Source organism: Neopsephotus bourkii, unplaced genomic scaffold, assembly GCF_033783945.1.
Source record: "Neopsephotus bourkii isolate Nb327-2 ecotype Australia unplaced genomic scaffold, CSIRO-AGI_Nbou_v1 NB_719, whole genome shotgun sequence".
Taxonomy (NCBI): Eukaryota; Metazoa; Chordata; class Aves; order Psittaciformes; family Psittacidae; genus Neopsephotus; species Neopsephotus bourkii.
In genome coordinates this window covers 2,434,877-2,723,234 of record NW_026901218.1, presented here as the reverse complement: position 1 = coordinate 2,723,234, position 288,358 = coordinate 2,434,877, and the positions used below count along the sequence as shown (strand labels likewise).

At 44.8% G+C, this 288,358-nt stretch overlaps 1 protein-coding gene and 1 long non-coding RNA gene across 11 annotated transcripts; both read left to right on the top strand.

Moving 5' to 3' along the window:
* Positions 1 to 52,341: 52,341 nt before the first annotated feature.
* LOC133212593 (uncharacterized) lies at positions 52,342 to 59,762 on the top strand. 2 transcript variants are annotated; one of them, XR_009725540.1, is made up of 3 exons: positions 52,342 to 52,470; positions 58,743 to 59,297; positions 59,330 to 59,762. It is a non-coding gene; the product is annotated as an uncharacterized LOC133212593 (long non-coding RNA). The 2 variants fall into 2 exon arrangements; XR_009725539.1 differs by lacking the exon at positions 52,342 to 52,470 and adding an exon at positions 58,175 to 58,304.
* Positions 59,763 to 77,230: 17,468 nt separating this feature from the next.
* CADPS (calcium dependent secretion activator) lies at positions 77,231 to 287,739 on the top strand. 9 transcript variants are annotated; one of them, XM_061354230.1, is made up of 33 exons: positions 77,231 to 77,704; positions 116,914 to 117,027; positions 121,419 to 121,751; positions 150,783 to 150,863; positions 154,947 to 155,183; positions 157,279 to 157,400; positions 173,942 to 174,053; positions 177,960 to 178,099; positions 180,105 to 180,171; positions 188,624 to 188,732; positions 189,844 to 190,056; positions 194,132 to 194,143; positions 201,081 to 201,217; positions 206,340 to 206,527; positions 207,580 to 207,744; positions 216,806 to 216,907; positions 217,814 to 217,877; positions 218,655 to 218,778; positions 221,172 to 221,240; positions 222,101 to 222,118; positions 228,749 to 228,853; positions 231,391 to 231,497; positions 237,139 to 237,295; positions 238,296 to 238,437; positions 245,029 to 245,175; positions 248,292 to 248,447; positions 251,238 to 251,385; positions 257,386 to 257,460; positions 258,499 to 258,582; positions 263,204 to 263,236; positions 266,316 to 266,423; positions 284,592 to 284,696; positions 286,383 to 287,739. In XM_061354230.1, exons 1-33 carry the CDS (start codon positions 77,333 to 77,335, stop codon positions 286,560 to 286,562), a joined length of 4,326 nt encoding a protein of 1,441 aa, XP_061210214.1. In that variant the 5' UTR covers positions 77,231 to 77,332; the 3' UTR covers positions 286,563 to 287,739. The 9 variants fall into 9 exon arrangements, with proteins under 9 accessions (XP_061210214.1, XP_061210215.1, XP_061210208.1 ...); XM_061354224.1 differs by lacking the exons at positions 194,132 to 194,143; positions 207,580 to 207,744; positions 222,101 to 222,118; positions 228,749 to 228,853 and having other exon boundaries at positions 77,232 to 77,704; positions 221,172 to 221,256; positions 231,389 to 231,497; XM_061354225.1 differs by lacking the exons at positions 194,132 to 194,143; positions 207,580 to 207,744; positions 222,101 to 222,118; positions 228,749 to 228,853 and having other exon boundaries at positions 77,233 to 77,704.
* The last annotated feature ends 619 nt before the right edge of the window (positions 287,740 to 288,358 follow it).

Here is a 288,358-nt window from a genome sequence, read left to right as displayed (position 1 = left end):
ATAGTTGACATCTCTCCTCCCTGTCTTTTTGCTTTGGATCAATTTGTTTGCTGGTTTTATCTGTACAGTTAATTATCTTATGAGCTCTTACGATAATTGAGGTCCCTGATCTAAGGGTATTGGCAATGTCAAAGATAAGGACACAAGGGCATGTGATGCTCTGTGGATAAAGCCCATCTTTCTGCTATCTCCATCACTGCTGTCCTCACCTCTGCTGCCAGCACTGGCCAGAGTTCAACAGGAGTTTGTGCACGCAGGTGGATTTGCTGACCCAGTAGAATTGGTTGCACCACATCTAAACACACTTCACATCATCTTTCTTGGCTGGGAAATATGAAACACCTTCAGGGTAAGGAGCTTTAAGAAAAAGCCACCATTGCAGAAGATGTTAACATGGCTGAAAATCATAAGATGCTTCAAAAACTGCAGTTTTTTTGAAGTGATCTTTAGTTTTAAAATATATTTGAGGAGGAGTGACCATCTATTTTGGAAAGGGCCATGTTTTCCATCCCCAAAAACATGTACACCAGAATAAACATCAAGAAAGTATGGGGAAATATGCAATGCACCAAAACCCCCCGTATTTTTTAAAATCTTTCCATTTAGACACTACTCTTTGGTGAATGAAGTGCCTTCAGTTTTTCATTTCTACACCCTATGCACAAAATACATTGTGAAAAAAAGGAGACATTAGAGACTTTAGGTAAAAGATCTTCTTCCCCCCCCCCCCTATCAAACTACTCTGACCTAGATTTTCATATTCAATATAGCAAGTCCGTTGTGGGGAGGCTCCTGCCACATTAAGGACCATCAGATGCTTAGAGAAGAAGCCAGGAATCTCCTCAGTGCTGCCGGTAGGATGAGGTGTGTAGGCAGCAGCGTGCAGCCCTGCCTGCAGTGCAGCTCACGCCTCCCTCCTCTCCCATCCAGGCACACATCTAAGCAAGGATCTTGCGGATATCTTAGTAGTGCTCAGGAGCATGCAAAATAACCCCCAGGCTTGTTCAGCCCCATGCACAGACAACACAATTACAAGCACTCATATCTGAAACTTTATGAGGAAGTTTATAACATCTGTCTGTAGCATCCCATCATTAGACATAATTAACGAGTGTGCTGTGGATAGATCAAAGCTGTAGCAATTTATTTTTTCTCTTGCAAACAGCAACAATCTCCAGAGCTCCCTTGAGTCGTTCCATCTTTATTAATTTGGCAGAGGTTTAGCTGGTGAGATTTGATAAATCAAGGGCCAAGTTGTGGGCCGAGGTGCAAGCTTGTATCTCCAAACATTCAATCAATACAATGAAAGGAGGGCTGATAATTATAGAAACCTAGTACATTAACTGGCAGAACATTAATGGCAAAGACATGCTTATATTCCTTCTGGCTGAGAAGGTAAATTGCATTTTCAAGTTACAACAAACTTAACATTTGTTATCTGTTATTATATTATTTATCTTCTTTAAAGTATCGTTTAGAGGCCTCAGCTGTGGTCAGAGTCTGACTGTGCTCTGAAAAGGTTATATTTTAAGTCCCTGACATTCAAGATAATATCTCCTGCTGTCTTGGTTCTGCCAGCTTTAGCAGAAGTTAAGCTAATTGGGAAAACGTCCATCTGAGTGTATGGAAGAGTGTGAAATGCAAATATGAAACACTCCAGGTTATATATTAGGCAGCATTCTGCCTAATATCCATCTCAAGTACTTGAAGAAGGCCTCCCTGCAGGGTCCCAAAGGTGTACTCTGCAGCAGGGTCCTCTTTATGCCACAAGAGAGGAGCAGGGGCATGGTTGGGTGCATTAATAGAATCATGGAATGGTTTGGATTGGAAAGGACCTTAAAGCTTATCCAGTTCCAACCCCCTGCCACGGGCAGGGACACCTTTCACTAGACCAGGTTGCTCCAAGCCCCTGTCTCCAACCTGGCCTTGAACACTGCCAGGGATGGGGCTGCCACAGCTTCTCTGGGCACCCTGTGCCAGCGCCTCACAGTAAAGAATTTCTTCCTAATGTCTAATCTAAATCTAGATGGATCTAAATTCTGCTGGGTCCCTTGGTCTCCTCTGATCACCAATGTGCACATGGCAAAGGATGTTTGAAGACTGCAGAGAAATGAGGTCAACCTGCACATTGCATATGCGCCTTGCCATCCTGAAGCAGACAGGTTGGAATGAAGCACCCTCCACACCCTGAGTGTGAGCAAGGGGCTGCACACCCCTGTTTGCCTGTGCACCAGCCCCAGAAGGACAGGTCACCCTCTCCCTGCCTCTGCCACGTTCTCCTCCTCTCTGTGTTTCAGCTGCTCCCTGCCTGCAAGCGCCATTCTGCATGCTGGACCAGCGGTCTGCAACCAATTACTCCTCATCAGCATGTGCCACCCCAATTAACCAATGTGATTATGAAGTGTAGATGTGCTAGTGTTACACCTTGTCACTATAGCAGCATTTTCTCTTCTCACTTGGTGTTATGAGCTAATAATTAAAGATTTATATTTTTAGCAGCTTCATGTAATTTAGGGCCAATTTGTTGTGGCTTTCCCTAATACTCGCTTCATCCTCATGGTACCTAAACCCAGGCTGCTGCCACACCAATCAGTAGTGATCTTGTTCTTAATTACTGCATTTTAAAATGACAATTAGGTTAAAAATTATATTGTATAAAACCAAACTTATGTTGTACATACTTTTCAAGATATTAGGAATGGGTGAATTAGAAACTGTCCTCCACATTTCTGGTTTTACAATGCTTTTGTAAGTTCTTTTCATAGAACCAGAAAGCAACCCAGGTTGGAGGGCACCTCAAAAGATCATCTGATCCAACTTTTATTCTTTAAATAAAGACCTACCAACCTGTCATGATATTTTGGTTTGCAGACAGTACGTGGATATAGGAAGAACAATGGCTTAATCTACTATTTACAGAAATATATAATCTGAAGTCCTACTTTACTGAGCAGCTGTTAATAAGAATTAATTCCTCAGAAGAGGACTCTCATATAAAATTTAGTTGGGGGACAGAGTACTGCAGTGAATAAAAATCAGAGTGGGTACCAAAAAGCTCCAGAAAGCTGCATTAACTGAGCTTTAAAGAAACAGGGATTATTGCAGTGCCAGCAAAGAAATCTGTGGTCTCAGGTGCAATATAATATTTTAACCAAAGTTACTGACAGGCAGGCACAGTCATGAGCAAGTATTAGAAGGCCAAAGGGAACCAGGCAAGGAAGCACTCCAAAAATCAACTTATTTTCCCAATTGCAGAAAGGATACACCTACATTCATGTCTTAACTGAGGTATGACCTTGCATCTGAGCTCTCCTGCCCATATTTTAGTGCACGCACCTAACCAGGTAGGTCCAGTGCTGCTGGGCCAATGCACCTATCCTGCTTCCCAGCCTCTCACTGCTTTCTTGGACAAGGATTTTTGATCCAGGCGCTCGCATGTCTGCTGTTATTTAGATTTAACTTAATGAGTTGTTAGCATCTGTGAGTTTCACTTCAGGTGTTTCTTAAGGAAAAAGTCATCGATTATGGACAAACCCCTGCTGTGCATTCCTTTCTCTAAGTTTTCCAGGTGCAGCCAGGACTGAGTGTCCATTCTGGGGCTTTTCGGGACAAAAATGTTGCAATAATAACCATTTCTGAGAAAAAAAGCAAACAGCTTTTGTGGCACGAGGTCCCTGTTGTCATCAGTCACTTAGCACTAGTCTGCACTCTGTCTTCTTGTCAGATATGAGTCCCCTCTCCCCTCAGGTTGCATTCCTCACAAGGGGGTTTATTATCTCCTGCAGTCTGATTAAAACAGATGACAGAGCACTGCACAGGACCTTGTGGTCCTTAACCTGAACTTAATTATAGATTGCCCCAGAAAGCAGCTCAGCCTCCCTCCTGGCAAACATTTGCAATCAAACACTGCAACCACTTTCCAGTCAGGTGTGCACATTGCAGCCACATTCTTACGCTACATCAGCAGGTCATCCAGCACCAGCCTTCCCTCTCCAGATGCCCTGCTCTAGTCCTGTTTACCTACAAGCTAAGCCCATGTTGCCTGTGAGGTGGCATGTAACTTCAAGTGTGGAGGATTAGGGGAAAAGATCCCTTCTTCTGGAAGTGTATCCTTTCGAAAACCTGGGATGAATGAAAATGCTTGTACTTTTCCCAGTTTTAATTCATACCATCAGCATCTGGCTCATTTTATGGAAGGGCAATGGCTCGTTGCACCGTGAGGTTTAGTAAAAGCCTCCATTTATTATCATTGCATCCATAATGTTCCTCATCCACTTTCTTTGCTTACAGCACCAGTAATTGTTCCAGGTTGAGATGCTTGCCTGGGACAAAATGGGGTCTTTGGATGTACAAACCCCTTGGGACCCTGTGACAGCCAGAGGGGGTGAGAACAGAAGGTTCATCAGCAAAGCTAATCATAGCTTGTTGACATACAAAATAAATTGTGTATTAGCTCATACTGTACAATCTTGTGTAAAATCTAGTATAAGCATGTAGTATAAGCATAGCTGCAACTACAATGTGAACATAGCTAGTAAAGTGTAGGAGAGTAGTTTGGGTTTGGTTGGGGCTTTTCTCTATGTGCACATTTCTAACTTTTTTTGTCATTAAGGGTGTTTAAGGTTGGTTTTGACATGCCTCATGTCTCTGATGATGTAGGGCTCGTATCAAGGGGGTTGTTCCTTACTGCTGCAATCCCACCATCACTGACCAAGTTTCCCCTGCTCAAGAGAGTCTCCCCACATGTAGACAAAAAGAGAAAAACCTGTGTGGATTAACAGTGTTACTAGTGCGTTTAATACACTGGATTTTAGACAAAAGCAAGGTGAATTAACCTTCATCCCCATTTGTCTGGACTCTAGTTCTTTGATGTGAAAAAGTAATGATACATAGGTCAGGCTGTATGAGTGAGGCCAAGAGCTGGTGTTTGCAAACCCTTGGGGTCACTAGTCTTGGGACACCTACATTCCTCTTTCCAGGAACCAGCAATGGCAATCTTTAGGAAGCATCTGAGTGGTCGCCCAAACTGTCTTGCACAGGGAAGGGAGAAAATCCGGGCTCCATCTGGCTCTGGAATGCCTCTCTCAGTGACAGCACCATGACTAAGGACTCAATCCTACATGCAACTTTTAAAATGCAACTAAAACTCTTGACAAAGAAACCATACAGGTACGTCAACTTGGGCTTCATAGCTTTCCTCTGCTCCCCAGAAGAGCATGTAGCCAAAAAGGCAACGAAATCCACCGTAGCCTTTGGGACATGCTCAGATACACTGAGTTTTGGAGGGGTGGTTTCAGCTGGGAGGGGAGATAGGTTGGAGCACTCTGATGGGTGCAGGATTGTATTTACCATGCAGGCTGGCTCTGGCACAGCCACTGGCTTCAGCAAGGTTGTGGGAGCTGCTGCATGGTGCCCTCTAAAAGACACTGCCTAATTCTTGATCTACTTTCATTTGAGACTGTTAGTCCTTTGTCCTCAGCCAACATTGTTTTAAATACTATGTTTTGTAGATGTTTTTTATGAAACTCCTTCAGTAACCTACTTTGAGTTTAAAATAACTTCACTAGTTACACAGTAATGATAGTTAGCCTTCCTACATATGATTTATCTTAAAGATGCTGCTCCAACTTCAGATAATCTTCACAGCGGCTGTGAAAGGCAGGCACTCACTGCAGTATTTTGAGACAATTCTGTTAAAATGGAGATGATGCAACAAAAATTACTTGATTTTTAGGCCTGTTTTCCTGATTTTTTACCTGATTTTCTTCAAAGCCAAAGAGTAAATTCTGTTGGAAAATGAAGTCACAAAAGGATAAGGAGGGAAAAGCTGTCCAACATTTACCCAGGAGAAACTTTCATGTATGAACAGCTACAGTAAGCATAAAGTATCTGCCCAGTCTTTACTGGCATCATTCTCTGCTTTTCAATCCATCAGAGGATCTTTTGGGTAATTTGACATAATGAAGCAGGCAAGAATGAGCTGAAAGCCCAGGAGAGCATCTCCAAGTTCCAACTGGCTCCAAAATATTTGAGAATGTGGCTAAGTCAAGCCCTGAATAGGTTTTTTGACTGTTATCCTTTGTCTTCTTGCTCTTTCCAAAGTCCCTTGCTAAGTCTGAGACTAAACCACATGCATTGTTTATGGAACATACTTGGATTCGTTGCATATGAACCTTCCCTGGCCATCTCTGAGCTGAGCATCAGGTCTTGTCAGCCTCCCTGTTCTTTTGGAAAGAAATTATGAAACATCCAGAGGAAAGCATACTTTGCTGCTGTGCTGCCACTGCAGTTGGGTCTGAGTAACTCCCTCAGCAGCCAAAATACCCTTTGCTGCTCAGTTTTTGGACACTGGTAAAACATTTGAAATAGTGCCATAAGGTTTAGCCTAGAGATGGGATTGAACATCAAACAGAGTGGGATTCTATATGTAATTAATGACTGATATGAACAGACATGGTATAGGCACATTTTAAACAGCTATAGAAGCTAAGCCTCACCCCACCCAGGAGTACTTGAATGGGAAAGCAGTGAGAAGAAAAGCTTGGTGTGTTGGTTGATCGGGCTTTACAGTTTGAAGTAGCGGGTCACCTATTAACCCCAAAAGGGGTTTTTATGCCTTTACTGCAAGGAAAGAAATCTCAGGTTTGTGTATTTTCTGTATATCCTGCCTCAGGGCATGGGCTGATCTTAGGAAAGATTTAAATCTGGAGCAGCTCATCTTTCCAACTTGAAGCTAAGGTACTGACATACTCCCACAGCAGTGAGCCGGCTTTCCTCTGTGCCTGTATTTCATTTGAATTCCCTGGAGGTGAAACGTAGATAAGAAATAATATGCTTCATGATTCATTGCTGCTCGAGTGTGGAGGAGAAAATACCAATGCAAAAGGTCCTGCGCAGCACTATGTAGTTTCTCTCTGCACTACCAAGTATATGGTGCTTCTGGAAGCATCTATTTGAACTAGTTGCAATGGGAAAGCTAGACTGATCTTTTTCTGTTTGCTCAGCAGAGACTCCATAATGACTCCTTACTAACAAAAAAGCCTTATTTAATCTTTAAATGTTTCACAGGGAGGCTGGCAAAACACCAGGGCAGCCAGAACTTGCTGTAAATACAGAAGCCTTTGTGATTTTTCTACCTTTTGACTTGATCAATTCATATTCATATTAATTTCAATTCTTCTAATCTCCTGGTTCTTTGCCACCAGCCTCTATGGAAGTGGACCTCAATATGACCCACCCCATGCTTATGGGGAGGGAAATCAATGGGCAGTGATTCCCATCTTGGAGAGCCAGGAAGTTGTTCTCATGAAGTTTTCCAAGATTTCATCCAGATTAAAACACTTTTGGCTTGTTAAACCTAATCAGAAGTCAGTAGAGTTAATTAATTTTCACTAAAAAGAAAACCGCTTGGAAAGATCTTTGCATGGAGAAGGCTAAGGTGAAAAATTCAATGGACTTGAGGAATTAAAGTTGTTTTCAAATAAAAGCCAAGGTTTTGTTTTGCTCAAACACAATATTGCAGCACCCACAAAACATCTTTTCATTATTCTTGTCGGAAAAGTTTTTTGCTGCAGGTCTCAGTTTTGATTAATCAGTTGAAAAAATTCCCAAGATGATTCAGCTGGTCTTTGTCTCATTAAGTGTAACAGGAGATTGAATAAGTGGACAAATCAGGAGGGGACATATGTGAGGGCGCCTTGCCCGGGCTTCTGGGAACTTGGCCCATGAATGCTTCCAAAACTGACTGTTTCGCTCTATGGCATTTCTCATGAATTGAAAGATCATCTCAAAAGACGGGAAGCTGATGCTTTGCAATTCAGCTGCTTGAAGGCATCCATCACTGCAAGATTCCTGCTTCTGTCTGTGGAGGCTGGGATGTATCCCAGCCCTTGGCATAGCAGAGGCCCCCCCCAAGACTGCTCCATACTCGGAGAGAGGAGGCAGGCTGTGCAAGCCATACGTGACCACCCTGATAATCTATGGCCTGGTTTCTTCAGGCAGGTCCTGTGCTACACCTTCAGAAAGGCTTGCACTGGATGCGTCACTGTGCTTAAAAACAGAATATGGCACCATGACTCATTCTCTATAAACCTGTTAGTCCTAAACACAAAGAAATGCTTAGAAGTGTTTGCTGGAAAGTTTATTTCTCTACTTACGGAGCTGAAACAAATGTCATAGCACTGCATTACTCTTCCACTATTCCATGCATTCAGTTTTAACTCGCTTTGCTCTGCCAGTAATTTAAAATGGAAAATAACTGCAGGAGACCCAGTATTTTCAGTAGTGCCACGGAGTATTGAGTGCAATGGAAGGCTGACCTCTGAGAGTTTCAGTACTATCAATAAATTGTCCCTATTTGAAAGCCCTATTAGCACTGCATTGTCATCCTTAAAGTGTTGCTTGAGTGGTTTCTACATGATGAAAATTACAGCACCCCACTGGGCTTAAGGAAAACACCTGGCACCTGCATGGAACTGCTTTTATTGCAGCCAGATACCTCAAAGTGTATTTACAAAGATGGGTTAACACTGAGATTTTCCTTGACAGTGAAATCATAAGGGAATGAAGGCAAGATGTGTGAAGCCAGACTCTCCTCTCCACTTGGCAAAAAGAGCCAGGGTACAGCCATGCACCTTGAGGCATTCACTCACAGAACAGCTTATACCAAATTGAGTTGGGCACTGTCTGTCTGTGTGGAACTGGGAAACCTTTGGGAAATGAATTCAAGGGGTCTTTATAGGACAGCCTTGCTGTCAAGACACAAAACCTGCTCATGCTCGCAAGAAGGGAACCAAATGCTTGCTGTGTGGAGAGGCTGGGGCCTTTCTGTTCCCAAAAGCAGTTTTTTTACAGAATGAAAAGGCAAAGCAGAGTTTCAATCCTGTCAGAGCATGACCTGGACATGTTGGGAAGGAGTGCACTCTCTGTGCTCAGCTGGAGTTGAGTGTGCTTGAGTTCCATGTCAAAGCATCCCTCCCCTTGGGCAGTGAAAGCCAAGTGTCTGATGCCCTGATCTCCAGGTCCAGCAAGACGGAGAGGGAAGGAGATGCCCGTCACCTCTGCACCCTCCTGCTGGCAGCATCACCCAGGGACCTGGCATCCAAGGACACCAAAATCTGCAGAGCAGACATCAGCTTGCTCGAGGCAGAAATCCCAGAGAGCCTCCATGGGAGAGAGCTCGCTTTGAGACAGGCACAGAGGAAACAGCATTAATTTAGACAGAAAATGAAATTAAACAGAAAATTTGGAATAAGGGAGATTGTTGGCTGTCTCACCAGGAAATTACTGTCCCTTAATGTAGTTAAGCAGCCAGGCCCCAGGGCAGCTGGGCAGATTGCCTTCAACACCCAGAGCACAAGGAGGTTTGTAAAGGCAGGTGCTCAGGATGAGTCCAAGCACTGGAAAGGACAACATAAGCAAGCAGAGCTGAACTATTGAATGCTTAGAAGTGGCAGACACCTCCAAAGTGTCAGATCAGCCTCCTTCCATTAATTTGCAGGAGACTGCTGGGAGAGGGCTGGTATTCCAGCATCAACAGGTAACAGTCCCTGGGCAGCCTCCAATGGCCTTGATGCATGTGGTCCTCTCTGTCCTGGGGCAGAGTTGGCATCTCCCCAAAACCCTCACCAAGCCTGGATGCAGTCAGGGTTGTGTCTAAGCCTTGAGGGCAAGCTTCAGACGCATCTAAAATCAGGACGGCTTCCCTTCTCAGCAGTGCCTATCCTCACCTTCTTTGCAATCAGCTCCCCTCCCAGCTGCTTTCTCAGACTGGCACTTTAGGAGCTTCTGGACAGTGACCAGTGTGTGCAGTCTCTCCTGTGCCATCTCTTCAGGGAAGGCGCTGCAGAATGAGCTTTTTCAACACAAGGAGCTGGCACAAGCCAGCACTTTGCACTAGTACGTTGCCAGGTTCATCCTCCTTCATTTCCCCACAGGCAGGAAGCATCATCTAACCCAAACCTTGCACTGACCTTCTCCCTTCAACCCTTCAGCTCTCCAGCAGTTTTAGCTTTGAAATCACGTAACAGAGTAAAGCTGCTGAAAGAAAAGGGCTTTCCTTACTCTTTCCTTGGAAGGCTGAAAATGTTGAAGACAAGATAGTGGAGAGAGGGAATGAAAAGGACCCCGAGTAGAAATAACCATAAAGGGAAGTAAATGGGTATAAAAAAAGAGCAAGCTTTGTTCATCCAAACTTGCAGCACAGCTGAAGCCAGGAAAATCTCCAAGGACAGAGTGGATTAGTGATAACCCCCAGGAACACAGAATGAAGTGTGTAATTGAAAACAGTTTCATCTTTGTCACAGTTAGAGAACAGAGCAAAGTTAACTCAGCTGGTAAAAATGTCAGCTAAAATATCTCCTGCTTTTCATCTGTAGGTCAATGTTTAATGCATATTTCCTATTAGAAACAGCGGGTGAGTTAGAAAAGGTTCCAAGCTTTCTGTAATGCTTGAACATATTTCACCAGTTTAGAGCTATGTTCATATTTATGCTAATAATCACTCTTTAAGGGATTATGCTAATATTCCCCCAATTTAAACACCAGTTCCTGAGCTGTTCCTCTTCTGTCAATGAGTGCTGAAGATCTGAGAACTTGCACAGCACATACTGTAGTATAACAAATAGCAGCAACCTAGTAATACTAACTGCTTAGGAAACAGATTAAATGAACAGAGAGCATTAAATACTTAATATAGACCCTCTGGAAGTGTTAAAGACTGAATGCCTTAAAACTGTGGGTAAGGAGGTGAGCGTTTGGCACCTTCTTTTAGACAAGGTAAAGCATAAGATGTTAAATTATGCATTTCAAGATCCAAAGAAGTCAGTGAAAACATCCTCAGAAGAAAGATTCAAGTGTCAATATTCCCTGTTTGCTGCTTTCTGCCTGTACACAGGCAAAATACATAAATACATCTTCATCCCAGCTTTATGTTTGGTGGAAATTTGGATTTAGCATACCTTTTGCTGAGTTCTTGTTGGAAGGCAATTAGTGAAAGAGCTTGAGCAGAGGCCATCAATATTGCTCTGCTTGATTAAAAAACCCATCTGGAGCTGGCAGTGGGCTAGCTAGCCTGCTATTGGCAGGAGTTATTTAGAGCACCATTGTTCCTCTGCAAAACTCTGTGTTTCCTCCATTATCACAGGGTGAGGTCCCTGTTGGCAGAAACCTGGGAGATGGTTGGAAAAGTGAATATGAAATGGTGTGAGACTGTAGCACTTGTCAAAGACGTCAGCCCTAGAGGCTGCTGGCTCCCTGGATCTGGGTACAGCAGATCCAGCTTCAGCCTCCTCTGGGGTTTAGCTCATCATTTACTCCTTTGTCCGCTTATTATGATAATCGTCAGTGAAGTGCCTGTGTCTCCTGTTTTGTAACCCCAAGTAGTCTCAGGACATAAACAGGACAAGACCTGTAGGGAGAGGTAACATCTTGGTTTACATCATCTCAAACAGAGACAACACAAGCTCTCTTTCAGCTCTGAAATCTTACCAGTGTAGGGCTGTGTGGGCTGAGCACTGGAAGGAGAACAATGAAATGTAGGAAAAAAAACCCTTTATTCCCATATTGTTCCTTTACTGGGTCCAGTTTGCCTGTGGAGCTAAATCTGCAGCCCAGAATACATAGATGCAGATCTGAAAGCAGCCTTCATGTCGCATCTGGACCAGCTGCTCCAGTAAAGGTATTGCCTCTCCTTACTGGCTTGCTCCTGATCACAATGTTCTGTGTATGAAGAAATCAGTTTAAAGTCTCTTGCTCCATTCCTCTTAATGGGAATTTCACACCTGGTAAAAGGGCAGTTGAGTGATATAGGAGGCACATGGGATGAGCCATGCTTGGCTGGAGAACAGAGGTGCAGGCTGGCCAGGAGTTTTTCCCAGCATTATGCACTGGGCCAAGGGCAAAGATGGGAATTGAATGCATTTTCCCAGAATCTGTCATTGGGATTTACACACATCATCCTCACTAGTAATTTGGCAGGCTGCAGGTTCATTCCCTCTGGTCCTTCTTGTTCCTGTTGTAGCTGTGGGAGAAAGGCCACAGTGAAACTTCCCTGGCTGCGATTCACAGCACTAGTTTACTGGCATGACACAAGACTGGGGGATCACTTGAGCTCCATGTTTCTCAGGCAAAGGAGGTAGTGGTGGATGGTGTTGATCGAAAGGTCAGATGAAGGCAAAAGGTCTGTTTCCCCTGGCAAGGGGCTATTAGTGTAGGTCTATGGCTGAGAAGGAGGAGAGAAAGGGGAAAATAAGGTGAAGAAAAGAAGTCTCATTGGAACTGGTGTTAGATGTGTTTCCCATTTTCACTCAAATCGATGGATTCCAAAGAAAGCTACTCCCAGAGTGGAGCCCTTCAAAGCTGAAACACATGAACTTGGGTGAATCACTGAGTCATTAACAAAAGGAAACCAGCTTGATTGCTTATTTTTAAAGCTGCTTTCCTCAGACTCCTCTGGAAGTGGAATTTCACAGCTCCTGCAGCCCAAGCCTTTGCTCACTGCTGCAGCTGCCTGCATAGCACAGCTGTGTAGAAGCACCTCAACCACCTTCCTGTGCTCAGACGATGAGACAGAGCTGCATTACCATTCACAGCAATGTATGGGCTATTTTTCACCAGTGCTAAGGCACCTTCTAGCCCGAAGCTGGTGCAATTCCTTTCAAGTGAAGATGAACTGTGGAAAAACTCTCCTTCATCCACTGCTGGGACAAAACCCATGGATTTGTTCAAATACTTGGGCACAGATTTAGCTCTGGCATAGCAGGGCATGGCTACTGTTCAAGTCACTCAGTTTGGATGCAGAATGCTAGCAGTCCTAGAGACTTCAGGCTCAACTGCTTCTTTGGCCATTGGGATGGGACTGCAAGATGTGTCTCCTGTGTGTTATCAGTTGCCATGGTGCTTCCCTGTATTATTACCTGTATATTAATGTGTTTTTAATGGGTTGAATTTGAATACCTGATACTTTACTGCAGAGTTTAGATTGTCCTGTAGCTGTGTCTAAGACTGCAGGAACTGTGATAGTATCTGCAAACTAAAAAGAGACTGCTTTCTTCCCAGAGCATCTCTAATTGACCACAAGCCAGTTCCTGCTCACTTTCAATATCTCTTGGCTGTTTTAAGCTCAAATATCTTTATAGAGGCTCAGAATTCCAAGGGATTCTCATGTGGAGCAGAAGTGACATTCCTGGCACAAATGCTGGTTTATATGCCCAAGTGCCAGGAGGGTTTCTCTCTCCAGCTATCGCTTGTTTGTGAAGCTGATGGACATGGTGTTCTGCTGTTAGAAGAATGTTCTTTTTAAACACAGGATTTTTGTTTTTTTCTTATCTCAGTCTGTAGCATATGGAGCCATAAAGGGTCAAGCTGCAGCTCCGAGCTTATGCCCAGAGGAAGAGTATCACTGTCATCCTTCTGTTATCACCCTTCTCCTTTGTGTTTGTTTTCACTAAATGCTGAGAATTCCAGCGCGACAGAACAACTGCCTTTACAAAGCACCTTAATCTTGTAAAGAAGCAGGAGAAGCAGATGTAGAGCCTGATATGCAGTGACTACACCTCTGTGTTCCTGCATTTATGTGCTGGTTTGGAACAGACCTTTGGTTGCTTAGGGACAGGACTTCAATGTTTCCCCCCTGTGAACCCCACAGAGGAGGGATGTCTCTGCCAGACACACTGGTGTGGAAATCAAAGTCTACTCCTATGAGACTGTCTCTCAAGGAAGGGAGTGGAGCACATGCACTGCAAGGGCTGTTTAATAATAGATCTGAGATGACAGCGCAGGATGTCATGTGGAGGGATCTTCTGCACTAAAGAATGATGGAAAGAGAACTGGCTAAGTCTTTTTCCCACCATCTGTTATTAAAGCATCTCAGATTTTGCCAAGATCCTTCAGTTTTCTACAGAAGCCTTCCCACAATGCTGCTTTCCTTTCCTTGTGGGTGCTGGGGATCCTGCAGGGCTTGAAATCTGTCTGGACCCTTCCGCCTTTGCTCAAGATCATTCAAAACATACCATAATAAGAGCTTTGTACCAAGCCAGGCTGTTGGTCCTGCTGTCCAAGGCACTGAAACACAGCGTGTCCTGTGTCACAGGTGAGGGCACTCAGATGTTGAGGGGCTGCAAGATATGATTTAGAAAACCCAGATCTGAGTTAACATTTTAGCTGGAAAAATTACCTTTAGTCAATTTTAATGGACATAAAAGGATCCCCAGGCCATTGAGTCCTGGACACCCCATGTTGGTTTCTGACCTGACTTAGGTGTCAAATAATTTCCCTGGGTCAGATGTCACCTTGCCTGGTAACTTTTTCTTCTCAGGAAAAAATACATCTAAATAATGCCATAATAGAGGAATGTTGAGCAGCAGAATATGCAAAATAGGGGGAATTACTGAAATCCACCTGGACTGCTTGCCAGAATAGTATTACAGAGCTGGCAATGGAAACAGCTTTGTTGAGTATATTGACTCAAAATTAACTGAAAGGCATTGGTCACATGAGATTTTAATTAGCCTAATGGCCATGCCTAAAATCTAGTCAGATTTGTCAATAAGAAATCCCTTTAGTTGCCTTTATTTTGTGAAGCACTAATGCTAGAAGAACATTCCAAAACACAGAAGACGTTACTCATACAGTATATGTCATTTAAATATAGAAATTGCTCCAGGTCTTCTACAGAGTAAAATCAGCAAGGTTATTTCAGAAGTATTATTTGACCACGTTATTTCTATTAAGATGTATTTTTAAGATCAACAAGCAGCTTAGGCCATGCTGCACTTGCAGCAGTGCTTGAAAACCCCTGGGATCATTCCTAGAACTGTTTGCAGGTAGAAAGGACCTGCCTTCTCCTTTTAGTGGTCACTGACTTTGTCTAGTTTTCTTATTTGCTTCTTTTATAAGGCCAGTGCCTTCCTCTACCTCTACTGATGTTTATTATTTTCAAACCTATGGGGTATCTATCCATACTACCCTTTCTGGTAACAACATTCCTTCCTTAACGCAGTAAGGTTTTTCTGTGCCTATCTTTGCTTGTGTTGTATGTTAGTCACATAGTCAGGGAGCTTTGATAAAGAGTACCATAAATTAATGTAGAGCAGTGACCAGATTCACTACAGAGTGAAGGCCTCCAGAGACCGCTGGTGCTGGGTTCTGGTAAGATGCTCTGCATTTAAGACTTCATCTGGGATGTCTTCAGCAGCTCAGCCTGTGCAGGTGGCAGTCACTGGGGACACTGGTCAGGTTTGCAGCTCTGAAGAAAATCCTGAGGTTTGTTTTCATTCTAAATGGGAAAAAAAACCCACAAATTTTCCTGTAAACATGTTTTTGGATTTTATTTGGCTTGGCAGCATGAAAGTGTTTCTTTCCACTAATACTGGATCATGTAGCTCTGATACAGCACTGGCTTTTGTTTCAATAACATGAAAACAGCTGTAGTCTAGTACTTATCCTATTAGTACAGCTAATATTCTACTATATCAAAGTCCAGGTGAAACAGCTTTGAGCTGTTATGAAACACAGTATTTTGACACAAAAAAAAAGAGAATGAGTCAAAATGATTCATTTCAGATTTCAAAACTACATCCAAATCCACTCTTCCTTAAAAGAGCATTTTTAAGGCAGAAACCAGCTACTCTGGAAATGCGTTCACTTCTTTATTGGCATAAAATCACAGACCCCTTTTGCAAGCACAGCCCAGAGGAAAGGAGCTGTTTCCCAAACTCTTTTTCCTCCTACCATGGAGAAAACCAGCCTTGAGCTGAAGAATTCAATAAATTGTGGTTTGGTGATTCAGTAGCTGCAGCTCCTGCGCTGCTGATGGGGCTGCTGGCCCCAGGGACCCTGCAAACACTGTATGCCACGGGTGTGCTTTCAGACTACAACACATCATCCCTCACTGTTTCCTCAAGTGTGTGTAATGGAGGTGAGAAGCCTTGGAAAATAATAACGAGGTTTAATCTAATTGAAAAGACTTTCTTTACCCTTGGAAAGGTTCAGGTCCCAGTTCAGCCGATGACCTTCAAGATCTGTGGTGGAAAGTGCAAGAGCACTGATTACATAAATTAGCCTCACCGAATGCAGAATAATCACCACAGTTAATACAGTTCACTAGTTAAATTTACTTTCTTTTATTTCACACAGCCCTATTTACACTTTAAGACCCAATTTGTTCCTGTCTATTAGAATACATATTGATTTTTTCAGTTGTAGTGTGATGCAGAGCCTTTTGCAGGAGTATTTACATCCAAGAGCAAGACCAGCTGCCCTGGAAGGTGCTTTGTATGGCTGGGCCTGAAAGGCAGAGTTTTATGATAGTTAATAAAAACCAGAACAACATGAAAAACGGCATTTAAAGAGCCAGCAGCCAGTCCCTGCACTGATGGTTCATTTTCTAAGCATTTCTGTAAGGGATTTATCAAATAGTTCGATATTCCAGAGAAGGATAAGGGGTAATACGCTGGCTTTGAACCTCTAGAATTGATGCAGTGATGTGAAAAGGGGTGCATTAAAAGTCAGTGATTTTCAAACTGTAATTTGAGGGATTGTATTTTTACACTGTGCTTGTTCACTGTCATAGATTATTAACATTGCCTTCAAATGGGAGATTATGAATTGAAACATACTAAAAAATTCAAAGGTTTTAATCCCCACATCAGTTCAGAACAGAAGTAATTCTTTGGAAATGCCCAAATCTCATCCAGACTCTTAAAGCCAAGACATGTTCTCCAATGGACAGCACAAAATTTACTTCCATGCTTAGTTTGTTCCTAGTTGACTTGATGATCTAATGTTTGGAAATACCATTGTGATTATCAAAGCGCAGCATCCAACTATGGTGGATTCTTTTGGTGTAATAAAGATTAGGAAGCAAAAAACACTGAGATACCATCTGTGCCTATGGAGAGTTTGTTGATGATGAGTGAAACATGGAAGCCATTGCCTTGCTCCTTCTGGCTTTTGCTAGATTTTAGCATTCTTCTTTTAGCAAAAGTTATGCTTTTTATAATGAATTCACTGAAATAACTATTTGAATATCTGCACAAGGTGCATTTCAGAGGGAAAAAAACTATGACTATGAAACTCTCAGCTGAAAAGAACTGAGGGGAGAATAAAATAGGGGAAAATATGGCATTCTGTCAATTGTAAAAATCCGAAGTTTTTAGAAACGTAAAGCATTTTGTCTCAACACTTCCAAACTGCCATTGGACTCATCATTTGAGAGAACAGCTTTTTTTCTTCTAATACTGACCTCAGTTTTTAATGAAAGAAAATCATTACATTGTTGACAGTAAATCAGGGTTTTTCATTCCATAAGTTTCAGGTGTACTTAAACCATTTTTTCCTTTAATTGTTTCATCTAATGATTATTTTTCTCAATTTGGTTCAACCTGAGTTACTTTGCCCTTGGGAAGAATGCATTAGTCTCCCACTTCCACCCCCAGGTATTCAGGGAGGGGACACAACAATTGCACTTGGTCTGTGAGGGAAAAGATAAGATGTGACGCTAATTTAAAACTAGAGATCTGACTGGGAATAACAGAGACCACAGACTACATTACAGCAGGCATTACTAGGCCCTCCACTCTTCTCATATTAGCTACTTAATCCTGTGACTATTAATGGCTGTGTAATGGCATCTCTTTGTAAGTGCTCACTAAGTCACGTTGTGTAGAAGTCATCATGCACCATGCAAAGGAAGGAATAATAAGTGAATTACAGATGTTGGGGTATATGTGTCTGATTGGCATTCATGTCTCAGCATATGGCACCAAATTCTTCTTTAGGATATAGTAACAGCCTCACTTGACTATACTAGAAGAGACATTTCCACACTTAAGGGCAGTATCCAGCCACACATCACAGTTTCTATGGAAATAGAGGGTTTTATTTGCTTAGTATCTGAAATATAATGGCAGACATTGCAAAATCCACACCAGAGGCTTGGTACTATATATGGCACTGTGACTGTGTAATCCCATGCCCTGTGGAAAGCTTTTCTGTGTGATAGAAGGGCTCACTAGTGATCACTATTTAATTTAACTCCAGGGAAGCACAGAAGACTAATGAGCCCCTGGACAGCTGAATGTTTACAGTTGCCGTCACACACCTATTCCTTTCCCTGATATGTAAAGGTTTACATTTGTACGTAAATTGTACTCAAAACTGTCTTGCAATAGTGCTACTACAACATGATGGTCCTTGTCACAAGTTATCTATCTACAATTTTAACATAGGATGAGATATGGAAAATGAGAAAAAAAAATGAGTAAGAAAGAGGACCAGGTAGAAGACATTTTACCTGGTAAGGGTGTTTCATAGTCATGTAGTCCATGGATATCACACCTCAGAAAAAACCTCATTGTGGTGTGCGACTCAAACCTCTGTATAGAATTACATTGGCAATGACCAAGGCAAAAATTCCCATTGAAATCCACAACACTAATAGGGATTTAAAATAATCCTGTTGCAGAAGATGGCAATTCATTTCCAGAATCAGCAAAACAACCCAGCTTTCTAGAGTGCATAAAAATGTCTGTGTGGGGACAACCCACAGAAGCTGCTTTGCTAAATGAAAAAGGAATTGAAGAAAAAGAAATATTCTGAAGTCTGTAAAAATAAATCCCATGTAGGAAGCTGCACTGACAGAGAAAACAAAGTTGTCACAGATGACTCTTCCCCACTATCAACACTAAAAACCACTTGAAAAAAGGAAACCACAGCTTAGCTCCCAGCTCTTCTCTGGAAATAGCAGCAGCAGTAAATTTTAATCTCAGCTCTGACTGCAGGGTAGAAAGCAAAAGTAAGAGCCCTTCCTAAAGCTGTTACAAAGCTTGGAAAAGCAACAAGGGTGACTAAACTGTGAATGTCCCCTATGAGCTGGAAAAACGAACTCTACGTCAAAAAAATGGCTAGTTTTATTTCATAGACATTGCAAGAAGAATTATTTCATGACTTTGATCCTCAGAATTAGCACTCCATAACTTTTTATTCTTTTTTGGGGGGCGGGGATTGATTATTTTGCTCCAATTCCCTGATGCTGCCAGCAGACTCATTGCCTTCTTCAAAACACCATTGGTTGAGGGGTCACAGGTTCTCCCAGGGGCTTGCCAAGGCATACTTCTCAAACAAGAGCTTCACAGATATCATGCCAAGTATTTTTAGGGTTTCACTTGCTATCACCCATCACGTCACACTATGGTTTGTGGTGTGGCAGGAGTGGCCCCTGTGTCCCCTTCTCTCCCACCTATGTAAAGCAGCTCCCCACAGTGCTGCCTAAAGTACAGCAACATGCTGCAAAAATCATTCTGAATATCAAGTAACTCTGAGAAAAATCTCTTCCCAGATTACTCCAGATGAGAGAAACACATTTCAAAAGAGGAGGAGGGGTTTGGATAACCTCAGAGGGGTTGGTGCTGGCTTTCTGATGCCCATCGCTGATGGAGAGCGTTCCCATAGCAGTCTTGATCCTGCAGATTTTTGCTACAGTTCTGGGGATGAACTAGTCACATGACTGAGAACTTGTGAAAGATTTAAATATAAATCCCTGCATACACGTGCTGATAACACTTAAAATACATCCCCAGAGCTATATCTGGAGAAAGTCTGAAAAAGCCATCATGCGGTGACAAGGTAATGACTGCTCTGGTCTTCATTTCTGCATCCTTAGTCTGCATGACCAGCTGTGTCTGGAATATAGCAACATGCACCAGGCCTCAATACAACACAGCTTCTGAGAACATTTCACTCTAAGTAGACACTTAAATCTTACATTAGTATCAGTAGGACATAGGCAGCTGCTTAAACACTTTATTGAACAGGAACAGACTTAAGTAGGCACTTACATGCTTTGCTCCATCAAGACATAAACTAGCTCTGAAGCAAATCAATGAATTTTCCCTTTCTGTATGCACATGCATAAAACATGCACCCGAGCTGAACGTTAAATCAGAGTGCACTTTCTCCCCCAGTCTAAGTAAATTCTTGTTTGCTCCAGACACGGTACCTGCCAGATATTTTTCATTTCAGCTCCACTAACAGGCACAGCAGGCTCAGCTTCAGTATTTTTAACAAAGTTATTCTGATGGGCACCATGCAGTATATTCTGTTTACGGCGCATGGAGCAATAGGTATGCAGGGCCATTAACAGTGACAAGACCAGTTTGCCATAGTGAGTCTAATAAAATAACACAGGTGGAGAAATGAGAATCATCAATCTGTCTCTAGATCCAGACTCCTATCAGTCTAAAGGAAGGTCTCTGTATTATGAAACTTTCAGAGGAGCACCTAGCTAATAACCATAAATCAGCTCGCCCCCCATCTGTTTTTCAACCTAGCTGTCTGGTGGGTATACACAAAAGCATCTCCTAGCTTTGCTGTGGCTGAGGCTTTGTCAGTATTACCATTATTAAATCCTGTTTTCAGACTTTTATAACTTGCCTGTGAAAATTTACTCCAGGCTCAGAGCTGACATTTAAAGTGTCAGCTAAGAAGAGATTAATTCTTGAAGTGTATTTTTGAATGTGTATGGCTGGGTTTTTTTTAAAGTTGCATGAAAATAAAGGGAATTGGAAGTTGACAAGTTGGGATGCTTTTCCTAGTAAGAAGTATTTTCAGTCCCCTAGGAAATCTTTTAGTTTTGCTTTTATTTAAGGCATAGACTTTGGTCTCACTCCTCAGGGGTTTGACCAAAACCAGCTCATTCACTTCAGATGAGCCATTCTGTGTGGGTAGAAACCACCCTGAGATGGAAACTTTCAGGAGGAAATCATTCACTCCCTCTTGAAAAGGGGAATCACATTCCCTTTTCCTGTACATCACTAATAAAGCCTAGGTGGTCAGACACTGCTCCTGCTCCCGCTCCCACAAGTGGTTTACACATTAGTGCCCTTAAATCAAGAAGGTTCCTCTGCAAACTGTGCAGCTTCACCTGATGCTGATGTAGCACTTCGGTGAGACTATGACACTGTTCCTGGTGACTGCGGCGAGACCAAGGTTTCATCGCTCCCTTGTTCACTGGTACCATTCTGTGTCTCTCGCTGTCTTTGTGATGCAGCCTGGGCTGTCATGACATGCTTGCTGGGTATGTATCTGGTCTCCAACATTATCTTCCTGCCCTAAACTCTTCTCTAATGGGTTCCCTTGGTGTGAATTTAAATCCACCCTGTAGCTGCTCCTTATGGGAATCCCCCTTGCCTCCTAGAGTAGTGTATTCATTTAGTGTCTTATGGTTGCTCAAGAGTGAACTAATTTAGCCAAGGCCAATCTAAATGACAAAATAAGTTTTTCTCTAGTGGGCATTTAAACTTTTAAAATATCAGGATGATTGTAAAGAGAGTTTCAAGCCAAGTGTCTGGCAGACATTGCATTTGTCACTGGAGAGACAAGGGCCATCAATCTAACTAAATTGCTGTGTCTATATGAAATACTTGGCAATAATCAGGCAGTGGAAAAAAACAGAAAATAATCACAAATCGTAGGCTTTGCACCCCCAGCCTTGGAGGAGTGAAAATGAGACATTTCTTGTTGGCTTTTCCCTCTGCCATTTTGGGCTGTGTGCTCCTGGTACAGTCTGACATCTGCTACCCCCAGCAGCAGCATGAGCCTGCACGGAGGTGAGGAGCATCACTCCTGACCAGCCAGCTGCAAGGGAGCCAGGAGGGACCTTGCAGAGCCCATCAGAGACAACACCACTTGGGAGCAGCTCAGTAGCCACAAGGGCTGGAAGTCCACTTGCAAAACTGTCTCGGCACCGTCCAGAGGCAGTTCTGCTCCAGAGGGACTGCTTGAGAGGGACTCTGTTAGATAAGACTGAAGAGCTGATCCAGGTTTCCTGAGCTGCCACTACAAATAGCTCTCCAGCAGCGTGTCTTAGAGGTCATAACAAAGCAGCAGCTCTCTGCCTCCCTCTTCCAAGCAATCTTTCTTTATAAAACTGCCAGCCAAAACAGCTTCAGTGATGCTGCCCTGTTGCCTGCCTCTGGCAGAGGCTTGTCCGTGATGGGGAGCTTGGTGTGCTCACCTCCGCAACAGAACTAGCGTGCACAAGTCGTGTTATCAGTAGCCTGATTGCATCCCACTGATCTACATCAGTGCCCAGCACCTCCCTCTCCTCCACTGGATGTCGTGCATGAAGCAGCTCATGAAATATGCTTTCTGCAAAATGCCCCTGTGCCAGGGAACATGCACCCAGGGCACCCAGGCGTCCTTCAGCCAAAATAGCCACATCAAACACAGCCAGACACTTTGGCAAAGCCTGTTTGTAACAAGGTTGTCATACGCACCTTTCAGTAATCCAGTGATAGAGTGTTTTGCAATAGCAATGTACTCACTCTGTTCTTATTTACTGGTCAGCCTGCTCCCAGTGGGATCAGAACAGCCCTGTCTCTAATGTGGAGTGGCTGCAGAGTCCTGTGGGAGTCTGCTACACCGTGTCTCCCTCCAAATTAGGTTTTATTGATGGAGGATGGTTCCTGACTGCTTTTGCTTCTTACTCCCTTGTCTAGATGAATATTGGAATGCAATTTCATTTGAGGCAAGCTTGCTCGGCTTGTACACATTTACATTCTCTTCCCTCCCTGTCCCAAGTACTCAGGGTGATTAGATTAGGGTTACTTTGCTCATTATTCAGAGAAATCCAGCCTTTGTCCAGCCTTCTGCTTCCTCTGTATGTCCCATCCCTATCCTCTCCCTCAAACTGCCAATGTGATTTGTAAGTGATATCAATAGTTTCCTTATACCATTTCTGTCTTACTTTGTAAATCATATTCCCTTTGTGGCACACTGTCAAATGCTTCCCTGAAATCATGATAGATGATGTCCTCTATTACATACTTATCTAGCAATGCCCCGATGTACTCAGAGAATTCAAACACATTTGTCAGGCAGAAGCCTTCCTGCCTGAATGCAGCAGTCACTCAGAAAGTCCTAGTGATATTTGCTCCAAGCTTGGAGGGCATCAGTTCTGCTGCAGATTTGCTCTGCTTTTGGTGTGTTATGTATCATTTCATGGGTTTTTAGACAGTGACAAAACAAACGAGGAGAGGTACTTGGAGGGCCAGAATGTTTTAAAAAGAAAATAAGGACAAATCCAAGCATGCCAAATGCTGCTTTTCCTATTCCTGGCAGGGACAATTTACCATTCCTGTCTCCCAAACTGTCCTTTTCATCTACAAGACTTGTACATGAACATCTTGCCAGCACTTGTGGCAATGTGTTCCCCAGAAAGTGTGCAACACCTGCAGGATATGTCAGCATTTTGGTGTAGAAAGGCACATCTTTAGGTGGATGGGTCCCCTGCAGTGCTCTGGGCTGAACCTTAGCCCCCAGGAGATCCTGACGCCAAGGAGCCTCATGAAAAACCAGCAAGGAAATGGTTAAGAAAAAGCATCTCCAAGATGACAAACAGCAGAGCTGGAAAGCCTCAAAAGCCCTGCAATATGTAGGCTGGCATATGCTGGCTCCTCGTATGGTTGGTTAGGTTACACTGTGAGTGATGATGAAGCATGTAGAAGTCACTGTAGACATTAGAAGTGCCATCTGCATCCTCGTGCGACAACTGTCCCTTGTCAGAGCCTGTCCCACATGTACTTCCTGAAACTACGCATGTCACTTATGTAGTTGTTGCTCCCTGGAAACACTTACCCTAAATGTTCTGGAAATTTGAGCAGAATTTTAGTCATGCACTGGTTTTCTTCTCTTTTTCCCTCTTAGAGGAAGATTTGACCCACTTTCAGGTGTCACTTGGATTTAGGATACTGCAAATCCTTAAGAAACAACTTCTAGTGTCCCATTTCCTATCTGCCAGACCCATTTTCATTTCATCAGCGGTTGGTAAACCAACTGATTAGGTAGAACGAGGTCATAGAAAATCAAAGCACCATATTCAGTTTAGATTCCTCAGAGACCTCTGCTGATGAGCAGCAGGAGAAAGGACTGACTGTGTCCAGCCCTCTGAAGAGAGGAACTGCAGTAGCTACTTCCCTCCCAGCAGTGGGAGCAGGGCACAGTGGAGACTGCTTGACTCAGAGATATGTCCTCCAGGATGGCTTTTGGTGGCACACAGGTTCCATAGCACATCTCAGTGCAAGCTGCTCCTGCAGACAGATTGACCACCTGGATATTCCTGGAGGACGAAAGAGTGCTTCACCTCCCCAGTGTGTCCTGTTGCCTACTGCAAGCACAAGGCAGAAGAGACGCGGGGTAATGCAGACACACCAACTGCCTGTTACACCCTATATGATCATTATTTGAAACAAATAAATACATACCAGCATTCTCTACCCTGTAATTGTGCTGCCCACATCCATGGTGCTTGCAGCAACTTCCCAAAGGAGCCCTTATCATGCAGCTCAGTGTGCCTGAAAGAGTATCAGACAGGTAGATCAGGGACATGCCCAACTCGCAAGCTATCTATTATTTTTTATGTATGCTTTACCTGGTTTTTGTCCAAAGTAATGAAGACAAAAATAACATAAGGCCTGGACTGCCTACACTACAGGGAATTCCAGATCAAACCTGCATTGGTCTCCCTATAAATAGCTGCTCTAAGAGCAGGCCAGCAGGTTACGGTGGCACCCTGCTAAGGCTGGCACATGAGTTCAAAACTGTCTGATGTCTTTTGATCTGAACTGAATTATCCTTAGTGAGAGCTGCAAGGAGGGAAAAAAGGAAAGTGCTATCTGATAATGCTCCTCTGTGAACCCCTGTGTAAGTCTTATGTGGGGGTCAGCCCAAGGACAGCATCCCATTGATGGGACATAGGCAGATGCTCTGGCTCTGCTCTCTGGGGAAGGCGCTTGAGCCCTGCACAGCTCAGACACTGCTGTCTGCTTGCTGCCCGATGGGCTGCCTTCTCCGTATGCTTCACAGACATCCTAGGTAGGCGCAAATTAATGTATAGAATGGGTAGACTCACAAAGCTTCTGGGAGCAGTTGGTTTGGGAACAGAAGAGTATTTTAATGACAGATTACAAATTGGATTTTAATGTCAGACAAATGCTGAGTGCTGTCGCTGCATCAGCAATCTCACAAACAGGCTCTTGACCCTATAAATAAATGCTGGTCGATCCTATGCATTAAGCCAGCTTGTCACCAAGAAGCAACTCTGTGTTTTATACCCCCTCCCCATAGATATGCCTTTTTGGCACAGCATCTCTGTGGTACATCTGGATGGATGTCACACTCTTCTGATGGACAGGGTATCCTTGGATGAGCGCACATATCGCTTAAGCTCTGATCAAGTGACAGAAGCAATAAGAGCAATTAAGCAAAGAGTTCTAAAGGGAAATCTCATCTCTCTTCTAAACAATGATGGATGTCAGTGAAGGGTATGTGGAAGAGAATATTCAAGTGAGCTCCCTATGCTGTGTCTACCGCTGTGACAGTTTTATGTTCATGGAAAGTTTAACTGATATAAGCAAAACACAGAGCTTAGTGGGACCAACCAACAAAACCAAGCATGTCTCCAACTTTTCATGAGTTCCAGTAAGAAGGTTTAATCTTCTCATCTTTCCGTGTCCAATTGATTTCCTTTCCTCTGCTATCTGCCTCTAGTGTCTCTAGGGAAAAACATCAGGAAACAGTTTCATTACCTGTATCCAGTGGAATACTGAGACTGGATTTTCAAAAGCACTTGTTGGCTCAAGGCAGGGTTTTTTCTGAAATCATTTGGCTGTAGGATTTTAGAATTGGACTTTCTATGTAAAAAGTTATTTACCTCTTTCTGGACAAAAGAAATTTGCTTCCACAAATTTGTTAAAGCTTACAAAACATCTTTTCATTTTAAGTCAGCAGATTGCAGGATATAAAGTGATACCGTCCCACCTTTGGATCGAAGGCTTGAACAGACACTTTGGTGACATCTCAGTTTCTGTCATTTCATTATAGTGACCTTGTGGAAGTCAAATGCAAAACTCCCTGTTTCCTTTAAGAAAAAATGCCAGCTGTTGATTCTCTGATGACTGAGTAACAATTGAAGAAAGCCATGGTAAGAAGGACATTGAAGGTATGGTTGCAGCAGAAGACTGAGCTAAGCAAGGCACTGGGATAAAGGTGATGTTCAGGTGCAAAATGAATGGCAAAGCTGATTAGTTACAGAGGAAATTTGTGTAAGCACTTAAAAGCAATGAAAATAAGTTCAGAATGTGAAATGTAGACAGCCTACTTCCAAATTGGACTGAAGACACTTCCTTCAAAGTAAGCAAAGGCAACATTCTTACACCCATATAGAAACCTCAGTAGCAGAAATGGTTCAAGTTCAAAGAAAAGCAAAGATGAAAACAAAAAGCATGGGCTCTAACAGAAGAAGACAATGTGAAGTGTCAGATGAGATGTTCAACAGAACTGCAACACACACCAGAAAGCTCGTTGCATGAGGAATTAGCCTGCTTAAAGTCAACAAGTTTGAAGAATCCCTAATTGCTGGGGCTGGGTTTGGTGATAGGGTAGCTTAAATGAGTCAGTGAGGCTGTATATCACGTTAACAACTGTATTTGTTTAGCAGAAGTCTCAGAGACTTGCTGGGGAGAGCCAAGATGTGTATAACTTAACCATGTTGGTGTCAGACCAAAACAAATGCAGCTTGTTTTCCCTTTGTCCTGATCTCGCACACTTCAGTGATTCATCCATCACAAACCCTCCAGGCAGCTACAAAATATGAAACTAAACAATTTTCACTGTCACTGCTGGCATTAGGAGAGAAAATTTAAAGCAAAGGTTAGTCCTTAATTCAGACGTAATCAATAGCCTGTCGGGTGCATGGTGCAGTGCAGGGACCACCATATGCTGAGGTTCCCTGAGACAAGGTGTTTCCACTGGGACCTTTCCCAGTTTCAGAAAAATCTAACAAGGGCCATCATGCACAGGATTTGGGAGAGCAAAGGTGAGTTCACCTGTCTGAGCTTAGGTGCCTCTCACATGTGGGTTGTGGCCTGGGATGCTGAAGTGGATTCAGCCGGCATGAAAGCGGAATTTATTCTAAGTGAAAAAAAATGGAGCAATGATGCTAAAAAAAATATCCTAGGCGAAGTGAGCATTTTGGAAACAGCAGATTTCACTCAGCTTCAGCAATCTGCTCTTTCGTTCTTCTTCTTGGAACAATTGACATTCAACACCCAGCAAAGCCATCATCCTTGTCTCCCAGTCGCTGTTTCCAGGTGTTCATCTCAACACAATGCCTTGTCCCCCTTTTCCATGTGGCTCCAAGCCATCAGCAAGTTTTCAGCCAACTTCAGTAGTTTTCCATTGCTTTCTTCATTGCTTCTTTAACTCCAAAGCTTTCCCTACCTCCTTGCAAACTTTTATTCTGAGAAACAACTGTTTGTGGTATGGCTCACTCTGCAAATAATGTAGCTGCTTTCTGCCATCCTGACTCAGCTATGCCACTCCAGGATTGCAACACCAGCCCCTAGCAGGCAGTGATGGAGAGGCTGATGTCACCTTCCCTGTGGTCCTTGAGATGGCTCTGGGCCTGCCACATGAAGCATTATGCAGAGAGTCCATGGAGCTCATCCCTCTCGCACATCGCCAGAGTTTATTCTTCCTCAAGTGCTCTCTCCTTGTGACATACTAGGACAACTTTGTGCTGAATAGCAAGTGCACCAAGTTTAATAACCATAGAACAGCTCATAACGATTCAAACAAAATCATAAGCTGGTGATGGGGCAGCTGTGTCTGGATTTAATACCTCAGCCCAAGAAAGCTGATTTATAATTGTATGTCTAAGGCACCCATATGGCTGGGTTTTCTACAGCAGCTGAACGTGCAGCTATCTCGATGTCTGCTCAGAGCACCTCTGCACCCTGGTTTTGGGCTGGCATCCCCATTTTATGAAAGCTGCTCTCAGCCCAGCCTGCTGATACCAAGAAAATCTCCTTGAGCTAATTGCAGTCATTGACTGAGACTATTGGGAAGGCAGCACTGCAAGTGGAGAGTTGCAGGAAGATGTTGCTGGGTAGCAATGCCATTTCTGCAGTTCTCTGTACTCAGGAGTGGGAAGCCAGGATGCAGGTGAGGTGGCAGAGGCAACAGCAGGAGAGGGTACATGGAAGCTGCCCCAACCCATGACCCTTCTGCAGCTCCCTGAGGCCAATGCATTTCTGGTTACTCTGCTCTCTAGCAGAGATCAGGTCCAGCCCCTAAGGAAAGGGGACTTGCACCCAGGCAAGGTTCTCACTGTCTTATGGGAGTGACACCCAGCCAGCGAAACATCTTCTAAAGCCATTTCAGAAAATAATACTATTGGTATCATAGAGCCATAGGATGGTTTGGGCTGGAAAGAACCTGAAAGCTCAACCACTTCCACCTCCTCACCATGGGCAGGGACACCTTCCACTGGACCAGGTTGCTCCAAGCCACGTCCACACTGGCCTTGAACACTGCCAGGGATGGGGCAGCCACAGCTGCTCTGGGCACCCTGTGCCAGCGCCTCAGCACCCTCACAGGGAAGAACTTCTTACTAATGTCTAATCTAAATCTCCACTCTTTCACTTTAAAGCCATTCCCCCTTGTCCTGTACCTACAGGCCCTTGTAAGAAGTCCCTCTCCAGATCTGGGGCCCCTTTAGATATCAAAAGACTGCAATAATGTCTCCCCGAGCCTGCTCTTCTCCAGGCTGAGCAAGGCCAACTCTCATCCTGTCTTCAAATGAGAGTTACAGAAGGGTATATTTTTAAGCATTCTTGGATTCATGGTCATGCTGTGTTCAGCAGCAGAAGCCCAGGGGTCCCCAAACCCTAGTCTCAAACATGAGCTTCCTTCCCATTAAGAGAATTAATCCAGGAAATTGCCATTCCTATGCATTCCCCGTTTCTGTTTTTCAGTTGCTCATGAGAAGCACTCTAAGGTCATACCTAAAATGTCAAAGGACATAGTCAACAAATTGAGGTTTTGACAGAGTAATAGGCTGGTCTTCAAGGTCTTCATTACATTAAACGGGTTAACAGCAGTATTTATAAAAGTCTTTAATCCCCCTTTATCTTGTGACATAAATCATAAACACCTTTACGGTAGGTCCTACTTCTTTTATATTTGGAAGGTACCAAAGAAATTTTAATAGGGACATGACTAATCGTTCGCTAATCACTTATCTCTTGCCAAATTCCTGGTGACACAGTAAGAGTTATAAACATCTGTGCCCCGTGAATATCCCTACTCAATGAGTCTTCTAAACGATTATATTTAACTTTTTCTGAACACATTATACAAGATTTCCATAGGGGAATAAAAACACACTCCTAACAGCCCATGAAGCAAGGCAGCTCACTTGCAAATGTGCTACACGGAATAGGATGCAGGAGGATGAGGAAAAGAAGAAAGGAATTATTCAAGGGGTCTGTTTTGCCTACTTATGGCTTTACAACCCTCAGAATAGTCTAATAACCTGACCCCGAACTGAGTCTGGTTTGAAAGCAGGATACCTAAAGGAATTTGGATGCTTAAACAGCATGGATTTCAGGGGGATTTGAGTAGCCAAGGGCACAGAGAGCCCGTATCCAAAGTGCAGAGATCACACTGCACATCTGTATCCCCATGTGGTAGCCCAGCCCTGTGCAGGGCATGCCCAGTGAGGGTCTAGTGGTGCCCCTCAAGCTCCCAAGCAGACACATACCCTTACTTGTGGGTCTCATGGGCTGCACGGCCATGCAAGCAGTATGCAACTGCCATGGGGAGATTCAGGGGGAGCCATCACAAACCTGTCCACTCCTTCACATGCAAAACTTGGTTATTTGTGTCACCTACCAAACAAAATTCATGACAAATCGTCTTTGCCTGAGGAGGGCAAGGGCGAGTAACATTTATTCTTTTGGGTTTGATGTTTGGAGACTGTTGATTCCCTTAGGGTAACTCACAGCAGGAACCCAGACCAAGAAGGAGAAAACTCAGACTGTTGATTCAGTACATTTCATGTCATTTTATTGCAAGTTAAACAGTATGTTTTCTTTGGAAGCTCTACTCCTTTTATACAGAATAACGGCTTAGAAACACTTAATTCTTCCAAGGAAAGTGGTATTGACAGCTCTATTTTAAGCTTCAGACCAACAAGCCAGTAGGAACCTATGAGCAAGGTAAACCTTCGTGGTGAAGCTAAACCACACTACTCAAGCCTGTCAGCTCAGATCAGAAGAACCCAAGATTTTGGAGTGATATTAACTAGATAGTAAATAAAATTCTTTTAAGTTTCATGTAAAGTACTATTTCATTCTAACTTTGTGAGTTATCCTGTACACGATGGTATGACAAGAATGGAATGGCAGAGGGCAAAGAAATCATTTTTCATTTCTAATTAATCAAAAAGAGAGGAGTGGGTAACTGAGGGTCCCATATGCAGCTGGCACAAGCCCCACTGACTAAGTTGAAAGGACACACATGGGGTCAATTGCCCATGGAAGACCCTTACAGACCATTTCTAAATAATTCCACATGTATTTACAAAGATGCTGTAATGCTCTATTTTATTTGTAGTGTTTGCATCTTACAGCCCAAGTTCCTCCAAATCTAACTGCAGAAATGAGTACTTGCAGTACATAATGACTTTGACTGCTTCCATCATGAAGCAAGGGCATCAGCAGCACTATTAAACAAAATTGCTTCCAGAATTGCTACTTTAAATTTGTGATAAACTACCAGAGCTGAAAAGATCATTTAGAAGAAAAGCACATACCTGGCTTTTGCCAAGTCAGGTAATGAAATGAAAATTTGAGGCTGGGCAGCATTCCCAAAGAGGGGTAGAAAAGAGTTCAGGCCTTGCCTACAGCTTAGGAAAAGAGAAAGGACAAAGGTGATGTATCTCCACTGTTATGCTAAAGAATACACCACAACAGTTGGGGTTTAAAAGTTGTTTTATTGGAGTGCTAAAAGACGGTCTGTGAAGCTTCATGAAGGACATGATGATGGTGGTGGTAGTGCTGGAGGAAAGGCAGAGAACTCTCAAGCCCTGGTGCTCGCCCTGCTCTGCTGGGATTTAACCCAGTCCCAGCCACTGTCCCATTCATCACTGCATCACCATTGACCGAACACCCCACACTGACATTCAGACATCCTGCCCCCCTGTGTTTCTGCCTTCTCCTGTTGAAGCTGCAATGGGCTTTCTACCCCTGGGAATATTATGCCAGCTGAGTCATTCCATGAGTTACTGCAGGAAATATCAGCTGTGCGCCGGCTCTCCCCTGGCACGGTCGTGGGAGCTCTTGATCAAGTGCAGTACACTGCATATCATACACAACAGCCAGTCACTCTGGGGTTATTTGCTGCCAAATGGCTGCGGTCTTGCAACTTAATTTAAAATAGGTTAAAAATTCATGTGTCCACAGATGCTAAATGAGACAAATGATACAGATTTGACATGCCTGCATTCTCCTGGCAGTGGCCTTGCACTGTCAGGTCGTGCTCACTAGCTGAAGTCCAAAGACTTGATGTTTAAACATAAATAAGGATAAATAAATGATAAAGAGGAGGTAAGCACATTTTGTTAATTTTTAATATATCTGGATTTTTGTTTATGTTGCCCCTGGTGTTATCTTTTGTTAGCCAGCATGTCACAAGTGAGGAGATGGCACAGGCCAAATAATCTTTTTCAATAGGAATTGTGTGCTGCTGGCTAAAATTCTGCTGTTCATATGGTCGGACTGAACATGCATTGCTCTTGCTAGGACACCTGTGGAGCAGTGGACAGGCCAAGCAGAGACAGGGGCTGATCTGATTTCTCCAATGTTTGGTTTCAGTTTGATTCAATTTCTCTGATGTTCCGTTTCCATCCTTCGCCATCAGTCACTGAGTTTCCATTTCAATTTCTGCAATGTACCCTTTGGTTCTTCCCCTCCCATTTCCACAGAAATTCTGCCCTCCTGTTATTGTTTGGAAGTGGATATTTTGTGCCTTGGTACATTAATATGTACAGGCAGCATTCAGACCTCCAAGGTCCCATCCATGCCACATCCATGGATCAGACCAGTCCAAGCCCAGGCCCCATCCCATCACAGTGACCCCTCCTGCAGCTTGGCTCAGGGGGTTTGAGCCTCCAGCTGGTTTGAGAAAGCAATTGTGCCCATTTCCAACCTAACTCAGACTGACTTTGAGTTTCTCCTACACTGATTGATAACATAAATCCAAAAGTGCTCGGTCTTGGAAAGTAGTAAGACAGGTTTGTAATGCTTAGAGAAACAAGCATCTGTTTAGGTAACTATAGACAGATTTCTCCTAAAATTAAGTCTTACAACTGCTTGTTGGAAGCTTGTTAGAGCCGTTCTGGGCCATGCCAACTCCCACTGCTGCCAGGGAAGGTCTTTTTGTTGACTTGAGCAGGCACTGGATGAGACTAACACTGCTGCTGTTAGCATACTCAAATACAACGATGCAAATATTGCCCAAGCAACAGAAAGGATAAACCCTCTGAGCAACACAGCAGATGTGAGTGGGGTTGCATTTATCTCTCTTTTGTCCTAGGGGAGGCAGGGTTATGACCATGCTGACAAGGTGTTGGGAGTGATTTGGTGATGGGGGAGTTCACAAAGTTTTCTGCAAGAAGAATAATCAACTGCTCAAAGGAACTGCTTTGGAGCTTTGCATCCGATGTTGGTAGAAAGGACGCCTGTCTGCTGCTGTGGCAGTCAAACCTATCACTCGCTCTCATTGTGGTTGTGAAAAAGCAGGGATGGAGACCTTGAGCTTGGGAATGGCAAGTATTGCCTAGTCATTCTGCTGTCTCTAGATCTCTGCTCCCCTTGCATGCAGTACTTTTTAAAAGGGGGGATTACAGAATAGTCCTAGGGGATAATTCAAATAATTATTGAAGAGCACATCAAGACAAGTTGATGACTAAAGTGAAACAAGTGCTGTCATATAAAGGGAGCGCCTAAATGCAGTATGATAAGGGCAGTTATCCCTGACCTATTTAAACATTTCTGGCCTTAGGCAGCAGAGCTTCAGAAGAAATGAAATGTATAACAATACTCAAATGAGCTTCCCCTCTGCAGTGCTAAATGTGTTTCAGAGCTGGAATTGTATTTATTTTAATTCTAGTATAATCACATTATCTCGAGTGTATGGTATATTGAAAAAGGAAAAAATCCAACAACTCTATTATATATACCAGCAAAGTATATGTTAGGATTAAAATCTACATATATAGAGATAAAAATTACTGCATTACTGGTATTTCTCTGAATTTTATCTTTTCTACCTTACCCTTGAGCACAGAAGCTTACGAATACATTGCATTCCCTGAGTAAGTCTAATGATTAACGTCCCAGTTCAGATGAAAGGGAAAAAATAAATACAAAGACAATATGAAATTCAGCCCAACAGTGCAAATGTTCTGGGTCAGAAGCAAGTGGAGCTCCTACTTCTCTCAGCAGCTGTGGCATCCTCAGAACTGGGGATACAACAAGCAGCACAGTGACCTTTCCATGAAGATTTAGAAGGTTATTTTTAAAACCTGATGTCTAAATTTTAGATCCCAAACTGATGCCTATGCATCTGAATGCTAAATAATAATAAGGGATGCAAATAGCAGTAAGCAGAGCAGATTTTCCCCAGCTGACTGATTACAGCCCCCAAAAATCAGTGTGCATAAATACTGTATATTCATCACTGCAGATATTTTAGCATGTGGCTACATGATTATCATGTAGCCATGTCTGTGGCTCCAGTCTAAAGGTCAAACAGATCTGGGGCATTCCCATGTCGACCGCAGTGTATAACTGAAGATCTTTAAAGGGAAGGTGCTTAAAATACGTACTCAATGTAAATTAAAGGGTGAGTGTGTGTGTGTTATGTTGTGTTATGTTGTGTTATCCCCCTGTGCTTGGGACCCTGACACATCACACCTTACCCCACAACTTGAGACACAGCAACTGCCGGTGTGCTCTTAATTCAGAGAAATTACGAGATGAAAAGACGTTATCATAACCTCTGTGGAAGAAGTCTAACACTGACTGTGTGTGTTTTAAATTGCACATTGCCCTGAAACGGAGCAGGTACTTACTCAGAATGGGATAAACCACAGTATTGAATAAAGGCTAAGATTTAGGGAAACCATCTCCCTTTGGGCTATACCACAGTCATCCCATTGATGAGGAAGAGCCCACAGCAGCAGAATGACTTCTATTCCTGTGCTGGGATTTCGATCTGGCCGTGCACCTCTGCAGGGCACGGGTGAGTCACTCCGGGTGTCACTAACAGAAAGGGTGTTTCTTTATGTACCCTATTTGCAAGGGTAAGAGAAATCTTGTTTGAGTTTTCATATCTGAGTTTTCAAATTTCAAAGTTAGAGCTTAGCATGAATTATGTATTTCAATTACACATATATTCCCTGGAAAGAAGGAAGTCTTCACAAATGAAACTGTTCATGGCAATGGACTAATTTTGCTGGATTCCTTAGCTCAAAGTAGAGGAAACCATCTCTGAAACTATCCAAGTATTTTGGTACTGATGTTTATCACCTAGTAAAAAAAATCCTGCACTTCATCTTCCAAGTAGAATTAATGTCAACTGTAAAGCTGGTTATAGAAACAGAAATTTTAATAGTTGATACTGAGATGGAATGCTTTCAATACTCTAAATAGTCAAAATCGTTTGCCTAGTTTCACTCATAATTGTGTCCAGGTTTTGACATTTAGTCCCAAGGTTTGCAATTTTATATATATATGTATTTATGTAAACTTATGAATATAAAAATATGTATGTATTTGTGTGTCTGCATGCATTAGATCAAATATTAGGCAGAAGCTCTTCCCTGTGAGGGTGCTGAGGCGCTGGCACAGGGTGCCCAGAGAAGCTGTGGCTGCCCCATCCCTGGCAGTGCTCAAGGCCAGGTTGGACACAGGGGCTTGGAGCAACCTGCTCCAGTGGAAGGGGTCCCTGCCCATGGCAGGGGTTGGAGCTGGGTGAGCTTTAAGATGCCTTCCAGCCCAACCCATGATGTGATTCTATGATTCCATGATACATATTTCACTGTTCTTCAAGCAAATGCTTGAATGGATGTGAATTCAGATAGTGATACCGTGCCCACATCTTACAGGGTACAGTTGTAAAGACAAGGTGATGATTGTCACTGCTGCTCCTCCTGAAGATGTTCTGCTCAGAGCAGACAGGACATGGGCTCCAGGCCAGACTGGCATATAGGAGCTCCCAGACATTTAACTGAGCACACGGCCACTGGGGTATCTGCAGGAAATAAAATGTAACTGAAACAATGCATTTGTGTTAAATAAAAATGCCAGCATCTAATGGGCCTCATCTTTTTCTGTGAGATAGGACTGGAGGAGCAGGAGCAGTGTGTTTATCATGCTGAAGGCATTGCAGGCTTTGACAGGAATGGAAATGAGAGGAAGGGAAGAAAAAGGATGAAAGTAGGGGAACAATATTCAGAATAGGGTACAGTTTGCCAGCTTCCTCCGAGGGTAACAGGGGAAGAGAGAGATTTTCATTAATGGATAACTGGCATTCCTCTACTTTTCAATTTTAACAAACCTTCTAATGATAATTACAGATTTTCTGTATTTATAGAGACCCAGTGCATGTGTAGACAATAGCGTCATCTACCCAGTCCTTTCTTCTGCCACTATACAAATTCAGCCATTATCTTTCATGCCCTTCATTAAAATATGAAAGGAGATAAGCAATATATAACTATGTCATTTCCCAGTAGTAGGAGGGGAGGATCAGAATTAACTCTGGCTAAGGAAATCCAAAAGAAAATGTGAAGAAAGAGTTAGAAACAAAGGTAGGCAGAGCTGTGCTCGCACAAATTCCTGCTGTCAGCACTGGCTAATGCTTATGGGAATGATCAAAGGTGGAAAAAGTTGAGAGAGGACTATAAAACCACAAGGTTAATGCTCCAGAGGAGGAGACATACAGCCCACAGGGGTCTTGCCTGCGCTGGCCATGCCTAGTCAGGCAGAAGTCCCATATAATCCTTTCCCTTGCCCTTCTTCAACACTCACTTTCATGGGATAAAAAGCTGAACCTTTTAAAGCTCCTGTGCTCAGCAGAATTAGTCAAGTGCCTTCTGTTTGGATTTATGGAGTAAAAAAGGGCACAAATTCTGGATTTCAGCCCAAAGAACCATAGCAATTCCCATCATAACACACATAGCAGATGCCTGAGCCAAATCATGCTTTGAAGAGGTGTACATTTCTGGCTGTATTTAAACTCTTTTTGGACTTTCGTTAAGAGAGATTTAAAACCCCACACTTCTCCCCATTTGTATAGAATTTCCTTTAGTGACCTGACATCGGTGAGATTAAAAATAAACCTTAAGAAAATTGATTTTAAAGAATTTCTCCCAAGAATTTGAGTCCATGGGCTTTCAGATGCACAAAATCAGTCGCAGTTGTAGAGCAGAGTCTTGTGCCTGAGGTATGTCTCAGTCTTTTATCTCTATCAGCATACCAGTGAATTTCCTGTGGATCCCAAACACGCTCCCCCACAGGTTGGGTTCTTGGCTGTCTCAGGGTTGTAAACCAGAGCAGTCATCATTAAAAGGCACTTTAATCTTGGCTGTAATTTTTATACTGCAATAAGCATTTGGGTGATCAATTTGCACTAAAATAAGTCATCCAAAATATGGTACCTGCAGGCTTGGAGCTGGATGGGAAATCCACTGTAGCAAATGAGCACTGCAAGGAACATGTCTGGGGAGGTTGTTCCTTCCCCCAGCTGCCATAAGGGCTTACTGGCATTTTTCTTGTGCTTTTACTTTCTTATTGCCTGTTACAAAACTATGACCATCTCCAAATGTTCTGTTTACCTAGAGCACCCTCCCTGCTTTCCAAAGCAGAAATCATGGTTCTGGGGAGAAGGCACCCAAAAAAATGTTACTATAGCATTTGAAACAGCAAATACATTGCTTGCTGTGAAAATTAAGGGAGATAGCGTACCATCAATTTCTATGGGCTTATAGACTATCCTTAGTGTTTTTCAGTAGCAGGGAAGGATAAGAGGCATTTTCTCTCTCTGGAAAGTAGTAATATGAATAAATTCATACAGATGATGTCCTATAGCATTGAAATTGCTTTTCTAGATCTGATGTGTAAATATTTTCATGTTCCCTCAGTGATCCCAGACATGGATGGCTGTTTCTTCTGGATTGCTGAATGTTTATTGATGACATCTTAGGAAGAAGATGCCCTGGGTGATAAGAATAACCCCTTTATTGGAAGGTGGAGGTGGAATAGGAGCCAGAAGCAAAACTGTCCTGTTTTGCTGATGAGCTTCTAGATTCTGATGGTGGCAAATCCACTTGCAGCAGAGCTGAGGCAGAGCCTCACATCCTCCAGAAGTGCTGTAGAGACTGCTTTGCAGTCAGTCATCCTGTGCCACGCTCCAGTGTTGTTCGTCACCTGACCTTCAACAAGGTTATCTAATGATAGTGCTTTTATTGATACTCCTAATGGTCACAGAAGAGGATGTTTGGTGGCAATTCTTCAAGAATCAGTTAAAAATAACATCAGTGCTACAAGGCTGGGCAGGGAAGCTATAAGGGATTTTACTGAGAATTACTAATCCATGTCTGAATTCCATTTCTCAACCTTTGGTGACTGAAATGTTGTTCCTTTCTCATGAATTTATAAACACCATCACAGTGAAATGTTTGATATTCAAGTTAAGGATGTTATGGGACAAGGGGGAACTTGGGCTGCAGAAATGACCTTGCATTTTCTGCAAATCATAAGCACTTCCAGAATTACTTTCCTGTTTCATTTTGCCTTTCTTGAAAGCTATGAGTGTTTTCAAGCTAGCTGGCATTTTATATAGTGCTTTTAATACATTCTTGTCCACTTTGTCATTCTTCAGTTTGCATTTTAATGACATTACCAGAGGAGGCTATTTAAAATGAAAAGTAACTCATATTCTTTCTTCACTAAGATAAAAGCGTTAAAGGAACCTGAGCATAGAAAGCAAATACGTTATTAAGGGATGACATTTCTGAGCAGTGAATGATCGTTGTGGTTGTAGTTTACTGTCAAGAGAGGAAAGCCATAGTTGCCAGTTCACTACTGCTGTAGCCCTTTTGGACCACTTATCATAGTCCATATGGGAAGGGGAACCTTCCTTTGTTCCTTGGCTTCTTCCACCCCTGCAACAGCACTTGTGGCAAACACAGAGCAGAGCACTGCAGGGAAGGCAGATGCCAGGTGCCTAGGCAGGTATGCCTGTTGGAATGTCCAGCTCATATCACAGCTGTTGGTTGATTACTTTGTTTTGTATTAGTTTCAAGATATGAAAAACTGTGTTTCCTGTAGTGGTTTTGTATGGGATGCAGTGTGGTACCCTGGACTGAGAGCAAAGGTCTGGGTAACAGGGAATAGCCCGATGCGAAGGAATTGTAAATGCTGAGAAGGATGGAATGTTTTTCAAGGGCACGAGTGTGTCACAATGAAAAACTGCTCCTGAGGCTGCCAGGGGCGAGGTGGAGGCAGCAGCACTCGTTTCCCTCCCTGTATTGCTGGTCTGAGTCTGAACAACCTCAGGCAGGAGATTTCAGCATTTGCTTTCTGCTTCCTCTGCGCTGGCCACAGGAGCCCTTGGGCTGCAGGCTGGGTGCCATGGCTCTGAGCAAACCCTGCCAGCTCTCCAGCAGCACCGTGCATCTCCAGTGAGCTGGAGGCTCAGCCCCAGGAGCCCTGTGCACCATCGCCTCAACCCTGCCAAAAACAACAGTTCAGCTCAGGAAAGCAGCAACGAGCTACATTTTCTCTGGTAATGAGACCCGCTGCAGGATGAAAAACCCCCTTCACCCTCCCTATCCTCTGCATCATTATTTTTTAATTTCAAAACAATGTCTTTTTGTTGTTTTTCTCTTTTTCTTCCTTTGCTCCTCTGTGCCTGTTGAGCTGCAATGTTACACAACCACCACCAGCGCCTGCCTCGGGGAGGCTCACCGTAACCCAGATGTGTCACATGAAAGGAGAAGCTGGGCTTATGACGCTCGGAAATGCTTTTGCCTACTTCTGAAAGTAAATGCAACCTTCACAGCTTCATCCTAATAGTAGAGCTCAGAGTAATCCCTGCACAGTGCTCCTAGCTGCTGAATGGAAAGGGTTCTTGTTGCTGGTTTATGCTGCTTTTCAAACAGGAAGAAGGTTGTAACACACACACGCAGACCAGTGCCAAGTCACCAGGACGTGATCAGTGAAATTGCTCAGTCATTGATCTGAACTGATCCTTTTGGTCTCTCGCAACAAAATCTCTATCAAAGTGTTTTCAGGGATTGATCAGTCTTTTCTCTTACAAGAGAGAACTCTAATTATGCCAGTGAGTATTGCAACCGATGCCTGTGTCCAAAGAAAACTAGGATTAATAGAAAGAAAATACCAGTAGTTCTGACATGTATAACCCAAGTCACTTGGCAATTCAGGCACAATGAATGATTCAGGAGGAAACAATCCTTGAACTGTAATGCAAAAGCAGAAGAAACATCAGAATAAAATGCCACAAGGGCCAATAAGATTAAAAGTCAGACCCAAACTTCTTTGAAATCAGTGAGTCTTCTCACTGCTTCAGTGAATAGGCTTTGAATCAGACTGTAAATGAACTTCTGTGGCAATCTTGATGGATATCAGCAGTAAGTCTGCTAATGAGACTATTATAAGAAAAATAAACCCAGCTTCAAAATATCTTCCCATGATTAAGTCCTCCTCGCCACTGTATAGTGCAAACAAATACTTCTGCTGTTTAGTAAGTCTTTGGCATAAAGGTACAAATGACTTTTAGGGATATTATATCACCAGCTCCAGCTCTGTGTCTCACTGTAAGTTATTTCTCATCCTAAATAATGACTTCTGATCCTGCCTATGAATACAACAGAGAGTCCATACCCTTAGGGCAGATCTTCTTAAAAAACACATAAAACCCAAACAAGGTCTGTCTCTGTTACGTGGAAGGGAAATCTGTGCATGCACAATAAACACTGCTCATATAAATGACCATGCATGGTACTACAGTCTGGGTCATATTTAGACCTGTGGCTGGTGACACTCGCAGTGCAGGTAAGAGTGACTGGCAATTACTTTTCTTTTGCAGTACTGGATTACTAGCAAATGTATTCTTTCAGCTTCTTGTTTTCTGACATGATAATCAACGGTGTCACTGCATTTACATGCACAGAAACACCTTCAACTCTGCTCAGTTTCCTGAACAGAAAATGTTCCTTGAGCTTCCCAAGCTTCCAGGAAGAAGGAGATCTTCAGATGTGGCCTCCAATATATTCACCTGCAAAAAATAAGTCACAGTTTTATTACTCCCTCCATTTCCTAAGGAGCAAGGCAAGGAAATTACAGCTGACAGGGAGAGAGGAAAGCTCTGAAGCCATCAGGCACCAACGTGAAGCACAGAATGTGCCTGTGGCCTGACATCTTACAAGCATCTGTCTTGCAGTCCGTTATGAAATTCTTCCACTTAATTTTGCTCTCAGTACCAGAGGACACAGAGAACATGATAAAAATGGATAAGAACTTCATTCCCACCAGGGTATGGGATTCCAGGGGCAGCACTAAGGCCTGTGATTTAAAAAATGCTTTGGAAAGATGAGATAACTTTCCTTCAAGCTTTTCAGCCTCTGGCTTAGTGCTTGACTGCTCCAACACGAGAACGAAAAATAACCAGTGTATGAAATGAGCTTCTCAATAACATTTATGTTCCTAGAAGAGGATCTCAGGAAGAATGTGTGAGTAAACTGGCCGGAATCATCTTCACATTCTGCAGTACTGGCACATACTATGACATGCCATGGCTGACCTGACCCACATGTATTCCAGCCTCTACAGAACTTTGCCATTAATGTCAGGATGAGGATGCTAAGGTGCAAAGCAGGGTGAGTCCCATTCCCTTCCCACAGCTTGACAAATGCACTTGGCTCCCTCAGCCAGGATGCAGAGGTGTTACACAAAGAGCACAGCTTTCTACATGGAGCTTAGTCCTTTATGCAGCCGGAGGCAAGAGATGCTTTGACCTTCCTGGGTTAGGGTGTTTCAGTGGGACATGGTGGTGGGCAACCAGTGTGAGGCTCTGACACATGGTCATGACAGCCGTGGACAGGCTCCATCTGAGGTGATTTCTCTCCCATTTTTGAAGTGCTGATCTGCACAGACACTTATGGGGACGCAGCCAATCTACCATAACTGGCAGTGGGAGATTGGTGCGGGTGGTTCCAGCAAGACCAAAGCTGGAAGAGATAACCCATCAGGGTGGCGGGATGCCAGAGGCACCACATCGAGGGCTCAGTCCAGGAGCTCCAGGAATCAGAAAATCAGCTAGACGTGCTTGTGAAACATTATCTGACACTCCCTGGCAATAATTCAGTGGTTTCCCCTTCACTCTGAATCATCAGTTCTGAAGGGCTCTCTTTTTACTTCTTGAAAAGCTAGAAAACCACGTTTCATCATGTCACTGGGGAGTTCAGGGAAAGCTGGTATATTAATTAGACTTCCCTGCAGTTTAATCAATCATTGCTCCATGCTTGGGATGGAAATACAGCAATTAATCTTTTTTCCTTGCTTTTTCTATCAAAAGATAACCGCTTGAGTATCCCTTGTTAGCAGCAGAGTAATCTTGCACTCAATTACCACTATTATTACCATTATTTACAGCTTTACAATGTACCCTACAAGTGACTACACAGTCTGTACAGCAAAACAAGCAATGTGATGAGGCCAGCTAAGGAAGTCTTGCAATTAAATACCAACTTTCATTTCAGTCTTACAAACAAAGCTGTCTGAGTGAAAGGAGAAGATAATGCCATTTGACTTGAAAACTGAGACAATTCATGACTTATTGACATCTCATTGAATCTACTTATTGGGTTTTTTAATCAAAATAGTGTTAAACAAAATCCCCTGTCCAGCAAACAATGAGCAAAGAGCCCAAGAGATATGGTGACATGTCTGCTAACTCATATACATAACCACCATTTCTGCAGCTTCAGCCCTGTGGGAAGTCCTTTATGTCTGTATGGATTTCACAGGGTTTTTTACATTCTTCGTTCCCATTTTCTCTGGAGAGCTGCTGTTAGGCAATCTCCACATAGGCCATAAGGACTCTGGGTCTGAGGTGCTCTGTGAACATCTAGTGACTATGCCTGTGTTTTCCACATCTCCTTAATTTATGGAGAGGAGAGCAGCTCGGCTGACCCTACACCAGCTGTGCTCTACACCAGGCTGTGATGGATCTGCAGCCACATGCAAAGTTCAGTAGCTAGTTTATTCATGCTGCCGTGCTAATGTGTTGTCTTGACACCGCCGCAATATACTTGAAATTACTTCTATGGAAAAAAAAGCAGAGTGACTGATAATTCCAAGGAGGAATTATTTCAGGTTTGGCACCTTCAGTCCATGCAATTTCCAGCTGCTCAGCAGATTAATATTTTGCATTTTAACCTTTACATCCATCTTCAGATACCATTGCACCAAAAGTAAAGGCTTTGAAAGAAATTGCAGACCTAAGCTGGATAAAAGACTTTAAATAATGTAAAGCTCTTAAGGAACAAAGAGTTCATCATGTAGCTTTAAAACTGTTCATTTATTTGTAACCAGGCCCTTAAAGAAAAACTTGTCAAAGTGCACCCAAATATGTCATTGCCTGAGTAGCCCTAACAGGGAAGGGATTTTGTTTCTCTTGCAATACTGCATCAAGAAAGCAATCTTGAGCAACAAATGAAGCATTTTTTGCAAGAAGATTCCCAAGTACTCTCAGCACATTGAAATCAGGAAATGGAAACTGCTGGTGAAAAATGAGAAATACAAGTATTGTAATGCGTTTGCTTTTACTTTTGGAGGCATTGCTTATGTCTGGGATAAACAGCATATTTCCGCTATTTATTTATAAAGTAAACATTTACAAACTGGAAGCCTCAATCAGGCTGTTGTTATTGCTTTGTCTTTAACAACTGATTACTTTGACAGATGTTTTGTTGTAGGTGTGAAGCAAAGCTGAGGCCTGTCTTCTACCAGTCTGCCTGTTCATCTCTTTAATCTCAGCCTTTACTGTGGCTCCCATTTCTTTAATAGGAAAAGGCCCAACTCACCCCACAACTCTGGAAGCTGTGACAAAATTGCTGCAATGTGAATATTTTCCTGTGCCTTGTCCACATACAGCTTAATGAGCTTGGGGCCACATCCAGAGATGTGCAGGGGTTAGTTCATAACACATGTATTCCATTAAATACAATTGTGAGTTAAACACACCAAGAAATGGCTCAGAACCTGCTTACTGCCATAAATTTCTGGAAGCATCTGGTAGGGGAGAAATGTCAGAGCTTGAATACAGGTAACAGATCCTGAGCTGAGAATAGTTAATAAATGCAGCAATCCTACCATAGCATGCAAGATCCGGGACAGACCTGAGGCTGGGGTAGCTCAGGCACAGAGCACAACTCTGAAAGGGATAGCACAGATTAGGCCTTAATAGTTTATAATTTATTAGTAATTTTGTTACCACAAGAAGCCATTGGTTGTGCATTAGGTTACCCAATATCTTTGCAATAGTGTCGTTTATTAGGTACTTCTCTGGATTAATATTTATTGTTATAGCTGTGTTTATTATCATTGTAATGGTTATTGATATTGTTGTGATCATTTTGGGTATCAGGAGCTTCAGAATACTAGCATCTGGGTAGGACTAGGCAAGGTCTAACATGAAACAACCATAAACTGCAGTTTTTCAAATGCTGCCTGCCCTGTTCTCTCCCTTTGAGGGTCTCAGTGAGGGGCTGAGAAAGTCCTGCCCTAAGGTTAGCTCATGGCAGCCAGGACACAGCCATGAATAGGCACCAGAAGGGATTTCCCTCTGCTGCAATCTCTGCCCAAGGTCCAGAGGGAAAAGTACTTCATTTTACATGGATGCTGAGCCCCAGGGTGGCTAAAGGGCATCCTCAGACTGCCCCTGGGACCAGGCTCCTGTGTAAGAGTTTGCCAGCATTTAGCCACTTCAGCAGCTGAAATGCAGCACAGAGATGGCTATTTATGGTTGCATTATTCAGAGCAACCCTATTCACATGGATAACTGAACTGCAGCACATCACACCCAGACTGCTGATCAATTAGCTCTCCATAATTGATTCTTGGCTCTTCTCCTTAGTGCTGTTTTCAGCCAAATCTGCTGCAGGGCCCAAGATGCTGAACTAAATGAAGTCTGGACACTGACGTGGTGTGTAGCAGCTCGGCCACCACAGCTGGGAACAGACCCCAGTGAATGGGACTTCTACAGCTATTTTTGCCTTTACTTACTCAGCAAGAGGAATAGCATCAGCCTTAGCTCAGCCCTGCATCCCCCTTTTTCTGCAGGCACGGCTCAGCCTAGTTAATGAGCATTCCCAGCTTCCAATGACCTCCAGCTTGAGCAGACTCAGTGCCTGAGACAGAACAAGGGAGCAACTTATGATGGGGGTGAGCAGTCATGGATGTCACACCCAGGGTATACCATGAGCCTGGCCACAGCTCACAGTGATGGAGAACGTGTGTGTCCAACCCATTCATTTATGTCTTGGGCAACAAGGTCCCTCAACAAAGCTTTTTCTGTATCTAGAGTTAGTTTGAATTATGGGATCTCATTACCAGCCCAACACTTTTACCTGACATCTTATTGCAGGGTTTTGCTGTTTTTTCCCTAAAGGAACATTGCTTAGGAATCAGATTAATTGCAATGGCTATCGGTGTGACTTAACTAACAGCAAACTAAGCTGTGAGCCCATCAGGCCAGTGTCTCACTCAAGTAACTCTTCTGTCAGTCCTTGAGGCTTACTTTGACTGGTTTGGGGGATTTTTGGTATACAAAAAAATATGAGTTATAGGGAAAACCCAGAAAAAAAGGGATAGGAAGTAAAAGAGACAGCAAGTCCATAACAACAGCTTTCTGCCTTAACTGTTCCCTACCAAGGAAGGCTTATATCTTTTGATATACCCTGGTGTCAACTATCAAATACCATAAAGGCAGTTCCTCATTACCTCATATATCTGTATCTGATACAAATTTAGAAATGTCTGTGTTCTTAATTGTCCTACAGGAGAGGTTGACAGGGAGATATTCTGGTAAATGCTGAGTCCTTGTTACAACCCACTGCCACCAAGGAAAGTCCTGCTTGCAAGAGGAAAGGATGAAATCACTCCCTGCTCTTAAATTACCAGAAAAAAAACTGCTAACTTTTAACTGTAATAATTTTCTGGTCTTCACTGCCATAAATCATCTTGACAGTGTCACTCAAACTTACTGAAAGCTAGGTCAAGCAAAATATATTATACCAGCAAATTAAATTTCCTTATGAGGAGATTGACAGAACTGAGCTCTGCCATTTGTCCTGGTTGATCCCTCTTCCTTACTAGATGGACAGAGCTTCTTTTTGTGCTCCTTGCTGGCTTCTTTGGAAGGCCATGTTCTGTCACCCAGGAGAGCAGTCACTGGATGCTTTGGTGGGTTTTCCTTTTTCCTTTAATCCATAATGATGCATAAGTAAGGATAAGCGTGAAAAGCTACAGGTCAAAACATGAAGTGGGAATCCTCAGCTCTCTAGCACAGTCACTGTCCAGGCAAAATGGTCTGTTTTCCTTCATTTTGTTACTAAAGCAAACAAGACCTCCAACATTCAGATACCAGCCTATCTTATTCCCAGTATGAACAACCCCTTCAGACCATTCATGGATTTCATACAAACAGAATCACAGACTGGTTTGGGTTGAAAGTGATGTTAACGACCATCCAGTTCTAACCCCCTGCCATGGGCAGGGACACCTTGCACTAGAGCAGCTTGCTCCAAGCCCCTGTGTCCAACCTGGTCTTGAGCACTGCCAGGGATGGGGCAGCCACAGCTTCTCTGGGCACCCTGTGCCAGCACCTCAGCACCCTCACAGGGAAGAACTTGTTCCTAATGTCTAATCTAAATCTACCCTCCCTAAGCCTGAGATTCACAGGAGGTTTCCCATTCCCCTATGCATTTTTCAGAAGCTGTGATTAAAAAATGTTGAAGAACAAATGCCCAGCACTGTGCAATTACAAGGCCAAGTGACATGGGTCTCTCCAGCTGCATGCCCTATAGGTGCCACTAGAGAAGCTTACCGTTAGATGACACAGGCCTTCACAACATGGTGTGTCTTGAATGCTTTTGTGGCAGTGAGACAAGGGCAAGGCTGAGCAGCATGGTTTGGGGTTTTGGCAGCACCCTTGGCCCTCCAGAAGAAGTCAATGCTTTATCCACACTTCTCATGGTCCATTACTTTCATCATGTTGCAGTCTCAGGCACGTGCTACCAAGGTTGGATATCTATGGCTTATGCTCAGACATGTGCGTGCCGTTTATACTATATTTGCATCTTCTCCATGATCAACATATGGAAGAATAAATAGAGCTGTCAGTTAATTTCAGAGTAGAAAACATTTTGTTCCAGCACCTTTCCTTCCTTAAGGCATTTGGAATAGTGAAGGTGTATGACTTCTACTCAGTGCTTGAGGCTACAAGACAAATTAAAATAACAGCACTTTCAAAATGAGATTGCAATATATGTATTGGGTTTCTTTCATTTGATTTCTTTGACTGGTATATTAAATTGAGTTGCCTAGTCACATACTTCACAGGGTAGTGAATTATTCACAGGAAAGCCTGAATTGCAGTTAATTTAGCCTCCTGCAGCCCCAGTTAAACTGATGCTTTCATGCATTGTGACTCAGGGTCTGGAGAATTAGATCTTCTGGACTTTTCTGGATGGCTGCACTGTTCAGCATTGAGGGCCCAGGACCCTTGCAGGGATGAGCACCTTATGCAAAGCTGTGATGGGATATCCACAAAGGGTGTAAAATGGTTTTGGTGGTGTACATTGCCTTGCAGGAGCTTACAAATACTGAGTCTGGCTAGAGTTCGACCGAATAAAAATCTCCCAAATAGTACCTTGTGTGCTAATGCTCTCAGTGCTTGCAGAAGTAACAAGAACTGGAGCTAAAAGCAGCAGATGCTCAGCTCTGCTGAAAATTGAGATCTTATCCTCCACCCAGACAGGTACAAAACAACTCCTTGCTGTAACAGAGACAGAATTCAGGCCTTTTAGAGAAGGCCAAACCCCTCTTAATACATCCCACTCCAGCTTTCCCCTGCACCGTTGGCGTTGCTAGACCCTCCGTTTGTGTTGCGTACATAAGAAAGCAAAAAATAAAGCAGTCGGAGTTTTTTTTGCAGCTCCAATTTTAGCAGGATTTTCACAGTTACTATTGTGCCAGAACTCCACATGACACAAAGGAATGTAGTGGGTCAGCAGCTTGAAAATAAAGTCTAATTTTATATTTAGGCAACTTATATAAGCATTTGCTAATTAAGAGAAGCGTTTGCCTATCATTCTCCCTGAGGAGAAAAACACGCACGGTACTTGAAAGGTCCCTTCAAGTTAAATCCAGAATTGCTCATAATTGGCCTTCTTATAAAAGATTTCTAAGAAATTTTCACAGGCCACATCAATATTTAAAAATAAAATCAAGTGTTATGTTTGAAAACACAGTGAGAAATGTGTTGGGTTTTAAGTAGCACAAGATGATAATGTTAGCACCTCTGCTAACAAAATCTCTGCAGCACTTGAAAGGACCCAATTAAATTAACAGGGACTTTTTGTTTTCTGCTTTTTTGTGCTCTACAAGTAATTTGGCTGTCCTTGGCTGGTGATTTCAATGGAGCTGAACCAGAAACCAATTTGCCAGGGAAGGAGGCCTCCAGTTTTCACTCTACATGAATAATTACTGGGACTGTTTTTGGAAAATAGGCTGAATTCCGTGATGCAGCTTCAGTCAAAGGGGGAAAATACGGCTCATGACAACAATATACCTGCTCCTGGCTGGAGGGTGGAGCACCAGACTGTACGATTCTCAGCATGGCAGGGTTGGAAAGGTGCTAGTCAGAAATCAACTTTTCCTCATGACAAACCAACTCAAGACAGAGCGAGGGAGACTACTGGGTGTGACTGAGCAGAGTAAGCAGGGCACTGCAGTTTTGTACACAGCAGTGATGGGGATGCTCTGGCAAACAGTAGCTGTCATTGCACCTAATCGTAAGGGTGAATGTATAGATTAGAAAGAGCCAGCTGGTAGCTCATGAGCGATTAACCAGTCCATTCCACAGAGTGCCAGAGCTTAACAACCCCAAACATTTTTTGAAGTTACAGTTAACATTTACCTATGTTGCATCCTATTGATGAGCTTTAATCACCACTGATATCACGCAACTGTTGCCTGGCTCTGCTTTCAGTTACAGGATTTAGCTTCAAGCAACAGTGTGAGTAACATGCCCAGGGAGGCAGCTTTCATCTGATACTAGTATCTTCTTTAACTGGAGATCTTCATCAGCTGTCTGCTCATCGCCAAATATTGGCAGAAGGTGCAGAAAGTTTTCTTTTGGAATGGCTCTGCTGGAGCAGCACAGGTTGTCTTTCTAGTTCAATGATTCCTGTTGCTTGCAGGCTTGGCTGAGCAAAAATACTGCTCTCCCCATCCCTTTGTACCGTTACTATGCTTAGGGACTTCCAAACCCTTGCAACATTAAGGACAAATTTGGCCACCTTCCCATGTTTTATAGGCTTTTTTCTTTCCTCAAGGTTTCTGGGTTCATGTAATTAATCATTTTTGTTCCAGTTCATTCTGCTTGATAATTAAGTCCATTTGTTCTAAACAGCTTTCTTCAAACACTGGGAATTCATATGTGTGAAACATACCATTCAGCAGTGAGGGAAAGAAGCTACTGAGTTCTTTGGCTACATTGCCAGCAGTGAAAGATTTTGACTGTCTTGCAGGTACCATTCAGGAGTCATCAACTAAGGAATAAATGTTAAAACAGTGAACAATATTCTTCCCAAACTTTTATTTTGACTAATTCAAATATTCTGTTTGGGTGACTTTGCTAGAAGTAACTGACATTACTGTTATTATACCTCCACTTTCATCAGAGACAAAACCTGCTGTTCCCAGAACATCTGGATTTTTCTCATCCCTCCAGTAGTCTGCTTGGCCTTTTCTTCTCCAAAATATTCTCAGCCTCTGTCTGGGGAGCTGATCTCCCGTCGCAAAGCTCAGAGGTGACAGCCTATCTGCTTTCCTGAGGCTACTTCTGAATATGAAATCTTCACAACACACTGCTCACGATAAACAAACCAGGTATCTAAAAGGACATTACTGTTAACTCTTGCCTTCTGCTCTGCTACTGCTATCAGAGTCCAACAGCAATTTTATGGATACTTCTTTAATGCAACTCTTTTCCACATTTTGCTGGCTGGAAAGAGCTTTAAGATGACTATGAGCTATAGCTAATCTTCCCCTGAGGTCTCCAGACTTACTGCAGCATTCCCCATTTGAATTCACCCTGCATCCATCACTTAATTTCCTAACCAGATGAAGCACAATGGTTTCTGGCCCATCTGGCTCTGGAGCTCTCATTACAATAGCAGCCTGGGTATTAAAAAAAGACAAATACCTCTGAGGTCCTTGTCAGTCTAATACATTCTTACTAGAACTAATAAAACACACATAGTTTAATAGATGAAGACTTGCTCATTCTCTGAAAAATATCTTGGTGGGAGTTATGACAAAACTATTCGCATTCTCCCATTTTGTACTTAGCATTATCTGTGTAGCTATGAATCACCTTTGCTGCCAAACGGGGGACAGAGGAAAGTCAGTAAGACTCCTGCAGGCAAAGGCTTTAGCTGAATCTGTAGAAGGTTCTCTGTGCTTTCTGGTTCTCTGCAGAGTATTTGTATTGCTGACATTTGTACTGATGCTGAGTACACGGAGAACTCGAGCGACAACAGGCAACATATCAAGTCTGCAAAAGTGAACTTCAGTCCGTGCTTCCCACAGATGACAAAATGAATTTATGAAGAAGAGCTCTGATTTATAGTGAGCAATTCTGCCCCTGGGAAAATGGAGAATTAATAATCAGAGAGACTATGCAGATCTAAACCAGCGGTGATATAAATCAATAGGCACGACTGCATAGTCTGAAGATGCCCTGCCTGTTCTGCCTGCAGTGGTAAAGAGGGAGAGACATGAAGGGAAAAAGCAGATCAGATAGCTTCCAGCTAGCAGCTACAGCTAAATCTAGTAGGCTTTGTGAACACCAACAGCTGGGATGTGGCAACTGAGTCTGCATTCCTTCTCCCTTGCCATGGGCAACCTGGCAGATTAGCCTACAATTAGGACTGCAGATGTGACATCAGCCTGTGATGGAGAAAAGAAGCAGGCTAGAAAGTAACACAAATATTTTCTCATACAAATCACCTTTCTTTTTCTTTTTTAACAAGTTTTTTGACTTCTTTCTTGACATATTTTCTCTTTCCTCTCTCCTTTCCTTACTTTTTCCTGTCTAAATGTTCTTCTTCATTAAATAAATATAAATCCTGCTCTTCATAAAGAAATTCATGCCTCTTCATGCAATTGACAACATTTTTTCAACCCTGGAGATGAGGAGTTCATCTTCTGTGCTTTCTAGTGCTGTACAATGACAAGTGGGCTTTATGAATCTGTGGGCCACAGAGTAAGCCTGAAGTAAAACCAGACTACAATGAGGAAATCACACCCATTGAAAGGACTGTTGTTTAGGAGGCACTAAGTAAGTAACTCATCCTTAGTCTGGGGGGTTTCTGTAAAGCAGGTTAGCTCCCAGGATCCCCATGCACATGGGATGTGCCAGCACACATGTGAAAGCAGTGATGATATGGATAGAGGAGCAAGAGCTTAGCTCAGATCTGGCTGTGCACAGAGATGCTTTGGTTTTGCAAGGAGCTGGAGGGAAGGCAGACTGCTTCCCAGTCCTAGCACTGTGTGTACCTCCAGGATAGTCCTCAGGAGCAGATTGAGGTCATTGCAAGATGCAGGGCATGTACAGACACTGTAAGGACAGATGCCCTATGTTGGGCATTGGCCACCCTTTCAGTTGGAGCATGTGGGAGGATGGAAGGGATAGATAAGAGGTCATCTGCAGCCTTACTGTTCCTGGTTAATAATGCTGGGGTCCACCACTGCCATCCTCACTCCAGTGGAGCTCCTGTACCCTACCCAGCAAGACTGGGAAAACCCCTAAGGGCTCCATTCAATGGAGACGGAAAAGAACAGTGGCAGTGTTTCTGGCTGATTAACGTGGCCTTCTCATGTGTTCCTGAAGAGCAGAAAGGCCAAGTCTATCCTACAAGAACTGTTTCAAATTTAGAACCAATTGTTTGCTGTCTGTGTTTGGAAAAGCAGAACACTAAGTACTTGATTTCAACAGGGAAGCCAAGCTTATGGTCAGGTATCTCAATATCAAAAATATTCTGTTATACTATGCTTATATTTTGATTTATGAAGCTTTTGCTTCACCTTCTTATCACTTCTTGTACCCCTTTGGTAATTCAAGCTCTCATCTCACATTCCTTTGTGAAATGCTCTTTTAAAAACCAGGGAAATCTCTTTAAAAAGCATTTTGCCTCCACTTCTATGACTCTTACCTGTAACTGATAGAAATAGAGGTATAATTAGACATTAAAAAGTCAACACATTAAGCTTCTTAATTAATTATGATTTGCCTATTGAGTTAACATCCTTGTAAATTATTCTGCAAGATATGCGATTGCCTTTTCCAGACATAATTGCATTGTTTATCCTATAGAGGCTTTCCACCAAGTTCCATAAAGCTGAAGGTAATTGTTAATTGTAATAACAACCCATGCACAAAGCAGTTATATACATTGTCCTTCCTTGCTCACAACTTCCATACGCTGGCAGTCTACAATATGCCACAAACTGCCCATTTGCGTCTCAGACATAGGTTTTTTCCTCTAAATCATGTAGACTTATGTATCATATGCTGTAACTAATGTATCTCACATTTTTATCTCACATTTGTATATATCATATTTGTATCTCACATTTTCAGGTGCAGAATCTAGGCCCCACTATTCTCATCACTCATGACATAGGATAGATAAGCTTTATTACAGCTACCTCTAGCACTTTAAAAGCAGCAGTGCTGAATTTTAACCTATTTTCCAAGATAATGGAAAAGCCTTCCAGAGGGCAGCCATATTCCCTGTGAGCATGCACGCATCATCCATCTATTAATTAACAAGGCACATATTGCTGCTACCTGATACTGTAGCATTTAGTAGTGAATGGTTGACTTCAGGTAGCTTGATAATCAGGTGCAAACTAGGAAGGGTGGGACCAGGATGTTGGAATCATTTAAAGATCAGGCAACCTCCATTTTTATCCCTTTTTCTAGGGATAGGTGCCTCAGTGATGTTTTCCTGTGCCTGACCATGCTATGCTCATGGTGAAGGAGCAGGGCAGAGTCAGTACTGACATAGATATAGGGGAAATGTCCATTATGACTTGGTGCTCTCCATCTCCCTGTGCTGGGCTGCAGAAGCTGCATGTCTACCATGGCTCACATAAAGAGGTGCCTCCTTTGCCAAGCTGCTGAAGAGAATCATCATCTTGACTCTTGGGAGATGGATTTGTTTTGCTCCTGAAGGCCAGCAGCTATCAGGTATGTGCTCCACCAGGGCCTGGGACCATGCAAGGCCTGATGGCAGGGTTCCTGGTGCTGCTTGATGGGAGGCTGTGCTCCTGTTCAGTGTTTTTTTCCTCCCAAGAGTTCACATATAGCTGGTTTGTGCACAGTGCTCAATAGAGAATCTGTTGGCTTTAATCTATCTGTCTGGATGTATTTGATGGGTCTTTGAAAGCCTTTTGGGAAAAGAAACTCACCTACACTTGCTTTGCTGAATCAGGTAGTGCAGGCAAACTCAGGTGATTGCTTTGCCATAAATTAGGCTCCATCTCAAAAGCAGGGCATGGTGGTAGCTCCATAGCATTGACCTGTGGGAGGGTGGAAGTGCTATAGTAATATTGGTTACCAGCTGAGGTTTTCTCTGCTGTGCTTTTATCCTCTTATTTTCTATCTTAAGAATGTGTGGTTTGGTGATGAGAAACTTTAGAAAATCTCATTGAAATTCTATTTATTTCACCTTTTTCTCTCTGTGTTTCTAAGACCAGGGAGGTCTGCTGAACACCTTGCTTCTTCCAGCTGATCCCTTCAGGCTCTCCAGTGCTCTCTTAGCAGGAAAATCCTCCTTTTCTCATCCTCCTCCTCTTCTTTTCCCATGTTCAGAAACCACAGTCGTGGGCTGAAGGACTCGCTGTGCTGAGGTTCGTGGGCACTTCCTGTGGTCTGAGTTATTTCTGAGACTAATTCGCTTATGAGTTCTTCTTGACAAGGTTTGTTAAGCGCTTGCTTAACAAACATCCAAAATTTGAGCCTTTAGAGATGTCAAATGGGGGGTCAAGCCTAGCTCTTCCTTTGGCATCTGCCTTGACTCAAACTGATGTGCAAAGCTTGCGTGTGTTATTTTCCTTTCTGCTGTCAGGTCTTTTCTTCACATCATTTACTCCTTTGAATAACACTTTGGAAAAGGAACTTTGATGTCTGCTTTCAGCTGAAAAATGACCTGTTCAAACACATTGACAAGAAAGCTGTAATTTCAGGGTGCCATCTTTCCTTCTACAGTCATGAGATTCATTGCAGATGAATGGAACAACTGAGGAGTAATTTCTTAGTCACAAGTTTCAATAGACATGCAAAGAAATGCTCTAATAGTCAATTGAGGAGCTACATTAGATGTAATTTCTGCAAATGACCCCCTATCAGTGTATCTAGCTTCCTCCTAGCATAAAGAAACACCTTCACAAGTGTATTTTTCCAGGAAATCTCAAAGGGTTGTTCTATTTGGGTTTTTGTAAGATGCATTAGTTTTGCTTTTTAACTTAAACTGCTGTGTTTAGAAACAGGGTTTTTTTTTAGGCTGTGTATCTACGCACCTTTAGATATGACTATAAATGCCCCTGTGCCCCTGTTGTATTTCTGCAGCATATGCAGCTTTTTGGCTATTTGAAACACAGATTGTCTTTTAAGAGGCCCTGATCAGCCAGGTGATTTTATTGAGGAGTTTATTGTTGTAGAGAGCAAACTCCATAGCACATGGGATCCAATGGAAGTGCTGGCAGCCCATGAAAATGGTGCTGTTTATGCCACAGTTACGATAAACACTCTGAAAAGCACTTCCAGTTATTTTAAATGACTTTGTTCTCCGCATCCCTGAACTCTGATCACTTGCAAATTGAAGTGCTCTTAAAAAACTTTAAGTACTCCATTAATTTTAAATCGCTCTAAACCGTAGGAGCCCAGAAACCCAAAGCACTCCTGAAGATCCGAAGCTCTACAATTACTTTGAATCACTCAGAAAATGTTGGTTCAAAACCCATTCTATGTGTTGTTTTTTTTTCCCCAGTGCAACAAATAGAGCAGAGACGTAACATCTTCAGCCCACTGGGAAAAACACCATGCTAAGGGCAAGCCTTCACCCAAATTGTTAAAATAAAAAAGGAGCAACTTTGAGAACATTCAATAATATGCAATGATTGCCAGAAAACGTGTATGCCTTCGCACACATCTATCTACCCCGAATCTTACGTTTCAGGCAGACATCTGCTATGTTGTTTCCCTGTTAGTGATGACTTTATTAAAGTCTTGAAGGTGCTGGTTCTGCTTTTTCATGCTCGCCAGCAGCACGCTGGCCTGCTCCGTCAGTGCATTATCTGATAGGAAACCTTCATGGGGGCTGCTGGGCACTGGCTGCTGCCTGTGAGCACAGAAACCTGTCTGATTTCCGCCTGGATTGATGATAAGCTCCATCTCTGAAGAACAGCTCTGAGATTCTGGTGTTTTAATAAATCCTATATGAAAAGAGAGGTAGGTTGATAAGGGCCTGAGGTTATTGGCAGGATGTATCTGCAGAATGTGAATAGGGGGCAGTGAAACTAATGTTTCCCACCTTTGGTTGTCGAACACTCTTAATACACCACTGGCACAGCCTCCTGCTGAAGCTGAGGTACTTTATGTCCATTCCCATCGCATCTCTGATGGAAATGCCCAGTCAGGCCCAGCTGCCTGTCCCTGTGGTGTGCATATGTGGTATAGATGTTCAGCACCTTTAGGCTGATAGATTTTCACACTATAATGTCACTGCATTGTCTCTCCTGCATGTCATTCCTTGTCATTCCCCAGCACAATGACAACCCCCAAAATACATCTGACTTGCACTCTGGAGGTATTTTGTTATGAAGAAGAAAAACTTTCAGAATTCCTTACAGTTGTGATACTTTTATAAAGGTAAGGGAAATACCTTTGCAATAACTGTGCAAAGTTTGCCCAGTTCCTGAATTCTTTCTGATGCCAAAATGGGGCTTATAGGACTGTAATGTAGAAACTGATACTGTCTGCACCTAGAGCTACTGCCATGTAAATGCTTACATTTCCTCATTGACTTCAGTGGTGTTATTCCTATGCACAAGTGTCTGCCTTGTAGTTTTAGTGACGTAATACTATTACATACATGTTCTACTATCAGCTGCACCCCTCCTACTGAGCTGCTCAGGGCTGCCGTAGCTCCCATCAAGTCCTGGTGCTCAGGCTGTGACTGAGAAGAAAAAGGCAGCAGTTCTGCTGAGCCCCCTCCTTTTCTGAATCCAAAGCTCTATCACTTCATGATTGCTGTGCCCAAGGCAGCCTCCAACCGTCACATCACCCGCAAGTCCTTCTCTGTTCACAACAGATCCAGCTTGTTCCTGGGATGACAACTATGTCATAGTTTTCTTTCTGCACAATGACTTCCATCCAGCTCTTTCTGTTAGTTGCCCATGCTGTGTGCCTGTAAACTTGTAAAATGCTGTCTGTTCATACATCCTTTCCACATTTCCTGCTCTGCTCTCAAAGTGGGAACAAAGCTACGGTTTGCTGAATGCTGCCTGACTTCACTTTCTCAGCATCTTCTGCTGGGGACAAAGGACACAGTGTGTGGGACTGGCAGTCTCTGAGTGTCGGCCACCAGACATTGACAGACAGGTTTCATATTCAGTGAGGAAAATATCACTCCATTTAATTGTAAGGTTGCTTATGGACAAGACACGTAAGTGTAAATGAGCTCCAAAGAACATCTGTGACAGGTTCCTGGCATGTGCTAGGAGCCTCTCTCTGCAAGTGAAAGAACATGAGAAGAAAAGAGGCAGTTCTAGCAGCTCAGTGAGAAGATGCTGCAGCTCCATCCTGTCTGGCTTCATGCCCATGTCTGGACTGCATAAAAACAGAGGAAAAGGACTTGCTTTTTAGATGCAGATCTGAAGCCATCAAGCACAAAGGAACCCTTATCCCAGATCACCAAATCAGGCTTTCACAGCCCAGTGCCACCTCTGGCCCACCTGCATACCAGATATTTAGGTTTCTCTTGCAAAGAATATTCCCCACCTTGACAGCATCCAGGACACTTGAGTGTAAGGTAGAGAAGAGCAGAGGCATCTCTAGACCAACTCAGGGGCATAGTGGCTTTGGCTTGCTTCTTTGGGCAAGGAGAAGAAATAGAGGTGTTCTCCTGTGATGCTTGTTGCATGGGGTAATGATGAAGTTGAGCCCAGGGGTTAATACGACACTTTGGAATCTTGTGTTTCCAGTGCACAGTGTCCCTGCTCATCTGCCCAGCAGCAGGAGGTGGTGGCACCGCTGTCCCCAGGGGACATGGTGTTGCAGGGCGTGCTGTGTCCTGCTGTCCTCTCATCTCTTTAGTAAGACTCCTTGCCTCCCTTGGCCTCCAGGCTGTGCAAGGTGAAGTGGCTCTTGTTCACGTAGATGCTCAGCAGCAGAAAGCCTCCCACAGGAGCAACATCAAAGCCAGAAGTTAGTTCTGAGATGGGAACCTCAAGAAAGTGGTCAGTGCATGGGGCTGGCTGCTGGGCTGGCTGGGCACTATATGTATTTCTTATTACTTACGTATCAGAGCAACCCCCTGCGAGAGCTGGGACTCTATTTGAGACTCTCCGCTGTGTGCATCAGGCCCTGGGCTGCTCCAGTGGAGCAGAGTTGGCCGTTTTACCCTGTCCCGAGGGATCTGCGCAAGCTCCAGCTTTGTTAGTGATGTTTAAGAAGATCCTGCAGACAAGCTGCTTCCAGCTAATATCTAATCAAAAGGAAATACCCTTTTGGCAAGGCGTGGGAGCAGCGCAGCGCTGGGGACAAGTCACACTCTGATCTTCAGCTCCTGGAGGAGAGTGAGGGATGACTAATATGTAATAAAGCAGCACAACAGGTTTGCCCCCGGTAAAGCCTTTGATTTCAGCGACAGCCATTGACAGATGAAACTAAGAAGTGCTTCATATGCTCAGATAAAGCCGTCTGGGTGCCATCATAAATAGAAACTTTAAATAGACTTTTTCTTGTGCAAAGGATGAGAAGTAACAGCTCCGCAGGAAAGCTTTTGGGGCTCTCCATTAAGTCATTTGTTCTGCATTTGTTTTCCCAGATAACTTTCAAAGTAGTATTTATCACAGAGTACATAATTCAGCATCTTTTAAAAATATAAATAAAATTTCATATCATTGCTTCCAAGAAACAGTATCAAATATTTAGGTTTTCCTCCTTTCTTAAAGTAACTGTTTCTGTCAAAGGACTGTGGCCTCCTGTGTGGCTGAGCAGTGCAAACCTTTCATTCAGTCAAAACAACCATCAGGCACTTCAGCATTTCCGTAACTGGGAAATCTGTTTAAGAGCTATCTCTGCTTTTAGGCTCTGATCTCTGCTATGTTCAGCTAGGGGAAAAGAATTGGAAAAGTTATTTTCCATCACTCTGGGGAGATTTTCACTCTGGGAGCTCGGCGTTGTCAGTTGCCTCTGGCACAGCCCTAACTCCATGAATACATCAAGGACTGACTTTGAGCCCATGCATCTTGAAGCATCCCTATAACTGCATAGAGGGAAGGATGTGCTGTGAGAGGACTTGATTCCATGGCACCCTGCATGGGATGGCCAGTACCTTCTGAGGTGCCTCATAGCAGTGGGTTGGGGTTTTTTGGAAGGGCTAGAGCAGTCCCAGCTGGCTCTGGGCTGCTCCCCTTTCCCATGGCTTTGTTTGAGGACAGGGTGAGAGCCACTGTCCCTGCTCCTCATGGAGCTCCCTATCCCACCTGCTCACCACTGCACAGGGCGCTCAGCAAGTCCCCAGTGAGGTAAAGGCAAAGGCAGCTGGGTTGGTGTAAAGTTTTTCATCGCTACTCCCTCCTTATTAATGCCATGTAATCAGTCAGTCCACAAGTGATTAATAATGGCTCTAATTGCCTTTCTTCTCTGCCTTCCCACTGGCAGAGGCATCTGCACAGCCTGCTTTTGCTGAAATCTACTTAAGTGCTCCAAGACAGTGAGTGTGTCACCTCTGCACAGGTCTGGTCCCATCACTGCCAAGCTTTGCACTGGCACCCAATGTGCAATCAGGAGGTGAAGTGAGCATCCCATTAGCTGTCAGACCTCTATGTTGGTGCCAGGGGCTGATTCAGTTCATTTTCAGTGACTGTACACACTGATTTATTCTGAATTTCATTTTTAATTAACGGGCACTCACCCCAAAAAGCTATTTCCTGGTGTGGAGGTTGTGTGAATGCACCAGAAATGCAATAAACAGCTGCGCTTCAGTGTTTTTGTTCCCAAAAGTAGCAGTGAAGTGAAGGACTGGTTCCCTGTACAGCACTCAGCAGTATGAGAGGTCAGAAAGCATAAGCAATGCAGCTGTGATATGAGACCACAGCCACTGCAGTGAGATGGCGTCCCTCCAGCTTGGGCAGGGATTGAGATGCAGCAGCTCCAGCACTGCCTCTCTGCAACAGGAAGGACCAGAGCTGCTGCTTTTCTTGCCAGCTCTTTTCTTTACCAACTCTTTGCAGCTCTCAATAGCTTAAGAGAAGATTTGAAGATGTATATGAAGACATGGCTCCAGAGGGTACTTTGTCAGCATTGTGATCCCAAGGGACCAATGTGCTGTGGTGGTATGGAGAGCAGGCTCTTCACCTTGTCTGCACCTGCTTGGTTGAGCATCACCCCAGTGAAGTGCAGCCAAGCTTTTGGTGAGGTTGACTGGACCCACCCCAGCGAGGATCTGCAGCTAGTGATCCAAAGCCTATGCAAGATGAGCAGCAAGGGTGCAAATACACCCTAAAGCACTTCAGCCATCATCAGCTACTAGAAGGAGAACTAACCTGAAATCCATCATTCCTGTGTGGAAGCCAAATGACTGAAAAATCATTACATGTGCCAGCTCTTAAGTGCTGTGTGATGAGGTGCTTAGCAGTTGATCATGTAAGAAAAGAAACCGCTTTATGAAAGAGAGGGAGGGGAAAGACAGAAGAATCTGCCTACACCGAACTGAGCCCTCTCCAAGAGATGAGACACAGGTTTTGTTGCACTGAAGTAACTGCTAAAAAAGAAAAAAATTGAACTTTGTGATGGAAAAAAAAAAGTCTTGGTACAATAGGTGGAGTCCCAATAGTAATGGCTGCAGTCTCCAGCTGTGTCATTGCCCTAATGAAAGATCCTGCTTTTCACTGCGAAACCTGGTGAAAACATTCACCCTGAGAGCAGATCCACTTAGGAGCATGCTGCAGCCAGCAGTCCTCCCACTGCGCAGCGTTTCAGCACCCCTTTATTAGTCCTTTAGGATTTTTTACCTAATTACCTATCTTCAGCCCCAGATCTCTTTGTGAGAAGCTGATCTGCTGGGCATAGCTTCACCACCCACCCATTCTTGCTAAGCACAAGTGCCACAGTCTCTTCCAGCTCATACCTTGCCTATAACTTAAAGAAAACATGGGTGTTTCAACAAGTTCAGCTAAGCATCAGGGACTTCTCCGTTGCTCACCACTCATCCCAGCATGGGTCAGTGTCTATCCAGACCCAATGGGGTTTCATGTGAAACGTTGCCTGCCTTGAGGCCAAGCAGTGATTTCTGTGGAAATCCCACTTGAAGCATACGCCCATCCACTTATCTTTGACAGGTAATTCTTTTAGCTTGTATTTAATTCACTTTGTGTGCTGTGTTGGTTTTGTACTGAGCCGGCTTCTTGTGGAATACTAAGTCAAATATTTTACACAAGCTTAAATCAACACTATTTCCTTTATTAAGTGTAATTGTAATCTCATTAAAAAAACCAAACAACTAGCTAGTTTTAGAAGATCTATTCCTTATCAGCCCCCGTTAATGGGCATTAATGATATTATCCCTTCCTATTTTTTCAGTCTCTGAAGTTGTTTCTCATTGTCTGGGATCCATTATCTCCCCATGATCAAAGCTCAGCAGGCCTGTCAATATCCCAATCATTCCACTTCCCCTGAAATAGCAGCTTTCCTTCTGCTGTAATTTTGCCTGTCCTCTATGAGCTCTGCAAAACCAGCATTAGCGGCCCAGAAAACACAGTAAGTTCTCTTCAAAGCACTTCTATGCAAATCATTTCAACTGCTGATTTGAAGATGCTTAGCTCTTGTAACAATTGCATGCTACCCCCTGAACTTCTGTTATGCAAATTGTTGTACCATCATCATCTGATGGGAATGCATCATTTGTGGTTGTTTTTCTCCCCACATTCAGAACAGGAATACTTGTTCATTGAAAACATTTGCCTTTCTGCATAATTATTGCCATTTCTATAATTTCAATTTGGTCACAGTCCAAAGACATTGTTTGGCTTTGCTTCATCCCTAATATATTTTAAAGACTTTTTCGTACTGCTCTTTTCTCTGGAGCTGCAGCCTGTCTCTTGTATTATTTTCCTCCCCTTATCTAATTTATCCAGTTTCTAATTTCCAAATTACACTAATTGCAACTTTACCCTTTTCTGGTTGTTTTCTATTTGGATGCAAACATTGCTCTTTTCATTGTTTCTCTGTGACATGTTTGATTTCTGTAACCAACTCAGGGATCCTTTGCTAGAAGAGGGACTGGGGCTTTCAGAGGCTTTGGTTGCAGGAGCCTACAAAGGTATTTCTGGGTTCTGTTTCACAGTTTGCCCTGGTACAGAAGTGTTTTGCATTATAAAACTGTTTTTTCCAATGTACTGATGCAGAGGGTTGACCAATGCACAGGGGGGGTTGTACAGGGGGGTTGGAGGAATTCGATTGCTTAAGCAAAGGTATTGTCTGTACCTATCATGCCTACTAAGCAGAACAAAAGCACTAGCTATTGATAAGGAAAAGCAGACACCTGGTTCTATTGACAAGGAAAAGCAGACACTTGGTTCTATTGAAAAGGAAAAGCAGACACCTGATTCTACCGATAAGCACCTATTGATGGGGAAAAGCAGACCCCTGAATCTACTGTTAAGGAGGAGAAGCAGATGGTTGATGGCTGGGACCAAACCCTAAGGCCGTATGTGAAGACTAAAAGGTGAAAAGTTCAAGAAGAGGAAGACTCATTTACTTCATCTTGAAGACCCCTACCCACAGGAGGAAGACTCATTTACTTCATCTTGAGACCCCTGCCCATGACCAGAGGGGGCACTGCGCAGGCCCAAAGGACCTTCTAGCTCACTGTAATACGAAGCGGGGATAGGACATGAATATGACAGGCGTATGGTGCAACCTTATAAATGTAGAGGGAAACAACACTGGGGCACGCATGACTTTGAGAAATTATCCCCGTGCGTCTCAGCGCTGAATAAAAAGCATACCTGCTTTACAACTTTAACGAGTTGTGGAGTCAATCCGCGTATCAGTACCAAATGGGTATGTGACCAGCTGAGGTTTCTTTCCAGCTTTCCATGAGTTACGATGAACACTTGAGCTTTTCCTCCTGGAGGAATGGCTATAGCTCTGTCCTGGAGTTAATTCCTCTCTGCCTGAGAGCAAATACTGCTCTGTTGGATGCCACTTGTCTTTGCATTAGCTGAAATAAACTCTAGAGCTCCAGCGGGTGCTGACAGGTACACAGAGATGCCTGTTTTCTGACAGCCCTCCCCAAACACTTTCTCATTTCATCTCAAATTTCTGCCTCTGTCAAAGGAATACCTTTGATGGGCTGGGAGAATAAGTACACTCACAGGAGAAGCAGATATTGCTCTAAAGACGATGCTCTAAAAATGGAGTTTCTCATTGCTGGGATGGTTGGGCTAGGGCTTTCTCACCTTGGCTTTTCTGCATGAGGCTAACGTCTATTGATGAGCATTTTCTGCTGGTCAGGCAGCATGTATTCTCAGTTATTTGTGCTTCTGCCTTTAGGTAACAGACCTAAATTACAAAAGGTCATCCTATGGCCAATTTTAAGGATGTGTCTGGCCGAGCTGCTGCTGTCAGAGCCATGCAATGCTCTTAGTGGTAGGATTTTGAAAGAGGAAGGAAGATTGACAGGAAGCTCTTAATTTAGGTGACAATCTGGAGGCATGTTGTCTACCTTCAGGAAGAGTGCTCACCTCACTGGTGGCTCTACCAAAAACTTAGTGACATGAGCAAGGAAACCTGGCAGCCCAGCCAGCATTCAGATGGTTGCCCTTGGGGCTGCTGCCTTCCCTGGACCACCTCGACCTGCAGCTGGGTTTGCAAGGGCTGGCATCTGTTGTCCTGAACATCTCTTCTCTGGGATGCTGCATCTTGAGTCTCAGCCAGACTAGGGGCTTGTACTCAACACTTGTGCCAGCCTTGAGGGAACTCCCCTTTTAATCACCTCCCCACATACAGGCACTGCAGGTTTTATGTGCACTGCTCTAACAATGAGCTCCCAGTGAAAACCTCTGCTCATCTGAATAGCATGTGAATTCGTCACACTCCCTGCTGGTGACGTCAGCAGAAGATGAAGGCCAGCAAACCATGCAGACAGCACCCTCCTCTCTGATGGAGATGCTTTTCTTTGCTGTTTGCTCAGATCATTTAAAACAAATTGCATCAATCTCCTTCATGCTTTGCAGTCTGAATTTTTGCCAGAGAAAAAACCACATTAGGTTATGAATAAATGGAGAATAACGTATTACATCCCTGAGAAATTTTAGTCTTCCACAACGTTGCTACCCACTTTGATAAGTACTTGTTCCACACAGGAGCCGAGTAAGTAGCTTTACACTAATTTATGTCACTAGGTTGTAATTACTTTCTAGTAATAGCTTTGTGTGATGCTCTGTGTAAATGCAAAACATAAAAACAGTCTCTAGGAACTTGCAGTTTGAATGACATAGAAAGTGGTGCCATATTAACAAATGGAGGATCATGCTGGGCCTTTTCTACCCATAGTTAGCCATCAGATCAGGCTGATGTTGGATAAAGTACAGTTACTTCACAAGAATCAACTCTGATTGCTCACATTAAAATTATTATATTAAACAAAAAACCACAAGCAGAGTCACTACTAAGTTTACTTAAGTGTTAAATATAAAAAAGCATTCTATTAAAGCAAAGCCTCACAAGCAGCTTCCTCGTCTTGTATGCCAGCCCGTGAATTTCCCAACCATTGAGCTTCTCCACAACATTGCTCTTCTCTCTTTATGCCAAAACCTCTCATGTGGTCAACCATACCTCACTCTGCAGACAGCAGTGTTGAGTGTGCTCTCTGCGGTGACCAACTGGCAGGTGAAGGGATGCTCCCAGTACCCAGGGACAGGGAAAAAGCCACATTTCCAAAACACAAGGCACTGTGTGCATCTGCAGCATCAAGGTCCTTTGAAACAGGCTCTTGTAGCAAGACATCTGTTGGATATTTTGCATTCTCAGGATATCAGGATCTAAAATCTACAGAGAAGAATTAACTGAACAGCATCTCCAGGAGCCCACTCACACCGATGACCTCTGCATACACAGCAAAATTGATTAAATGTACACTTCCTTGCCTGCAGCTTCAGCAGGGCCAGCAGGTCAATCACATTAATATCAGGTACTCTGGTTTATTGGAGATTTCTTGTGGAAATGAATGTCAGCATGGTTGAATCCAGAAATGTAAAGGTTCTCCGGAAAAGTCAAACATAAATGGATTGTATCTTGCAGCTTGACAAAGCTTTTTCCATTGATATTTCTCCCTAGGCACTTCAAGCTATGGATGTAGTATAGGATGTGCTCTGTGGTTAGAAGAGATGTCTTGTCAGATGAGGTGTCTTAGCACAATAGAGAAGCAAGTGAAATGTGGTGGCTTTTGGGACGCAATAAATCTTCCATGACATTGGAGATGTTATTATCAACACCTCTATCTCTATTAGTGCCCTTTCATAGCTAAGGAGACAATTCAAGATTGCTGAGGCAGGAGCTATCGGACACATTTAAGTTACCTATCATAAAAGGAGATTGACCATAGCCTGGAAGTACATGTTATGCTGTGACTGCAGAAGATGGTCCTTGTTTTCAAGGAGCCAGCAGTTTTGGAGGCTCAGAGGGTGCTTGCAGCAGAGCTAATGGGATGGCCGTGGCCTCTCAGCCTTTCCACTCTTTCCTCTTTTGCAGACTCCTGTCCACACTTCAGTCTCCTGCTTCTTCCATTGCTTCCCTGAACTGAAACAGCCTTTGTGGCAGTGAGGTTGGGAAGGGGTCCCCAGCCTGCTTCTCCCTGCCTTCCCTGGCTGCAGGGACAATGATCTGCTGAAGGGACCATGGATTACCATGGGAAATTAGACAGCAAAAGGCTTATGGATGCTGTGACATATGCTCTCAGAGGGCTTGATAAACTGCCGCAATATCTACCTACTCATCCACTTTCTATTTCAGAGGGAAAAAGGGCAGCCAACATTAAGGTAAGTAGCCCTGCGAGAGCTTTCTTTCTCTAACTTGTCTACAACTGTAAGACTTTTAAGAGATGAAGGGCATTAGGAAGGCTAGAAATAAGCATGATACTTTTATTGGTTTATATATTTTTAGTCAGAGAAGCATGCTATCTCCTGTGTAGGAAACATAATATGAAAGAAAGGTGTACCTGCAGTGCTATAGAGCTTTACATAAAACAGTGCAAGGAAACCAGACAAGCATTCAAGAACAATCCTGAGCTTAGCATCTTTGGTACTTCAGTCTAATTTTTTGCCTCTTAAAAAGTGACTTGACCAGAGCCTTGACATGAGTCTGTTCAGGGGGCGTGCATGATGCTGTCACTTAGCAGAAAATGGGTCAATAAAATGGGAGCTGAACCCAGACAAAAGGCTGAAAAGACGGCAAATGATGTTTAATAAAGACAGTATTTAAGAGGCTGTGTCAATACTCCAGCTTCAACCACACTGCAGGGCTGTGCACTGGGGTTCCTGAACTGAGGCATGTTCAGTCAGGAATTAAAGGATAAGATTCAGGCTGGGAGGCTGCAGTCAGCCCCAAAAATCCATTCTTATCACTTGTGGCCCAAAAAGCTTTGAATGTACCCTTTGATTTCTGCTTAAGCTGTGTCATCGCAGGACAGAGAAGGCTGGGCATCTTCCTCCCATTATGCAGGGAGGTGTCCTTGCCTACCTTCCTCTGATTATCTGCTCACACATGGGTACGTACAATCCCAGCACCTCCTATGTAATGGTGGATCAGCCCTCTGGGACTCATCCTTACTGTCTGTGGTGAAGGACACATTTGTGCACTTACAGGCATGGAACGGCAGTGGGATTCTGCAGGGAGAAGCACAGCACAAAGCCTGCTCAAGGGACAGCTTGCCTGCGTGGTGATACCAATGCTGGCTCCTGCAATGACTGGGGAGTCTGCTGGCAGTATTTTCCAGCTGTGGTTATTCCCAGTGAAGAGCTCCTCACCTCCCACTGCTCTTCAAGCTGTAGGGTTTAACTGATACTAGCCTTTTTCCAGCTGTTTGAAATGTAGTGAGCAATGCTGCTTTGCTTCTCCGCTCTGCCATTTCTGGCCTCCCTGGGGGGAGTGTTTTGGCTGTTGTCCCATCTGGAGATGTGCTGGGAAATTTGGATCAGTCCAGTGAGCAAACTCTTTCATTCTCCTTGCAAATGCCACTGAAGTTATTTGACTTCCTAGTTATTTTTATCTCTGTGTACTCATTGTAAAACATTGTCCTGCCCTCGGTCGTGGTGCTGACCCTCCTATGAATGATCCTCATTAGCATGAGCTGTTGCTTGTGGTTTTCATATTGTGCTTTTGCCAACTGTGCTTCCACAAATCCTATGGCTGGACATCAAACAGGGGCTGCTAGGCACGTAGTAGACATGGCACAGGCAGCAGAGTGCATGTACAATGTGGTGTGTGCACAACTCGGTGCCTATGCAGCATGCAACACAGGGCACATACAGCTCAGTGGACATACAGTACCATGCATGTACAACACAGAGCACATACAACATGGTGCATGTATGGCATAGTGCACAGGCAGCGCTGAGCACACAGAGCGCTGTGCATAGACAGCACACTGCCCATGATCACCAGCCTCCATCAGGTCACTTGAGGAGCTCTGAAGGAGGTGAACTCCCCAGCTAGGTTCAGTCCTGATGGCTCTGACAGAGCCAGGCTTTCCTGTGCAGCCTGGTGTCTCCCCACCTCACTCCCAGCCCATCTGAGGACCACAGTTTTTTGTTCATTCTTACCCCCCCCCTTACACTGTAACAGCATAGGCCTGACTGGAGCTGTTTTCTTTTGCCCATGCAGCCCAAAGGACTGCCAGGGAGGCATAAGGCTTGGTCCCTCAGCTCTACACACAGTAAAACGTCTTCAGTAAATCAGCCTGCCAGAGATTACTCCAGTGAGGCCAATAAAGTCAGTGTTCAAACAGTGTTTCAGCCCTGCTCTTCAAAACCTGCTGTTTAGAGGAAATAAGCTCAGCATAAGCCTGGCTCTGCAAAACTGCTGAAGTTTAGGGCTTGTCCTAGAGCCATCTGATTGATTGATGCACAGAGTGTGAAGAGGTGGAGAAGCTTCCACCAAGACTGGTATGTGCCCTGGAACCCCAGCACTAGTGTGGCTATAAGCTGGGATGCCCTTGGTAGCCAGAGCATGTGCAGACCTCAAGGCAACACCAGATGGGGAGACATGCATTAGCTCTGTTGGTCCAGAGCGGCTGTCGCTGTTCCATACCAGGGCTTTGCTGGGATCAGGCATCAGCTGCTGCAAAGCACCTGCTGAAATAAGACTTTTCTGTAAGATGAGCTTTTACCCTGGCTGAGGGTGGTGCTAGAAACAAGTGTGCAATGTGATAAATTCTGTCCTATGACACTGACTACCTGTTGCAGTTTGATTTGCTGTTAAACAGGACTGTTTCTGCTTCTGTGTGATACCTCTTCAAACAGTGTTCAGTTCAGAGCACTGCCCAAGACAACAGCAGTAAGTTGTTTCTGTGAATCACAGAAACCAGGATGCAGGACAATTACTTTAGTTAAGTGATCTGACCATTCTTCTGACCATTCTTATAATTTATTTAAAATTAGTAGTGTCCTAGCATCATTACAAAGAACACGATCTATGTAAGTAATAGGCTGAGGCAGTTCCATAGCAATTTTGCTGCTATTATCATTCTGTTAAACACCACTTACACATAGAAGCATTTATTTGTATGTATATATGTATATATACACAGAGCTTAATATCACTCCAGGATCAAGATTCTTAGTAAAGGAGAAATCTTTGCATCTAACCTGAAAGATACTGCTCACAACAAAAATACTTGAGGAGCAATAGGGAATGTGAATGCTGCACAAACACTTGGAAGAGATCCAAACCCATGCTTTTAAAACCTACATCAAACCTTCCTGTTCTGCTGCTGCTGCTGTGTGATATCATGTACAGAGATGTCAAATTACTTAAAGGCTTGAATCTGTGCAGCTCAGCACCTTTTCCAACAGCAAATTAAAGAATGAAAGTGTCATCAAACTGTGTGAGGAGGTTTGCATGGTGTAAAGCGGCAAATTTCCCTGCATTAATATGCTTTTAAGGGACAAATTCACCCAGCAGTTGCTTTACCAGCTTGTAAAATGTGCAGCGTGAGCACAGCTGACACACAAGGCAGTACAGACCCAGACCTCTCGCTGCTCAGGAAAATTGCTTTCTCTGTGCACACTTCAGGAGCTTTATCAGTCTATAATTTACCAAGGCTGTACTTGGCTGTATTTCTCCATGAGCCTGGATCAGCTCCATCTCAGTGGGGTGAGCACATCCCTGACTCAGGGCAGGTGGTTGCAAAGGGGTATTTTGTAAGGCAGAGCATCCCTGTTTGCCTTGCCTGGGAAGGCTGAGCACATAGTGGAGAGGGTAAGGTGACAGCAGGACTGTGACTGTGGGCACCAACTGGATCCCAGGGCTCTGGTGAGCAAATGGAGAGGAAAAAGTCAAGTGTTGCTCTTTACTGACTTTTCCAAGCCCCCCTGAATGCAGCAGCCCCCACCAACGAAACCATATCATGAGCTTCTTCATATTTACATTGTAGTGCCCTAGGATGAACTTCTAACTCATCCATAATAATGTGTGTGTAGCTGAGACATTGGAGTATTTAGGTGATTCCAGGTGAAAGGTATGAGGCTGGGTTTCATTTTGTGTTTGGTCCAGCCGAAGCCTTTCTTTTTCCATCAGACTTGGCAAGGAAGTGGTTAAAAGCACCTTCCCACCCCTTTGTATTTGTAGGAGCCTCAGACTTTACCACCCGGCCACGTTTCTGCATGGGACATGCAATGGCTGGATGTTATTTGCATCGTATCTGATGGCAACAGCAAAGTCCTTATGAGCAGTATCAAGTCTTCTTGCCAAATATAAGCCAGTCCTTTGGTGAATTAATAGCAGAGGAATTCCAAAGTGCTGCAAGCCACATCCACTACACCAGGGAGGATGCTCCACACCAAGCCGTGCCTCTGGGAAGTGGGAAAGAGCCGGCTGGTATTTGTGTCAAATTCTTGATATGTAAGCAGGGAGCATCCTGTGCATTTAAATCACGTTCACACTAAATTTGGAACAGAAATTATTAAATATTTATTCTGTGCCTAAAATACTACTCAAGCGTCCTACTTACTGATATTACATATTAATTCACACGGATTTTGCAGTACTGATAATGCATTTACTTCACAGTGGCGACTCTGAGGCATTCATGATGATTGGGCTGTTTAATAAGAAGTGAGATTTATGGCCCCAGAGGAATCCCACCTCATCACTTTTGTAAAGCTGGGAAGTGGCTCATACAAAGGGAAATTCAAGGGTTCATAATGACCATGACAAAAGCACTGGCTGGGAGTTTGCAGTGGTCTGTGAAAGACCAGTAAAAACAGAATGAAGGCACTTCAAAGCTCAGTAGAAATTAGGAGTTATTTCCTTAGCAGTAGGAGTACTGTACATTCAGAGAAGCAATCACTCAGCCAGGACATAATTGCTACCAATCGATTGCTGCCTTCTCCGGGTGCTTTCCTGTAATGGAAGGACCAGTTGAAAAACTACCACAAGAACGTTAAAAACAAGTAAACAGATGCACATTGACTCACAGTGACCCCAGGGGTGGCAATCAGGCGCTGAATGGCAGCAGCAATCCGGCCCAGGTTTTGTAGGAGCCCTGAGCATGCTGGAATAGATCAGCTGCAATTATTTCCAGGCTCTGGGCTAGCAGAGTAGAGTGCATTTGATAAATTTCCCGTGGTCCTCCTATCTGCAATAAGCCTCAGTCATTTTCAATTATAGACGCCTCGAAAGCTGGGAGCCAGAGCTGATTGGGCAGCAAAATATTGCCACAATCCTCTCAGCAGTGTTTGGAAAAGGATTTTGGTGCTGAACCTGACACGGATGTGATGCTGCCAGCCTGGCCAGAACATGGAGATAAACAGCTCGCTTGTGGATTCTGCTGAGTAGCCACAGACATGGAGTCTGCCCTCTTCCAGGGCCTGCTGGGTCTGGCTAATTCCATGTTGCTGATTTTAACACTTGGTATAATAAACCCTAGGATGAGGCTGCAAAGAGTGGAGCCAGCATCAGGGCCAAGAGCATCCCCGATAGCAAGCAGGGGAGGAGGGCAGCAGGGCAGAGGGCCCAGGGCATGCATTATGTTTCCCACTGTGGTTAAATCTCTCCACCTCCTGCCTTGTGTTATCAAAGCAGGTGATTCAACCTTTCCTCCTCTGCCCCTGCCCTGAGGTGCCTTTCATCATGCATCACCCCTTCTCTCCCTGCAGCATTTGCTCTCTAAGTGCCTTGGAGCAATAGCCGGTGCCTGGGAGGAGCACACCAGGCGGATCATCACCAGCCTCAGCCTCAAGGCACAGGAGGCACCAAAGCCGGTGTGCTGCCTGCCTCCTTCCTGCAGGACTGTGGAGGCAGAGGGATGGGGAGCAGCAGCATTGCCTCCGGAGGCCACTTCTGTCTCAAACCCAGCCACCAACACCCCACACACAGCTGCGGCATGTCTAAATCCAGTTACAGGGTGGAATAAGCCCTCCTACCTCAGCACACATGGCTGTTTCTGAGACTGGAGCCTGGCTGCTGTGGGAGCTCTCATTTCCCCTCAGATGCTAACCAGGTCTGGAAAGCAGCACCCAGCACCTGCAAGGAAGGGGGAGGCGAGGGATAATGTTGGCTCAACAGATCATTCTTTCTAAGGGACTGAAATGCTTTCCTGGAGCATCGTCAAGCACATTACCCAGAAACAGATTAGGAGGTGACCTCATTGCAAGCCCAAGTTTCCCGGTGTACAGGTTCACCAGGCAGGACACAAATAAGCCATCCCACCATGGAGAACAGACTGACCCTCAGCCAGCTGGAGGCTGCCCTCTGAGGTGGCGTTTTGCTGGAGAAAGGAAAACTTTCTTGCTTGGTCTGTAATTCAGGGAGCCCTGTGTTGTAAATACTCTGTGCGCAGGGCAGGGGGGAGGCTGAGCAAATGCTGTAGAACTGGCAATATAACTGCTGAGCTGCAGCAGTGGCACTCTGGCTCCTGCACCGGCCACAGCTCCGTGGCTGGATCTCCTGCAGTGCCTCCTTTCCCCACCCCACACTTCCCTAATGCCGAGGGATTAAAAAGCCAGCAGCTCTCACTGGCCCTGGCTTTGCTCCTGGTGCACTCCTGATGCAGCCAGGATCCCATTGTAAATATTAGCTGAGCGTGTGTGAAGGGGTGAAAAGAGCACCACTTTAAGCCATCCTGTTTGGAAGATACAGCAATCTGTATAACGTTGTTACCAAGAAACAAGGATTATTTTCTGTGTTATTTTAGAAGCCAGTGAAACAAATGGAGCTGAGGACAGACCAGGATTTCTATTTCCCCTCTGTAATTTAGTGTTATTGCAAAGTGTCAGTGTTTTACAGCAGCACTCTGCAGCCGGACTCTATTCATGCCTAAAGAAAGGACGTGCTGCTTGAACCTGCCCACTCGCATATCCTGTATCTGTTGTCATAACTGCTGTTCTTCACTCTGCCTAGCTGCAAGGTGCAAACTATCCGGCCCCTCACAGTGTGTGTCCAAGGACATCATGGCAAGTCCTCAGGAGAAGGTACCACTAACACACATTACTTGTTGCACAGCCTATGTCAGGCTGGCTCTCAGCAGCTCCTCTGCTTCCTCTTTCAGTTGCTGCTGCAATACCTCATTTTTATGAGCTTGAAGATATTTTAAAGTAGACTCTTTGCCACTGACTTTGTCTCTTTTTATCTCCCTTTTCCTCTGTTGCCTGTTAGTGTACAAAATTCAGACTTGTATTGCAACACTGCTTTTCCAAAATGAGAGGTACAGCCAAGCAAACACTTAAACTCCTTTCACATTCTGACTGAACATTGCCAAAAGGCCAGGGTTGCAGTAACAGCCAGAAGAACAAATGATCACAGGTTCTGCCCTTCTATCCACACTGAGAGCAGCTGCCAGCAGGCAGTGTGGGATTCCCAGGTGGCTGCCACCAGGCTGCACCATGCCCACCTCTGCATTGCCCAAAACCAGGAGATGCTCTGCCGTCAGTCTCAAAGCAAGGGTGAATCACAGCTGCACAACCCTCCAACATTTTCAGGTCCATCCCCAGCATACTGCAAGTATAAAGCAAATCATCAATATGAATCACAGTCAACGCCATCCGGGCTGGGCTAGGCACAGGAGTGGGTGTAGTAGGTGACCAGTGAGGAGAAGCAGTGAATGCCCCAGCACCAACAGCCTCCATGCTCACTTCACTTTCCAAAATTCACAGAATGATAGACTCAGATGGGTTAGAAAAGACCTTTAAGATCTTCAAGACCAACCACTACCCCAAGACTTCCAAGTCCACCACTAAACCCTGTCACTAAAGGCCTCATCTACACAGTCTGTGAACGCTTTGAGGGATGGTGATTCCACCAGTTCCCTGGGCAGCCTGTTCCAATGCCTAAGCACCCTTTTGGTGAAGAAATGGTTGTTCAGTGCAAGCAACTTTCTATGGCCACGAAGGATCTCATGGAGGCTGAACAGCACGAGAGATGTACTTTACTGTTTTCCCTTCTAGACTGCTCTCATGACCCACTGCCATCAGTACACATAGATTTTACAAAGGCACTAATTTCTTCCAGCTTCCGTAAGCATTCTGGTTTAGGCCTTTAACCAGGATTAATAAAAAGAACAAGGGTTTGTTTGGTTTCCATGCAAATGTGAGCTTCCCAGTGGGAACTATTCTGTTAAGCTCTCCCAAATGGTTGCATTAAATGGAGTTTACTCTTTCTGAGGGTTTCTTCCAAACCACTGAGTCCTGCCAGGCTGCTTGCAAAGGCAGCACCCGGTGTCATGTACACAGGCGCTCTCTTTCCAAAGCCAGCGCCTCTGCTTCAGCTCTGCTTTTCTTTGCAGTCATTTCCACAAATCATTATCTACACTGATTTCCCCCATATAATGGGAATAAATGGAGAGGGAGACGAATGCTACAGCAGTAATGTTTTCAACTATCAGGAGGTTCTTCCAATGACACTGTGCAAGATGGAAACAAGTCTGAAACACTTCACCAAATACTTTCAATACTCTTAAACTGACACTGCTTCCAGTATCTGAGGCCACTTGAGATCTGCTTTATGCAGCTGCAGTGGCTGCAGCCAGGAGAAGCCTTACACTGTCTGCAGGGATGGTGCAGGCTCTGCTGGCTGTGTGTGTATTTGCTGCTCCTTGTTTGTCGTGTGAACAGGAGCAGGCACAGAGGTCGAGTATTCCCACACGGTGTGTATTGCTTCTTACTGGAAGCCACAAGAGAGCTGGCAATGCAGGCACCTTGCATCTCATTAGGTAATTGTTCTGGAAAGTGTTTTAGAAGAAGCAATTAATTCCTGATGCTGGGAACAAATAGGTAGGGCAGATATTGTGAAACCTCCTGGAGCCTGCTCTAAAGTGATAAGCTAGAAAGGACCATGGGTTTTGCAGTTATGTTGTGCCTTGAAAACAAACTTCCCAACATTACACATCCTTTTAACCCAAAGAGCCTTTGTTTTAGTATCCTGAGCAAACAACTATGTGCATGAATATAATATCAAAAATGACTTAGCTAATGCTCTCATTTGTCTACATTTACCCACCCGTGATGGGTAATTGCATAACCACCTGCCATGAAATATTACCACTGAAAGTTATGCACACATAATGTTCATGAGGGCTCTACTCATGCTGCTTCCTTCCAGCACAATGCTGACAGTCATGCCAGTGGCATGATCTAGAAGGATCGTCCTTCTAGATCCAGCGTTTGCATGCCATTCATGTTTTTAACAGGGCAGTATTCCTTGGGATGTTTCAATACCATGGAAGCCCTCAGCTCCTACAAAAAGCACCACAAAGACCAGTGTAACTAGGCTAACACTGAAAATCTTGTTCCTCTTGGTGCTGTCAGAGAGATCTTTCCTGCAGCTGGAGATGCTCTAACAGAGCTGCTTTGCAGTAGGATGCAAACAACTCTACATGGGAGATGTTTTAAAGGGAGTTGGATAGAGCTGTCAGGACAAAAATGGCATTTGGAAACACAAAGCAAGAGGCCTGAGACTGTCTGACTTTGTTCTCTCCTTTATTCAGGAAGAAGAATGAATGTTGTGACCACTTGTTCAGACACAACCGCTGGGAAAACAGGGCTGTGTGAATGAAGGAAAGAGAAATTGTGGATCACTTTTAATGAGGGCAATGTGTCCCCACTTCTCTGGACCAGCAGCACTTCCAGATGAACCTGGACCAATCCATGCCTGAACGTCTAGTCAGACCCTTTCAAGAATATCCAAAGTTCTCTAGTGAGCAGAATCTCACCCACTAATGGATAAATATAATTCTGAGAGCTCCTAAAGTAGAACACATTTTTTGGGTGGTTGCATATATCTATTTTGCATCAATTAATTTAAGAAATCTATTCTGACAATCTGTCAGAAAAATCAATCTGTCTCTATAGATAGATACGAGTTGTCTGTGATGTTCCTACCAACAAAAGTTGCTTCTGTCATCCCCAGCTGCTTTCCTGTAGCAAATCCACCTCTGCAGAGCTACCTAAACAGCTCAGAAAACCAAGGAAAGAAAACCTTTCATTAAAAATGGTGTGATCATCTTAGAGAGTTTCATTGTGTCATGCCTGGGACAGGGAATCATAGAATCATAGAATCATAGAATAGTTAGCGTTGGAAAGGACCTTAAGATCATCAAGTCCCAACCCCCCTGCCATGGAGAGCTGCAGCTTTCAAACATCTACAAGGGAGAGACCTGCATCCTCATGTCGCAGAGAGAAATTTCTCCATTCTCCGGTACAATAAATGACATTTCTTGAAAACCCCCTAAACAAAGGCTTCTCTGTTGTGGGATTACTGTACATAATATCATTATAGTCTTGGATGTAACAGATTCTATTTTTGATGCCTTCACAGCTGGCATGACTAGACTCAGAGCAATGAGTTTTTGATGGATAATATGAAACAGGCATAAATTTTAACAAACTCAAAAGGGACTTTAAAAAAAAACAAGAGAACTTTGCTTAGGAACGGATCTTTGAGATGTTCCCACCAGCCTCGTGGAAGTCATCCTTGTGTTAGCATGTTAGGGGCCATGTGCCTGGCAAGATGTCACTAGGAGATGCTGCATGACCTGTCCCCATTGCATGGGACTGGCAGCACAACTACATGACATGCCCTTTGGGCAAGGAAGACTAGTTGCACCACAGCAAAGATATATTAGTACTTCTATGCGTTTGCTTAGGCAAATAATAAATAGGCATGAAGTGAAATGATACTAAGGAAGGCTGAGAGGAGCTGAAAAACTTATTCTTAACTTCAGCTTGGATCCACCTCTGTATCCCAACACCACACCTTGTGTCCTTTCCTTTCCCAGACTGATGGGAAGATGCTGATGCAGGAAGATGCAGGAAAATGCCCTGTGTGCCAGCCATCTTGGCCATTCTGCCCTGCAGCTAGCACTGCTTCTTGCACAGCAAGCTGCCCACCAAGACCAGCACTCTGCACTCAGTTCACACTGTTCATCCCCAGATGCTGGCTGCAGGTTGTCCAATACAACACTGGGGTGGCTTTGGGCAGCTTTTGTCAGCCTATGGGTTGGATCGACAGTACTAGCAGCAGCTCCTGAGAAACTGGGCGATACAGGACCACCTCTGAAAGTAGTCTCAGAGGAAAGCAGTAGCCAGACAAAGAAAGCTGTGTGCCTGTTCCAGCTTTAAACATCACCAGCCTGATGTGCAGTATTTATTTGACTTGCTGACTGTGCTGCAGCAGAAAATGCACTGTTGCTTACCAGGAGATGCCAGTGGGTGATGCCAACAAGAAGGGTGTGAAGATGAAACAGGGCTGGAGCTATGTTTGCCTGGCACTGGTGCTTGTCAGCACATGGCACTTGTAGGAGCCCATTCACACCTGGACCAGTAGGGTCCAAAGCTCCCCTGCAGCTTGCACCCTTGCAGGGGAAGAGGGCTCAGGGCTGTGCAAAGGGCAGTGGTTATGCCTTACAGAACTCACCCTGACATCCTGGGTAGGATGGTCCCAAGAAGACCAAGCCATAGATGTCCCCATGCAGTTCCAGGGGTGCGAGGCTCTGAATCCCAGCTTTGGCAAACAGGATTCCTGATGAGGAGGGAAAACTTTGCCTGCAGGAACTTGACAACTCTGATCTTCTCTGCAGACAGCTCATCATCCCCAGGACCTCCTGCACCACGGGCAGGACACACACTGTGGTGTGCAGAGCCACAGGGCCCTGAAGCTTTTCCAGATTCAACTGCTGCACTAAGCTTTTAAACAGAAGTAGGGAAGGAGTTCAGCAAGCCCAGCTGATGGGAAAATCCCAAAGCGAATGGTCTGCATCAGCAGCACTCAGCTCCCCTCCTGGATGTTAATCTCCCAGCCCCATCACCAGCAGTCGATGTTTACCTGTTCTCCCCAGAGGTGAAGCAAACATTTATTAACAGGTATAAGGGGTGGCAGGTATTCTGAAATTTACAAAAGAAGAGCTGCTAACTGAGCAGGAACAAACATTGAAAACACCCACCCGCCACCAACAGAGGCAAATCGAGTCTCAATCACATCTGAAAATCACCGAAAATTGAAATATTGAGCATGCATGATGCCTCTCACTGATTCATTCTTCAGAGCCACTCTGAAGTCCTCAGGTTGCTCCAGGTAATCTTCAAAGCAGAACTCCATGAGACCATTACACATGTAATAACTAGTGACTCAGGTGAAATATTCATCAGCAGTATCAGTTCTCAATTAAGATTTTCAGCTGTGTTGAGGTGCAAGAGCTGCTGGGTGGACAGCAAGCTTGCTGAGAGCCTCAGGTCTGTAGGGACCCATGTGGCTCCTGTGGCTGTGAGGGTATGGTGGTGTCTGGTGGGGACACTGAGAACACGGTGGTGATTGTGTGGGGCCTTGGGGACACCAAGGACACAACAGCGTAAGTGGGGACACCAACAGCGAGGCAGTGTCTGCATGGGGCAGTAGAGACACTGAGGACACAGTGGTGTCTGAGTGGGGGAATGAAGACACTAAGGACACAGTGATGTCTGTGGGGACACCAAGAACACAGCAGTGTCCGTGTTGCATTGGGGCACACCAGCAGTGCAGTGGTGTCTGTGTGGAGACGTGGGGACACCAAAGGACACGGTGACATCTGAAGGGACACCAAGAGCACGCTAGTGTCCGCACGGGGCTGTGGTGACTCTGACAACATAGCAGCATCTGCGTGGAGCCTGAGGACACCGACGGCGCAGTGGTGTCTGCGCGGAGATGTAGGGGTACCAGAAGCACAGTGACGCCTGTGGGGACACCGAGACCACGGTGATGCCTGCACGGTGCTGGGTGACACGGGGGGCACAGCGGTGCCCTGTGGAGCCCGGGCACCCCGAGGGCAGAGCGGGGCCCATCCGGGCGCACCCCGGGGCTCCCTCGTTGCCGCCGTGGCCGCGCTCCCGGTCCCGCAGCGGACATGCGCGGCGGGGCCGCCCTCCCGCGCTCCCTCTGCCTCGCCTCGCCCCGCGCCGTGCAGCACCGCGGCCAGCGCCCGCGCGCGCGGCGCGGGGCGGGGCGAGGGCGGGGCGGCGCGGGGGCGCGCTCGGGCGCGGCGGCGAGCGGAGCCGGAGCCGGAGCCGGGCAGAGCCGCGGCGAACGGAGCTAGCGCAGCCCAGAGCCGGCTCGGCCGAGCCCTGCCGCCGCCGCGATGCTGGACCCGTCGTCCAGCGAGGAGGAGTCGGAGGAGCTGGTGGAGGAGGAGAGCGGGAAGGAGCCGCTGGCGCCCGCAGCGGCGCGGCTCTCGCCCAGCCGCCCCTGCGAGGGCCCGGGCAGCGGCGGCGGTGCGGGCGGTGGCAGCGGCGGGGGGCTGCAACCCGTCGGGCGCAGCAGTGGTGCGGCGCGGCCCGCCAGCCCCAGCCCCTCGGTGGCCAGCGAGAAGGAGAAGGACGAGCTGGAGCGGCTGCAGCGGGAGGAGGAGGAGAGGAAGAGGAAGCTGCAGCTCTACGTCTTCGTCATGCGCTGCATCGCCTACCCCTTCAATGCCAAGCAGCCCACCGACATGGCCCGCCGGCAGCAGAAGGTACCGCCGTGCCTGCTGCCCTGCTCTCCTGCGTGCACGGCCGGGCCCGGCCTCGCGTGCCCGTATCCCCATCACTCTGCCTGCCCCTGTCCTCCTACTCCGTGTCAGCACCCTCCCATTCTCCGCTCCCCTCACTACCCTTGTGTCCCCTGCTTACCTGCTCCACTGTTCCCCTGAATACCCTCCTGCCCCCCTATTCCTCCTCCTGCCTCCTTCTCTGTCCTCCTCCCAACCCTCCCCATGCAGACACTTCCCAGGCCTGCACCTGTCCAGGCATGCCAAGGGCAACCCCAGTGCAGGGCACCTTGCCCTGTACCGCTGAGGTTTGCAGGCAGCAGCTCTGTTCTGGGGTGCAAGGAGGCCCTCCCGTGTCACCCCTGTATGCTGCTCCCCTCCGTGGTCTCCAGCACGAAGCCAGTGCGGTGACATATGGCACTGCTCCTAGTTACGCAACGTCGGGAGTCAGGAAGTTTGGGATGTTGGCCATCTAAAGGTTGTTGGAAGGAGAGAAATGGGCTACATTGCTGGGGAACACCAGGCACATGCGCTTGCAAAGGGACTCTGCAACTCCGTGCTCGCTGCAAAGTTTGCTTAACTGGGAGTGCCAGCACTGCCTTGGGGAGTTACTGAGTCTCATTTCAATTTCTTGCGAGTGTTTATGCGCGGGGAGCTCCCTGATGCTGGCCTCCTGGCAAAATGTGGCAGCAGAGCTTTGTGATGAAGTCGCTGCCACAATCCTGACTCTCCCTTCCCCAGTGCATCACCGCAGCAGGGCTGTGTGATGCTCCAGGCAGAGGCTGGGCAAGAGTCTTTCACCAGAGCTCTGCATCCCAAGGAGCTGTCTTCGAGCCTGTTTCTTTGCTGAGGCACAAGCTCATGGGCCAGGCTAGAAATTAAGTTTCTCCAAGATGTGGATGCAGGCACCTTTGAGTCAAATAACAGTCAACTTCTCCCTGTGGCAGCCAGAGTTAGGTCAGTGATGGGATGTAGTCGTCTGGAGTGGATAGCTGATTTGTTGTCTCGGTTGAGTTTCTTAGACTGCAGTTTTAGCCTTGGTACTGTTCTGTGTTCACAAATGACCTTTGCAAATCAGGCAGACTCCTGGATGTATTGATGCAAACGACATTCAGTTCTGCTACACCACAGGACTATTATTAGTCACTGCAACATACGGAGGTAGGAAAGTGTATCCATACTGCATATAGTTTAAAGGCAATATAGGACAATCTGGTGTTGCTGGAAGGTGGAATGAGCTGCTTTTGTTTGCTGAGCTAAGTGCATAGCTGAAAATATAGCTATGTTTGGAGACTATATATATAATATATATTCTTTTTTTGTCTACAACCTTTTTCAATAGATTGTGCATTTTCAAAGTCATCCTGGCTTTTGTTTCTTGTGCAATTTGTTTGTGTTAAGAAAAGATGATAGATTTAAAGTAATGGTTGGTTTTGCAAGAATTGAAACCAGTTCTGCAACTGTTTCTCACATAGAAGTGAACTGAGATTGAAAAGGACTTCTTCCAAAGGAGCAGGCAGCATGTTAGTGGTCTGGAGAAGAGTGGCTGGGAAGAAGGGTGATTTGTACTCCATGAAATCAAAACGCTGCCCTGTAAAGGGACAGAAGAGGGGAGGGAAAGAGGAAAAGAGGGGAATAAAGTACAGGTGAAACAAGGAAATGCGGAGTCATGAGAAAAATGATCAAGTGGCAGCAGTACCCAAGGGAGTGGGAAAGTTACACAGGATTTTGGGAGGAAATAATCCATCTGCTGTGAAATTAAGAGTGTAGGGAAATGCTTCTGCCTTATTTATGAAATAGCTAACAGAGGTGTGTCTCGGGGGCTGACCATGTGCCATCAAACTTAACAGAGGGATGGAATTGGGAAAGCTAAATTTAACGTGACAACACAAGTCAAGTCGAATTCACCCTTTTAAAGGTGAATTCAGTCTGGGTTTTCATCTTCTGGATATCCCTATATTCAGTTGGCATGCTGGGAGTAAATCCCAGCCCTCTTTCCTTAGCCAGTACTTCCATTAAAGTCAATTAAAGCACTGCTGGAGCGTGGAGTTTTCATGTGCTCCTCTGCTTTCCTTATGCATCCCTCTAGCAAAGCCCGTCCTTCCTTTTCTGACTCAAGGGGGACCAGGGAGTGAAAGTGGGGGACTTGTTCCCTCTTCTGTCATGGTTTAGTGTGATGTGTCCCTGCCCATGGCAGGGGGGTTGGAACTGGGTGATCTTAAGGTCCTTTCCAACCCTAACTGTTTTATGATTCAGTGGTGGCTCTGCCAGGTTGAATGGTCTCTGTGGGTACTTTGTGTTTTGGTGGGCCTTTGGTCATGATGGAAATACCAGATGCTTCAAGACTCAGCAGGGTGGAGCAAATGCATTTTGCTTCTTAACGGAAAAATGGGAGAAACAGAGCAGGTTTTGGTCCTGCTCTGATAGGAGTTGTTGCCTCAGTTTCCTCTAGTTGAGGAGGGATAAACTTCTTTCTCCATGTGCCGTTTGCCTCTGCACTCTCACAGCCTGCCACTTGCAAGAGCAAGGTTTCATCTTCTGAGTAAAGCAAGCAGTTGATTTGTTGCAGTCACAACTCGCCTGGGCTGAAGATCCCCGTGGTACCTCCCCTTGAGGTGTGTAATCCTCCCTCCTTGATCCTGCAGCACTGCTGTATCAGAGCTGGCTGGTACCCTGAGCCCCAGGGGTTACAAGTGGTGTAACGCACAGGCACCGCAGGTACTGGTTGTGTAGCAGCATGCCTGTGTGTAGTGCTGGGGAGCTGGAAAGTGCAGCCTGGTCTTTTACAGCGCTTGCAAACCACCTTGGAATAAAGGGAAGGGTGTACTTAAGGTACTGTTGCAACAGAAAGATAATTACGTGTGATTTGGTAAATTATAATGTATACAAGAGAGAAGAGAGCAGTGGAAATGTGTGAATGGATGGGTATGTGCTGTACATGGCATGACAACATTGCATGTTTACTCTAGTAACAAACTGTTTCAGAACTCAAGCTAAATTCAAGCAGATGCCACTAAGAGCAAATGTTTTTCTGATCCTGACACCCCGGAAGTTTCAGCAACAGAGTAAAAATTGTTTCTTAGATTAGTGTGTTCAAGCCTACGCTTCTGCTTCAGGTTTATCTTGATGTTCATGTAGTAGGGCTTCACTTGGGTAACTACACATCTGTGGTGTCTAGCTGTAAGTTTTTATTTACAACTTACTAGTATTGTTTCTTAAGGGGAAAAAAAAGGTGGGCTTATTACATACCTGCCTGTGCTGTCTTACTTCCCACTTAGGTTTCTTTTTTAAGCCACCACTGAATTCCAGGCACCTTTAACAGGCAGATAACTGCCTGCAAGATATTCATCCCTTAAAAGCTTGGTGAAAATAGAGACATCTGTATTTATCTCCTACTCCAGGTGGGAGGAAGGAGGCTTTGTGCAGCCACCCCTTACTAGACACTGGGGAGTCTGAGCAAGAGACCTACTGAGTGAGTGGCCCCAGAGGAAGAGCTCCCGTCAGAGCTTTTACCTTGCTGGGCACTGAAGGCTCCAGCCTTGAGCTGCAGCTCAGGAGGAAAGCAGCTTTGCCAGCTCTGCGTCTCAGAACAATGTGTTTTAATACTGCAGATGGCACTTAGCTTGGTAATTGCTTGCCCAGGATGTATTTAGTCTTTTCCCTTGCTCATGCTGACTTGTTGGAAGTAGAGTTGAGACAACTCTGTGCCTCTCCCTGCTTGATCCCAACTGTCTGAAACCTTTGGGAGGAGAGCTCAGCTGCCAGCCTGGGGGAGTTGGGCGATGTGTATGTCTCTGTAGTGATACAGAACAAGCACCCTTGGATGTGAATTATACACCTGGCTAAATACCTCCAAAGCACAGCAGCCAAAAGGCACAGTGAACCCAGGAATCTGTGTTTGCTCACTCAGTATACCATAAACTCAGAGATCTTCTCCATGTTATCACCAGCTGCTTGAAAACACTTGTTGGGAAAGGGGCAGCTGGAAGAGCTCACTAGGAGATGAGAAGTGGAGAGCCCAGTAGGTCAGGCATCACTGCAGTTGTGCATCACCTGCTTTCATCCCTGCAGAATGAGGGAGCAGGCAGGCAGCGTGTAGGAGAGTAAATCATTTTCAAGCAGGATAAATGTGGGATGAAGTAAAGTTCCAGCTTAGTTGCAGATTACTGGAGCTACTCCTGGGAGAGGTGGCTTGTGATTTGGGTGCTTGTGTAAGCCTCTGGAATGACGTCAGGTGCATTAGCCAAATTCTCAGGCAAATTCAGCAAAGAGCTTAAGCTTGTGCTTTGCTGAATGGTGATTGATTTAAGCACGGTGCTTAATGCAGAACTCCCCTTTCTGTGAGGGATCAGAAACTCGGTTAAATTGGTTAAGAGGCACCTCAGAGTACCACATTTCTGCCGTTTTGGCATGCATGCAGGTGCCATGAGTTAGGAAATTGGTAAAGCTAGTGGAGACTTGCAAACAATCACTTTTTCCCTATCATGGGCTTGGTTGTTACTCAGCTTGTTTACACAACTTCTCTCTTAAAACCACCAAAACCTTGTTCTGGGACAGACCAGGACTCAGGTGGTGTTGGGACTTGCTGTAGCAGCTTTCTGCTGGTGATGTTATGGTCAGATTCTGCTCTGCTGGCCCCAAGAAGCTATCCAGAGTATGTTTTTTCTCAGTGCCGCAGGAGACAGGTAAAGACGATGTTCTGCTTGTTTTCTCCCTGCTCCTCAGTTGCTCTCTAATGCAAGGAGATGCAAGGTCCAGGTAGGTCTCAAGCGTGAGCTGGACCCCATGCACAGCTCTGTAGTTACAGCAAAGCTTGCAAGATAACTATTAGCACTATACCCATAAAAACCTGGAAGATTAATTAGGGGCTGCTCAGCTTGGACATAGGCCACTGCCACCACCAAATGAATGTGGTGTGTGTGGCCGAGCTCTTGGCTAGAGCTGTCCCTGGGTCAGCTCTGTGCTAACCCTTAAGTGAAGATGAGCTTGCCTGTGTTTCACTGCTGCATGGAGAGCATTGCCGTGGGGAAGGAGGTTTTGTACATCTGAGATGCGGTGTTCCTTATTACTGTGGAGTGCAGAATGTGGTCATTGTGCTCTAATTGTCTGGAATCTGCAGAAAACGGTTATTTTCAGTTAAAAAGCATATATATATTGCCAGTGCCTTATCTTAATTTAATTCTGGGAGATATTAAATACCTGTCATACTTTGGCTATTTATATGCTTGCAGATTATTGCATTGGGATGCAAGTAATTAAATAGGCTGTGAGCTTGGTCTGTGGCCATTGTAAAACTTTGCAGTTCCTGATCCATAGCCTGACAATCCAGTTACTGTGGCACCTCTTGGGCTCCTGTGAACTAAGAGTGGAGAAGACTTATCAGATTGTGCAGTTCCAAGCCCTGTCCTTTCCAAAAAGTATTATTTATGGCCTGGCTTTACCTAGTCTAGACGCTTTCCCCGAAGCACTTTGCCTTTTGCACAACTTGTAATTCCTTCTGCTGAGTGATGAGTCACTTGTTCTCAGTTCACTTAAGCGGGAAGGGGCCAGCGAGTCATTTCCCTATGTAATTTTTTTGTTAGCTAGAGAAGCAGTAATTTGTTTTTAGAGTGGTTCAGCAGTAGGAACTCAGCAATCGCAACACTGCAACTAGAAGTGCATGTGTATAAACCCCTTACAGCTACTGCCAATGCTGTAGTGCAGGGGGCTACAAGGTAAGCATCCTGTTTCTATTTAATGATGTAAACCTGATTAATATGTTAAGACTAATCAATATAGTATCATCAAAAAGGCTGTTGGCTGGTGTTGATGTGAATGCAGCTATAGTGGCTTCAGTGGTGCCAGGGGTTCACCCACAAAGTGATCTCTATGAACCACATATATTTTAGTGTGTCTTTAAATACTAACTAAAACACTGAAGTTCTCTTAAACAGCAAAGACCTTCCCTGATGTGGAGCAGGTCCTCTCTGTCACCCAGGAGGATGGGTGGCTACTCAGGGGTGGGGCTTGATGAGTGGCCCCTCAAAGGTCTTCTCTTCCTGGAAACAGAACAGGGTGAGGTGCAGGGGAAGGTGACACTTTGGTCAGCAGCTCTTGGGAAGCATGGTGCAGGCATGGAGGACAAGCAGAGTTCATCTCCTTGCCTTGGTCACTCTCCAGCACAGGTGATAGCCCTGGGTTCCAGCAGGTCAGAATTGGGCCACCCTTCCTGTAGGGCATACTTTGAGGTCCAGCAGCAGGGTCTTCATGAGGGTGGGAGATGGGAGATGCAAAAGATGGAAGGTTCTTGGATAGTTTCCCTGTGTCGTGACCTTGTGGGTGCTGCAAAAAATTACATGGAGCATCCTAACCTGGTGATTGCTTTGGGAGAAGTTATTTGTGGTTACTTGGTGTGCTTTGAGTGGGTTTTCTTCTGGATTGGACATAATCCTTAGAATTGGACATAAGCGCAGTCACGACCTGGATGTGTAAAATCATTGTTTGAAAAGGTACTTTTAGTGATAATATTTGATCTTGTTTGTCTGTGATTCAGGCTGATAAAGTCAGGCATTTTCTAGAATTTAAACACCCGAGTCAAAATGTCATGCAAATGTTTATTCAGCTTGGGGTAAGCAATGCTGTGTCTGTAGTTGTCATAGTTCAAACCTGTCTGTAAGCTTGGGAGCTTGGACTTTTATTAGCATGAGTTATAGAATGATGCTGTGAAGGTGGACATTAGTACAGGCCACCTCCAGTATGGAGGGGCTGGAAAACTGCCCCAACATACAGCTTGATGCCTTGACCCATGTGCTTCAGGGCAGTTGTATGATCACAGCCACTCAAGAGCTGAGCCTCTGCCCATACCCAAATGTTAGTGTTTGATGAAGAAACTTAATGAAATCTAGATTATCACGTTTTTTCTAACCCACAGGGTGGGGAATTTCTAATGATGGTGCTATGGTGTTTGTCTTAGGGGACTGGAGATGCTGTGTGCAGATCTTGAAGGAACTCCACTGACTTTGGTGGGACTTTGGGCTGATGCCACAATGCGTTTGTACAAATACTCTGTCAAACAGGCTACACACTAATGATCCAGCAGTGGCCTTATGCAGAAGAAAGAAGCCCTGCACCCAGCATAGCTGCAGCACTCTGGCCTGCTCAGGCTCATCTTGCTTCCTTGGACTGGGGCTCCAAGTAGGTGTTTTGGCTCCTGTCTGGTTCAGAGGAGGAAAGTAATAGAGAGAAGAGGCTCAAACCATGAGGTTTGATAACTGATAGAAGTTATTTGTTAATAAATGTCTTATTGAAACAGTCTTACACATTGTCTTGTGAAGAGCATCAGCAGAGTCTGCTTTAGCATCTGAGTTTCATCCCAAGCACCTGCTGAGCTGGAAAGCATGGCATTGGGACTTTGCAGATCCTGTAAGTTTGTAGTAACCATTGATGCTATTAGTTGCATTGCGTGTTTGCAATCAGTGAGGTGTGTGGGGCACGCCAGCTCCTGCAGGAAGCGATTCTCCCTTTCCTAGGGAATTTATCATGTCATCAGTCTAGATGATGCTCAGTTGGCATTGCCCTGAGATGCAGAAAGCTGTGTGTTGGTCGTAGCCATGTATTGGGATGCCCAAGATGGTAAAATCCTGCACCCCAACACACAGCCTTCCTCCCTTCTGTATCACAGGGAGCAGCCCCCTGCTTTCCTTGGAGCTACTCAGAGAAGGCAGTCAATTTGCATCCTCCTGGAGGGATGCAGGTGGGTGTGCGTGAGGGCTGTTTTGGAGCCTGGGGAGTCACAGCTGAAGTACAGGCTCTGTCTAGGAACAAGCTCCCTGCTGGTAGCACCATGGTGAGATAAAGGGACTTGGGTTGATATTTGGTTGTAAGAGAGAACATGAGGCGATGCTCCTAAATACAGCACTGTGCTCACTGGAGTAAGATACGATGTTAGTTCAACAAGGAGGCAGATTTGGGGTAAAAACCTTATTTTTTCTGTTCTGTTGGCACTGCTGTTGATGGTGACAGGGCCTAGCTTTTGCAAGAAGGGGGTTTCACTTTGTCTGGCATGCTGTGGGGAGGGTCAGCCTCTCCTGCACCTCAACAGCAGAGGGTTTAGCGAGCTGGATGTTGATGTGGGCATCACACAAGCAGAACGTGAAGCAAAAGACACGTTTTCCCTAAGATGCCAAATCCTCTTTCCTGATTCATCAAGAGGGCACAAACGCTTTGCATATCACACATGCCAAGTTTGTTTTCATTCCCTACGCCCCTAGATTTCCCCTCCCTCCCCACAGACTGCTCCTACCCTTCTCGCAACCAGAGATGACAGACTCATTGCTGCCTCAGAAGGAAGCTAATGGGGTGACGCAGCAGGAGCCAGCTGCTCCGCTACCTGCATGGTGACAATGCAAGGATGAAGGAAGGACAAAGCCAGCACTTCCTCAGCCATAGGCAAGCTGTGTGACCCGCTAGCGGCGTGTGCTGCAGTAAACCAGTGCTGTGCCTCCCATTGCTGGCACCACAGACCACCCTCTGCCAGAGAGACCTCTAGGCAGGAGCCATCTGCTGCTGTTATCTGGGGATGTGCAGCTGCCTGAGCTGTGCAGGGCTGTGTTCTGGTGCATAGCCAAGAGCTAGCTGGAGTTAGGACTGCAGAGACTTTGTGTGTGCTCAGTCATTCACGAGGGCAGAGCAGCTCCCAGGCATGAGTCGATGCCGATGCTCTGCTCTGGAAGGAACAGGGAGCTGGGAAGGGCATCAGGCCTGGGTGAAGGAATTTGGAACTGGGAAATGACAGCTTGGCTTCCTCTCTTTCCTTGGGCCTTTAGTGCTTCCGACTACAAATTATCCCCCTCCAGAAGGGTTTATGTGAAGGAGCAAGGAGGAAGGATTGCTTACAGCTCCCTGATGCAGCTGCATTTCCCCACCATCCCTGCCAACATGGCCATGCAGGGATGATGAGGAGTAGTACTTTTCTAGCCTATAGCTGTCTCAAGAAAGGACTGATGTCATCAGTAAGCTCGAGTTGATCATGTGGTGGTGATTTATGTTGGCTAGAGATCTGCCTGGTACGATTTCTGCTCATAGGTGGGTTGGGGTGAGATGGATGCTTCTTTCTAAGGCTGTTTTGCATCCCTGCTGCTGAACTTTTATATGGAGTTCCTCAAGCTCAGACCTCTGAAGCCTCTATGGCAAAGCTCCTTCTTGGTACATATTTCATGCAGAAAGATGTGTGTGATAGAAAATCTCCTTGTAAACTCTCTTCTCTCAGCTTCTGTCTTGCACCAGAATATTCCTGTTTGTGCAGAAGTCACCCCAAAAGTGAATCAGATCCTGCTGAGCAGGACAGTCTTCCCACCACCTATTTATAGTGTGTGCAATTACCCTCTATGCATCTCGGAACTCTAATTGCCTTTTTATTGCTGTTTAGCAGTGTGTTAAAGGTTTTTGAATGCTCATGCCTTGTTTTCTCATTAGCTCTATTTATTCCTCCTTTGGCTCCCTTCCTCAACCTCATCAAATTTAGCATCATCTTGCCTTCGGGGCCTTGGGCAGCTCTGCTGCTTCTTACTTCTTTTGCATGTCCTTTCTCATGTTGCTGCTGCAGATGCTTTGTACTCCCCAGTCTTCTTGAGATGTGCTCTCAGGGCCCATCCCTTGAAGGGGCTCTCTCCCTGCAGTGATCCCCTGCCAGTGATCCCTTTGCTGGGCAGGGTGGCTCAGACAAGGCACTTTGCATCAGGCAGGATTGGTTAGCGTGGCAAGGCTGCCCATGCAATTAGTGGGAGGTACATGATCTAGGAATGGGGAGTGATGGGCAAGAATCTGGAGAGGGGCTGGTGATAGCGACTGGGAGCTGATAAGCAAGGTGGGAGGCAGGGGCTGTAGCCTAAGGTTCCCTGCATGGGTTTGTTTTGCCAGGGTGGCCCAGGAGTTGCTGTGTCACCAGTGGTCCCTTACACCTTCCACTGCAGCAGGCTGCTCCAAGCCCTGGCCAAGCTGGCCTTGGACACTGCCAGGGATGGGGCAGCCACAGCTTCTCTGGGCACCCTGTGCCAGCGCCTCAGCACCCTCACAGGGAAGGATTTTTTCCTAATGTCTAATGTAAATCTTCCTCTCTGTCAGTTTAAAGCCATTCCCCTTTGTCCTGTCCCTACATGCCTTTGTAAAAATCCCTCTTCAGGTTTCTTGTAGGCCCCTCTCTAAAGGCAGTGTGTTGGGCTGGGGGGCACGTACAGCTGGTATCAGTGGGACTACTTTGTTAATGCTTCATGTGTATCCTGTACCTGTTTTGACCAGATGGCCGTTCTCTCCGATAGCTATGACAACATGGGCTTTGTGCTTGTGCAGTGCCTGGCACCCTGGCTGGGTAACTGGGAGCCAACAGATGCCTGGCTTTGTCTCTTAGTCTTTGAGTGCAAAGTCCTCTTTGATGTTATTTGCTTTATGTTTTAGCCTTGTTGTGTGGCATTTCCATAGCTCAAATTAATTCATTTATCCCCTGAGGTGCTTGCTTGCTCACAGTTGTCCAGAACTTTATTGCCCTCCTCTTGTGTACCGAGGAGCCCACACAACTCTGAATCATCAGTAAATGTAATCACAGTGCTTGATGTTTGTTCTTCCAAGTCCGTGATATATACAATAAATGAAACTAGTCTTAATACTGATCTGTGCCTCCCCTTTCCAGCGCTTGTTCTGTTCCAAAATGCTTCCTTCGTTGTGTACAGCCTCACCACTCGATCCTAACAGCATTCCTATTGACTGGAGAGATTAATATTTTATGTAAAATCATATCTAAAGCTTTCTCGTCCTATGGGTAATTTATGGCCAGAGCTTGCTCCCAGCAACCTTAGCACATCTGCTAAGCATGGTGTCAGCTCAGTGAGGACTTGGTGACCGGGCTGAGTTAAATAACCTGTGGCACTCTGCAGGCTGAGGGCTCAGCATCCTCACCCACGGGCTCCAGCCAAGTGCAGGGGTTCATTAGTCAAAGAGATAATTACTGAGCTGAAACAGGGACTAGGGCATCCTGGTCTCAGAGGGTTTGCTGCTTCAGGTTCTGTGCGCTCCCGGGTGAAAGCAGAGGCAGAGCTTAGCGGTTGGGCACTGGCTGTGGGCTCAGCTCCCTGCTTGCTCCTTCACAAGCTCTCACAGTTCTCCAGATCTTTCTCAAGCTGCTATCGAGAAAAAGGTGATGAAAATATTTCTCCTTGCTCTGTAGAGCACTGGAAGTCAGTGAGAGTTATGAGATGCTGAGTTAATTGCTCAGAGCAGGATACTCAGGTCCCTGGGAGCACTAGGATGGGACCTGGTGAGAATGGATCTGCGTAACTCAGACACACACAGACACTGAGCATCCACGAGCCACCCCTTCAGCTTCCTGTATGTCCTCCGAGCAGCTTCTACAGCTGCCTCCTCTTATAATAAGACAGTTAATAGTTTTGCATAATTCATGCTTGCAAGTTGTATGCACTTGATGACAGGAGACGTTTAATTTACACACGTGGGGCTTCATATAGATTTTAACAGCTCTGTGCACAACAGCCTGACACCCTTCCCTCCTCTCTGTTTGGAAGGTGTGCAGCATGCTGCCTGGTGTTCCCATGCACAATGTCTGCAGCTCTCTCCTCTGTCATCTCCTAAGCTTATCACAGGTGCTGCTGTCCTTCAGCAGGGTACAGCAGGGAGAATTGCACTGTAATGCAGAAGTGGGATGGGAAAATCTTCACCCTTACTGCTCCACTTTTCTCTTTCCTTTTAATACTGTCAAAACCCAACTGCTCTATGAAAGGAAGGCAGCCTGGAGCGCTGAGCCTGGTTTTGCATTGCTGGGAGCCTGCGAAGCGAGGCTCAGCTCCAGATGGGTGCTGTCTGGATGCATGCACATGTACTGTGATTGCCCTTGCTTAGGGCGCAAGAGGTGCTTAGGGCACCAAGAGGTGCAAACCACGGCCTCCAGATGTTGGTCCCGTGCTGAGGGCTATGGCTTGCAGGGACAACCAAAATGGGCCTAACAAGAGACTGGTATTTAAAGTAGTGTAATAGCTCAGCTGCCCCCTGTTCAAGCCTATAGGAAAGAATCAGAGGTTTTGTTCTTCTCCTGCTCCTATCAGCTAAATGTGTAAGATTCAGTGGCCACTCAGAAGCAGATGGGTTGCTATTTCTGTGCCCTTTGTTTGATTGCTGCAGGTAGGGAGGGAGTTACAGCTGCTCCAGTAGTGTGGCAAATCGTCTCCATTTATCTTGTGCTGTTCTGCCTCGGTGATGTCAGATGGTCTCTTTACATTGCATATATGTTCAGACTAAGCAAATCACAGTGTTTTTTCCATTAAAATTTAATGATGAAAGATGACGCTGTAAGTGATTTATTTTCTTCTTTAATCAATTGTTTCATTTGCTGTATAACCCTCATGGTAATGATAATAATCTTTCCTTGCTGGGGCTCAGGAGAACAGATGTGCCTTTTGAATTTAGGGTGGTTTTTTTTACCTAGACAGAATCTTTTTTTTCGCAGCTCTGATTACTTGCTTTGCAATGCTGTGACCTATATTCAAGGTGAAACTTGTGATAAATATTTGCTTTGGGGAGGGAGGCATAACCATGGTTTTTGAGAAGATTAGGCCTGTCAGGCAGCAACCCTCATTTCAATTAGACATCAAAATGCAAATCATCCATTTAGAGTAGGTCAAGGTGAGAGTAGAAAGGACTTTAATCCATTCTGAGATTGAGTTGAAATCCTACTGTGCTTTAATTGTTCTTGGTCAGTTTTGTTGGCTAGGAAGCATAGACTCATGGAGTGGTTTGGGTCGGAAAGGACCTTAAAGCTCATCCAGTTCCAACCCTCTACCGTGGTCAGGGACACCTTCAATAGACCAGGTTGCTCCAAGCCCTGTCCAACCTGGCCTTGAAATGGTGTAGGGATAGCTCAAAAAAGCAGTAAAAGCAAGTAAATGCTTGGTATGGAGCAGGTAGGTAGGTGCTTGGGAGGCTTTTCTTCCTCTTGCTGGCTTTGAGATAGTGAACAAGAGAGCTTGACTAGTAGAAGACTAGGAAATATTTTCTACCCTCTGCTTGAAGAGATAAATTAGTTTTACAAAATGTAAATGGAAGATGATGTTTCTACTCTTTATTCTCCATTTTTCTGTTTCTCCTTCTGGCTTCTCAGCAAAACATTAATGAAAAAATTGGGGGTGAGAACCAGTAAAAAACAACTTGACCCTGTTGAAACCATGTGTACAAGGTCATAGCTGTTTATGTAGCAAATCTCACAGGACTTGAGAAATGTCCTTGCTGTCGTCTTGTGCAATTTATCAAGGGTGTTTAAGGAGTCACAGCACTACTTTGCACCAGAGATGGCAACCATACACTACACTTAAACATCGTGCATCTTTTTGTAGGCAGCTTGGAAGTCTAAGATTTGTAGATACGAGGCTCAGAAGCTCAATGTAAATAACAGAAATGTGAATTATGCAGCTATTTTCATAGCAAAACACTCAATTATGGTTGTGTGTAATCTTTGCACTAGAAAAACTGCTGTAGGCAGAGAAGCTCTATAAATGTCCGTGTTCTTGGTATCTGGACCTTGCCTAAAGGGCACCCCACATCACCCCCTTCCTGAGGGAGCTGAGCAGCCAGTGAGTCCTCCATGTTTGCAGGTTCCCCTGACCCTATGGGTCTGGGGTGTTTTTGCAGGGCAGACCTTGGCATCGCTCTTGGGGGCTTCTTGGAGTCAGGGACCAAACTGAGGTGCGAAGGGATACAAGCGGGGAGGCAGAGGCAAAGGAACAACCTTCTGCATCATGCGGGCTGCTGCTGAATCACCGTTTGTGCTGTTTCTGTACCTGCTGACTCAAAGTGTGGAAATAGGGTGCCTCTATTTTTAGTTCTTACCTTGTGCATTCATGCACACGCATGCTGAAATTAGACTTCTAGTGATGGGAGCAGTTTCTTGCCTACATGGGGAAAGTATTTCAGAGTTGTGGCACAATGAGGATTCCTGATTTCTGCTCTTCCTAATACTATCTGCATGAGGAGAGAGTGAGGAGGGCTGCTTGCTCTGTGTGGTAGTAGAGTGGGACGGACCGGAGTGCTGCAGAGCTGCCTCTGCCAACTGCGGTCCTGCCCCACTGCCTTTCTGGCATCAGAATTTGAGCTGCCAAGTTCAATCTGTATCTTGCTGGCTTCCATGACCCTCTCCTTTAGAGCTGTTTTGGTACCTAAATATGATCTGTCAACTGCTGCAGCAGGACCAGGGTGTTTTGGTTTGCTGCTGTGAGTTTTCACTTGGCTGTGATTTCTTTTGCCCATCGTGTTGCACACTTATGCTAGTGGAGCGATATCAAGCTCTATCCACAGAGGAGTAGGTCTGAAGATGAAATCAGCCCATTTGTGTTGAACGTTACCTGCTGCAGTGGTTAATTGTGAAAACAGGTGCTGCTTTTGCATACGAGCTGTGACATTGAGGTGAGTTAACGTGGTGACTTGTCAGTGGGGAAAAAATCACATTGTTTTCATTAGGGCCATAACCTCATTTACTTTGTTAACGCTGCACGGAGCAGGAGAACACAGGTGATTGCTGGTGGAACATTCCAGTGAAAAACAAGGCTTTCCCGTCCTAATGTATTGGACTTGACAATGGCATTTTGGGAAGAGAAGAAGTGAAAAGTAAGTGCTTTGCTTTTAAATGGCTGTCATCCGTGTGGCAACGGCTCTGTGTCGGCCTGTCCTCAGTTGCTGCAACTTCAAAACCCAGCCAGGATTCCCCAGAGCTGATGAGATTATTTGACTAACTGATATTATTTAGAAGCTAGATTATTCCCTCCCTGGTGTCCTCCTGGTGTGCAGGGTGATGGTCCCTGCCACCAGAAAGCCTGGGAGTGGGTGCTGCTGCTTCAAATGCTGTATGTGGCAGTAGCAAACTGGTGTGAGTACTGTGTCCTGTGTGCACAGGTAGCATGGTGAAAGGTTCATCAGAATTCCTGCCTTAAAACCCCTCTGTCCAAAACCTTAATACCTTATTGTATTTGTATCACTGATGTTCTTCCAGCTGCCCTCTAGGGTTTGCTGATGGGAGAAGGTGGCAGGGGGGGAGACCCTGCTGCTCTTGGACGCTGAGCAGGGTTTGGCATCAGCTGGTGGGAATCGTGGCTTTGACTCCAAGATCTCTGTAGCTTTGGTTCCTGGAAAGCCTGGTTGCTAAACTGCCATCTCCCAGCAGGTCTCGTGTCCTTAACTGCTTGCAGCAGGCCCTGCCTGCATCAGTCTTATTTTCCTCACCCAGCTTGTTTAGAGTCAATATCCAGAAACTAGCATTGCCTACAAATTCAGATCCATTTTTCAATAACCATTAACCATGCTGTAAGAGTTTGGGCTGTCCAGAGAGAATGACTTAGTCATTCTGGTACGCACTCTAGCACAGTGATCCTTGATGTCTTTTATGTCCTTTGCTGCCCTATGTCATTACAATGCCTTGATACCTGCACCTGGGAGAGCGTGGTGTCCTGTGGAACCTCTGCTGGGTGAGTTCCTCCACTCGTTTCAGGGATAAAGTAGTCACTTCCATTGCTGCAGTGTAGTTTTCTGCCTCTGGATTTGCCCAGGGAGTTGTTGTACGTTTGCTCCTCACTGTGCACATAACCCTGGGTTTATCCTGGTAGGAAAAAGCCTGCTGCATTGTTCTGAAACTTCGCAGCAGGAAGGAGTTTTGTTTCTCATACTCTGGTGTGTTTTCCAGCTCAAATCATGAGCTGTTTGCCAGAAGTACACACATGGGTATAAACACATTGGCTTCATCTGGACTGGTTTTCCATGTGTTTGCAGCTGCCCTGCGGAAGGGCATCCCCAGTTAGTTCTGGAAACTTCCCATGGCAAAAGTAGTAAGAAAGGGAAGAGGGGAGCTGAGGAGAGGTGGGAGGAAGGTGCTTGTTTTGAAGGAGAAACATCATTTGCTGTGTTTCACCTGCCTGGAAAGAGCCAAGAAGGGGTTCAGTTTGGGAATAAGGGATCAGTGCATCCCAAGGATAGGATACTGGTACCCAAGGGTATGGTGGGTATTGAGTGGGAACCAATACAAATCCCTGGCCCAGGTGTTGGAGTGTGAGCCTTGTACCTGATGTTCTTGGTACTGTGATGCTGGCGTGGAGGGATGTGTTCCTCCCCTGTGGTTCCTTCATTTAACAGAGAGCACCAGTGATCTTATTCCTGTCTCCTTATAGGAGCAGGCTTAGAGGTCTATTACTGAGTTTATACTGAAAAGCCTATTTGTTAGATGGGTTTCCCTAAGGTCTTTAGATACAGACCCATCATACCTCACTTTTTTGGGTGGAAAAAATACTGAAAGTACTTAATGTCCTTTTTTCTGGACCCCAAACTGTTGTGCAAATCTTTTCTCTCCAAAGATATTTAAAACCAAGCATCATGAGGCTGAAACTGTGTGCAAGGAGCTCCCAGTCTCCAGGATTATTCAGAGATTTGCATATCTCTGATGCTGAAACCAGTTGCCTTGAGCTTCAGTGGAAAGTATTTGATGGTTATGGTATCTTGCAGATACTTTCCCATGCACCATCCTGTATCAGTGTACTTTTCCATCACTGATGCTATCAATGGCCAGAGCTCTCTGCTTGGCTTATAGCCATGCTCTTATTTAAGAAACAAAGGCAAGGGGAAGAGAGGCTGAAAACAACCTGTGCAGGGAGGGTGCTTCTGAATCAGTGCTGGGCTCTAGCTCTTTTCTCATTATGGAAAGAGATGCCAGTGGCTGTGCTGGGAATGTTCTGATGTTCAACACAGGGTACGTGATGTCTTGTCAGGTACCTGCACAGAGGGCTCATGGGTCAATACCTTCTTATAGAAATCCATGTGTCTGGCTTGCCTTTCTGCTCTCTAATTGCCACCTCCTTGCTTCCTATCTGCATCCAGTAAGCAAGCTGCTGTGATAGTTAATTACTTTTCTGGGTTGAGTGCTGTATTATAGTCTGTTCTGTCAATACTAATTGTTTTATAGAAATATGAAGTACCACTTTCCCTTCCCTCCAAGGACTTTGAGATGCAATATGGGCTTTAATGATATCATTTGCCCTTCTGTCCAGCATGAGTAGGAAAATACAATCTCCCATTTGCAATGGGCACTTAAGGTTATCTTTTGGAGAGCCGTGAGCACTCTGCTTTTGGGGTCCTTTCCTGTGCCTCTCCAATAAAGCTCTTTCCCTGGTACCTTGCTGGTGGTGTGTATTTATAACTAATCAATCACAACCAAGATCAGAGCAATGACTGTCACTTATTCCTTAACTCCATTCCTTTCCTGGGTGGGGTTCCTTCTTGCTTTTCAACCTTTGGCTTAATACATAGGTTGTACAGAAGAGTAAGTAAATAAGAAGTGTCTGTAGGTGGGCATCTCCTGAGAGTGCACCAAGTAGTATGTGAGGGTATTGCACAAGGGAAACTTCTTGTGCATGGAAAAGGACAGCCCTTGGTGTTCAGTTTTATCTCTGCTTGCACTGGCTTTTGGTCAAGAAGAAACCACTGGTGATGGTTCTTTGCAGGGGGATTTATAATTTTGGATGTGTGTTTATTGCTCTGGAGTAAACACCAGATAAACCCGCACTCATTCATAATTAAAGCAAAGTAAATTCAAATATGCCTCAGGTTACCCGGTGTGTTTGCAATGACTCATGTTTTGAGGCTGTCCTCTGCTTCCCTTTGCCTCGCTGAAGGTTTTGCTGTTAGCTTTTGTCGTTAGCAGTATTGCACAGAGCAGGATGAACTCCCAGGTGAGCACCTGAGATCTGGGCTAGCTGTAGTGCAGAGATGAAACAGGAAGCAGGGAAAGGCTCAGTGATAAAGGCCCTGCCACTGGGATGCTCCAGACTTTATCCTGACTGGTTTGTGTACCCACAATTTCCTGCAGAAGCCTCCAAAAACTGAGATCCATGTGTGTGTGAGGTGCTGCTGTGATTTTAAGAAACAGGGAGTGTTTGTTGGTAGAAAGGTGGTTGACAGAGTCATGTTCCCAGTGGGGCAGGGAGGACGAGACGTGTCTTAGCCCTTCACCACATAACACCTCTGGTGTGGCATGTGCCTCTGTGTTGCTTCACATAGCTGCAGATGCGTGTCCTGGCACTTGGACCAGGGCTTCATCTGCTCTTGGCTGGTTACACTGGGCAAAACGAGATGGGCTGTGTAGGAGGAGGGATGGTTGCAGGGGTTGATGGCATTCCTCTGTCTTCCCAGGGATTCGTGGAGCAGAACCATACTTAATTAGACTTGCTTTCAAAAAACAGTCGAACTTCTGTTGTTATCAGTGCTTCTCAATGGCAAGCACGGGAGGGCAAGCAGCCGTGGAAGTATTGTAGACCCACAGGGCTTAAAATACTCTGAGACTGTGAACTGGGAGGTGGGAATCTCATCCACAATTTGGGCAGTACCAAACGACTGCTAGTTATTCCTACCACACGCCATAGTGCTGGACATCCTCGGTGCATCCTGGTCAGGCTGATGATTCTCTGTTGGAAGTCTGAAACTGTTGAATGCAGGACAACACTCAGTGGCTGTCAATGCAAGCTATGAACCAGGAGGTGACCCGATTTTATCTCTGGAGCATATCATGTGGCATTTGTAAACAAAGCTTACTCCAGTATGGACTGAACCTTTCCTGAATTCCATTAAAATATGGGGGGACGGAAATTAGCTTTTTAGACTTGGCCTCTGTCTTCTTCACCTGTGTTGATGGCTGGGTGTTTTTGTGACCAGAGATTTGATGTTAGACTTGGAGTTCTCATGCAAGGACTTCCCATTCCAGCTCAGTGTTCTTGGTGACTTTTCTGCTGTTTTTCTGTGCAAGCATTCAGCAGAGTTTGATGTAAGGCTGCTGTCACCTGCAGAACGTCCTATTTTGTGACCTTAAACTTCATCCCAACTTCAAACCTGCTCTGTCAGGGGCTTGAGTGTCCTTGCTGTCCTATCACCCGGGATTGTTGAAGGCTGCATGTAAATTGGTCTCTGAGAACAGTTTTTTGATCTCAGCCACAAATCTTATTATGGTTACATTAGGGAATGGAAGCACGAGAAGCCACGTCGTTGCTTAAATGTTAGCATTAAAGGTCAAGTTCGGTTGATCTTTAATCTTTGACAGCAGCACTCTCCAGTCTTGTACACCTGCAACTTCATGTGTGTCTAGCAGGGCATCAGCAAGAGCTTCGAGATCAGGCGCCAGCAAGGCCAGGCTTTGCATCTGCAACTTCTCTGGTGAGGAGGGTCAGGAATGTCTCTGCTTTGTTTGTTTTCGGCTGAGAGCCTGGAGCTGTTGTTGCTCAGTAGGACCCAACGCTGCTGCTTTGTGCCCACCATCAGTGAGATGCTGTGCACATTGTCCTCGGTGGGAGTGATGGCACCTCGCTGTTTGGGACCATCACCTGGAAACCCATGGTAAAGCACCCACAGGCTTCAGTGGGAGTGGGGCCAACTTGAGCCTCTGGGACATGTGTATTGGGAGGATATGGGACTGTGTGCTTCGGAGGTGAGAGGACTTGGGGATGTGCCACTAAAGATATTGTTGGTTTCATATTCATCTCTTGTGTTTGCAAATCTTGGCATGAGCTGCAGGTTCTTCTGTTAGTATTTTGAGGTGGTTTCCTTCAGTTCCTTATTAAAATGCATCTGTTTTTCCTCATTTGGAAAGATCATCTGTATCAAAAAGCTAATGATCACAATACCTGGCTCCCTTTTCCCCAACAAAGATGACAGCAGTGATATAAATCATTATGTTGCTGATTGTAAAATTGCTACCTTCAGGCACGTCTTTATTTTAGGGTTGGATTTTTTGGCTGCCACAACTTACAAGAGAAAGACAGTTGGAAGTATTCTTTTTAATACATAGTTTTCACAGCTCTCAAGTCTCTTTATCGAGTCAGGCTGCTGTGGCTGCCAGGCTGGAAAGAGCAGAAGATTAAAGTGACTTTCTTTAATATGCAGCTGTGCATATAAGTATATTGTGGCTTTCCTGAGGTAAGATAAAGTCATAAAGATTTCCTGGTGGGCTTTTGCATTGCTCAGCTATTGTGGTCCTTGCCGCAGTAGTCTATGCATATCCTTTCTTTGGGACTTTTTGCTCGTCTGTTCTATGCCCAAATCACATTCCTGCACTTCCTAGTGTGGTTGTTGTGGGACTATGGACCTTCCTAGCACTGAGGTGCAGCAGCTCCAACAGGGCTGGGACACGCAGAGTCGTGCTGGGAATTTGGATTTTAGTTGTTAGCTTTTGGAGTGAAATCACAATGGGGTTTTAATGCAGCATCATACAGAAACACTAAGGATTGGGGTTGTTCTGTTTTGGTTTTCCATTTTAATGGTTTTTATTTTCCTCCCACCTATGTGGGGAGATGGAAGTGCCTGTCTAGGAAAACGAGGAGCTGCAGAGAGTATGGGGAGCGCCACCACCATCTGCCCACCTCCCAAACAGCCGATGTCTGCGCTTGGTGCATGACGCCAGAAGGGCCCTATCAAGGGTATGGCTTGTATTTAATTCTGCGTTGCAATCCCTTTAATCTAGGATTATAGCCAGTTGTTTTTCTTCATGCAGGGTGCGTGCTGTCAGATAAAAGCAAGAGCAGCTGGGAGGAGGAGAACAGCTTTGAACAGGGGCTGAAAACCTTGAGTGTCTGTAAATGTGTTTGTCAGAAGCATAAACCTATCTCATAGAAAGAGTCCAGGCAGGTGCAGGGGCTGACAGGACCCTCCAGCTCTGATAGATGAAGACCCTGGGAAGGCAACTGGTTGCAAATGAAATAGTAATTGCTTTCCCCCCACTGAATGAAATCTTCTCTGAGGCGATTACACAGATTACAGCTTCCCACTGCAATGTACCAGAATAAATATAGCCTGTGCCTCCCGCGGGGGCTGCCGCAGAGCAGCCTTGGGCTGCAGGGTGCCTTGTGCGAAGTGCAGCGGGTGCCTGGAGTTGAGGGTAGGAATCCTGTATGAACAGGGCTGGGAGGATGCCAGCTCTCCGATCTTCCTCCCTTGAAGCAGGACTGAGTATGCCCAGGTTGTTTCTGGTAGTGTTTGTCCTGCCAGGGATGCGGGGACAGGGGAGGCTGAGCCGCCTTCTCCTGTGCATCTGCATTCCTACTGGGGTGGGGGCCTTTTACCCAGTACCCAGCCTGGTTTCCTCGCTGTGACACGTACCTTTAACTTCTTGTCATGGACACAGGGATGAATTGTTTTCTCTGCAGCAGATTTTGCCATTGCTTTGAGGACTCTTGTCAGTTCCCACAGCCCTTCCTCAGGCTCATGTTACTTGTCCTGCACCTGTTCCCCTTCTCAGGGTTCCTTGGGTGGTCAGTGCCCTCGGGGTGCCCCTTCCCTGGTCCAGGGGAAGGAGGGAGCTCCCTCTGCTTCTTCCCTTGTCTACCTATCTCTGTGTGATGCTTTGGCTCTTTTTTACAGCAAAATACACTTTGCTCATGCAGTCCTCTCCACCGACAGCTGAACAGCAGTGTGCAAAAGACTTAATGCACCCCCAGCCATGCCCTTTAAACATGTTAAGTTTAAATCATTGCCCTCAATAGTGGGTGCATTTTGCCCATTTGATAATTGGTGGTAGATGCCACTGTGACCGAGGTGCAATGGGGACCTTGCCATGCCTACAGAAAATTGTTTTCCTTGCTTATCACAGCATGATTTAACTACCTGGTGTTGTTAGTGTTGTTTGATTACGTGCTGCATAATTCCAGGTACAGTGTGTGCATGGTAGTCACATAACAACAAAGCTCTCTGAAGTACAGGAGTCAGACGTGTGAGTGTCACAGAGGTCCCTTTGCACTCTATTTAGATCCTTTCCAGAACAAAAGGAAAGTCAAAAAAACCAACCCCCAAACCCAACATTTCAAAATGCATCTCTCTTCAGTGTGTGGTAGAAGATAATGTGTTGTGTGGGCTTGGGCAATGCCACATGATGAGCATCATGCTGGGCGGCACAAAGCTGTATCTCTGCAGCAGTTTGTGCCCATTAAGAGTCTGGCTTTTCTACGGTGTTTGAGCTCACATGGGCAATCACAGATAGAGCGAGAGGGCACAGCCGTCTCCCTCCCCTGCATCCAGTTTGCCTGAATCCCATCGGCACGAGCTTGGGCTCCCCTCCCAGAGCTCAGCATCTGTCTGTGACCAAGGGATGCAGACTTGTGTCCTTGACACAGCCCTGTGAAAGGGATGTTCCTGGCTCTCATGGATTATGTTAACTAATTCAAGTTATGAGTTCCTTAGGGCACAGGCTCGTGGGATGTTTCTTTACTTCCATTCTATACCAAGTGATACAAGGAGGCCATGATAGTTTGGTTATCAGCAGCAAAAACAAACCTCGAAGCTGACCTAGGTGTGAATTGAGACAAGGCTTCTCTGGGAAGCACAGGATGCTCCAGAGGTGTTTGTAACCAAAGGGATTTGAGTGAGCTGTAGGGGAGCATGCAGTAGTGCTTTGGAATGTGAAGGCGATCTCAACACCATCATCTCCTATCAGAGGAATCAGCAGGGATAAGTATTTCTCTGTCTCAGGACTAGTTAGTTTAATTAAGGGTCTGTTGCTCTTACTAGCAGTTCAGGGAGAATTTGATGTAGTCAGCTAAGTTACTTGCTTAAGTGATGTTGTGTTTTTATGCTGCCTTTTCCTCTAGTCTTGATTTCTGTGGTGTAAGTAATGGAACAAACTGATCTGTTGCTGTCTGTGGAGAGCTGATGAGAAATGAGTGGTAGAGGTGGTGGGGAGACACTTCAAAGTGCCGGGGGGGTCTGCTGGGAGGACCTGATGGCTTTGCTGCAAATTGCAAGGGCCAGGGATGCGCCAGCTACTCGCCTCATGTGGTGCGCTTGATAAATGGCCACCACAGGTCAGCACCTGCTTATTAAACTGTTGTGAAGAAAATAACCTTGACATGTACTTTTATCCGCTCACAAAGCGCCATGGTTTGTATCTGGCTTTTTCTCTAAAGAATAAAAATACACAATTATGTCTTGGGGTTGAATTTTCTCTAATGGCATGTGCAAAAGCCTCCATGACTTGTAATGGTTGACTTTTCCTTCTATCCGAACTGCTGGACCATAATGGGGGCTGTAAATTAGTACATTTAAAGTGGGACTTGTTTCTGGAAAGGTTTAATGATTGTATAATTGTTGTCTGTTAAAAAACCTGATGAAAATAAGAGCAACTGCCTTTCCTTTGGTATCATGAACTGACAAGTCAAAAATAACACTGAAGTATCCCTCTGGAACAGAGGTAGGCACAGCGGAACCCCAGGCTCTTGATGTGGTGCTGTGTTTGAGCAAGGGTTATTAACTTTTTCAATCAAAATCTCTCTTTCAGAGATTCTGAGCTTCAAGGGGTCTGCAAGCCACAGGGGTAGGTATAGGAATCAGGAAACTGAGTGAGTAGGACTTTACAGGCTACTTGAAGAAGATGTTTGTGTGCATTTAACTAGGAAGCAATAATGCTTTCTCGTTGCTTGTTACAGATCTGTGCAAGTGAATCTAGATACAGCAAACAAAAGACTCCTAAACAACAGCTTCTGATGCTAAGCCCGTGTTCTTCCGTACCTGTAGTTTTGTTATGGATCATCTTATGTTTCTTGTTACATTATCTTCTGATTAATAGAATCATAGAATGGTTCAGGTTGGAAGGGCATCTAGTTCTTTAGTTTATGGACGCCCTCCATTAGACCAAGTTGCTCCAGGCCCTGTCCAACCTGGCACTGAGCACTGCCAGGTGTGGGGAATCTATACTTTTCTTGTGATCTGTCATATGTTTTTGCTGGGGATAGAAATGCAGCCTCTGTGCTGCATCCCAAGGATTTTGGTGGTGTTGGCAATCACTGTTACTGGAGTAGCCACAGGAAACACTATGGTAGCCACCTTGTTCCTTCAGGTTTGCTCTCGAAGACTGTACCTGCTCACCACATGGATGCTGGCCCTGGGTGGATTTTGCCATTGCTGACACCTCACTGGCTGTTTGCACTGCTCCAACTCCCCATCCCAGCTGGGATCCAGCCCTTCTTTGGGGCCTCTTGAACTTGAGTCCTGGCTGTGTTCTCATGTGTCATACAGCCACTATCATTTGTGTGGTGCAGCTGCTGGGACTGACTTAGTGCAGTTCTGTGCTTATCAAACGTGATCATTGAGATTGGAGGCTTTTTGGCTTCTTGGCTGCTGCTTCTGTCGGTAGTTCTATTAACACTAATGGAAATCACACTCTGGCATCAGCAGCACAACACCTCCTGTGCAGGGCTCTGCTGTCTGACAGCGTGATGCTGCAGGATTCACAGGGATGGGATGTCAGAGGTAATTCTTTGTGTCACACAGATTGTACTGCAAGGGGTCTTGCTATCACTTCATACATACTGTGCCAGCTTAATGTTCTGTTATTTTCTTTCTTGGGAATAGCCCATAAATCTAAAGAGTGTGGTGGGGGTTAGTGCTGCTTCTGCAAGCACTGGGAATAAGGGAAGAAACGTCTTAACTTCCATTGAGCTCTGGCCTTTGACATGATGCTCCCAAGGGTTTCTCTGTGGCTCTCCATAGCCACAGGGAACGTCAGTCTCTTTTCAGCACCAGCCCCCGAGCAGGGAAAGCAGCCTGTGTCACCCACCCAAATGTCAGCCCGTGGGTAAGAGGATTTGAGCAGAGAGCTCGGCTACCAGCCCTATTCAGAAGTCTCCTTTGTCTTCCAAACAGTCTGGTGGCCGCCTTGCTCTTACTGACTCATGTTGGGCAGACTCTGGGTTTTACGAGATAAGCGTCTTTATTCTGTCGTGCTCTTGCTGCATGTGTCTGTCTGCTCTTAGCCTGCAGTGTGGCAGAGGCATCTATCTTTGTGCTGGTTTTTCTGATTTTTTATCTTCAGTTTCTTTGCTTCTCCATTGCATCTGTATGAATCAGGCTTCGGTTTGCTTGCTTACGTTACATTTCTGTGAAAGTAGTCTGAGGAATTAATTACAAAGCTCAACAAAATAGTACATGGTTTGAAAAGAAGCGGTTACAGTTTAGAAGATTAAAGGAAATAAAAACATCTTTTTGTCCCTTAAATTTAAGGGGAGTTAAGGGGTACCCTGGGAGATTGCAATGTCAGTTCTCTTTTCCATGCTAGCATAGGCATACATCAACCAGGAGCGACTTATCCTAGCAGCAGTACATTTGGGCTTGGGGAGCTTTGGTCATGACAAAGACTTTGACTTTGGAGCCAGTGAGGGGACTGGAGGTGTCACTTTTCTTCCTGATGCTGAAGTTCTCAGGTGACTTCCCTGGCTTTTCTTTCCAAGATTTCCTGTGGAAGAAGATGTGCTGCTGGGGTTTGTTTGCCACAGCATGTGTAATCTCCAGCTTTCCAAGCCCGCAGCCAGGGTTTTGGCTGGAGCCTGGCAGCGTTCTCTGCTGCGTGGGTCAAGCCAAGTGCTGAAGCCTGGCTGGGAGTGAGTTGGAGGTGGAACACAGTTTCATGCCAGTTTGTGCTTCTCTTGTCAGCGTGGGCAGGATACTTGCCCACTCAAGTACCCATCATGTGTGGGTCTCTGATGGTTGGGAACTGCAGACAAGGAGGGGCTGAATGGGAAAGTTATGCTGGCATCATTGAAAAAATCCCTATGGATGTGAAACCATTGCTGCATCAAGGAGCACGGGCTTATTGATGCTGCTTCGTTGGCACTATCCCTTCGTACACATCCCAGCCTTTCTGGACAAAACCTGTTTGGTCACAGTTCCTCTTGATCCCCTCTTCTCTGTGAGGTTTTGGGGCCAGAGGGGCTTCATAAGCTAATGAAGCTGGTGCTATGGGTTTTGTCAGCACTCACCTTCACCTGCCCACCCCGAGGGCTCCCTGCACCCTCCCCATGTTGCAGTGCTCCTTCCTTACTCAGCTGTCAGGGAAGCTTGCTGCCATTATCCCAGAGGGATGTGAAGGCATTGTCTTCAAGACAAGCATCAATCAGGGACGCCTCCTCCCAAGCAAGCTGTGTGGGACACTTTTGCAGTATGTCTTGGGGCTATGTGGTTGGGTAGAGCGATCGCTGTGCTGGTGCCTGCCCATCAGTTAGCACCCAGAGCGAAACTCCATGGTTCTCTCATCCAAGTAGCTGGAGCTTTTTCAGGTAAAAGACTGGATTCCCGGATACCCAGTTCTGCAGCTTTTATTTAAGCAATATTTAGTATGTTTTCCTTCTGGCGTCTGCAGGTAGCAGTTATCTCTAATTCTTTGGTGTAGGCTGGGACTTCTAATAGGAATGAAAAAAATAGGCATAAGGGAAAAAAGAAGCAATCTGGGCTGTAGGCTGAGGTGATTTGGAGTCACTGGGACTGTGTGTCAGTGTGCTGCAGCACAGCGTGGGATCTGTTTGGTGGGATCAGAGCACACAGTGTCCTGTGGTCCAGCTACCACCAAGCTCCAGTGGTTCCTCAGATTTGTTGCCAAGTAAATGAGAGCAGACTTGATGCAATGTGCTCATTTTGGGACTTTATTTTCCACTTTTTGTGGTTTTAACTCTTCAACAGTTTCAGTGACCTCTTCTAGTGCTCCTTGGAGCAGAAGTGGAGCTCCAGGATGGAGAATGCTCCATCTTTGGATGCAGTAGGCAAATTCCAGCACAGATGCCTTTTACAAAGAATTATTTGACTTTCTTTTCCTCTTTCTGCATGCCCACGTGTTTTCTGCTCCTACAAACACTCCTCTGAAATTGCATGCTTCAAATCTGCAGTAGCTGTATTGCTTTTATGTGGGGGTTTCAACTTGTACTCACAATGTGCAGACAAACTCATTACCAGATATAGTAACGGGTTCTTCCCTCCTGCCTTGTAGGACTGTGCTCTGCCTGCTCTGTGCACAGCCTGCTCTCCCTCCTTCCAGGCTTTTTCAGCCAGCTTCAAGTGGTATAAGAGACATAGGAAGCCTAGGTTTTGGGCTTGGACATCATACTGTAGGGGTGTGTTGTAGAAGGTATCTGCTCCACCTACATCTCCTTCTGCTGCGGGTCACTGCTCTTGTAGCATCATCTTGCACTTCTTCCTGTCCACATGCACACAACTTGCAGCGAGCGAGGAGCAGAGACAGCTCATCTGATGGGAAGGGGATTGCAGGGGGCAGAACCTTCCCAGCAGAAATGCCCAGAGCTCATCACTTAAAGCCCCTAAAATTTTCCTGCCTAGAGCCTAAAGAAGAGGAAGGAAGCTCTTCTTTTTTGACCAGCCTTCAATATACTGTGCTGCACAGGAATCCTTAAAACAGCTTTCCTAGCTTTAAGTGAGTGTTGGTAATGTGTAGTCATGCATTTTTGGAAAGGATCTTTATGTAGGGCCATATGCAACTGTTGTGCTGAGAATTGTCAGTCTTTAGGTAGTTAAAATATAACAGCGGTACCAAACTTGCTTTTTTCTGGGTTTGGTAGAAAAGCTGGATGTTTCAAACTAGTATCTCTCACCTTTGGCTAAAAAAGGCACTGAGGGCCATCAAAGGCACAAGAAAAGGCTTTATGCTTTGGGGTTTTATTACTTCCAGCTGTGTTGCAGATGGGTGCTGGGGAGGCAGGCTGGACCAGAGCAGGTTTGGCTGGATTTGCCGTCTGTACCAGGGAGCCAGCAGGAGGTACTTTTGCAGTTGGGTCTGGCTGCATGGGGCTGGATGGTTGGTTCCGGGTCATGCTTTTTGGGGTGTTATTTAGCTCTAATTAAGCTTGGCAGAAGGGGAAATGCAAAAGGTGACTAATATGCCAGGCTAGAAGCACCAAGGGCAGAGGGACAGACACTTGGGGAGCCAGGATGTCCCTCTTGCCCCTGCCCCAAGGGACAATTCAAGTGTATGTTGACTATGGCATTGCTCCTTACACTCTACCGATGGGGTTTGCTATGGGGAAGATCCCAGTACCAAGCTGTGCATGGCTTGGATGCCTCACCCTGGTCTTTCCACTGGTTCCCCAGCAGATCTCCCTGCGTTGCAAGGCTCAGACTGATCACTGTGGACCCAGAGCCTGTCAGCCAGCAATGGCCTTTCTGTTATCTTAAAAACCATTACCGAACTCCATGTGTGATCTCACACAAGCAGCTAATTGTCCTCTTTGCAGATGCCAGCGTGGGACCTGCACACACTGCATGCACGCTGTGTGTGCACCGTAGTGAACATGATTTTCCACACTGTGTTTCATTTATGTTTACAGCCCAGAGCTGAGAAAAGTCCATTGCTTCCTGCAGCCTCCCCTGCCAAGTGAATGATGTGCTCAGAGTTTGGGATTCTGAGCTAAACTAGCCTCAGGGGGTATGTCCCCAAGGGGGTCTCACCCAGTCTCTGTGATGCCTCAGAGTTTGCAGGATTTGCCCTTTTTGATTTCAGCCTCCTGGTATAAACTGGATCCAAAGTCTAGGGCCGTGGGTAATTTTAACAGTGCCTTTCCTTAAAGTAAGCAATAATCATAATATCACCGTAGTGGAACCATGGTATTGCAAATAATGTCTTTGAAGGAGCAAAAACATTCATCCTCAGTTATTTTGGGTACATACCAGCCACCATGCAAAGGTATATTCCCAAGTGTCTGCAAGTCCCAAGCTGAAATGCAGTTTTCCTGCAGTAGTTTGCTGCCTCAGAACAAACTACCTTTTACCAAACTTTTCCTTTCAGCTCCAAACAACATGCCCTTGTAAAAATCGGAGATTACTCACTTTAGCAGGAAATGTGAGGAGGAGGAGGAGGTACACTGCAGATTCACACCTTTTCTCTCTTGTTTTTCCATCTAGAAACAAATTCTGTTCTGGCTTGACTGATGGCTTGAACCTTTTTCAAGTGTTTTCTGAAAGAGACTGGATCAGAGATGGGTTTGGCTCTTCAACAGATTTTCTGGGGTGTTTTCTTTCTTTTTGCTTGTTTCCTGGTAATAGCACATGCACAGAATAAGGGAAAATTTCACACATGACAAGTGGTACTTAGGCCAGAGCCCCACCATGCAATAGGTCAGGTCTCTCGATGGGCTGCTTTGAAAACATGCCTTCTGTGGAAAAGAGGCTTTGCTCAGACCTGCATCAACGTCTTTTTCCACACCACCAGCCCAGTTTTATACAGCAGCTTTCTGTTTTGAGGGGCTGGTGGGTACATGCAGGATGCCCATGGCAAAGCTCACCATTTCAGCCTTGTCTGCCTGGAAGCTTCTCTCCATTCCTTGCTATCTTGTCCAGTTCCATCAAAGATATCCCTTCCCCTGCTAACTTTGCCAGGCTGAAAACAGCAGTCTCACAGAGGCTGGGACACACCAGGAGTCTGTGAGTCTCCGTTCGTTTGTCTGTTGCTTCTGCTTCATAAGAACTGGGTTTAAAATAGCTTGTGACATGAAGGAGAGTCAGAGTTTAATGATGAAAATGGTACAGAAATAAGTACAGTCGTGGTGGATGTACTTTTTTGGGGGGATTTTTGTTTGGAGATCTGAGGTGTTGGTAGATTTTTTAGCTCTGGTTGTTTGATGTCTTCAAGTCAGCATGAGCTGCTGTATACAGGTAGATTTTTTTTTAGCTTTGGTTGTTTGATGTCAAGTCAGCATGAGCTGCTGTATACCTTAACTAGGAAGGACAATTAGCTTCTGCAGCACATAAGGCCTGCCTGGAGTGGAAACATAGAGCTGGAAATAGTTAAAATAGTGATTTTAAAGTGTTTCTCTGTAAGTGTCTTACTTCTCTTCTTGGATAGCCCACCATCCTAGTTCTGTGAGAGGCTTTTCATGCATGTAGCCACTTCTGCAGAAAAGCGAAGTGCTTTTGTTCTCCTTCCACAAAAGAAGCAGAGAACTGGGCTGTTGGACTCAAGGACTTGCCTGGGTCCTAGGACGCCGACCTCCTCTGTGGGGGACCCATCAGCATAGACCAACTTGTGTTCTCACCCCGTCCCTCATCTGTTTTTTGGACTCAGTTAACTAATGGGTATTTAGCTGTCCTTAGGTTGTGCCTGAGATTTCCAAACACAGGATATACCAAGCCTTGCCTAGCTTCTGAAGTAGTCCAGGAACAGAGATGGTTATGTAGCATCAGCAGCAATGTGGGCTACTGATGTTCAGAGTACCGTACTGTCCAAGAAACACTTACTAGGGAGGCAAGAAGAGGTTCTTCACTATTAACGACTGCTCAGCAGGGGCTGGCAGGGTGTCCCTGGTCAAAGGGACTTGGGCCACGTCAATTGTACGCAAGTTGAGTAAAACTTGTATACAATTCATTCTATACATTCACTTGTATACAGTTACTTCTTTTGGACACCTGGGTGTCATTTGTGAATGTGCCTGTGTAGCACTTGTACAAGATTTTGCACAAAGCTATTTTATTATTAAATGAATACAGTATCAGCTATTTTTTGCAAGTGATTGAACTGAAAGATAGCACATGCCTGTCTCAGGAGGCTTAGGGCTCTGCAGCCAATGGGCAGTAGGTGTGCAGCATCCATACCCCAACATGACTGCTTTACTTTCCGTGTCAGTAAGGCTGTAAAACACCCAAGTTCTGGAAGTTACCCTCAAAATATTCTGAAAGAAATATTAATTCTAGTAGCTTTGTTGCCCAGCCTGTCCTGGATTTCTCCAAGGGACACGGCATGGGGGACTCACAGGAGATGACCTATGATATTCTCCATCTCCACACCATGCCCTGCCACTGTGCGGCACACCATGGTGTTGAAGCACAAAAGTATGCGAGGTAATGCCTCAGAGCTGTGTCACATCCACACTCACAAGCTTCAAGACACCATGTGTTGTTTTCTATCCGAAAGAGAAAGAGAAGGAGTGAAAAATGTTTTTCAAGACTTGCCCATGAGGCTCAAGAGGAGAAGGAAGATCTTCCCTTGGTCTCCTTTCCTGGGCTGTTACTTCTGGAGATCTCAGAGCAGCAATGGACTGTATGTACCACACTGTTGGAGTGAAAGGGCAGAGCAAGCCGCTTCTGTTGCATTTGCAGAGAGCTCCTATGCCAGTTAAAGCAAACATGACTTGGCCTGCACCTGACCAAGGCCCTTGCTAGCAGGATTTTCCAGGGAGGACTGTGTAAATGGTTGTGTTCATGGCCCTCGAGACTTGGGGTTAACCAGGAAGGATGAAAGAAGGTGTTTGGGCGACGCAGCAGGAGAGAAGTTAGTTGCAAAGTCCAGCACTTGGGGAAATAAAGGGATTTGTCTCTTGCCTTTGGGGTGCAGCCACAGGGGCACACAAAGCTGGGGGGCTTTGCATGTGCCTCTGCCTATACTAGAGAGCCTCCATTCTATTTGCACCCTGCTTTTAGTAGGTAGATGCATTTGAATGTTTTCATGGGTTTGTGTTTTGTATTGTGTTAACAGAGCAGCTACCAGAGGCAGGATGGTGCTGGGCTTTCTGCTGAAAGCTGCTGGATCATGAAGATGTGTTTTATGCCTGGTGGGCGAGCAGAGCTCACCAGGCGAGGCTCCTGTCACAGCAGAAGTCACCAGGGATGCTTCTGAGAGCAGCAGTTCTCAGCCCATGCTCAGTCATTGGTCTAGTATTTCATCACTGCTATTTCTTGCTTATGTTTTGTGCTGGTTTCTCCATTCTCCTGAGATCAAATTCATATATTTATTAATCAGTCAAAAAAAATATAGGGACATGATTCTGTTTGATCATACACAGAAAAACACCCAGCAGGGCTGGCTTAGTCTGTTAGATCTATTGCAAACTCACCCTGCTAATGGCTTGCTTAAGTAAAAGATCAAAGTTGGGAGAAGTTCCAAGTTTTCTGTGCCCTTGTCGGGTAGCTCCACCTTGGGGTTATCCACTTGTACATCAGCTGCAGGGGAGGGACCAGAAGGGAGAAGACAGAGATGACAGGAAACAGGAGCAGAAGTTCCTGAAGCTGTCAGAGTTGCTGCTTCTAATATGTGTGGTTGATCTTAATGGAATTCCATTAAGGGGACCTTTTGCAGCGGGGACATGCAGGGCTGGCATGTGAGCATTGGATGGACATAGCTGGTACAAACAGAGATAGCAAGTGAAGAGTGGCGAAGTATCTTTTGATGTGTCTACCTACATCTATGCTTGCCATGTCATGGCAGGTTGCAGAGGGAAGATGTATCTTGGAAAGTACCAGGGAGAAGGTTGACAGCAAAGGCCAAATCCCACATCATGGCTTTGCTTTCCTCTTTTTGGCACTGTGCATCATTGTGTTTCAGAAAGGAAGAGCAGCCATAATAAAGTTTTGGGCCTTTTATATATGTCAAGCTGTGCCTAGCTGGCAGAGAGCATCCTGGAGAAGAAGTGCACTCAGGGTTTGAGAGGACATAAAAGAGCATCCACATGTTTCAAAGAGTGGCTTGGAGCCTGTGCTTTGTCTCTTTTGATAAACCTGCTACTGGCGTGATGGAAAGGAAAGATCTGCTGTGCTTGATCTAGAGGTTCTGTACCTGCAGCTGCCCTAACCAAAGGGATTGATGTGTTACCTTCCCATTACTTATCCAGCAATACTTGAGCCTCTTTAGAGAAGAAATGTTCCAGCAAGTGCCAATATCATTTACACTCAATGTTTGTGCTGCAAACCTGCTGGATTTGCTTCTAATAGCAGAAGTAGTGAGAGGTTCTGGCAAGGACCAGAGCTGATGCTGTGATAGGGCACTAGCTGGGGGCAGCTGAGCAGAGGAGGGGGCTTCCTTCCTTCCTCTACAGGCAGCTCTGGTGGGTTTTCTCACCCCTTCAGTCCTGTTGCAGAAGCAGACATTTACCATTAGGTCAGGAAATATTGTTCTTTGTTTTCAGGCTGCTCGAGTGGGAGGTTGGTTCGTCTCTGAGCTGCAAATCAGTGCTGGGCTCGTGCGTAAGGACCTGGGGGCTGTTTGTGTTGCTTGTGCCCAAAACCCAGCCTGATTTCCAAGTGTGGTACAGGTGGGTACCTAGGAGTTTTGCTCCTTGGAGGGTCTGTATTGCTCCGACCCATCCCCAACATCCCAGGTGGGCTGAGCAGGCAGGGCATGAGCTACTGCAGGCAGAAGGGGTTGTGTGTGCCTTTCACTGCCTCGTGTGTAAACCCAGGCATGGTGATGGCAGAAGTCATTCTCTCTGCAACAAATCAACTCTTCTGAGAGAGGAGAATGTGGCAGCAGGGTTGGTGGCTGGGGATGTGACCAGTGCTTTTCTTCTTTGCAGTCCACCAAGGATGAGCATGGCTGGAGAAGAGGGCAGGCAGCGTGGATACACCAGGGTCTGTAAATCACAGACAGAGGCAGAAGGCAACAAATCAAGCGCCCACAAAGAGGGAATTGTATAGACAGGGGCAGATCAGTGGGTGTGCACACACCACTCCACATCTGGTCAGACTGTAAGGAAAAGGACGTGCTGGCTCGGCTCCCCTGGAAAGATGTATTGTGGCTGTCAGAAACCAAAGCACAAGGAGCTCTCGCCGGTAACAAATATTAAGCTTCTCTGAAACAACCAGAAAATACAGCGTTAGGCAGCTGGGAAAAGTCCCCTGGGACTGGCAGTTAATACTGACTGCTTATGTTAACAGTGAAGAGCTGTTTGTGGAGAAGCCATGTCTGCTCAGGAGAGTGAGCGCACCCAAATACTGGGGTGTGAGTCACCCCCAAGTGGTCCTCTGTCCTATTGGGGGGTGAAAGCAGCATGAGCACAGGAAGAATCTGATGTGTTTTCCCAATGCAAAATACCCTGATGGGGTTTTAATACTCTCATGACTATTGCTGGAGCGTCTCGCCTCTCCCTTGAGACCAGGTTCAGCTCCCCGCACCTCCTGCCGTCTCTTCCACGCTGTTCATGTTGTGTCTGGTTTCTGACTGTGGAAGCGGTGATGATGAGGGATGCTCCATCAGTTGGTTTAGCTTTTTCCTAAATCACCTGGTGCTGAGGTGTAATAAAATATTTATTAGCTGTTATGAAACCAAACCCAGAGCAGCGGCACAGTGAGCAGTTAAATATTCCTCCTCGCAGTGGTATCCAAACAGCAGGTGCCCTGAGGAGCAAGAGCTCTGTGCTGCTCTTGTTCATGTGCTGTAAGCTGGTTTCTCTAGACAAAAGGCAGAGGTGCTTCCCCTGGGAAGTACCTGCAGTCCCCAGCTGAACAGATTCCTTTGGGATATGAGTGATACTGATGGGCTGAGCCATCAGGGAGCAGTGCCATGCATCCTCATGCCCTGGTGACAGGGCAGACTCTTCCAGTGGTGTGTGCAAGGGCACTGTGAGACATCAGTGGACCAAAATACCCAGTCCTTGCTCAGGGGTGCTCAGTGTGGCAGTAAAGGGGATCCCCTCTCTCCCACAGGGATACCTTTTACTTTGAAACCTTTTGCAACCTCACTTGAAAATCTGCAGACTTCAAATCTGACTGCTGTTCCAGGAGCTGTCACATGGATGGATGTGGCTTTGTTAGCTGGTTTGAGTACACGTACAGCTGTGGATGGGTTATTCTGTAGCCTGCCACTGACAAATCAGCAGTTAGCCCTGAAAGATTTGGCAATCTATAGTCTGGGATGGCCTGTCCTTGGAAATCTTCTGTTAGACATGGTACTGCCATAGCATATTGTAGGTTGCAAGGGACTTGTGGAGGTCTCTGGCCCAATTCCCCTGTCAGCCTCTCTGGCCCCATGTCTCAGTGCTGGACCACGTGTACTGTGACATTATGCAAGGATTCATATAAAGTCTCATGAAACTCCCCTTTCTACTATCATTCAAAGCATGTAATCTGTGGCTTGTGGGCTTCTAATACTGTTGATACACATCATACAAAGCTTTGAAATTCAACTGTCCTATGAGTGCAAATGATCTTATTTTCCTGTGTAAACTGAACTTGCAGATGTGAAAGTTCAATGTAAAACAGTCAAAATCTGTAGAAGTTGTGCTAATTCTTCGAAGTCCAAAGCGTGTAAATCTGAGGCTCTGTTTGAGCCTGTCCCAGCATGTGGGACAAACCCCAGATCCAGCTAACATGGTACTATTGTGGAATGTACCGAAGTGGCAAGCTATATGGCCATGCTGTGCCCAGATAGAACAAAGCATTTTGGAGAGAGGAGAGATTAGTGAGGCACACTGCTGTGTATAACTTTTTCCAGAGAACTTCTCTGCAGCAAACAGCTCCTCTTTTGGAATGCTTGTGCTGTAGGCGAAGGAGCCTGGAGATGATGCATAGAGATGGAGCCAGCTGTTTGCTGGAGAAGGTGCCATAGTACTGTGTGTTCACGTTTATGTTCGGCTCCAAGTCAGATGGAATATGGGCAAAAATAACACGTAGTGAGCAAGCTGCTGGTGAGCGTTTGTCCCGAGGAGGCTGGTGTGCTGTTTGCTGAGGTCTGCATCAAGCAAATGCAAGAAATTGCCTCTGTGATTTGTTTATGACCATGGCACATGGCAGAGATGTTCCACCCTGTTTCTGAGGTCACTGCATTGTGCTGGGCATGCAGCTTCTCTTTAAAAAGTTAGACCGAGAAGGTAGGAATCACTGGTATGCCCAGATCTGGTCACTGGTGAGCTCTTTCCCATAATTTAGTCCAGTATGGAGAAGACCTATGCCAAGCTTCTTATAAAAAGCCATGCAATCTTCTAGGGATGCCAGCCCAAAGCTCCATGGGTGCCCTGCCTGATGTCTGTGTCAGGAATTCCTCATCACGGCCCCAGATTACATTTTTTGATATGCACGTGTGTATCTGGCAACTTCAGTACTCACTTCTTTCAGGCAGATAAAGGCTGTGAATAAACATAAGCACCCCACAGTATGAACTTGGGAGAGGTCGCTTGGGTCCACAGCTTCTGTATGCAAGCAGATGTTCTGCAGCCTCTCAAATGCAGTAATGGTAATTTCCTTAACTGCTGTCACACACTGAAAGCAGTGAGGGGAAAAGCAGTGAGGGAAGGTAAGCAGAATAAACCTCTTCCATCCACCGCAGTGCTGCTGCTTACTCCCAGTTCTCTCCTTCCCTCCTTGCATCTGGATTTGTGTTTCCATCAGGGCTCTGCCCTCCACCAGCCTCACCCCCACCAGGGTTTCACCTCCTGCCGTAGCTGGTGCAGGGGCTGTCATGTTGCTCTGATGTGCTTTGAAGGGGAAGTAATTCAGTTGTTTTCCGCTATTTGAAAGCACACTGCGGAAGGTAACTGAGATGTGGTTTGTACTGGTGCCTTAGTGGATCTGCAGAAGCTGTTGGCTTGCTTCATATGGATTTCTAGCTGATTACTCATGCCTCTAATAGCAAGAGATAAAATAACACCCCTTCCTTTAAAGCACTTAAGCTTCCAGGTTAGTGTTCAGAACACGTACTCTTTTAAGCCTGCAGGTGGGTTGGTGGCATTGCTTGCCCCTGCTTAAACGCTTTGGAGTGTGGCCCTGGAGCTGAGGCTGCTACCCTGCCCTGGTCTTGCCTCCACCAGGAATGTGCTGCCTCCTGGTGCCCAAGGGGCACATCTGGGGCTCAGCAGCGATGCTCTTGGAACTTGATGGGGAGGGGAAGAGGCATAAAATGGGAGGTGTGGAGCATTTGGGGCAGATTTTGTTGACCTGCAGGTCTGGTCCTCTCTGCTGGTGCTGACTTTCTGCACAGGGCACCTGCTGCTATGCTGCAGAAGCTAAATTTAATGTGAAAATAGTTTAATTCTGGCTCAGATCGACTGCTTGCTTGATAACAGATCCGTGACAGTGGCACAGACACAGATCAGTGCAGCAGTGCTGTTTCACGGTCTGGTGGCGATGGAAGACTGAAGGTGCTGTTAAGCAGAGAACTGGGCTATGCTGCAGCCTGATGCGGTCAGAGAGGATCTCCTTTTCCCTGGACAAGTTAAATACTTGCATAAAGCTTGGATGTGAGGAGGAGGCAACTGCCACTCCAATCAAGACAAATCCGATGATTCATTTCCACAGCCCTCAAGAGCTCACGTGTGAGCTGCGTATTGGGAGTTTCTAGGAATTTCAAGGAGCATCATTCATTTTGAAGATAGGCTGTTCAGTATTGAGGAAGGAGCATAAAATATTGCTTCTAGCTGGCATTATAGGAATAGAACAAGCAAGGACTTCTGGAGGTTGTCCTAAGAAATAACTTGGACAGTAATAATGATAAAAATGCCATGCATTTTAAAATCCCAAATAAAAAGTCTCTTGGCTCACAGTATCTGTGCCCTTAGTATGTCTTTCCTTGTGCCTTAACACCCTGATTCCAATGTTACCTGTAGTTTTCCTGTTTCTTTCCTTTGTTTCTTATGGCCTCTGTTGCCCTGTTGTGCCTGCCTGGCATTCACAATGGTTACTAATACAAAATCGTCAATACATTTAATTAACATCTTGCTTTTCCTTTCTTCCAGATAATTAAATGCTTAATAAAAATAGATCTAGCACCTTCCCACAGGTGTTTCCCACTCGATCCCTATATTGTCTCTGCCTCCTCTTACTGCTGACCCAGTTTTCTTTTAAATTCCATGAGTTTAGATAGGCTTGGAGCCTGCTTTACACCTGATGCTGTGCGCATTGCCCAAGGGCTCATGATGTCTAGGGTGCTATTGGCAAATACCAGAAGTTTTAGTTGCCTGAGGTGGCAGATGGATTCTTAGACCCAACAATTAGACCCTGACAGCATTAAACAAGGAGCTTTCAGCAGTGCTTTCCCACAGGGCTCATTGCAGATGATGCCCAAGGCTAAGGTGGATCAGGTTAAAGGGATGGTCCTTGCTCCAGCCCTGTGATGCTGAACCTTGTTGCATGTGTCAGACCCTGTGAAGTCTGTGCTGCTATTTTGGGCCTGTCAGAGTGGTGAAGGTTGTTCCTGCTTTTCTGAAGCAGAGCATGTTGAGTCTTGCTTTATGCCACTTTGATGAACACCTCCCCATAATCACCAAGATAAACTAATCCCAGATTATCACATCAAATTGCCATTGCTCACTAGCCCTCCTCAGCATCGTGTTGCAGAATTAATTATCAGTATTCATGATGTTTGTTACTGCAGTACCTAAGCAACCCACATGGCACATCATCTAGATCTAGTGATATTTATCGTTGCATTCTCCAATTGGTCCCTCTCCTGCTTTTTATCACTAGCTGAGTTTACCAGGCTTCATTATGCTCTAGTAGTTTGAGTCTCCATAGCTTCCAGTACTTTATTCAAAGCCATTTAGACACTTAGAGCCATTAATTTTATCTTTCTCTTCCATTTTAATGTGCTGATTTCTTCTGCTGGCACACAAGTAAGAAAAAAGCACTCTTCTCTAGACCTTTTGGTCATTAGTAAATATTGTCCTATTCTTACTGCTCTCTTTTCCCTTTAAGTTTGAAGTTTTTGTACATACATATTGTTTGCTTCTTTCTCTTTTGGCTGAATTAATTCTTAGCCTCAAACCTAACGTAGCCCCACTGCAAACCAGGCACAACTACATTCAAATCCCTATAGGCCTTCAGAGTGTAATCTGCATCGTAAGATGCTGTGCTGCCGTTGCTGGTACATGACTTATGTGCTTGCTGTGACTTTGTGTTACGTGCTAAAGAGGTGGGTTTTTTTAGCTACATCTGGTTTTAAACTGACAGAGAAACTAGGCAAAATAATGGCAAGGCTGGAATAAACCCTTGTTAGCTTTCTGTTGATGCCATTGTGACAAGCTAGAGCTGTCTTGTAAGTTGCACCAGCTGTATGCTGGACAGAAACTGTTTTGCGTTTCAAAGGAGACAACAGAAAAAGTCCTTGCTAGGATAAATTCTCTCACCATGAAATTCTCTCACCACTGGTCCTGACTGGTGTTTTATATGTGGCAAGCCAAAAGAAATAAAGGAAAAACAAACAGGGGAAGACCAAGGCCCTGGAGTGCTGCTGAGTGCTGTGTTCAACAGCCAGCATGAAAGATTCAGCGGTGAAACCTTATCTTCTGAAGGGGAGGAGAGGCTAAATGGGGAAGAGATTGCACTGGAGCAGTCTCTTTCAAGCAGCCTGCTTTTGACTTGGGTATAGCTGAAGTGGTAAAAGTCCTTTATGTGTTTTTGTGGTGACAGAGATGCTTAGAAATGATGTTCAGCATGACTTATCAGGTGTTCATGATGCTTACATGAACATGCCAGGGTGAAGAACGTGTGTGTGTGTGCACCTGCATGTGGCTGATTCAAAAGGTGTTGCTGCTGTCTCCAAAGGAGAGCGGAAATGCACTTCATAATCATCCCCATAAGACAGTACAGGAGAATTAGTGTTTGGGTTGGGTTTTTTTTCTTCATACATAAACTTTTCTTGACTAATTTTCTCCTTTTGACATATTTTGCAGATAAGCAAGCAGCAGCTTCAGACCATCAAAGATCGTTTCCAGGCCTTTCTCAATGGAGAAACCCAGATAGTGGCAGATGAAGCATTTATAAATGCTGTCCAGAGCTACTATGAGGTAAGAAGAGACAATACAGCATACGTATGAATCCCTATTGTCACCCCTCGTCACAGATGGGGTTAAGTTCTGAAATAATGGATTGCCCTTTATCAAATAGCACGAAACAAAAGCAAGCAGAAGGCTTCTTATGTCTGGTACATGAAAAGATTTGTGAAGTTCAGGGTTTGAACATGCAATCATACAGTGAACATGGCAAGCCCTACACTGTGGTGTTTCCTATAGCTTGATTATGGGGAAGATGACCCTTCTTGTATAAGATGAAAAATATCTTCCTGGTACTTTTAAGCAGTGTACTTTTAAAATAGAGAAGACGGCACAATATAAAATAAATGTCACATGCTCCCTGTGAAAAATACCAAGAGAAAACTGGGCAGCATGTTCAGATCCTGGTGAAGCTTTTACGTTGTATCTGACTGACTTTGGGATTTTCAGCCAGAGTCTTCTCTTTTCACTTTAGATGACAAGTGCTGCAAAGCAAAGAGGAAAGGAGGAGGATGCGCATCTACAGAACTAAACGATGCCAAAGAATGTGAAGCATCATTCATACTTGTGCAAAAGAATAATTATGCATGTCTGTCTTTTTGCACCTCTTTGTATGCAACCCTTAATGCTGCTTTTCATATCCTTTCTCAGAGGGAAAGAGCTTCTGTTTTTGAAGGAAATCAGTGCTTGTGATTTATATGAGTGTCGCTTATTTTTTTGCTGGCCTTTCTGCAAACCATTTCTCTTTTCTCCCTAGAGCTATTCTGTCATAAAAGGTGAAGATTTTGAATTGCCTACATAAAATATTTCTCTGGAAGTGGAATCTAAGAGGGGATCAAAATCAGATACTAAAACTGAAGAGAATTTTAACTCTATAAAAATTGGCAACAGCTGCTTCTGTGTAAGGAAAGCACAAATTATCTCTGGATTAACTCTATTACACCAGCCCAGTAGTTACTGCTCCATCATTCTCTCCACAGGAAGGAAGCTGAGAGTAATTTACATCTCTTATCAGGAAAGAAATTGCCAAGGGATTATCAGTTTATCACAGCTTCACCAAGCAGATGCTGGCAGGGAAAACTTTCAAGATGACCTGAGCTGCATTTTAGGATGTAAGAGCAGTGTAATCTCTTCCGATAGGAGTATTGGGCAGGAAAAGGGAACTGCTTAAAAAGAGGCAAAATACATCCCTGTTTCATGGATGGGTCTGGCTGAAAGACTTCTAGACTAGGTCTAGAAGTCCTGCACTGTATAATTACCCCAACTGATCCCTTACAAAGAGCAACTGATCAGCACTAGATGTCTGCATACCCTGTGTCTTTGGTTTAACTGGACATTCCACTGGCTCTGGCCTATATAAGCAGGCCACAAAAGGTGTAATGCATCACTCTGTGTCCTTCCTTTTTTCCTTTCTAACTGTTGGTCTCATTTAATTTCCAGCCATGTACTTTCAGCTTCTGTGCAGCTGTAGCATGGCCACGTGTCTCTTCATCAGCATCATCTGTACTGGCACCAAGCAAAGCCTCTGCCCCCTCTCAGAGCCTGAGCTGTGTTCTCTGCTGATGGTCTTCTTCCTCCCTTCACTGCAGGGAGGTGCCCACCCTTGATTGAGCCATGGTGCAATCACAGCAGGTCCTGCTTATCTCAGCTCCTGCAAATCTCAGTTTTGTGCTATTTACTCTCTGTTGGATGGACACTGTCTAGAATTTGGCATTTGGGCAGTGGTTTGTAAAGCTGCCTGATAGCTTGGAAAATACTAAAACTGGGGGTTTTGCTCAGCTGAAACCAGCCATCTCTGTGCAGGACATGGCTGGTGTTTCTAAGAGGTCCACAGGCAGTGCAGAATAGGTTCATTACCTGGGGGATATTTAGATTTTGGTGGTTTCTGTTTGTTGTGTTTGGGTGCTCTTTGTTTTCTGAAGATGACATCGTAGGTCAGGAATGCATTTGCTGTTACCCTGAATGTGTTTGTATGTGTTTCTCCTGTTAAATCAGCTGTCAAGGAGTAAGCATGTGGTTGCCAGTCTTATAATAGTTCAAGGTTAAAAGCCTACGTGGTCTGAGCAGGCTCGGCTGCTGGTGTACAAAGCACTGCTGTGCCTGCAGGAATGCTGCAGACCTGTGTGTGTGAGACAGGTCCAGCACACTCTTAACAGACTCTCCAGAAGAGCTTTTCTAATGTCCTTTTACTTCCAATGAGTAAAGCGTCTGTCAGCCAGAACTTTATGCATCAGCCCCTCCAGTGGGTATTATGGAAGTGGTTGGTTAGACCCATGTTCAACTCTGCTGTGGGCAGATAGAGCTGGGGCCACACGTGATGTGTGGGGGTCCTCTATGGATGTGGCAGGAGATGCCTGACCCAGCTCAGAGGTCAGCTTTCCTGTGTGTATGCACCCATGGCAGGGTTTTGCTTGAGCAGTTCCTGACTCCTGGTAGTGCTGCGAGGCAGTCTGACAGCCTGGCGATGCTCCGGGTATTTTCTAAAGAAAGCAGCTCGCTCTGCAGGACAAAACACCTCTTTTATCTTTTTCTATCTTCCTATTTCACAGTCTTTTCCTCCTGCTTTGTGTCTGGCTGGCTCCCTTTCGCGCCTGCCTGCTCCCTGCCAGCCCCAGCCATCCATCCTTTCCTCTGCTGGCTGCAGCTCTGCACCCAGGGCTGAGGGGAGACGGGGAGTCAGGTCCCTCTGTTTGCAGTGCTGCCTACCCTCCGATGGGGGTGAGGACTGCAGATACCTGCCAGAGCCAGTGGCTGTTATGAGAAGTCATTTGAGCTGTTGTAACAGCACCTGGATGATTGCAGAGGGAAAAGCAAGAGCTGAGGATGCTGCAGTGTGGCCATTCTCCATGACCTCCCACAGCTTCTCACAGTCATTGTGCTGGGGACTTCCTTGGCTGTGTTGGGAGCTAGGATTTTGATAGCTCTCACCTATTACTTAAAAGCACCTGCACACACTGCATTATAAATGCCATTTAAACTATAAGGAAACAACATGCATTCTGATATCATTTCATCATGGAATAAAGAGGCTGCTGGTGGCATCTTGGCTATCCTGTCTGCAGGGAGTGTTCCCCAGCATGGTGATGTTGAAAGGAAACAGCCCAGTTCTTCAGCATCAGTATTTTGGGGCTGGAGCAAAACCCACTACCACTGCCAACAGATGCCTGTGCCATCAAGTGTCTAGGAACATGGAATGCCACGTTTCCGAACGGTGTGAAAAAAATTTATCATGTCCTTAGGTCATCTTCAAGCTCTTTAATTACTGAGAGCTGACAGATACACCCCTTGCTGGCACAGCTTCTTCCCAGCCTGCTGCATTCACTGGTTCTCGACATCATTAATAAAACAGTAATTCTTACTGGGCATTGATTGCTCTCCTGTGTTCAGGGCTCAGGAGATGAGAGCCAACACAATATACCCCTGTCCCTCTCTTGCCCTTCAGCTCTGTGTTGCTCCCGTGGCATCGCCTGGTCTGCAGGTATCTGTTAGGTTTTGACCCTTCTGCTGCTCTTGATGTGGGAAGAGCATCTTCATCAAACACCTTCTGCCTCCCTCCTGCTGTCAGCATCCTGCACCTTGCATGTACTCTCTGCAGAGCCTTCCCAGGCAGCCTCAGCCCATGCTGAACCATGCTGTGCTATAGCATCAGAGCTGGAGGAAGAAGGGATTTGGCCTCATCCACCTGTGGCCATGCCAGCTTTTGGTGATTTTAGTTGCTTTGATGTTTACCCATCAGTTTGTAAAGATCAGGCTACTCATCCTTGTCCCTTTCCAGAGTGTTTTAACAGTGCTCGTGCAGTGCTGGTTGCCCAGGTTGAAAACACTAATGTATGGAAGAAGTGGGGACATAGATGTTATTTAACTGAAGGTAACAATAAACTAATTAATGCAGTGCCATCTTGTGACACTGCAGAGATCTCTGGTGTACTAGCTTTTAATGTAGGCCTGGTCCTTGCAGTGGTCACAGGTTTCCCAGGTGGATGGGATGCTATTCAGATAGATACAGTGCTGTTCACCTGGATAGGATGACTGGGCTCCCTGTAACGGGGCAGAACTTGGTTAGGTGAATGCAGTTGTGCAATAACTTTCTTATTGAAACCTTTGCTAGAGGAAAATATAATCCTGCTTTCCCAAAGGGCATTAATGTATCTGGTGAGGTGCAACCACAACATCTGAAGTCCTAATTGCATCAAAATGTTCCATTTCAGCAGACACAAAGCAGAAGCTTCACCTGATTTCATTACACTTCCCAGAGTACAGCTGAAACCTCTGTCCATGGCGACACATGGAAATGGAAAGCATGCTGGCAGGCAGGCTTCCCAGCAGTGACACCACACTTTGTGGTACTTAAGGGGGATTTATTAGTGTTTTAACTGACACCATTTGAAGTCACCCTTTTCTTGTAGGTATTCCTGAAGAGCGATCGCGTTGCCAGGATGGTGCAGAGCGGAGGGTGCTCAGCGAATGACTCCCGGGAGGTCTTCAAGAAACACATTGAGAAGAGGGTGCGGAGCCTGCCAGAAATTGATGGCCTCAGCAAGGAGACGGTGCTGAGCTCCTGGATGGCAAAGTTTGATGCTATTTACCGTGGGGAAGAGGATCCCCGCAAGCAGCAGGCCAGGATGACTGCAAGCGCTGCCTCGGAGCTCATCCTCAGCAAGGAGCAGCTCTACGAGATGTTCCAGAACATTTTGGGGATCAAGAAATTTGAGCATCAGCTTCTGTACAATGCATGTCAGGTAAGGACTTTCTGCCAGGCTGGGGGTGATTGGAAAAGTGTTCCTTGGGGAAGGGCTTGCTTATGGAAATGTTGCTGTTACGAGCTGGGCTGGACAGGGCTGGTTTTGAGAGTTTTTTCACTAAGGAAAGAGGCTTTGATTCATGGTGGGACTTCTACACTGACAGTTTTGTTCTCTCGGGCTTATGCTTCTTTTGTCCTGGAATCCCATAGGATTGCTGAGACGGGAAGGTTTTATTCCTCCAACTCTGTGTCTGGATGAGCAGGTCTTTGGTGGTGCCTAAGCAAGCTGTTTTGCTGTGACTCGCCTTTCCTCTGTCACATCAGCAATCTAAGCAACAAAAGTACCTTCTGTACCGGCAGTAACCTTACTAGTACTTGAAGCTCTGATGCCCCGGGGTGGATGTCTTATGCAAACTCACTTCTTGAAGTTGTACAGGCCCTCCTTAAGTAGAGGAACGTCTGTGACCCCTGCATGCCCCTTGTGGAAGGAGAGAGTGTCCCAAACTCCCATGACCTCAGGGTGGCTCTGCTTGCACTATGAATTCCCAGATAGATTAAAACCTTTCCCATTCTTCTCCTTGCTGTTCCCCCAAGTACCAGCCAGTTCCCCAAAGGCACAGAGCTGGAACTCTGCAGAGCTGCCTGCATTTCCAGCAGCTCTTGCTGAGGGCTGTCAGTGGCTGTCCAGGCTGGTGGTGACCCAGATTACAGTCCCCTGCAACCAGATATAAATATCACAGGTGGGATAAAGGATGTCAGAGTCACAGGGAGGGTAAGGTGCTGCTGTGGAAAGTTTACAGAGGAGGAGCAGACCTCACTGTCTTCCCCTTAATTCAGGGGTTCAGCTTGTTGAAATGAATACATTTGAGACTAATTCTGTCCGTCTGTGTCTAGACACTGTGAATTCTTTTCAGGACATGGAAAATCATTTGATCTGTGTTTTTTTTTAATGCAGATCTTGCATTTGTTCTTCCTGTTAAAGGTGTAAAGAGCTGTAAAGGGCTTATCTTGCATTTGTTCTTCATCTAGGCATTAATGGCAGAGTGAAGAGAGGATAATAAATGCTCCTGAGTAAGGCATCTTTGTAGCAAAAAGGGAACAGCAAGGACTGCACTGGTCCTCATGCCTCCATCCTGTCTTGGAGGACTTCTTTAAAATCAAACCCATAATGTTTTCAGTGATGTGTTGAGAGCTGAGTCAGTTCTGCAGTGTTTTGGTTTTCGAACTTAAACCAACTCAAGCCCTGTGTCTCTCATCCTTCCTTGACCTGTGCTTGGCTAAGGAACTAGGGCGGTTTTGTATGAGCATGTAAGTGATCCTACCCTCTTGCTTTGTGGTTCCCAGTGTTGCATAAAGCAGTTATTTCATCATGACTGCCTTGTTCTGTGGATGATCTCTGCTTATGAGAGCCTTTCTACTATGAACCCAGTGGCTGCTCCCTACACATTGCCCTGTTGCATCAAGCAGCCTGTTTCCTGCGGTAGGTCCTGGTTTTACTCTGAAAGTTGAAGGATTTAATTCTGGGTTTTTCCTAATACTTGGAGGCAGCAAACCTGTAATTTAAGCTTTTAGAGAAAGATGTAATTTCTGTTGAAAGCGAATATTAGCATGGGAGTTACTCTGGTTTAAATACCTGAATAGTGAGGATTAGCTATGCAGAAGGAAGGGTCCTTTATATGGCTCGGAAAGCTGCAAGGCCAGCAGTGTTTCAGCTGGGGCACAGCACGAGTGGTTATAGTGCTGTGGTGCTGGTGTGATGGGGTGGAATCCGGTTGCTGCTGCTCCTTCTCCCATTAGGTGCTGCAGGGAAAGAAGGGTGCAGTGAGCACACAGGGAAACTGCAGGCTTTGTTGTGGGGGACCCTTATTTTGGTGCTACTTGTGGCCATGTCATTTCAGCTATACCAGAGGGATCTCTGGAGCTCTCCGGGCATCAGCAGCCTTTAGGAGAGCAGCAGTAGCTGCTTTGCACTTTTGCTAGGAAGCACCAGAATCCTGTTGACCACTAATCCTTCCTGCAGGGTCCCAACCATCAATTGCAGCCAGTCTGTTGTAGGGTATAAGTAAAACCTGTCAACCTACAAATATTGTTTGCTTAGCCTGTTTGAGTTGTTCCTGGCAGTAGTTGAAGGTACACACCACTTGGCTAGCATGTTTTCTGCAGCAGAGCTGCAGGGGAGAGCAGGAAATGAGTGAGCAGTGATGTAGTAACCTGCCCCTTTTCCCCCGTGAGAGTTTCTTCCTGATCTCTCATGATGAAGCATTAGCATCAGCCCTGAAGCAGGAGATTTTTCTCCCTTTTCCTCCTAAACTTTAGTAGCAAATTATTTTCTACTCCAAAAGCTTTTGCTGTTCACCCAGGGCAGATTTCTAAGCCACAGCAGCAGCTGGGTGCACGATTGCTGTAGGCTGGAAGATGCAAGTCAAGCCCTGGGTACTGCCCTTTGTGGCTTGGAAACTCTCCTGTGCTGTAACCTCTTGGACTGGGCTGAGCTGCTCTGCACTGGCAGCATCTCCTGTGTGGGAAGTTTGACATCAATTAGGGAGCCAAAGGCACCTGCTGATGTTACAGCACTAAACCAGGGATATCTGGAGAGAGGAGAGTTGTGTGTACAGCACTGCAGCAGCATGGATGGGCTCTGGGTGGAAGAGGACTGGAGGCAGCTGAGGGATCTGAATGGCTCCCTGCTTTGCCAGGTACCTGTGCTATGGGCATGGCAGGGCTGGGACATGCTTCTGCAAGAATTCTTTCTAGCTGCTGATTCTCTATTCCACCACCACTCTGCATTTTCATTAATCTTCATTTGCCACATCTGCCTGTCTCCGTTTGACAAGCCATCTCCTGTAAGCATCTCTGCCCTGCAGCCTGTCCTGAAACCAGCAGTGAGCTCCCTTCCCTGATGGGTTTAACAAACACCTCTCAGCCCATAGGCATACTTGCAGCACAGAGCTCGCCTGCTGGTCTTTGGGACACTGGTTCCATAACACCTATGAATGGTAATTTATTCCTGTAATGCTGTTTTGTTTCAGTCTGAATTGTATTTCGGTCACAGTAAGCCTCAGCAGTGCTTGTTTCCATCCCTGTGAAGACACACTGACTCTTGCCTCACCAGAGCTAATTGGGAAGTACAGCTTGAATCCTTTTCTTAACATTTGATTGACGTTTGCCACCAGTTTGATAAGAACAAACTATTTTATATATTGTGTTTGTGAGTGAGCTTTAAGTAAAGGGAGAGCACTGTCTGGTATTTTCCTGGGTATACTGAAGTTACAACATTCCCCGAAATGCTGTGCGGGCTCAGGTACTACTCATGAGATTAATACGTTTGCTTTCCTCCCTCAGGCAGTGTACAGGCAGCTCCTGCCAGAGCCCACTGTGGACCCTGGCTCTCAGCCTGCCGTGGTGCCAGCCAGAGGCTTTACACTGTGACTGAACAAACCTCCCAGACAAATCTGGGGGCAGTCAGGCTTCCCAGTGGCGGTTTGGCACAATACCAGAGACACTTGCTTTTGACCTATGCTGGTCTGCCAGTCATGGGTGGAATTGGGAAACAGAGCCTTTTCTCTGGCAGGACATCTGAATGCCATCACTCTTCGTGGTGCTGTTAATGCAGTTTGAGTCAATCACCTATGCTTAGGAAAACAAAGCTTCTCCTATTGCTCCTGTTGGCTGCAGCTGGCTGTGCTGCTGTGCTCTCCCTTGCTTTGGTGTGCAGGGTGAAACTGCCTCAGAGGCTGTGCAAAGAGGTAAGGGGTAAGAAGGCTTTGCCTAGTTGTTGTCATCCTAAAGCAGGAGCAGGAGCAGTGCTGAGAGCCCCAAACATTACCTTGAACTTGTGCTGTCTGGAAGAAGGTGCTTTTCTGTCTGTAGTCTCCTGTTACATCATACTCACTAATTGCATAACAATTACATGACTGGAACAGCATTTTGATTCACTTCTAACCTAATATTTTGTGCAGAAGGACGATGATTGCTAAAGGAGTTATTTAATGTGATATCCCCAGGTGGTATGAGATAAGTGTATTCTTAATGTGATAGTGGTGATATGGCAGGATCCGAGATAGCAACTGCGCAAAAAGGATTGATGCAGTTGGAAAGGCTTTTAGGAAACCGAGCTGGGAAGTGGTGTTGTGGCAGAATGGTTGCGGAGATAACGGTATTGTTAAGCACAACCTCTGACTAGAACATTTTAAATAATACACAGGGGCTTAAGGTTTTTGCATAACACACACTATGTGGCTTTGATGTTTCTGCTCCACTGGAGTCAGCTTTGGGAATTGGGTATCTGGCTCCAGCAGCGAGCTCCTCTGCTGTTTGAGAGGCATTGTGGAGGGAGAGTTGTTTTTCAGCCTTGGGTTTCTGGTGCAGAACCCATTGGCAAGTCTTGAGTGTAGCTCTTCTGCTTTGCAAGTAACCCGTGGCTGTGGAAGAGTCCCACAGAAGCTATTTTCTGTAAGTGTTGGCCAGTTCCAAACTTGGGTCTCTGCTGCAGTCATCATTTCCTTGGGCACAATCCCTGTTGTTTCCCACTGACCTTCATAACGGCTGAATTGCAGCAGCAGCTCAGGAAATCAGGCTGTGGTGTTCTCCTGCCTTGTTCTTCCCCAGCTCTAGGGCAGTGATTTACTTTCCTATCTCAAGCTGTGTTTGATAGTCATTTTTAGCGGCAGTGAGAAGGAGCTGGTACAGCGCTGTTCAGTTAATCCAGCAGCAATAGCTGATGTCCTGGCCACATGGTGAGCTGCACGCTTCCATCCTCCTGCTTTGGAGGAAGACTCTGGGCTGACCATGCAGGACTGTGAATTTGCAGACTTCACAATCAGACTTTCTCTTCTTTCCTGGGCCTGAAGCGTCCTGTACACCGTGGCATTACTGTTAAATGCGCAAAAACACCAATGCTAAACTTCCAATTTCATCTAATTCCCTTATACATTAGATTTGAAAACACCTAAATATACGCATGTCAGTTGTACATAATAATATATGGGTATGGTTTTTCAGCATCTATTCCTGTCCATCCAGGTAGAAGGTAAAACATCAGAAGCATACATGTGTGGATGGGCTACAACACAGACTAAGTCCCATTGCTGTCTTGTTGCTATTTCACGTGAAGGAATGAAAGTCTCTTACAAGTGCAATTGAAATTGTTTTGTAAGTTTTGCTGTCCTGTGATTTTAGTAAGGAAACATTTCAACACAAATTTTGCCGACCGGAGCTGGCTTAAAATTAGAATTCACTGTTTTGACATTTATTTTTGCAGCTGAATTGGGACACTGTGTCCAAAGGCTGACATTTCTCACAAAACACAAAGTTCCCCTGCCAAGAAAATTGGTTTCAGAAGTGTTAGCAGAAAAGATCTTTAGGATTTCTGTCCTGAATCAAATGTTTGGTTTTAGCTCAAGTCAGTATTAAAGATAATCTGCTGAGGTGATGTCTCGCCTCCTGCCCCTCTTTCATCTCTGCAGTTCAGGTTTGTTTCTTGACTCACTGTGGTGCATTGAGCCTGTTGCAGAGATGCTGCAGTGGTACTTGGAACATTCAGCCCAAGTTAGGGAGAAACAAGTAAGGACAGAAACTCCCATGGGGCACTGTAGCAGCTCAGACAGTGAGATGAAGGTTTAGGTGACCTCAGAGTAGGTGTTTGGTTTGTGTGTATCCAAGTTTTTAATTTAGTTTGTTGTGATGCAAACTTCCCAGCCTTGCCTTATAGTGAGAATTGAGCCCCAGGGTCATCGTACACAGCATGGAGTTACCTGTCTGTATACATCTCTTTCTTCAATTCAGAGATAAAGGGGTTTAGAATCAGAGCACTCCCTTCTGCTTCCTGCTCGTCATTTTTGAAGAACATAAAGCAACTGCTTTTTATTCTGGCTTCATTTTGAAGCCCAGTGCCTGTGAAATGGCCATCTTGATGCTGGGTGTTTAAGCACTAACACTGATCCCTCCAGAAGTGCGGGGGGTCTTCAGCCTCAAGAGTCCCTGCAAACTGGAAGGCTAGGTAGGATGGGGCTTGGAGCAACTTAGTCTAGTGGAAGGTGTCCCTGCCTGTGGCAGGAGATTGGAACTGGATGAGCTTTAAGGTCCCTTCCAACCCAAACCATTCTAGGATTCTATGAAACAGGCCATCATGGTGGTGGCAAGCTGGGGCTGCAGGCAAGGACTGATGATCCTCTATGGGCTCCTCTCTCCAGACTGGATGCCTGGATGCTGTGGACAGGCAGCAGTTTTGGTCAGTACTGCTGTTCCCTTTGCAAATCCCCAGGGCGTCAGCCAGACCTTTTCCCCCCACCTCTTTACTGTTTCGAAACACCTTTCATTCACTCCTATTTTCACACTGCAAGTATTATTTCCCCTCCCCACAAAGAAATCCACCACCAATAAAAACGTGTTAAGTTGGTTTTGAGATGACCAAAAGCCTCGAAATCCATAAAGCATATACTCTGTTTTCAGTAATTCAGTATTTATTTCCATGGAAACGGAAATGGCAGCCTGGAGCCTTCTGCAGGATTGTAATTACTCCTGTGGCAGGCAGTGGCAGCCGCAGCACGCCTGTCAGGGCTCCAGCACCTCCCAAAGACAGCAGTGATTTAGTGCCCGATGGGAAATTGCAACAGGAAAAAGCATTGGGAAGTGAATGAAATTTCTGATTTCATAATAACAATGTAAATACACGTGGTCCTTCGGGGAGGAGGGGGAGTTGCTGTTCTTCATTAGCTTGGGGTGTAATGATGGTGGTATGGAAGGGTGGAGAAACGGAGAGGGACGGTGCAATGTCAGGGCTGGGGCAAGTGTGATGTCTGGCTCTGTGGGACCCTCGGCTGCCAGCCACTGCATCTGGGAGAGGTTTGCTGATGGAACTCACCCAGGAGGTACAGAATAGTCCCCTTGTTGTCCCTGTTGGTCCCATATTGTGCAGAAATAGCAGCCTTACATGTCTGGTGTCTTTCAGAGCAGGAAAGGTGGTTGAGATGGGACATGTCTGCTGCAGCATCCAATGGAGAGCTGTGGGAAAAGCTCAGATGGTTAGAGGGGGACATTGCACATGTTGGGTGGCCACTTCTGGGGAGGAAACCACAGCGATCACTCTCTGCCAGGGAGGGACCTTCTCTCCCAAGCTGTCATCACCAAGTGTCTGATCTGCACAGACACGTCTGGACCTATGTGTGCATCTGTTAGCTGTAGGATCAGCTTATGTTCTGTGCTGTTATGGACTTAGAGAGCAATCTTGGCCCCTGTAATTAAATTTAAAGCAAATTAGCTCTTCTATTAAACAAAATAAATATGATGTAGCCTAGTGCTGTATTCTCTAGCTATGTCTGATCAATCGCTCCTGCAAAGAGCAGGCAAATGCTGCTGAGCAGATGGTCTTGGCTGAGGCATGGTCAATTAAACTAATTAAAGATGCTTTCATTTAATCAGAGGGTGTTTTAACCCTGTTAGCTGCCAGTTGGGGATGTATGTTTTCGTGCACTAAGAACTTCCAGTTCTGGTCCTGCTCTGGACATCTTCTGGTTTTACTGCCCCTTTACAGAAACCAGGCTAGAATGTGCATCTGAAGAGCAGATGTTTAGCAGATGTTTTAGCAGAGGAATTGTAATGTCATGCAACAGGAGTGAAGGCTTGCAGAGGGTAAGTCAGTTGTTTTCTTCTAACACTAACCAGAGATGTTTATTAGACTGAAGAAGTCTTCTGCACTGCATCCTTCCCACGCTACCTCCTGCCAGCCTTCCCTCTGGGTTTAGGGGTGTGGATACCTCTCCTTAGCCCAGCCAAATGTCATTTGTTCTGCCAAAACAAGCCGTGGCTTGTTACGGGGTGTTACTTAAGGGACAGAAAATGGTTTTAGCATCCAGGCAAGTGCTGGAGTTGGAGAAGCAGCCTCTCATTTCTGCTGTCTACTGTCATACGAAACACTTCGGCTGCTGGGAGCCCCTCTGCCATGGGGTTTTGGAGATGGATTTAATTCATTATTTGCTGCTGAAATCAACAGGGACTCCTCTGAGCCAAAGCCCTGGTTTAGTTTGCTTAATAGAGCACTCAGATGTTATTTGTCACAACTGGGCACCCTTGACACTTCCCTGCTCCCCCTTTTTGGTCTGCTGTGCGTTTGGCAGTGAGGTAAGTGCAAGCAAGAGAGCTTGTTAGTCTAATGAAAGAGCATGCAAAATGATGTCAAGAAGCAGCAGCAGACTAACTCATCCAGGCCATTAGTGACCCCCTCGGTAAGCAGCACGAGGGGATGCAGCACGCTGGGACCAGTGGTCCTCTGCATTTCAACAGCTTGTGCAAAATCAGATTAGAAACAGTTGTGCTTTATCCAGAGGCCACACGGGCAACTTCAGGGCATCAGACCAGATCTATCCTGCTCCAGCAGTATCGATCCCTGCAGGTACATTAGGGCTAAAGTTAGGATGATTTTCAAGATGTTCATCTTTAGTAAAGGGGGGTTTGCGGTGTTGCAATATCACCTGAAAACTCTTCGTTGTCTGTGTGAACTGATTTAATTTCCACAGTTCAAGGTTTAAATTACTACCATCAGGGTATCCCTTCATTTTTGTGTTTCAGCTGGCCCATGAATACTTTTCATCATCTGCGTTCATGCTGCAAAGGAATGCATAAAAGAAAACCATAGATTCACAGACTGGTTTGGGTTGGAAGGGACCTTAAAGCTCACCCAGTTCCAACCCCCTGCCACGGGGAGGGACACCTTCCACTAGAGCAGGTTGCTCCAAGCCCCTGTGTCCAACCTGGCCTTGAGCACTGCCAGGGATGGGGCAGCCACAGCTTCTCTGGGCACCCTGTGCCAGCGCCTCAGCACCCTCACAGGGAAGAGCTTCTGCCTAAGAGCTCATCTCAGTCTCCCCTCTTTCAGTTTAAAGCCATTCCCTTTGTCCTGTCCCTACATGCCCTGATGAAGAGTCCCTCCCCATCTTTCCTGTAGCCCCTTTAGGCACTAGAAGCTGCTCTAAAGTCTTCCTGGAGCCTTCTCTTCTCCAGGCTGATCAACCCCAGCTCTCTCAACCTGTAAAAATAACCATAGTTACCTTATAAAATATCAATGACTTGACATTTTCAGTCTACCTTAACCCCTTTATTTAGGTACTGCTCATTCTCTTTTTCCACTGAAAATCTACTTGCTGACATGACTTCCCTGCTGTTTAGGCAGATTACTTTTTTTTCCATCAGATCAGGCCTCATTTCAAATGGATATTTATTAATTCCAGTTTTTTACGATCACCTTGCATTTTGGAAAAGATAAGTTGAGTGGTGAATTCCTGGCTCTATGTAGGAGCAATTGGGGAAAAGTATGAAGGATTGAAGTAGCTGATGATGTGCGGATGCTGCCATTTGCAGACTAGCAGAGGTCTCTGGGAAGGGAAGCACTTTGGCCCTGAGGTTATTAACTGGGTGTCTGCTGCCTCTGCAAGTGCCCATCTGCTTCCACCTCTGAGCTTTATCATAGGAATAGATCAGAGCAGAGGGGAGGGCCAGGAACATGGGCCATTCCTGGCACAGCTGTGCAGGCAGAGATACTAGAGCAGTGAGGAAGGTTTTGCAAGAAGAGAAATAGGAAGAATTCTTGAGCATCATTAAATGTGACAACATTCAGGAGTTATAGCTTGAAACATCTCAGTGAAGAGGAGATTTGGGATGGCACAAAATAGAACCCCCATGGCTGTTACCTTTGTATTGGCAGAGAGGAGACTGCTGAGAGAAGCTGATGAATACAGGGAAACCACTTTGTGCTGAAAACCCCGATGATCTTATGGGGCATGTTGTCCTTGTGCAGGGTGGCCCAGTCTCAAATCACTTGGTGGGTCTGCCCAGAGAGAAGCCAAGCTAGATCTTGTCTATCACAGCGGAGCAGTAGCCAAAGGTGATATATAAAATCAGATGTTTATTGCTAATCTTAGAAAAAACAAACCCAAAAAACCTAAAATGTAACTGAGGTGTGTTGGAGCGTGGATCCTGAGTTGGACTTCCACGCAATCTGATTCCCAGAGGTGGGATTCAACTCTCAAAATGCCATGATCTCTAGCAGTCTTTCTTGCTTCCCTAACTTTGAATTCAACGCAAGCAGCCGTATGTAAAAACGAGTTCTGCAGCGTGTCCTGTGCTTCATTAGGAAAGGAAAATGTCACTCCTGTCTTTGTCTTTCCCTCAACCAGAGACGGGGAGCAGAACACACGGCAAAGAAATGACCCCACTGGCCCCCTTTGGAGAAAGCAATCTTGTTTTTCCCTTTGAGCAGCATTTGTTCCCCACAGTACATGTTCCTGTCAATCAGCCCAGGAGGCCATGGGAGACAGAAGGGGTGTTATCCAGAACTCTCTCTCCCTTTAAGCAAGGAACTGCTAGCTGCAAAAGAACCCATATGTGATGCTTATCTTAAGGAAGGCTGGAATACTTAATAAGACATAACTGGTGCATGACCCTGCACTATGTTAATGCCTCTCTTTCTCTTCCTTTTAACTGGAAATACAATGCAGCCACTAGAATTTTATTTTGTGTGTAGGTCTTTAAATGCAGTTTGAATTCCACATGAAAACCTCAATGCTTTGCATCACATCAACCCTCAATCATGTATTTTATCCCTGAAATCCAGTTGTTTTCCAGAGGAACATTCAATGCCAATCTCATGAACGAAATGAAAAGATAATGGGACATACAGGGGTTATACATGGTCATGCTGGAGGCTTGTGCTGGAGCTCCAGGCTCTTCATTTCAACCAGCAATGTCTTGTTGGAGAGCCTGGTTTTCACTGAGATGTGCTACCCTAATGTTGCACACTACTCTTTCAGTTTTCTTTTTACAGTCTTAAATAGAGAGCTTGTTCTTGTGACATGCGTCATTCACTAAGTGAATATTTTGAAGGTTCTGTATTAATATTTTACTGAGTTTTCTCTAATGTTATTTCTGAAAGATGTGGTTTTTCCATATTCCATTCAGTATTCCAGAAAAGAGAATTATTTCAATAAAAAGATGTGTTATTCATCAGTCCTCTCCTCCACTCCCTGTATTTCATTTGCCAGTGTTGCTGTGTTACTTGACAAATGCTTCATGCCACAGCTTGGGATGTGATAGACAGTGTCATTTTTAGTTTGGAAGAAACTTTGGGAGTCAGATGCATCAGGCCATAGAAAATACTGCATGAATATAAAATACAGCTGGGTTAGTCTTCCGGTTTGTATCTAAAAGAGTACCAAAATAAAAAGAGAACACATATATTTCTTAAGAGAAATGAGATGCCAAGAGCTTTCTTCAAAATGATATCAAAGTAAGCATGTATTTGTTCCCACTGAGCTGACTATAAACTGGGAAATGATCAACAAACTAGATTTTATGCATTTCAAAGGCTCAGTCTCAATATCCCAAACTACAAGAAATGAAGCTTATGTAAGCTGTTCCTTACTTCTGTTTCAGTATTGAGTTTTCATGTTCAATATACTGTGGTTTTTCTGGAACATCTGATTCTACTTATGTTTTGTGAGAAATTAGAGTGCAAGTTCAATAGGGAATTACATGCAAGCCAGCTTCAAATACATCCTCTCATGTATTTAAAAGGCAGCTACAGTAGCTTGAAGTCATATAAAAACTGTGCTGGCCTCCAGCTCACAGACTTTGTTCCACAATGCAGGGTGGCAGTGATGTTTCCTAGCAGGAGTGATCTGTGCATGTTGTAGCCTTTGGTCCTGTTTTGTCTCTGAAATAGATGACAGTAAGAAGATGGAGAGGTGATGGCACAGTATTCTTTGTCATTCAGTGTGAAGTTGTTGTAGAAACGTCATTGCGACGAAAGAGGGGAAAATGATTGCATCTCCTATTTAACAAAGATCATGGTGGTATAACAGCCATTCCTTCCAAAGAGCATTTTGAGATTAAAGGCAATATTGAGCTGAAGTTCCCCATGTAATGTGGGAAGACTTAGAAGGCAGGGGAGAGAGGCAGACAGCTTTTGAGCAGCCAGCTTGAAGTCGGATGTCAGTGGCGTGTATGTTTTGTTGTAGGTGCTGTGAAGGTGGGATCTGTAGGTGTTAAACGTTGATAGCTGTGGCAGGGGAGTGAGAAGAGTTGTATGTGAGCCCCGAGTGCTGGCACTCAGTGCAAGGCTTTACTCCTTGGCTATTCCTTTGCAGAGGAGCATCATTGAAGAGTTTCCTTGTTCCCAAGTTGAGGACCATAAGCTTTCACTTCTGCGGAGGGTTTTGCTAAATATAACTAGCTGCTTTTGTGACTTAGCTAGGCACAGAGATGACAGCGAGAAAGCTTTTGGGGTAGTTTAAATTGTAAAAACCAAACAGTAGAGTAATTAAGTGGTCTCTTATTTGTTCTCGACACCAGTCATTTATCCTGCTGGTGTTTCTGCCAGGTTGCTGGCAAGCTCATGTTGTACAACACTGGTGAAATGAGCTTGCAGGCATGTGTTTGGCTGCCATTACCAGGAGTTCTGCATGCTTGGGTGCAGGGCTGAGACCAGGACTGGTAAAATAGCTACAAAACCGAGATGTGGTTTCATAGAGAAACTATTGACACAATAATTTCATTAATTCGGGTGATGTCTGTTACATTTGATGAGAATGTTATTTGCCAAATGCAGCACTTCATGTTTTAAACTCATATTAAAACCCAGTGCTTATTGTTTCTGATTCAGTGTTGTAATATCAGCAACACTTCCTCATCGTTGTACATGCCATCTCGTTGTGGCTTGAGGTCTCATTCTGCATCTTCCTTCCCTGTGCATATCAGTTCTCAAAAATGTAAAATATCAAGCAGCTATTTTCAGTCACTTTCTAACTCGGTTCTTCATTTACCTTTCTCATTGTGGATTTTCCTTTTACTTGCCCTTTTTCTCCTTACTAATAGATTTTTGGCTGGGAACAGTTGTGCTCAGATGGTGAAGTAGCAATTGAATGTAAATTAGCTGAAGGAGCTGTGGCTGCCACTGTCAAAATGATTCCAAAATAACTTTGTGGAGAAGAATGACTGTCAGGTCAGACAAGAGCATCACGGCTTGGATCTGCTGGGGGAACGGAGTTAGAGAGAATAATACAGGTTAGATTAATAGAAGAGCAATGCACCCTGAATACTGGATTATGTGCTATCAAAGATGCATAATAAAAATGATGGTAACCACACATGATAATTCAGCAGCAGTATTTGGGAAAGGGTCTGTTTCAAACTCTGCCTTTCCCATGAACATCAGCAGTGTTCACAATGGTTTCTTTGAGCTTGTTACACCAGCCTTCCTCTGACAGCTAAGTCCCCACTGACAGTGTGGTCATTAGCAAAGCATGAGGAGAAAACTGGACACTGGTTTTGCTAATGGTTTAACTAAATGTTGTGCTGCTGTTGTCCCTGGGCAGTGGCAGGAGGTGATTCTGCTCCTTTCCTATGCATTTGTTTCCCCAGCCATGTACTCCTGATCTTCTTTATCACCAGTTAACATAGGCAATTACTCAGGGTCATTGCTTGGTCATTGTATGGAGACTGCAAAACAGCTGAGGGCATGTGGCAGTCAGTAGAAGTCTTATTTCTGTGGATGAAAATAGCTAAACATATGTTCAAGAAGATAATTGGGATCATTAAACTTTCCTATCGTAATGCCAGTTGCAGTTTCATCTGTTGTGTGGCTAAGAACATAGGTAGCATCGATGAACAAGCAGAACAAAAAAACCTATTTCTATCCTAAACATACTGGCAGAAACACTGGTCTTGCAACGTCAGAGTACGTGCTTGATCTAAGCATCATTGTTAGTGATCTTGGAAGACCTGGTCTGCTTCATAATAAGAGTGATTTTTCTGGATGATGACAAAGTACATTTTGTTTAGGTCCACTCAGTGGTTGTTGGTGTCACATGAAGCACCATGAAGTCAGTAGCTCACCCTGCTATCTGGGAGAGCTGGTGTCACAGTGCCTTAAATCTCGTGTCATCTGCAGTCAGGGCAGTGATAGATGCATGAGATGATTCAGGGAAGGGCAGCACAGGGCACAAGGGTAGGAGAGCAAGCACATCTGTCCCCCTGAGGCTTCATGCTATGCCACAGCAGAAGGGAATCTCTCTCCACTGTTGCGTGAAATTACTGGATATCAATCAGAAGTAAATCACTCCTGTTCAAAGACAGACAGTTCATAAGAATCATTAATAATTAAAGTTCCCCTGTGTAGAGGCTGCTGGGAAGGGCTGTGTGAGGCTGTTAGTGAGGGATGCTGGTGAGGAGGGGAAAAGAAAAATGGGTCAAAGTCCTGCTGGAAAAGGAGTAAATGCCCATTGATAGCATTAAATCAGATGTAACTGAAAATCAATGGGGACAGACTCTCATGTGAATAGGCCTATTCCAACATGAACCCCGCAGAAGGGAAGTGCTGGTACAGCAGCTGATGGCAAGTAACAGGAAGGGATGGGCTCAGAAGAAGTCATCAAGCAGAACGGAGTTCATCATGAAACACGAGAGTTGCCTTTCAGATATGACAGTACCTGCCTGCTGCAAAACTCTGTCCGGCTGTAATGATTCCTGCCTGAAGGTGGAGCAAAATCCATCCCTCTGCTCTGATGGTGCTGATTTCTGTGGAGAGCTTTTCCGGCTGCCTTGGCATATCTTCTTGTGAAACCCTCCTGGCTGCCTGTCCTGGGGAGGATGTATGGATGCAGTTGAACTGGAGATGGGGCCAGTCCTGCTTTGCTACAGCAGTTTGCCTACTCTGCTTTCCAGCATCTAAAACAACTTTGGTACCCCTGCTCTTCTCAGGATGCAAACCTGGATCCTCCAGGGTAACTTACAGCAAACCTTAGAGGATGTTCAGCTGCTTTTTTTATCCTCTCCTCTGGAAAACCTCAGGAAACATTGGGGAATAGCCTCTATAGGGCTGCATAAAACCTTCTGCTATATCCAGATCTGGGATCTGCGTTGGGAAGGTCTTGGGAGTCACGTGGAAGGACTAAATAGTTTGGCTCACCTGGGGAAATGGTCTGTTTGCAAATGTATTAGAGTGATCTTTAACCAGGCATGTACAGGTGCAGTTAAACTGCAGGATCAAAGCAGGCACTGTTGCCTGTGCTTGTGATCGTCTGGAAGAACTGGGCAAAGGTTGTGACAGCATTTCTCTCTCCCAGAGGATACACTGGATATTTTTCTATTGGAGAAGTCTGAGTTTTAATGGAGGGTACAGCCTTAACATAGCGACTGTAGGCTGAATTTTACTAGGGATATACAAGAGATTGCATGAGAAGGGGCTAGTAGTCCATATTGGGTTGGGAGCCCATCAGTCTCATGTGGCAGGGCAGATTTTGGACACTGTGAAATTGTTAGTGTCGTTGCTGAATATCGAGTCATAGTAGTTCAGTTGTTTAACTGAACTTTGTTTAGGCTGGTTATTTTATAGTCTTCAGGAATGTTGGGGTGCGCTCCAAAAAGGAGCCCTGCAGCCAGGCAGATTGGAGCCTGGTCACCTGCAGCCAAAAGCCTTTGCTATGGAAATACCTGGGTTAGGAAGCAGAACTGGGATACATGGATGCCGCATGGCAGTGCAGATGAGGTGATGGCAGATGAGGGGACACTGCTTTGTCAGATGAAGTTTATTACAAATTCCCATCTGCTCAGAAGCAGAAGCTATAGGGTTTGTGCTGTGCAAGTAATTATTTGTTATACATTTTTAAACATGAAATCTAGTCCAAATGGCAAATGTTTTTAGTGTGTGTCATTGTGCTGTTAAGAAAGCTGCCAGCAGCATAAACCTGAATAACTCTGTGTGATGATTGGGCTGGGGATGGGATTACCTTCATTTCAGTGCCAGTCATGCCACAGCTACTGCATGATGTGTCCCCTGCACTGATTTTGGAGGGCACCTGCAAAGGAGATGGTTCACAAGAAGTGATGACAGGTTTGTGCCAGGTTTCTGTTTGTCCTGCCAGTGATGGCAACGAGCAATGATAATGCAGCCCGGGATTGCAAGTGGGCATTGCCTCTGATGCCTCTGCTTCAGCACCAACTGTTGTCCTTGCCTGCTGGGCAAACAGGTTTAACTGGAGAGGGGAAATAAATCAACTTAAAGAGAAGGATTTTCTGCTTTGCCCATTTTCACCTCCCCCGGCTTAGGTACTTGTTCCTTCTTCAGCTGGTCTCCTGCTTGCAGAGGCAGCATCTTGTAGTTGGCTGCTTTCTCTCTATTCATTTTACCTATGACAGAAGCACAAATCTGGCACAGCTTGGATGTGTTCGACCAGGTGTGAAAATGGCTCTAGAGAAGACAGAAAAGTTCCTGGGTTTCTCCTGATGGAATATGGAAGAGGCTATCCCGCATCTCTTGGTTTTCAGCAAGCTCATCCTGTGGAGTGAGCCTGCACGTGGTTTGTCATGTAGGCAGATCTGGGAGGAATTCAACATCCTTCAGATTTTTAAGGAACTGGTGAAGTTGTTCAGGAATATTTTACCCTTCACTTGAAATCCCCCCCAAATAAAGAGTGAGAGGATGGATCTGAGATGGATCTGACCATTTCAGAAACAGAACAGCTTAGGATTGTTAGATAGCAGAAAATGTAAGAACTGTGGAAATGAATGCTTTTTGAGGGGTGGGATCTCCTGTGGATATTGCTCAGCCTGTAAGCCAAATGACTAAGTTATTCTCTCAGCTTTCATGCAAGGTCACAGCGTTGATTCCTTTGCATCTGTGAAGCAGCAGGGGCAGGTATCAGAGTGTTTCCCAGCTGTGCCAGCAAGGGTTCTGTTGCTGTTCTCCACCTTCCTTAACAACTTGCAGTATTTGGGCCATCAGTCCCATCAGAGGCTGCTTTTTCTTGTTTTTCCAGATGACTTCAGCTGAAGGAAGAGAGGGATGCAGAAGGAGCTGCTGCTCTTCTTGGCAGCAAGGTGACCCTGTTGGTGATTGCACACATGCATTATTTTTTTCCAGTGCCCTAAGCACTGCTTTCCCTCCCTTGATTTCCATGGGTTTATTTAATAAATAAGTAATAGAGGGGAAGAATTTCATCTATAGGTTCCATATGTGTATATTCCTGTGGTTTTATAGCTGGCAGGGTCTGATGGTATCTTCATCTGAAGAAAAAGGGTGGCTCTAGCAACACAATTTTGACCTGCTTACAGAGCAGAATGCAAAAACTCTGAATCCCATGAGAATGCTTCAAGCACTGCTTTTCTCTTTAATCTCTTCATTGAAGTTTTTCTTCATTTCTAAAATGAACCTCAGCTGCTCACTGAGATAGGCAGGTACCAATGCTTGCAGGCCTGCAGTCACAGTTGCACTCTGGCTAACATCTGGATTCCAGCTGCTTATTGTGCACTACTCTCTGTATGTCCTTTCTCCATATGAAGTGTGTTGCCCTCAGTAGAAGCTTAGATGGAAAACTGAGGGTAGAATACAGGTGAAATGGGATCAGAGAGCAGGTTATCGCCTTATTTTTGCAGTGCACTAATGTTCAGAAAGCCCAGGAGACCTCGACAATAGCATAGACTGTAATGCTGTACTGTCAGAGTATCCAATGGATTTTTCTTAATTCCATAAGCAAAAGCCTCCTGCCCTGGTAACGGTTTCAAAGGAAAGAGGTCATGCCTTGCTGAATGTAGTTTGAAACCACATTTTCCCAAAAAGCAGGAGATGAGAGCGCTCTTCTCATCTGAGAGAGGAGCTGTCTGGAAGAATTACCATACAGCTACAGTGTTGGTCTGACACACCACCCAGCCCATGTCCTATCCCTGAATTGGTCCTCTTTTATTAATGGAACTCTGCTGTGCCATCTCCCTTGGCATTCCAGCTCTGCCCTTGCCTGCTGTGCAGGGTTCAGAGATGATGGGTACTTCTCCCTTTTCTCCAGCTGTATTGCATCCTGGCATGTGCCAAAGCTGAGGTAGTCCAGCCTGGGTTGGGATGGAGGTGTTGGGCGACTAGTGCTTTATTTGGCTTTAAATACAAATAATAATTAGTAAAACAGTGTGAAAACCAGCTCTCCACCCTATGGGGATGAAAAAGCTTTGGCTGGAGGCTCCATCTGTACTGAGCTCTAGAGAAAGATAATGAAGAGACTACAGGTGAAGCCTGGAAGGGGAGCTGGAGGAAAGCTAGTGGTGCTTTCATGAACACAGTGCAAGACCCTTAGGGCAGCACTGGACTCTTAGGGCCCCCATACACAAAATGCTGGGGTTCATGTCACATACAGTGCCTGCAAAGAGCTGTGTGGGGTTGCAGGTAGTGGTTCAAAATGCTCAAGAGCAAGCTGTCTCCATTCGCCATCAGACAGACATCTCATCCCTCCCTCTGGACAGAGCAGGCTGCAGGCAAACAGCTCTTCTGCACTCACTAGCACAGCAGAGCAGTTTGAAAGCTGTATGTAGTAATATTCCACATGGAGAAGGATGTTAATGGCAGGGAATGTGATTGACTGCCTTTTCCTGTCGCTGCTGTATTACCTCTGTTTAAATCAGTCGCATTAACAGCAGTTATATTTAACGCTGTCTGTCTACACGGCTGAATTTTTAGATTGTTAATTTTAAATTGCAAATTGCTTAATTATGCCTGACTTTTTATAAATATTTGTAACATGAGTTAATGTTTTCTATTAGGTGTGATACACATCCTGGAAAAAAACTAATTGTTCTCACTGATATGCACCGGGTCTGGCGGGAGCCCCCAAAGCCTCAGTAATCACTTATCTAAAGGCAATTGCCATTACAGCTGATGTATCAGAAATCGAGGCCTGTAGCCAGTGCAGTCTGTCTGTTATGGTTGGGAAAAGCATTAGGATTCATTTGGCTTCCCAGCAAGAAGAAAAAAATTGTTTATTGCTCACATTATGTGTTGTGTTGTACACAGTAAAGACCCAACAGTCATGATGCTGCATGTTCTTATTTATTGTTGGACTCCTGGAGCCTGCTCTGAACACTGATATGAGATGTGGAAGGTTTTAGCCTAGGAGGAATTTTAAATTGGACTGTTTTCAGATACTTTGAACCTCAGGACTCCAAAAGCCCATCCTTGTTCTTTTATGGGGATGCCCACTGCCCAGGCAGTCCATGCTCAGCAGGTATTTGTCTTGGTGGTTCTCCTGCAGGGTTTGTGTAGTGAAGGGTAAAGGACCAAACACTTCAGCTTTGTGTCTGCCCGGCTGTCAGCAGCATCTCTCCATTCAGGGATGTGCTGAGCAAGGGTCCCCAGGGCAGGGAGGTAGAGCATCTCTCCTGGCTGCTCCGAGAGCAGGTCCTCAATCACATCCTCTATAAAGCTATTGTGTCGAGCTGCCTGGAAGCCTTGTCTCCACACAGATTCATCAATGCTTAAAAACCGATGAGGTGCCAATCTATGGCAGTAGCCTCCAATGGCAGAAAAAGAGAGAAGCACAAAGCACCATCTGGAACTTGGTGGGTGATTGCTTTTGGGGTGTATCACCCAGGGAGCACTGCCTTCAGGATGCACCTACAGCCCCAGGCCATGCCTTTGCTGCTGCAGGCTGGGTGACTATGGCAGGCCTAGCTGGAGCTGGTGAGCATTGACACAGCTCACTCAGGTGATTGAAGGGTATCAGGGTCAGGCACACACGGAGCCTAGATTCAGGATGGGATAGTGCAACACACAGTCTGTATCTTTTTACTGGTTAGAGTAAAGCTAGTGCAGGCCTGGAGCAGCAGTGCTGTGCACCCCAGGCTGTTGTGCCAAGGGAGGTGGTGTGTCCTGCCATGCTGCTGGAGCAGCTGCTTCCAGGCTGAAGCATCTTCTGTAGTTGTTATGGCATCTGTACATGTAAATTATTTATCTTACATTTAATATGGATACATAACAGCATTTTCATATTGCATAGATGAACTGCTAGACCCACCGTCTTCACCAGTAAGGTGATGAGGATGGTGTACCCCACAGCAGGACTTGCCCCATCTGCTGAGATCTCTCCTTGTGCTGAACTAATCCTCCTCTCACCCGGTGCACTGACTGCTTTTAAAAGCTTCACATTTTTACTCCCTGTGTTTGTTTCTTCATAGCTATACACCTCTCACTGCTTTTCTGTGTCCACTTCAATTCTTCTCACATCCGTGATCTTAGCACAGGTGCCAGAGCATCTTGCAAGGGTGTTGTGCAGGGTTAAATCCCACACAACAGCTTGTGGCTTCATGTGGCCCTTCTCAGTGCTGCCGTATATCCGGTTTGTGCCACTGGTTCTTCAGGAGCAGAATAGGTCCTGTTGGAGGGGATCAGACAGTAGAAGAGGTGGTGGATAGTCCCAATTAGTGGGGCTAGAATTTCAATCCCTATTCTTCGCAGGTTTTTTTCACATTGTTGAATGCTAGTTGTTTAAAAACAAGTGGCTTTTTTTAAATGCAGTGATAGATTAGATAGGATTGGTATGGCTGAGGGTATTGCTTCTGTTTAAAACCAGGAAATTCCCCCTAAAACCTTTGAGTGACTCAGAGCACAACTGTCAAGGCACTGCTTTAAGGTGAGGAATTGACCTTTTGATTAGCATCATATGTTAATTTAGCATCATAATAATGTTTACTTACTAGTCATTAATAATTGTTGTTACATATTGACCAAAGGGACTTCAGATGTGATGTTTCTGCTCTGGATTTTGGTAAATTGATACCAATTCATGTTAGGTCCAACCCAGACGGATTGAAAACAGCCAGGTCTGCGATGGAGATCAGTTCCCTTCCAGTTCTTTATTGCTGTAGGAAGGGGGCCTGATGGCAGTATATACAGAGATTACTGGAGGAGCATGGTCCCAGTCATGGGACCAGCAACTTCAGCTCCCTTAGGATGCTGTCCATTGAGAACACATAGCAATCTCTTGGCATGCTGGGGATTTGCTGCCTAGAGGCTTAATTCTACAAACTGCTTTCTCCCTGACCTCATGAGACAGTTTGCTGCATCAAGGCAATGTGAAAAACATCAGCCCATCCAGGAGAGCAGTCTCTTTAGGTTCCTGGCTGTGATAAATCTAAACTTCGTGAATACCAAAATGAGCTGTAGTGGGCAGCACTGCAATTTTACTATCTTAGTCCTTGAAAAAGTGGGACCTTCCCTCTGCATTCCCTCTCCTCCTTTTCTGCTGATGCCCTGATGTTTGGCATAAAAGGGAACCAAAGCCTTGCTCTTCTTGGCTACAGCCTCTGCTTTTCTAGTTGTTTGCTCAAAGCTTCTACACCTATCAGCATGCTACTGGAAGAACCAGTGTTGCAATTCAAACTCCAAAGCATGCACCAGCATACCATGAGTATTTATTTTGGAGAACAGCTGCCCAATTTTGAGCTACATCTCTGTGGCAGGCAAGTTTCTTTCTGAATATGGTTTTCCCTTCAATTTGGTTATCTGTTTTTAATGTATAAAGTGATCATCATGTGGATGATGATCAATATTTTCTGTTATCTATGCATTCACCTGTATCATCATCCCTACCAAGCATGGTGTGGGTTGCAGCAGAAGAGCTTGAGTATCTCTTTTACCACCTCATCTCAGCTCCTGAAGGAGATCTGATTTTGCACCAGCAGAGAGGCCAACTAGGGAATTTTATATTCGCTGCTCAGGCCTGATCCTCAACCTGTTGTCAGAGCTGGGAATGAAGCTTGCTCAGCCAGGGAGCCAGCTACACAAAGACATCTGCAGGAAGCGCTGCACATTGTGGCCTGGGAGCCTAACACCTCTGGTCCAAAACAGCTTCTCCCTGCAGGAGTGGCATTCCTCTCAGGACTCATTCTCATGCTCAAATATGCCGCCTCTGCCAAGCATCAGCACATAGACATCTTGACTTGAAATGTATAAATATGCCATGTGAAGCCCATCAGGAGCAGCATCCATAGATGTCAGTCAAAACCCCCTCAATGTGGCATTGAAAAAAAACCAAAAAAAATCTAAATTCCCTGCTTGAATTGACAAGAACTGAGACCCTGGCCCCAAGCACATTTCAGCACGGAGGGGGAAACTTTTGACTACATGATTTCATAAATGAGTCTTGCCCCAGCCCTGCCCATTGCATAGACACTGTTGGAGACATTTCCACATCTTATTCCATCTCCTCTAATCCTGCTGAGTGTCAAGATACTGCAGCCTTGCTGCACCTCATGCAAGTTGCTTTAGCTCCAAAAGCCAAAGCCCATTTTTAATTACATGACAATGTATCTACCATTAAGCTTTTAATCAAAAGATGAGGATTTGCGGATAGGAAGATCTTTCTTCCACGATGATTCGGACGAGCTAATTGCAGCTAATTCTAACTGTAAAAATTACTTGGAACTGAACAGTAGTTTTTTGTCATGTGTACAAAATACAGGTGATTCTGCTAACTGGTGTGAAATTCAGCACATTTAGCTTGCTTGCATTTCCTTACAGCTTAAAAAGTAGTGATCTGCCATGAGCTGCATCAACCAGTTACTTCTGGGGTGCCGTAGCTCAGCATATGCTGCCCACATGCCTTCAAGCATACTTATGCAATGCCATAAGAAGAGGGTATTAAGGCATGTTCAGAGGTCAAAGCCTCTGGACAGCTTAGATTTTAAGCCCTTTCAGTGCTGTACACCTCGCACAGATGATCTTACAGAGGGATTTATGGGGTTCAGAAGTTCTCTGGCCACAGATGGAAGTGACATGCCTTGTGAGTGGAAGTGCTCTGCCATCCCTTTTCTTAACAGCTTGCAAAACATTTGCAAAGGCAGGCAGCTCTTTCTTCCCCTCCCTGTTTTGCTGACTCTGCTTTTTCATTTACTTTGATTTATCTTTACACATAAATCTGGAGGCATCTTTGCACAACCTGCTGGAAAGCTGTGTGCTGAGTTTGCTTGTCTCAGCTTTCCTCAGCACTGCAGCCTGGCAAAGCTGTTGCAGGGGCATGGTGGTAGGTGTCTGTAATGGATATAGCACAGGGGTTTGTCCCCTTTTCCTATCTGTGCTGAGCATCTTCTGCCCTTGTCACACCATTGGCACATGCTGATTGATTCATCAGTGCTCTGCGGATGGGCAGCAGGTACCCATAGGGGCTGCTGCCAGCAGCAAGGAGGGTATGAGAAACCTCTTCCTGCATATGCCACCATATGCATATGCTCCCCTGATATATGTTGGGAATCAGCTCAGTTTGTGGGATAAACAGCTATCCAAAAAGTAGTGTTTAGACCAGAGTTAGTTCAAGGGTGGATCTCTTGACCTTGTCTGGTGAAGCAGACGGGGTGCCAGCATCTGCTGGTGATGTGATAGGCGAGCAACTGCGCAGCCCATGCAGCTGGTAAAGCACAGACATTTATAACAGTGTTGTAAGACTGAGCACTTGGGTGAGGAGGGGCTGCTTAACATGCAGGGAATGTTCTCACTGACAAGTCTAACGCAGCCCTAAAGTTTGTGAACCATCAAATGAGTTTTCTCTTAGAGAGGGAAGCGTCAACCCTTACTGAATTATCCATGTCCTTTCTGCTGTCTTAAATCACCCCCAGGACTCCCTGGCTGCTGCAGTTGGAAGTGACTGCGTTCCTGCAGCAGGGCTGATCTTAGCTATGCAGAAGCAAAATGGTGTGAGCTGTTCTCCAGGAGAGGGGGTTTGTCACCTTTGTGCTGGAGCCTTGGGGCTGTGTAAGAAGCTGGGGCCAATGGGAGTGGGAAGGAAAAGTCTGGTGAAGTAATAGATGCAGACTGTAATTCCTTGAATTATAGTGAATTTTACATTGTGATAGAAATACTGTGTGTGACTCTGAGCCTAAAAGACTGGTTGAGGAAGTTTGGCCAGAGGAGAGAGGTAGTTTTGGGCATCCCTGTCATGCAGAGGCACTAGGAGAATGGTCTGCCTGGGGTGCCTGGGCCTACTACAGCATTGCAATTCAGAGAGCTGGTGGAGAGGATGTGTCCTGCTGGTTCCCTCTGGCTCTTCCAAAAACCTCTCTCAAACTGCGTAAGTAGCAATTGCTGAATCCATGGTCAGACTATGCTGACAGGGGGAGTGTGTGACATAGGGAAAGCTGTGTCCTTGCTTCCTCTTCCGCACTCCCACTTCAGATCCCAAGGCATCTGGTGGTACATGGGTTGCAGTCTGCTGCTCAGAGGATTAATACATTGCCCAGGGCATTGGTGATTTATTGTACCGAGGTAGCTTAACATCATTTACATTCACAATTTAAAAGGCAGGCCAGCATCTAACCTGAAAACAAGGGAGGGAGCATTCAGATCCTCCTCTGCTTGCTGCTTCAGAGACATGGGAAAAGGTCATGGCCTCAAGCACTGAGCTGCCTCCCTCATATGTATGTATGGAATATGTACTGTTGGTGGGAAAAGGATGCTACAGAGCAGTCTGTGACGGTGGCAGGGAGTGTGTCTTAAAAAGCTGTGTGGTTCATGGTGCCGCTCTGTTGATGCAGTGAGTCACTTTGGGGCCACGTCTTTCCTTTGGCTGGAGCACTCCATGCTGCTGATGCCACAAGTCATGAGTACACCTGGACTGGTTAATTATTAATTGGTGGGGGTTTATGAATTTTCAGTGTTTTCTTTCATTGAGTGTCGCAAAGCAAAACCACCTTTCATGAGGCAAAGATCTCTCCTAACAGCCTACATCAAAGCTGCAGAATTGTCACCCATATTGTGATCGTGTTCAGCTTTCGCGTGCAGCATGTTTGCTTTGAAATACTTAATCAACCATTTGCTGAGCTGCAGAGCTCCCAGCATGTCAAAGATGAGAGCCTTGAAACTTTCTCTTTGAGGCTTTTGGTACCTATAACTGTGCATGACACAGGTCTTTGGCTGTGTTAGTTATTCCTAAGCCAAGCTTAGGAAGGACACGAGTGGATCACAGCTTTCATCCTTGTCCTCCACATAAGGAAAATAATTCACAAAGTGGGATTTTCCATGTGCTGGGAAGCAGGGATCAGCATTAGCAGGGACTGGCAGAGAGGATTAAGCTGTTGAATGGTTGCAGTGATGTCTGGCTGGGGCCGATGACAATTGTACCAACCATACCTGTCATGTCTGCAGTGCATGGCGTAAATGCCAGGCTGATCATTGAAGGTTGTACCTGTATGTTGCATCCTGTCATTCTAGATCTGTGCAGCTTAGAACGATGCTGTTTCATTATAAACCCTTGTAGCTTTCAACAACATTATTTCCAACAGTGGTGTGCTCAGAGTGTGATCCCATGTCCTGTTTCACTCACTGTGTCTGCTGGGAGCATGCCCCATCAATATGTGTTTGGTGGCATGGCCAGATCCACTTCTCATATCAACCATCTGCATATGGCATGTCACTTGCGCCACCGGCATCGTCCCCAGGCTGGGCAGGTAACCCTGGCTCAGCCTTCTTGCTGTGACTAGTGTTACAAGGGCTGTACCCTGCTCAGCCCCCAGGCAGGTGGTTTGGTCTGAGATGTTTATCTAAGCAAAACTGCTTTTGGGCATGATGAAGGAAAGATTAGGGCAGCCTGTGCTGCCTCAGCATCATAGTTGGAGCCAGGGCTCCAAATCAGCAGGGATTGCTGATGGTTTGTCTTTAAGCTGTGGTAAACTGAAGCTGGAGCTTTAAATATGTATAACACTGACTCCAAAACCAAGGGAACTTAATGTCTGCCTTAGCACTGTTCATGTGCTTGAGCTGCCCCAGGGTGAGTGGAGGTGAGCCTGGGCTCCTGACTTTCAGAACTACAAGGCTGATGTTGGGTGATACATGGGAGGTGTCTGACACACCAGGTGCGGATTTGGTAGGTGTGTATGTGTCTTGTTGCAGATATTGTGGCTTAATTAGGTGGTTGGTTTGCCTCTGCTTCTGCTTTTTGCAGGTGTAGAGGGGTTATCTATCCCTCTGGGATAACACAAGGAAAAGTCTTGCAGTGAATCTGTTTCAGAGTCATGGAAGCAACAGGTTACTTCTGACAATTAAAACTATCATATGAACATTTTTAAACTCTTTCACTTAAAAGTTGCTCCTTATGATCAGGTGATATGTAAAAATCCCTGTCTTCTGCAAGATGTGTTTTTTGTAGTTGAATGGTCACCATGGGTTAAAGCAGGCACATGCCCTGCCAATGCATTCAGCACTGTGGTGCTGATGAATTCTGGGTTCTGCTCAGAATCTGCTCCACTCTCTTTATTTCTATTCTTTTACTTTAGCAACTGTTCTATTGAAATAGATAATCTCTGCAGGGCAGGCAGAGAGAGCTAATGTTGGATGCCGGTAGACGTATGAAAACATCTAATTTACCAGCAGGCAACTGGGTAATGATCAGTTGAGAATTACAAATTATCCACGTCATGTATTTGTGGCGTGCTGTTGAAGAAAAGCCCAGCGTGTCTGACAAATCATATCCTGAAATTTATAATACTTTTCACATTTAACTGACTGGGGCAACCTTATGATTTACATCTTTGCTTTTTCTTTTTCATAGCGCACCCATAACATAGTCATAATGCGGAATGAAACTAATTCAATTTCCCTTTGACTTTGTAAATCATTTATGTACGTGGCTGTCATATATTTGAATGTTAAAGTGGGCTTGCGTATGGCAGAAAATAAATAGCTGAATCTCTAGTTAAGAAATTGAGTTTTAATGATATAAGAGTTCGTGTTGCCTTATTTGGATGTTTGGTCTTACATGCCTTACGCTTGTCCCTTGCCTTATATCATGAGCTAAGTATATTTTATGGGCTCTGGCATTGCTCTCAATGTCACTATATACTGTTATGACCGTGTAAAACACAAACTCCTGCTTGCTTTGACGGCAGCAGGAGCCCTTCCCGGGCTCAGGAGCAGGAAGTGGCTGCAGCACTTAGTCACAAGAGGTCGGCATGGACGTGCCAGAAGGACACACAGGCAGGGGCTGCCTCATTAGTACCATTCTATAGCTAACAAGAAGAAAATGTTCTGTTGGCTGCAACAGACTGTGATTGCTTTCCCAAAGATCAGGATTTGCCATGGAGCTGTCATGCAGAGTCATTGAAAATACAGCCTGGAAAGATGTTTTGTTTCTTTTAAATACCAGGTTACCCAGCTTGGCACCACTAATGAATCTTGGGAAGCACAGCTCTGAAAAGCAATCCCTTACCCGCTCAACCACAACCAAGGAGGCTGTCTGTAGGGTGTTTTTTGCCTCCCAAGAAAAATAACATTCCTCAGCCAGATCTTTCCTTGACATGCTTTTTGACTTGTAGCATCACTGGAAAACATCTGCAGAAAGTGTGAGGCAGTTTGCTGGCTCATTGTCACGCCACAAAACCAGCTCTCCTCCACAGCAGCATCCTTGGTTTCCAAATTTAGCACGTGAGTTATTTTGGGTAGTGTGTGATTAACCTCAATTACTGTAGCTCAGATGGAATTCACATAATGCCCCTTCTTTCAGAGTCATAAAGAAATGGAAATCTGAGGCTGTACATTTCCTGCGCTTAATGAAGCAGCTCTGAGAGTTGCTTGCACATGAGTGGTTGTGTGATGTGCTTGTTCATGGAGAAGTTAATGGGAGCATCTCATCCCAAAAGGTGCTGGTGGTCCATGCCTCTGTGCTGGTTTTGGGATCAGGAATATAAAGATGAAGCCAGCGGGCTATGTGGTGTGAATGAAACCTGGATGGCCATAGCAAAGATCCCTGAAGTTTCAGTGAATTTGGGTCACGGTCAGGACACTGTGTAATTTTCCTGCTTGAATTAAATCAGTAACAGACTTTCAAACACTAATCAGAAACCTACTTTCCCTCAATCTCAGCTGTATTGAATGTCTGATCTCTGGAAAATCATCAGTGGTGACACAATACGCAGATACACACCTGCACGTGTGCAGATCTACAAGAGGATGTATGAGAGAGAGGAGATGCAGGGTGAGCCGGCAGACAGCTGAGGACATGCAATAGAAAGCAATAGTTCTGGGAGAAAGCAGCATGTTTCAGTCCATCCAGGGAGCACTGACACAAGCTTATTGCCCATCAGGCTGAGCATTGAGACTTCCCATAGCTTTAACTTTCCAGGCTGCACTGCACCAGCCAAGCTTTCCTTCTGTCAAGCAGTTTGTCTCCAGAGGAGGATAAAACCCACGGACATGGTTAGTGCAACCCCAAGCCAGCAAATAAAGCTCATTTATGTGTAGCAGTCAGTGGGAGAGCTGACCTGTGGTGGTTTGTGGCGATTGTGTTCACTGGTAGCCAGAAGGGTCTGGTACTTTGAAAACAAAAGTGGCATTTGAATGGAGGAGTCAGCCCTCCCACCTGAAGTCACTGGAGGAGGTAAACAAAAACTATGAGGTTTTGCTTGGTTTTGTGGCTCATGGATGGAGCAGTTCTGTGACCACCTCACTGCTGCATGTTTCTAGCCTTGTGCCATGGCTAAAATGACCCCAAAGGAAACTTAAAGGGTGGCTGGAGTCTGGAAAGCAACTGTAAAATAGCCACTTCATTGCAGCAGCTGTCAGTTCTTCAGGGGCTGGCTTGCTTTTGTGCTTTTTTGCTGTTCTGTAATTTATGTCTGTGTATTCCCACTAAAAAATAACAAACCTGCCCTATGTCCTACCAATGGGAAACTGCAGCAGTCACTGTGCCTTTTTCATGTGTGCTGTAATTGCTTCCTTAACTGGCAAAACCAACATTTTTACCTTCAGAAGACATTACAGGTTCAGGCAGATGCTGAACACTGAACCACGGGGTCCAGTGCCTTCTGTCTTTGTCTGGGTGGCAAGAGGGGCACGGGGTATTTAGCTTGATGATCTGTAGCTGCCATGCTCTGCCCCAGCACAGGGGGCATATGGCTTCCCAAGCACCAGCAAAGTGGTAGCTTCTGGAGGACACCAAGGGGTTCAGAGAGTCACCATCAAGGCTGCTGTCAACCTGGCTCACAGGGCAAAGTGAGGTGAGGATGCTCAGCCCCAGGAGGCAACAGGGCAGGCATCAAAACAGGGTCTGCACAGCCCTTTGGTCATCTCTGCCTTGGATGGTGAACACTGTGTGTGTCCTTTGTGGGGGCTCTGCTCCCTTTATTCTATACTTCATTGATAAAGTGATAGAGGGGGTCAGCCTGAAGAGCTGAGCTGTTCACAAAGGTACTGCATTGATTAATTTTTCACCTTGATTTGCCTTTTGTTTTTATACAGCTGGACAACCCAGATGAGCAAGCAGCACAGATCAGACGTGAGTTAGATGGACGTCTCCAAATGGCAGAGCAAATTGCCAAGGTAAAATAACCCAATATATCTTCTATATCAGTATGTCTTCTATATCAGCAAGCTCTTCATATAGGAGCACATAAGTAGTTTGATGCAACCCCCAGATCTTGTCCTTCTTTCATAGGTTTATTTTCCCAGTAATCACCAGTTAAAAACTAGCAGACCATAGAATCATATAATCATGATTACAAATGACAGTTATTAACTATGAACAAAACAGCAAGCATAGATGAAGCTGATGTGGTATGCATTTCTTGGAATGTCCTGATGAGCTCGGATATTTTAGGTTCTTGCAAAATCCCTTACAAACACTCAACAGTGGAGAAGGTATTGTCCTTAAGTGCTCCAGTTAGATCTGCAAGTGTATGTCTAAGCCCTCTTTGTCAGACTTCAGTGCTAGGCAGTGTTGTGGGTGATGGCATATAGAAAGGAGACAGGAATTGCCCTAATGGTGTTTGTGCCATTTTCTGGGCTGCTGGGAGCCACGCTTCCTTTCCTGTAGGTAGATGCTGCCTCAGTTGATGGACTATAGATGCAGAGTAACCTTGGATCCTGTTGACATCAGTACGGCTAGATTTTATTCTCGCCTCTAATCAGATGCTCTGAGTCACCAATAACACTCTAATGGGGCTGAAGTCACTGGGAAAGATCTATCTGGCTGTTCTTAATAATCAATAAACTATTTCTAGAAGGAAGGGGCTCTAATCAGAGAGATGCAGCTCAGGCTAAGGACCTGCTTTTCAGCAGCAACAGTCCTAGCACTGAGCTATGCCCAGAGTTGGGGGGTTTTATAAGGTCATATCAGAGCTGTTTGCAACCGCACTGGTATCCCTGGGTGTGAAAATTAGAGCACATTCATTTATGGTCAGGTGTCAGCAGTGATGCTGGTTGTGCCTCACACTTCTGTTAAATAGTTACTGCTGCTGCATCTCTGGGGAGGTGGGTCCTGGTTTTCCCCACTTCACTGAAGAAAACAGTAAGTTGGCCAAGGTCCACGTGGCCAAACGATGGCACAGCAGCCCAGCTGCAGCTCCTGTCTTCACCATTTGGCCCTTTGCCATTTCATTGTCAAGAAAACCTACAGTATTTTTTATGTGCAGCAAATACAAGCCCCTGTGTGGAGCACTGCTGCTCCGATTCTGAGATGGGTAGCCAGGCACTGAGTGCCAGAATGAGATTGCCTGGTTTTGTTGTTTCATTTTCTCTTTATGGCATGTGGGACAACAATATGCATGGTTCAGTGGCAGCCAGCAGAGGCTGCAGCTCCATGAATTATTCCTTGCAAACAGGAATGTGCCATTTCCATTCCTCCCTCAAGGGTACTGAAAACAAACCATGCTGCTGCTGGCCCCGTAAGAGACGGTGAGGGCAAAGAACTCAACAGAACCTGACATTTCCCTGTGCAGAACGGAACCTTCAATATATAGCTGTGCAGCTTGGAGGGTGGTTTAGAGTAAAAGTGATTTACCTGTGATCCACTTGGCAGGTATTGATATTTAATCTCCTTCAAGTTACTGCTGCAGGCCTTCTCTCCAGAATGTCAGATCCTCCCAGCAAGTGCCTACAAGAAACCTTGTCCTTTCAAACCAGTGTATGCTATCTTTTGTAGGCATCCGAATGACCTTTTGAATCTGTCTCTATATCCTTCTTTCCAGGCAAGGCTGTTTTCCCTGCATAGGGCAGGTTCACAACTCAGCTCACTGAAAGGAGAACTTTCCCAATTTCGTCTCCAGTTTGCAGCTTTTAATGCAGATTTGCCACGCAGGAGCTCATGACACCAGCCCTGAGGTGGCCATGCTGAGATTGCACAATAAAGGCAAATTAATGCCTTGTTGATAAATTAAATCATTCGCAGTATGACATTTGAACTTCAGAAGCACCAAAGGCTGTGGAGCCTAATGAAATCTGGGATTACAGTGGTGCAGAACCAGTGCAAGCCCTGGTTTAATCTCTCATGTGACCTTGCACAAGTCACTGTGCACACCAGCTTTCCTGCATCTGGACACCAGGGTACAGCTCTGAGTCCTTTCACCTCCTGCTGTGCCCAGGGGAGTGCAGCTCAGTGCAGTGCTAGTGCAGCACTGGGCAGGGTCCCCCAGTGAGCCTGCCTGTCAGAGCAGGTAAACCCAGCCCTGGAGCCAGCCAGCCTGAGGGTCACGCTTGAAGCCCAGCAGATGTTTTAAAGCTGAATCTGGACAGGCGTTTCACTCTGCATGCTGTACTTTTCCAGCAGCTGAATGAGAGCAGCGCTATAGCTGAGAGCTTAGTGATGCCAAGGCAGAGGTCTGTTTTTCTCTGCAGTAGCAAGTGCTCTGCTTCCTGTGGTGCCTTACCCCCCTCCAGTCACCTGGCCTCAGGGGCAAAAAGGAGCATGTGTAAGCAGCTAAATGAACCCTTGACACCAGAGCAATATGTCCATCTGGGGCAGGACCCACCCTGCAGTCTCTGAACTCTGTTTCTCCCTTCATTTGTCTCCATTTCTGGTCCTCCCCCTGCTCCAAGTACACGTGGAGGTGACCAACACCCTTTCTTGCTCTTGTCTGCATCTCTTTATTGTGTCTTTTTCTTCTCCCAGCAATACATCCAGTCTGATGGGTACCTTGGGACCACACCTGCACCCATGCATTTCCATCTTCAGTCCCAGTTAAATTATTATGTGCCACTTCAAGTTTAGCCTTAGTATGAGAAGTTGCTGTTGGCACACAGTGAAATGTCTCTGTCTTTGCTGCTTGTCTGAAGAGGTTTGTGAAGGCAGCACCAAAATTGTAGTCCCTGGAGAGATGAATAGCAGCAGCGTGAAAAAGCAATGATGTTTGAACATCATCACTTCAGCAGTAGTTCTTAAAGTCTTCCAGACAGTTGTTTCTGGGTTTTTTCTTTCTTAAAGGGTGGCTTACAACTTACACAATGCATAGACAATAAAACAGACTGATTAGGTAGTTTATCTTGATGCCAGGTCTCATTTACATGAGGGAATTGCTACCCAAGGTTGAGACTGGAAACAAAAGAATGTATTTAAACTGCTTGGTGCAAGTGCTGCTGTGAGCTGTGCTTGTAACAGGTAAGCTATTGAGGACTGACGCAAAAACTGGTGCAGTGGGTTACTTTTTCAGCAGCCTGATGGCAGTCTTCTAGAAGAAACATGACCTTGTTTTCTTCTCCAGCCTGCATTTTACAAGCTGCTTTTTACAATATTATGAATTGCCACTAAGATACTTTGACGTCAGCCTCGAGCTCCTTGGCTGCAGATGCTGCCTCGCTGTCATACTCCTTGTACAGCCTCTTGTAACCCACTGAGAGATGTTCAAACCCTGAGTGTATTCAGGGTATGAGCAGAGGTTTCAGAAGAGTTAGGGCTGAGACCAGTGATCCTATCAGAGCTGGAGCATGGGCAGCATTTCAAAGCTGAGAACACACACTGAAGAACATCACATTTTGCTCTCTCTGTTACCTTTGGGTTTAAAGTTTAAATGTCCTGTTTACAACAAGCAGCACTGGAGGTTCTCACAGTGAAAGAGTGTCTTGCTGGAGATAGACAAGGGCCCTGGCAAGTAGTAGAAAGTGTGTTTTACCCCTTCTTCCAGTTGGGACTACCATTCCTGCCCACACATTTTTTATTTTCCCTCCTTGGACTCCTTTCACACCTAGAAAACTAATGGAGCAACTGCTCAGAAGTGTTTTAAAAAGAGCTGGCACATTTTGGAGACTGGAAAACAAGTCCCTAACTGTCAGCATCCTCCAAATCATTAGTAAATTGCTGTCAGTCACAAAGTTCAGCTGAGATCTGGCCTGGAGTGTTTGCAGTTGTGAATACATAAAATATGAAGGCCATTTGCAGATAGAAAAATCAAAGAAATGCAAGTACATCCAAGAAACAGTAAAGCTGGATAAGTACCAGGTATTAATTCTACGGGAAGCTAACAGTAATGTTTCTACATTACACAGGGGGAAGCTGTAATATGTCATCTGGTTTGTGGGAGTTCCCTACTCACAAATCTCTCTGGAGATGCTCCTGGGGGATTCTTCCGGTGCAACAAGTAGTTGCTGGTTGTCACCACCATTCATTCTGTTGTTTTTGTTTCCAAATGCAAGGAGCGAAAGTTCCCGAAGTTTGTGTCCAAAGAGATGGAAAACATGTACATTGAAGAGCTGAAGTCATCTGTCAACCTCCTCATGGCAAACCTAGAGAGCATGCCTGTGTCTAAAGGGGGCTCTGACTTTAAGCTGCAGAAGCTGAAACGTAGTCACAACACCTCAATAATTGACATGGGGGAAGAAAACGAGAACCAGCTTTCCAAGTCAGACGTGGTGTTGTCGTTCTCCCTGGAGGTAAGAGTGCAATTTGTGGGAGTGAAAAATCACAGCAGCCACCTTCTGCTTAGTTCAGACTTAGGTGGAAAGAGGTCAGTAGAAATAACTTTCTGATCTCTATGAGGAATGGCTCCTCTCTGAGTTACAACAAGTTTTGCCTGTGGTCAAATACTCTGTCCTCTCTGGTGTCCATCTTGTTGGAGCAAACTGTGAGATAAACCATCTGGCCTTTCCTGCTAATGTATATCAGATAGCTCTGAAACCAGCATCAGTAACTGACCTCCTCATGCAGCTTGCTACTGTGTACCCCAGTAACCCTGAGCCTGTATTGTTCCCTAAACCAGTACAATAACGCAACACCATAAAGGTCAGTATATTTAATAGTTACTGTATTTCCCTGCAAGCCTTGCTTCCTCTTTGGAGAATTGTTTGAAACTGCTGGGGTTTGAGTGCACTCAACAGTTTGGCTTGCAGCTTGTATGGAAATACTGTGCTTTGCTGGCTTGCTCTTTGCTTTGTGTTGAGCACTGACTTTCTACTCATGCTCTGTTGAGCAGGAGAAGAGCCCAGGGGAAGGCAGGGGGCTGCAGGGACCTGCTGTAACCTCCAGCAGAGGCTGGCTCTGTTCTGGAAGCAGTGTTGCTGCAGTAGCTGTTTTCAGCCAACTTAATTGCTCTGCGCAGACATATTTGAGTCTAGGCAAGACATTTACTCCAAGGAGTCATCAGCACACCCGCACAGAATTGTTGTTGTCTGTCAGTGAGTGGGTTTATGCTACATTGTCAAAACAGCTACCAGGATGGGGTGAAAAACGTAGGATGCAGAAAAATCAGAAAATACTATTTTTGTGTAGTTTCGCGGTTATTTCTCTTCCTAAGGGGTCTCCTGTTATATATACATCATGGCAATGCAAAACTCAACAGCACTGGTTGTGCCGTCGCAGAGTTGAATTCATGAGATGTCTGAAACCAGCTTTATAATATTCAGTTCAGTCTTATTTCAAAGTAGAACCCAGAGATGGTGCCTTCAACAGCAGCATCAAATAAAGCTTGACTTCTGAGTGTTCCCATACGCAGGAGCAGGGAACTATCACAAAGCAGCAGACCTCTCTGTTGCAAAAGCCAGTGCAGTGCGCATAGCTGTGCATAAAGGGACTCCTCCTTACAATGGGATGTCTCAAACACTTTGCTCCAGCTGAACCCCATCTGGTGGGAAGCAGAAGCTCAGTGAAGCGCTGACTTCAGGGGCTGGCAGGACTGTGCATGGAGCTCTTGCTGCAAGACAGCTTTACAGAGAATGTGTGCTCATCAGAGGGTTTGTGTTGCTCTGTGAGCCAGGGAAGGGGTGCTTAGTGCAAGGACAGATCAGAAGCCCTGAGGAGAGGAATTTTAACCCCATGTGTATATAGTTCACAGACAGCTGTAATAAAACATGAACAGAAACTCCCATGGTGTTTCTTGAGGTACATGGTTAACAAGATTGGTCTCCTTTAAAAAAGAAATGGTAATTACCTGCAAGGAACTTAGATGGTGATTTCTTAATAAGAAAGATTTCTTATAAGAAAGATGGAGACTTTTTACCAGGATCTGTAGTGACAGGACAAGGGGCAACAGTTTTAAACTGAAAGAGGGTAGATTTAGGAAGAAACGTTTATGATGAGGGTGCTGAGGTGCTGGCACAGGGCGCCCAGAGAAGCTGTGGCTGCCCCATCCCTGGCAGTGTTCAAGGCCAACTTGGAGCAATCTGGTCTAGTGGAAGGTGTCCCTGTCCATGGCAGGGGGCTGGAACTGGATGATCTTAAAAGTCAAACCCAAACTATTCTATCTTGTTCAATCTTGAACATAGGCTTTTGGCTCAAGCTGAGTAACTGTGCTTTTTCTCTGGGTTTCACGTATTAAGACACTTTTAGATGGGGCAAGGCTGTGTCTATGAGGCCCATCTCCTGAAGTTTGGTACAACCCTGGTAACCCAAGGGTTTCAACAAGCCTGTGTGTAATCAGAGGAGGAGCTCCCTCTCTCCATACAGGCCCAATGCTGGCTGTCCCTATGGATTCAGCAGCCAGAGCAGGGTCGGAAGGAGGCTGTTCCTCTTACATTTCTCTTTACCCTGCAGGTTGTCATCATGGAGGTGCAGGGTCTGAAGTCGCTGGCCCCCAACCGCATTGTGTACTGCACCATGGAGGTTGAAGGTGGAGAGAAACTGCAGACTGACCAGGCTGAAGCCTCAAAGCCAACGTAAGTCTTGCTTTGCTTTTTGCTCTCTCCACCATGCTCTTCTCTGCACTGGTAAGTGGCTGCAGACTGGCTCTTGCACGGTGAGGCCAGAGGGGACTCTGAGAAGCAGAGGAGAAAGGTGGCCTTCCATGTATGCAGAGCATCGTTTTGTAACTAAGAATGACATGTAAGCCCCAATTGGGGGGGGGGGGGGAGTGTTAATGACAGGCTTACGTCTGTTGTAGCCATAGAGACATAAATTTGTGCCTATACGTAAGTACTTTGCTAAATAAGGATGGAGTTAAGCCTAGATAAATACTTGTCCTAGTGTCCATCTGAACTGGTGCCAGCAGGTGCTGGTGCATAATCTCATCCTTACTGTCAGGGTTTTGGATGCCCTACAAGAAAGGGAACGCATTCTGGCAGCCACAGCCAGAGGTGGGAGAGAGGAGCTGGGGAAAGCTTCAGGTCACAGCTTTATCTGAGGCTACTCTGCCCTAGTCCAGTGCAAGGTCAGAGTCTTGTTCTGCCCTCTTTGACCTGGTCCCCAGATCTCCAGCCTTGACCCCTTACTTTGCTTTATTTATCTTACTCAGATATTGTTATAAACCTGCTAGTAGTGATTGATCTTTGTTAATTTAGAAGGAGAAAATGATGAATGGCTTATTTCCCTTCTAATTTGTGGGGTTATTTAACTTTAAACACTGCCTGCATGGATTTGAGGCAGTTTTCCTCTGGTTCACTGCAGAGATTTCACACTTAAATGGAATTCTTGGTGAGCATCCTCACAATGGAGAATTGTCAAGGTGATGTGCAGCAGTGGGGGACCACGCAGGTGGGGTTGCTGGGATATTCTCTCTTTGTTCCCCTACCCCATTCCCTTCCAGTGGCTGGTTCCCAAGTTTGTAAAAGGAGAGCCAACAGCACCAGGCTGTGTTACATGTGAGTGCACAAGCAGTGAAGACTCACAGTTCAAGACCAGCTGATGCAGGCAGGAGGAGAGGAGAGCAGAGCTGAAGGCAGGCTGCCTTCCCTCTGTGGTTGTCCTTCTGCAGAGGCACAGAAACTGCTGATGCCTTGCGCCCTGCACTGTGCTGGAGGAGCAGGAATCTGCAGTAAGTGGTTTAAAAACAATATTCCCAATCAGGGAAAGTGCTGCAGCCTGGCTTACTTTTCAAAACACTGAAATCTGCTTCAGGGGAGGAAGTAGGAGAGCTGTGCTTGGAGGAAAATTTCCATAAGAACCTGCAGTTGTCACTATTTTAAGTATTTTTATTGCATCAGTGGAAAAAGTTGGGCTCTATTTAGGGAAAGTTACTACTACCCATACCGAAAACTGCGCTTCTAAGATACGTGTGCTTGTTTAGCTTAGTCTGTTCATCCCACTGTCGCTCAAAGGGTCTGTCCTTTCTTCCACAATCCTTCTTGCTGTCAGCCGTAGGACCACTTATACAAGTGCTAGTTTGAAAATAACGGCTGCAGGAGTGAGCTCTTTAATTGAGTGGTTCTTTTTATTATAATGAAACGCAGAGTGTCTGGGCTTCAAGCCATCAGCCCTCAGGAAAATTCATCCAATGCTGAATGCTGCGGTGTGATAGGAGTTATGCAAGTTCATCACACTCATACTCTCCCTCCACTAGCTTCCTATAGAGGTGCAGGTCAGGCTTGAATTCCTCTGGGTTGCTCCAGCACTTGGATTACTACCTGTGGAAATGTCTTAGGGAGGGGTTAGGCTTTACGGCTGTATTCCTTGAGGGTCCTGGGACTTTCTACTTCCAAAACCGAAGATCACCCAAGGTAAAGCTCTGCAGTAAACCTTCCATAGGAAACAGAGGCCATCACAGAAAGCTAACCTGGGCTCTGCATCCCTAATGGAAAAAGGCAATTTGCCAGACAGGGAAGGATTTCCAAAAGCACTGGTCTAGGTCTGTGAGAGATTTGCCTGCCTTCTTCCCTGAAGCAAAACCAGCAGTTTTGGACAGTAAGATGGTTGAAAGAATCTTAGTGACTTTGGAGCTTGAATCCTGTTTGTGGATGTTGAAGGAAGTTGGGCAGCAGCAGGGTTAGCAGCCGTGTGTACCCAGCGATCAGTGTGAGGAGTGTGGCTCTTGGACAAGCAGTAAATACTGGTCTGCTATTTCTTCTCAGGCTCCATGTTGGATTCCTGACATTTTAAGCCCGGTCCTTTCATGTGAGGATTATCTGCCTTAGTGCGGGTACAGGAGATGGCACAGTTCTAGAGAAAGCCAGACCCAAAATAGCAAGGGTTATTTCAGATCAGGCTCACAGTGTATTATTAGTAGTGCTTTTAATAAGTTGTGTAAGAAAAAGCCCTTGTATTATATCCTAACCCACAGATGCCTCTACAAAATATCCCAAATGCCAGTGTGAGCAGGATTTTGCTGCTTTTCGTGCTGGAACTGTATTCTTGCAGATAACTGAGGGGTTTATACCCCCCATTCCCTGGTGTCTGCCCTCTGCCAAGCACAGGGGTGAGGTGGCTCTGCACGTCCCCAACACTACATTAGTAATGCTGATTGTTGCACAACCAGAGAACAGGGCTGCTCTGGGGTCTGGGAATAGCACAGAAAGTCCAGCCACAGCACCGCTGTCCTACAGTCTCTAGAGGCTGCTGGATATATTTAAACAGTGACCTGTGCTTGTAGCAGTGCTCTTGGGCTGTACCTGTGTTGCATCATCTTATCATAGCACCTTTCTCTGATGTGAGCAGAGCAAAAGAAAACAGAGAGACTCAAAGAATAGCAAGATCCTACATGCCTTATGAATAAATGTTATGTATTCACCTGGACATATTTCAGCATGCATATAAGGCTCATTTTCACCTGGCTTATGGTAGTGAAAATCAAGTGTACCTGCAGTGAGCTCAGCTGAACCATTTGGGTTAAAAGTAGTAAATATCTGGTGGGGGAAGAATCTGGCCAACCTAAGTGGGCATTTTGTCATGTCCAAGAAGGGTCGAAGTTGTGGGCTGCTCCTTTGGCTCTGGAAGTGTGTTCACTTTGAGGTTATGCAAAGCAGAGGTGCCTCTTTAGCCCTAATGCAAGGATTGCGTGGTAGCTCAGAGTATGAGAAGTGAGGAGGGAGCTTCTTATTTTTGAAGGAAAAAAAAATCACTCTTCATTGTCTGGGTTTTTTTCCATGCAGTTTCTCTTCAGGGCAGTGCTGGAGAGAGGACACTCAATGGGACTCAATGGGTCTCATCTGATTCCATGTCATTTCTTATGCTTTTTGTCGTGACCAAGAGCTTGGGCATCATGCCCTCTCCATAAATTCACTCTTGGCAAAGTAATGTCTTTGGTAAGCTTCTAAACCTTTCCATCTCTGTTCCCTTAGCTACCTCACGCTGAGACAGGAGTGCCCTGTCTTATCTTTGCTCTGATGCTGGTCCCTGAATTCCTTTCAAGGTGCTCTGACAGCTCAGCTCTTTATCTGTACTGCAACAGGCCGCCCAAGCTTATCACCCAGCTCAGGTCTTTGTTTCAGATTGTGGGCCATATCCATCAGAGCCCACTGCCTGACCATGAAGAGGGACAGGAACTCCATAGCATCCTTCCTTAGGTGCCATTCAGTCACTGTTTCCATCTGGGACATAGGCACTGAGCAGCAAAGGGAGAAGCTCTGTGGGAAGGGATGCTGGTGAGCAAGAATGCCCTCTCTTTGCAGAAGGGGAAAATCTGGTCTTTTCAGGGATCCCCTGCCTCTGGCACTGGAGTTGGAAGTGATGCTCAGTAGCTTTGCATGGAGTAGGAGAATGATAAGAGGATTTTGTTGCAGTCAGTGTTTTGCTGCCATGGTTAGTTGGGAGATGCTGTGGCCACTTCACAATGGTAAAATGGGAAACGTCCTTTTGAGACACATAAATCACAAATAAATACTCCATATGCTGTAGAGCTTATTTAACTCTGCTAAACTAAAGGGGTTTATACTGATGCGAGTAAGAGCAGAGTTTAGCCCATAATTCACGTTGTGTGTCCCTCAGTTGGTGCCGTGTCTGATAGGTCTTTTCCAGATGGGCAGCTCTGCAGCCACAGAGGCTGACCACCACTCCCAGCATTGGTTCTGCCTGCTGGGGCAGCCCTGTGGGCAGAAGAACCAGCTGCCTTGGACTTCCATGTGTCACTTCAGTGCTCTGAGCCCATACTACATTCAGAGCTGTCACTGTGTTTCAGAGGTATCACACCATGGCAAAGCTCATACTGGAACATCATTCACATTCAGGTCTGCATGCTTAGCTAAGCCCTGTGTAAGCAGAATTCATGACACTGAGTAAAAAAAAAAAAAACAAAGCAAAAGGAAATTTTAGGAGATAGCTGCTTTTTTCAGCCTTTTTTTTTTCCTTCTTCCTTCCTCTTCTGGATGGCTTCAGTATTAAATATAATCTGTCTTAATTACCCAGACTGATTGGCTTGCCTTTCCAGTTGCGTGATTTCATTTAACAGCTGTGCAGATGTTTGCAGTTCTTTCCTCAGTTGACCTCCAGGAGCCTTGTAAATGTGTCAGAAGTAGGTGAACTGAGACCTGAGTGTAGCTAAGATCAGACACCATCACTTCTGAGATACAGCCCTTGCCCCTGGGGTAAGGGTCTGAGCAGAGGTAAGTCTGCCCCGAGGGATCTCTTGGGGGAATGTCTTGAAGGAGTGAGCTTCAGCTTTGTGCTCAGCAGCTTGGTGAGGATGCTCTGAGCCCATGATGCTGCCAGGCTAAGAGGTGACAATGACAGGGACAGGAACTTCAGGGGATTTGCTTTCAGCCCCTCTGTCCAGGGCTGAAGGGTACAAAGTGGTCTCTAAATCCCCTACACAAGGTACAGAATCACAGAGTGGCTTGAGTTGGAAAGGACCTTAAAGCTCATCCATTTCCAACTGTATGAGCCATAGACAGGGACACCTTCCACTAGACCAGGTTGCTCCAAGCCCCATCCAACCCAGCCTTGAACACTGCCAGGGATGGGGCAGCCACAGCTTCTCTGGGCACCCTGTGCCAGCACCTCACCAACTTCTTCCTTGCATCTAACCTAAATCTCCCCTGTTTAAGTTTGAACCCACTACCCCTTATCCTATCACTACAGTCCCTCATGAAGAGGTACTATTTAATATGTCTAGGAGCCAGTTTTCTTATGAGACTGTGCATAGCCTTTGTACCTGAAGGGTTCTGTTGTTAGCTCAGTCTGACCTGCTCTTCAAATCCCCTTTTGTGCACCTATTTCCATAATGCTCCTGAGATTTATACTATGATGTTCCCATTTTTTGAAAGTGGAGGCTATGGACAAGTCATTAAGCACAGCAAAAAATGCAGTAAAAAGTTATTACCCAGATGCAAGCGTGTGATCTATTATGGGAAGTCTTCATGCAAGTGCTTTAGTGGCCCTTTTAATTAGGAATTCAGAACCTCTTCTGATGCTTCATTATAGCTGCTGTGCAGTAGCTGTTCTAGCACGGATCAGCTGCTGCCCCAAGGTTAATAGGGGGCAAAGAATTTTCTTTAGATTAAGCAGCTGAATTTTACCCCAAAATAAAGACAAGGGCCTGTAGGGATTCCCTCACCCCAGGTGTCACTCGGATGGCCACACTGCCATGCTTCAATAGTGTGCAGATGTTGATCCCAGGTGTGGTCCTGCTCCCAAAGGTCTCAGCAGCAGTCCTTCCTCTCCCTGTACTACAAATGTTACACTAGAAACTGTGTTGAAGAATAATGAAGGCTTGTTTTATAGCCTTACCTCTTGTAGTTGGGCTCTCTGTACCAAGTAAGTGCAAGCTCTGACTGTGTTTTCCACAACCTTTAGAGCATACATAGCACTGCTTTCGCATGGACTCTGTAATGTCTAGTAAGGGTTGAGCTTATGCACCTTCTCTTTTGCAGATGAATGTCTCTCTCTTCTTGCCAGCTGTCTAATTTCTTGACTCTTCTTGTGCACTTGGGAGTTACATATCCCTGTGATAGCGCATACATTCAAATTCAGGTATTCCAGAAGGCGTGATGATGCCCAAGGCGATTTTTGTTGACACCTGTCTGCTTCATCACTCCTATGCATGCAACCTTAACATGGGATGGTACAGACCAAAATGACATTGAAATGAGATTTAGATTCAGTGATCCGAATTAGTGCTAAATTAGGAGGAGGACTGCAAAACAGAAGTCCTGGGATATATTCAGTCTTTTTCTTTAATGCTCAGGGTTGGTGTTTGATAAACAAAGTCAAGACATGCTTTAGTGCAAGTTCTGCACATCGCTTGCTGAGAGAAAGGTGGGGATGAGACATGTAAAAAGTGCCTGGTTGTTGGTTTATTTAAGTGGTGTGTGCAAGTAGTGCACATTATTATTTAATGAGGGGTACTGCTATTGCAGGTTCCAAAGCAGCATATGGAAGTAAAGAGCGTACTCTAAAGAGCTGGTTCTGTGCCTGAACAGAGCTCTGGGAGAGGTTTAATGGGAAAGCCAACCTTGACAGTGATTTCTCAACATCCTAGTTAACCTTTTTGTGAAATTAAGGCTGAGAGGCCTGTTGCCTTTGTGAATGTGCTAGGTCTCCCAGTGAACAGCACCACTGTGTGCGAAAGCACTAAAAAAGAGCTATGTGCTGTTGTCAGTACATGGGTGAGGAGGAGAAGGCATGCTTATGAGGGGAGGAGATTGTGAATGTGGCTGGAGTGCAGAGACACAGCAGCATTTTTCTTGAACCCCTTCCAGAGCAATTCTGAGCTGTTTCACATTGAAGAAGCTGTTGAAGGCAAATGAAACAGAGAGTGTCTCCAGCAGTTCCCACTCCATGGCTTAGAGGAGGTGAGAAGGGGGATCCCAGCAGCTGCTCACAGCCCCTGCAGCTGTGGGATCCACCAGGGTGTGGGAAGAGGGCTTACCAGCCCTGGGTGGTTGCTGAAGGAAGGATGAAGTCCTGCAAGCCAGGGGCTGCTCAGCCTTGCAATCCTTGTCAGGCCAGAGATGTGAAATACGTGTCTAGGGGTGGATCTCCCATGGGAACAAAGGATGTGGTGTTAACAGATTTGCTCTAGCTCTTCTCAGTGGCTGTGTGGACCAGTGGCTGGCTCGGTCCTTACTTTGGTTTTCCTGTCCATGAAAGCAGGGCAATGCTTCTATTTCACAACAGAGGGGATGCTGATGGCTGAGATGGCTGGTTGGGCATTATCTGCTGGAAGTGTGCACCCATCCCCACTGACCCCGGAGATGCCAGGGTGACTTTGTTTCTAGCCTTAAGAAGTTAGGCAAGACAAACTCCATCCCAAGGGTTTGTCTGGATCTGGGCTTCCTGTCCTGGATCCTGGCTTAGAAGAATATAGGACAGCAAAACTGCGAGTGGCGACACAAAAAGAAGTGACAGTCTCACACCCCTTTTTCCCCTCTTTAGCTGATTTTGGAAGGTACCTTGTGCCCTTTTCTGCTCTATTTGCATTTAGGAAGTATTTTACTGCTCTCCTCTACTGAATTTATAAAGGAGGGTCTGGACTGTGTTTGCAGAATGCCAGTAGCCTGTATTTTCAAGCAGAGAATACCTGTCTGATTTTCCATGGTCTGTTCTTGTTGAGACACAAGTTGTCTGCAAAGCTGGCAGTGCATTAAGGCTATAGCCTTATTAAGTCTAAATCATAACCAAGCCTTTAACTAGCTGCAGTTATATAATTTTTCTACCAACATGGTAACATTTGATAGAAGTGATTAACCATGCCTGAATTAAATAATCATTCTGTGAGGTTCATAGTTCTGTAGCTGGTTCAGAGGGGCATCTTTGGCCAAAGGAAACTTTGATTAGCCTGTGCTTGGCGTTACAGTCACCCTATACAAGAAGTGATAACGACCACAGATAGTAAATGCACACAGACCCATTTCATGAATGAAACTAACTTGTGCTGTATCCAAAGCAGATATACTGGTGAAGCATATGCAGTAGGCAGCCCTTATAAAAGAAATTATTCTTTCAGCTCAGGCCTCCCAGTAAAAGGTTGCTGGGCTTACATTTGCATTTCGTCTTGCTGAGCTTTTCTCTTCTAATTGCAATATCATAGTATAAGCAAAAGCACAGGGCATTTGAAAAGCAATTGTCATTTAAATCATGCTAAGTAATCACCCTACTTATTTTCCCTGTTCGTACCCCAAAGACTGTAATGAATAACACTGCTATACATTCACATACAAACCAGCCGTGCCATTTCTGCAGTGAAGCACAGCCTGGGGTGAAGCAGGCTGGGAGGAGTGTGTGGTCCTGGGCACAGGGGCTGGGGCTGGGCTGGGTGCAGGCATGGCAGAGGGACATCTCTGGGGCAGGAATGCCATCTCGTGGCCATAAATAGCTATTATGTGGTTAAATCCATCTCTCATCCCTCCTTACAACTTCCCAACACTTCCCGTGTGTTAGCTATGCTCAGGAAACAGAAACCAAGTGCTGCATTTTCTGTGTAGCCAAAATCATCCCGCTTTGGGTTCCTAAAGCTGTGCTGTGTCGGCCTCAGCAGCACTCCTCTTGGCTGCGGTGCCCTGGCAGCTGAGAGACATGGTGCTGGCACAGGAGCGGGGTCTGTGGGGACTGTGTGTGAGCCACAAGCAGAGCAGGAGCAGACCTTCACAAGCTTTGCTTTGCTGCAGGCTCCGTCAGCTTTACCCTGCTCCTTCTGCACCTTGCGTGCTCAGTCGCAGATGTGATGCTCTCCCAGACAGATTTCTCTCTCAGCCGGCAGCCGTAGTGTTGCCGTAGCCAGTTTGAGGATGTGGGAGTTGCAGCTCCTGGAGGGAGAGATGGTGCCTTTTGTCAGCTGTCTGGTGCTGCTGGCTGCATGATGTTCAGCAAGATGGTGTCTGCGTGCGTGACACCTACATTGTGTCTCGGAGCTGTGCGAACAAGAAATGGACAGCCCATGAAATGCTGGAGGTTGGAAGACATCCGTAGCTGCTGCTAGGAGGAGCCCAGACCGCAGGGACATGCTGTCTCAGATCACCTTTTTGATAATACCCTCATGCTTTCTGCAGTTGTGGTTTTGGGTAAATGATCACCCTTTTTCTAAGCAAAATAATTGTTAATGCTGCTTTTTTTTGTTATTTTTTTTAGCAGAGGGAGCATTATATGCTCAGCAGGAATTGGGATGTCACAGGAAACAATTAACTTACTCAGCCCTTGGGTTATCCCATTAGCAGACACCAGTGCTCCATGCAGAGGCATTACATAGCTCCATGGGAAGGCAGGTACCACCACTGCATTCTGTGCATGCAGGGATCGTGTTGATCACCTGCATAGTACCGGCATTGGTGAAAGCAGGTTTTCCTATCAGTGTGAAGTCTATACAGGAAAAGAAAGGAGAAATTGAATCTGTGCTGTCACTCCCACTTCAGCTCAGCTCCTTCTGAGGGGATGGGTCTAAAAGGCTGTTCTGTCAGCAGAGAGGGAGAGCAAACGTGAACCAAAGTAGGCACATTGTCGATCTGTGTCTGATGACTTTGGTTATCCTGTTCTGAAGGTGAGTAAACACATCAGACTTTAACCATGGGAGGAATCCTAGAGGAGGCTCAGCATCCCTTGGGTATGAAGATGTGTTACAGATGCAAACCATTCTCTCAAGGCAGAGTGGAAATGTGCCTACCTTAGACCTGAATGGTATTTCCTAGCCCAGGACATTTTTGCATGAGCAGAAATGTAGAAGATTCTCTGCTTCTTTATATATGCTTTGAGATTTTCCTCTCAGATCTTTCTTGTGCACTTGCAGCAGCACCTCCAGCACTCCTCTTAGCAATTGGAAATACAGGAGTGCTTTTAGGGCAGGCTTCATTTCATCTGCTTGCTGCCTCTAAATTAGGGTGAGGCAAATTAAGGCCCAACTCCACTGATTATTAATTAGATTTCTTCTTATTGTAATAGCAGGAGCCTAAGGCAGGTGACACGGGCACATGTGCATGGTACTACAGTCCCCTAAACTTGTGTTTTTCCACAGCTGTCATTGGTCTTGTGTCTTAGCATTCTCTCCTGATAGTTAAATCTTAAATCCTTTCCTTAGAGACACGGTTCCATTGAGGCCCCCTGCAGCATGTGAAATCCAAACTCAGTCCCATAAAAACCCACCAAATGAATTAAATGAGTTGCTGTTTTGTTGGTGGCTGGTTGCTACTGGTGGGAGGTATTGACACCTCTTGTGGTTCATCCACAGCGTGATGCACTTGCTGAATGCTGCAGAACAGGTGATTCCTTCTTTGTTTGGTGTCTTTACTCAACACCTTACTTTGTTTCTAAATCATCTTTTACCTTTCAGTAGTGATACCTCTTGAGGTGGTGCATCACCCACTGGGTTATGTTTCTTGGAAGAGCTCAGCTGATCTCAGCCCTACTGCAGTTAAGTTGCAAACCAGTTTATAATTACCCCTAACACAGCATCCCCAAATTGGTTGTGGTTTATGAGACCCTGTGGGTCCCCAGCTGTGTGACCCAGGCTGTGGGTTTTCTTGAAGACCCTAAAACAAAGCCTGGATCCTTCTGCTGCCTTTGGGTTTTTTTGAGTCTCAGACACAAACCATACCCCTGTTACCCATTGCCATTACCATGGGAGTTGCAGAAAATATATATTCTCCTGAAGGCTTTGGCATGCCCTACTTCTTTTTATTACAGCTTTGTGACCCAGCTGGTGCAGGTGTGAGCGCTGCTTCCAAAGAGGAGTGAGCTGCCTGCTTGTGAAGGGCTCAGCACACGGCATCTTTGTCTCAGTTACGTCATTCCTAGAAGTTCACAAATACTCATTTCTGATAATGAAATGAGCATTTTCATCCTGGTTTGAATTATTGCCATCCCTGCATCAGGTTTTGCTGTTGAGATGAGTAAGTCTGTGTGTGGTCTGTTGTAATGAACTGCAGCTTCTGAGTGTGGGCAAGAGAAGTTCAGAAAGATCATGATAACCACAGTGCTGGTTGTCAACCCCTATTTTATATCTTTGAATGGTTGGTATATGTAAAGCATTAGAGAATATAATAAAAAGCTTTCCTGCATGCTTCTTCACATACACTTAACTGTTAAACAAACTTAAAAACTGTTTCTTTTCCTCCTTACTTGTATCTCTAGAAATACGTTAAAAGGAAACAGACGTTAGCATTACATTAGAGGGAAAGGTGTACTACTCCATCAGCTGCATGGAGGTGGGTTAGCTCAGGGCCTGGTATGCTGCTTCTCTAACTTTTGTTTTTCTCAGTGCTCAAGGTTTGGGCATGCATGCTTTATGGCCCAAGATTAAAGGCTGTTTCCTGGAAAGGTCTCTTCTGGGAGGGAGGGAATAGGATAAAGAAGAAACACCATCATTTGTGAGGCAGGATTTCTGGAAGATCTAGACCAAGACTTGTACATAGCATTTCAGTCTCCCAGCAGTGAAGTGGGATTGGACCTCTCCATTCTTAGAGCAGGATCCAGCTGCAGCAGGCACCACAGCTGGGCACTGCAGTCAGCTGAGAAACCAAGGCTGGATTAAAAACATCCCTCCAGGTGAAGCAGTGACCCAGCAAAAGGTGACTTTGCTGATACGTGTCTCCTCAAAAAAGGAGAATAAGACACACAGGCAGTGTCTTATAAGGCTGCTGTCTGTGCCACTCTCTTGATGAGCTTCCCTTCACCAGCTTCAGAGGGACACAGACACACTGGTGTGGGTGCTGGCAGAGTCGAGGTGAAGGATGTGGATGAAGAGCAGTGCGTGGAGCACAGCCCTTTCCTGCCTGCACCAGCAGCTCATGAAGGAGGCAGCCAGAATGGTCCTTGAGTTCCAGCAGATCCCATCCCAGGACAGCAAGGGAGGTTAAGCTGGCCTTGCAGATTTTGTCCCACGCATGGTCACATCTACTAAAGGTCTTTCAGATGGACCTTCCTGCCTCTGTGGGCAGCTGTCTGCTGCAGGAAGATGGGTGATGCTGGCTAAGGGGGCTGTGTGCAGGGATGAGATCAGCTGCACATTCTGCATTCCCAAGGATGTGCTCCTGGTGTGGAAGGGGACAGGAATTGCTGCTGGTTCAGTTACATCTGAAAAGCCACACTGAGCAGGTGGCTTAATGAACTACTGCAAATCTGACCAATGTGCAGGAATATTGTTCTGCAAGGCTTCTATACTTACGCAGTCAACTTGTGGGAACAAAACGACAGCATCTCCCTGGGCATGCCCCAGGATATTGCTGTGTACATTGAGTGTGATGGACACCTGGAGTGAACTCACCAAGGGAAGAGCGTAGCTCTCCTTGAATACACATTTTTACTTCTATTTTCTGACCTTTTTCATGTTTATTCCACACAAGCTGGCAAGCAAACCCATCTCAATAGCTATATCTGGAGAGGGAGAAAAGGTGTCCTCTGGCAGTTCTGAAGCCCATGACAACCGGACATAGATCATGTTTAACTGTCAACCATGCCAAAAGCACATCACTTTCCAGCTGCTCCCACGTTAGCCTGTTGACAGGCCGAGCTGCTTACCAGGGCTCATTCATGGCCCACCAGTATAACACAGTTGTGCTTGTTTGTTATTTATAGAAATCACAGGCATCGGTGTCCTGGTTAGATCAAGTTGAAAGAGCAGTGATGGAAGAAGGGTTAGTGTTTCAAAACAGGCAGGGACAAAGCAGACTTGCTGGAGACCACAGTACAGGAACTTAATGCATTCTCCTGAGTATTAACATGTGTATTCACTGATGTGAAAGTCATGGGTGCTAAAATTCCCTTTAGGGGAACTTTTATACACTGGAGGTGAAATGACTAAGTCAATATCTCTCAAGGATGGATAAGAAAATCATTGATTAGGCCATAAAAGTGGGATGTTGTGGAGAAAAACAGCTAGAGTCAGAGACCCTGCTGCCGGGTTTGATGTGGTATGTGAGTGCCATCAGGACAAGGACTCTTGCAGGGTTTAGCTCAAGCCTTATTCATATCCCTAACAGTTGCTTACACTCTGTAACAGAGCAGTGCTTTGGCATTTGAATGATTTTGTCTTTTTGGCTATGTAGTAATTTATGACTTTATAATGGCCGTGTCTGTGTTTTGGTAACACTCAAAGGCCAAATATCAGGATGTAAAGCACTTCACATTCATAAGATGAAGACTCTTCTTTCTGTAGTGACCTTATGGCAGAAAAGGGTAAGAGCTTGGTACAGCAGCAACATGAGGATCCCAGGTGGTCTTACTTGTTTTGTCTGTAAGCTGGGAATGTATGAGTAGCATCAGCCTGAAGCTTTGCCAGAAGATCACCAGGGGCATATCTCATTCTCTGGCTGTTTGCAGTTAGAAGAGTTTAGCCTGCTCATCGTAAGTTTGATTCCTAACTATAAACCCTGGAGACACAAGCAGGTCCTAATGATATCACTGGGACAGCAGAGATGCCACAAATAGGGTGGTAATTCTAGCAAAGTCCCTGTGCACAGGAACATTTCTTGGTCAGCTCCAGGCTTTGGGATAAACTGGACAATAACAAGTGCTGGGCTGAGGATTTAAGTGGGACACAGATAGTGTGGTTCTAACTGTCAGAAAGTACTGTCAGGATTTTCCTGCTTGTGGTCTTCTTTTCTGTTCCATGTATATATGTGGAAAGATGGGTGGATTAATGGACATTATTTGTCCTTGTTTGCAGATGTATTATTGCTTTGAAGTGTCAGCATGAGCTGTGATATGGGGACAAGATAGCATGGCTGTGTCATGAGATTTGCCCAGAACGGGTCCCAAGGCACTTTCGGAGGCTATAAACTCCTGCAGTGATCACCTGCTTAAGGATTAAATATGGGAATGAAACCATTACTTGGTTAGTCCCTCAGAAGATCCTAATACCAAACTACTGTCCAGAGCTAATTTTCTGAACAATAATTTAATACACAGCCCAGATAAACCGTGTGCTTAGATTGAATACAAATGATGTTTCAGTGACATGAATTATGGACTTATGCTGAGCATCACTATGGCAACTAATGACATCACCACAGGCTTCAACCTGCACAAAACCCAACTTCGAAGGGTCTCTGTTGGCTGAGATCTTTTCAGGGCTTTTGGGGGTATGAATATGTAAGCACCAGTGTTGTCAAGGGTTTGCTATGTATGTTTACTGTCATTTGAAACATTTATTCCCTTTGTGGTTAATGTTGTTCTCATGAAGGAAACCTAATGAAAATTACTGTTTGTATTTGGTTAGTAACATTTGTTGATAACATATGGTCTGGGAATGCTTCAGCAAATAAGAGCTTTTTAATAGTAAACAGAGATATGAGTTCTATAAAGCAGATGCTGTCAAAATACACAGCGTAAGGTTGGATATTTTCTTCCTTTCGCCTCTTACCCAAAGCAAGATTATCTTCCTACTTTTCCTGCTGGTGACAACACAGTTTTTTAAAGAGAGAAAACATAACCTGTGATCTAAAGCTGCAAATAGAAAATAAGGTTGTTTCTTATGCTTAAAACATTTATTAGGTAGCTGATGGCTCACACATGGAAAGGATAGAATATTGAGGATGTGGCTGGACCTGTAGCGCTGTAGATAATTTAAGCCTCTGTTCCCTGACACTGGTGGCAGTTTGATGCATCATCATAAAAGATGAAATATGTGGAATAGTGACACCAGGAGAGAAAACTTGAGAGCAAAGCTGGCAAAGAAACTGAGTTTGTTAATCAGCTCTGCACTGAACACATTCATTTGCTAAGTTCAGCTGGACAAAATTTGCTCAGTGAAGAGTAAATCATAAATCCGTACCTTTTGTGTGCAGGAAGGAGTAAATTATTGTTTCCAGTAACCTTCCAAATGCAAAATCCGCTGTTTGGTATTTATGTTTAAAGAATATCTAGTCACTAGACCACGTCATCTGAGCCTTTTCTCAGTCATTTCAAGGGAACTGCATTTCTTCAGCAGAGCATCTAGTTTGAGGACAATGTAGAATAAGTGTCATTAATAGCATGAGGGTGAAGTTGTTAGTGAGATATGGCATAATCTCTCATCTGACTTGCAGTATTCTAAGTTGCAGTGTGTGTTCCATCATATTACTCAGAGGATTTGTTCATGCCACACTCTTTGTTTACAAGCAGCACCTTGTCTGTAATTATTCTTCAAGCTTGCTTGTACACTTTGCATGAGGTTCAGTGTGATGAATTTTCAGGGTAGCTGGGAACAGCATAGAAATCTAGTTCCCAATGAATTTTTTATATATATATATATATATATATATATATATATATATAAAACAAAGAGAACAAAAAATATAAAAAGCACTTTTTTATCTGCTAGTTTCACACTGGGCCTCTGCATGATCAGATGTTGAGGAGCCTCTTCCTTGCCAGTGGTGAGCTCTTCCCTAGTCCTTCCTCTGCCCTTCGTCTTTGGCTGCCCTGTTCTCTGATGACAAGGGCAAGTGTGGTTTTAGGGATGCTTTGCTTTGCTCTGTCTGGAAGTTTCTGTCTGGCTTAATTTTAGTAAGTTTCTAACTTTCTAAGCCATAGAAACAAAGCTTGAAACGCAGCCGTGAAGTCTCAAACATGACTTTTTACCCCTTAGTGTGGAAGGTATTTTCTTCTCTGCTGCTTTCAACATTATTTAAAGCTTACCAATAGGCATCAGTTCAAGTTCCACTTAATTTTTGCTCTGTGACCCTCTTCAGTCTGTGCCAGTTTGCCAGAGGGGAAGTTTTCCTGTATCTCAAAAACCTGAAAACAGGTGACTAATTTGATGTGTTGTTCTGAGTGACACCACTTGTGGAGGCTCTTCAGGAGCCTGTTTGAAAAGCCTGTTAGGGTATTGAACAGGGGTAGTGTGTTTCATGGGTTTCTTTCCCCCCCACTGTCTCTAAATCAACGATGACTGCTGCATAACATCTGGGTGTCTTTAAGAGAACCCCATGAGGATACCTGCCAGCACAGGTCAGGACATTGTGGGTGTCACCATTCATCCTCCATAATGCTCCCCTCCATGGAACCAGCCAGGACTAGAATACAAGTAGTAGATGGTGGTCTCAGGTCTTGGTTCGTTATGTAGTTGGAGGGGTGGCCACTTTCTGGTCACTGCTGTCCCATCCCCAAGGAGCTGGTGTCCTGCTGTGCAGTCCCAGCAAACAGATTACTCCAGATGTAATGGCTTGAACTTTACCTGGGCTGGAGGGCTAGGCTGGGATTTGGAAGAGAACCCAGGTTAAACTGGTGTTTCTTCAGAGAAAGCAAACCTCCCTACCAGCCTGGAAAGAAGAGGTCAATCAGACAAGAGAAGAGCAGGAGCATGAGCAGTTGCAGATATCCTGAGTGCAGATGTCCTCAATCCTCACCTCCCGTTGTGGCTACATAGGTTGTCACTGCAGGAGACATATTGTTCTTTCTAAATAAAAAAGTTCTCTTAAATTTTGCTTCACACTGCTCCCAAATACTCTCATTTTTCCCCCCAGAGAACCATCATGGGTTTTCCAAACATCTGTCCCACATTTCCCAAAGAAGATAATTAATGCCCTTGTCAATTAGCCAGCCCAGCCACTTTGGCATGTGCCACACAGGACGTTTTCAGTTAACCATTGAATGCCCACACTGTAGTGCTGCTGATCTGAGCATCTCCATGTCCTTATTTTCACAGCTGGGGCACCCAAGGAGACTTCACGACAACACACGCGCTTCCTGCAGTGAAGGTGAAGCTGTTCACGGAGAGCACGGGAGTGTTGGCTTTGGAGGACAAAGAGCTTGGGAGGGTAAGATTTTTGAGCTTAATAATGCTTCCTTCTGGCCTTGCTTTTCTAGAGAAATCTCTCCTGTACGGAAATATCCTTGGAGCACAACATGCTCTGCTTTTTTGCCAAGCTTCAAGACGGGGGAAAAGAAAGCTCTCCACTGCTGTAAAGGAGTGCATCTCGCATGCTGTCTTTGTTGTGAGTTTTTAATGGCAGCATTTCAGCTGGCTGTGCCTGCACTGAGCAAAGGCAGAGGATCTTGTGTGTGATATTGGCAGTCCGGAAAGCCTTAGAAGTTGCTTACGGAAATGGACATTCCTGAGGCAGAAAAGGGGATTATGCTGAAGCAAAAAAAAACGGATTGAAGTTTGGCAAGAGAGTGTTAAGCTGCTCTCATATCTGCTGAGCAGCCGGTGCACAGTTTGAGCGTTTGAAAGCACTGACTGCAGTACTCACTGCAAAGGGCTTCAAATCCTGGCTTACCCTGGGGACTGTGACTGAACCGGTGGTTTCAGAGGGGCTGCACTGGGGAGTAAAACATGGGGGCTCTCATTGCTCCCATCAATGGTGTTAATAGCAAAGAGCTCAGATTCCCAGGATACTGGCCACAGAGCCAACCTTCCCACCCCATCTCTGCCCCCCAACTGTGGTCTCTAAACCAGTGCCCACTGGTGACTCTCCATTGCTGCAGCCGACAGCTCCAGAATATCTGTGGACAGCGCTTTTCTGTGGATGTGGGACATTTCAGTTCATCTCCATAGATTTGTATAGTTTGTGTTGGCCCCAGGCATAAGTGGCGGCAAACTCCCTGCCATGCCTTCCTCAGCTCTTCAGCAGCATCAGCGTCGTGAAGGCCCCATGAAAACTGGTTCAGGGTAAGAGTGGCTGCACCTCCTGGGTCACAGTTCAGCATAGCCTGAGCAATCTCCAGGAGCACGCTGGGCTCTGTCTGCAGCACACCTTGCTCCCTGCCCTGTCTCTATGGCTGTGGACAAGAAAGCCATGGTCAAGAAACCCACTGATCCTGTGGCAAGCCCAAATGCGGTATTTCCAATTGTGGACTAACCCATTGGGATGTTTCTTGCTAACTCCATGTCTGCTTATGCCTTAACACAGGAGAGTCTGTCCATGCAACAAAGTTTTTCCTAATTAATGTGAGTTTGTGTTCATCCTGTTCATGCAAGTGCCAAATGTTCTTTCAGTTCCTAGTTTGCAGTTGATTCAGTTTATGTCTTTATGGTGGAAAGTGCTGTATGTGATTTTTGTCTCATATAATTTATGTTCATTTTAACTGTTTTCACATTCATGTAACATCCTTTGTTATTGCACTTGAGAGAGAGAAAAGCAAAGCTGCCTCTTCTTTTGTCCTATCAATCCTATATTCGAAGAGGGTCACAGCTGTTTGCATTTCCCCCATCCACACCTTGGTCCTTCCTTTCTCCATGTCCTCCTCCTCTTCTAACAAAGGAGATGACCACACCAGGCTGCAGTACCCCAGCTGGAGACCTACAGTTGCTTTGCTGCACAGCTTCATAATATTTTCAGGATTATTTTCAAACCTTTCTTTTTCAGACAGCTCGGTACTGCTGCCTTTATTCAGTGCAGCATGCTGAGCAGATCTTTTCACCCAGCCAGCCACGATGCCATTCAGGGCTTTTCCCCCTGAGCAGTTACACTCAGCGTAGACCCGCTTGCTTTGTAAGTCTTGTTTCCACTGGCAAGCATGAGCAGTGCTGACTTTGCTGGTCCCGGGAAGCAATTAGCTAGGCGTGTTGTTCTGAGAAGGATGTCAGGGCCCAAAGCAGCCCCTGTTGCCCTGAAACGCTGATGAGCCAGCCCCACTGATGCGCTTTAATTCCTATCCAGCGGGAAGCCATCCCTTGGCCCTGAGCTTCTGCAAGCTGAAGGACATGGGCCAGCAGCAGCAAGCACAGGGAGCTGGGCCGTGATTTCCCCTGGCCCATGGCCACCAGTGCTTTCAAATGGCCAGACTTCAAAGGGATGCTCAATGTGCCCGGAGAAGCTGAGAGATGACACGTGTCTGCTCAGGCTGCATCAGGATTTCTTCTGTAATGAAATAATGAAACCGGGAGCATGTTAAGCCCCTGGTTTAGTTGGTGGAGTGGGCAGGGACCTGTCTGCACAGAGAGAGGAGGGAAGCAGGTTGTATACACAAAAACACCCATGCTCGCTGCCCTTTGAGAAGTAGCTTTGTGCTCTGCCAGGCCTGTACAATGCCCACTTTCTATTGCAAGCATTGAATTGGCAGCCAGCCGGCACTCCTCATTTCACCAGGGAGAGCTGGAAAATGCTCCCAAGCCCTGAACTGTTGGATGGGCAGCTTAAGGCATGGGAATACATCCTGGCCCTATTGAAGCCAGTGGCAGGGCTCCCACGATTTCAGCTGTGCCAAGACTTCATCTACTGAGAGCAAGGAGGGGAAGAGCCATGAATTGCAACAACACTGAGGAAAGTTTATGCGCTTTTTAATGAAAAGGAGTTAGAAATCAAAGTAGAGAGCATCCCAAACACTCTGAGTGGCTGCTGCCTTGCCAAGAGATGCAGTTTAATGCAAGTCTATGTGCTTTCATCACCTGCCTTATATGGGGGTCCTCGGATATTCCTCAGAATTTGGGGCCATCTGTATCACTAACACCACCCTGCAGGGAGGACTCTCTTTTTGTCTTCAGTATTTGCTGAATTGTAGTTTATCCAAGAGTGATATAGTAGAGACTGGTGTTGCTAGGTTATCTATGTAACTAATGATAGGTTCAGATTCCTGCCAGAGAAAGCATTAGTCTAATTCAATAAAAGAAATGATAAATAATGCTGGTGCATAAGAGTGAAGTTGAGAATCTACTGATGTTAACCTCAGGCTTCGTAAGAGACTTCTAAAATCATTCATCAGAGGACAATAGCATCAAGGATATTTTGGTGGAAAACAGCCTTTGGTTGTAGACTCAGCAGTAAAGTTGAAGAGCAGAGGAATACAAGATTATGGTTGGGGCTGGAGTTTGGCAGGAGCATGGACCAAGTGTGATCAAGGGATGAGTAACAGCAGCACATCAAATAACAAGGGGGAATGTTTCCATTTGTGAAATAATTTGCTTGCAGAAAGGTGAATGGGTTTAAAGGAGATTTATCTCACCACTGGACAATGGAGACTTGAATGAATTTGTGCCAGGCAAAGTCACCTCTGCGAGAGAAAGCATCAGAAGAGGAATAAGCATAGGAGAGAGAGGGTTAAGCTGCCATGAAGGACACATAAGGCAGCATCAGGAGAGGATGGTAGATGTGGTGTAGTTCTGGGAGAATAGAATCATAGAATGGTTTGAGTTGGAAGGGACCCCAAACACACCAGCCTCCCTAAAATGTGACCTACTGCATCCAGTCTTAACAGTAAGCAAAAACTGAAGCCAGCTTCCCCACAACCTGACAATAGCAGTGGATCAGCTTTCTGAGCCCACGAAAGAGCACCCCTCACATGGGAAGTGTCAGGAAGGCTGGATGTTGACCAAGTTGTATAGATCTGGAAATGGGAGACTGCAGTGAGCAACCTCTACAAAAAAAACTTGTTGCTGGTTTGCTGTTCACATTAGTCCACCATCTCTTCTAGATTGATTTACCTGGACAGTTACAAGTTCATTTATCATGATCTTTTCTTAAATGAAAGGAACTGATAATGCAGTTCTGCACAGCCACATGAACAATAGCACAGTAGATATAGGATCCAAAGAATATACGACCTATTCTCAAAATAGTAAGATGTACCTCAAAAAAAGCAATAAAAAGCCATCCTCACTGATGTGAATAGAAATTTCCAGGCTGACTTTTAGGGCAAAAGCAGCTCATCTGATGCAGTTTTGTTCCCCATTAAAACCCATTTTGTGAATAATTCCCTTTAACTTTGTTTTTTAATGCTTGCAGGTTGTTCTCCACCCTACTCCCAATAGCCCAAAGCAATCAGAATGGCACAAAATGACCGTTTCCAAAAACTGCCCAGATCAAGACCTGAAGATCAAGCTTGCCGTGAGAATGGATAAGCCTCAAAACATGAAGCACTCTGGGTAAACGCTTGTCTCACTCTGAACTCAATTTGTTATGAATGTGCAGTAGAAAATGCCTCTTTTTTTAAAGATTCCGGGAGAGAAACTCTTTTTCTGAAGGTCACAGGAGGTCAAAAGAAAGATGAATGTAAAAATATCATTAGTTCAGTCATTTATAATGCACTTTCCATGTTCTCAGCACAGTCTTTTTAATGCATATCAGCCAAACAGTACTCCTCAGTAAATTGCTAGGTTGGTTTTTTTTTTCCTCTAAGGAAATAATGGGTGAGCTGCCTGCCTCTCTTGTTGAAAATGGTGTAGTTTCCTAAGGTATTCTGTATTTCCCTGTATTGACTTCTCAGAACCAAAGCACAGCGCACCTTCCGCTTGAAATACACTCCAGTGTGACTCTCATTATTTGCAGAGAGACACACAGCACAATTAAATAGCAGTTGCCTGGAGTCATGATCTGGAAGGTTAAAAGGGAAACCTCAGCTCTCCAGATGGGAGTGGTGGAGGATGTAGGGCCAAGGGAAATCCCTGACACCCACCCCTGGCTTCCACCTTTGTGCCATGCAGTTATAAATTAAATCATCCTTGGCAAGACCTAGCTAATGCCGTTGGCAAGGCTTTTCTCTGTTTGCTCTTCAGGTCACAGGATGTGATAAAAAATAGAAACTGTCCAGGAAAGTCACTCTTTTGAATAACTCTTTACCTATTATGTTCTCAGTGCTATAAAAGTGACTTGGTTTCATTTCTGTTTTCATCGTGTTTTGTTAGATTCAATCCATTATTAGATGGTTTGGATCACTCATGTTTTTTTTTTTATTCCTTCTCCTCCTGTCTTCTCTGCTAATGAGATCAGAGCCAGTAGCCACATATGAACTTTAATTTTTCCATCATGACCACAGGTACCAAAAGCAAGAAAGGACAGTTCACCCATCATACTTGTTTCCTTAACCACAGCTCATAGCAACAGGGCTGAGCAGTCCAGGCTTTCCTCAGGCTTTCTGCAAGTGACATTTGATTTGCAAGATGCTGCTTAAAATGATGTAGTTTATAATACTGGCATGCTCTCAGAACTGAGATTGTCTTTCTGCTGATGTTAATGGCACTAATAGGACAAGTAACCATGTTCTTGAACCAGCCAGGAACTCAGTGCAAACATGAACATGACTTGGAGTTTTGTGGATTAAACATTTACCAGGAATATGCTGTATCTCTTCTAGCATAAGGAACCAGGAGCATAACCAAAAAGGAATTGTTTTTCTCTTTATTGAACTAGAACTGAAGTAATTATAATGATATATATGAAACGTAACCATGAATAATGTCCTTGGTTTTGCTATTAATCTGATGCTGCCGCTATTTTTGTGTGTTTGTATTACAGTGTCACGGTGGCCACTTCATCGCAGAGATTAAATGCAATTTAGACACTAATGTTAAAAGTTAATTATTCCTTTCTAGAAAACAGTAAATTCACCCCTCCTTAGAAATTATTCAGTTTGCTTGAATATCTGTAACCAACCAATTTCTAGGAATTCACCTTCAGCTGTTCAGCAAAGGGTCCTGGTTTAGTCAATCCGGTGGATACTGGTTTTGATGTAGTAAAGTGTCCTTCTGTTTGACAGCTCCTCTCAGCCAAATGGTTTTATGAGGCTTAAAGCAACATTTGAGGTTTCTCTGCCTTAATTCTTCCATTGCAAATGTGTTCTTAACCCACCTGACCATGTCATAGCTATTCGCTGGCATTCAAGTGCTTCTAAATTGTAAGCATGTTGTGAAAGACAAAGAATTAATACTGTGTAACGTTAAGACTCTGGGAGCTTTTTATGTCACTTTCTTTATAAGTTGTTTGTTCAGGCTAGAAATAAACACTTCCATGAATGTTGCTGAGCTTAAGAGTTTGTAATTACTCCTGCTTCTGTATTAATTCAGCTTCCAGGTGCTCTAGAAAACACACTGAAAAGCAAGAGAAGAGCATATAGTCACTTGTGTACTGAATTCACCTGTTCTTTTCTTCTAGATATTTATGGGCCATTGGTAAAAATGTTTGGAAGAGATGGAAGAAACGATTCTTTGTCCTTGTCCAGGTAACAGATTTAACTAGAAGTGATCTTAAACTGCAACATGAAATATTTAAGTCTTTCCTCTGGTTGTTTTTGGTGCTGTGTGGTTGATGCTGAGTTGTGGTTCTGTGTAGGGTGTCTGTTAAGTCATGATTTTTGTCTAAATGTATAAATCTTCTTAAGGATATCCCAGTTGAGACCTTTAGCCATGAGTTTGTGATGGGCCTGATTACTTGGTGAAATGGAGAGCCAATTGTAGTGAGGAATTAATGAAATGAGGAGGGAGCTCGGTCTGTCTTGGCTGGAGGTACTTTGGGTGCAAATGCTCCCTTTTGAGCCTCCAGGTAAAACCTGAAGTCCACTGAAATCTACAGAAGTTTCATCACTGGCTACCTCAGTTAGTATGTCATTCTTGACATTGATCTTGCCTTCACGTTCATTACTGCCTCTTATTGTCTACAGCTCTCATTGATCATTTTGTGATGCCTTTCTTCCCTTTTCCCTATTTCTTCTTTTGATTTTCTGCCCTCCCAGTTTCAGTAGACATGTATATTTGACCGTGGTTAAGAATTGCAGGGAAACAGGGAGAAGATCTCCTTATGTCCTGAAGCAGTCTGGTCAGTACCTGATGTGTTAGATTCCCTCCCCTTCCCAAGAGCAGCTGAAACCACTGCATTGGCCACAGAAGTGTGGGACCCCTGTTTGAGCAGCTCCATCTTCACACCAGCCTGATAAAGCCACAGAGTCCTCTTGGGTTCGTCTCTCTCTGGGTTCCTTAGAGTGTGTTGTCTCCGGGTATGAGCATTGTGCAGGGTCCTGTAATGAAAGCAACACAGAGGTGCTCTGATGGAATAACATGGAATCTCACTGAGATCTTGTGCCAGCACAGATCTGAAGTGATCAAGTCAGAGGGTGAAATCCTATTGCTGGTGAAGCAGATCACAGGTCTGCTGCAGAGGAGCTGGGGTTTCACCCATGCATAAGAAAGGAGATGTTGTAATCCAAGTGTACCAGCCTCCACATTTGGGATGGAGCATGCTTGTATGCTGGCTTTCCTGTGATGGTAACAGGATTCCACACAGTCCATCTTCACTGTACACTGCCAGCTTCTGTGGTCCTATATCACTGGGGGTAAACTGGTTAGTTTGTTTTGAGTTAATTATTACTTCATCTGTCTCAGTCACTTAGTTGCATTCCCTGTTTGTCCATCACTGCCAGCCTCCATAGCAGTGAACTGTGTGGCAGATAAGAAAATCCATCCTGGGATGTAAAATGTATTTATGTTGTGTGTGAACCATGTAAGTAGGAGCCTATTTGGAGAGACCAGTTGAATACCTACTCCAATAACCAAGTATGATCAACAGCGACAGCTTGAGTGCTCATTTTGTACTCCAGAAGGGGTCAGAATGGCAACAGAAGTGGGGGAAGTAGTGCAGAGCAGCCACAGGAGATGCCTCTATCTGCCCAAGCACTATATTTAGATTGAGGTAAAAGTGATGGGTTTTGGATCTGTGTAATCCGTTCCTAGGGGCACCTGGTTTGCCAGTGCACCCTCTGTGCAGGGACTGGCCAGGTCCTTTGTGAGTTATGGTACTTGGCACCTCACAGGGCAACCCACTGCCTTGCAAAGCCAGACCACTAGAATTAAATCCCAAACTGTTTTCTGGGTAAGAAGCAGCAGAGGCCATAATGAAAGAAAGGCCTTTTGGGAGCATTATGCAGTGACCCTGTTCTTGAGCCAGGATTGAGGGATTGCTTTTGTGTGTATGTTTCCTTTATTATGTTCTGAAATGAAGTTTAAAGTGCTGGGGCAGTCTGGGATCACCTGTAGAGCAACTACTATTGCTTTTCCCCAAGAGGTACTTCATTCCTGTTAGACCAAGTTCTTGGTCCCTTTTTCCCTATGAACAGGGATTCTCCAGAGGAGAAATCCTCTATCCTGTGATAACTTTTCCCTGAAATAAACCTGTTGATACCCTTATGTGGAAAGGTTTGCAGGTTTGGACATGTATTCCCATGTCTCTTCCAAGGAGCCTTTCTTCCAGCCATTCTACGTGGTTGTAGTAACTTCTCTAGTTTTCAGTTGCTGTCTATTCTTCAGCTTGCTGTGGAATTGAAGCTCTCGGAGTTATTCCATGTTTTGTCATGTTACTAGGTCTGTATTTGTCACTTGGCATGTAAGAGCAGGATTTGGCCAGAAAAGCAGTTCATTTGAATAAGATGAGCAGACTTTTGCCCCCAGAGAGTCTCTGTAGCCCACCTCAGAAATTCCAGCTACCACTGCAGCTTCTCTGTTATGTTACCGTTTGCTCAACATTTGGTGCAATGTAAAGTGTTCTGCCGTACATCAAATATAAACAAGAAACACTCTCTATGCAGTCCCTCAGATGTAGTTTGAGCATATTGAACATGTCAGCAGGCAATAAAGATGGAATAAAAATACTTTGCTGTCCGTATGTTTGTCATTTGCTTTTCATGCAATGCAAAGGATGGGTGCTGATATGAACAGGGATTGGCAGCAAAGGTGTTGATGTCCGGGATGCTCTGAACTCTGCTAAACTACAGACAGAAAATAACACCCACAGGAAGGTGAGCTGGCTCCGTTATGTAAAGAACAGACAAGGAGCAGCAACTGTTTTGGGAGCTCACTCATCTGCACCAGTCTGCTCACAGCAGAGCCAAGAGTTGGAGTCCAAAGCATGAAGTCCATTTGGGATGTAGTGGTCTGGTCAGTTCCTGACACCACCAGGAGGACAAGGCTGTATGTTTGGATGGATAATGAAATGTTTCCTCTCTGATCACTTGTCTCTGCTCTTTACATCTATTGCAGCTCCTCTCCTTCTTTTGGTCCTGTGCCTTCTCCAGCCCCTCTTTCCCAATCTCAGATAGATGCAGACTCAGTTCCTTCAGTGCTATTGGGTGGTACTGTTCTGCCTTCTGGTACCACTGATTAAGAAAATCATGGTAATACTCAAACTCTTCATAACTACTTCAACAAGGCACCAAAGTGCCAAACTGCATGGGAGGCACCAAGGAGGAAGGTGTTGATGGCAATTTGTCTCTTGTGTTGGTAATGCCTTGCTGGTATGAACAGAGGCTTTGCATGCATGTGTGTATAGAAAAAGGAGCTCTGCAGGGAGGGTTCCCACTGCTACTTGGCTTGTGTAAGCCTGGAGAGAAGGGGAAAGGAGCAATGACTGCCTTGTAATTTGGGTGGAATAATCCCTCGCACCTTCTGTGTCTGTAGCTGTGAGGGTTGTACAGGAGTGGAGATGATTTGTTTGGGTGTAGTTGGTGAGAGTGGTTCCTTTGTGCCATTACTACAACTGGGCCTGACCTCTCCAGCATGTGCATTGCTGGGTGGACTTGGTTCAACCCCTTGGGGAAGGTTTGCAGTATGGTATGGCTGGCAGAGCTGTTGCACATGCTCCTCCAGCATGCACCCCTGCATTCAGAGGGGATAGTTTTCTCTCTAAATGAATCTCAGTCCTCTCTGCATGCTGCCCACCCTTCTCGTAGACACCCTTTGAGATGAGCAGCAGAAGAGCAGAATACTGATTAGATGTAAATTACATGGCAGAGACTCGTTACTTGCCTAATTTTAAATCCTGAGATATGCAGTGTGAAAGTGATGGCAGAATATGGCCCTGAGCTTGGATGGAAATGGTCCACAACATCACAAGGGAGGAAAATGCTTCGTAAAGGCAACAGTAATGCCAGTGGCAGTGGTAAGCCAAAGCAATGGAGCAGTTTAGGGCAAAGTTCTCAGTGACTGGTTAGGAAAGAAAATGTACAGCCATCACAGATGTTAGAAGTGTTTCCCAAGTTGCTTCATCAGCTGCCTGAGCACAGCATACACATTTCAGCCAGTTTGCCAATTAGACTCTTGATTGTGCAGAAGCTGGGATTTTTGGTAGCTGGCAGAGCTTGCATCAATTCTTTGCAAAGTCTAATGTGCTGTAACTGGCAATAACAGTTGTTGGTTCTGGTGGGTTTGCTGGTTTTGTGGTAGGAAATATAATGATTCTTAAGGGCAAGTGAATTAATTCCATTGAGATTTCAGACTGAATCTTTTCTTCCCTTGTCATAACCCCATTTCTGTGCTCTGGCAGCATATGGGAAGTAACACTCCATGGTACCTGGATGACATGTCTGCTGAGTAGCTTGAAGCAGTTTTCAGCTGATTGTGTCTGATGGTGTTTGCAGAAGGTTGTTGGAACCAGATCAAATCTCTGCAGATTAAAACCAGTTGCAGTGTCTACGCCTGGATCTATTGTTCTGGTGACAGACTCCCTGAACTCATTATAATTTAGACTAACAGTGACAGTTCCTGCTTTTAGCAAAACTCAGCTGACTCTGGATGAAATGAAATGAAATGTTCAGTAACTCCAAATAACCAACAAGATTTGAAAATAGTTCAGCAAAATTGCAGTGTGCAACACCAGCAGTCCTTCACTGTGGTCCTCAAATCAAGGTAAATGACCCGTAGCTGGTCCCTATAATATTAAATCATGTTTTCAGTTAGACCCTCACTGGGAATTGTGCATAGGTGGTGATTCTTGAGACACCTTGAGTGTTGATGATAAATACAAACTGCTTGGAGCTACTGGTTAGAGATGCTTGTTATACCTGGCTATGGTGTAACATGTCCCATCCGTGCTCATATTGGATGGCTTCCCATCACGCACTCCCTCCTGCTTGAAGGAACAAGTTAGGACAACTGCTATGTGCAATTGTTTAGGGCTAAACAGATGTGCTGAAATGTGAAAACTGTTGTTTTCACATTTTCTTCTTTAAGCTAGATCATTTCCTCTGCTCATTTGTGTCAGGAAAGGGCTCGGGAGGCAACGTACAGCTGCAACCAGAGGACAAAGTCTCCCATCAAAGCGGAAAGCTGTATTACAGCTGGCAGTATCTTAGCACAGTTTCTCTCCCTTGGGACAAAATGCATGCTGTTAATCTAGGAAAGGTCCATTTAAGAATTTAACCCAAGTGGGGCGGTGTTATGTCAACAGTGAGAAAGGGGGAGGCGAATGACTGAGCTTGGAGTGCAAGGCACGACAGTTAACAGGTTTGAGCAGGATCCTGGGGAAAGCGGTGCTTGCTAGAGCAGGAGTCTCTGGTGGAAAACAAGGACAAAGTCAGGACTGGTTAATACACATCTACTGTGTTTATTAATCACTTGGATTATATAGCTGGTGACAGAATATGGTTGAGTGCCAGGAAAGTCAGATCTAATTTAGCAGCTGGGAATAGTGAACTTTGGCATTTGTCTCCTGCTGTCTGCTTCCCCTTTCCTGTATTTCTTTGTCTTTTTTCCCCACTTTCTTCTCCTTCTGTTCTTTTGTCTCAAATAATTTCTCAAAGCTTTTTCCCTTTATTTGTAATGAACCAACCAGGGCAGCCCTGCATTATTACGCTTCTTTTAGTTTCACTCAGTTCAGCTTCCTTAGATGCTCCTTTCCTGGCCCTTTCGAGTCCCTGGATGAAATCCCAGCTGCTTTGAGAGTTTGTCCCTCACTGGGCAGAGATTTCTGCTCTGTCTTCCTTCAGCTTCCTCTCTGTGTTTTTCCAATTACTCAAACCATCCATCTTGCCCATCCCATCTGCTCGCTCCCTCTCGTACTCAGCTACAGTTCAGTGTGAGCTCAGCAGGCTGTAAGATTAATTTCTGCCATTAACCATTTCACTTGTTTGGCCACTTCTGAGCTTCTACAGAAAGCAGGCTCTGTAAAGCACAATATTTCAGAAGACTGGTGAAAGGCAAGCTGCAATCTCCACTTGACCCTACAGTGCTGTTCAGCAGCCAAGCACAATTGTGACATACAGAGCTTTCTAGAATCTCATTTCGTCGGGTTTTAATTTACCACTGCTTGTGAATGGAAGGAGCCACTTCACACTGGTAGCCAGGGCACCAGCTTCTTGCTGAGCCCAAGCAGCAAATGCCTTAGGCAGCGGGATAGGACAGACAGGCTATTGAAGACAGTCCTTGAAGTCAGTAGCTCAAGTTGTTTAGACGCAGGCGCTCTGCCTGGCAGTCAGCTTCTTTTCCAGAGGCCATCAGTATCTTGTCTCCTCCTTCCAGCTTGATCCTGGCCTGTGTCCTGCCAGGACCTTGGGCAACCCTGAGCCTGGGCTTTGCACTTGAGCTGTGTGAGTAGGCAAGTAGGCTGATGTGAGCCCTGATGGGCCCTGGCTCATCACACTTGGTAGACCCACCTGTAGGTTTCTCCTAGAAACCTCTTCTAATAATGATGTAGAGCAGCTTCTCCCAAAGAAATCATGTGAATGCTAACAGGAGAGACCAGTTTGTTTTGCTTCTGTCCCAGGATGGCTCTACCAAAGCCTGCTGTCTACATCCCTCTTTTATAACTTTTAACATGAGAAGTATAAGGTTTGAAATGCCTGTGTGGGTTTCCATACATTCTTGTTGTGTTGGTATGGTTGGCTTATTGATAGGGATGAAGAATCTTCTCTAGGTCCAAAGATGAGTGAAATTATTTCATAGAATCACACACCGGTTTGTGTTGGAGAGGACCTTAGAGATCATCCAGTTCCAGCCCCTGCCATGGGCGGGAGGGCAGGGACACCTTCCACTGGAGCAGCCTGCTCCAAGCCCTGTCCAACCTGGCCTTGAACACTGCCAGGGATGGGGCAGCCACAGCTTCTCTGGGCACCTTGTGCCAGCGCCTCAGCACCCTCACAGGGAAGAGCTTCTGCCTAAGAGCTCATCTCAGTCTCCCCTCTATCATCTTAAAGCCATTTCCCCTCATCCTGTCCCTTTGTACACAAAGAGCCTGAAATTCAGACTTCAAGGTCAGAGAAGAAACAAAACCACTGAATGAATTTTACCTGTTACTATAGAGCAGAGAAGAGAAGAAAAACCCATCAGTTATATTAACCTTTTCAATCAGTGTCAGCATAGGTTAGCACTGACTCACTTCAGGAATGAAATTTATTGCGCAGCCCCTGAAGTTCGGGCTGTTAACACGGAGGAATCAAATCCTCGCTGCTCAGATCGAAATCTCCATCATCTTGCCATAAATAAATCACATTCAAGCGTTTATCCAGGAGGTGGCAGCAATATACTGCGAGTGTGAGTGAATGAGCGCTGCAGGAGCGTCTGAACACTGTGCTGTGGGGCACTGGGTTATTTTTAGATTCCTTCGCGTTAATCTTTTTAATTTTTTTTTTGCCTTTTGCTATGCATTCAAAGTTCACAGCATAGAATATGCACTGGGGTGCTCCTGCTATTGGTCTGTTACTTGTCAATCTTTCGTCAGCGCTGGTAGTTTTAAGGAGGATGCAAGATGCTTAAAGCATCACTTTTAGTCTTAACTCCCACAAATGTGTTAATGATAGAGTTTATTCTTAGGTGGCTTTTGGAGCTGTTCCTGGAGGAAGGCAGGGTGCAGGCAGGGCTGCTGGGAGCAGGCTGGCAGCTAGCAGAAGCCCGTAGAGGGCAGCAGTAAACCGAGAGCAGGCTGGGAGATGCTATACCAAGAGATGCGTGCCTTGACTTAAATAAATGACATTTTATTAGGAATAGATGCCACCAAAATAGGTGCTGCATGTGTGTTTGTAGCAGAGCAATTTGTCTGGAGTTTGAAGGCAAAATGTCCCCAGCCCAGGAGGATTCCAGAATCTCCCATCTTCCAGTACCTCTCCCAACTTCCCCAACATGACAAGCACGATCCATTGCCACCCACCAGAGTTTTAAAGTTTCCTCCAGAGGTCAAGCAAATGTCCAGATGGATAAAACTACGTCAAGCATCCAGGATGTGACACAACCTTATAAAGTCATTTGAAATCATTTGACAGTAAATTTCCCTGTGAGTTCCTAGCCTGGGGTAAGGAGAATCCTCTCCTCCCTGGATGAGCTTCTCGCCGAGCATCCAGATTGCAAGCACAGGGAGTAGAGCAGGGTCTTGATGCGGCCTGATGGCCTCCTAAAGGCAATGGGGAGCCTGGCAGAGCCCCCGCAGCTCAGTCGGCTTCCGTCAAGAGCTTGACATTGAATGGATCGTGTCATGCAGATGGTACCTCAGAGGAGTGAGAGCTGCCATTTACAGCACTGATGACAACAACTGCCGAGATCAGTGGGATCTTAAGATTGCTTTAATATGACTGGCACCTAGCAATTTAGCTCACATTGTTTGTGACAGGGTGTCACTCTTGCACTTGTCTGGGGATGAATGATAGAGGGTTTTAAAGCACAGAGCTTCCTCTTTTGGAGGAAATTAAACCGCTGTATGTACTGGTGCGGAGAATGAGATGCCTGCTGCAGGGGGGTGTGTGAAGGGAGAGCTTTGGAAAAGCCTGGTACAGAGTTTAGTCTGTCTCAGATGGGCAATGACCAGTGTCAAAATTACCCCCCCTGCCCCCTGTAAACACCCTGCCCCCCTGCAGCATTTGTACGTGCTTTGGATTGCCTTGTGCTCACCCGGTGCCATCTTAGCTTTGTGGTTTTCTTCAGGTTAGTCAATATACGTTTGCTATGTGCAGCTACCGGGAGAAAAAAGCTGAGCCTCAGGAGCTGCTGCAGCTCGACGGATACACTGTGGACTACACCGACCCACAGCCAGGTATGGGGCTGATAGCTCGCTGCTGGTGCTCACCACACTGTGTATGGCTCCCAAGCGGGGGGCGCTACCCCTTCTTTCTACCCCTGATGCAGCTGAACTGTGATCAGCTTTATTCCAAATATCTTTGTGTTTAGACTCATCATTGTGTTTCGACTCATCATTAGCGATGCATGACTTTACAATAAATTGGTCTAAGGAATTGAGCTAGGAGCTGCACTAGAGGAGGGAAGGACTCGTCTCTTCTGGGGACCCTGAGTGAATTAGACACTTAAATCCTACTGAAATTTGATTGTGAACTAAATGCTCAAATCAAGGAATGATCCTAACCTGTCCTTCAGATTATATTCCTTAAATAAAAGGTTAGCAGCTGTGCCTATCTTTATGGTAGCAAATACTCATGGGATTAATCCAGCGTTTTTGCCTACCCCATTTAATCTCTGAGGGATGTGGGTGAGGGCAAGGGGAAGGGACAGAAAGCCCCCTGGTACCTGGAGGTACCTGTTGAGCGGTGAGACCCTTCTTCAAGTGGAGGAGCACCACGTTTCCTTTATTCCAGTGGGGCAACGTGTTGAGCAAGGTGATTCTCACCATGCCCTGGATAATGGTATTCCCAGTGGAGATGAAAGACCATAATAGGTTGGTTGTCAAGACCTTTATTCTATTTAATTCTCATATTAGTGCAATGGGAAGGTGGGTGCTGACTCAGGGCCAAGACAGAAATAAGCACATCATACAAGCACCTTTCATGTAGCGTTAGCACTGATGCACCCAGTCTAAAGGGAAACTTCCCACCACATCCACTCAAACCCCATTTTTAATGGGGCTCCAGTGGTGCAACTCACATGCGACCTGCACAATCAGGGCTGTAGGTGAGAGAAACCATTCTATTTGTGTTGGGGCATGTTTTAGTAACTGTGATGCAGAGGGTGCTACCTGGGGACTTGATGGGCTGTATTGCAGGTGAGTTTCAGGAGGGGAATGAGCTCAGCTGGGGGCAGTGCAGGGCTGGCTGAGGATGCACCAGGGGCAGCTATGGGGTGGGAAGTAGGGGGAGATCCCCTTGATGGCCTCAATGCTTCCAAAACTCCATTGTTGCTTCCTCTCCTGCCAGGTTTGGAGGGCGGCAGAGCATTCTTCAATGCTGTGAAGGAAGGAGACACGGTGATTTTTGCAAGTGACGATGAGCAGGACCGTATCCTGTGGGTCCAAGCCATGTACCGAGCTACCGGCCAGTCCCACAAACCTGTGCCGCCTACCCAAGTACAAAAGCTAAATGCTAAAGGAGGAAATGTACCCCAGCTAGACGCCCCGATCTCTCAATTTTGTAAGTAAATTAAGTTCTCCCAGAGAGCAGAAGTCTTTGATGGGAAGATTTTCTGCACTGATGTAAATCAGTTTTCGCACACGTGTTTTCTGACTCCAAAGTGCAGTTTCTGTTATCATTAAGCTGCTTTTTACATCAGTGGATCCAGCTGAACTGTGTGTTTAGCACAACCAAACCCAAGAAACAAAATTCCTTAGGGAACTCGTCAATGAGTGTTTTAAAGTGCAATACTTGATGGAGGAGAGGCTGGGATCTGAGAGCCTGAGACCCAGCTTGCTTTCCGCAGACACGTGTTTCACCCCCACACAATCAACTGCACACCCAGATCAGAGCGATTCATTAGCGCCATTAGCTGTCTATCAAACACATCACGTGCTCAGAACTACAGGTGCAAATCTTGCAAGTATGAAATGCACACACAAAAAGAGGTCTCCTGTTGAATATTCAACTGTAGGAAAGCATATGGTATTTTTAACAGGTTGCTTTGCAGGCCAGTTAGATGTGAATTTAAAGCAATCATCTTTTAAGTCGTAGCTATGCTGCATGTCCTGTGCAGTGATACCCAATTTGCTTAATTTGAAATTTAGAGTGATTTCTTTTGTCTTGCAAATGTAATTTGATTATAAACCACACGAATGCCTCCTCGTTCATTTTTCCTGAAGGTCTCCATCACACGTCTGGAGCCCCTTTGTTGTGTAACATGCAGCAATTCTGGCTAGTTTCAGCAAAATGTAAGAATTGGTATCATTAAATATAAGTAAAATAAGGAAAAAGTGTTAAATACTAGCAAATTCTTCGATTTAAATCAGATTTTAAAATTTAAAGTAGCCTCTATAAAGCTGTTATGGAGTATTTTGTTGTAAGAAACCCAGAAAATCTGCCCCTTGTTTATCAATATCATGACTGTCTTTTGTATTGGTTTAATTTCTTCATGCCAGTATAGAAAATAACACTGCAAGACATTCACCTGTACTGTCGCTGTTATGGCAGAAAACCTCTGCTTGCTGCTGCTTTGTTGTTGTGTTTTGTATCCTCCACGTGCTTTGTATATTTTGGACTCTCTTCTGCCTTGCATTGCTGCTGCTGTGAGTGAGACGTACCGTGATGCAGTGTGACAAACCTATAGTCAGTATTTGCATTTCAGTGACCCTCGTCCTCTTCATCCCAGTAATGTCACTGACTTTGGGGTGCAAGGTGTAAAGGATTGGGGTCGCGAAGGAGGGACACCTCTCAGAAAGCCAAAATGGGATGTAGGAATTGGCCTCTTGGAAGTGGGATGTTTACTGGCTGTGAGTAGCATCTAGATCAGGCTGGGTTGTGCTGACCTCAGAGCATTCCTAGGAATTGTATGTCCCTCTGCCCAGAGGGTTTAGTCAATGAGTTCTTGGAAATAACAGGCACAGGTCCTTCTACTGCTGCTTTTTTACATGCTAAAGCCTTCAAAGTGTAGCAAGGGAGAGCGGCAGAGGGGTGCTGCTATGGCTCCCTTGCCTAACAAGTGATGCTGAAAGATGCTGTGTGGTTGATGCTCTTTGCTTGTCCCAGCATGATCCCTGAGGATTCAGATGAGAGCAGGGGGAGAACATCAAGCTGGGGAATCACCTTTCTCTCCAGTCTTCTCCCATCCCTGCAGACATCAGGCCTGGAGGATTTTTCTGGGTAAATTCCTGATGTTTGCGAAGTTTTCACTTTTCCAGACCTATGTGTGGGGTTAGGTGAAGGGTCCCTTTCCCAAACACATTGCAGTTGCCTGGCAGCAGCTGTAGCAAATTGTACCAGGAGTTTGGGGAGGGAAAGGGGATGCCTGAGACCGTGGACCTTCAGGTGTATTGTCCCCATGCGCAGCCAAGCACTGTGTGCATGGGGAGAGCTTACCCCCTTGCTTAGGTTACCTGGGATGGAGAAGGGGCAGCTGGCTTGTCCTGGTCAATTTGCCAGGGAGCAGCAAAGTCAGTGGCTGAGCCCAGGAGTCCTCTCTGTATCTCACCCTAGTCCAGCACTTGCAGTGCTCATGGTCCTGCAGACAGCATCAGCCTGGCTGTGCTCAGAGCTGGAGAAATGCCACAGGTTTGACCTTTTTTTTTTCCATCTCACTCGCCTGCCAGAAAGCAGGGATTCTTTATCCTTGCTTCTGGTGGAAACAGCAGAGATTTCACTCCATGGGTCCCTCTAAGGCATCTAAGGGGGTCAGTGAGTTTCACTTATTCTCATGCCAATACCAATTCCAAATCCATACCAACTGGATTTTTTTTTACGCCACCACCCTCTGTCCATCCACATAAGCTGGGCAGCTTCAGGCTCCCCTTTTTTACTGAAAGCACCAGGAAGCCCTCCTTGGTTGAGTTGTGCCAAAGCCTGGAAAGGGGAAACCAGTCAGCTCATCAGTCTGTTGATGACTTGCTACTTCAGCACCTCCCGGGCTAGCGTGTTTTGTCCTTGGTCTTCCTTCCTCCTCCTCCCTTGGATCTAGATCCCTCTGACAGCTCTCTGCACAGGACCGTCAACTGGAAGAGGAGGAGGGCAGAATGCTATAGCACACCTTCATCTCAACAGCAAAGGCTACTCGTTTTCCATATTTCTATGTTTGTATGTGGCAATGCTCGTTGCAAAAGTCATTGGGCACAGCAGTTAAAGAATCAGAAGCAGAAGTGAGTCATGCATACCACACATGATGGCTTGTCAAGAGTCTTAAGTGCACAAATACATATCTCAGCTCCTTCAGTCCTGAAATTTAAACATATCAAGTATTGCATTTTTAAAAGGGTTTTGGTTTGTTATTGGGGTTTTTTTTGGCTTGGGTTTTGGTTGGGGTTTTTTGTTTGCTTTGAGGTTTTGTGGGTTTGGGGGTTTTTTGCCTGCAGAAAGGTAAGGACTTTTTGTGAGATTTTATTCTTGTACATTTATCTTTATACCTGTCATGTTTTTTGTGCTTATTAGAGGCTGTGGTGAATGAGGATGTGCAAAGAAGTAAATGTTAGGCCATTTGACGAGTAACTGTTGTTCTAGCTTTAATGTTGTAGCAGTCCGAGATGGCACATGCATGCACATGCAGAGAAAAACCATCCCTCCGCTCCCATGGTGGAGCTGTCTGTTAAACAGAAACTTAAGAAGAACATATTTTGCTGTTGGGAGAAATAGTGAATTCATTTGATTCCCACCTCTTTTGACTTTGTAAATACCAACTTTGAGCAGCATTCAAATTCTGATCCTGATAGCAGCACTTGACCTTGAAGTGAACAGACAGCTCCGAACCAGGGTGGAGTTTATTTTATTTGCAATTTAAGTACTGAAAAACAAAATAGATCCTGCTATTCATTGATTTTTGTATGACTCTACAATTCCTTTTATGTGGGTGAACAATACCTGTTAGAGTGAAAAGTATTGCTTTTTTTTGTTTTGCTACAGTTTAAAAGAGCAACTCCATTCACGCAAAGCTGTGCTGTTCTCCAATGTTCGCATTACCAAAGCAAAAACCCCAAACTGTTCTTTTTTACTGTTGGAATCATGCACAGTATTATAGTCAATAATGCTGCCAATGCATATTACACCTTTGGCAATATTTAAGCTTCATAAAAGTGGTTACTTGTCTGAAAGCACCAATCTTTGTTCATTCTGTATTAGTGATGCATCCAACAAAATTCCCAAACATGCTTCAATGTTCTGTTCTGGTTTTGTTTCAACCCCTTTCTTTTCCACATGAAGGACTGGTCTGTACTTGTTTTACATTTCACTTGTGGCTATATTTCATTTCTTAATGTCTTGTTTATATTTAATAACTGTTAATCGCACCATATACAAGGAGTTGGTTGTTTTGAGAATGTGTAATGATTTGTTCCCCCATAATACGTAGCGAGGTTTATTGAGCCGCTTAAGAATTTTTTCAGCTGTAAGTGGGTTTTATTTTGTTGGTTGGTTTAATTTTCTTTTATGTTTCTTTCTTTTCTTTTTTTTTTTCATTCTTTGCTTGAACCCAAATATTTAGCTGCTAGGTTAGGGCTCCTGTCTGCTTTCCTGAGCCTTGTTGCTAGTCTTTATGTTATTCTGGTTTGTTCCTTCTTACCCTGCTAACTTCTAGCTGGACTCAAGGGTAAGTGCTTCCCTGTAGCTAGCACAGCTCAGATAATCAGAGTAGATTATCTGACGTATGCAATGTGCTTTTTTTTTTCTTTCTCTTAAATCTTTCTCATGTTTAGATTTTGTAGTACAAACTTTCCATGTTATTTTCCTGAATTGAGGTTTGAAATGTAAGTTTCCATACTGAAATTGGGATGCATGTGATGTTTGCATAATTGCCTTCTCTCCCTGGCTTTCACATTGGCATCAAGTGATCCTCTTAGTAAAGCCAATCATTAACATTTCTATTTTTCATTCCAAGATGTAAATATTAATTAACATCACAATAAAACTGTCAATAATACCTTCTTTTGTTTCATGGAATTTACATCTAGTTGACTGCTTCCTGCCTGAAAACAAATCATTTTGCACTCTGACAATATCCTTTCTCTCCGTGCCGATGATTAGCTTGGTGCAGTGCACCAGCATGCGGGGCTTAACCATGCACACCTCAAAGCACAGAAAGGTAGGGCAGGAGACCCCAAGAGACCTAGATGAGGTGCAGGACTCCACAGGAGCGCCCCCCAGAAACCCCTCTGCACATGCCTTGTGAAAACAAGTCTGAGCCATCGAGGTTTGATAGTTCTTTTTCCCCTAAACTGAGGAGGGGATAATCTCAGCAGCAAGCAGCAGCACTCTGGCTCAGGTTTGAAGATACCTGCCCTCTCCAATTTAAATACACAGAGGGGTGCTGCTGTTCCCCAAATGATCATAAATTAATGTTTTCGTGTGGTTCTCAGTCACCAATCAAAGCAATGCTTGTTAAAGAATAACCCAGGGGAATTATTATTTTACCTTTTCCCACTGGAATACCCACTTTGAAAAAGATAAAAGCCCAAACTGATGCTGTAAAGGAGCTTCTCCTTAGTCTTTGTTCAGCCTCAAAAACACCTGGTACAAATCCTTTATTGGTGTTAAAAGCTGTTTCTCTAATACCTGGTGAGTGCCTGCTTTCCTTAGGAGGGAATAGCATCAGTGGGTCATGAGAGCTGGCAAATATGTATCCGGAGTATCTGAATGCAATTATGAGAAGGAACAGGCGGTGTCATCCCTCCTGGCCATCAAACAAGACTTCTTTTTGTCTCTTCTTCCTCCCTTTGTTTCTTTTTTTCTTCCCTTTTTTATTTGTGTGTGCGTATGTGTGTGTGTGTATAGCTATCCCCTGGGTAGCAGGCAGAATTCCTTCTCAGCAGACACTTCCTTTTTTCTTTCTTTTTTGTTTTTTGTTTGTTTGTTTGTTTTTTTTCTAAATGTTTGGATTTCCAAAGAGGATTCTTATCAGACTTTACCACCAAAAAGTACCAAAACCATAACCAAAAAAGTTCAATTTGATGGAAATACAGATTTTTGCCACTTTGAAAGAAAGAAAGAAAGAGTGAATGAATGAATGAACTTGGGTCTGGCAACATTACATGTATTTGCACTACAATGCATTGCTATCCTATTAGATTCTTAGTTTTGTGCTTTAATTGCTTTACTTTTATTTCTTTAGATAGTTAGAGATCTCATGAGAACGCTGCTGTGTCTTCTGTATTGTCAACTTGCAGATGCTTCATTGCAGGAATGCAGAATTAAAATGTTAATTCAGTTCTCACATAACTTGCATGAATTTAAAGCTACCCTGTAAATCACTTCTACGTGCTTTAAGAAGCATGGGACTCTAAATTCACAGGTTTCTGCAGTCATACAATTCAAAATATTTTTAAATAGTTATAAAAATGCTGTGAAACAATGTTTTTTATTATAAATAGCTGTTCTAAAACTGTGCTTTTAACTTGCCACACAAGGAAATATGTAAGTGCATACTACAAATTCATATTCTTTTAACTACTAAACAGATAACTTAGATTTCAATGCAGTGCTTAGTGTGTCTGGTGATTTACAGGAACAGTCATAATCATTTATTAGAATTGTAACTCGAGCAGAAAATAATTTGTTTGCAGCAGGGGAAAGCCATAAAACACAGGAATAAGCAGCCAATTAAATTTAGAGCTATCTTCTAATGTGGAATAATACTATGAAGGGGGAAAAAAAGAAGAGCTTTTAGCTATCCAGCTGAGAGGCGAGTTCAGCCCGCTGCCGCGGCTCATAGCAGGGAGGAGGATTGCGGAGCCCCAGACACACACACACAGACATACACATCACTTTGCAGAGGTGGCAATGCCACAGTGCACGGCAAGGAGGGGACTGGGTAAGTCACCAGCCGTCACTGCCAGCAGCTCACGCACAGTCAGCAGCCTGGCATTTAAGTCCTGCTAAGGGTTTGTGTTTTTCCCCTCCTCTAGAACACTGGTATTTGCTAGTAAAGCCTCTCACTCCACGCGGCCAAAGAACATGAGGTTTCTAGGTGCTTCCCCTATATACTTCTTTAAGGAGAGGCAGCCCCAGTGCTCCCATTAGCTCTGCTGAGGTGGGGATAGCAGGAGGGGAGCACACAGCTGATGCACTGGGCACACTGGATAAGGCTGGAAAACTTCTCCTGCTTTGCCCAGCCAGGCCAGTGAAGAGTTTTCTAGAAATATCTGTAAATGAATAGCTGCCATCAATCATTGTCATTCCTTTATTTCATGTCTCCTGATGAGGTTGACTAGTGTCATTGTTTGTTACTGTCCAAACCACATCTTCATTCTTGTAATGTCAAGCAGATATGACAAGCACACATTTTCCAGATGAGTAAGATACAAAGTCACCTTTTAATTTACAGTTGTCTGGGGTTTTTTTGTTTGTTGGGGTTTTTTTTGGGGGGGTTGTTTTTAATAAGCAAACCTATTGTACAATTTCCTGGATGTTCAAATGCCTTTGGTACTAAATCAAAGTCACTCATTAGCAAAAAGAAATAAATCTGGAGCAAGAAATTCTTACAATAAAATGGCTACCTAAAGCCTTTTATAACAAGAATTCTTTTATGGAGCTTGTCCCCTGCTATTAAATTCACTGCTCTTAGAGTAAATTCTGCCAAAATTATTGCTGGAGCAAAAGAAATGCAGAGGGCAGGGAAATACATTAAAAAAAAAGAGAAGACCGGGAAATTTGAGGGGTTTGTCTCTTCCTTTGTAAATAACAAACCAAGAGAAATACAGCCCTCAGAGGACCAAATGGTGGGAGAGTCCTTTGGTTTTCATTATTGTTGTTGTTGTTGAAATCTTTGTGTTCCCGACACTTGCAGATATTTAAGACTCTGATTTCAGATGCTTGTAGGGAGTGTATGTGTGACAGGGGGCTGGTTACTGGAGTAATAGAATGCGAACTGGATAAAAATGAACAAAATAAACCCAGCAGTATTGAAGAAAAGACCATAATGTAGGTGACCACACGTAATATGAAAGGGCAGAGTCTGCAGTTTTCCAGAAGAAAGGCTTATGGAGGCTGTGCTGCCCGTTAGCCTTGCTGGCAGCCTCCTTTCCTTCTGAGACCACCATCGAACACCTTTCAGCTGCAGTTGTGTGCAGCTTGTCTAGATATGCAAGATAACTTCTGTGGGCCTGCAGCAGCATTTTGTCTGCGGCCCTGAACAAAGAAGCACCAGTGAGCTTGGCACGGCACCTTGGGAAGGGATTGTAAATTACTGGAGCATCCTATATCTTTCTTTCTTTAGTTTCTCCTTTCTTGTTAGTTAGAACAACAGAGTAGGGTTATAAAAGCACCCGTATTTGACTGAAGCAGTTAAAGTACTTACAAATCAGCTGTACAGTTTGGGGTGTGAATATTGGCCATTCTCATTTTGTACTTTGTTTAAAATCTCATTCAAACTGTACAGGCCATTTTGGAAGAGGGTAGATTATTTCATATGCAGATGTCATTATTTTAAATCACAGACTAGCTCTCAGAAGCAGAGTAATGATACAGTTAGATCCTTCCTTTTCTTTTCGTATTACCTAGGAAGTTTCGTGCCTTTGATGTAATTTCATTTCCTGTAAGTGGATTCCAAAATTTCAATTTTTTTAAAGCAAGTCTGTTGGAAAAATCAAAATACAATAATAAATTGCAGGTTGCATAGGGTGTAATTTTCTAGTTATAAGGTGAGTTTAGGATTGTCCTTTTTAACCTGCTCCTAGTTTTTCTTAAGCATTTCAAGCATCTGGCTCAAGCGGATATTCATGTAAGAGAAGTACATGTGTGTGTTACCATTCTTGAATGACATCTCCAGTTCTCACCACGCCAGCTTTATCCCCTGAGTGGGTGATTTGCATCCACCCCGCTCTCCCAGAGCAAAATGGTTTGACATGCAAGAACTGTGGTGATGGGCTGCTGCAAGGAGAGCTGTGGCTGGTCAGAAAACCATGTTTTAAACCACTGACCAAGCAGAAGTTGCGCAGCTCATATGTTTTTGGTCACTTGAGCTTGTGCAGTGCTGTGTCTGAAGCCTCTCTTTTCATGTGCTTGTACTGAGGTGGGGAGATTTGGGGTAGATGGGCTTTTGAGCAGGATTGCTCAGTAAGATGTGGTTTTGAAGTGATTAATGCAACTAAAATGGCCCCTGATTATGGACAATCCTGAAGGCTGTTTAATCACTGTGTCTGTTGTCATGCTTGGCAGGGAGCTGTCTGTGCCCCTGCCTTGGGCAGGGAGATCTTAAAAAGCCCAGGACCAACCCTCATCTTCATGGAAGCAAGCAGAGCCTCAATTGGTTCACACCAACCTGAGGTCTGCTCTGTGCCTACCTTTGCTCAGAGAACATAAAGTGGGGAAAAGCTTATTACTCTGGAGTAAAAGTATCCATTTCAAATATGCTTTCTAGCACATATGCTCAGAAAAGTTCACCAGCTAAAGGGCTAGAGGACTCTTCAAATTTCCAGCTGATTTACTCAGCTCTAGGAGCAGCTTTGGCTGAGCAGGAGGATTGACAGTGTATCAGGGCTCCTAATTGAAAAGTAATAAAATCTCTGAGTGAAGCTGGCAAATGAAGGCCTCCAGCCAATTTGTCAGCTTGCAGTCAACTCCGAGGAGCCGGGCAGAGCAGCAAGCCATTAAAAATAGTTTGATAATAACTGTTAAAACATTTTGTGGACACTAGGGATGGAATCAAAACCAGCATAGATAAACTCTTTGGGAGTGAAGGCAATCACATCGATCTTGGCCCAAAGGGACAGAAATGATGGGGCAGAAAGCTGTCAAAACAGACAGAAACTGGTCCATGCTGTGAGACCCAAGGCTGGGTGGGCTTCACATCCTATACTCAAGGGTGCTGAAGAGGGGCTGGGGAGGTGATGGTTGTCTCTGGCCCCTGAGCCAGTCCTTGTGCTGCCACAGTGCTTGGCACCATCAGCAACTTTTCATTCCCATGCTGAATGCATGGACCTTATCCATGGAGGCAGAGGGGAGGATTTAGGAGGTCCCAGTGCACAGAGCAAAACAGGGGAGCAGACCCTCAAATATTAACCCAGCTATAGGGAAAAAAAAAAAATCAGTGTTTATTCAGCAGGGTTTTAATAAGGAAACTTGCCAGCTACTGCTGAATTAAGTACTGCTAGCAGCTAATTGAAATGTTACATGTTTTAATTTGTCTGATTTTTTTCCAGTGGGTGATGTTATTTATATAGTTTGTATATAGCTAACGACAGACTATACAGAAAATGTAAAGATTGCTTCCAATGATCAGTAGTATCCGAGAGCGCAGACATGAACGAGGTATTTAGGAAGACATGCCATCCTTCATAGCTTAATGTTAAATAGTAAAACACATCTAATAGAACACTGTCTCATTGTCATTTAAGGCTCTTTTTATTTTTTATTTATTTTCTTTTTAAATTAAGGTTTTTTGTTGTTTTTCTCTGGTAAAGAGGGATTTTGTTTTAAAACAAATACAGTTGCCGTATACTGCTATTGCAGGAAAACCGCATTTTTGTGTCCTTTCAGCCACATTGTTCCAAGGCCACCCAGTTCCCCTAGGAGGCTATAAACAGGGGAAGGATTTAAATCCTATTTTCTTTGTAGAGGATTTGGCAAGAACCCATATAGTAGGAAGCTGAGCACGGACAAAACCGAGTGAAAGGTGTCCTTTAATTCCCTGGCCGCTGGTAGAACAAAGCCTGCTCCCAGCAGGGTCCCGGCTGGCCGCACCCAGGCCGGCTTGGCGGCTTCATTTCAACTGCTGAATTCAGTGTATTTTTAGTTAACCATGTTGAGATTAATTAATTAGCCCCTAGGAGTTAGTGCCCGTAAACGTCACCCAAAGCAGAGAAGTGTGAATACGTTGAGGCTGTTAATTCACCCAAAAATGGCAGCTCGTAATCCAAGCAGAGGAAATGCAGTCCCTCTGTAGGGATGACTGGCAGCTCCGGGTTACTGCCTCAGTGACAACAAGCTACATATCAATTTAACTTCTTAGCGATGCTTAAAAGAGCATCTTTTGATTTCAGTGAGGTAGCATTTAAAGTTGCCATTAGGGGAAGGAAAAATTGCCGTGGGGAGACAAACATTGGCATTTGGTTAAAGAACAACATAACTGGTCTGATACCTAGAAAACCTAGTAAATGTAGAGGAAAATGCTGCAGCTGCAACTTCATTAGAATGGCAGAATCTATTATAATTAACCACAACTCTCTAAATAGGAGCTAATTTACTTCTGTGAGCCAAAATTCTGTTAACTCGTAGCGTATTGTAAGATGCAGGGTAAGTTCTTGGGTTTATGTTCTGGTTTGAAGTACGGAGTAAATGTGCTATAATGAGCAGTTGACAATTCTACAATTTTTTGCCTAAATGCAACAAGATAGTCCATAACTGATGCAAGTTGACAATGGGAGGTGAAAAGTGTACTGTGTAGCCTGCAAAGAGAGAAGTTAACGCCAATGTAGGGAAGAGGATTTAGCTTTCATGCTTCATACTGTATATTTTTTTTCTGTTGTATTTGTCAACTAAAATGTCTTATATCTCTCTAAATGGTGTCTTTCTCTATATGTATAAACGAACAGATGCAGATAGAGCTCAAAAGCATGGCATGGATGAATTTATCTCTTCCAATCCCTGTAACTTTGACCACGCTTCACTCTTTGAGATGGTTCAGCGCCTCACTTTGGACCACAGACTTAATGATTCCTATTCTTGTCTGGCAAGTATATTCTTTGGTCTTTAGCGATATAAACATCAAGCAGCAAAGTCAAAGCTAGTGTGAGTGGGGGCTAATCCCCCTGTTGCTGGAAGATTTACTTCCGTTAAGACCAGGTTTGAATTTGGCCCAGAGGTATTATCTTTTGAGAGGCTACCTGCAGTGAACTGACTGCTGTTCTTCTCCAGTTGCACTGTCTCTATCGTTTCTGTTTGCAATGCTTAAACTGTTTCTTCCTGCAAAGTACAAACTCCAGTGTGGGGATGTGAAGTAGAGAGCAGTGTTTTGCAGCCTCCTACACTGCCTTCCAGAGTCTTCTGGATGAAAGAACAGTCTGGTACCACCATTCGTGTCAATGGAGTCCCACCAGGAATAACTGTGGCCCAGCTTTGTGTCTCTTTATAAACAGGGATCCCAAGCAGGTAATAGATGGAACTAGGTGGATAACTGCAGTGATGCTGCAGCCTGGCCATGCTCACGTAGTCGCATGCCCATCCTGATTATTCTCATGAGCACATGTTGCAGCTCTCAACCCACTGCTGTGTAATGTGGCCTATAGGACAGTGGCACTGAGATGCTCCAGGACAGCTTGTAGTCTTTGGCTGAGGTGCAGTGCTTGGGGGCTCTTAGGTACTGTGAGGGTGTACATGACTAATAACCTATAACACAACTTGAATGAGGAGGATGAAGAGGCTCTTAGTTTTTGAGAAAACAATAGAATAAAGCCTTTCTAGAGGGTCCTGAAATAGAGGTCCTATCCTGAATGTGGCATGGGACACATCCTGACGTGCTGCCCTCCTAGTGTTGCACAGAAACCTCCACGCTGGGGTGTCTTCATGGGCTCCTTCAGCAGAAGGACCACCACATGCTGATAGCCTTCATCTTCTGCCAGCTGTGCAGCCCCTGGAGCTGGGGCTCTTGGGTGGCTTGCTGTTAAAAGCAGTGACCTGGGAGCACAACTGAGCAGTTGGTGATGAAGCTGTCAGTCTCAAATCCTGTTCTTCATATCCACCTCTGCCGTGGGCTGATCTCCTCAGAAAGGCTGAGATCCACTAAATGCCATTAGCAGTAGTGAGTTGTCACCTTCCTGACGAGAGGCAGGGCTAGGAGGAACGGTTGTGGACATCCCCTGAGGTAAGGATGGGGTGGGGGAAGGCTGCAGCGTGCATTTTAATACCAGGTACCCAAGTGGTACGAGTAGGCTTGATGGGAACATTGTCAGACCTGCAGCAGGTTTCTCACCAGTTCCATTGAGGTCTTTGCTCGGGCAGGCAGTGAATTTGGCATGCAGCTTCTGCTCCTCACGCATGGCTGACCCTAGGAAGACCATCCCCATTCATGCATGTCTGACAGGTTGGCTTGCAGCTGGTTTGTCTCTGTGCAGTCTCGGGCCTGGTGAGAGTGGCCATTGAATTAAATTCATGGAGAGGTACAAGGCCATCGCTGAAAATGATTAACGATGTTTCTCTTCAAGAAACCCACCAGCCAAGCTTCTGTTTGTTATCGACATGTTTAGGCCTCTGCTGGAAGCCTCCGGAGTGCTGGAGCTCCCCTCAGCACCAAGATATGTGTCTCTTCAAGTGGAGCATCACCAATTAACCATCTTCTTTCAAATCACCCATTGCAGAGTGTTATAAAGAAGAGAATAATGACCTGTGTTCAACGACACTTGGATTTCACGTGCTTCTATACGTATTTTGCTATGGGTTTGTCCTGATTATGGCGTAAAAAAAATCAGACCTCAAAATTTGAGTTCAACTGCAGAGAGCTCCCATTGCTCTTACTGTATCTTTGGGATGTTGGTGATACCACTATGCTGGCTTGCCTGGGTGATCTCTGAGCCCATGGTAAGCCTCCTCTGTCCACTGTGTGTGCTGCTGGGCTATTGTTATTCTCCCTACAGGACATTCCCATGCAAGGTCCCGCAGAGTTTTACTTTGTCACACCTCTTCTTCCTTGCAAACATGGACATGGAGGTGCCAGGGAAGACTTACCCAGGCACAGTGGCTTACCCTGACACGGAGGATAACTCATCATCAACTCCTTCCCACGGAACAAGGTTAAACAACATTATTACAAGCCCACTCACTGGCTGAGCCAGGCATCCCAATGAAAACAGGCTGCTGGTGCATCTCAGGTATGGCAGAAGTGGTGTTTCCAGCCAGAGAGCACTGTGCTGGGGAAGAGGAAGAGCACTGTTTGCAGAGCTTGCCGAGGGCTGCTGCCCATCATCCACAAACCGGTAAAGCAGTCACACTGACAGCTCTTCCTGGACTTTTGGGAAGAGTATGCAGCCCTTCCAGCTTGTTACTTGCCCCACGCACTCGTGGGTCTTCATTCTTTTCACTTGGACACACGTATTGTTTCTGAGACTGCCCTTCAGCTCTTCCTAATGCTTCCCAGCCCACTGCTGGCATCCCACTCACACAGCCAGGTTCCTACTGGAGCTGTATTGCCCATGATGTGTCATCATCATGGGATTTGGGTAATACAGCATGGCATGTGCAGAGGAAAGGTCATCTTCCAGAGTGCCCAGCCTAGCCAAGATGATGTGAAGGAGTCAGGTTCTAAAGTCTATAAAGACCACCACCAAAATGAAATTGTTTTGGTTTTCCTATGGTAAATGGGAAAATTCAGGTATTGAAAAGTGAAAAAGCAGAAGCTGCATTTGTCATTAGAAGAATTGTCAGTGTTTCACCAACCCCGACCAAGCATGGCTCTACCCAGCTCCAGAACTCCCGTTGCACTCTCTGCTGGTGCTTGCGGCGTGTGCCCCCTTTTCAGTGCAGTTCAGCTTCTTGAACACCATCAGTCGAGCTCACTGTGCTCTGCAGCCTCCCTTCCATTGCCCCCTCCAGGTTTCCTCATCCCACTGAAGACCATCTGGGAGACCACACTGAGCTATACACACCTTAGCTGCTCTGGGGAGAGACACCCGGTGTGTTATCACTATCAGCTGCGTTTGCCAGACTGGCTGGTTGTCAGCTGGTTGCGCCAGGCAAATCTTAATCAAGAGCCAGGATCTGCCTGAAGATCTGTGGGATTTGTCTGAATATCGCCTTTCATCAAACCTTAGGGTTTTTTTCTGGGCTGTGGGAAGCAGCATTTACTGCTCCTTTGGAGCCCCATTCAGCAGCAGGTTTTATATTTCCTACCTTTGCCATGCAAAAGACAACCACCTGGTCTTCCTGAGCTCTGGATCTCTGCACCCACAGTCTGCTTGCCTGTGCTCTAACGAGGTATGAGGCTCATCACTGAACCTCTGAGCTTCTGCTCACACTTCCCCTCACTTAGCCATGGCAGCAATCTTGAGTGTTTGTCCCCATCCCTTCTGTCTGTCTGAGGACCAGCACTTCAAATCCCAATGCAGAGGAGCATTGTGGGGTGCTCCAGATCGCTGCTTCCTGCTTCCTCCTCCCTGTAGTGAAGTTAGTGCCAGCCTTTCCGCTGACCTCAGTAAGGCCAAGATTTCACCCCCTTAGGGAGGACTGAGTCCTTTGTATGTATTAGGTGAATATAACAATTTCAAATGCATTTTTACCCCTGTAACCAAATACACACATCTTTCTATTGTAGAGCAATCACGGCATTTCTGTTTTTACCAAGCCTGATCGCCAAAGGTTTGTGTGAAGAGAGGCAAGGTGAAGAGACAGTCCAAGGATGTAACAAACAGGCAATGAAAAGAAATCTGGAGTCAAGCATAATTCCACCAACCAAAAAAAGCAAACAAAAATGCCGTTAAAAGCAGTGGAGGCAAATATACCCTCCCAAAAAAATAGCCTTCCAGAGTGCCATCCCATCTGCATTGTTCTGTGTCTCATTTTGAAACGTGCACTTCTAGTGATCCCAGCACTGTAGCTACTCCCTATATCTATCATTTTCCCCTCATTATTTTAATTCTTTTCTCAATCTGTTTTGGAGTTGGCCCAATAAGGATGAGCAAATCCTTCTCTATGTCTTTGAGCTCTTAATTGATATTTCTTCAACTCTTTTCAAAGCAGCTATTTTGGCATCTAGAAAAGATTTGGTGTCATCTGAGTGGTAGAAAATATATTTTAATCTTTCACAGCAGTGTTGTTTCTAAGATGTAGCATTTGGGGTAACAGATGGGGTGGCAAAGAAGTTGCCTATAGGGGCAGTGCTCTGCCTCAACTACTCTCCCGCCCGCTGCAGGAACTTTTCAATTAAACGATGAAAGATTTTGCAGCTTGATGCATTCCAGAGCTGCGTCTTAGCAATTGTTTAGCACCCAAATTCCCATGTAAATATTGATGGTTTTGCAGCATTTTGAAACGCGATCTACAAGATTATTCTTGTTCTCACTAGCGCCTTTCCTGAAGGCAGAGGCACACTCCGCTTCAGCTGTCCCGGGATGTTCATCAGAGCCATCCCCTCTTCAGAAAGGGCATCCTCCTCAGGAGCCTGGACATTGCATCACAAACCGTGTGTCACCAGGCCCTCAGGACTGACACAGAAATAGTCTGAGGTTTATGGATGTGTAAAGAAACCCTGCCCGTGAGCAGAGCTTCCCCTTGCTTCGATGCGGAGGAGGTGGGCAATGGTGGAGCATGTCACCAGTGGTGTGCAGTAGGGACGGTGGGAAGTGTCCCTCTCTGATACTGTGGAGCTGCCTTCCTCTGTCTGCAGGACATCTTTACCTGCCAGATGCAAGAGAAGCCATTGTTCAGTGTAATCCTCCATGCGCTCCCACAGATCACTCTTCTTGTTCCTGGACAAATGTACAATCCCATCCCTGAAATGAGACTACTGTTTTGCACTGTTTAAATAACCAAACCTTTGTCATCTCTTAAAGGTGTAAGCTTTTTTTCCCTTTATTTTTTTGCTAGGTACTGATATGAACTGTCTTAACTTTCCAGCATTTTAAATGGCAATTCCCTTTAATGGTAGCATAATATGTTTCTGTTAATAGTTGCTCTGAGTTTATGCTGTGATTGGGTGATGATGTACTGACTGTATTGTTTAAGTGACCTCTCTCCTTTTTCCTTAATGTAGCCTTAGGTTTCTATTTCCTTTATTAGAACAGTTGACCACTACACCTCCAAATCTGATAGCCTTTGCATTTAATAACTTATATTTAAAATCAAGTCTCTTTATTTCTAAACAGGGCTGGTTTAGTCCTGGCCAGGTCTTTGTGCTAGATGAGTATTGTGCACGTAATGGAGTGAGAGGCTGTCACAGACATCTCTGCTACCTCAGAGATTTGCTAGAGCGCGCAGAAAACGGAGCTATGATTGACCCCACCTTACTTCACTACAGCTTTGCCTTTTGTGCATCACATGTTCATGGCAACAGGTAAGGAATTCTTCTTGGCTAGCAGCTCCCTGCCAGCAAGGGATGACTCTGTCAAATATAGGTTTCCTTGGATAATGCACAACAGTCAGTCCCCAATTTGTTTTCACCGTGGATGTTTGGCAGCAGCACTTCTAGTGGCATAGTCGGTTTGTTTGTTTGTTTCATTGCATGTTTAATGTAAGCAATAAAAATGCACGTGGAGGATTCCAGAAATGAGGGGTTTTAACTTCCTTACGCAGGCACCTGCTAGATGCAGTTCTGGACACAATAGAGTTGAAGTACTTGTGACTGCCACGGGTTGAATAAATAGAAGTAAATGATACACTGTGCTGATTTAATTGCTGTGCGAGAAGATCTGACAAGTTGCAGCAGTGAAATTTTCAGCAGTATCAAACTTCAGTGTTCAGAAGGGCTTTAAGCCCTTGGGGCACCCGTGTCTCATTTAAAGTGTGTGTGACGTCAGTTTGGCAATTGCTTAGACATAACTGAAGGTTTTATCTTGCTCTGTTGCAAAGCAATTTCAGTTTCATTCCTTTCTCTCGAATGTGACAAACCTTTGATGGAAGGAACTGGAGCTGTGCTTTTTCCTTTTCTATTTGCTTTGTTGACAGCTGTAGCATCTATTGCAGCTTCTTATTCTGCTGTTTTCCTGTTAAGTTGTATTATACATTTTGAGATATCACTATCTATCCTGCATATGCTGCCGAAGAAAGGAATGTTATAAAATAATTACATGTTTTCATAAACCCTCTGGTAAATACCATCCTGAATTATGACACACATTGCCCAGGTTTCACATTGCGAGGCTGCTGCTTGCTTTTGCAGTTACTTTCATACATCTTGTCATGGAAACCGAGTTTTTGCTTCCTTAGTTTCTTTTTTAGTTCTTACTTTCTTTTGCCTGTTTGTTCCTTCTTTGCCAATTGTTCTTTGATTTCAGTTGTTTCAGTTTAGTTTCCTTTTGGTTTCTTTTGAGTTTTTTCATGTTTTCTTCTTGTTTCTCTCACTTTTGCTGCTGGCCTTGCCCCCCGTGTTTCAATCACTCCCCCAAGCCAACACATGGCAGAATTACTTGGTGGGTCACAGCCAAGTGCAGACGGCGAGGGGGGCAAAGTGTCTCATGCCTCTGCTGCTGAAGCGGAGACAAAAAAGGATTCCAAAAAGGAGTCCAAAAAAAGGAAAGATTCCAAATCCCAGCCGAATCCAGAGCCGAAAAGGTAAGTGAAAGCGGGCAGTGCACAGAAGTGTGTTGTAGAGGGCACGGGGCTCCTCCGTCACTGAGCACACTGGGCAGTTGGTGTCCCTGTGTTGTGGCACCAACATTCAGGTCATGCACTCTCCTCGGCGCTGGATGGCATTTGGGCACCCGAGTCCCATAGGGGTCAGGGCCTTGAGTTTTAGATGTGTGTTTAAGTGATGGCTCATGCAGCATGTGATGGGACCGGTTGGATGAAACTGGCTGCCCCCATTGCTCCTCTTCCATCGCAGGGCTCAACCCAGCAGGAGCCTGTTGTGGAGACAGGACATGATTCAAAGCCCATGTGGCCCATAGCAGAGAGGAGGTTGGATGCCGGTTACTGCTACCCCTTGTACCTCTTCACAGGGCCCAGCACACCCAGAGCTGGAGCTTCTTTTCGTCAGGGTTGGTATCAGGAGGTATCTGACAGTATGAGCTAAAGTGTTACCTCACTGTTCCTTTCCTATGGGACTGGAAAACTGTGGGCTCAGGAAAATGTCTTGCTTTAAAACCCATTTGGTGTTTGGACCCCAGTCGTGCGCCTGTGCTGATGCACTGTGCTGGGAGACTGCTGGGCAGCTTGGCCTCGGGTGAGCTGTTCGAGTAACTCATTAAAGATATTCTGAGAGACGAATGAGGTGTTTTGCTATGCCTTAGCTGTCTGTGGCGAATGATTGACTTCACATCAGAAAGCTGAAGGTTCATATTCCTTCCTGGTCCCTGCTATTGCTGGGGATCGCAGGGAGCTCTGTGCTGGATCTGCAAGGATGTGGTGTTGTGCCTTCTCACCTAGGGCAGACTCTGTATAACGCCCAGGAGTTTGGTAGAGACTGCAGTGTGTGTTTTCTGTCTTCTGCTATCTGGAGGTCATGAAAATGGACTACAGAGAAAACACAACGCCGTATCTTTCGTGTCTACTGTAAGAAGTCTGAGTATCTGAGCGGGAGAGTCACGATTTCTGTTCAGAAAGCTGTTTAGGACACATGCATCATGCATTCGCGAGCTGGCTGGCAGAGACCAACAGAAAGCCAATATTTACCCATGCAGTCCTTACTGGCAATTGCAACGTGTGTAGAGCAGGGTTCACTTTAGCTACATCCCTTTCTCCCACCTGCTGTGTCCATACATTGCTTGTTGCCTTAGGTCTAGCCATGCTTTTCCCAGGAAACACATAGCTCTTGGAAGAGCTGAAAACTTCCCTTGCAAACTTTGTTGAGGTGAGAGCACCCCTGCCCATCCTCCAGCAAAGCATCTATGCATTGCGTTGTTGTTGGTATGCACAGAGGTCTGGGAAAGATTCAAGTTACAAGACATTTTCTCTGTTTATCAAAGTCTTCTTTTTATTTCAAAACTGAGGAAGTGTTGATTTTCTTTAGAAAAGGAAGTTCCTTCACTTTTAGACAGCCCAAAAACCCCAAACGGGTGGTTTAGCTTTCCCCAGAATGAGGTTGGCTGTCAGTCAGAATATGCCACCCAGTAATGAAGGTCGAGGAGGGAGATAATTTCATGTGGCTATCAGTCTCCTGTATTAGCAGCAGACAGTGATGGAGCTGAGGTGGGCTGTCTGTTTGTATCGTGTTTGCATAAGGTCAGGCAGCGAGACAACAGTCGCTCGCAGTCAGCGGGGAAGTGCAGGCGGGCTGCGGTGCGGATGCTGAGGACAGCCTGAAGGTCAAGGCTGACAGGATGACAGGCGTCAGCATGGGGATGATGCCTCCAAGTCTGTCCAGCTCCTGCCTCAGCCGCATGGGACAGGAGTAGAATGGATGCTGGTGGAAATGCACCTCCGAGCTTGTAGCTGACCCTGTGACTGCATCAGGTGAAATGGTCAAAAGGGATTCTGGGGACTCTTTGGAACCCTGTTGCTTTATATGTCAGGGTTTGGTCTCTCCCCCTCCCCCCTTTGGGCTCATGGAGCTTATTCAGACCCCTGAAAGCCTGACATCATCTCTCAAAAGCATAATTTTTCTGTTAATGTCATCCTTTTCCAAGTAAAAATGGAGTTAATTGTAAATTGCTTGTTGTAAGTTTCACCTCCTGCAGACACCTAAATAGGTAAGGTGCAGGCTGTCAGGAAGGCAGGGACCAGCAAGAGGCAAAAACTGTTGAATATTGCATGATTTACTGTTACCCATGTGCTTGCTCTTCCCTAAGTTGAAGGAACTTGAGGCTTTTTCACTGTTGTGTTCACTAGCAAATTGATAACAGTGTTTTGCGTACCAGGTAACACTGAGTGGCTTTTGAAAGTCCTGCCATTATGGAAGATGATGTGATTTTCGATGTGCTTACCTATGTAGCAGTTAAGAAAGGCATAGTGTTACTCATACACCCAACACACGCTGAGTGATTACTGATATCTGCGTTTGGTACCACCACTACAGTACTGAGGCTGTTGCTTTCCTTCATCGATAGTCCTCCAAAAAACTAGCAAAGGCAAGAAGCAGGGGTGGTTTTGAGAAGACATTGTGATTTGGGGGAGAATTCTGAAGGCTTTATGTGACCGGGGAGAATTATGAAGGTTTTATGTGACCACAGAGATTTTTCCCTGCCTTGTTTTTGTGTTTGTTGCTGACCTCGCATTGGAGGGCTATCTATGACAGTACTGCCAGCAGTGTTTGCCATGCAGGGAAGTGATGTGTTAGAGGAGCCTCGCTGCTTCCCTGTCTGCAGTGTGGAGCAGAAAGTTTAGCTCAGCTTTCCCATGCCCAAATTAGTGCCAAACCTTGAGCAGTGATTGCTGCCCCTTTCTAAGAAGTGGATTTCAGGAGTGACTTTGGTTTCACTTGTGCCTTTTTTTGACTTAGGTGTATTATAACTTCATTTTTAAATTTTAAATTTGGCACAAAAAAAGATTCTTTCTGTGCTTTTTAATCATAATTTTAAAAATAAGGCTAAAATATTGTTCATGTGGATGCTAAATATTAGCAGACATTGAACTTAGCAAAATCAGAGTGACAGACTGAATCTCTTTCAGTCTAGTAATGATTGAACACCAGCGTTTTCTGCAAGTTGCTCACTGACTATTTACCCAAGGTCCAAGCAGCTACAACACCCTCTACTAATTAATAATTAGTGGCTGTCTAATTATGGGGCTTTGAGCAACCTGGGCTAGTGGAAGGTATCCCTGCCCATGGCAGGGGGTTGGAATTGGATGATCTTAAAAGTCCCTTCCAACCCAAACCATTCTATAATTCTAATTAATTTGGTACATTAATGACTTGCTCAAGCTGTATTTTACAGCATCAGACTTGTTTTTAAGAAGTAGCTCTTTCATTAGTTAGCATTACCATTAGATTTTTACTACTCGAAGCCAGCAGAAATAATCTTATTGTCATAAACCCTGAGGAATTGAAAAGTCTGTGTAGCAGATATGTAATTTTTTCCATTGTATACTAATTATCTATCTGTCTGTTTCACATAAAAACAAGATTTGGGGGTTGGAACTAGATGATCTTTAAGGTCCCTTCCAACCAAAACTATTCTGTCATATGATTCTAAGATATTTCTGTACAGCTAGTTAAAAAAAAAAACAAAAACAAACCAAACAAAACAGGACATTTTTGGTCCCTTAGAAGTAGTAAATATATGAATGCTTTGTCACAGTATCTTTTTATACTTCCCCAGTAGTTTGCGCTTAGTTTCCACATCTCATTCAAATGCACAGCCCTGGCTGCAGTAGGGAAGGTTGAAATCTGGCAGGGCATGATGCTGTAACCTTTCGTTAGGTTCTGGCTCTGTGTCCCAACCAGCCCCATGGTAAGTCCATGGTGACACAGCATGCTTTACGGCTGTCTGTCGGATAGGATCCGCTGTCTGTGCTGAAGGGAAGTGGGTTGCCAGCCACCAGCAGATCACCAGCTCAGTGCGGCCGGCTGACATGATTCATTACAATGGGTGTAGGATGGCAGTGCTCAGGAACCATCCGGTTCAGCCACACTACGTCAGGGGTGTAGATCGCACATGAGAAGCGATGAGCCGTGACTTGGCTCTGTGCTGCAGCGTGGAGGAGAGCCCAAGCAACATGAAGGCAGGAGTTGGGGGGATGAAATGGCTCCCTTGGTCTGCAGCATCTCAAGCGGGTGGAGAGCCAGGCTCAACAAAGGGCTTTCAACCCACATTTCCCGCACTGTGTGAACTCCCATAAAAAGGGGAGTTGGGGAAAATCGATGTTTTGCTGAATAAGCTTTCTTTTTTCCAAGAGGTCTAAACAGGTGGGCTCTTTGAGATCAATTTACTAGGGGGAGATGCAGGAGGCGGCAGGCAGGCAGCTGTGATCTTGCCTACATCCCCAGAGCCAGTCCCCGTGTGAGCGGTGGGACTTCGCGCAGGCGAGTCTTCCTGCGAGGGCTCCTTTGAAAGCCTATCCTGACACATGCCGTCCAAGGCACTAATCATCGATGTTTACTGTATAGCTCATATGTGCTGCACCTGGCAAGCAGCAAGGGAGCTGAAGGCAGCACGTGTTTTATATTTGAGTTGTTACTTAAAAAATCAAATTATTTGCATCAGTTTTTGACATTGTTTTTTTTCCCTTGGCTCTGCATGCCAGGGCTCACAGTGCGTGCAAAGATCTGTTTGCTACGTGTAAGCAATATTTTCCCTAGTGAAAAAAAAAAGTGTAGACAAGTTAAACATAAAAGGTGTAAAAGATGATATGTCTTTTCATTTATGAGCCGCCATGGTGTTTCATACAGGCTTATGTCAAAGAGATTAACCCACTGGAGCTCTACTATAGATTTATAATTTCGTACAAATGCATGTGTTATTGCTTCATATATTAGTCTTTGTTAAGAAAAAAATCATTTTGATATATTTGTTTTAGCAGCATAACTATCCCTGGGGGCAGCGGGTATAATTAGAAAAGGGCATGGGGGGAGGCGGGGCTTGTAGAATAAAGCAGTGGCCTTAGGAGCACAGGTCCTAATTATAATTTATAATTAACCCCAGAATTTGCACAACCCATCCAAGCTAAACAAGGACTATCATTTTTTGCTGTTTAAATTGCAACCCTTTTTTTAATTTCACCACCTGCTTTGTTGATGTCGTTGTTTTCATGGCTTCAAACTTGAAAACAAGGGGGGATTAGGAAAGTGGCATTTAAAACTTTTCATGTGAAATATTTACAGTGGGAATTTGCTAGTTTAGAGCCAACACAGTGAATCTGCAGCAGAAGGAGTGATCTGAAACTTGTTTACTTATAATTAAAAATCTCCTTATTTATTTTTCTTGCCTTCTTTGCCCTTCTGCTTCCCTCTCTGCCCACAGCTTCTGCCATACACCTCAGTAAGCAGGAGCTATAGAGAATCAGAGGATATTATGTCGCCACGCAGACGGAGACTTTCATGGTGTTTGTTGACCTGAACTCATAGACCCAAACCCATTTTGTCCCTCATGCAGCTGTATATACCATGTTCATACAGAACTTTGTTTTCCACCCTTTTGCTGTCCTCCCATTTCCCATCAGTGTAATAACGTCATGGTTATGGGTTGCGTGTGAGAGCATCTATTTTCTGCAGCTGCATTTTAGCTAGCCTTGCTGCAGAAATGCTGCTCACTGGAGGAGTTGGTGCTTCTGTCCATGAGATCAAATAGCAAATATCAAAGTTGAGCTGGAGACCTTTGCTGAAAACAAAATTTCCGATAAGCATCAGAGCAAGCTGATGCAACTTGAGCTTCTCCTGGGGATTTTTTTCAGCTCCATCAGCCATGTACTGGAATTGTCTAGAGCACAGAAGTGAATCTTAAATTATACTGATGCTAAGCTATCTACCCTTTGTGTTCTTGCAAAAGGGAAAATAAATATGTTCCCTCAAAAAGATTATATTTTCAAAGTATATTTGACTTGAATATTTAATTAGCTTTTGAAATTATCAAGCTAATAAATTAAGTGCAAGGCTTTGGGTAGTGTTTTTCCAGTTCTATGTATATCCTGCATTTGTCACTAATTAATGAGTTCCTAATGCTTCAGCTTCTGGGAAGATGAGCAACAAAGATTAACATAACTAGTAAATCCAAAGATGTGCAGCTGGGTTATAGTATTTGAAATTTGACAAAAACATTGGAAGTATTATTATTTGTGACATGGCTCAAGATGGGGGATTGTGAGGAAAGCAAAGATGACAGAACTGGTGCTAACCACTGTGACAACAACTTGAAAAGCAGCCGACATGACATCTTTCCTATCATGCTGCCGAAAATGTCAACTTTGTGAAGGACAGTGAGAAAATGGTTTGCCGAAAATTTGAAAGGTAGATTCAAGTGATGCTCATCATGTCAGATGCAATATAGTCCACAGCTGGGTGAGAAAGGGAGTCCTTGCCGTGGTGATGGCTCTCAGTTGGCAGGCCCTTCCAGACATCCGTGCTGCTCCAAAAATGGCTACAGCTGACCTGTAGATTGTCTCAAGTTTCCGGTAGCATCATACACAAGGGCAGCATGAGTTTGTACTGTGTCGTAGGCCCTGCTTGGAGGGAATAGTGGCTGGGGTCACTGGGTTTAATGTCCTCCTGGCCCCAAGAAAGTCAAAGACCAGGTGATTGAGCCTTCATGGTCTACGTGCACCACAGTTGTTGGGCTGGCACCCCTTGGGGCATTGAGGTTTGAGTGAGAGCCACATTGGCCAGAGGTTCCCTCTCCAGAGCCCACTTTTTGTCTTTGTGTGGATCAGTGCTTCCAAAGTGATACTTCCAGAGCCACCACTGCCCAACCAGGACACAACTGATGCTGTCACATCAGCCCATTTGGGTGTCCACCATCAGTTGTTATGTGGTGAGCACTAAATAACCATTTCTGGCAAAATCAAAGCCATTTGAATTCAGTTAGAAACTGTGATTCATGCAAAAGGGCTGCCCCCCAACCCAAGCTGTCAGATCCTGCCGTTAAATCCCTCCAGTTGAGGTTATTGACCCAGCAAAGGGTAACATAACTTTCAGACCATTTCCAGTCCGTAAATAAATCACTGCCAGGGCAGGCAGCTTCTCCTACCCCATTTGTCAGTGCTGATACAATTAACCTAGTGACACTCTGTGAGCTGCTATGGGTACAGGGGGAGAATCAAGTGCCAAAAGTCAAATGGGGGCTTCAACCCTGCTCTTTAACGTATGGCATTTATTGTGTCTGCCTTGACTTATCTGCTTTTCTGCTTGGGAGCAAACCAGGCACTGTGAGGTGCACAGCATCACAAGAGGCATGAACATCTCTGCCTGAATATTAAATATTTTATGGAACTTTGGAGTAAAAATATATTAAGTATGTTCAGACATTAATTTTTGCTCGCTATCTAATTTGGTTTTCTTGTGGCTTGCTCATTTCTTCAAAATAACTAATCCTAATTAGGTACTAATGAGACCAGATCCATACTTCCAAAATTGTTTATGAAATGTGTTCCCCAGATGAGACATTTTATCCAAGTTTCAGCCTAAATCTTTTTTTCCTATTTTTTTTTTCTTCAGTACACAACTGAATTTGGCAAACAATCAAGTCAAGATTTCTGATGAAATGTTCTTTAAATTTAAATACATCCCCTGGTATTCGAGTCCTTTTCTGTGTCCATGTTGCAAGTTTTATTTAATGTATATTTAGCTTTAAAATTCTGCAGTAAATATCATGTACAGTTTGCCTATCCAGAAGGTTTTAATGGTTTTATTCACCTGTGTTGGAATACCAGAGTTTGTATTGAAGACATCAAGACCTAACTAAATGCAGGGTCAAGGAGAAGTGGTTATACAGATTTTATAGCTTTCAATTTTTTTTTAATACGTTTTTTTTTTCCTTCCCTTAAAGTTTAGGGCCTTTGATTCTTTAAGAGGAAAATAAAGCCAACCAATTAACCCCTGACAGGAGGTTCATTAGAAGCTTTGTAATCCCTTGCCAAGTCTTTTGTACAGCCAAACCAGTCCAGTACTGCGGATTTATGCAGCTTAAGCTGAACACTGGAGGAGGCCTTTAAGTAAGAACATTTGTTCAATTTTAAGATGTCTTACATTACCTAAAGAGTGCCTGTGCCAGCAGAGTTGCCCAAGGAGTACACAAATCCGTAGACTTTGCTCGCCGGCAATGGGAAGCGGTGCCGTTGAATGTCTGCCTGGCCGATTCCTTTGGTGTATGGATTAGACTCGCGCTCTCCTCTCGTCTGGAACTCTGCTGCGTGGCATGTTTCTCCATGTGGGTGTGGGGGAGAAGGAGGGGATTGCTGCTTTCGGCTCTCGGATGGGTTGGCATCAGCTGAGGTACGGGGTGGAAGAGCACAGGGACCACTGCATCATCCAGCCCCGGGAGAGAGCTTCAGCAGGGTTCACACTGTGCTCTGTGAACGATGGGAAATACCCCAAGCCAGCAGGACCTGTGTGTCACAATGCACCTCTGTGCACTCCCGAAATACAAGAGTGTTGTAAATAGTCCAAGAAAAGCTTTGGTGAATCATATCAATATGTTAATTTTTATAAATTGAAATTAAATGACCTAAATGGCATTGCATTTTCAAATACAAAATGCATGTCGCTCTCCAGGCACATTGCAGCATATATCAGAGATGGTTCACTACAAGAAAATCACGATAGTGGGGTGATTCAGCAGTTATGAAGGAGTACAGAATTTCATATTCTGTTTGTATATATGCCTGTTGTCAGTAATTCTTCTATACTGTGAATTGTGTTAAATTGGCAGCTGATTTTTTATGCAGAAATTCAGTCCCTATTTTGCCAGCAATGGGCTCTATCCTTCAGTAAGTGCATTGTCATATAGATGTATTTAGGGGGGATTCTGTGTTTTCTGACTTCCCTATCACAGCAAAAATAAAGGAGGGGGGAATCCACATCTAGATTATGTCTCTGAGAGAAGGTATTTATTTATTTGTTTGGTTTTGATAACTCAGCACTGATGCTGCTGCAACCATCTGTGTCTTGGTGTGGCACATCCTCTGTCCCACGTCTCGTATTTGGTGGCATCCCTTTCCTAAAGGGCAGTGTGCTATGTGCTGCAGGGATGAGTTACCAGGGTGGCGTGGTGTGGAGTCTGAGTCATTCATGGCATTTCTCCTCCAGGCCCGACGGGATAGGAACTGTGACCGTGGACGAGAAAGAGCGTTTCGAAGAGATCAAGGAGCGGCTCCGTTTGCTTCTGGAGAATCAGATCACGCATTTTAGGTAAAGGCAGAGAGCCCAGGCTGAATGCGAGAGGACTGATTTCCTCCCAGCTCCCTCCTATAAGCAGCAAAGCCAAAAGGCAGGTTTTGAATGCATACGTGAATTTTGCAAAAGTGACACAGACCTACGCAGGGCAGTGAAGCTTGCACTGTAGTATGTTTGTAATGGAGAGTGATTTCAAATATATAGCCTTTACAGGGTATTTCAAACCGTCTTGCTCCCTCAGGCATGGTAATGCTTTTATTTTTTCTAAAATTGAACAAGAAGAAGAAATGTCCCTTATCCTCTTATTTCTCTGTTCTCTGCTCGGTTACTACCTGTTTATATTCCCTTCTCCCTAGTATTCAGATGGGCAGGGCTTTCGGCAGGGATGGATTCTGCTCCCACAAAAAGGGGTGAATTGCCCCCAGCACACCAGCCAGGTTGGGCAGGTTGTGCACATTTGCACGCAGACGTGTGATGTGCATTCACATGCAGAGTCCCTATGGGAGCCTCTGGGAGCTGCCACTCGCTGGGATGGTGCCTGGTTCAGCCAGTCACCTACAGCCTGATGCATCACGGTCTCTGGCTGGAAGGAAATGTACCTTGCCAGAGGGGATTTGGGTTGGGGATTTTTTTCACTTTTACAATAAGATGATATTTAACTCTCTCCTGGGAAATTAAAAACTCCCCAGGTGCCACACAGATTTAATAAGCTGCTAGAACAATCAGCTTATTAATTACTATTATTATTGCTGCCTTATTGTCCACACCATCAAACCCTTTTGGAAAGTTACCCTGTAGAAAGACTGCTCATTCCAGGCAGAGGGACTATAAAATTGCTTGGGCATATTCAGGAAAGCATCTTTATAGCTCTGGAAAGGCTTATTCACATACAGTTATGTTAACATTACATGTTTTTTCTAGGTACTGCTTTCCATTTGGCCGTCCAGAAGGTGCACTAAAAGCTACTTTATCACTGCTGGAACGGGTAAGCGTAAGAGAGTGGTTAAAACTGCCTGTATTCATGTATATTTCCATCTAGAGCTTGAGGAACTGTTGGTTTTGCATAGGGCATGTAATTAATGCTAGTATTGAATAATGATATTTAATGTTGAAATGTGGGATTTAGGTGGGGTTGTTCTCTCTCCTGCTTCCGCTCAGAAGCAGGTGTAGCCTGGCCACTAAAGGCATCACAGCCTGTGTCTGCTCATAGGTAAGGGTGGAGGATCTTGCTGGCAAGCATCTCTGCCACAGACCCTTGTAAGCAATGCCTGGCTGCTGTCTGGTGAAATACCCGTCTCAAGGCAGATTTGTTTCCCCCAGATGTCTGAAACCTGCTCACTATTATTCTCCCCATCCCTATTTCAGCCTTCCTGCTGCTCCAGCATCCTTCTCACCTCTGCTAACACTCAGTTTGGCCAACCCCGGGATTAAAACCAAGTCAATCAGCAGAGCCAGAGAATGACATAACATTGCCTGGTACTGGGAAAGTCACGATAGGTCTTAATGGCATGCCCTAAAAAAAATTGGAAACACAGATTTCAGGGCATGCCATAGGGTATAGGTACAGAAGGGGAATAACACAGCAGGGGTAGGTCCCACATCTTGAGCTGGCCAAGGTGACCTTGTTAGTGGATCCTACATGTTGTACATATACCCCAAGAGCCACACAGCACTTGAGCAGGAATGGATGTGTGCGCTGGGCTTGGAGAAAAACAATTCTGTGTGCCCGATGCCACAACAAATCAGATTTTCTTGTGTCAAGGTTCTGATGAAAGACATAGTTACTCCGGTCCCTCAAGAGGAGGTAAAAACAGTCATCCGTAAATGCTTGGAGCAAGCAGCTCTAGTCAATTATACTCGACTATCAGAGTATGCCAAAATTGAAGGTAAGGCTCTTTCTATGTGAAATTACAATTTTGTTATGTTTCTAGGAGGCAACTGTGGCTGGGAGCTATTTAAAAGAAGCTCATTTGCTATTTATTCACTTGTCAATAAAACTGATGTGATTCTGAATCATTTTTTTGGTGGTGTTGGCTTCGGAAGCAGTTAAGAATGGAAGCTATGCAAACCGTTTCTTTTTATAGAAAAGAGGGAGGAAACAGTTAAAAGGAGCTGTAGCTTTTTGTGTGTATGTGATCGTTAGTGCATTCGGCCAGTGGTGTAGGATTCAGATTCATGTCGTGGTTTTAAAAGCAAATTGAGAAATACTTGGGATGTCATCTTTGCAGCTGAAGGTATAGTGCAGCTAATTGCTTGTGACAGTGGAGTTCAGGAAACAAGTGAAAAATAAGAAGCTGAAAAACTGTTTAATCTATGCTTAATCATTCGTAGCCAATTTAAAATGTCTTTTTTCTGGGAGTGTTTCATTCTCATTGCAGTTTGCATAGCAGTCATTGATCAGTGATCCCATACTTGCATCAGATTTCTTTCTTGTCACTCTAAATCTGGCAGAGCTGATATTATTGACCTTTTAAGTTACGGGAGAATAATAACCAGTGACCAGAGACACATGTAGCCATCAAAAAGACATTTTAAAGCTTGTTGGAAGATATGTGTTAGTTGAAGCTCTACAATCCAGTCGTTCTTTACATGTTAATCAGTTTATGTTGGTACTTTGTTGGCTGCTGTTCCTAACTTGAAACTCCTACCCAACTTTCTCTGAGTTCCCAATTGCTTAAACCTGTATGTTCCAGATGAATGGTATGTTCTGCTCCAGACTTTGGGTTTCTGTTATGTGTGATGTGAAGCTTTCCCACACCTGAGATTATTGTCGTATGCCTCTAGGACAATATTGAGAGGAGAAAAAATCCCACCCAAAACTCCCTCTGATTTCTTCATTGCTCTTGTTTACATGAAAAATTGGGTTGTTATATGACAAATTGTCCAGGTTCTGTACATGACATGTCCTCTCTTTTTCCATTTTTTTTTCCTGTCTGTTGATGCAAATTGTGTACCAGTGGTAATGAATTCATTGTTATGCATCCAGTGAGAAACACTTAAGAATTGGGCACTAAAAGGATGTTTATCAACTCTTGACTTGGTAATGAGTGACAAAAATAGAGAAGGAACGAAGGTTTCATAAGCACTGTATTATCAGGCAATTTATTGAAATACTCAACTTCACAGGATATTTTAATTGGTGCATTCTGTAAAATGCAATGTTTAAATATACTTGACAAGGCTGGAGAAGGACTGAGAATCAAAAGCAGCTTTTCTGTTTGATGGATGCTTCTAAGCAGGGCTGGCTCCCTTAGGTTCTCTGTGTAAATATCACTAACTCGTTGGTAAGATTTGCTCTCTTCTTTCAGATAAATCTATGCAAAAACAAACTTTATGATCTGTAAGTAAAAATGCATTCATTTCCAAAGTAGAACAGTTAGTGTGTACTTTTCCTTTTGTGCCTCAATTCTTCTTGGTTGTGTTAATTACCTGCCCTCTTTTTTGCACTGTGACTTTTAGGTCTGGGAATACTTTGAAGCAACAAACCTATTTTTTTCCAGCTACCTTTTCAGGGAAATAGTTCATTCCACACTACCTGCTCTCTTCTGCTTTTCTCCTCCTTTACCCGTGATTGGCCACAGCCACTTTTTGATACTGTCTCTATAAAAGTGGTTGTAACACCAATTTCCAAGCATGCTGGGATTGTTAATTCGAACAACCCAACATCCGCCAGCTGCATGCATCAGGTTTTCTCTCATGAGCATAGTCCACAACATGTCCAAATACTTCCTTAGAAGAGCAAATCACAAGTTTTCCTTGGTGAGATGTGTTCCTGCACACCTTATGTGGCTTTGAAATCTTGCTTTTGAAAGCTGACATTTGAATAGCCACACATTTAAGAGGGTTTTGTCAGGGGTGCAGAACCAAATCGGTGGCAGCAGTGCTTGAGGCTATGCTTATGAAGAAATACCTGTGAAAGCCTTAGATACTGAAGGCTGAAATCCTTAGTATCTCGGAGCCTTAAACCAATGAAATTCTATTTCCCTCTATTCATGACGTTTTGATCATTATATTCTTGCAAGCAGTTAAGAGCAAACCTCTAGAGTCATGGTCACAGCCTCTTTTGTGACTCATGGGCATGCTGAATGGTTAATCCAGTAGATCTCCAATTTTAAGCCTCTTTTTTTTTTTTTTTTTTTTGCCTTCCTTTTATCCTGTGTGTACCCCAAAATACGGCTATTTTCCTTTTAACCTGATATAAAGTTGTCCTCTGACCTATAGCCTATAACCTCTTTACCTCTGACCTAAGCCTCTTGCATGCCCAAATCCTCTTTTATAGGGAAAAAGAGAGAAATGTATGAGCATCCTGTCTTCTGCTTGGCCTCTCAAGTGATGGATTTAACCATTCGTGAGTACCTACCACCCTCCTCTCCATGCTGTCCTCGCTCTTTCTGTTTTCATTTCCTCGAGAAAGTCCAGATCCAAACCAACTCACTCTCCTTGCTTCAAGTCTTTTAGCATTGGCTTGTCTGTTGCTTCTGTCTGTGAAAACCCAGTGTGAGAAGTCCAGTCACTTTTTATCAGCCTAAAACAGGTTAGACAATTAACCCATCTGTTTGTGATAAACTCAGATTGTCTGTAAGTTTTTTCAGTTCTTCTTTATGTCCGTGACCTGAATGCATTTTTACTTTGCTTCTGTGTAACCCCAATTTGTGAAGTGCTTGTCACTGGTACACAATCAAAAGGTAGCAGCTACATGGGGGAGAAGTGAGCTAGAGGTCAGATAAAGGACATTTGGAAAAAGCCATCCCTTTGCCTGCGTATAAGATCTTTATGGAATCCTATGTATAAGGTTGTATAAGGCTGTCCTTTCTCTGTACATCAGATCTTACATGTCTCCTGTCTGTTAGCTCTCGAGCGGAAGGATGCACTTTACTTGCTCTCCTTTCTTAGTTACTCCTTTACACTGAGCTCTGGATGGGACATCCCAGCCCGCTGTCACTTGGAGATCCCCTCTGTGTCCTCAGAGCTTGCCCTCCCTGGTTTTCTATTTGTGCAGCATTTTCTTTCACCTCCGTGAAAGGAGCTTCTTTTGGTAACCCCATGCTTTGGGGAGGGCGGGGGGTGAGACGGGACGACTTTTCTTCTTTTCAAATGTCATATATCACGCATAACTGGGGGGCTGTGCGGTCCACTTGCTCATTAATCCTGCATATCTGTTCTTGTTTCTCTCTTTTCTCTCCTTGTTGCTTTCTCTCTTTCATATAGAGAATCAGAAGGATGCAGGTGAACAATTGTATATGCATTATAAATTGCTAGGACTGTTGAGTTATATTGATTTTGTTTTCTTTTCTCATAGCTCCTTAAGACATGTACTCCTTTAGGCTGAAAATGGAGATGCATTTATACTTAAGGAGTTAATTTGTGCTGTCTACATAATCTTCTTTTCCTCCTTCCTTAGAATAGAGTGTAGATTAGAAATACCATGTAGAAATGTAGTTATCTTCTTAGGAGTCAGTTTTAGAGAAGAATCTAGCCTTTGTCGAGTGAAAGTTTCTTGTTTTGCAAAAGAACTGGGTGAAAAACTAATGTTGGTGATTTGGCCATCAATCTACCACACCTAACAAGCCCATTTATAACTAAACTAACGTTCATTTTTGGTTTTCACATCTTCTGTTTTATGCCCTGATGGGAGGACTGGGTTTTTAAGTATTCTTTTTTTCCTATTCTTTTGTTAATGTGTAACAAACAATCTGGTGGGACAGAAGTCATGTTTGTCTCTCGTTTCTAACCTGTGCTGACATGTAATGAGGTAAAAGCTCAGCTCAAGTGCCCATCTCTTCAGAAGGGACGGTGGAGCTCTGCAAGCCCTTGTTCTCGTTTCTGTTGTATCCCGGAGTCCTAGTTTGAAAGTCCTTGAAACCTGAATTGTTCATTTCTTTTTGTGAGTAGATTGTTCTGTTTTGTGGGGAAACAAAACAAAACAAAACAAAACAACAAACAAATTAAAAAAGTATGAGGTTCATTTCCGCTGTGTTTGCAAAGCCAAATTGCTTTTAAAGAGCAGTACAAGAGGATGGGCCAGGTTCTCTCCTCAGTATAGCTCAAATGATCTAGACCTATTGCACGACAGTAAAATTAATTTTCAATAGTAATAAATATTTATAAGAAGGAGAATAATTTATCCTTATGGCTATGAGAGGTGCAAATAAACAAACAGCAAATGGAACAATCCCAGCTCTTACCATTAACTAACATTAAAGTGAGCACAGGCTGTTGTGCATGAAGCATAATCAATGCACTGAGCATCCTGCTCACTGACAGCGGCTCGTTGCGTGCTCATGGTTTAGAAATTCAGAAAGATGTTTCTATGGCCCAGCTTGCTTAAAATAAAACTGCTTCTTCTCAATGCTTGGAGCAAGTGAAAGGACACAGGGAGCTGTGACTCTGCTGCTTTGTGCCTGTAAATCTGTTGTCATACATGAAAGATTTTCAGGCAAGGTCAGCAGGACTCACTTGCAACCAGTTCCTCAGCTTAAGTGGAGTTGAAAAAGTGACTGGGGTTTGACCTGACTTGTTATTTGTTTTGCCAGAAGCAAGAATAAAAATAAGATGCTGAAAACAACTTCTTTTAAAGCACACAAATGTCACCCTTTGATGTCCTTTCTCCTGAGAAGTATGTAGTCTCTTGTCTTGCTTTAAAAACATTAAATAGAACATTAAACAAAACTCTATGCTAAAACAATTAAAGAGGAACGGTTTGCTTTAATTATTAACCAGACAAAACTACTAACACTCAGATTAGTAAGTGCAGCCTTTTAATAAGTGTTCATCTGCTTATTTATATAAATCAGGAATCCATTGTTTCTTTAGAAAAGAGTCACTTCTCCATCCCTTGTGCATGGGATTTTTGAAATGTGCTGCACTGTGTTGGAGTGCTGTGGCACTGAGGGCTCCTGTGAAAACAAGTGCCACTTTGCACTGTGGGAGTTGGGTACAGGCAGCTTTGGAGGTGGTGACAGCCAGGGCAATAGTTTGTCAGCTTGACCATTGATTTAGTTTAGCATAAGACTTCTTTAGTTTTCAGACCAAGTATTTCTCATATTGTGTTTTAGTTTTGGTCTGTGTAAGACAGGCTTCTCATGGCACTGCTGAGGTTATGCACAGAGGTGAGAAGTAGAGATGTGGGGATGGAGGATGGTTTCACCTCAGTGCTTAGTGCTGGGCGGTAGAGCAGTGAGGCACAGACTGCAAGTGGAAAGTAACTGGAGAGCAGAGGGACCTACTGAAGCTCTATTGCTGTTTACCAAGGGAAATCAGTTACTCTGGGTCTATCCAAAATAATAGGCTTTTGCTTGTCCGGCAGCCTCCCCATCCCCTGTTTGGGAAAGCAGAGCTCTGGAGGCACAGCATCCCACCATGCTGCATCCCTGGCATGCTCTTTCCTCCTCAGATCTGTCCCTCCCAGCCAAGCTGGTGGGTAAGCCTGACTTCCCTCGAAAACACACCCAACAGTGATTCCAGGGTATGTGGAAAGCTGAAACCTAGTCAGTGCAGGGGTCAGTGCTGCCGCAGAGCAGCAAGAGGCAGCCACGGTGCCTGCACAGAGGCAGACATCTCTCAGGTGCTTATGTCCGGCTGGAAACCTTGGCTGGCACCAGCCAGAGCATGGAGCATCTTTCACATAGCACTCGCCCAGCAGGCATGGAAAGCATCCTCAGCCCAGGAGGCAAGTGCAAAGGAGGTTGTTTTTTTACTAGAGCAATACAGCAGGCTGTTGAAAAGCAGACCAGTATTTTTCAAGGCATTCGTACTGGCCCTTGTCACAGCCTCCGTGCTCACTTTATGTCACTTCACTATTTCTGGATCTCAACCTCAGAAGCAGTATGAGCAAATCCATAAATCTTAGTGAGTGTGCTGAAGGGTTATAAGCTGAGCTGCCTGTTGATTAACCTGGTCCAAAGAGAGGTCCCATGTGACTTGTCAGCCCAGCCACCACTGGGCAATTGCTTCCAGCACTTGTGATAACACACAATGCTTAAACAGAAAGTGAAATTACATTCCTCAGATAAGTATGGGTGCAAAATGGATGAAAATATCAGGAGTGGAGACTGGAGTCATTAACAAGTCTTACACTTTAAATCAGGCATGACAACAACCTATATTTCCGTGCTGCTGATCTGCTGCTTTATTTGTCTCATTCCTTGAAGTGCCATTCGGTTGTGTTTAACAAAGAGTCATTATGCAGCTTTTGAGATTTCCTCTTGCCCTTTCCAAGGCAGTGTTTAAAACAGCATCAAAGTTATTACAAGAGCTTCAGAAAACACAAAGATCTGCATTGTGCCGATATCTTTCCTTAAGTCTCTTACCAACTGCAGAGCAACTTGCTGCCTGAGGCATGAGGCACAATTCAGATATGCAAAAATTCTTCACTAGGCTGAATAATCAACAGAAAGTCAGGAGATCAGTTCTCTTTTTGGTATGTTGGGGTTTGAGAGCTGAATTAGTCTTTTTGTGAGTTGAATAAAAAGAATTCTATTAATTTTCCTTGCTTTTAAGGAATCGCATCTTAATTTGAAAGAAATAATATCAATGAAATCCCTTTCAGGTACACACAAATTCAGTTCACAAATATAGTAAAAGGCTGCTTTGCCTCTTCCTCAGGCTAAGTCCGTTACTCTTTATAGTTACCTCGAGAACGACAGCTGTTTTTATTGTTCTCATGATTGGCTCACAAATGAACACACACATAACGCTTATGTGCCAAAGCCTTTGGCAGGGGTCATGTATTTTTAATTATTATAAAGAAATCATTGAGTCAGTGGTTATGCTTTAAAAAATACAAAAAGTCAGTAATACTCTTCTGCTATTGCAAGTGTAATTCTCACTGATGCTGGTGCATCAGTAGCTCATCTAGCACAAATCACGGTGCTGAATAAGAAATACATAGTTTGAAGATCTTCTGGTCCATAAATACTCACACACAATGAGCTGTATGCAATATAAATACTCGAAGTAGCGCAGATTCTTAATATGCCTATTATAATAATTGCAGGCTAAAGCTCATTGTAAGCACAACCCCAGAATTTGCCAAGTAATTCAAGTTTCTGCATGTATTTTATGTGCAAGTATCATGCAGAAGCTTAAAAACCTTTAGCAGAAGTTTGTCCAGGAAGGCACTTTGTCAGGTTGTTAGGAAGCAAGAAGCTGCTCCTGGCTCTGCTCTCCATGTTGGAGGTGTTTAAACCTTTTTTATTTGACACATGTAAGCAGCAAAGGCAAGAACATTTCTGATGCTAAACTGGCTGTGGTGAGGCATTAGGGAGGAAAAGGACAGGGAAGAAAGAAAAGCCAAAGTGAAACAAAACCTGCCACGCGCACTGCAGCTGATGTCTGGCAAGTGCTGTAAAACCAGCCTTATACTTCTCCTTTGAGCATGAGCCCAGACACCCCATGAGAAGGACTTCGCATATCATCCCCAAGACCTGGACCCAGAGACACACATCAACTCCACTGCCTATGGGGCGTTGCAGTCACAGCCCCATTTCTGTTTGAATTTACAGAGGAAATCACTTTCTTAGACAGACCTTATTTCTTGCAATAAAAAGGCAACAAAGAAAATGTGGGCTGGGGCTTCACGAGGCCTTCATTGCCCACAGGAAGGAATATACCTTTTCTTCCGTCTCCTTCAGCTCCAGGTGGTTTTGCAAGGATTTGGGTCTAAGATATTTAAATGAATAAAAGAGCGGAATGTTTGTGCAGATTGGGCCAGATAAGATTTACATCAAGAGTTTGTTGCTTAACCTGCTGTAATCCCTTGTGGAAGCTTGTGATCAAGCACCGGTGGCGGTGGGGGAGATGCCAGAAGCAGGATAATGTGCTGGGGGGGGATCTCTCGCAGGCCTCCCAGAGAAGCAGAAAGCCACCCCGGGGCACTGTGCTGACAACTGCACAGCGGGAGCCTCCTCCAAGCTGTTCTGTACATGCTGCACTAGCAATTTGTGAAGTCCCGGTGCTGCTGCATCTCTTCCCTTTTCCTCCTCTTCCTTCTCTGTTAATGACTTTTCCCTAGGACAAAAAAAAACACTTGCACAAGTCCAGCCTGTTCTACATGGTGGTGTCTGGATGTCCATGAAGTCTCAGGTCTATTTTCTGATGGGTTGGGGATGCAGGAGCTGGACTTCACATTTAAGGGTCACAGCACTGAGAGGTACAGTGGGATGCAGTTCTGAGGTGTGATTTTACCCTGCCTTTAATGCTTTCTCTCCCAAGTTGGGAGCCCAATGGACTCCCTGGATGTCCAGGGTTCCCACCATGCAGTCCGATGTGGCTGGGAGGAGATGTGTGATCTCTCCTCCTGGTCCCTTCCCATACAGGGACCTCAGCACAAACTGCTTTCCATAGTGGTGGGCAGGAATATATTCTCTCTACATCTACATATTGAGCTCAGGAGCCATCAGCGAGTAGCCAAATTAAACTCTGGCGTATGTTTTAAATTAGAGTGAAAGTCACTAGGCCAGTGCCCAAAAAAAAGCAATTATATTTGTCACTTAAGGCTGAGAGGTTTGTTTCTGGGGACAAAGCCACCCATGGTAAACACTGAACAAGAATCAGGATGACTCCAGGGATGAACAAATAGATTTGCTTTTCCTCTTACCAGAAATCAGCAACAACAATAACAAAAAAGCTAGAAACCAATAGCTTGAATCTGAGAGTCTGAATTAAACTAGTACACAGCTTAAAAGACAAAATAAAACTCTGTGTGTGTGTGCACGCGTGCATGTATGCGTTGTATGTGTGTTTATGTATGTGTATATATCTATCTCTGTGTATGGAAAGGGGAACCAGCCTAACTCATACTCTTTAACGGTTTACTCGAATATTCTTTATTATACTTTGATAAGTATTATAATTCTGTGAGAATTAAAAGCAATCAGAAATCTACTTTGCAGAAGCCAACCGATTTCTTTTTTACCCACTGGAAAATGCAAGCAAAATGGCAAGGACTTTTGGCAATAGAATGTCCAGATAAATATGCCAGATTCCTTGCAAATGGCATGATTAAAAATAGTCACAATGCTGCTAAAAACTGTTATTAAATGGAATGGAAACTATTGTGTTAATATATTCACAGCCTATAATGTATTCTCTGAGTGTATGTAAAAGGAAAGGCTATTTTCTTTGAATTTTTCCTATGCTGATATTGTAAACTATATGACAGATGGGTCAAGTCCTGATTGCAGTATTCTAACATTTGGAATAGCAAGTAACATATTTGATAGAGCTGGCAAGTTTTTATATATGATTCAACCCAGAATATAAAAGCCACTAGAATTCCAAGTTGAAAATAATTAAATGAGCTGGAAACGATCAGGAACCACACATTTTTAAGTGACAGATTTTTTTACATGTTTAAATTGCACAGGAATATTTTATAGCTGCCTTTAACCAACAGTGACGTTTAATTCTAAAATGTGTAATTGATATTTGCAAAGCAATTAATTCCTGTGGCTCATTATTCTATTGCTAAATGTACCTAAGCATTGGGGCGCTGACTTCAAGTCATCCTTTTTAGTACACCTTCTCTGGATTTCAGAGTTTTAAGGGAATTAACCTATTTCAGTTTCCTTCCGTGGCTGCATGAAGTGCAGTTTCATACTTGCATTGAATTTTTAGCTTTCTGATTGCACAGTCTTGTAGGATGTTTGAATCTGCTGACTTCTAGAATGTGTGTTGTCAAATGGTGTCATTACCGTGTAACATTTCAAGTACCGATAAGCAAAAAACCCAGCAGCTTATGCCATTTGTACTTGATCATTTCTGCTTATGTTCCTTTTGAAGTTTCCATCTTTTTGTCACTGTTTATGAAGTCATTTGTCTCTTTACTTTTGGTGTCTCTCCGTCATGCCCAAGCAGCCCGTCCGTCCAAGCCTAAGCCACCGGCTGGGCCACCACCATCTTCTCAAACGCAGACTAACATGATAAATCATATGCTCAAAGGCATGGCCAAACAGCCGCCAAGTACTGTAATAGTCTTTCTTCCTTTTATTCAGTGGTTTTCTAGTCTAGCAGTTGCCTGTGTAGCAGTAGAAAGCTAGTTCTCATGTGCAGCTTTATAACAAATACCTAGCGCAATGTGGTAGGTTTCAGAGATTTAGAGGTAGCATTTATTTCAAAATGTCCACATTTTTTTGTCTAGCAATGTCTGACATATGCAACATTTTCAAATATCAACGTCAGCACAAAATAACATTGTTGTTGCATAACATTTTGCATGGAAACTATAAATATGTATGAGCTTTACATGATGTTGGATGAAATGTTTGATAAGTATATCGTATACGTTTCATGTAACTGTCAGTGCTCCAGCTATCTTAGCAGAATATTCTGATGTATAGTAACTTAACCAGGGAAATATTTAAAATAAGAAGAAAAAAAATTAAGATTGACATCTGCTGGCTGCCAAAGTTGTATAAGCATCAATATTTTCTTTAAAGACAGCATCTCTGAGCAGTTGTTCTTATTAACACTTTTGTCTTTTAGTTGTATTTGAGAGCAGATCAGCGTTGCAAATGAGAATGGGCCTGATGCTGCTCTGATCAATGGAAAAGCTTCCCCTTGGCTTCAGAGGTGCAGAAACAGCCAGAGCTTAATAAGGAGTGTGTCTTTGGACTCCTTCTGCAAAAGGAAGCCTGCACTGGCTTCCTGTAGCCAGTGAGATGCTGGATTGGATAGGAGAAAGAATGAGGAGTTAACCAGCAGTTCTCCAATTGCAGTATTTGCTCGATAAATTATATTAAGGGGAGTCTGGATTTTTTTGCTTGTTTGTTTGTTTGGTTCTTTCCAGTGATACAAGAAACAAAAGGAAAACCAGAGAAGAAACCTCCCAAGGCCCGTATCTGTGGCATAAACCATGGTGCATCTCTCAACCAAGCTGAGCACCTGCAATGCCAGAGCTCCTCAAAAATCCAGCCCTTGCGCCCTAATGTTACCATTCTGAAAACTATGGGTTTCCATTTCATGGGAAATCTGTTACCTGAACAGGTAGTCAGGGAAAACTTGGATCAGGCAAGATTCTGAGGGGGAGAATTAAGTCCTCGAAGCTCACTGATGCTTCAACAGGGCAGGGATTTTTCCCTGGGTGACCCAGCAGAGCAGAGCAAAACAGCAGTGTGTGCAGAAGGCTGGAGTTGAGATGCCCAGCCAGCATCCTGTGTGTCAGCATGACCCGCACTGCTGGCTTAGCTGGGCCTCTTTGGAAATCTCAAGGTAGTTGCTAGTAACGGCACTTCAGTGCATGCACTGCTAGCATTTTGCTGTGCTGTGGAAATGCACTTTGCCAATTTCAGATTTATTTGGCTATTTGGGTTTTGCTACCCATTTATGAATTTTCCAGTTTCAGTATTGTGGAAATGCCAAAATACACATCCATGCAGAGGTATTAATTGGCTGGTGTAGCTACCGAAGTGCAACACTTGTTCTTCACCCTAGCTGTGCTAGTGATGGGATCGACACCAGATTATTAATCAGAGGGACAGGTGTGTAGTTAACTTGGTGACATACTCCAGCATGGGTGCAACCCAGGGAGCAGATCCTCTGCTCCACTTCTTCTCAGGGTAATCATCACAAGGAGGTTTTGGACACCTCATGGAAGAGAGACATGATGAGCTCACAGAAACCTCCTCGCTTGCACTCAGCCAGGTCTGCAGAAGCTGTTGTTCAATGGAAATGTGATTTTCTCTATATTGTTCGAGTCAGACTGTTAGCACCTCGGATGTTTAATGTGCTGTTAATAACATAAATTACCTGGAAGATTGTAATTAAATTATTTTTTTTAAGTCTTCAGAGAATGCTGCAAAATAGTTCAACGTAACTAAAGACCAAGCTCCAGGATTTAAACTCTTTGGTTTGTTTGTGGGGTTTTTGCTGTAAAGTTGCATCTCTTTTCCCATATGAATCTTACCTATGAACTCCTAGTGGGATTTAGCACTTTCCACTCCCTCCAGCATGCGTAACTCCTTGACCCTTGTAGAGTTAAATCCTGGAGCAAGGCAGGCCTGCAATCTTTGCTTTCAGTAGCAGGTGACATTTGAATTTCTCAAGTCTGGCAATTTATTAAAAGGACAGATTTGTTTGAATTGATCTTCTGAAAGGAATTTTAAAATCATATAGACGTAATTTCTATAATAGCATCATCTACACTGAAGGATACATATTGTTCGTGTATTAGTGGCCAGATGCTGTCTTTAGGGAATGCGATGTTCTTATTTGAGCTAATAAAGTGCCACAATCTCACCATAAAACGAACTCTGACGGTATTGTGAAATTTGGAGCTGGAGCACTGCATTTTCATAGTATAATAACGAATGTGGCTTTCTGGTTTGCTCAGTACTAATTATATAAGCATTTAACATATGCATGAAAAGATCTTTAAAGCTATAGAATATTGTGGGATTATATTTATTCTTTTTTTTTTTTTTTTAAACCTCTAAAATAACTTTACTGTACGTCTAGCTTTTCATTCTACCTCCCTTTTAATTCGAGTTCTTGTACTACAGAGAATGTAGGCCGGTTAGTCACACCAGCTAAAAAGTTAGAAGATACAATACGTCTGGCAGAACTGGTAATTGAAGTCCTACAGCAAAATGAAGAACACCATGCAGAGGTGAGCAGCGGTGCCCTGCGAGGTTGTGTTCCCCCTCAGGTCTGCAGGGGGCTCCAGTGGCTCGCAGGGAGCTTTGTGTATCTGTGTGATGTCTTCCCAACTGGTGCTGGGTTATGCTCTTGAAAAGCCAAAAGTATTCTTAAGTAATGGTGCTCAAGTGCGATGAAGGCAAAGTGACAGGTCAGGAAGATGGCTCCTGTAGAGGGGAGGGAGGGCTGAAGGAGGAACAAATTTGGTTCTGCTCCCCTTTGTGTCAGTCTGCAGCCTTTCATACAGCGCCAGCAGGAGACGGATATGGCCAAATATACTCACCACCAACTACATACAAGAGCAAGCCTGTCCATTTTTCAAAAACATCATATTTCCAAGTAATGCCCTGTGTTTATTCCTCCAGACAGCATTAGCAGGGTCCCTGCAGCAGCTTACGGCTCCTGCTGTCCAAAGCTGGAGCAAGGAAAACCACCACAAACCAAAACAGTTCTTTTGCCCCTTTGTGAGCATTCAGGTTGTTTCCAGGGCTTCTCCTGGGCCCCTGCGGTACGTGACTAACTCACCTGGTTTCCTGTTGGCCTCTTCTGCCTTGTCTAATTGGGAATACCTCAATTACTAGTCACAGAGGTTAGGATGGATTATTCTGTTACTCATTATTTGGGTTATCTAAGGCCTTATGCAACTACTTTTTACTCTGCAAAGCATTTTAACAGAAAGATTCCTGTTTTAAACCCACTGAAACCATGTCATAGTCAAATATAGACCAGAAAATCTTGAGGCTTGATCCTGGAAACACTTGACCCCACAGGCAGCTGACATTGCTGGCTGTAGTCCCGCTCTCATCACATCGGGATATTTCTGCCCGAGCAAGTGACGTTGTGTACCCATGTAAGTATTTGCAGGATTCAGCCCTGAGCTCTCTGTAAATCTGGTGCTCTTGGATGCATATTGAAAAGTTGATAGTTTTAACATTCAGAGTGAACAGTTATTGTTTATGACTGTAGGTAATGTAACACTCATTCACTATTTTCTCTTTTCCTTCCCATTGATATATATATATACACTCACTATATTTTGCATTAAGAGCATTTGATAAATAATTTCAAAATCACCTAAAAATCATTCCAGTGTATATTAAATTTGCAGTATAATTTAACTTATTGATAATACACAACAATCCACAACACGCAACTAATGCTTGATTGCATATTTAAATTTCCTCCCTGTTTTTCTACTGTTCATTCAATCTTGGATGATCCTGGCAGGGGAAAGAGGTATGTGACTAAACCGAATGAAACGAGTCACTCCTGTCATATTTCGTGCATGCCCTCTCAGTGCCATGTTTTCCTACTGGGATTTTACCCGGGTTGCCCTCGCTTCCGTAACTTTGACCGAGGAATGTAACAGCAACTTCGAGTTGGCTGCTTGCGGAGCTGGTAGCCCGACACAGGAGGGTAAATGTGGCATAGCAGTCCATGCATGTAGCAATGGGTATATTTTACGAGCGCTGCAGTTACATCCCAACACAACCCTACCTGCCTGGACTCTCTCCTCAGCCTGTTGTTACCTCTGTTGTTTTGCATTCACCCAACCTCTAGTACACTGTGATGGAGGTGGACTGAATACTACACGAGTGCCTAGAATGGTAGTGGTCTTCCTCTGGTTTTGTCTGTATGTGCCTTGTACTGGATATACAGTATTTATATGTAGAGAGAGAATATACAGTGAAGAGTGAAATAAACTTCATCTTTACAAAAGCTCAGGAATGCTCAAGAGCTTGCACCTGAAATATGACAACCTGTCCAAGGATAACGAGTGTTTTATTCTACTCCTCACCAGCACAGGCTGGATGTACAACCAGCCGGGAAGGAGCTGCTTTTCAATCACAGGTTATTTAGGAAATAGCAGATTTGTGAAGGAAGCAGGTACCGGGCCGGTCATGTTGAGGCAGCCACGTCACCAAGATCCTCACCAGGAGGAAGACTCAAAACTGTTCTCCAGCATCTTTTGTGTCACAGGGTTTTGATTAGAGACAGAAGGTTAATGCCAACACGGATAGGAGGCATGCCGGTCCCTTGTTCTGAACAGTGACCTGTAAGGGTGAAATTCATCTCTCTCCAGAAGCCTGGCACGCTGTTGGTACGTTGTTGAATCCCTGTCCTGAGCGTGGCTGTGGCATTTCAGCAGGGTGCAGGCAGCTGGCCAGCTCTCTGCACTCTGAATTGCTCCCAAAGGAAGAGAGAGAAGAGGCTGGGTGGTTTATCACTCATTTTTGTTATGCAGTGTAGCCACATTGTGCTCTCACTGTGCAATGAGAACTGCTGAGATGGTGCACTGAGGTGTTGGGTTTTCCCCAAATTATTCCTGGTGATCTTTTTTTTGACGTGTTGTCTGTTCACCTGGAGAAGGTTCAACCTGCAAGGTCCAACTCTGTGGTCTACTCTGGGTGTTCAGCAGAAAACTGCACTGCTTACTAAAGAAATGCTTTCGTTTACTGAAATCAAGCAAGTTTTGCAGTTAAAATGTGCCTTTTTTATCCCACATGCACATCCAGGTAGATGATACAAGAGATATGATGAGAACCCAGAAAATAATACTCAGAGCACAGAAGACATTCAAAACTCATTACAAAGTACCATGTCAATCAGTTAGGTTTGTCTTACCCATCAGAAGGAAGCAAACCAGCGCAGGCAGAAATGCAGCAGAAACCATGTGCCTACGTCTGTAATCTGTGAGAGCGGGAGGTCTCTGTCATTGTGTCATCTCTCCCATCAGATGTCTCCTAGTTCCCTGTCTCTTCCTCTGGATGACTGATGACAAATGCCAGAGACAATGCCATTCACCTATTTTTAAACTTGTGTTTTCTCTCTCTATGTATACGTATGTGTATATGTATATATGTATTTTAACTTCTTGAGGTCATACATATATACATGTGTATCCATGTGTAAAATATACAATAATAGGTGTGTTTGGCTGGAAAGCACACTTTTTTCCCCTCCTTCACACTGTGTTTTAAACAAAGCAGGTAAGTAGATGGTAAATAAATGAAATGTTACCATCTTGAAGGAGGTTTTTCAAATATGGTGTTACCTGAGCAAGAAGGTCCTGTTCACTGAGAATAGGCAGGAGAAGGTTGAGGATCCTGAAATAAATTAGGGACTTACGGAGCTAAAATTTGACTTTTGCAGCAAAAGGGGAAGTGTGACTGGTTTGGGCATATTTTTTTTTCTCCATAAATGGTCACTGCTTTTCTTCATAAGTTCTTTTAAAAATAGCTTTCTTTTTCCTTTTGCATGGAAGCAGGTTTTTACTGCAGGACTCTGAAGTTTTATGTTGATATTTGTTGCAGAAAATGTTCTTTTCCCTTCCCAAAAGATGCCGATGGCCATTGGTCCTTCATAGAGACCACTCTTTGCCCATAGACCTGTGGGCAGTCTTTGATGGGGTGACAGCATGGTGGGCTCTTGGCAGGCAGAGGCACAGCCAGGGAAACCACCTCAAAGCAAGGACAGCCCCGGCATCGTCCTTCAAAACCAGATGAGCACTGACGATTTAAGAAGACCCTCCACAGCCCCATTGCTCGACATCCACTCATTTCCCACCTGCACTTTGGGGAGAAGGTTTGAGCAGGCATCAGGAGCAGATGTGGGTCTTGATGTCTTGGTTCCTGGATGGTTTCTCAGCAGTTTGATGCCTCCCAATGCCATGTTCCTAGGCATCTACCTATGCACTTGGTTGGACACCAGCACCAAACGTGTGAGGAAGAACTGAGGAGCATCACAACGCATGCTTAGCCATCCATGCTTCCTGACTCTGCAAACACCCAGAGCCGCCATCACCATTGCCTCCGAGCTTTGCAAGCACCCCAGGGCAGGAGTTGCTGCAGTAGTAACAGGCTTCCTCAGAATCAGGTTCCTCCATGTGCATGGGGCTGGAGACAGTTTGCAGATGAAGGAGCCCAGTGTAGCCACCTTGTCCCCATGCCATGACCATAGGGACACCATAACCTACTGGTGTTGCTGCTCTGGGCATGGCATTTGCCCAGCCTGCCCCAGGGCATGCTGAAGTTGTACCTTCATGGCACAGCCCATCTCATCCACATCTTCATCTCCATGGAAGGGCGAGCCCAATACCTAAATTATTTGGGCATTAACCAGTTATTTTGGTTATTTTACACCTTGGGTATGTTCTGGGCACATAATGCCCAGTGCCACATCCAATCTATCCATGTCTTCACACCAGTTTTATATCAACTCATGGAATAACAGCAGGGCAATGTCGGTCTGCTTTATGTTTTAAGGGAATGAAGGAGTGGAAATAGACCCAAAGACCCCTTGCCAATGTCAGCTGAAAAGTCAGGCCAAAATAGAAAGAATGAAAGAGTTCCATGGCAGTAGCCTAGTTTTTGGGCACTGCTCCCTCTCCATGGCCAAATGCACCAGCAGGTGGATTTATACTCTGCACATCAGTGCCATTCATGAGAATCAAAGCTGACCCCTGAGAAAGTGGAAGTCCATTATGCTTATTCATGTCTGCTGAAATCTGCAAAAAATACCCGTTCCTGACTGCCAATTCCTCTTCGACCTCATTCATCTATTCCCAGTCTTTTCCATTTTATCTCCAGTGTTGTGCCTATGCTAGAGGTTTCTTTTTCTTGCAAAGTGCTGGAAAGCTGATTCTTAGATCCTTTAAGTCACTGAGTAATTTCCTATCACTCCAAAATGACAGCACATGGTCCTACCAACAGCACTTCTCATATTGCATGTTCCCAGCCAGAAGTGATTACTAAACACGCATGCATGCGTTCGCAGCATTCACATCTGAGTGATGTATGATGTGAATGTCAACGTCAGAGAGCCCGTACAGTGAATCTGAAGGACCCATGTGCATGAGAATGAGTTACTTCACTGATATTTTTTGGTTTTCAAGTTTAGATCTATTTTTTTTCTGCCTCTGTGAAATTATAGGCTTGCAGTAGATATTTTTTGTTTTATCTTGGCATGTTGATAATAGAGCTTTGTAATTGGTTTCCTAATCAGTAGCATTATGAAGGTGGCAGTATGTTTCTACGGGTGTGTAGAGCTAACCATGTAAAATGAACAGTGCTGCAATAACTCCTACTGGTGACATTTGAAGTATCTCTTAAGGGAGAGTGTGAGTGATTTAGGGCAGATTTTAATGTCTTAGGTATCTAGTTGTTAAAGATAAATGGAAGTAGTGAATCCAAATAAAATTTAAACTGTTGAAAAACACAGCAGGAAACCCACAAGCATGGTGAAGAAACTCCCAAATTTCTATACTTTAGAATAAGAATTACTTGATTTTTTCCTGATAATTAACATCAAGATGAACAAAAGTCATTTATTGTAAATTGAACAGGCAAAACGTCCTCTGCCACATTATAGCGGCATGCCTTTACAGTGGAGCTCTAAATAGATCCTCTACAAGAAACCTTCATATTAAAATAGCAGTGCCTAATTGCTGTGATTAGCAATGTCTGTGCAGGCTAGCACTTTAAAGCACTGTTCTCTTTACAATAAAGGTAGTTTCCATGGGATTTTTGGTGAGATATGTGGCCTAACGTCTTTCCCTGTGCTTTATTAAAAGTAATATTCTTCTTTATTACCTTTTTCTACCAACTCTGAAGGCCTTTGCTTGGTGGTCAGACCTAATGGTTGAGCACGCGGAGACCTTCCTGTCACTGTTTGCAGTGGATATGGATGCTGCGTTAGAGGTGCAACCCCCAGACACCTGGGACAGCTTTCCGCTCTTTCAGCTCCTAAACGATTCCCTCCGTAGTGACTGTATGTATTGTATTGTATTTTGGTCATTTCTTTTTCAGCGGGCTGCTCAGGTTACTGTTAATACTTTCAGCCTCTCCATACTGCGTGGAGGACTGAGATGGGTAGAGATCTACTGTACATATTCTTTTAGCACCAGCTTGATTTTGTTCCATTCCCATTAGAAAAAAGCACACAGACACCCCTTAAATGCCTCAGCCAAAGGTGAGAAGTTGAACTTTTATTTTGCTTCATCTTCTCAAGTCAAGGTAATGGCTGCCTGTTAAGCAGGGAATTAAGTACTCTATCTCACTGTCCTTAAATGTGCGTATCGTTTTATATGTGTGTACTGCATTTATTTAACATGGAGTAAAACAGATTTTATTGAAGGGAGGAAAGTATTACAGTAAATAGGCACAGGAGCAGTTCAGGAGAATAATGCTTTGTGAAATAAGGCTCTTCTCCAAAGCAGAGGCTCTTTTCCAAAGCACATGTGCCCATGCCTTTAAAACCTGTGAGGACTTGGCACTTTCCAGCGGGTCCAACCATTCCCCAGGGAGCTGGTGGCAGAATTGGCATTGCCATCAGTCAGATCCCAGACCAGTGCCCCAGTCAGCTTTCTAAGACCACATGAAAAAGCCAGGGACTCATCCTCAGAGAGCAATTTCCAGCATCATGGTAGTGAGTAACCAAAGAAGAAATTATTCTCCTGCCTGCTAAAGCCAGAATGTTTGCCATGCTGTTTATTCTTACATCCATTTTATTCACAGGGAGTAATAATGTATATGTAAGTTTGCCATTAATGGAAAAGAAGGTTTGTTGTCTGTTCATTTGTTTGGAGTAAGAATCCATGCCTGCTGTCTTTGTCATGAACACTGGTGCCTGACGCCAGCTCCTGTTATGTTCTTGAAGTTTCTTCCTGTTTGCTGACAAATTCGTTGTGTAATGAAGTGCCACACTGTGGTTTCTTACAGAGGTTTTAGTAACAGTAGTGTCTTACTATACTTTTATTTATCTATTCTAGATAATTTGTGCAATGGAAAATTCCACAAACACCTCCAAGACCTGTTTGCTCCACTTGTTGTTAGATATGTCGATCTGATGGAGTCCTCAATTGCACAGTCAATTCACAGGGGCTTTGAGCGGGAGTCATGGGAGCCAGTAAAGTAAGGAAACCTCCTTTGATACAATTGGAATTTGGGTGCAAATGGATGGAGATTCATACAGAGATGAATTAGCAAACATTAAACTGGACATGTAGACAGTGCTGTAGATTTTTCTAGTTTAATGCTAAAAACAGAAGGCCTGATCTCTTCAGGGTTTTCAGGTTAATGAGGGAAATGGTATTGGCTTTTTGAAATGCATTGCTCAGTTTGAACTGTGTGCCTTTGGACAGGGAAGCATGAAAATGTAAAAGCCTTCTTAGCTGGCGTGGCTTTTTGGATCCCGTTCCAAAGGGCCTTTTCCAATGCTGCTTTTGAATTCAAATAGCTCCTTTTCAGAACAAAACCTCCTTGCTTCACTGTGTTCAGTCCAGCCCTATAACCTGTGTGAGTCATTGCTGTACTTATTCTTCTCAACACTCGATTTTTCCACCCACCCCGTGTGGCATTGTGCTTCTCACGTCAGCCCCACGGCTGATGGCTGCACATATCCCATATCCCAGGACAGTTCTGCCAGGTCCCAGCTCACTTGCCTGTAGGATTAGGCGTGCAGAAACCATAGTGTAACATGGGTGAGATGATTCAAGCAGAATCAGTTACTACATTTGGAGAACTAGGAATTTACCAGCAAAAAAAACAGCAGCCTGAGAGAAACCCAAATTGAACTCAAGAGCTGGTGAATAACAAAAATGTGGCGTGTGCTTTGTATTACTGTTGTTATTTCACGGGTTTTGAAACATTGCTGAACCCCGTCATACTTGCTCTTAAAAGCCAAGTCAAGTCCATGAGGGAAAAGGACTGACTTTTCCTTCTGCTAGAGCTATTAAAAGGGAAAGATCAACCTTTTGGGAGCAGCGTGAGTCTGGTGGTGCCTCAGACAAGGGACTGGGACCAGGCGACCTCTGGAGAGACTGTTTTCCTTGCTTTTTTGGGGATTCTCTAGGCAAAGTTAAGTGGCACTGTACTCTCAGAGGTTGCTGTATAAAAGAACGTGTGGTCTTTCAGGGCTTTTCACACCAAATATGTTCCGTTTACAAGGAAAAGAGATTTTGTTCAGCAGCCAGCCTCCCATATGCAACCTGGAGTCTGAGTACCCAGGTTTTTTCTTTTCTTTCTTGTGCATCCTCAGCATCCATAAGGATTCTGCCTGCCAAATCTCAGGCTTTTTCTTGACACCTGATCATCCCCTCTGTTTTGAGTGGGGTTAAGTGGCTGGCATTCAGGAGCCTCTCTCACTTTCCATTTGCTGTCTTTGGCCTGCAGGCTAACAGGATTAAAAATCCTAAAAAATCTTGTTTCAAATAAGCAGATGTGACCCAGAAAACATACAAGAAATAGATCTTTCGAGTAGGAGAATGCCATTTTTACAGCCACTCCTTCAAGCTGAATTGCACTTCGAAGTTAGCATTAACTTTAGTTTCAGAGCTCTGCTTCAGTAGTGAATATGTTTGTATTAACTTGTCTCTTACGAAACAGAGGGAGTTAACTCTTGGTATGTGTCTACCCCCATCAAGCAGTCAATAAGCAATTCCTTCTGCTTTTTTCTTTTGTCAGATGCTGACGTCAATTTGTCTTTTAATGACTTCAGTGGCTTAACTATAGATGTCTATAGGCTCTTGGCTGTGGTGTTTGCCTGTCAACATGCCTTGTTCCTGGGCATGCCATTATCTATAATTTTCAAGTTATCTTTGATAGTTATCAAAGATCTTTTCTTCGTTTGTTGCAATGGTTATTCCCTTCTGGAGTTCCAACCACAGAGTGCTTTGAGCATCGAATTTTCAAGCAGAAGCCCCAGTTGGATTATCTGTCTTACAGACTTAGGTATTTAAAAGATTCCTTCCAGCAGGAAAGTGGGTGCATCTCACAGAAGCTTGTGTCTATCTGGTGAAAAGATGCACTCGGGGTTTTTTTCACTACCTGGTACTTTGTTCTTGTGCCTTGCACACACAAGTGTGAGCTGCAAATGCTGGCTTAAGGTGATGTGAGTAGGTGAAGGAAGGCACCAGTGAATGCACAGAGGGTGGCACATACAGGAGTGTGAGGGCGAAGAGGGGTGTCATTCCTAGGATCTTGTGACACTTTTGATGGGCTGCTCAGAACTAAATGTTAAGGCATCTTCATATTTTGCCTCCTGGGCAGACCACCTGCTCCTCTTAGACTGATCGACAGTGAACTTGCAGAACTCAGATCAGAGACTGACTTTGTTTGATGTACTCCTGCATCTACTGCCTTCTCCCCCTACATACCCATACTGCCGCACAGGTGAATTTCTGACCACTGATTCTCAGTTAGTTTTGACCAGCCAATTACCATCCAAGTCATGGGCTTCCATTGCCACCTCTCCAGCATATCTTTTTGGGAATTGGAAAACACTGCAGTATGTTTTCCCATGGCTTTCCTCTGCTTGGAAGAGAGACCTTCGTGTTGGATAGAAAAGATAGATCATTGTGGCTATCCATTCCTCCGAGCTTACTGTTGTCCTGCTTTGGATCTCGACAGTGGATTATGAGAAGGAAATCTCATTATCTCCTGTTAACCAAGAAACTATTCCACAACACAGAGTCTTTTGAAAGGGTTTCTCTGTGCTCATGCTTGCAATCAAGGCTGAAATATGTAGCCCTTCATAACCTGACCAGATGGCAGTTTGTGAGCATGTATTTCTTCTATTTTCATTGCTGAATACTCTGCACCTTATGCTATGAGGAGTTAGGTATAGAAATCACGAACAGAGAGATACTGTTGAGTATTGAAAACATGGGGGGAAGAATCATCAATGTAATGTGCTCATGAGGGCTATGTAATCTGCCTCTGCAGAGCTGCTGAATTTGCAGGGGGTCCGTGCCCTATAGCTAGAGCAGCTGGTGTGCTTGTATGAATCCACGCAGAGAAATGTGGAACACTTGTCCTTCGCACAGTCATCCAAATACGGAGGATACAGAGTAGGTCTGTTCTCTGGTGAGTTGAGAGGTCTTGGAAAAGTAGGGTTTGCAATGGGGTTTTTTTCATGCTAGCTTCTCAGAGAGCGCTGATTTATCTTGCAGCCAGCAGACACGTACGTGTGTGTGTGTGTCTCTGTGTGTGTGTCTGTGTTGAAAGATCTTTCTGAGCAAATGCTAAAGCCGGTGCAATGACAATCAGTTTCACTCGCTTGACTAGGATGTTACTCATTGACCTGTGGCTGTCTCTACCACACTGTAGTCCTGGCTTTAGCATCCATTAATTGCTCACTAACCCTTTGCAAGCTATTTATAAATGTATCATTAATATAAATGTTAGAACTTGAACAGTATGGTTTTACTAATCACTTTATAAGGCTGTACTACTACAAAATGCTTGTGAAAAAATGTTTCCCCTTAACAGAAGCACCGTTGTAGTGAAAATGAGTATTTTTGTTACTATTCTGGGTGTCAGTCACAGGAAGATCACAGATTTGACTGCCTACTTCACTATCAAGCTCTTTGCTTCACATCAAGGCTTTTATGAAAAAGATTTGCTCTTGAGCATTTGCTCTGCCTAGGCAGCAAGGTTGTGTTTATAGTGATGGGAGAGACAGGCGCTTGCGTCTCCCATCACTAAATCATTTCAGGCATCCTGTAGGAGCTGAGCATTTCAGTATGGGCAAGGGTCTCATTTAGCTCTATTCTGAAACCAGGAGACAACTCAGTGAAAATACTGTGATTTTTCTGCCCTCCTTTCAGTACTAGGGCAGCTATACAAGAGCAGCCCCCATGCAATTGGACGTTTTCCATGGTCAGTGCTCCAGTACAGAGTGAGCATTGGAATGTTGTCCAGGGGTATGTTGCCCATCTGTTTGTGCTGAGAATTTCCCAGCAGACAATACAGGTGAACACCATTTACGCAGCTAACAGGCACAAATGACGGTGAATTGGAAGAAGCCAAGAAAGCAAGCAGTACAGCTACAGTGTGCATCTTGTATCAAATGTATCAGGATCCAGTCCTGAAGCTGAGTCGTCTTAAATCAGACAGCCCTCATCTTGTTGATGCAAATGCCCACATTCCCTGCCTGATGGCTGAGGTTATATTTAGCCATCTATATTAAATAGGCATGGCTGGCTTCTAGAAACAGTTTCTCATCTTGGACCTGTAGTTTTATGGTCTGAGCAACTGTAGGCTGGAACATTTGTTGATAATATTAATCATTTTTTACAGGTCTCACTGCAACTGTTAGTCAGATAATTAGAGCAGTTGAACCTGCAAAACTGTGCATGTCAATTCAGGAGAATATTTTTAAAATTAGTTACTGTATGTTAACATAATATACTCCATTATTTTGCTGTTTTGTTTTGTTTTAAGAGTACTAACTTATTCTTGCAACATATCCTTGCATCAGCAAAATAATGTGTTGTATAAAAGAAATATGTTTCCGTGTGAATATAGTATACTGTTTACTCTAGAAGTCATATTTTATTAATACAGTGTTTTTATTAATATAACACTGTCACTTCTTGAATTTTAATATTAAAACCAAAGGTCCTCTGATTTATGTATTTACCATCTGGCTAAGTTATTTAAGTTGCTTTTCCTTATACATTTATATGTTGTCCACCTCTCGCTATTTCTTTATTTATTCCATATCAGTATCTAACCACATGCACTGCCATTTCTGAAGATTTAACACTCTCTCAATCACTATGGAGTCTGTGTCTCATTCAATAATCATGTCATCTTAATAGCAGATACAGTATGAATGGAAACAATAGACAGCTTTGTTACGTTAGTAAATTCTCATATCTGCTTACTGCCTAACAAAGAGAACAAGCAGATAACATGAAGCCAAATTTAGTAAGAGTCATAGAAACAAAAGAAAACAAGAACAGACTTTTTTTTTTTTCCCACTAGAAAGAGACTTTGGATTGTGGATTTCTTCTCCAACAAGGGATTTTATGCACAAAGGGAGAGCAAGGATAAAGTCTATTCCTTAATACTTGCCACCAATGACAAACTGAGCTCTTGCAGAGATGTGGTTCAAACCTTCTGTTGCATTAGGAACCATTTATTAAGTATAGCCAGTTCAATTCCATTTCTTTAGGATCTGATATATAAATTTTTCAGTAAGAAATGGAGTTCAAAATGTGACTCAAAGAAGTTGCTAAGATTTAAATATGCCTTAAAAGACATAGTGTGTAGTTTGGTAGTTTTTCAAAGAGTTCAGATAAGGCTGGCTGTACAGTTAACTAATGTAATCCAGGGAACTGAGAGAGATCTCTTAAGGTGACACATCCTGATGTGGTAACTGAGAACAGGGAAGTTTGGCCGCTGAAGGTGTGCCCATCCAATTCAACAGAAAAGCTTTCAGTAGGTTCAGCAGTGCTGAAGCTGTAATCCTGAAGTTCTGATTCCATTTTCTCTGAGCCCAAATAATCACCCGGTGAAAACGGTGTCAAAGTATCTGGGCTTGTTCCTCAAATGGGACTGTAAAACCATGTATGGTTTGGGTACCACTGTGCCATAGTGTTACTGGATTAAAGCAGAAACAAGATATGCCTGTGAAACTGGCTTCTTTCTGTGAGCCTGGAAACATGGGAGTTCGGTAGTTGAGTTCCATCTTTTGCAGATTTCCAAATCCCACAACATTTTTAGTTTGTAAAATATAACTATGATGAGATACCCATTAAAACAGAATTAGACCAGTTTTAACATCTAGAGACCTAGCACACTTGTGGTGCTGTTACACAGCACGTTCTCAGGAGAAGGTGGTGCATTAAATTAATGCACTAGCCCACTTTTGAAAGATATCTGTTTATATAACAGTTGTGTGTCTGAAAGGATTATTGAAGTCATGATGCCCTAGTGCACATGCTTCATAAATTAACCTTTGAATGTCTTAATCACCCCATGGTGATTCCAGCCAAGAAACATTCACATGCTAGTGTACTTCATTCACAGTGCACATATGTAGAGCTGGGCAATCTGTGGTACCCATTTTCTCCCCACCCAGGAATGCAAAGGCAGATCACGGCATGAGTCTTCACTGAGGAAAAATCTTGTGGTTCACCTTTTCATTCCTCCAGATTAGCCCACCTTTGTGATTTGTATACTATAAGATAAACAGAAGGGTTTTGGAGTGAAATCCTGACTCAACTGAATTTGGTGGCAAGAAAAACTCTTCTGGACTTCTGCAGGGCTGGAATTTCAAACTCTCTAGTTATTTTGATTCCCAGTTCCTTAGTAGATCTCTTAGTTTAGCTCTTTCATCCAATCTAACTGAGACTCACTCCCTTAAGAGAGAGATTTTTCCAAGGAAAGGCTGCTCTCTGCACTTTGAAGTGATATCAGGACTCAAAGGTGGAGTTATTTTCTATGGGTGTTAGAGTACTTTCTTAATTTGCTCCTTTGTGATTCTTCTTTTCATTCTAATTTTTCTTTTTAAGGAACTTGCTTTTTATTGCCGACTGCCCACCCAATACACCCAAGCTTCCATACTCATGCTTCTTTCTGAAATGTTCTGCTTTAGTTCTTTAACTGTCGTCATGCTGTGAACTTTGCAGATTTGTTTATGAGTGTCACATGCTTCTGCTACATCTGCATTGTCACTGTTATGGTATTTTTTCTTTCTGTCTGTTTCTTCCACAGGAGTTTAACAAGTAATCTACCCAATGTGAATCTACCAAATGTGAATCTCCCTAAAGTACCAAATCTACCAGTTAACATCCCGCTAGGCATCCCACAAATGCCTAGCTTTTCTGCACCGTCATGGATGGCTGCTATTTATGATTCTGAGTGTGTATTCAGTTCAAATTAGATCTCATTTAAATTTAAAGTAATCTTGGCATGGATATGTATTGTTTGTTTCTGTGCATTACGTAGAACTTTAAAGAGTGGTACAGTTAATTAGACGTTGTCTGAATGAGACACTCGTGAATTTCTGGCATGTGTATTTCAAAGGGGTTTTTTGTATAAAGCTTGAAATTTCGTCTTAGTCCCACCAAGAGTTTGAGCAAGTATCTTGCTTCACAAAATAGCTGTCAACAATGGGACATGGTCTGAACAACGTACAAACCACAGAGCGTACAATGAACGAACTTACTTACGATTACATCATGTGTCTCAGCAAAGAGTTTCGTCCAAAACAGAAGATGAACCAATTTCAATGCCAGTCAACCAATTTCTGTGGACCAGATGTAGATCTAAAAGTGAATGTTGTTTAATGCAATTTCCCAGATAATAATTTTTGTCTTGATTTTGATGAAACAGTTTATCAAAGAGAAACACCCTGCATTCATGTTGGGGGAGGCCCCCGAGAGCAATTGCAGCTCCATAACCATCATTACAGCCTAAATAATGCTGTGACCAACTAAAGAAAGATATTTTCAATGTGATCTTTAGATTATGTCCTGGAAAATCAGTGTCAAAGCAGTTGATCTGTCGGAGCCTTGTGCTGTCTGCTCCTTGCTCCCTGAGTGTCCCAGGGTGCATGGGTGGATCTCAGAGAGGACATATTGAAAATCCCGAGCACATATTGGGCAAGTTCTCCTCTTATAATATATTTCCCTTACAAGTCCCAGCTACCAAAGCAGTGTGGAGGGTGATATACAGTGGGCTCAAACCAAATCTTGTCATTTGAGGTAGCTCATCTCCCAAGATGTCCTAGCAGAGGAACAATATCTCCTGGCAATTCCTAGAGGGTTATTTAGGGTTGGCATGAGATGGTCTCAGCCAGCACTACGCAAACGTGTTGCTTTTTCCTTACCTACTCACTTCAAAGGTAAAACCAAAGAAACTCCCCAAAATTACCCCTTTCACTGTTACTGAAACGCCCTCAATTACATCTACAACTGGAGTCCACCAAAATACCTCTGCCATTAGCCTTGCACAGGCTGTATTGCAGAGCCATGGTAACAAACCATGTATGATTTTTTTAACAGATTTTGAAAACCTTTTAAATATTAGAAAAGTCATTTATGTTTCAAAGCTATACAACTCATATTCATGCTAAGATAGCTATATTAAAGGCTAGCTTAGGCAGTTGTCTGTAAAGAGTACTTGAAAGTTTTAATCTCTCTGTGCATGCTTCGTGGTATTGCCCTTGAAAAGATAAGAATCATGTCATGACAGAAAATTGGATAATCCCTCTGAAAAGGCTTGAGCATCAATGGTATATTGCAAGCTGCCTGCGTGATTAAAGTAATTGCAGTGCTCACAAGCCAAATATTAACAGTGCTTCTTGGAAATGAATATACTGTATTGTTTACTTGCATGGAGCCCTAATCAAAAGTGAGAAAAAGACCAAGAATAATACTTTCAAATTTTTGAAACCAAATGGATGTCATAATGTTGCTGTAAATACCAATTATTGTATTTGTACGTATTTAATTATTTAAAACATAAATTCCTGCAGTTCCAAAACTGGGGTTAGACTGTTAAAGCTTATTTATATCCAAGCACAGGTTTGAACTAGATGCAACTCAAAACTGACTGTAGATGAACACTGAGACTGTGGCACAAACTGGTCCCCTGGTTAAAGGAAATGCCTGATTCTTTATCTTTTCATCTCCCTGGTTTCCTTCTACTCACCCTTCCCCTCCATCGAGGACATGTTACCTGTTGCTTAGTGTCAGCTACATTTCTCCTACAATGGAGGCAATTCATCCTTTATCTCGTTAACTCTGATAGCAGAGGACCTCTCAGGACCCCTCTAGCATGTTGGGACTATGGTTCTCACCTCGGAGTAGCCTTGTATGCATTAGCTCCAGTCTCCTCTAGCATTAACTCAATGCAGCTGGCATCTGTCACAATAGAAACACCCTCCCTCGTCTGTTTCTATAGATGATGTCAGCACAAGTGGTAATGCATGGTGTGTTAAATATCTTATAAATTACTGTGTTAGCATTAGTGGTATGCGAGGAGGGGGTTGAAACTCTTGAAGCTCCCTTGGTAATTGTTCTGGAAACAAAAAAACAAGTGAGGGAGAAGGAAAGAGGGAGAGAAAAGGGTTATGGGTGCATAAATTTCTCTGTACAAACAGAGCATAATCCAGTTCTGTATTTTTATTCTGTAAGTGGAGGTTTGAGATATAATTATACTGTGAAAAGAGCCGGTGTAGCTACACACTGCAGGTCCAAAGACTTCCATCTGGGCAGGGGTATGGGTACCAGAATATATGCTTGGGAGAGAAAAATCAGAGTTTTGTGACAGACCAAAGATCTTACAAAATAAATTAAAAAAAATAATAATAGAAATTTATTGTCTTATAAATGCCTTTGCAAGAGGCAGATCTGTGAAAAGGTGCAGCAGTCAATCCTGCCAAAACTCCTGGCTATGAGATGTGTAGTGCCCTTAGCTCAATTGACTTACCCTGATTTCTTTTCAGCTGTTCAAGAGATAAAGCGTGTCCTCGCTCACCACTTGTTAGCACTGTCCCTTACCTGGAAATGGGGCTCTCACTGAGAGGGGACAAGGCAAGCTCAAGATATAATTCAGAGGGGGGAGAATTGCATGAAAGCCTGTATCTTAATAACTGCATACAGTCTAGTATGGCAGTTATTATTGACCAAGGATTTTCTACCAGTTTCTGGCCTTAATTCTTAATAATCACATACATTAATGTGGTTATTAACTAAGGCTGATTTTTACCATACACATGTTATTCCTGTTAAATATGTGTAACCCATAACTTTGTCTTCCTCATCTGGTCTGGAAAGTTTTGTGGGTGATGACAGCAAGGTAGATTAGGCAACTGTATGGTAAAACTCAAAATCCTGATGGTGGAGATTACCAGCATTGTCATGTGTTTAGAACTACTGTCTGCTCTACACTTGTTGCAGGAGTGGTCTCCACATCAGGTTACAAAAAGCCTGATGCCACTCATGACTTTTGTTCTCATTTTGCCCTGCCAGCAATGGATCAGGCACCTCGGAAGATCTGTTCTGGAAACTTGATGCCCTACAGACCTTCATTCGGGATTTGCACTGGCCTGAGGAGGAGTTTGGAAAACACTTAGAGCAACGCTTGAAGCTTATGGCGAGTGACATGATTGAGTCCTGTGTGAAAAGGTACGTGACCGTGAGCAAACCAGTCATGTTTCTCATAGGAGCTCACAGGATGCAGTTGTAGAATCATAGAATCACAGAATGGTTTGCGTTGGAAGGGACCTTAACACTCATGCAGTTCCAACCCCCTGCCGCAGGCAGGGACACCTTCCACTAGAGCAGGTTACTCCAAGCCCCCTCCAACCTGGCCTTGAACACTGCCAGGGATGGGGCATTTTCTGTCTTATTATCAATGAAGCTTCACTTCAACCACCATTTATTAGTGAACCCAGCTCACCTCTGCCCAGCACAGACATGGCAGAAAACCACCGTACTGCTCTCAGTTGTGAACTCTCCCAAGCACAAGCACTTCTCTGTTGAGACTCTGGAGACTACATATTCACACAAAGGCAATAAATCACCCATTTTTTTAAGCTTTATAGGTAGTTACTTATTTTCAGTGCCACACATGATGTCAAGTCTCTGTAAATACAGTTTGTTGTCAACAAGGTTAAGTGATAAAGGCATAATCCTAAATAAGATCCTAACAGCCACCTAAAAAACATAGATCCATGAAAAACCAACCACAGTAATTCATGTCCATTTAGCATCAAAGGTGGTGAGACAGGAGGAAGAAATGAACTTTGCATTCCATTGTGCAGAAATTAATAGACAAGGAGACAAACCAAAGTTAAAACAAGTGCCAAATACAGCTGGTACATGCTAATATTAGCTGCAATGTGTGATGTGGCTGTTCCGTACCACAGTTGCCTGGCCCTTCTGCAAGTGTGAGCACGGCATTTATTGTTCACATGTTCCTCACAGTCTGGATGTGCAATGTCACCATAGAAGAAGGCACATTTGGTTCCCAAGATGTAGGCAGGAGACTTGTCTGCCAAAGCCAAACGTCCCAAGGCTTGCTTTTTCCCCCTGGAGTAAACTCCATTGCATTTTCAGTGCAGTAAGATGGTCATGACATCTTTGACATCGAGCAAATCCCCCTTTATTGAAGCAACTCATCTTTAATCCTTTGGCTGGCACAAAAGCTGTGCTTCAGTTGTCCTTTGGTTGTCAGACCATCATTTAGGAGCAAACCTAGTGCTGGAGCTCTGCTCTGCCCCCACCACCACCGGCAAAACACTTACTTTATCTTTCTTTTTTTAAATGGGAGCCAAGTCACTTTCTAGCTGTGATGATCTATAGAAGTGGGACCGGGATAGCTCAGCTGAGATAACTGGGAAAAACAAGCAAGTTTCCAGGTACATCTGAAGAAGGGCTTTTGTGCCTGAAATCTGGTTGGTTTTTTTTCCCAACTGCTTCAACCTTTCTACAAATATGTTGCCCCTCTGTAAAAACCTGGCCCAGCTTGTAGTGGTATGACTATATATAATGGTTCTGAGCATAAGTAAGTAGGAACATGCTCATCTCTGCGAGGAGATGGAAAATCCCAGTCACTTTGGGTCCTTTCAGTAATTATCAAGATTCTAGTCCCCGAGTCCAGGCTAAATCTGGCACTGGTAATTAAATCAGTTCAAATGCCACTGCTGATGTAAACCAATATGCTGCCTTCCCTATTTATATCACCTGCAAACAGGGCCTGGCTAAGGTTTCTTTAGCAATTTCAGTTTGACACAACATTTTTCTGCACGTCTGTCTCTGAACTGTTGAATACCATGGAGGAGCCACTCTGCCTTCAGCGCTTGGTTGTATTTTGGTGCTGTCAGGAAAGCAGCCCTTGCAAGGAAGGTCTGTTTTGCTAATAAATCCAGGCAGAAGGACCTATGTACCAGCTCAGATCTGATCCCAAGAATGGGAGTTTTACATTTGTAAATGAGTTTTCATTTGCATAACCCTTGGGGGATCGTTCAAGATCAGAGTTATTCCTGAGCTGCAGCTGATATTATTTGTTACTTCTAAACTGAAGCTCCTATGTTAATTTGTTGGCAGATTCTGTCTGATGTGATAATTGTTCTGTGTTAGGCTAGGTTAGTGAAGTACCTCTGGAATCTGTAGAGGGGCTCCGAAGAAAGGCAGGGCAATGCCCGCTGTACTGCAGAGTATTCCACATGTTAGAGTCACAAATGCTTTGGTATTTTAAAATATGACATGGGGTTAAGTTCTGTAGTCTTTGGCCTGACAAAGCTATTCATGTAACATGGGTTGTGACTGCTGGGGATGTCAAATTTGAGCTTAGTGGAACCTCAGGAGAGCAGTAAGGTGCAGGCTGGTGCGCTGCCTGGATTCATACCTGCGTGACTGCGCCCGTGCACATTTTGCAGCCATATGCTGGTGAGTATGATCAGGGGAATCATTTCCATGAACTTATGAGACAATTAGGAACTTTCAGCCAGCAAATACAATCATGTAGACATAAAAATGCTATGATTTCAGTTAAGTGATGAATGAGTTTCTGTTACTTGTAGTTGTTATATTGGAGCAATTGCAGCTTCCTTTAATGTGTCAAGCTTGCTGTTTATCTGTGGTTAAAAATCAGCCAGTGCAACCAAGTTATAGGTGTACATTGACGCTGCTGTTTGTAACATCGTCACACTGTTTATCAAGCACAAGAAAGTCATAGTTACCCTGAAACCATTGCACATTTTATAAATAGGGTGTATTCTGGAGAGCGGTTTTCTTTTTAAACTAGAAAATCCTTTTTGCTAAAGCATGTTTGTAATAATTGCACTTTAGCACTCCCAATAGCATTCAGCTTTTTGGTTTCTCAGACTCTTCTCAGTATTGTTTCACGTTATTCTTATTAGCTTCAGCATGTTTAAAAGCAACTGAAATGTCTTTTTCCACTTTCCTTAACAGAACCAGGATTGCATTTGAAGTAAAGCTGCAGAAAACCAGCCGATCAACAGATTTCCGAGTCCCGCAATCAATATGCACCATGTTTAATGTCATGGTGGATGCCAAAGCTCAGTCAACAAAGCTTTGCAGTATGGAAATGGGCCAAGAGGTAAAAATACAGGTTCTTTCTTTCACAGCTTTTAAAGGCAATGCCATGAAATTTCCTATCTCCTGTTGTGCTGGTTTCAGAGCTGTTACATCAGTTGTGGATTTGGCCTTCCATATAGAGTGTGCAGATGAAGAGGCAGAGGGTTGCTCTCAAATAAATCTAATAAATATAAACATTCAGAATCCCCATCACTTAGGAATGGCTTTTTTGAAGGACTGTGGTATCTATAAGGTATCTCTTAAGGTTATTTGATGCATGATGACCATATAGATTGAGTCATTCACCACACCTTGGAGCCAGGTATCAGCACTTTCTGTATATGTCTATTTTCTGTAGGCAAACATAAGGAAAACAGAAGTGCCAGGTTGTTGCTGTGATGCTTGTAATGAAAAAAACAAACCCAACACAACACCAAAATAGATAAGTTCCAAAAGTAGACTGAAATTCCAACTGCTCTGACTTCCTGAAGTATTGGCTGTAATCAGCACTCTTGATGATCCCGGATTTCCAGGTTCTTAATGACTCAAGTTTCCAAACAAGAAACCTGTTTGGATTAATTGCTGGTAATTTTTGTCTTCTGCAGCCATAGTTGCAGATAGAAGTTTCTGTGAATTGATCTGTGAATTAGAAAAATGTGGTAAACTGGGCTAGATTAAATGCATCGTAATGGTAATTCTGCTGCAGTGGCTTCAAGCCAAATTAAATATTCATATATCAGTCTAGAATAAATTGACAAATACTGTGTGGCTCTCCCATCCTGCTGCTTGTCAGCACTTCCTGGATAAGCCCTTTCGCTAAACTTCTCTTGGTCAGATTTTGCACTGAAACATTGCAAGCTGGTTTTGAGGGGGTTTTTTTGTTGTTTACCTCTCCCTGTTGCTCTGAGAGGACTTGCTCCAAAGACCACTGGGTGCAGCAGGGATCCTCGCTCTGATATCAGTGGTGTTTGGATCATATTCAGCTGTTCTTATTTTTTTTATACATGCTTCAATTACAGCATTTTCTTTGTGACAGTCACCTTGCAGGAGAGGTTTCATACTGCCCATCGTCAGGTTCTTCCCTGTCCTCCAGGTGTGCTAAGGCAGACCTTGAATGGGCTTTTCTTGTTCAAGCCTAGACATGAACTTCTCTGCAATTTTCTGTTCTGCATTCATACCCATTCTATCTCCTCAAATCCCTCAGCCTGCAGATGCTGCAGCATCTGCCCCAGCTGTCCCCGTCAGCCAGGAAGGGCTATGGTTGTGATGCTGTCCACTGCAAAACAGGATCAAACCCTTGTGCATTATACTAGCACAATCCCTAGGGACAGAGACATTTTGGAGGTCGAGCAGACTCTGATAACATGACAGAACAAGCTCATTGCATTCATAAAAGTGCCAGGTTACGTCTTCAGATGGCATGAAACATACCATCAGCTGTGTCTGGATGTACTATGACCAGGCACTCACTGCATCTTCCCATGCTGATTTATGATGCTTTGTGCTTGCTGGTTTCCTCCAAATTTTGAGCACATCAGTCACAATGCACATTTGGCCTGAGTCAAACTGCAAGTGAGAGGGGACCAGGCAGCAGCAAGGTTGTTTCTCTGCTGTTCTCAGCTGCAGCAGGGATTAGCTCTGTAAATCTGCCTGTGCGGCTTCAAGAAGGTGTTCGGTACAGCAGTTTGGAGACAGCCTAACTCCTGCGGCAAGCAGCAGTTGCTGGGGCACGAGCTTTTTAACAGCTGAACTAATAGACCAGTAAAGCAGGTGTAAATTATCAGTGCATAAGTTACCATTTAGGGCTGCAGTATTTTATACACCCTCCCTTTTCTTTCTTTTAATGAGTGTTATTACCTCCCCCTCCATTCGCTTGTGCCACTCCATATTTTGCCTGTCTCCATTTCCTCTTCTTAAAGCTAAGCCTATGTGCTGAGATGGTCGTACTCAGATGGGGGTTAAGAGTTAAGATGTAAGGGTACTGAGATAGCAGTTAAGAGTTAAGATTTAGCTCTGTTGTTGGGAGGGGAGAACGAACTGTCACCTTGCCTCTTCCAGTTCTGATGAGTCAGACAGGAGAGGGATGAAAAACCAGGTTTGGAGCTTGTGTATTCCTCTGTAATTTGGGAGCTGAGTCCCTTTCCCCCCATCTAGTCACTGTGGACAGACACAGCCCGCTGACGGGACACTCCATCACTGCCACTGCTGGCACGTGGCTCTCAGATACATGGTCCGGTCCCTTTGCAGACAGTTCAAAAGCAGCATAGAGGGCTCACTGCCCACGGTGGTGTTCAGGCTGGGGGTCTGCCCAGATCCACTGGAGAACAGTTTTGTTAGAAACAAACCCCTGATTTTTCTGACAGTTCAAGCTCTACGTGGGCAGAGGCTCTCTCAACACATTATTTGACCTCTCTCCTGTGGTTTCCCTCCCATGCCAATGTCCTTCCCTTTCAGACTACCTTCAGTTGCACTCACTTTAACAGATACTTGAATGCATTTTGCGAGCATTACCCTGTGAAACAAACACCCATCATTTCATTTCCATTTCCTTGTCTCTAAAGGCAGCTGTTAAAACATTTGGTAAACATACTTTACCATCTTAAATATTTATTTTTCCTCTGAATTTTTAATACATCTAAGGGGATAAATGTATGTATTAAATGTTTCTCAGTTGGTCTAGTATGTTTCTATTTAATATCTAAGGTCAGATGGTCCTTAGAGAAATACAACGTACACACAATCTGTTACATGACAAGGCAAGATACTCATCACATAAAGTCAACTTGAATCATTGTAGTGCGCTGATTACGGATTGTAATAATTGAGCTAATAGAAAGCTGCGATGAACTCTATCGAAAGCGGGGGCTGCGCTGGGTAAAGTAAACCAGATATGTGATCTTTAACCTCGAGCGTTTCCATAAGAAATGTAGAAGGAGCTGTTAGAAATGCTGGTTTATGAGCCAGGCGCCTGTGAAAGCAGCACCAGGCACTTATTTTCCAAACCACCGCCTTCTCCAACCCCATCCTGGCTCAGTCTCATCTTCCCGAGGTGGAAATGGAGCTGCAGCACGAGTAGCACAGGGTGCACATCACTGTGGCTGCCCAGAGCAGGACCCACAGCCTCACGGGTCCTATTCTGTGTGGTCCTGGCCCCCCACCAGGTCTGTGCGGACCCCAGGGATTGTGGCTGCGATGGGAATGAGCGCTCAGAGTCCTTGGTGTGGACACAGTGTCCTCTCCTGCTCTCAGAGCTGCAGTTTTATTTCACCAGGGCTCTTACTTGCTTTTTAAACAAGGTTTGAGTTGAAAATGCATCGGTGGGTACATTTCACAGTGTATTGTTTTGCATGTAGCTGGCCATTTTTGAGTTAAAAGTCATGATTTACCGGATGAAAGCAGTTAGCTAAGTCCTTATGCACACACAGAAAATCTAGTTGCAGAAGGAAAATGTCATGGGGAAGACACCCCCAACATATGCACAACCCCTTCTTCAGCTCCCATAGGAGGTTCTGGCTGTATATGCCGAGGACGTCAGCAGCTCCTATGTGTACCCAGTTGTTACAGGTCCCTGTCACCCTGCAGCTACATCTCCAGCTATGCTGGGAATGGCCAGGTCAATCCCAGGAGCTGACAAGAGCTAACTCTATGTTAGTTAATCTGTTAGTTAACAGATAAATCATAACTATCATTCCATAAGGGACTCATATATGTCTTGACCTGCAAAGCAGGACATGGAAATGGGAACTGCAAATGCAAATATTGCTTGCTCATGTATGTTTGTACCTCGGGGTGAACTCAGTGGATCACAGCCTGTGGTGTGGCAGTGCCAGCCTGTCCTCCCTCACAGGTGATGCTGTGAGTGTACCCAGCCAGGACTTTGCCTGAGATGTGCCTCACCATGTAACCCCTGAAGCAGGGCTCACCCCTCAGGCGCATCCGTCCTGGTGAAGGATGTGCAGTTGCCCTGATGCTGAACCTGCCTGTTGACAGCCTTCCTCTCTGGAGCAAAATAAAACCATAGAGACTGTCAGCAGTTAGGTACAGTCGAGTCCCTGCAGGCTTTACTGCCTGAAGATACCACAGGTAACAATCTGGTGTTTCAGTGAAAGGAGGTTTTGATCATGTTTCATTTTCCATTGCTTATTGTTTCTATGCATGATGCGGTTGTTCTCATGCATCTCTTTATTTAAAAGATTTTGGTTTATTTATAGTTTCTCTTCATATGTTCTTTTTCCTGTCTTTTGCCCTTTCCTCTTTATTTCTGTTCCAAATCACCTGAAAAGTTTGCTAAAGAGTGGGTAAGTGTGTCTGACTTTTTTTTTGTCCAAATTTCTTTATTAATGTTAATGTCATAGGAAAAAATCCCCGAAGTGTAGAGCAGTTCAGAGATTACAATCAGACACTGACACCAGCATCTAGCATTTGTAAAGCCCTCGCAGTCTTCCTTCCCAAAGTCTGATTAGTATTTAAAGCAGATTTGTCTCTTTCAATGTGATTTGATGTTAACATTTTAAAACAATATTAATGCCAAGTGGTAATGAATATAGTGACTAGCACCAGTGCTTGAAATGTTTGACTGAAAAATCAAATGTTTTGTGTTGGAAAGCAGTCATAATCAGTATTTTCTCAGTCCATTGAAAATAAGAATATACTGTATGTTTTCACTAATTAAATCTTGTATTGGAAACAGGTCTTTTCTAAATTAGTAGGAGACTGTATTTTAGTACCTATTCTAACCATATTGCAGCTGATTGCATCAGAGCTCCCAAGCTAAGCAAGGTTTGGCTTGTGCAGAAATTGGGTTGAAGATGCGGAAACACTGATGCTGCAGGCACTGGTGTAGGTCAGCCAGTCCTGAGCTGGTGCCATGGGATCTGCTGACACCCAGGGCTCAGGGCTGCACTGTGTGATGGCTTTTACATGGGACAAAAAGGCTCATCTTGGTTTGTTGGGTGTCTTTTAGATCTATCTTATAGTCACTGAGCAAAGCATTTAAATGAGTGCTTAATTTGAGCCATGTGCTTGCTGAGCCCAGTATGCAACACAGGTTCAACTGCTCTGCTGCAGTAGATGGGAAGAGTGTAACATCATTCCTGGGGGTTTAACACACTGCAGGCTCTCCTGGTGCAGCAAATCACAGAATGGTTTGTGTTGGAAGGGACCTTAAAGCTCATCCAGTTCCACCCCCTGCCATAGGCAGGGACACCTTCCACTAGAGCAGCTTGCTCCAAGCCCCTGTGTCCAGCCTGGCCTTGAACACTGCCAGGGATGCAGCAACCACAGCTTCTCTGGGCACCCTGTGCCAGCGCCTCAGCACCCTCCTAGTGAGTAATTTCTTCCTTAGATCTAACGTAAATCTATGTTTTTCCAGTTTAAAGCCGTTCCCCCTTGTCCTATCACTACCTGCCCTTGTCCAAAGCCCCTCTCCATGTTTCCTGTAGCCCCTTTAAGCACTGGGAGCTGCTCTAAGGTCTCCCTGGAGCCTTTTCTTCTGCAGGCTGAACAGCCCCAGCTCTCTCAGCCTATCTTCTTGTCGTCCCCACCACCCTTCCAACGGCTGTGTGGTTTGTGGTGCCCTAGGCAAGGGCTGCCCATTCCCCTCCAGCAGCAGGCATATCTCATTGATGGGTGTGATCCGTGTGCCAAATGAGCAGGGTAATGCCCACAGAACTGAAGCAAAAGGATTTCAGGGTCTCTAGGAGCACTGGGTGCTGGTGCTCACAAGGATGACAAAGCTTCCCCTTCGACATCTGCATGTGGCTCCCGGAGCTGCAGGCACACAGAAGAGGGCAGGGTTTGCCCATGCTTCACAATCTGATGTTAGATTCTCCCGAATTCAGCATCTCACCAATGACTGTAAGTAATCACTGGTCACCATAGTGGAGCCCAAGGTAATAAGCTGTGTAATTCTTCAGGTTGATACTGCATATTGTGGTTTACCAAGGGAAGAGTCTGACAACTGTAGAGCTCTTGCTTGTGATCAATGCTAATATTCCCCCCCCCCCTTTTTATTTTTCTTCAGCACCAGTACCATTCGAAAATAGATGAACTAATTGAGGAAACCGTCAAAGAAATGATAACACTCCTAGTGGCAAAGGTAACCTTCAGCTTCAGGTGTAGTGATTCACTGTTAACATTGCATTTTTAATATGTGCGTTTCCATTAAAATGTGACACATTAAGATGTTGAATTGGCTTCTTGTTTCTCACAGGCAGGTTCATACATCTCCGAGTCCTTTCATGGTGACTCTTTGATGATTAGGAACCATGTGAGATGTAATATGCTGCTAGCAGGATTGCCATACTGGGCCAGAAGGGGTTTTAAGGGATGGGTGTTAAGTTAATGCGGGGGTAACACCCCATGGTCACCATTGCCCTATGGTACTGAGGGGCACCTGCAGTCAGAGGGTGGCACTGCTTATTGCTGCTGCAGAGATGATGGGGTGGCAGAGAGAAGCGGTCACTGCTCCTACGCATAAGGTTGTGTGGACAAAATAACTCATCTTGTGCAAGATCACCGTATGTTCTTCTAAGAAGTTAATTTAAAGGTGACAGTAGTGGGAAATACATTCCAAAATGTCAGGTTTAATTGTTTGGAAATTGTTTTTCATCAGAGTCGTCTCCTCTAGCTCAGCTGCCAGCATTTCCCTTGGTTTGTTGTGTAGGTCTGGTGTGCTGTGCTAGCACAGAGAGCAATTGGTACGTAGGGAGAAAGATGGTAGGGTGTTTTTTCATCTACTTTCAAACTTTCTAAGAACAAGTCATCCCTATTATACAGTGGAGACCTTTAAACATAATCCACCAACATATGCCAGTTCAATTCTTCTGCAAGAATACCCAGCTAGCTGCGTGCTTGACACTGCGTACTGGGAGCAAGAACCACCAGCTTCCCCATCCAGAGAGGCTGTGCTGCCTTCCCACCTCCTGTCCCAACATCACCCATGACACCAAGGGATGAGACCCACCTAGCACACAAAAAGCAATGCTTCTTTCTCCCCGGGCCCCAGCCCATGCTGCCTGGGGACAGGTTGTTGGTTCCTTTGGCAATGCTCAGAGCTCTGTTGGTGTCTTTGATGCTGATTTTTACACCCTTGTTCGATGATTAAAAATAATAGCAGTATTTTTTGTCTTCACAGTTTGTCACCATTTTGGAAGGCGTCTTGGCCAAACTGTCTAGATACGATGAAGGAACTTTGTTTTCTTCTTTCCTGTCATTTACTGTAAGTACGGACTATAGTTTCCTTTCTTCTTTATTTTTAACTCTGAGTTGTATTCTCCTGCTCTCCCAGGGCTAGATCAGCTATGTCATAATTCTGCCATTCTGTGGCGTTTGAGCACTGTAACCCCCACATGAACAGGCAAACAACCTCTAGGTATACAATACATAAACACCCAAGGTGCATAGGCCATTGTATTGTAGCACAGAGTAAAGCCATCTCCAGTCACCATATGGGTTGGTGGAGTTTACGCTGTTGAAGTTGTATATGAAAATGAAGGCAAATCAGTGCACTGTACATGTGATTTCCCTAACTAAAGAAGTTGCTTCGCTGACATTTTTGCATGATGAGTATGTTCCTCTTAGTCTTCTGGACATAGCAGTGACCATCTTAAGTAGTGAAAAACAAAATAGGGGAGATCTAGGGAGTGCCTTCGTGTTTCTAAAAGAGAGCAAGGTAGGGGAAATGCCATGAGATTATGCAGCTCAAGGTGCCTGTATAATACCACACTCCTCCCTAACATGGCAGAACTTGTCACATTACTTACTTCCTAGAAATGTTCAGGACAAAAACAACATCCATGCAAAGTTGGCCTCAGTATCCAGCAAGGGTTAAGCAGTCTGAGCTATATTCCAGAGAAGTGTTGAGACAGCTTCTTAGGACAAATGCATAGCAGCTGATTTCCAAAGGTCTGAAAATGCATGCCAGGAAGCCACACGAGTGTTTCTTTGCAAGCATGGCAAAAGGCTTTCAAAGTCTCATTCAGGAGTTGTCTTAGCTACTTGCAGTTGTCTGTTGCTTGCTACTCTTGGGCCCTTTTTGCTGAGTTTGAGGCAGTTTTCTAGGATCTGTTTGGAAATGGGGTTGGAGAGAGGCAAGAAATTCTACTCATGGGCAGCTGTGTGCATGCAGTTTATTTAATCCACCATAGGGTTCAAGCTAAGCATCCTGATATTCCAGGTGTGCTGGAGGCACTGCGTTCTTCAGAGAAGGAGGGAAAGGGAGGGTGTCCCACTCACTGCCCAGTGGTGCAGCAATTCTCCCAGGATAGTTCCTGTGTGATTACAGCGCCAGGGCTCTGCTCATCCCTGCCTGGGGGAGTTCAGGTGATGCCTTGGCGTGGAACCTTCTCTCATTCCAGTGCTGTGGAGAGTTAGGAGATGCTCGCGTGCCAGCAGCAGCAGAGGATGTGGAGGCGGCAGCTTTCCAGGCATCGGAAGTACCAGCATCAGCCTGAGTAGACAGTGTAATGTGCAGTCCTTCCTTCTCCGTGAATCCAAGCTGTTCCTTGGTTGATGCTGCACTGCTCCCACCACATCCTACTGTTTACGCTGCCAAGTGCTGCTCCCTTCAGTAGCTGAGCAAAGCCCCTGGCTGCTCTTGGGCTCTGGATGCCCAGTCATGAAAAGGTAGCATGTAGGTGCATGGGGTTCTGCTGCTCCTCAGACATTGACCATTAACAGCCCCAGCAGCAGCAAAACAGTGTGTCCTGCTCCAACAGCTCCACAGCCTTTGAGCCTATCCCTGTAGCTTCAGTTCACTGGGAAGGGATGTGCTTCAGCATCCAGATAGCTACTGTGCATAGTGTATGCATGTCTCCAGGAAGGTGCTGAGCCCTCACCCCCAGCAGGGAGGCTGGGCACGCTGCAGAAGAGCAGGATTGCTCCTTTCCAGGCAAAGGACATCTCTCACTTTGCCCAGCTTGTTTGCTGGGAGCCACTGGGCAGCACCAGCTACAAGAGGAGGCTGAGGACCAGCCTTTGGTACTGGGTTTAGACAGTCTTCCTTCCCTGCGGTAGTAATGTGATTTGCTGTGTTTAGTCTTTGCAGTGATAAATAGAGAAACTCTCTCTTGTTACAGCATGCTTGCACCACCTCCCACGTTTTCCCTGTCGGAACAAATACAACAAAGTGTGATGGTCCAAGCCGCTGAGCTCTAGAAAGCATTAGTCTCCCACCCCCTTCCACTGACTTCTTTCATCATGTGTTTTCCAGGCGCTCTGCAAGTGACATGTAATCGGGGGTCTTGTGACAGACAGTTTTATCACCTAGTAGGATATCCTCATTTCCAATTCTTGCCTCGAAATTCAAGATAAAATTAATGCATCTGTTGTCCTAATAAATTCTCACTAGCCACTTCTCCTTGCGGAGCACTTTGAGAGGAAAACACTCTTCTAAATTTGGCCAGACTTTCCCCCCCCCCCACTCCCTGTTTGTTGCTACATTTGAGTGCATCTCGGCAGCAGCATCCCAGGCCCTGGCTGGGCATCCGCATGTGCAGATCCACTGAGTCACAGGAATGCCAGATGCTAAAACTCCCTTGAATCTGGATGGCCTCTGTAGGCAAAGAATTGCACCTATGGTAATTAAAACTAAAGACTGCATATTACCCAAGGGAGACAGAAGTAAAAGATCTTATTTTTGTTCTGTGCAAAATTTGTATGGTAAACTGAGACGTTTCATGGCAAAGTCACATACTTTGTGAAAAACGGCAGCCTAGCAAAAATCACACAACATCCGGCAGTTTGGAAATTTCACTAAATGTAGCCAAATCTGAGTTTAAAGAAAAACAAGTAATTATTCTGATTAAAGAGGAGTGGGCAGGAGAAGCAGCTCTATTTTTCTTTTTGTGGGTGGAGGGGGCAGATCTCAGGAAGCTGACTGAGTTATTCTTGTCGCCTCTTGGCTTTGAAGAAGGTGGTTTGAGATGGTGGCACTGAGCTGGACCTAAGAGTGCTAAATCCATGCTCAGATTGCAAGTTTCCTGGGGTGCCACTACGTTATTTCATGCCCTGTGTGATATCTGAAGAGAGAGGTGCATGGCACAGTGCAGCCCTGAGCACAAACCTCGGCTTGAATTCTGCAGGCTGCCAAGCTGCATCGTTTTCCATGCTTCCCTGCTGGTGGTTTAACTTTGCTGCTTAGAAAGAAGAGCTGGTTTGGAGATACCTTGGGCAACCTGTGGCTGCTCCATGCCGGCATGAGTGTGCCACGACTGCCTGCTCCTCCGGAGCTGCAGCCATTGGCTGGGCTCCAGTTGCCTTCATGCACGGAGGCTGGGGCTCCTCCGCTCCCATTGGGCAGGAGCGAGGGATAGCACTTCGCTACCTCCCGAGAAAGTTGTGAGGCTAAACGTAGTGAAAGGGCGAGGTGTCCAGCTGGCTGGGAACAGGGATAGCTGGATACACAGGGATATTCACTCTTCACATGGAGCAATGGCTTGGCAGTGATTTTGCTGCCTCCTTCATAAACTCGTATGCTGGGATGTGCCACCTCTATCCTTTCGACAGCCAGACCCCGTAACACATCGCAGCGTCAGGCTCTCAGCATCCTCCTCCTGCCCTTCCCTCTGCTCTTGCCCCGGGCTCAGCAGCCTGGGTGCTGCCAATACTTGCAGCGTTCACCTCGGCAATTACCACCAGTCTGGTCTTTTGTATCGCCTCATTGTGCTTAATTATGCACCCCCCACACACACCATATGAGTGCTTCCACCCACTCTCACATTCTGTCTCACACATACATTCATTCTCTCATTCGGGACACATAATTTATTCATCCCAAGATGCAACTGTGTGCGTGTTATATTTAGGCTGTTTTAATGGTAGCTTTAGAAATATTTAAAAGCAGGTGAGCTTTTACACCCAAACAAAGATGGCCGGCAACGCTTACCCTAATTAAAAGCAGAAGTGTTGTGGAAAATCCCAGCCGTACTCTTTCTAGACACTATGCCTTATGCTACGGTGGTAAAAAAGGTCTCTCTAGCCAGCTGGGCACTGCTCAGCTGGAAAAGTTGGCCCTGACATTGGGGCCACCCCACCTCCCATGCCAGGGGATATTCACCCTGCTATATGGCAAATCAGAGACAGAGTCAATTTGGGGTCCTGCAGCCCCTGTGAGAACACCACAGTGTCCACCCTCTGGTACCCTCCCTCAATAACATTTTTTAAAAAGTAGAAAAATCATAGGAAACCGATGTAGCTGCTCGGAGTCTGGGAAGCACCAAAGCTTTGGGGCGCTTATCTCTTGCTGTCATCAAGGCCAACAAAAAGGAGGTAAATAACATCCCAGGCCGCAAGGCTTGGGGAAGCACACCGTGGGTAACACTAAGGTCAAGAGGACAAAATCAGTGTCCTTTGTGTGCTTTCTTATGGCCACCTGGGTGCATGCCAGCTTCACCATGCCATCATGCCCCTGCTTGCCAGAGGAGCTCCCACAGGCTCCAAGATGCGGTTCCCAATGGAGAGACGCACACTGCCTTTGGAGACACGTGGCTCTGGGCAGAGAATGAGGCCTCCGAAGAAAATAACGATGTCTACTTACGAACCCCATCTTCCCCCGCTCGCTGAAGTAGAAGAGGGAGAAGCACAACTCCCACACTATCATCTGTTGCTATTAGAGCTTTAGCAGCAGTAAAGTTACCTCTCCAAAAAAAACAACAACAAAAATACCACCCTTGCCTATTCTTTCAGATGAGAAACATAGTTTTTTTATCACCCATTTTCCCCCACTCAGCATTGTGTTGTCCCAAGTCTTAGCTGCAGGAGGCCTTACAGGTGCTTAATGATGAAAGCAAAGACCTGAAAATGTATTGGTGGTGTAAACTCTCTTCTTGTTCCTTCTACAGGTGAAGGCTGCTTCCAAATACGTGGATGTACCCGTAAGCACAATTTAAACAACTTCTGTCATAGTAATTTGCATTATGCTTTGGTTTATGGCACGTGTAGCAACCCACTTGATGCATTAACAGCCAAGCTTGAACCATGGGCCTTCACACTTCTAACATTTGAACTGGAAAGAATATCTCCATGATGTTAATAATGAGCAGTTACCCTCTCATGGAGACCTACGAGGCTGTTTAGGCAGTAATTTGCAGATGGTGTCAAAAAGGTACCATATTTCTGCAGTTGGCTTGAATCACATTTAAAATTAAAAAAAAAAAAATGGGAGCAGTGCATTCTGTTAATTCTTCATTTGGACTTGTACAAATACAGTATAATTTCCAAACAAAAAGGTCCAGACATGTTAGAACTGAGCCAACACACATCTAACACATTAGCTAATCTATTTTATTTTTGTTCTTCTAATTGTTAGTTTATTTTACTCTTTGGGAAAATGACTTTTTTATGACTTTGGGGAGATGGTGATGAGCTAGCAACATGTGTTTGGGAAATTGTTAATGAAAATAATTTCTTCCATTTTCCTGTAATTGGTAGAGGAAAACTGTACATCGTCTCCTCTAATTAGACCTTGATTCGTAAGGAAAAGGGCCCTTAACGTTCTTAGACAGAGCGCTTAACTTGCCAGAAATTTACATTTAAATGCAGTTGAAGTGTAATATATGAATACTGGCTGGTGTGAGGGGTTACTGTAACATTTACAGGCAGAAAGATCCTGAGCAATTAGAAATGAAATTAAAGAAGTAGATCTTAATACACCACACTAGTTCCTGCATCCGGTTAGACTGGGCAAGGTAAATGAAGAATAACTCAGTTGAGTTTGATGATCTGTATGTATAATGTATATATGTGCATTGAACGTAGGCGCAATTGCTCTTCATGCTTTCACATGACAAGGTGATACATTTGTCTGATATCTTGGACCACATAATCTGCATTTGGTGTTTCCATCCTGTTAGCCCAGGGTAAACTTTGCCTAAAAAAATACTGTTTCTTGAGCTTAGCATGGAAAAGACAAACTCTTGAACAGTAAGAGGTCTTGCTTGGTTTAAAATATCCCAGTGCAGAGATTGGTGTCCTGTTCTTTTGGGCTAATAGAAACAGGATATTGAGATCATTAGGAAGAGAGACTCAGAATTCATATCCAGCTTTAGAAAATGTGGAGATTCCTCAGCTGCAATTTGTATTTGTTCGAGTGCACCTTAAATATTTGGTCATCAGGAATTTGAGCACAGAACAGTTGTTTTAAGTAAGTTCTAGGGCAAAGTGTGGCCTTCTCTGAAGCCTCTGCATCCCTGGAAAGTAAAGCATCTCCAGGGAAGCAGTCTCAGTACAATGCTAAATGACCCTTTCAAGGGTTCCCAGAATCCACAGCAGGAGGAGTGGAGTCTGCTTCCATCCTTGGGGCCAGTGAGGTGCTTCGGTTCTTTGTGTAAAATAGAGCAGAAACCATTCATCTGGGTTATTTTTCAGTTGTTTCCCCAACTCACCCAGGAAACGAAGTCACATTTCAACAGCTTCTTTGACAGCCTCAGCAGTTCTAATGAAGTCAAACACCAGCCCCACACAGCTCCCAGGCCTTTGCAGAGGCCACCCTATGGTCCATGAGCCACTGCCAGTCTGGGGACAGGAGAAAGAAAGACCTGTTTGCCTAGAGGACAGAGGGAAATTGCTGGTGTTGAACAGAAAAGCATCGGTTAAATCTAATTCCACAGATGCCATTACAATGGCGTGGGTACAAATCAATCCGTTTAATGCCACCTCGAAACGGGCACACTCGGCATACTGAAAATTGCTTGAAAGTGTAACACTTGACTACTGCCACATTCATGTTGTCCTCATTGTTTTTCAAATTAATACCTTGTCATTGTTGCAGTAGGTGTTAAGAAATGCTACTGGCTTCCCAAGGGCCAAGCACTGGCCCTTTGCTTGATAATTGTTTGCTTTGTATTAAAAAACTCCCTTCCTACTGCTTTCCAAACTGTCCTCATTTTCACCCTGGAAATTACACAGATGTGTTAACTAACTTCAATTTACAGCGGCTGACAATTGTATCTTGCAGAGAAATGATACTCTGTGATCTGAGGTAAATCACAGTAATGGAAACTAATGACACTAGTTATTAACAAACTTGCAATGTGCCATGGAAATTTAAGGTTTTGTGGCAGCTCTTGTAATGACTTGTGTTACGGTGTTTTAATGGGTTTCCTTTGAGGTAAGTTTGATTCCACTATATCAAGCAATGTGAACTTGAACAGGATTTATTTTTCTTGTGTTTTCCCATCCACCTGCTTCAGTCCCCATTTTCTTTAAAGAAGTGCTGTAATCCTTCAAATCTCACACATTTGTAGGTTATTGTTTAAAATCAGTTAAATTCTGCAGAGATCTGTAGGGATGTGGCAGCATAGGCAGGCTTCCTGCAGTGCAGCAGCAGCTTAAGCATTCATGTAGACAGATATTCCCTTATTTACCATTTACCCTATTTATTCTTAAGAGCAGCACTAAATCTGAGCTAAAGTCAGAGGTCTAAACAGAAAGGTGATTTGGGGATGCCTTATGCAACGCCAGCTTCTTACTGCATGCACCCTCACACCATAGAAGAAGAACCCAGCAGTGGTTGTTAGCTTTCTACCTTCAGAAACCAGAGGGCTTGCATAGAGAAGATGACCCAAGAAAACAAGAAATCCTCAGCCTGGCTTGCTGGTTCACTCGTTAGGTCAACAGCACCAAAGGTAGGAAGACAACTTCCCAGCATCAGTATGTAGAGGAAGAGCTACTTCTAGTATCCAGAGGAAGAGCTTCTTCTGACCACCTTTGCTGTAGGCAAAGAGAAGAGAAAGAGCAAGTGTTCCTGCAGGATCTTGTGCTGCACGCAGTATTTTGCTGGGCATGGGGCACAAAGCAGCAGGACTCAGTGCCTGTCAGGTAAGGAAAGGGTGGACTGCATGAGGACAGCAGGAGATGGAGGAGAAGGAAAAGCAGCAACAAGGCTACACGGAGGAGCTGCCCCTGCGCCACTACTCATGTTTCTCTCTCTCTCTTCTTCTCTCCTCCATGCAGAAGCCGGGGATGGATGTTGCTGATGCCTATGTGACATTTGTCCGCCACTCTCAGGATGTCCTGCGTGATAAGGTCAATGAGGAGATGTATATAGAAAGGTTATTTGATGTAAGTAAATGCCTTCTCCTCCTTGGACACCAAGCAGGAGAGACCCAAAATGTGACAAAATAAGACAGGAGGATAAGTCACATTTTGAGAATATTAATTGGTTATAGCTTTAAAAAATAAACAAATCTTTCCTTTCTTTCTGACTAAGGCTTGTATCTGCTCTCTGCCTGCTTTAAATCTCTAGTCTACTGTGTCTTGGTCTGTCTGTGTGTGGATTTTAAGGGAACAGCATCTTCTAAGAGAGTCCTTTACTATATTTAAGCTTGTGGAAAATCTCTCTGTAGCAGAACATCTTAGTCATTGTTCTCACTGTTAAAATTTGAGCTGGGTTTTTGGCAGATGCACTTGCTAAGGGCCATCTCTTCTGCACATTTTGCAGTGTGTTTCATTGACAAGCACTCCAAAATTGACAGCAAATTAAGCACACTAAATTTTGATTTTAAAAGCTAACCAAATCAAAGCTGATTAGGAATGGACTTTCACAGTTCAGGAGAACCATGTTGTGGTGTCTGACACCAAAGGTAAAGTAGAGACATGGTCTCCTCGATGAGGATGGCACTGTAGGAACTGACCCAGTTGTTCAGAGCTATTTTTCTGTTGCACAAGATAAATTCATTGGACTGTTAGGGAACAGTGACCTGTGATGCCCATTTGTTTTGGATTTGAATGCATGTTAACTGGTATCTCTGTTTCTGTTGCTCTTGTTGCGTTATAGCCTTTCTGTCCTCGCAGCTGCTCTATAGCGAAGGTTTTCTGTTGATGGCCAGCCTGTAGCGTTAGTGTTTCAGTCCTCTTTAGGGTATTTGTCTATATATTGATTTCTGTTTGAAGCAGCTCCTGTCCCTACTATCCTTCCTTTCATCTCTCAGCAGTGCCATTTCTCAGCCTCACAGCACTGGAACTGTAACAGCCTTCCTTGCTTTCTTTACTTGCTCTTTTGCTTCCTCAGTGTGCAGGGAAAGCTGCTTTTTTTCCCAAACCAATCTCCTCCTTCACTCAATACCTCTCTTTTCTTCTCATTACCTATCCCTTAGAAACCTCTTCCTCCTTTACAATTCCCACTCTTTCTTTCCCCTGCACCTTACTGGATTAAAATGGAACTTATCTCTCATGTCAAATGTTTTATCACATTATATCAAGTGGCATGAATTAGAGTCAAATAATCTTGCTGTGTACATCTACTAGCATGACCCATCTCCACTGAGAATGCCTCATTCATGCACGGAGAGCACAGCAGTGCCTCCTCCGGGCGGCTCGCTCTGGGGAGAGTTTGCAGCGCAGAGCACCAGACGCACATCACCCATCAAGCAGGCATGGGGAGAAAAAACAAAACATAAAACAAAAGCCTGTCGCTTCCATCTGCAGCAGGCCCGCAAGTGCATCACTTGCTTGTGTTCAAATTTATTCCAAGAGCAGCTAAATTTCCAGAGCTCATCTGGACTGTTCTTTTCAATGCCCACACTGCCTTTTTTCCCTCATCCTTTCCCTGTGATTCACAGTTCGTGTGCTTGGACCCTTTGGGCCATTGTTTGGAATTTTCAAAAGGCTGTAATTAGCACAAATGTTAATTTTGGTTTGTTTTGCTCATATTTAGTTTTACCAAGCCGTATTTTAAAGAAATTAATAGTTGACACGGAAGTAAAAAAAAAAAGTATCTACCTTGGTGGAAAGTGCAAAACTTTTCTTTCCCTCCCTGCTTTCCTCAAGTCTCTTTGATTCTTGCGGAATAAGATAATCAAGGGTAGAGTTTTGACATTGCTCTGCCTGTTTTGACCCATGCCAGCTACAAGCAGGAGCTGCAGCATGTGGGAGCTGTTCCCATTCCTGTTCCTGTTCCCATTCCTGTTCCCATTCCCTGCACCAGCAGGATGGCGTTGGGACCCAACGCTGCTGGCATCTTCGCACGTGTGTCATGTACGTGAGTGCGCGCTCGCGAGCTGCAGGGCCCCTGCTTCATCGGGAGGGAGGGAGATGCACCGAACCTAATCCATCCAAAAACTGGAATTATGTTTTGAGTGGTCATATATTGTCTTCACCATCTTACAGCTAATGGAGCTGCTTGCACCTGAGGTCAGCTCTTAGCACAGCTGAGGTGCTGCTGGTGGGTCAATAGCAGGGGTGGGTTATGAGTACGTGGGGGTTACCTGGACCCCCACGTACTCATAATCAGTGCGGTGTTCGCAATGTGTTGGTAAGGACAGGAACAAGGTCTGTGTCCAGAGCTCAGCCCTTCACCCCCCCCACCTAATGCAGCAAAGCAGCACAGCCGTGGGGTCTTTAAGCTTGGTTGGTCTCTGCACCAGGGGTCATATTTTCAAAGGACATTTTAGGTGCTCATTATCTTTTTAATAAGAAAGATAAGAGGAATAAGCAAAAACTTGTATTTATGATGCCAAGTTAGACTTGGACCTCATTTCGTTCTTGCTTCCGCCAGTGTGGCAGAGGAGCAATCCTCTTAGCTGTTGAGTTTCTCCAGCCAATGAGATTATTAACACTTTCGAGGCCGACTCCTCTGCTGGCTTACTACAGTGATGCTGGCTTACTCCAGCAAAGGCTTAGTCCACTTTTAGGATGTTATATGGTAATACGTGCAGTGGTGGACAGGTAAACAGCTTAAGTCTGTCTGCAGGCAGTTCCTCTGCTCTCAATGGAATCATGTTAGAGACACAATATAGGGTGAAATCCCCTTTCTGTGCAGTCATGAGTATTGCAAGAGCAAAGGTGCACAGTGCAAGGTTGCCTATCACACACTCAGTGGGGTTTGCAACTCCCAGGATATTCCTAATCCTCCCATTTTTCTGAGTCCGTTTCCATCTGCTTGCCCTTTGTTTCCTCCCAGGAGCTGGGGCTGCAGAGTGTGTTAGGCCATCTCCCAACAGAAGCTGGGTTAATATGTCTTTGTTTTGGCATTTGCCATGATTTCTTAGCTCAGAAACCCCCTCTCTTCCTCTGCATTGCGTGCCCTGCCCGAACCTGCAGAACGGGGCTATGCGCTTTGTTTCAGATGATTATTGTAATATTTCTCTGTGGTCTGTGTGCTAATCCTCTTAATTCTGCAAATTAGTCAAGTCCAACTCCCCTCCTCCCCAAAACAGAGTCGTCTTCACTTTGAAAATCTGTATTCTTGGGATCATTGAAGGAACAGATTGATCGTGGAGTTCTGCTGGTAATCAAAACCTAACTAGCTTTTTAGCAGTGCTGTTTACTGCAGAGTAACATGACTTATTTACTTGGCCTGGCTCACTAATTTGATAACATTTAAAGCTAAAACACTGTAATAAGGCCCATTGGTAGAGAGCAGCAATAACAGAAGAGTTTCAGAATAGCATCATAGCATCCCCTCCATGCGTTCCTGTGCGTGGCTGAGTTCTTTGGGTTTTAAACCACTGTGATACTTCACACACAATGCAGAAGGATCACAAACTGTGTGTAGTGCCTGATGGAATGTATGATTTCATCACTTTTTCCCTGGAAAGGGGGCAGAGTTGACATGCAGAATGTGACTGTTTCTAGGAACAATGTGGCAGAGGCAAGAGTGTATCTTAAACATGGGAAAGTATCTCCAGTGTGACCTTGAGTCTTCGGACAAATCCTGCAAAATTCAGGTCACCTTTGGCTCAGGACACTCAGAATTTCATAGGATTGGAGTTTATATATCTGTAAGATTTGTCTGAAGGCAGTGGGAGTTTCACTTGTAAGAGTTGTCCGCTTTGGTGGATGTTATTTATACATGTGTATATGTGTGTATATCTTTACACACGCCCTTAGATGCTCACAGTATAGGCTTCAACCCATCAGAACATATGTGATCCAGAAAGCCTATGATTGACTAGTAGCTATTGCGAGTGCCAACCTTTCTTCCTCATAAATTGGTAAACACTAATGTAAAACATAGTGATAATGTTTCCTCCCCAGCCGCAGGCTAGTAGCACGTACACAAAAGGCTACTGAGCATCGAGTGAGCTCCCCGAAATCCTGTGAATTCCAGCATCCTGATGCAGTCCCTTAAATAGCGCAGATGGCATTTTTCTCTCTGATGATTAATTCAATATCTTACTGGGAAAAAAAAAAAAACCAACAAAAACATGCTTTTGATATGAGAGATCAAAACACCCCGAGAGGCTCCGAAGATTGCAAAGACCCAAAAAAATCAATTTAGCTTTTTCCTCCTTGTACTTCTTGAAGACACCAGCCTGAGTAGAAGATAAGGATTTAAACCAGATGTGCTTAGTGCGAGTTCATCTGCTTAAATCTGGCAGTCTCTGAGATCAGTGATTAAAAAGCCATCTCGAACTTTGATGAAATCCACCGCAATGGTAATACTGTGCCTCTGATCGCTTTCTTATGGGCCTCATGTCTGCCTAAACCGGACATAGAAAACATTTCACTGGAGATGATACATGGATTATATGGGTCAATTATACACTTAATCTGCCTTCTGGGGATTAAATGTGCATAGATTGACCCTGCGTATTTGGCTTGTCCTTGGCAGTTATCAGATCAGGAAGGTTGCCTTTACCAGAAAGTCTGGTAAGAACTTAATCACACAGTGATACAGCCCGTGGGGTGGCAGGAGCTGCAGTGCTCTTTGCAGAAGGCAGTTTTACCACTTCACTGTCACTCTGTATGTTTGGCTTCCTCCAAGGTCTGTGTCACAGCCGGGATACCAGACGGAGTATTTTCTCCTGAAACAGTGTTTTCTCTCCTCTGTTCCTCTCTGCAGATGGAGGAGGGTTTTTTGTCTTGCTAGGAGGGAGGGCAACAGGGGAGACTGGGGCTCTGCTCTGCCCTGTGCCGTCAGTGCAGAGGGACAGTCAGTCCAGGCCCTCTCCCAGCAGTAAAGGAGAAGCCATGGATCAACTGCAAAGGATCCAGCATCTCCTTCCCATCACCCTCAGAAAGGCACAAGCCCTTGGCTGAGGCCGTAGCACCAGGTCCTGTCCCTCCAGCTCAGGTCAGTGGTATTTTAGGAAGCCCCAGCCATATCCCAAGGCTGGTGGTACAACTAGTGGATTTTCATTTCCTTTCCCCAGCCAGGAGACCAGCAGGAATGCCAGGAAACAGCCAGGACTGTCCTTGTATTTCCAAAGGCAGCTGCTCTTGCTGGTAACTGACTTCTGAATATCAGAGATGCCAAGTAGTAAGGATGAAGGGCACTGTGTGAGTCTCAGACTTCAGCAAAATCCTTATACAAGGATACAAAATCCTTATACAAGGTTCCTTACACAGGAACCTGACTGAGCACTTCTCACTAGTTACTGGAGGATCCACAGGTAGCTCAGCATCTATTTCAGCGTGATTTGGAGCCTGATACCACACCTGAGTATACAGAAAAATTACAGAACACAGACTGACAGCTACATCAGCTAATTCAGCAAGTCCTCTGCAGACACTTGTCCTCAAAATCAAAGCTTTTCCCTTCTCTGGGGTTACCCACTTGAATTTTGGCAGCTCCTCCAAGCCGTGCTTGCAGGATCATGGCATTTCTTACTGGAGTGTAAGCCTTGCACGGCACAATCAAATGCCAAAAGAAAGCCCTTCTCACCCTCCCTTCTCCTTCCCCTCCTCAAACGCAAAAGCCTGGTCGTGAGTCAGTGGAGCTACTCACTGTGAGTTAGAATTACTCACAAGGACGGGTTGCAGGATCAGGGGAAGAGCGGATATCAGACTGCGCGCCGGGCTCCCATCTCATAGCTGCTTGCAGCCACACTCACTGCTTTCTCTTAGACAGACAACAACCTGTTTCCCTCCTACGCAGCTAGACTGCTCATTAGGGCACTAACTCTCTCCCACTCCCATCCTGAGATGGCCTCCACTGAGCTATTTCTTCTGTCTTGTTTTTTGCCCCCCCCCCCCCCCCCGGCCTTTCCCTGTGAGTTGTAAATTGAAGGCAATGAGGCAGATTGATCTCCAGGAAGTGCAGCTTGATTTTTCCTCCCTGTGCACCTTTAGGGGAGCTGGAGCTGCTGCAGATCCTGCTGCAGCCCTTGGCTGGCTCAGCAAGACTCAGACCTGGAGTCAGCCCCACTGCAGGGACCTTTGCTGGGGAAAACAATGCCTTTGTGATGGCAAATATTTGCATATCTTCTAGGAAAGGATAAATTCTCTTTGTCCTGAGGGGACACAACGTGCCCCATCCTTCTGCAGCCTCTTTTCCTTCTCATGTACCCTCTCAGAGCTTCGTGAGAGCAGGGAGAGTTGCTTAGCACTGACACTGCTCCTCGGAGCCAGCCTTCATCCTTTTATACTCCCATACGTGAGCTTCACATGGCAGCAAGCATGCACTCGGGCACGGTCTCCTGCCTTCCCCTTAGCAAGGCTTCTTTCCTCAAGTGCTCATTTAAGTAGGCTCCATTTAATTTATTTTAGGTAGAGTCTTAATAAAATAAGTCCTAGATCTGTCACTGGAATTTACATCCTCATGAGGGCTTTTTTTTTCCACTCCTAAATGTCTTTATCAGAACAGCTTTTCGTGTTCCAGTAGACATTTGGTTGAAGACAGTTAATTTGATTTCTTTTCCAGAGGAGATTTTCCATTAATCATTCTAAGAAGGCAGACTGATTGCTCTGTTACGTTAAGGTCAGCACAGGCTTGCTAGCATCATCCACACAGTGCTTTTGAGCATCAGAGGTTTATGTTTTAGGGCCAGCGCTGAGTGAAAGATCATTTATTTCATGGTAGATGTGAGTAGCCAAGGTGGGTTTGGGGGAAGAGGTGCCATCATGCTATGTAGCAGTGATCCTTGATCCAGAGTGAGCCTTTTTCCAAGCAGGCTCCCTGGCCAGGAGCTGTCTGTGCACATTTATAACTGTGTACAAGTTAAAATAGTATGCTTTGAGGTGAAGGTGCCTTCAGCTAATAGGAGCTCCAGGCTTGTGGGTTGTCAGGAAGGGGAGCGTGAAGGTGCTGGTGTTCCCAATAAACCCCTTCACACGTGAGTGTGGGGTGCGAGGAGCGTGGGAAGGGCTGGGATGTCCAGGTGCACGCAGATGGGCCGAGCCCCTGCTGCCGGCGGCTTTGCTCCCTCCCTCGGGGCTGTGCAAAGGGCCTTTGCCCAAAGAAACTCAGGGTGGCACAGGGGTGAGCCAACGGCTCCTGCACGGACAATAACCAATTGTCTGATTTCCAGCAGCGCCTTCAATCCCTCTTTTCCTTTCCTCCCCCTGCAACCCAGCCCCACACAATCGCTGCCACTGCCTGCGCCAGCCAGCGGTGCGTGCGAGATTAGCTGTCCCAGGTCACTTCATTCCTCTTGATCTGCAGCTCTTGCCTTTCCCGGTGCTCCTTTAAGCCTCGCCCTGGATGTATGATATCAGCATTCAAATATGCTTAGCAGAACTCAAGCAGGGAGTGTATTGTCTCCAGTGTGTAACCCCAGGAATGATCCCAGGGAAGCTTCTCCTTCCTGCGCTCAGGACCAAGATCCCTGGGCAGCCTGTAGCTACTGTCTTGGAATCTGGAGCCAGCTAAAGTTTATCGAGTCCTGCTTCATGACAGCTTTCAGTTCAATCTGATAACAAGTATAATTAAAGTATTCCGTAGCATGCATTACTGTATTGCATCTTATTGAGCAACTCTGCATCCAGTTATACTGTCACTGCTTTACACTAACAGGGTCCTGGAACCGGGACAGAAAAATAGCAGCACATTGTGTGGATATTGTGTTTTACTAAGCTGCTTTATATAGAAACTCAGATTTTAACATGTCAACTTCATTTCTTTTTTGAAAAGTGGAAATAAGCAGAGAATATTTTATATGTTAAAAAAAGTATTTGAGAATAAGCATCCACACAGCAGTGGTTTTGTGTGTGTGTGCGCGCGTGCCTTTACAGTTTTTTATGCAGAAGCTCTTTTCTTTAGGAAAACTGAGGTCTTCAAAATCCTGCAAAGCAGTGGGTTTGAGGGGACTTTATTTGAGTTCTAAGAAAGTGCTGTGTGCTTTGCTGAGCTGTGTCTTTGTGGGAGAGAGCTAAGCTGATGCTGTTCCCAAAGCCCCATGAGAGCTCGGTCCTCCATGTGCAGGTACATGGGATGCCTCTGAAGGCAGGGTCTGCCAGCTCAGAACCTATCACCTGAAAGGCAGCATTTTGTGCAGATTTATAATGCAGTGCCTGAGGATTGGGGATGTCCTGCATCAGAAAGGAAAGGAGGCACCACCTGAGACATCCAGCCTGCAAACCTGCAGGTTTAAGCATGAGGTATCCCTGGTTTGAGGATGCTGTGAATGAGAGAGAAGTTAAAGGTGTTGCCAGGTCTAGTGTCCGCAGGCTTCCTTCACTGAGCATTGGCTACCACCTACCCCCTGCACACTGCTGTAGGTTAATAGTTGTTTCCTTGTGGGTCATCTTGGGGTTTTCTGTGCTGCCCTGACCAGCCTGTTGCCCTCCTCAAAGCATTGGGCTCTATTCAGAGATGGTCAGCAGACTGGTGTAGGTGTTTGCTCCCAGAAAACCCCAGCATTCTCAGACCAGGGCACCCCTGGCTACAGGAGGAGGTGAGCCAACATTGCGGTAGCTCTTTTAGTGAGGGGAGGAAGCTCAGGGAATCATCAGCATGTCCTGCCTGTGGCCCACCACTTCTGCCAGGGATGTGAGTTGCAGCTGCACAGAGCCCTATAGGCGCGAGTTATTTTGAGCAGCATTGAAAACGGGCAGCGTTAGAGATGGTCATCTTTGGGCATGTTCATTTGCTGGGGACCTTGGCCCCATTGACATATGATGTTGATTCTCCTTTTCCTCCCTGGAAAGGAGTAAAAGTGTTTTGGGTTTACAGCGGAGAGAAATTTGCAAGATCTTGCGAAGCAGCAGGTTTGGGGGGGGGTGTTTGACAGCTCCCAGGAAGCGCTGTGCACTTTGCTGAGCTCTATCTACAGCAAAGGGGAGAGGGAAAACTTGCAGCGAGGAAGGTGCAGGATGAGTTGTGTCCCTTTGGCGAGCAGGGAATTTGTGCAATCCCACCAGCACAAGGAAAACAAACCCTCAAGGAGTCCTGTGCCTCCCTCCCATCAACACCTGTGGCACTGACCCCATCAGGTCCAGCTTCAAGCCAATTAAGGGTGAAGCACCAGCCTGAGTACACCTTGCTGCTGAGATCCCCAAACAGTGGGTGATCACAGGTACCATATGTACTGCAAAGAGCGTGTGGCACTTCAGTGCGCCTGCATTTCGTCTTTCATTCTGAATTCCCTGTTTGAAGGCAGAGCTCTTGGGCAATTCAAAGTTATTTTGTGCTTTATTTTTGGGGAAGGGAAAGGAGGGGGATGGAAAAAGAAAGATAATGTAATTCGGTGATGCCATTTGCATCCTAGACAGATGATGAGGCGCTCTGGCTAGCAGCTTGACCCAATTAGCAATGCTGGGACCTGACTTTATTAAATAATAATACAAAGTATTTTAATATTGAGCCCCTGTGACTTTGTAACTTGCTTGTGCAGCTACGTTGTCAATGTGAATGAAATCTCATAGATAAGGAATATGAAATAGAGTAAAAGGCATCCAGAAATCACAGCACTGGGGTGAATGTTGACGAACACGCTGTGTGTACTTGCAGTGATTGCGTTGTAGGGATACAAAAGAATTCCAGGGAAAAAAAAACGTGCAGCTATTTATTTCAGTAATAGCTCGGTGTGAGTGTGACCTGGGAGACTCCAGACAGATTGATGAGGGTTTGATAGAATAAAGTCATTAATTTTATTTAAAAAAAAATAAAGAAAAAGAACCTGCGGTATTGGGGGATTTTTATTAAATTGTTAGTGCTTTACTTGAGCTCTAAAATTTAATGTAGAGTTTAATAGAGAGGTTTAATTCAGAAAATGAGGGTCATGTTGCCCTTTGCCAGCACGGCTGATGCAGGATTTGCTCTTACAGGCGAGTTGAAGCGTAGAGTTTGGCAGAGTTCATGTACCTCAAACACTTACGATGTGTTTCTGAGCATGCCAAGCCAAAGACCCTGCAAAGAAGTTAAATGAGCACAGTGTGGTCTGTTAGCAAAACTTAGCTTTATTTTTTGAGGGAGAAGATACTTTCCAAAGTCTGTGAATTTGGATGGGAATTACCTTTCTAATAGCAAACCAAGGGCTGCCTGTAGCCTTCTGGGTGCATTGCTGTTGTGTGCTCTGTTAAAGCTACACTGAAAACCCTCCTTTTGATGTCAACTTTTGCATACCTAACGAGAGTAAACACACTTAAAGAATTATGTGCAATAGAAAAGCTACCTAATGACCAGACACTTATTATCTAGTGTGTGGCAGCGTAGCAGGACGATAACTATTTATTTACCCTTTGCAGATAATGTTCTGCTATTTTCTAGGCTTTGGCAATAGCAAGAGAGCATCTGATATATACAATATTGGTGGGTATCCAATTGTCTGTGAACATCCCAAGTTTTGAAACACGGTTGTGAGAGAGGAATATAAGCTTAAGCTTGAAAGGCTAAAAAGCAGAAAGCCCCACACGTAAATGCTATTATGTACTTAATGAGGCAGGGTTTAAGAGAAAAAGAAAAAAAATCAGCCACACAAGTTGGTTTTATCAAAGAAAACGTATAAATAACAACCAGTGATTCAAACCACCTCACAAAGGGAAAAGCAGGGACGGGAAGCTAGCACTTCACTTGTGGCATTCAGATAATAGTATTTACTACACTAATCTTTGGGGCTTAGCAATTGACAATCAATATATTATTATCAACAAGCGTTAAGGCAAACAAAAAGCTTCCATTTCTTTTTTTTAACCGCCTTCCCCTAAGTCCTTTAAATTGAATTAAAACCGGACAGCTCTCCCTCCAGTCCAAATTAGAGTTAAAATCATATTAAATATTTGTTCTAGGGGGAAAACAAAAGTGTCCGTTTGCGCTACCCCGTTTGGCTGCTGCTTTTTTGTTTCTTCTCCCCCCCTTTTTATTCCCTTACACACACAGAGGGGGGAGACACAAAAAAAAAAGCAGCTACTCAAAGTTAAAATAAAGTCTCTCTCCCTCCCTCCCCGTCTCCCAAGACTACTGTCTATAACATGTTGTTCCTTATAGAAAGTGGGATATGGTGGCATTTGCTTGATTAACTTGCTCGACAAAAGTGACAGCTGCTGTGGGTGCATGTAGCTAAGCTGCACAGCGCAGTTCCGCCTTTGTACATCTGTCAGCAAAAAAGGAGGAATAAAGAGTGAAAAGAGACAAATTGGTCCCAAAAGGCAATCCATTCAACTCAGGAGGTTTGCTCTATTCAAGCACTCGCTGGGAATCTCAAGTGCTAGGTAGCTTATTCAATTTCATTCATTCTTTAGAATGAGCCCACAAGTGTTTAATTTCTTATTCTGTTGAATAAAAAGGGGGAGCTTTCTTTTTATTTTTTTTTTCTCTTTTTATTGGAAGCTTTAATTGTAAGACTAGCTGATCAATGCCTGTGATATTAACTCATTGCTTATTTTCTGGTTAGCTGTGTGCTCTTAGCTCCTCCGCAGCCGCTAAACTTCGTTTCTCTAATGTGGGCAATGTCACACCAATGTCTCTGCTCCTGGAAAACCCAGGAGCTCACACGGACACGATGCTCAGTCCCCTGGGCCTTGGCCCCTGCCAGGATTGGGGGAATGGGTGAAATCCTTGGCAGGTGTAAATCGAAAGAGTCCCTGGGTTATTATTGATGCCACCCGTGGCTGCAGCCGGGACACAGCTGAGCCAGATGCTCTTTGCCTGTGGGGCTGAGCCTGCTGCAGGTTTGTCCCTCTGCACTGGAGGAGGTTTTGTAGCTCCAAATGCTGAACCTTTCGGATGGCTCTTCAGGTGCCCCAGCCAGCAGCAGAGCAAAGGGGAGACCATACACAGGGCACCGTGGAGTGATACCTGGCACAGAGGATGTGTTTTGTTGAGTAGTGGGAAGAGAAGTTGAACATGTTGGATGGGGATTGCTCCATGGGCAGGTCTCCACTCGCCATCCAGCAAATATATGCTTGCAGGGCAGAGATGTGCCTCTTCCTTCTTCATCATGTGGCAGAAGGTCTGTCCCCATCTCTTCATTGACACTGGGACCAGCCACTTGTGTGCCTGAGGGACCACGGGTCTTCGCCCACCACATCCTGCTCTGAGGCCACCACTATGTATCTTAACTCAGGAGCTTCAGACACTTGTGTCACCTGTGTCACCCTGTCCCTGAGCTTCTCCCACTTTCCTGTGGATCAGCCTGGGGTATGGCACGTCTTCTCCTGCATCAACACAAAATGCAGAACACAGCCAGGGACAAACATAGCCGGGACTCAGCTGTAGCAGCCAAGCCAAGACCTCACTGGTGGCGACTGGTAGCAGGGCAAGAAGCACACTTCATCCCACCACCGCACTCATCCACATCCAGCATCCCAGCTGAGCTGGCCTTCGGAGGCTCTCAGACTGGGTTCACATATCCTGCAGTGAACATTCAAGCCTGCTGGGAACAGTTCTCTTTGTTTTGAAAGAAAAAAGTGGGACATTACATTGGCCATGAGGCTCTTGCTTATTGCTTATTGCCTTTAGCAAGTTTTTATAATTGCAATGACTGCCTGGGATCACCAGTGAAAAACACTGAGGGAAGGTAGAAAGGATCGCTTTGGTGGCCACAGAAGATTGGAGGAACAAGAGTGATCTGGATCTTTGGGTTGAAGGCCTGCAGCCACCTTCATACATAAAAACTCAACTGTGTGTGCATGCAGGGCATACCATGAGCAAGAGCACAGTCCCTTGGGCAGGCAGACTTCATCCGAAGAGCTCCTGCTCCCATTCACCAAGCAAGTCTTCACACAGCACTGGCAGATGTGCTGATGGAGCTGGTCCCCGGGAAGCACAGTGCCGAGCTGCTGTGACTGCATCCCTACCTTCCCTATGGAGGCAGCACCTGCCAAAGGGAGGTGGCTGCATGAATCCATGTGACAACGCCGAATTCCCAATTCGGGATGGGGATGGACATGGCTCTGTCGGCTGTCATGTACTGTCAGCAGTTGTACATCAGCACAGCCCCGCTGTGCCTTCACCAGCTGAGGTTGTGGCCCATCGCATGGGGACACACACAGCAGATACAAAATGTTGGTCATTTTTTTAACTCCTTTTTGGTTCTTTTTCCCAGCTGATTGAGTCACTTTGAGAGAGGGGACTGTTGCCTCGGAGCAGTTCTGTTTTCCTTTGGGAAATAAGACTCATAGCCTTATTCCTTCCTCCGTTCCCCCCACTGTGTCCCCTCTGGGATGCTGCAAAGGCAGCCGCCTGACATCCTGTCCCTCACCTTTGGGACACCTTGGATTCAAGGGTTCATTTCAAAGCTGCCTTTCAGCATTTCAAACCAAGTCCGTGTCCCGGACAAAGGGAGGGAGCCAGCCGGCATCCGGAGCCTCCTTGTGCATGTGTGTCACAGTTTTAAATAGATTTGCCCTGCTTGGATTGGTTCATGTTGGAAAGCGAGTACTGAAATGAGAGGTCATAGGGGAGAGTTACTATGGTAATTGAGTAGTATCACCAGTAGTTTTGCTCTTATGAGCATTAAAGCACGTAATAATAGACAAACAACAGTGGTTAAAGCAAGCAGGTAGGATTACTATGTTCTTTTGTCAGAAGTATATAATGTCTTGTAGTCAGTTTTAAAGACTTCTCAACCCCCAAATCCACCCAGCAGTCACCTGCTGAGTAATTTTGTATGCCTAATCTCTAGCCCTTAACTACAAGCTTTCTGCTAATTTGAGGCAAATGGGTATTTTTGACACTAAATAGGGCAGTAAAGAATCCCTGACCTAGAAAAACTCCATTCCAAGGCACTGAGAGCAGAAAAATATTCTTTCAGCATCCTTGTGAGACCTTTGGAATGACATAAAATAGCTTTGACTAAACTGTGCTGCAGCTTTCGATTAATGGTTTGCCGAAACTTGCTGAACATCCCTACTACAACTTCCCCCATAAAACTTGTCACTTCAGATTGCCATCAGCCACCACAACAATAATCATTTCATGCCTATTGCTAATTGCAAGCACAGCTGAGGCTCAGCGGGGTGCTCTTGCACAGTCCCAGGCCTTTATACCAGCCTCAATCTGTTGTATGGCACTTGTTCACACACAAAAAAACTACCAGTAAAGGCAGAAAGAGGCAGAGTCACAGGTTCCTTGTAATCCCTCTGCTACCCTGCTGACAACCCAGCCCTATAAGCATTCCTGGTTTTGTCCCACTCTTTACAAAAGCTGAAGTGACCTTAAGCTACTAGTATGTAAGCTTTTGAATGAAGAATACAGCTCCTTCAGGTGCCTTAAGAAGCAGTGTTGCATCTGGCTTACGAGATTCTGTTTGCAGCACCCCTGGGGTGAGCTGTGGCTTCCTGTAACATGTAAAATATGAGTGTGAACTCAAGGTTCATGGCAAGGAACAGGAGGTCATGCTTCCATTCAGCTCACACCAAAGAAGACGGGGGTTTGCAGATGTTCCTGGCTATGTGTAATGACACCACCTCCCGCAAAGCGCAGGAACCCAGCACAGGGCTTGGGGTTTTTGATAAAATGTGCCACACTCAAGTGTGTTACTTGCAGATTTATTCATATCAATTTTTGCAATTTATGTATTCAGAGACAAACTTGCTATTTCAGCAACTTATTGATCATGCTTTTGCATTCAAAGGAAACGGGCGGGGGACAAGAAAGAAGCTTGTTGCTCGAGCTCCTTGGGGTGTTGGATGGGCACCCTTGGCATGCTCCAGCTCTGTTGGTGCTTGTCCGGGAGCAGCCCAGCCAGCCTTCATCCCAGCTCATCTACCCAGGCTAGCACCCAGCAATGAGGGTCACTGTGAAAGACAGAATGGGAACAGGAAAACTAACCTGAAAGAGGGATTAAATTCCTGGCTGTGCAAATATGGCAAATATCTACTTGCTGTGATAACACCCAAAGAGCCTCTGTATTTCCTCTGCTGTTAGCCAGGTCACACCATGTAACAAACAGCGGGGGCTGTGGCATCCCTCTGTGGGAGCCCTGATCCCTTCCCTGCTGGTGCACCCACCGGGATGCACCTTCCACAGCCATTCCTCACCCTGTGCCCCAGACTGGGTGTGAATTGTCCTTGGAGTGATGGATAGGTATGCCAGGTAGCATCAGTAACGTGTGCGTGCATGGAGTTGAGGTCCATGGGCTTGGGAGCATCTGCTTGCTCCTTATAACCAGGTTGTAAAGGAGGAGTTTCAGTAAATACATTTCTTAGTTACTTTCCTGTGCCCAGGCCACAGCACTGGGGCTGCAGAATGTGACTGAAATGTGTTGCAGCCCCATGGCAAGGCCCCAGTGTTCTGTACTCGGTCTGCGCCCTCATGGCAGAGCCACCCCATAGAGCGAGGTCCCACCAGGACAGGACCACGCTGCGCTCTTTTGTCTGAAATGATCACGTTTCTGTTTTGGAGCATTTGGCTTTGTTGTTGTTTTTTTAATAATATAATCATATGCAAATGTTATCTTCTTTGGTAGGTTAGTCATGAATCAGAGGGCTTGTGTGTCTTATAGCACATCAACACTAGTGGTAGCTAAAGGGAACATTTAATTTATGGGCTAACTTATTTTTATGAATATGCAGGGCTTAAATTCAGCAGTTGGTGTGTGCTCTATGAAGTGACGTGACGGTTTTGTGTATCAAGATCAATGAATTAGACTTTGTCTTTTTCCCTCATAAAGCAGAAAGTCTTTGGAGTCACTCGGCTTTGAGGAAGAGAGCTCCTTTCATTGCAGCTGAGCAATGTGCCTGGCTGAGCCCTCGTCAGCCGGGGTTCAAGAGGAGAGGGGTGTAATTCAGATTGGGATTCAGCTCGGAGGAGTTTGTGTCTCCCCGACTCTCTGTGTGTTGGAGTGTCTGTAGAAACACAGGGAAATGTTTTGTTTTGCTTCATCTGAAGGTCTTGCAGCAGCAAAGTGACCCTGCTGACACCCTCCAGGTAGAGGTTATAGCTTGTTTTGGAGCCATACAGCCGCATAGGTGTGTGTGGCATGGGGCAAACAGAAATGGCAGGACCCCATCTCATTTAGAGGTAACAGAAACACCCAGCAGATTGCTGTGTGGAAGAGGCAGCAGTGGAAGGGAGATGGCGTGCGTGTCTAACATACGGTCACCTTGCTCCTCTGTAGTTTGAGTTAAAGAAGAGGTGGAAAGAGGCGTTTGGTGACCTGGGCATCCCTCTGCCAGCGCAGCCCAGGGTCACAGCTAATGCCACCTGAGAGCGAGACTCATTTAAGCTGGTTGTGGGAAATTAACATCATAAACATCAATGATTTCTCTCTGGTTTGCCCCCCGCTGCCTCCCAGAATTCCAGGGGAGCCCAGTGTAGCAGTCACTGTCTGGGGGTGCTTCCCTCACAATTCTACACCAATTTGATGTCAGGACCTCAGGTGAGAGCTCTGAGTGTCGGAGCCTGACTTCTGTGGTGCACAAAGCTCCTGCCTGCCTGTCTCAGTGAGTTTCATTCGAGCTCCCTAGCTCGTGCTGTGTCTCTGTCCTAGAAATGGAGGGCTTTGTGCACAAGTTGCACAAGGTGTAAGCACTGAGCAAAAGGTCACCACGTGCCATTTCTTTGGTGTCTTTCCCTTTTTCCCTCCATTTTATTAAGACCTGGTGTAGAAATAGAAGTGCAAGAACATCTTCATTGAAGTGAGAGGAAAACCCTTCCCTGTGCAGAGAGACTAACTCGGCCGTGTGCTCCTCGTGGAGGGCAGCAACTCCTGAGTGCTTGACCGTACAGTTCAATCACGTGTGCTGAGCCCACACTGTTGTGGTGCTGGGCTGGTTTAGCACGAACTCATCTGTGTGCTTTGGTGAGCTTTGTGCAAGCTCTTGGTTGCTCCAGGACATCAGTGTCAGCTCAGGGTACTGGAGCCACATGTCCTGTAGTGCTATCAGCACACTGCTCACAGGCAGTTCACATGTTGAAGGGTGGAAGGAAACAAGTTTCTGGCCTCAGTTCAGCAATGACAGACTATTCAGTTGTCTCCATCCACCTGCAGCACTGGCAGCTTCAGAAATCAGAGGGAAAAGGGCATATTTCTGTGTCAGAGGCCCCCACTCAAGGGTGCAGTGGAGGGAGGTAGTAATACATGTTAGCCTGATGTAAGGATTAGGCTAGCTGGAAGAAAGCTGCATTTCGGACTAACTCAATCAGGACTTATATAAACTGGTCCAGTGGTTCTTTCACCTTTAACTAGTTCTAGATCAATTGCTGCTGCAAGGTTTTAGCCTCACTGGGAGTAAAAGCTGCATTTCCGACTAACCCAGATGCTGCTCCATCAGAATGTGTATAAACTGGTCCATGGTTCTGGGTACAGTGTATCTCTAGCTGGTTCTAGGGTAGCTGCAGCTGCTCTGTGCACACAGGGGTGCAGCGGGGTTTTTCTGTATGCACATCACTTTGTCACCGACTGTTGTGCTGAGGTTTTGTGATCATCCCCCCCATCCCCCCCCCCCCACCCCGCTCCTCTCCTTGCTTCTCCTCCTCTCGAGGTCTCGCTGCTCGTCGGCGTGGCGTCAGACGTGCCATGGCAGCCCTGCGTGAGCGGGGCGCTGATCTGCAGCCCACCGCAGGCATGCTGCACTGCGGGGCGGGCAGGCTGAACCATACAGCTGCAAGCCTCTTTCACAGGCATTGCAGGCCCTGGAGGGGTCTCTGTGAGTTCAGCAGCTTGAAGCAAGCTCGGTTCTTTGCTGCTTTGCCATCCTTCATATCGGTGAGGGTGAAACCAAAGCATTTCCATGGGAAGGTTAAACCAGCATCCTCACACCTTGCCCCACAGCAGCCTCCCCTCCGCTCGCCATCAGGCTCACACCGTGGCTGCTTATGTGGTTCCATTTCAAGATGGTAAGTAGTTTGAGTGTGGGTCTGACACACTTAAAAGCAGTACTGTGCCCTCAGTGGGGAGGGGAATGGGTTAAACACCACTGCCTGCAAGTCCTGTCAATGGCAAAATGAGATTGCAAAAGCCTTGCAGTGTTGCTGGTGGCTGTTACCCCTCATAATAAGTATTAAGATTGAAAAGCTTGTGCATGGAAATGCTGTGTAAAAGAAGGTGCCTGTCTGCTCCTCTAAGTCTGCCCTGTCCCATGAGCGGTGCATTAACAAGAAGGTGGGTGCTGCCGGCACGTTGGGCTCAGGCACAAGCACGCAGCCCTAGTGTGGTTGCTGGAGAAGTCCTGTCTCTCTTGCAGCAATGGTACACCAGCTCGATGAATGTCGTCTGCACCTGGCTGACAGACCGCATGGACCTGCAGCTTCACATCTACCAACTGAAAACTCTCATTAGGATAGTAAAGGTAATTAGCACAAGTGGTTTTAATAATGCTGTCAGAAGGAGTGTGTGTGTATGCCTGCGTGTGTACAGCATGGTCTCTTAGTAAACTATCACCAGCAAACAAATTGAGCCGTTCACTAAAGTTCTTCAAAATTAAGATAGAATCATAGAATCATTATGATAGGGTTGGAAAGGACCTTAAGATACCCGTGTGTATGACATGTAGCAAAGGATAGACAGGGACTTGTAATGCATATAGATGCAAAATACAGGTGTGCAAGTAAGAACAACTAAACTGTTTCCATGAAAAAAAGGGAAACTACTGCTATTTGACCCTACCTGTACCAAAATTAGCCTTTCTGTGGGCAAACATGTGGCTCACACCAACGAACTCCAGTGTTAAAATGGGTTAAATCAACCCCAAAGTTTTTAACGCTGTTTTACTAAGCCCAGCTCTGGCTGGTGATTATTGTCAGAATGCAAATGAGGATTGTTGTCAGAGCTAACTGAAGTTGTTTCTTTTACAATGGGTGTATATAATCAACTCTAAGAGATCACAAAGGTGAGATAACATACTGTGAAAGTAACATTTTTTTTTCCTTGAGTGCACGTGTATGTGTATATGTGTGCGTGCGTGCCTTGGACTAATGATAATTATTTCAGTGTGAAATCACAGTGGTTTACATGAAATAATAAGATCACAGAAGGGGGTAAATATATTTTTGATCATTTTAGGCTCTATCTAATGCTTTTTGGTCTAGTATTTTATGTTTATGGTCTTGTGTGCAGTGAACACATTGAAGGCATGAATAAATTAAAACTGAAATGTATTAAATGTGCTTTTCATAACTGCAAACAACAGGCACAGACAAATTATTTCTACTCGTCGCTAGCTGAGGAAAGCTTTCTTCCTTGTGCTTTATTTATACCAATATTACATTCAGAAGCAGCTACAACAAATCCAAGGACTTTCTGAAATAGCAGAACAGTAAATAGCTTCCATGAGGAGCACAGAGCAGAACTAAATGAGTTTTATCTCACAGAGTCAAGAAGTTCTTATAGAGAAATTCAAATGAAAGAAACTAATTGTAGTAACAAAGGAAGTAGAGCTAACCACGGAAATATGACTCCAGTTGCAGACTTAGGTAAAGACAGGGAGATTTAAGAAACACGTGCTGTGTGCTTATGTTTACACATCAACAGTTTTCTCCAGTACCCTGGAATTAGTTTATTTAATCCCAATACTTCAAAACTGATTGTTTAATATGGAACATTCCAGGAATGTGTAATCACGTCTGCGGTTATGGACAGTAAGTATTCTGCTGCCTGATCTTACAGGCAGGACGAAAGCATGCAGAAGCAAGGGAAGTTAGAGAAGGGCCCTTATTAAGATCCCAATCTACCATAGGAAAGCACCCCACTACATCCCTGCTTTGACTCTTACAGAGTTGCAAAGCCATAATCTGTTGCCCAATGGACCTTTACCATGGTAAAGCAGTAGCCAGCAGAGATGCCCCCCTCAGCCTCTGCACCACCTGGGGCAATGCAAAATGCCCCCAGGGCTGGGATTTCCCTGGCATCCCATCCTTTTCTATTAGTAGCCCCAACCCTGTGGCACGGGCTGGTCCCTGTGGCAAATCGGGGTAGCTGGTGTTCTCCCTGACCTCTGAGCTATCTCCTCTTTCCTCTATGCCTCTTCCCACTGTAGAAGACGTACCGGGATTTCCGATTGCAAGGCGTGCTGGACTCCACCTTGAACAGCAAAACCTACGAGACCATCCGGAACCGGCTGACAGTAGAGGAGGCCACGGCATCGGTCAGCGAAGGCGGAGGGCTCCAGGGCATCACCATGAAGGACAGCGATGAGGAAGATGAAGAGGACGACTAGGGATGCTGGCCTGGAGGACCAGCTGGAGGTCGCCTGGTATCCGTGCATGTACCTCGTCTGTAACTCAGCCACATTAGGAGTTTTTCTGTCAGCTCTAAATGCCCATGAGAAGTTTACCAATACAAATGCCATGTTAGCTATGTGGTAATAAGATTAGCACCTCTCTTTGATTCATCAGTTTCCTGAGTTCATATCTATATGTTCATAAGCAATATGGAGCACCGTTGTTTAATACTGTTAATGGAAAAAAAAACTACATAGAAAACATGCTAGGTGTGTCCCTGTTATAATTAAAGTTTAAACAATGCTTCATTAATGTACTGTATATACATTGATGGTAAATTGTTGTGAAGATGAGTGACTCGAGTCCTTTCATTTCTTTGTTTCTCTTCTGTGGATGCCAACTGCTTAAAATTAATTAAAAAAAAAAAAAGAGGAAAAAACAGCTTTGTTTTTAAAAGAAGAACAAGGCAATTACAAATGATTTTTTTTTTGTTCTCTCTGTTCATTTACAAACCAGAAAACAAACAAACCCAGACAGCATTTGAATCATTCCGCATCCTTGTTAATGTACCAGGCTCTTCCCTTCAATATGCAGTTAACTCCATAGAGGCTACATCCCGAAGGGTTAGTCATTCCAATTGCCACACTAGATCAATACTATCATGGATATATCATGCCACATTACAAGTCCAAAGCAGTTGTTTTATGTTGATGTTTGCTCCTCTGAATGTTACGTTTTTGTTTCAAATCTCCAATAACTGTGGATGTACAAAGACAACTTTAATTACAATCTTAGACTATACAAATGTGTTTATAATAATATATCGACTATTTATTTCAGTAGATTGTAACCATAATTTACAATCCCTCTGTATCACACTGGTTTTTATATATGTCATGTACATTGCATTTTGACCAGTAACTGCATGTCCATCCGTCCCTCCGGAGCTTTTACTTTCTGTGTAAAATAGTGATTCATCTTGCTTTTTTTGCCTTATACAAGCCGACAGTTGTAAAAGTGTGAGAACTGTGGCTTCTCAATAAATAACTATTCAGATGTCCTAAGAATAAATTATGGAGTCTTTTTATGTCTGCCTTAGAAAAAAAATAAATCAATTACAAGCTCAGATGTAAGAGCCCCCACCTCTCAGAATAAAGGCATTTTCTTTTCTCATGGGTGTTTTTAGTTTATTAATATAAGAAGATGATTTCCGGATTTGCTCCTCAAGGGCAGGGTGGGACCACACTGTCTGTTCCCCAGGTACAAGGGCATTTCTGCTCTCACCTCTGCAGTTGTTTCCATCATCATCTGCACTCTATATTCTGTGATTTGTCTCTGGACATCTAATTGATGACCTTGCCCTGGTTCGGCCCCTATTGTAGCATGGTCATCAGCCTTGCCTGCCACTTACCTGCCACCAAAAGGCCTGTTTGTAGTTAAACTTCGCCCACAGCAGCAATGAGCAGGGCACATACAACCACATGGCAGACCGCTAGCTGAAATTACAAAGCAGCTTCTTTGATGGAAAGCGTGTTAGTCTGGGAGTTTTCTGAGAGGTTTTGCAGTCACTCCCTCCCTCCAGCCAAGTCAAACAAAAAATGACTCCTGTATCCTGGGTTTCAGTCATTTGAGAGAAGGAGAAGAGCTGATGTCCTTCACCCCCAAGCCAAGGAACCTGTTGCCCCTATGGGGAAGAAGGACAAATGTTCACTACAGGGGTGAATGCTGGAAAAGCATCCTGCCTGCACAAACCTGTCTGACATAATGAACCGTTAAACTAAACCATTTTCCA

Coding starts and splice junctions, on each gene's coding strand:
- CADPS (XM_061354230.1), top strand. CDS start 77,333: ATGCTGGACCCGTCGTCCAGCGAGGAGGAGTCGGAGGAGCTGGTGGAG. Junction 201,218..206,339: donor ATGATTCCTATTCTTGTCTG/GCAAGTATATTC, acceptor ATTTCTAAACAG/GGCTGGTTTAGTCCTGGCCA. Junction 237,296..238,295: donor CGATTCCCTCCGTAGTGACT/GTATGTATTGTA, acceptor TATCTATTCTAG/ATAATTTGTGCAATGGAAAA.